General features: G+C 47.2%; 61 protein-coding genes and 4 non-coding genes across 65 annotated transcripts; 29 read left to right on the forward strand and 36 right to left on the reverse strand.

Moving 5' to 3' along the window:
* Nucleotides 1-2,080: 2,080 nt before the first annotated feature.
* On the reverse strand, nucleotides 2,081-8,993 carry RhiXN_11886 (HEAT repeat protein; the record flags this gene model as incomplete). Its single annotated transcript, XM_043331701.1, has 18 exons — nucleotides 2,081-2,352; nucleotides 2,408-2,627; nucleotides 2,677-2,833; nucleotides 2,888-3,053; nucleotides 3,100-3,231; nucleotides 3,284-3,393; nucleotides 3,447-3,886; nucleotides 3,934-4,230; nucleotides 4,372-4,506; nucleotides 4,567-5,841; nucleotides 5,892-6,260; nucleotides 6,312-8,069; nucleotides 8,121-8,276; nucleotides 8,327-8,389; nucleotides 8,450-8,498; nucleotides 8,549-8,769; nucleotides 8,821-8,904; nucleotides 8,964-8,993. The coding sequence occupies 18 exons, from the start codon at nucleotides 8,991-8,993 to the stop codon at nucleotides 2,081-2,083; spliced, it is 5,934 nt and encodes a 1,977-aa protein (XP_043186462.1).
* A 395-nt stretch (nucleotides 8,994-9,388) lies between these two features.
* RhiXN_11887 (L-lysine 6-monooxygenase (NADPH-requiring) protein) lies at nucleotides 9,389-11,457 on the forward strand (the record flags this gene model as incomplete). Its single annotated transcript, XM_043331702.1, has 3 exons — nucleotides 9,389-9,851; nucleotides 9,913-10,716; nucleotides 10,769-11,457. The coding sequence occupies 3 exons, from the start codon at nucleotides 9,389-9,391 to the stop codon at nucleotides 11,455-11,457; spliced, it is 1,956 nt and encodes a 651-aa protein (XP_043186463.1).
* Nucleotides 11,458-11,887: 430 nt separating this feature from the next.
* On the reverse strand, nucleotides 11,888-14,328 carry RhiXN_11888 (RNA pseudouridylate synthase domain-containing protein; the record flags this gene model as incomplete). The annotated part of the gene is made up of 13 exons (XM_043331703.1): nucleotides 11,888-12,078; nucleotides 12,128-12,282; nucleotides 12,338-12,819; nucleotides 12,871-12,957; nucleotides 13,010-13,048; nucleotides 13,104-13,118; nucleotides 13,174-13,238; nucleotides 13,290-13,369; nucleotides 13,418-13,455; nucleotides 13,507-13,767; nucleotides 13,816-13,954; nucleotides 14,009-14,130; nucleotides 14,182-14,328. The coding sequence occupies 13 exons, from the start codon at nucleotides 14,326-14,328 to the stop codon at nucleotides 11,888-11,890; spliced, it is 1,821 nt and encodes a 606-aa protein (XP_043186464.1).
* A 257-nt stretch (nucleotides 14,329-14,585) lies between these two features.
* RhiXN_11889 (RNA pseudouridine synthase) lies at nucleotides 14,586-16,668 on the reverse strand (the record flags this gene model as incomplete). Its single annotated transcript, XM_043331704.1, has 8 exons — nucleotides 14,586-14,819; nucleotides 14,868-14,953; nucleotides 15,005-15,346; nucleotides 16,105-16,243; nucleotides 16,299-16,360; nucleotides 16,423-16,443; nucleotides 16,501-16,522; nucleotides 16,651-16,668. 8 exons carry the CDS (start codon nucleotides 16,666-16,668, stop codon nucleotides 14,586-14,588), a joined length of 924 nt encoding a protein of 307 aa, XP_043186465.1.
* A 1,173-nt stretch (nucleotides 16,669-17,841) lies between these two features.
* RhiXN_11890 (glycoside hydrolase family 45 protein) lies at nucleotides 17,842-18,902 on the forward strand (the record flags this gene model as incomplete). The annotated part of the gene is made up of 8 exons (XM_043331705.1): nucleotides 17,842-17,933; nucleotides 17,989-18,136; nucleotides 18,192-18,292; nucleotides 18,350-18,422; nucleotides 18,473-18,510; nucleotides 18,561-18,638; nucleotides 18,694-18,781; nucleotides 18,837-18,902. 8 exons carry the CDS (start codon nucleotides 17,842-17,844, stop codon nucleotides 18,900-18,902), a joined length of 684 nt encoding a protein of 227 aa, XP_043186466.1.
* A 614-nt stretch (nucleotides 18,903-19,516) lies between these two features.
* Nucleotides 19,517-20,508, forward strand: RhiXN_11891 (glycoside hydrolase family 45 protein; the record flags this gene model as incomplete). The annotated part of the gene is made up of 7 exons (XM_043331706.1): nucleotides 19,517-19,602; nucleotides 19,662-19,809; nucleotides 19,864-19,964; nucleotides 20,020-20,092; nucleotides 20,150-20,187; nucleotides 20,249-20,326; nucleotides 20,388-20,508. 7 exons carry the CDS (start codon nucleotides 19,517-19,519, stop codon nucleotides 20,506-20,508), a joined length of 645 nt encoding a protein of 214 aa, XP_043186467.1.
* A 3,456-nt stretch (nucleotides 20,509-23,964) lies between these two features.
* Nucleotides 23,965-27,002, reverse strand: RhiXN_11892 (Retrotransposable element Tf2 protein; the record flags this gene model as incomplete). The annotated part of the gene is made up of 2 exons (XM_043331707.1): nucleotides 23,965-26,565; nucleotides 26,634-27,002. The coding sequence occupies 2 exons, from the start codon at nucleotides 27,000-27,002 to the stop codon at nucleotides 23,965-23,967; spliced, it is 2,970 nt and encodes a 989-aa protein (XP_043186468.1).
* A 404-nt stretch (nucleotides 27,003-27,406) lies between these two features.
* RhiXN_11893 (Retrotransposon gag protein) lies at nucleotides 27,407-28,996 on the reverse strand (the record flags this gene model as incomplete). The annotated part of the gene is made up of 1 exon (XM_043331708.1): nucleotides 27,407-28,996. One exon carries the CDS (start codon nucleotides 28,994-28,996, stop codon nucleotides 27,407-27,409), a length of 1,590 nt encoding a protein of 529 aa, XP_043186469.1.
* A 2,801-nt stretch (nucleotides 28,997-31,797) lies between these two features.
* RhiXN_11894 (Transposon Ty3-G Gag-Pol polyprotein) lies at nucleotides 31,798-32,853 on the forward strand (the record flags this gene model as incomplete). Its single annotated transcript, XM_043331709.1, has 2 exons — nucleotides 31,798-32,002; nucleotides 32,129-32,853. The coding sequence occupies 2 exons, from the start codon at nucleotides 31,798-31,800 to the stop codon at nucleotides 32,851-32,853; spliced, it is 930 nt and encodes a 309-aa protein (XP_043186470.1).
* A 4,490-nt stretch (nucleotides 32,854-37,343) lies between these two features.
* RhiXN_11895 (Retrotransposable element Tf2 protein) lies at nucleotides 37,344-40,604 on the reverse strand (the record flags this gene model as incomplete). The annotated part of the gene is made up of 1 exon (XM_043331710.1): nucleotides 37,344-40,604. The coding sequence occupies one exon, from the start codon at nucleotides 40,602-40,604 to the stop codon at nucleotides 37,344-37,346; it is 3,261 nt and encodes a 1,086-aa protein (XP_043186471.1).
* A 708-nt stretch (nucleotides 40,605-41,312) lies between these two features.
* On the reverse strand, nucleotides 41,313-42,648 carry RhiXN_11896 (Retrotransposon-derived protein PEG10; the record flags this gene model as incomplete). The annotated part of the gene is made up of 2 exons (XM_043331711.1): nucleotides 41,313-42,085; nucleotides 42,120-42,648. The coding sequence occupies 2 exons, from the start codon at nucleotides 42,646-42,648 to the stop codon at nucleotides 41,313-41,315; spliced, it is 1,302 nt and encodes a 433-aa protein (XP_043186472.1).
* Nucleotides 42,649-48,308: 5,660 nt separating this feature from the next.
* Nucleotides 48,309-48,389, forward strand: RhiXN_12456. The gene has a single exon. It is a non-coding gene; the product is annotated as a tRNA-Ile (tRNA).
* Nucleotides 48,390-50,200: 1,811 nt separating this feature from the next.
* Nucleotides 50,201-51,654, forward strand: RhiXN_11897 (cytochrome P450 family protein; the record flags this gene model as incomplete). Its single annotated transcript, XM_043331712.1, has 9 exons — nucleotides 50,201-50,217; nucleotides 50,268-50,416; nucleotides 50,477-50,565; nucleotides 50,630-50,710; nucleotides 50,768-50,806; nucleotides 50,864-51,098; nucleotides 51,162-51,321; nucleotides 51,380-51,523; nucleotides 51,576-51,654. 9 exons carry the CDS (start codon nucleotides 50,201-50,203, stop codon nucleotides 51,652-51,654), a joined length of 993 nt encoding a protein of 330 aa, XP_043186473.1.
* A 353-nt stretch (nucleotides 51,655-52,007) lies between these two features.
* On the reverse strand, nucleotides 52,008-58,839 carry RhiXN_11898 (Tuberous sclerosis 2 protein; the record flags this gene model as incomplete). The annotated part of the gene is made up of 7 exons (XM_043331713.1): nucleotides 52,008-52,994; nucleotides 53,054-55,724; nucleotides 55,779-56,070; nucleotides 56,153-56,305; nucleotides 56,360-57,982; nucleotides 58,031-58,624; nucleotides 58,692-58,839. The coding sequence occupies 7 exons, from the start codon at nucleotides 58,837-58,839 to the stop codon at nucleotides 52,008-52,010; spliced, it is 6,468 nt and encodes a 2,155-aa protein (XP_043186474.1).
* Nucleotides 58,840-62,834: 3,995 nt separating this feature from the next.
* RhiXN_11899 (WD-40 repeat-containing protein) lies at nucleotides 62,835-65,857 on the reverse strand (the record flags this gene model as incomplete). Its single annotated transcript, XM_043331714.1, has 5 exons — nucleotides 62,835-63,091; nucleotides 63,147-63,808; nucleotides 63,868-64,729; nucleotides 64,789-65,284; nucleotides 65,336-65,857. The coding sequence occupies 5 exons, from the start codon at nucleotides 65,855-65,857 to the stop codon at nucleotides 62,835-62,837; spliced, it is 2,799 nt and encodes a 932-aa protein (XP_043186475.1).
* A 57-nt stretch (nucleotides 65,858-65,914) lies between these two features.
* Nucleotides 65,915-67,815, reverse strand: RhiXN_11900 (WD-40 repeat-containing protein; the record flags this gene model as incomplete). The annotated part of the gene is made up of 7 exons (XM_043331715.1): nucleotides 65,915-66,874; nucleotides 66,923-66,943; nucleotides 66,995-67,042; nucleotides 67,093-67,231; nucleotides 67,282-67,412; nucleotides 67,472-67,655; nucleotides 67,739-67,815. The coding sequence occupies 7 exons, from the start codon at nucleotides 67,813-67,815 to the stop codon at nucleotides 65,915-65,917; spliced, it is 1,560 nt and encodes a 519-aa protein (XP_043186476.1).
* A 1,433-nt stretch (nucleotides 67,816-69,248) lies between these two features.
* On the reverse strand, nucleotides 69,249-70,873 carry RhiXN_11901 (F-box-like protein; the record flags this gene model as incomplete). Its single annotated transcript, XM_043331716.1, has 5 exons — nucleotides 69,249-69,476; nucleotides 69,542-70,182; nucleotides 70,249-70,301; nucleotides 70,352-70,364; nucleotides 70,414-70,873. The coding sequence occupies 5 exons, from the start codon at nucleotides 70,871-70,873 to the stop codon at nucleotides 69,249-69,251; spliced, it is 1,395 nt and encodes a 464-aa protein (XP_043186477.1).
* A 422-nt stretch (nucleotides 70,874-71,295) lies between these two features.
* Nucleotides 71,296-79,897, forward strand: RhiXN_11902 (chitinase; the record flags this gene model as incomplete). Its single annotated transcript, XM_043331717.1, has 52 exons — nucleotides 71,296-71,410; nucleotides 71,472-71,525; nucleotides 71,578-71,784; nucleotides 71,842-71,987; nucleotides 72,047-72,129; nucleotides 72,215-72,366; nucleotides 72,425-72,483; nucleotides 72,549-72,612; nucleotides 72,671-72,691; nucleotides 72,747-72,801; nucleotides 72,863-72,866; nucleotides 72,928-73,110; nucleotides 73,161-73,206; nucleotides 73,266-73,381; nucleotides 73,439-73,450; nucleotides 73,513-73,552; nucleotides 73,610-73,623; nucleotides 73,687-73,693; nucleotides 73,749-73,844; nucleotides 73,904-73,937; nucleotides 74,055-74,169; nucleotides 74,439-74,471; nucleotides 74,521-74,626; nucleotides 74,682-74,775; nucleotides 74,832-74,951; nucleotides 75,011-75,080; nucleotides 75,136-75,256; nucleotides 75,315-75,420; nucleotides 75,475-75,532; nucleotides 75,603-75,755; nucleotides 75,813-75,922; nucleotides 75,970-76,274; nucleotides 76,326-76,474; nucleotides 76,527-76,694; nucleotides 76,752-76,767; nucleotides 76,822-76,879; nucleotides 76,938-77,122; nucleotides 77,175-77,675; nucleotides 77,732-77,785; nucleotides 77,835-78,382; nucleotides 78,434-78,665; nucleotides 78,730-78,753; nucleotides 78,803-78,810; nucleotides 78,864-78,917; nucleotides 78,974-79,043; nucleotides 79,096-79,122; nucleotides 79,171-79,302; nucleotides 79,355-79,468; nucleotides 79,520-79,534; nucleotides 79,588-79,634; nucleotides 79,689-79,788; nucleotides 79,839-79,897. The coding sequence occupies 52 exons, from the start codon at nucleotides 71,296-71,298 to the stop codon at nucleotides 79,895-79,897; spliced, it is 5,460 nt and encodes a 1,819-aa protein (XP_043186478.1).
* An 806-nt stretch (nucleotides 79,898-80,703) lies between these two features.
* Nucleotides 80,704-86,300, reverse strand: RhiXN_11903 (type-III integral membrane protein of unknown function; the record flags this gene model as incomplete). The annotated part of the gene is made up of 14 exons (XM_043331718.1): nucleotides 80,704-80,976; nucleotides 81,033-81,375; nucleotides 81,448-81,772; nucleotides 81,841-82,120; nucleotides 82,180-82,657; nucleotides 84,070-84,151; nucleotides 84,207-84,229; nucleotides 84,289-84,426; nucleotides 84,487-84,664; nucleotides 84,719-84,839; nucleotides 84,897-85,034; nucleotides 85,168-85,456; nucleotides 85,512-86,088; nucleotides 86,165-86,300. 14 exons carry the CDS (start codon nucleotides 86,298-86,300, stop codon nucleotides 80,704-80,706), a joined length of 3,381 nt encoding a protein of 1,126 aa, XP_043186479.1.
* Nucleotides 86,301-87,013: 713 nt separating this feature from the next.
* On the reverse strand, nucleotides 87,014-91,506 carry RhiXN_11904 (uncharacterized protein; the record flags this gene model as incomplete). The annotated part of the gene is made up of 17 exons (XM_043331719.1): nucleotides 87,014-87,079; nucleotides 87,140-87,190; nucleotides 87,242-87,279; nucleotides 87,365-87,514; nucleotides 87,576-87,638; nucleotides 87,692-87,780; nucleotides 87,840-88,294; nucleotides 88,366-88,470; nucleotides 88,528-88,597; nucleotides 88,648-88,801; nucleotides 89,048-89,250; nucleotides 89,310-89,364; nucleotides 89,454-90,243; nucleotides 90,299-90,743; nucleotides 90,793-90,936; nucleotides 90,979-91,102; nucleotides 91,155-91,506. The coding sequence occupies 17 exons, from the start codon at nucleotides 91,504-91,506 to the stop codon at nucleotides 87,014-87,016; spliced, it is 3,354 nt and encodes a 1,117-aa protein (XP_043186480.1).
* A 122-nt stretch (nucleotides 91,507-91,628) lies between these two features.
* RhiXN_11905 (uncharacterized protein) lies at nucleotides 91,629-92,003 on the reverse strand (the record flags this gene model as incomplete). Its single annotated transcript, XM_043331720.1, has 1 exon — nucleotides 91,629-92,003. One exon carries the CDS (start codon nucleotides 92,001-92,003, stop codon nucleotides 91,629-91,631), a length of 375 nt encoding a protein of 124 aa, XP_043186481.1.
* A 1,684-nt stretch (nucleotides 92,004-93,687) lies between these two features.
* RhiXN_11906 (uncharacterized protein) lies at nucleotides 93,688-99,084 on the reverse strand (the record flags this gene model as incomplete). Its single annotated transcript, XM_043331721.1, has 18 exons — nucleotides 93,688-93,774; nucleotides 93,823-93,873; nucleotides 93,925-93,942; nucleotides 93,996-94,152; nucleotides 94,223-94,647; nucleotides 94,728-94,917; nucleotides 94,959-95,116; nucleotides 95,181-95,253; nucleotides 95,305-95,488; nucleotides 95,785-96,009; nucleotides 96,060-96,176; nucleotides 96,523-96,817; nucleotides 96,867-97,398; nucleotides 97,442-97,838; nucleotides 97,966-98,339; nucleotides 98,388-98,531; nucleotides 98,584-98,698; nucleotides 98,751-99,084. The coding sequence occupies 18 exons, from the start codon at nucleotides 99,082-99,084 to the stop codon at nucleotides 93,688-93,690; spliced, it is 3,876 nt and encodes a 1,291-aa protein (XP_043186482.1).
* Nucleotides 99,085-99,186: 102 nt separating this feature from the next.
* Nucleotides 99,187-103,738, reverse strand: RhiXN_11907 (glycoside hydrolase family 31 protein; the record flags this gene model as incomplete). Its single annotated transcript, XM_043331722.1, has 17 exons — nucleotides 99,187-99,326; nucleotides 99,390-99,575; nucleotides 99,676-99,961; nucleotides 100,016-100,228; nucleotides 100,292-100,398; nucleotides 100,452-100,725; nucleotides 100,779-100,817; nucleotides 100,876-101,052; nucleotides 101,102-101,141; nucleotides 101,205-101,630; nucleotides 101,683-101,828; nucleotides 101,884-101,956; nucleotides 102,011-102,166; nucleotides 102,221-102,818; nucleotides 102,872-102,931; nucleotides 102,982-103,391; nucleotides 103,446-103,738. The coding sequence occupies 17 exons, from the start codon at nucleotides 103,736-103,738 to the stop codon at nucleotides 99,187-99,189; spliced, it is 3,624 nt and encodes a 1,207-aa protein (XP_043186483.1).
* Nucleotides 103,739-105,796: 2,058 nt separating this feature from the next.
* RhiXN_11908 (WD40 repeat-like protein) lies at nucleotides 105,797-110,498 on the forward strand (the record flags this gene model as incomplete). The annotated part of the gene is made up of 8 exons (XM_043331723.1): nucleotides 105,797-105,873; nucleotides 105,957-106,140; nucleotides 106,201-106,331; nucleotides 106,382-106,520; nucleotides 106,571-106,618; nucleotides 106,670-106,690; nucleotides 106,739-108,277; nucleotides 108,330-110,498. The coding sequence occupies 8 exons, from the start codon at nucleotides 105,797-105,799 to the stop codon at nucleotides 110,496-110,498; spliced, it is 4,308 nt and encodes a 1,435-aa protein (XP_043186484.1).
* Nucleotides 110,499-111,791: 1,293 nt separating this feature from the next.
* RhiXN_11909 (Transposase family tnp2) lies at nucleotides 111,792-114,115 on the reverse strand (the record flags this gene model as incomplete). Its single annotated transcript, XM_043331724.1, has 4 exons — nucleotides 111,792-112,166; nucleotides 112,219-112,466; nucleotides 112,534-112,862; nucleotides 112,938-114,115. The coding sequence occupies 4 exons, from the start codon at nucleotides 114,113-114,115 to the stop codon at nucleotides 111,792-111,794; spliced, it is 2,130 nt and encodes a 709-aa protein (XP_043186485.1).
* A 1,377-nt stretch (nucleotides 114,116-115,492) lies between these two features.
* RhiXN_11910 (Retrotransposon gag protein) lies at nucleotides 115,493-116,903 on the forward strand (the record flags this gene model as incomplete). The annotated part of the gene is made up of 3 exons (XM_043331725.1): nucleotides 115,493-115,812; nucleotides 115,885-115,917; nucleotides 115,979-116,903. 3 exons carry the CDS (start codon nucleotides 115,493-115,495, stop codon nucleotides 116,901-116,903), a joined length of 1,278 nt encoding a protein of 425 aa, XP_043186486.1.
* A 113-nt stretch (nucleotides 116,904-117,016) lies between these two features.
* RhiXN_11911 (Retrotransposable element Tf2 protein) lies at nucleotides 117,017-119,493 on the forward strand (the record flags this gene model as incomplete). Its single annotated transcript, XM_043331726.1, has 3 exons — nucleotides 117,017-117,148; nucleotides 117,200-117,421; nucleotides 118,030-119,493. The coding sequence occupies 3 exons, from the start codon at nucleotides 117,017-117,019 to the stop codon at nucleotides 119,491-119,493; spliced, it is 1,818 nt and encodes a 605-aa protein (XP_043186487.1).
* A 135-nt stretch (nucleotides 119,494-119,628) lies between these two features.
* Nucleotides 119,629-120,801, forward strand: RhiXN_11912 (Retrotransposable element Tf2 protein; the record flags this gene model as incomplete). The annotated part of the gene is made up of 2 exons (XM_043331727.1): nucleotides 119,629-119,898; nucleotides 119,965-120,801. 2 exons carry the CDS (start codon nucleotides 119,629-119,631, stop codon nucleotides 120,799-120,801), a joined length of 1,107 nt encoding a protein of 368 aa, XP_043186488.1.
* A 681-nt stretch (nucleotides 120,802-121,482) lies between these two features.
* On the reverse strand, nucleotides 121,483-122,040 carry RhiXN_11913 (uncharacterized protein; the record flags this gene model as incomplete). Its single annotated transcript, XM_043331728.1, has 2 exons — nucleotides 121,483-121,949; nucleotides 122,004-122,040. 2 exons carry the CDS (start codon nucleotides 122,038-122,040, stop codon nucleotides 121,483-121,485), a joined length of 504 nt encoding a protein of 167 aa, XP_043186489.1.
* Nucleotides 122,041-122,367: 327 nt separating this feature from the next.
* RhiXN_11914 (uncharacterized protein) lies at nucleotides 122,368-123,966 on the forward strand (the record flags this gene model as incomplete). The annotated part of the gene is made up of 11 exons (XM_043331729.1): nucleotides 122,368-122,523; nucleotides 122,593-122,596; nucleotides 122,675-122,811; nucleotides 122,879-122,968; nucleotides 123,020-123,146; nucleotides 123,206-123,399; nucleotides 123,459-123,476; nucleotides 123,528-123,677; nucleotides 123,740-123,772; nucleotides 123,829-123,901; nucleotides 123,959-123,966. 11 exons carry the CDS (start codon nucleotides 122,368-122,370, stop codon nucleotides 123,964-123,966), a joined length of 990 nt encoding a protein of 329 aa, XP_043186490.1.
* Nucleotides 123,967-128,564: 4,598 nt separating this feature from the next.
* RhiXN_11915 (uncharacterized protein) lies at nucleotides 128,565-130,305 on the forward strand (the record flags this gene model as incomplete). Its single annotated transcript, XM_043331730.1, has 3 exons — nucleotides 128,565-128,656; nucleotides 128,716-128,997; nucleotides 129,273-130,305. 3 exons carry the CDS (start codon nucleotides 128,565-128,567, stop codon nucleotides 130,303-130,305), a joined length of 1,407 nt encoding a protein of 468 aa, XP_043186491.1.
* Nucleotides 130,306-131,429: 1,124 nt separating this feature from the next.
* Nucleotides 131,430-134,070, reverse strand: RhiXN_11916 (uncharacterized protein; the record flags this gene model as incomplete). Its single annotated transcript, XM_043331731.1, has 8 exons — nucleotides 131,430-131,444; nucleotides 131,502-131,807; nucleotides 132,008-133,077; nucleotides 133,126-133,424; nucleotides 133,478-133,564; nucleotides 133,634-133,743; nucleotides 133,824-133,957; nucleotides 134,007-134,070. 8 exons carry the CDS (start codon nucleotides 134,068-134,070, stop codon nucleotides 131,430-131,432), a joined length of 2,085 nt encoding a protein of 694 aa, XP_043186492.1.
* Nucleotides 134,071-139,676: 5,606 nt separating this feature from the next.
* Nucleotides 139,677-140,651, forward strand: RhiXN_11917 (carbonic anhydrase; the record flags this gene model as incomplete). Its single annotated transcript, XM_043331732.1, has 9 exons — nucleotides 139,677-139,805; nucleotides 139,861-139,870; nucleotides 139,939-139,952; nucleotides 140,009-140,019; nucleotides 140,073-140,147; nucleotides 140,205-140,293; nucleotides 140,345-140,448; nucleotides 140,506-140,577; nucleotides 140,631-140,651. 9 exons carry the CDS (start codon nucleotides 139,677-139,679, stop codon nucleotides 140,649-140,651), a joined length of 525 nt encoding a protein of 174 aa, XP_043186493.1.
* A 1,242-nt stretch (nucleotides 140,652-141,893) lies between these two features.
* Nucleotides 141,894-143,015, forward strand: RhiXN_11918 (uncharacterized protein; the record flags this gene model as incomplete). The annotated part of the gene is made up of 3 exons (XM_043331733.1): nucleotides 141,894-142,147; nucleotides 142,222-142,285; nucleotides 142,341-143,015. 3 exons carry the CDS (start codon nucleotides 141,894-141,896, stop codon nucleotides 143,013-143,015), a joined length of 993 nt encoding a protein of 330 aa, XP_043186494.1.
* A 711-nt stretch (nucleotides 143,016-143,726) lies between these two features.
* On the reverse strand, nucleotides 143,727-145,259 carry RhiXN_11919 (cuticle-degrading protease; the record flags this gene model as incomplete). The annotated part of the gene is made up of 7 exons (XM_043331734.1): nucleotides 143,727-143,856; nucleotides 143,913-144,447; nucleotides 144,495-144,528; nucleotides 144,586-144,648; nucleotides 144,703-144,794; nucleotides 144,876-145,128; nucleotides 145,197-145,259. The coding sequence occupies 7 exons, from the start codon at nucleotides 145,257-145,259 to the stop codon at nucleotides 143,727-143,729; spliced, it is 1,170 nt and encodes a 389-aa protein (XP_043186495.1).
* A 1,756-nt stretch (nucleotides 145,260-147,015) lies between these two features.
* RhiXN_11920 (tyrosyl-DNA phosphodiesterase 1) lies at nucleotides 147,016-149,705 on the forward strand (the record flags this gene model as incomplete). Its single annotated transcript, XM_043331735.1, has 14 exons — nucleotides 147,016-147,043; nucleotides 147,097-147,108; nucleotides 147,162-147,657; nucleotides 147,712-148,129; nucleotides 148,189-148,197; nucleotides 148,261-148,341; nucleotides 148,388-148,589; nucleotides 148,645-148,814; nucleotides 148,871-149,056; nucleotides 149,106-149,216; nucleotides 149,267-149,334; nucleotides 149,384-149,450; nucleotides 149,509-149,625; nucleotides 149,679-149,705. The coding sequence occupies 14 exons, from the start codon at nucleotides 147,016-147,018 to the stop codon at nucleotides 149,703-149,705; spliced, it is 1,992 nt and encodes a 663-aa protein (XP_043186496.1).
* Nucleotides 149,706-150,057: 352 nt separating this feature from the next.
* On the reverse strand, nucleotides 150,058-151,836 carry RhiXN_11921 (oligosaccharide translocation protein RFT1; the record flags this gene model as incomplete). The annotated part of the gene is made up of 4 exons (XM_043331736.1): nucleotides 150,058-150,127; nucleotides 150,179-150,890; nucleotides 150,940-151,094; nucleotides 151,148-151,836. 4 exons carry the CDS (start codon nucleotides 151,834-151,836, stop codon nucleotides 150,058-150,060), a joined length of 1,626 nt encoding a protein of 541 aa, XP_043186497.1.
* A 1,636-nt stretch (nucleotides 151,837-153,472) lies between these two features.
* Nucleotides 153,473-153,572, reverse strand: RhiXN_12460. Its single transcript has one exon. It is a non-coding gene; the product is annotated as a tRNA-Phe (tRNA).
* A 1,264-nt stretch (nucleotides 153,573-154,836) lies between these two features.
* Nucleotides 154,837-155,629, reverse strand: RhiXN_11922 (peptide methionine sulfoxide reductase; the record flags this gene model as incomplete). The annotated part of the gene is made up of 4 exons (XM_043331737.1): nucleotides 154,837-155,057; nucleotides 155,114-155,201; nucleotides 155,246-155,460; nucleotides 155,518-155,629. The coding sequence occupies 4 exons, from the start codon at nucleotides 155,627-155,629 to the stop codon at nucleotides 154,837-154,839; spliced, it is 636 nt and encodes a 211-aa protein (XP_043186498.1).
* Nucleotides 155,630-157,539: 1,910 nt separating this feature from the next.
* RhiXN_11923 (FtsJ-like methyltransferase) lies at nucleotides 157,540-158,765 on the reverse strand (the record flags this gene model as incomplete). The annotated part of the gene is made up of 3 exons (XM_043331738.1): nucleotides 157,540-158,353; nucleotides 158,410-158,582; nucleotides 158,631-158,765. The coding sequence occupies 3 exons, from the start codon at nucleotides 158,763-158,765 to the stop codon at nucleotides 157,540-157,542; spliced, it is 1,122 nt and encodes a 373-aa protein (XP_043186499.1).
* A 1,336-nt stretch (nucleotides 158,766-160,101) lies between these two features.
* Nucleotides 160,102-160,201, forward strand: RhiXN_12457. Its single transcript has one exon. It is a non-coding gene; the product is annotated as a tRNA-Phe (tRNA).
* A 1,694-nt stretch (nucleotides 160,202-161,895) lies between these two features.
* On the forward strand, nucleotides 161,896-164,098 carry RhiXN_11924 (heat shock protein HSP70 family protein; the record flags this gene model as incomplete). The annotated part of the gene is made up of 5 exons (XM_043331739.1): nucleotides 161,896-162,149; nucleotides 162,202-162,394; nucleotides 162,450-163,103; nucleotides 163,161-163,636; nucleotides 163,693-164,098. The coding sequence occupies 5 exons, from the start codon at nucleotides 161,896-161,898 to the stop codon at nucleotides 164,096-164,098; spliced, it is 1,983 nt and encodes a 660-aa protein (XP_043186500.1).
* A 264-nt stretch (nucleotides 164,099-164,362) lies between these two features.
* RhiXN_11925 (peptidyl-prolyl cis-trans isomerase, cyclophilin-type protein) lies at nucleotides 164,363-167,949 on the forward strand (the record flags this gene model as incomplete). Its single annotated transcript, XM_043331740.1, has 12 exons — nucleotides 164,363-164,712; nucleotides 164,763-164,794; nucleotides 164,850-164,987; nucleotides 165,357-165,502; nucleotides 165,638-165,826; nucleotides 165,894-165,963; nucleotides 166,013-166,154; nucleotides 167,200-167,212; nucleotides 167,266-167,457; nucleotides 167,522-167,597; nucleotides 167,653-167,787; nucleotides 167,843-167,949. The coding sequence occupies 12 exons, from the start codon at nucleotides 164,363-164,365 to the stop codon at nucleotides 167,947-167,949; spliced, it is 1,590 nt and encodes a 529-aa protein (XP_043186501.1).
* Nucleotides 167,950-168,750: 801 nt separating this feature from the next.
* RhiXN_11926 (TKL/LISK/LISK-DD1 protein kinase) lies at nucleotides 168,751-170,495 on the forward strand (the record flags this gene model as incomplete). The annotated part of the gene is made up of 6 exons (XM_043331741.1): nucleotides 168,751-168,777; nucleotides 168,829-168,886; nucleotides 168,935-169,031; nucleotides 169,085-169,553; nucleotides 169,602-170,127; nucleotides 170,182-170,495. 6 exons carry the CDS (start codon nucleotides 168,751-168,753, stop codon nucleotides 170,493-170,495), a joined length of 1,491 nt encoding a protein of 496 aa, XP_043186502.1.
* Nucleotides 170,496-170,551: 56 nt separating this feature from the next.
* On the forward strand, nucleotides 170,552-171,151 carry RhiXN_11927 (TKL/LISK/LISK-DD1 protein kinase; the record flags this gene model as incomplete). The annotated part of the gene is made up of 2 exons (XM_043331742.1): nucleotides 170,552-170,925; nucleotides 170,986-171,151. The coding sequence occupies 2 exons, from the start codon at nucleotides 170,552-170,554 to the stop codon at nucleotides 171,149-171,151; spliced, it is 540 nt and encodes a 179-aa protein (XP_043186503.1).
* Nucleotides 171,152-173,909: 2,758 nt separating this feature from the next.
* Nucleotides 173,910-174,560, reverse strand: RhiXN_11928 (peptidyl-prolyl cis-trans isomerase, cyclophilin-type protein; the record flags this gene model as incomplete). The annotated part of the gene is made up of 5 exons (XM_043331743.1): nucleotides 173,910-174,037; nucleotides 174,095-174,170; nucleotides 174,235-174,390; nucleotides 174,450-174,462; nucleotides 174,514-174,560. The coding sequence occupies 5 exons, from the start codon at nucleotides 174,558-174,560 to the stop codon at nucleotides 173,910-173,912; spliced, it is 420 nt and encodes a 139-aa protein (XP_043186504.1).
* Nucleotides 174,561-175,902: 1,342 nt separating this feature from the next.
* On the forward strand, nucleotides 175,903-176,585 carry RhiXN_11929 (Respiratory supercomplex factor 2; the record flags this gene model as incomplete). The annotated part of the gene is made up of 3 exons (XM_043331744.1): nucleotides 175,903-175,990; nucleotides 176,045-176,199; nucleotides 176,238-176,585. The coding sequence occupies 3 exons, from the start codon at nucleotides 175,903-175,905 to the stop codon at nucleotides 176,583-176,585; spliced, it is 591 nt and encodes a 196-aa protein (XP_043186505.1).
* Nucleotides 176,586-176,801: 216 nt separating this feature from the next.
* RhiXN_11930 (uncharacterized protein) lies at nucleotides 176,802-178,551 on the forward strand (the record flags this gene model as incomplete). Its single annotated transcript, XM_043331745.1, has 11 exons — nucleotides 176,802-176,863; nucleotides 176,924-176,929; nucleotides 176,994-177,167; nucleotides 177,222-177,332; nucleotides 177,439-177,530; nucleotides 177,569-177,720; nucleotides 177,770-177,816; nucleotides 177,881-178,053; nucleotides 178,110-178,120; nucleotides 178,172-178,236; nucleotides 178,293-178,551. 11 exons carry the CDS (start codon nucleotides 176,802-176,804, stop codon nucleotides 178,549-178,551), a joined length of 1,152 nt encoding a protein of 383 aa, XP_043186506.1.
* A 702-nt stretch (nucleotides 178,552-179,253) lies between these two features.
* RhiXN_11931 (exosome complex exonuclease DIS3/RRP44) lies at nucleotides 179,254-186,239 on the reverse strand (the record flags this gene model as incomplete). Its single annotated transcript, XM_043331746.1, has 27 exons — nucleotides 179,254-179,464; nucleotides 179,514-179,781; nucleotides 179,838-180,006; nucleotides 180,058-180,181; nucleotides 180,236-180,505; nucleotides 180,554-180,639; nucleotides 180,711-180,889; nucleotides 180,942-181,010; nucleotides 181,061-181,163; nucleotides 181,232-181,478; nucleotides 181,532-181,706; nucleotides 181,758-181,778; nucleotides 181,832-181,907; nucleotides 181,957-182,046; nucleotides 182,097-182,221; nucleotides 182,286-182,429; nucleotides 182,486-182,541; nucleotides 182,618-182,778; nucleotides 182,830-183,002; nucleotides 183,149-183,268; nucleotides 184,236-184,246; nucleotides 184,288-184,617; nucleotides 184,680-184,746; nucleotides 185,181-185,395; nucleotides 185,455-185,733; nucleotides 185,867-186,052; nucleotides 186,106-186,239. The coding sequence occupies 27 exons, from the start codon at nucleotides 186,237-186,239 to the stop codon at nucleotides 179,254-179,256; spliced, it is 4,089 nt and encodes a 1,362-aa protein (XP_043186507.1).
* A 220-nt stretch (nucleotides 186,240-186,459) lies between these two features.
* On the forward strand, nucleotides 186,460-187,055 carry RhiXN_11932 (ubiquinol-cytochrome C reductase hinge protein; the record flags this gene model as incomplete). The annotated part of the gene is made up of 3 exons (XM_043331747.1): nucleotides 186,460-186,570; nucleotides 186,622-186,752; nucleotides 186,938-187,055. 3 exons carry the CDS (start codon nucleotides 186,460-186,462, stop codon nucleotides 187,053-187,055), a joined length of 360 nt encoding a protein of 119 aa, XP_043186508.1.
* A 185-nt stretch (nucleotides 187,056-187,240) lies between these two features.
* RhiXN_11933 (uncharacterized protein) lies at nucleotides 187,241-187,683 on the reverse strand (the record flags this gene model as incomplete). The annotated part of the gene is made up of 2 exons (XM_043331748.1): nucleotides 187,241-187,592; nucleotides 187,655-187,683. 2 exons carry the CDS (start codon nucleotides 187,681-187,683, stop codon nucleotides 187,241-187,243), a joined length of 381 nt encoding a protein of 126 aa, XP_043186509.1.
* A 1,293-nt stretch (nucleotides 187,684-188,976) lies between these two features.
* Nucleotides 188,977-189,880, reverse strand: RhiXN_11934 (transcription initiation factor TFIID subunit 5; the record flags this gene model as incomplete). Its single annotated transcript, XM_043331749.1, has 2 exons — nucleotides 188,977-189,493; nucleotides 189,591-189,880. 2 exons carry the CDS (start codon nucleotides 189,878-189,880, stop codon nucleotides 188,977-188,979), a joined length of 807 nt encoding a protein of 268 aa, XP_043186510.1.
* Nucleotides 189,881-190,100: 220 nt separating this feature from the next.
* On the reverse strand, nucleotides 190,101-191,529 carry RhiXN_11935 (Vegetative incompatibility protein HET-E-1; the record flags this gene model as incomplete). Its single annotated transcript, XM_043331750.1, has 5 exons — nucleotides 190,101-190,318; nucleotides 190,380-190,527; nucleotides 190,624-190,859; nucleotides 191,066-191,227; nucleotides 191,283-191,529. 5 exons carry the CDS (start codon nucleotides 191,527-191,529, stop codon nucleotides 190,101-190,103), a joined length of 1,011 nt encoding a protein of 336 aa, XP_043186511.1.
* Nucleotides 191,530-193,154: 1,625 nt separating this feature from the next.
* Nucleotides 193,155-193,254, reverse strand: RhiXN_12459. The gene has a single exon. It is a non-coding gene; the product is annotated as a tRNA-Phe (tRNA).
* Nucleotides 193,255-196,960: 3,706 nt separating this feature from the next.
* On the forward strand, nucleotides 196,961-197,554 carry RhiXN_11936 (bestrophin protein; the record flags this gene model as incomplete). Its single annotated transcript, XM_043331751.1, has 5 exons — nucleotides 196,961-196,996; nucleotides 197,056-197,101; nucleotides 197,173-197,181; nucleotides 197,241-197,251; nucleotides 197,303-197,554. The coding sequence occupies 5 exons, from the start codon at nucleotides 196,961-196,963 to the stop codon at nucleotides 197,552-197,554; spliced, it is 354 nt and encodes a 117-aa protein (XP_043186512.1).
* Nucleotides 197,555-198,267: 713 nt separating this feature from the next.
* On the forward strand, nucleotides 198,268-200,121 carry RhiXN_11937 (bestrophin protein; the record flags this gene model as incomplete). The annotated part of the gene is made up of 11 exons (XM_043331752.1): nucleotides 198,268-198,419; nucleotides 198,480-198,510; nucleotides 198,560-198,650; nucleotides 198,712-198,863; nucleotides 198,917-199,168; nucleotides 199,478-199,526; nucleotides 199,587-199,643; nucleotides 199,696-199,740; nucleotides 199,804-199,830; nucleotides 199,893-199,903; nucleotides 199,960-200,121. The coding sequence occupies 11 exons, from the start codon at nucleotides 198,268-198,270 to the stop codon at nucleotides 200,119-200,121; spliced, it is 1,029 nt and encodes a 342-aa protein (XP_043186513.1).
* A 738-nt stretch (nucleotides 200,122-200,859) lies between these two features.
* On the forward strand, nucleotides 200,860-204,192 carry RhiXN_11938 (structural constituent of nuclear pore protein; the record flags this gene model as incomplete). Its single annotated transcript, XM_043331753.1, has 2 exons — nucleotides 200,860-201,034; nucleotides 201,080-204,192. 2 exons carry the CDS (start codon nucleotides 200,860-200,862, stop codon nucleotides 204,190-204,192), a joined length of 3,288 nt encoding a protein of 1,095 aa, XP_043186514.1.
* Nucleotides 204,193-204,257: 65 nt separating this feature from the next.
* Nucleotides 204,258-207,339, forward strand: RhiXN_11939 (structural constituent of nuclear pore protein; the record flags this gene model as incomplete). Its single annotated transcript, XM_043331754.1, has 12 exons — nucleotides 204,258-204,516; nucleotides 204,603-205,520; nucleotides 205,586-205,750; nucleotides 205,799-205,832; nucleotides 205,879-205,919; nucleotides 205,950-206,122; nucleotides 206,173-206,311; nucleotides 206,363-206,473; nucleotides 206,525-206,727; nucleotides 206,781-206,904; nucleotides 206,958-207,160; nucleotides 207,214-207,339. The coding sequence occupies 12 exons, from the start codon at nucleotides 204,258-204,260 to the stop codon at nucleotides 207,337-207,339; spliced, it is 2,496 nt and encodes an 831-aa protein (XP_043186515.1).
* Nucleotides 207,340-208,881: 1,542 nt separating this feature from the next.
* On the reverse strand, nucleotides 208,882-211,918 carry RhiXN_11940 (uncharacterized protein; the record flags this gene model as incomplete). Its single annotated transcript, XM_043331755.1, has 6 exons — nucleotides 208,882-210,831; nucleotides 210,902-211,233; nucleotides 211,282-211,373; nucleotides 211,425-211,517; nucleotides 211,572-211,754; nucleotides 211,815-211,918. The coding sequence occupies 6 exons, from the start codon at nucleotides 211,916-211,918 to the stop codon at nucleotides 208,882-208,884; spliced, it is 2,754 nt and encodes a 917-aa protein (XP_043186516.1).
* Nucleotides 211,919-212,725: 807 nt separating this feature from the next.
* RhiXN_11941 (uncharacterized protein) lies at nucleotides 212,726-214,831 on the reverse strand (the record flags this gene model as incomplete). Its single annotated transcript, XM_043331756.1, has 10 exons — nucleotides 212,726-213,178; nucleotides 213,237-213,367; nucleotides 213,423-213,451; nucleotides 213,504-213,652; nucleotides 213,720-213,812; nucleotides 213,868-214,019; nucleotides 214,072-214,165; nucleotides 214,229-214,457; nucleotides 214,507-214,634; nucleotides 214,694-214,831. 10 exons carry the CDS (start codon nucleotides 214,829-214,831, stop codon nucleotides 212,726-212,728), a joined length of 1,596 nt encoding a protein of 531 aa, XP_043186517.1.
* A 1,328-nt stretch (nucleotides 214,832-216,159) lies between these two features.
* Nucleotides 216,160-218,421, reverse strand: RhiXN_11942 (uncharacterized protein; the record flags this gene model as incomplete). Its single annotated transcript, XM_043331757.1, has 10 exons — nucleotides 216,160-216,774; nucleotides 216,834-216,964; nucleotides 217,018-217,046; nucleotides 217,099-217,247; nucleotides 217,313-217,405; nucleotides 217,461-217,609; nucleotides 217,662-217,755; nucleotides 217,813-218,041; nucleotides 218,091-218,227; nucleotides 218,284-218,421. 10 exons carry the CDS (start codon nucleotides 218,419-218,421, stop codon nucleotides 216,160-216,162), a joined length of 1,764 nt encoding a protein of 587 aa, XP_043186518.1.
* Nucleotides 218,422-218,945: 524 nt separating this feature from the next.
* Nucleotides 218,946-219,560, reverse strand: RhiXN_11943 (Zf-rbx1 domain-containing protein; the record flags this gene model as incomplete). Its single annotated transcript, XM_043331758.1, has 1 exon — nucleotides 218,946-219,560. One exon carries the CDS (start codon nucleotides 219,558-219,560, stop codon nucleotides 218,946-218,948), a length of 615 nt encoding a protein of 204 aa, XP_043186519.1.
* Nucleotides 219,561-219,812: 252 nt separating this feature from the next.
* On the reverse strand, nucleotides 219,813-220,989 carry RhiXN_11944 (Enoyl-(Acyl carrier protein) reductase; the record flags this gene model as incomplete). Its single annotated transcript, XM_043331759.1, has 8 exons — nucleotides 219,813-219,869; nucleotides 219,925-220,072; nucleotides 220,124-220,135; nucleotides 220,205-220,370; nucleotides 220,432-220,472; nucleotides 220,518-220,600; nucleotides 220,698-220,867; nucleotides 220,929-220,989. The coding sequence occupies 8 exons, from the start codon at nucleotides 220,987-220,989 to the stop codon at nucleotides 219,813-219,815; spliced, it is 738 nt and encodes a 245-aa protein (XP_043186520.1).
* Nucleotides 220,990-223,313: 2,324 nt separating this feature from the next.
* RhiXN_11945 (uncharacterized protein) lies at nucleotides 223,314-225,797 on the reverse strand (the record flags this gene model as incomplete). Its single annotated transcript, XM_043331760.1, has 7 exons — nucleotides 223,314-224,629; nucleotides 224,742-224,876; nucleotides 225,004-225,108; nucleotides 225,172-225,263; nucleotides 225,318-225,410; nucleotides 225,466-225,648; nucleotides 225,697-225,797. The coding sequence occupies 7 exons, from the start codon at nucleotides 225,795-225,797 to the stop codon at nucleotides 223,314-223,316; spliced, it is 2,025 nt and encodes a 674-aa protein (XP_043186521.1).
* Nucleotides 225,798-230,236: 4,439 nt separating this feature from the next.
* Nucleotides 230,237-233,262, forward strand: RhiXN_11946 (XPG i-region domain-containing protein; the record flags this gene model as incomplete). Its single annotated transcript, XM_043331761.1, has 8 exons — nucleotides 230,237-230,299; nucleotides 230,347-230,462; nucleotides 230,522-230,698; nucleotides 230,780-231,077; nucleotides 231,298-232,014; nucleotides 232,165-232,311; nucleotides 232,386-232,525; nucleotides 232,575-233,262. The coding sequence occupies 8 exons, from the start codon at nucleotides 230,237-230,239 to the stop codon at nucleotides 233,260-233,262; spliced, it is 2,346 nt and encodes a 781-aa protein (XP_043186522.1).
* Nucleotides 233,263-233,963: the final 701 nt, after the last annotated feature.

Consider the following 233,963-nt stretch of genomic DNA (forward strand, 5'->3'; position numbering starts at 1 on the left):
CTTGAATACCTGCCAAAAGTGCGCAAATGGCTCAATACACTAGTCCCAAGACTAAGGCTCAGATAATTGCGCTGAAAAAGCTTGAATACTCAGATTGGGCAATTGTTCAGCTTTTGCAACCTCAGACCAAGGTCTCTCACGCAACTGTTGGTTGTATCTGGGCCAAGTATGGACTTACTGACTGCCCACTTGATTGACACAATCCCATTCCTGGGCACCCACAAAAACTAACCCCCAGCAACATCAGATTTGCCGCTTTGGCCCTAGCTTGGAGTAGAGTACCAACAGCAGCAAATATTAGACAGCAGTACTTCCCTGCTGTTGGGTCCTCTACCCTCCGCTGCTACCTCCAAGAGCTGGGTTTACGGCCATACAAACGCTGCCAAGTACCCCTGCTCACTTATTGGCATAGAAAAGCCTGTTGTGCGTGGGTCCACAGTCAATTATTCTGGCCACAATCATGCTGGGACAACATGGTCTTCTTGGACAAAGTCCAAATCAAGTTATTTGGGGCCAACAGTGGCCAATATTACTGGAGGCAACCTAGTGAGTCCCTGTATAATCCCCAATACACCAAAAAGACAATATCTCATGGTGGTGGGGGTATCTTCATTTGGGGGTGCATTACCCAAGAGGGAGTTGGGCAATTGTACCTTATACAATGCAAGCTGAATGCCCTGGGATACATTGAAATCCTTGGGGACGCCTTCTTTGGAACCCTTGCCAACTATAAAATCACCCTGTTTGACATTACATTCCAGCACAACCAAGATCCAAAGCATACAGCCAGGCTGACACAATGTTGGCTTGCCAGTTGGGGCGTAAGTGTCCTCCCATGGCCGTCAAAAAGCCTGGATTTGAATATAATTGAGAACGTCTGGTGGCATCTGAAGGAGCACGTGCGTACTCACCAACCTCCTGCTTTGAATAAGGAAGAATTATGGAAAATAGTGAGGGACAAATGGAAACAAATTTCCCCAAAATATATTGGCAATTTGTATGATTCATTACCGCGTCAAGTACAAGCTGTGTATTTAGCTAAAGGTGGAAACACCAAATACTAAAATTTGTATCCAAATTATTCAGTTTTGCATGTCATTTTGGGTGCATGCATGCAGTTGCAGGTGCAATTTGAAAATGCTCAAAAAGAATGAGCCAGCCCAAAAATTTTGCTCATGCATATCTCCACAAGGAGACTTAATTTTGATCTGAAACTTTGTACATATGTTCTATACTACTGTATCTACATAATTTACTATTACATTGTAAACAAATTCTCAATTGTGCGGGTGACGCGTGAGCGTCATTGATTTGAGCTCACATGGCTCAATCTTTTTGGGCGCAAGTGTACATTTCAGTAAGGATCAGCTGTAGAACTTGGGGCAAACATACCAAATTTAAACTCCACATCACAAATTGCGCCATATAGTCAAGCTATTCCAGGAGTAAAGGTGTAATTAAAGCCCATTATATACAACAAACACACAGGTTTGGTTCAGGATGAGTTTAAGCTTAGATTGGAGCACATGCGTAAGGGAAGTTTAGGTTATTGCATGTGAGTTTTGACCTCATAGTTGATAGCTTTGGACAATTTATTCTATATATATAGACGCATGGGCAGACAAATTAATCATCCCAGAAAATTAAAGATTTTGCATCGTGTGTGTATGCCCGGCACTCGGAATTATCCAGAATTCTCGTGTAAGGTGTAATTTCATACACAGTTCTTCCTTTTAACACAAGGCTAGATTTTACTTTCTTGTTTAAGAGAACCAGCGTTCTCAAGCATTAGGGCTCTACACTATTCAGTCACCATAATCTTATGCCTCCAGAGCGAGGATGACGATTCTGACTAACCTACCCGTTCACACAGACCTCCGATAAGACATTACATGAAAAATTAGTTATCAGTCGATCGTTTTCAATACATTGCTATCCTACTGAGCTTCGGGTGAGCAATCCTTATGTTAAATGTTTCTTGGTTAAACAAAGTCATTTAGGTTATTTCATGCATGCATAAAGCAGGGGATAGGAATGGGGAATCACATTATACATATTTCTTTTTCATTAAACGGAATGTCTAGAAGGATCGTAGCGCAATCGAAGGCTTGCTAGTCGCAGCCTGCACGTTTCCTTTACTCTGTTCCACTACTGCCTGCCGAATGGACGCCTCCATTGTTTCCCGCTGCTCTTGCTTCATTAGACCAGCGGCTTCTTTGAAAGCTGTAGGTGCAGTTGACGCAAACGTGAGAAGCTGTGAAACCGCGGCCCTATGCAGGTTTCCATCTTTATCCTCGCCAGCCTGTAACAGGCAAGTAATTGGTGGCATAAGCGCTCCTAAAACGCGGGGCCCTGAGATCATGATTAATATTTGGTCACACAAGTCTAAAAACGGGCTCAAGCTTACGATTATCTTCCGAAACATGGGAGAAAAACGAAGTAAAAGCACGGAATATCTCCTCTAGAGTAGGTAGGCAATCTACTTGGCCGGTTTCGTCTTCTCCAGTACAATTTACGACAAAAGATATTGCTCCAGGGAATAGCATAGACGCCACGTACTGAAGCAAGGGATTACTTTGAGAGACGGTGACAAGGGTTTTGAGACATTGAGCCGCGGCTAGTGATATCTATGAAGGGCTCAGTACAATGGGGAGCTCGCGCTGAGCTTGTGCATACCTCAACAGGTTCGTTAAGCTTCTGTGAAATTAGGAAGCAACAGTGTTCGACCGCGGCTCGACTCAACTTGACCTCAGCCGGCGTCACGGTCAAAATCAACACCGCGGCCAGCAAGTTATTTTTCGTTTTGAGGACCGAGGCTTTGCCCATGCGTCCGCTGGAGTATACATGTATCAGAGTTACGCTGACAATAAATCAGCTTTAAGCTTACCTCATATCATCCACATTTTGAAGGCATGCCGAAAGTAAACCGTGGACAACCTTTGAGTACGCAGGCTCCTTTTGCACGTCTTTAGAATCCGAAAGCAACATTCCTCTCAATGACTGGAGGGTTGGCCCAACTAAATCAATCTCCGAGTATTCGTCTTTCAATAAATCTAGAAGAAATTTAGTTATGAAAGTAGACGTAGTTGCCTCAAGTACCTGAATAAATGGAAATCGCTAGAGCCCGAACGCTGGGAAGGGTCGCAGGGCCTGCCACTTCCCCAATGGCCATCAAAGCTTGGAAAGCACTAATCAAAAGAAGAATTCGATCCGCTGGATTTTGTGGTATATCTGGAAGAAAAATATAATTAATTGATAAGTAGGGCGACGATAAAGGCCTCACTGTTTGATTGTGCTTGAGGTGAAGGGATAGCGTTCTTGATGATCATGACACAAGCTTTCAAACATTGAGCAATCGGCGTCTCGGAACCCATCAACTCAATTCCATTTGCACTGATCGAACCCCTGGTAAATCCTGATTATTCTACGAAGATATCACTACATACCTTCCTTGCCTAACGGTAGCATGTTGACTCTTAGCGAGCGATGCAATCATGCCAACTAAATACGTCTGAATCGACCAAGGTTCCGTCATCGTCATGCGGTACCATAGTGCAACAAGTTCATCGAAAATTGGCTGATCCAGTATTGCTTGGCCAGCATATTCTGGGCGTACTAGATAAGCTAACACTTGTATCGCAGTTAGGGCAGTAGCCTTCGTTTCCGAAGTAGCGGTACTATCAGAGGACGCGTTTGAAAGGGCTTCATAGACCAAACCCAAAATCACAAAGAAACACCCAGTAGGATCCTTGCGTGTTACTTTGCTGGTATTGATTGTAGTTGTCGCCGGATCAATCCCATCCATGGCTTGCAGTATATGGGGGTCTCCGGCCTTCATTTCGCAACCAACCGCGGCTAGTATCTTGGACCATGACTCGGAATAGTACTGAAAAGACGTCAGTATATGAGAGTATAGTAATTATTGGCGCATACAGGAAGCAATGTTTCACGACCCAGTCCAGTATAAGCTGAATCCATTCCAGCCACGCCATCCTGTTGGACTTCGGAGTCGGCTCGAATGCTAGCATAATCGCGTAAGGCTGAGACCCAAAGCAAGGCCAATGTTCCTCGGTACGGCTTCAACACTGCCTGAAGATATTCTTCTCTTGCACTGGCGATTTCAAGCTCGGCCCAAGCAGTCAGTGTTGATACGCGTAGCATTACTGAGGCATTAGGTCCAAGTTGCTGAACATCCCCTATCGACAGCAAGCCTGGCTCTAAATTGATGCACTTCAATTAGCATATATCAGCCAATTTCAAATTGTCCGACCAGCCTTTGCTCTGTTCCAATGCAGAAGTCAACAATTTGAGAATCCGCCCCATTCGGCTAATATCCTTAACAAGGCCACTCCCTACAAACACCGCACAGACCTGAATAGCTGAAGCGAGGACGTCTGGCGTTGAATCGCTAGAAAATGCTGGTGTCAATGCGGCAGTGATGGGTGCCTGATGTTGTTCGAGTAACAGCGATTCTTCGTAGTCGGGGTCGGGTGACTTAGAAAACATCTAATCCCCAAATAACAATTTGCCTCGGGCGATAAAATAAATTAAAATAAATTCACGAACCTGTATGACATCTTTCAATACAACTAAACCTTCCATACGGATTTCGGTCACATAGGCCGCTGACGCGGTAAAGGCCATTTTTATCAGATCTGGTACTCGAGTGATCAGCAAATGGTTGGTCGGAATTCCATGTAGCTTGGCAAACGGAATATCGACATGTTCTCGTCGCCCTGATCTCGCAATCAAGTTACATATATCATGGAGGCATTGCAGTGCGAATAGTTGTGTGCGCCAGCGTGAGGTTAAAATGCTTGATTCGGATGCGGCTTCTCCTTCCAGCCCCATCGCCGCCCCTAGACCTTCGCTCTCCTCGTCACGTAACCCAACAGTCGTTCTCGTCGCCACTTGTTGAGACGCAGTCGTTCGGGCCATGATCCTCTGGCAGAGGTCTATCCACGCGGAAGGGTTCAAAGTAACAGTTTGGTGAAGCCAACTGAGGATCACATCTCTAACTCCATCGATAGTCGGGTCATCGTCAAGCATACCGAACAAGTCTTCAACAAGTTTGTCTCCGCCAACCTTTGACATAAGCAAGGCATCTTTTTGTACCAGTTGATAGAGTCCATTGATGGCGGCAAGCTTCAAAGGTCGTCGAGTGCTCACCAGATTTGCGCGCAGTCGGTCAACTAAAGCAGGCGTGTCCACAAAGCCTGAGGCAAACATCAAGACATGCTGGCTACATTTTATGGCTTCCACGGCAATTCCTTCATCACGTTCTTCTGAAAATTCGTGTACTAGATCGAGAACAAGTGACTGGGTTCGAGAAGGCTCTTGTAGTTCTGGACCCAGTACGCCAATCAATGCGTCGATTATTTGACATATCACCTCGTATGCAGGCAGATCCCCGGCAAGATTCGATGTGTGAGCACTACCACCAGCAGGGTCGTGGGTGTCGCGCAGGTAGATAGTACAAAGAGAGCCCAGCGTGCTGGCTATATGCGGCGAATATGACAGACTCGCCGCATCAATAACCTGGGCGAGTCCTTTGAGGGAATAATAGTGAACTACAGGGTGGGGGTCATTTCCAAGAGACATCAAGACGTTCACTGTAGTCTTCAGTAAAGGGCCTGCAGCAAGCCCTCCGACGTGGCTGTAAATGGCGCCAAATGCTAGTGCACATCCAGCTCGCCCATCTGGATCTCTGTTAATGACTACTTGGTCCACTAAATATTTGACTTGAGAAGTGAGAAAATTCGTGCTTCCAAGTGCGGCCAATCGACCGAGTGCCTCGCTCGCTGCAATTCGTAGGACATGATCTGAGCTTAGTATAGCACCCTAACAATTAATCAGTGCGAGAACACAAGGGTAATTATGTATAAATTGACCTGCAGAAGCTCACTGAGTGGGGCAACTACTGTTGGATTTCCAATATTATCTCGGGCTTTTCTCCCCCCTGTTTCTGTTGCAATACGAAGAGTTCGAGTGAGCGCTACAGCGGTGTTGACAAGGACAGCCGCTTTGCGCCCTGCATTTCGGTCCAACTTGGGAGAGCGACATGATTCGATAAGAAACTGCACGTTGCTGTATACACTGGAATGTTCTTGTGTAGGCAAAAGCGATGCGAATAAGATAATTGCTGCGTCGACAATGGCTGTAGCTGGAGGAGGAGGCTGAGGCCAGGTCGCTCCTCGAGCCATAGCAGAAGAAAGCATGAGAGGATTGTGTTCTAAAGATCCCACAATCGGTTGTGTGAGCTATGGAAGTATTATTGGTTCAGTGCATGCATACGATGTTTATTTTCTTACCAGTCTATTAAGCTCTTCTTCAACACTATCCCGATCTATATTTTTTTCTTCCGTTTCTGCGGCTAGGCTTGATAGGCCCCATGTATAGCCATCGGCACTTTCGCTGAGCGACAACCCAGCAGCGGTTGCAATCGCGGCTTGCATACTGTTTCCTACGCCTGGACCTGCGAATATGCTTATGGTACTTTTGATGAGATCCGCCTGGGCCGAGTCCGATAAAGCGGCAAATCCAAGAAGAGAGAAGCATATAAGGGCCCGGGTGCGAAGGTTACTCTCCAAATCACGTAGACTAAGGCCGATTCCACCGATGGCAGCAGTTCCCTGGTTCTCCATTTCTAAAGATGCAAAATACGTGGTCGCCGCACTAGCAAAAGCCAGAGCATTACTCAAGAGGGTAGTCAATCGCCTTCCTACATCAAGTGTTACCAGCCCACCGGCGGTAGCAACGTGCGGACCGCATGATTCCAAGAACGCGGCGAGTGCGCCGACGGCAGAGCCTCTGACATGAAGTAAGAACCCCCATTCTTCCACACTACGGCCACTGTTTGCAGAGTCGCGTGCGCTGACTTTGGGTATCGCATTACGCCAGAGCGCCAATAAACTAGCTAGATGTCCACGGACAAATACTCCACCAAGTGACGTGAGAGCGCTGATGAGTCCCCAAGCACATTCCACTTCGACGCTCGCAATATGCACGGCATGTTCCCCGGATTTTTTCAGCATGGACACAGCGCAATCCAGTACCTTGGCTGCAAGTTCGCCTGATACATAAAGTGGTCGGGTCGGGGCCAAGGCCAAAAGGGCGGCAAGTGCTTTGGCCTTCCCTACAGCTCGTCGTCCGAGGTCAGCTGGAGCAGCAGGATTGCCGAGGCCGGATACGTCTTTCTGCAATTGCTCCAAAACGTTAGTCACGGTCGGGGCAAGACGGTTTGGTGCAGCATTGCAAAAAGCACGAAGGGTCCAGGCAGCAGCGACTTGTACAGAGTGGCGCGGGTGAGCGGATAATGCAACCAACGGGTCTGCTAGAGCTTCTTGAACAGGTGGAGGCGCGTTCCCTAGCTGATCCAGCAAGGCAGCGATTTCCCTGAGGCAGGCTACTAATACGTCTGGGGTGGGTGCAATACTTCCGGGCATTACAGCCGGCCATTTGGTGAGGTAGTCGGCTGATAGTATTCTGACAGCTGCAATTTGTCCACGTTCGGATAGAGTACGCTGTCGTAATAGTGCGCCGACGATCTGACGGGCCAAGAGTCGTTCGTATCGCACATGATTAGCGGGCATGATCGCGCCCGCCGTTCTCAGGCGCGGGTGATCCAATAATTTAAGGAGATGAGAAGCGATCAAAGAATAATGACTTTCTACCCAGGTACGACCAAGTGTGACGAATAGTGCAGAATAGCATTCGGCAATCCCTACACGCGCCCTTCGATGAGTAGAAGGTTTATGGAACTGCGTCGCAAGAAGACCGAGCATAGTATCGGCTGAGAGTACTTCTACCTGGTTTGTTGTAGTAGCGTGAGATGGTGTATCGTCATCGCTCCCAGATTGATCCTTCTTTTGGCCACTTTTCTTCGTAGGCTCGGGTGGCCGGGCGATCGGATTTTGGGTAGACGAAAGGAGGGATCCAATCAACCGAGAAAGAGCTCTTCTGGTGGGCTTATCTGAAGTATCGAATGATTTGACGCATAGACCGAGGATCTGCTCGATCTCTGGAGGGGAGCGGAGTTGATTGAGATGCGCGTGCAGTGCGAGCAGAACCTTACTTCAAGTTGAGATTCAATTGAGTGCAGGGGATAAATTTCACGCTACCTCGGCGGCCTCTCTCTGCAGGACCATAGATTTATCCGTTAGACAAGACTTGAGTTGCTTCATGAGGTCTTTGGTAGCGGCATCCGTGAGGGCTTTACCCGCAGTTGGTATAACTCTTGCCACGGCACGAAGACCGTGTGTTCTAAGTAGTAGACTCTTGAAGGATCTTTCAGTTACAAGCATAATGCCTAATTAATGCAACTCACATTGCTGGATGATTTAAGTGCGCGCGTTGTAATCAAGGCGACTTCCATAGCGAATGACATTAACTGCGTGTATTCCAGTAAGCAAATATGATTAGCGTCAGCCTCGATATTAAAGTATCTGACCTGAGATCCATGGGCGGCCATAATCTCTCCGAGGACGTAAAGGGCTGCCCTGGACCATTTGGTCAGAATTAAGGCAAAACCGGCCGAATTATTACTTACAGTCGTCCATCTTTCTCAGATAACTTCGAGTCTCCGGCCACTTTTAAGCATGCCTGTACGGTATCATACATCGTCAGTGTTTCTCCTCGGGAGTATATGATGAGAAAGCATCGTGCGACCAAAGACCGTATCGGTCGGCCAGGGGCGGGAAAGGGCGATGTCACATTGATGCACTTGAGGAGGGTTGCTTCTGTGGTGGACTGGGCCGCTTTAAGCTCTTCCTAGAAAATCTATCAAACAGACAGCCCATCCAAAATACTACAATTACGCACCACCGACATATTATTGAGTGTTTTCTCTGTTGCACATAGCCATTGGAATAGATATATATCTCCATTCTCGGCGGAGAGTTTTGTCTAATTTATTCGCGTTCGAGTCTTTGAGACGGTTTGGGATATTTTATGCTTATTCTTACCTCGTCTAATACAAGGTCACTTTCTGACATCGTTGCAGAGTGTCATATATCAGGGGTGGTAATGTAGCGTCTAGCCACGTAAGCGCCGCTTTATTTCACATGGCTAACCGTGTATGTGTACATGCATCATCGGCCCCGTCCAACATCATGTATTAGCGGTATTCACTGAATACAAAACCCATAGTACTTGACAAGATATAAGTGCTAACCTTATGTTCCTCCGGCCGCTAACCTTGCCATGTCACCGGCGATCTATAGTCAACCCAAGTGATACATCGCACTCCAAACGACCGACCGGGTGATTTAATAACACACCTCCCCAGTCACTACCCGTCCGGTACCGCACCGGCTATACGTCGGCTCTTCTACTCTCATATACAACCCTCTATCTCGTCTCACCCACCCTCAGACCTCTGCTAAACAATATGACTCGTTCTCTTGCTCCCCATCGAATTACCCCCGCATCGTTATCCTTGCCCTCTGACAAAGTTTCAGAGAGCGCGTCTAATTTAGCATCCATAGCACCAAAAGTTAATCCCATCTCGAAGACTTGCGCAATCTCAGCCTCTTCATTCTTCGATCTCGTAGTGATGGGAGCTGGGCCTGCTGGACTGGCTCTTGTCTCTCGCATCCTAGAGTCCAGACCTGCGGCACTTTACACCGATCAAGAGCATGTATACCTTCACTGGCTACAGCGTAGTCGCAACCCCTCTCTCCTCAAAACCCGTAAGCGGGGAGCTGGAAGCGACTGGGTGGTAGTAGATGGTGCCTCTTCCGAAAAGAGCGGCTGCTATTGTGGTGGTCGCATGAGAATACTTGTACTCGATAAACTAGGTGAAGGCTGGATGACAAACTGGAACCGGCATTTTGAAGCGTTCAATATCACCCGTATGCAATCTCCTATTCAAAATGAATTAATCGTAATGGCTGACACGCATACACCGCGTAGACCTCCGTTCTCCCCTCTTCTGGCATCCCGGCCCGGCAGACCTCGATGCTCTCATTACCTTTGCCGAGAGGAAAGGTCGATCCAAATCCGGTCCTCCGACAGTTCTTTACTCGCAAACCCGATCTACATCCCCTCGCCCTGAACTCATCGAAATCCCAGGCTGCGTCGGCGCCGAGATATCTAAGCATAAACGAACCTCGCGTCGGTCAAGGCAGGAGACCAACTACGCCCGATTGGTTCAGAACAGCGGGCCAACTATTAACGAACGCGACAGAAGAGACTACTTTACACCTGGGACGGCGCTGTTTCATGACTTTGTCCAAGAGGACGTCGTGCAACGCTATGGCCTCGCCTCTTCAGCACCTTGGCCAGAGGCCAAATCAGGACTGAACAATCCTCATACAGGCGCGATAACCATGCTCAAAGGCGAGGTTGCTTCTTTAGATTGGGTACCTCTTCACGTCGAAGGATCCGGTCACACTGCCGGCTTCTGCGTTCAGACAAATGACGGGGCGTGTGTAGGTGCCAAGGCTGTAGTTTGCGCTGTGGGAATGGGGGGATGCCCATCCATTCCACCAGTGCTATCTTCTTCTACCTGCGGCTCCACAAAATTAGAAATGCACGGCCCCGGTTGGGCTCATTCGTCTTTTCTCACCAATCCTAGTTATACGTTTCCTCCTGAATACTGCAATCGTGGTACTGCGGTTGTCATTGGCGGTGGACTTACCTCGGCTCAAATCTGTCACTTGGCCCTGCAAAAAGGAATCTTCAAGGTTGTCTTGGTTCTTCGTGGCTTCATGAAAGGTCAGTATATCGCTCTGGAAACGTGTAGAGGTTACTAACCCCCCGCATATAGTCAAGCCATTTGATGTTTCACTCGACTGGATTGGTCGCTACTCCAACTTGAAAAAGATGGAGTTTTGGCAGGAAGAGGATTCGCTCCAACGATTGAATATGTTACGCTCGGCAAGAAACGGGGGTAGTATTACCCCGACGTATGCCAAGATCCTAAAGATGCATCAAGATCGCGGAGCACTTGAGATACTCACCAACACCTCTTTGGAGGGAGCCCAGTGGGATGACGAGACCAAGACATGGTCACTAGATATCCGCACCAGCGACCCCCCTTCATCCCCGGCCGAGAAATCTCAGGTCTCTAATATCACCTGCGATTTCATTGTCTCGGCAACTGGTACCACACCCTCGTTTTCGTCTCTCCCATTCATAAAATCTTTGTCCAGAAATTCAAGCTTACCCGTATGTCCTATGGTAGGTGGGCTGCCGGTGCTAACCTCGCATCTCCAATGGCCTGGTCTTCCACTGTTCTGCGTTGGGGGGTACAGTGCACTCCAAGTCGGTCCAGCAGCCTTTAATTTAGGAGGCATGAGAGAAGCGGCTGATCGAGTAGTGGAACGTCTCGAAGAGCTCGCTATAGGTAGAGACCTGGATGATGAGGATGTAGGCATAGACATGAAGGCTACCGAGGAAGAGGTCAAAAACGACTATACCTATTTCGATTTCAACTTGTTGTCGGTTGAAGGTTGAGTGATCTAAGCCGTGAAGCCAATGTAGTAGAATATCTCATGCTCCCCAATTTGCAATCCTATATACTTGTTTTATTCGCAAGAACTAATATCCAGAAAGCATCTGCCCGACAAAATGTATCGTGGTTCGCCCGAGTTATCTCAATTGGCACGTGAGTTCGTTTGGATATGGACGCTGAGCTATGCAAGACCGATTTATTCATTTCGACATTATATCCCTGGCGCATTGATTCCCAAAATAAAATAAAACAATGAAAGTTCAACGCATACACTAGCTTTACCAAGCGTGGAAGCTGCCTGGTGTTCTTGAAACAATGCTCTCAAAACACTGTTCAGCCCGAAATGCCCACGTATCATTGGCCCGTAGTGTATTAATTTCACTAGAATATTTAAATTTGGGTTTGATTGAATGGTTACTCTTTTGGAGAAACTCACACTGAGTATTCAACTTGAACGTCCCGCACAAGTCTACATGGGGGTACATCCGGATCTGGGCTATCGCTGAGGAACCCCCAGTAGTGCTCGACATTGAACAGAGACGATGGACGCCGGTGGAAATATAGTGGTAGGAGACCACGCTTTTTAGGGAACTTGCAGCGTATGTTGACGCTTATGTGACGAACTATAATAACTCATAAACCAAGCACTCTGATAGGAATGGTTACGCTTACCGGCTTGAATTGATTGTTCGTCTTCGGCCATGTGCATGATATTCGATATTTTAGTGGCGCTATATCGCTTCCATGATTCTTCAAATAACATAGGATCGGACACAGCCAGTTCGTAAGATATTCCGAATGAATCTGAAGATTCAAAGCACCCGTAACTGCCATTGGGCCGGTCAGCTACGATATCGATTCGAAAGAGGATTTTTCACGAACCTTAACCACCCATCGGGGGAACCTAGCGGTTCCAAGGTCGCACCGCACGAGAAATCTTCATGATCCTCGTTGGCGTGTGGTGGTCCATTTCCAACCGACCAGTATTCTAAAGTACAAGTTTGAAGTACTTCCCAACCCGTACAACTCCAAAGGCTTGAAATTCCAACCCAATCCGTCATTGATCCGGAGAAGCAATCGCTCGACTGACCGGTAATAATCCACTCTGGTACCCCAATACTACCGACGGAGACAAGAAAGTCGGGCAGTGGTCCACAATAAATAAGAAGAAAAGGAGGGACTGGGAGCTCGAGTTCGTCTGCAATTTGCATCAGGTGATAGTCTCGAAGTCCGTATCCGTGAGTGGTAACGGTTAGCTGAAAGTCAGACCATCGGGATCCAGTCATGTTGAGTATTTCGGTAAGCGTGGTCAAGGGAAAATCAGGTGAATGAGTCGTTCCTGTTAAGCTCGTGAATACATCGTGCTAAAGGAACCAATAAGTATGAGCGAAAAGAATGCATGTCAATCTACGTACGTTGGATTTCGACCAGGTGTCAGGGTCGTCCCAATATGGAGGGCATACGACTGCACGCCCATCATGCGAAATGTGAATATCGTCCCACTGAAAAAAGACAATGATCAAAGTGTCTTGAACAGTTGAGCAAACGTCTTACTGTTTGTACACCATAATCCAATAAAAACTTCATCCCTGCCTAAATATTCACTAAAATGAGTCGACCTTTCGCACAAGTGCCAAGCATGGCCTACTTTGACTCCTTCCAACTATCGCATCCAATTCTCAGGACCGGCAGAAAATCAGTACGTTTGAAATACTCACGAAACTAAACGCTTTTTGTGCTGAGCGCAGCGACTGTACGAATGCCTCTCTGGAGATTACAGTTCCTATTTTGGTGTCTTATTCTGAGCCTTTACGAGAAAGTTAAGACCACTCACCAACATCGAACACCATGTAATGATTTTCATAGGAACCCGAATCTTCAGATCCTCCCATGAAGTGAAGCACGTTGGGATGTCTAGGTATAAGTTACGAAAAATTGCAATTTATCCGTATACCAACTTACTGCTCTTGTATGATAGTCTTGACTGAGGCTAAGAACATCTATGTTTGTCCTGAGCCCAAGTCGAAGATATTAGGTCAAAGGTTCCTTACCTCTGCAGCTTTCTGCGGTTCCTCCTTACTGGAGTACTGAACAAGTAAAATATTTCGATTGCGATACGTTCCTCTTGTAACGGATTTTACCACACTATCAATCCGACGACGCCTGATCATGGTCCCGACGCTAATTTGACATCGTTTTATTTTCGGATAGTGATGCGTTTGATAGGAAAACTGGTTTTTGGAAGTCGTTTCGTCTGGTTCAATCGTCAAGTTCTGCCTCGGTGCCGAAAGTCGCCGGAGCATGATAGAGAACTACCCCAACTCAGTCACAAAAAATTGAAATTAAAATATGATGCATACCAGAAAGTCCTGCAGCCCTGTTCCTATTTCTTTCTCAACCCTCTCAATCACCTCTATCTGCCTGGTTGCGCGAAGAGCACCCGAAAGACCTCGCCTCGAATCTATTCGCGATAGTTGTCTTTGGCATATCTGCAGTTTACTATCATTCAAGTCAGTTCAGGTGAGTGAATATAGTGTAAGAAAAGAACGCAACGTGTAAAGATATGATAACTCCGTGACATCCTCTCCCTCTTGAAAATGATTTTCCAGCATGCTTGATATTGAGGCAATTCTGGATGTTAATGTTTTGCATTTGGCCGCATGGTCGTCGATAGTCTAAGCGAGGGTCAATCCAATTGCCGGGCAGCACTCTTTTCAAAAGAATACCAACCTCAAGTCCATCGACCAGCTTTTTTGCAGCGCCTTTACCTCCGAAAGGCCAGGAAGTGGGATTGAACGTGTTATAGCAGACCCAGTCGAGCGAGTAGCTGATAGGATACGAGAGGATAATGATTTTGCTTCAAAGTCCTTCATGACTTGCCAAGGCGTTGGAAAGTGTAAACTGTGCGAACCAGGCTCCAGCTGTTCTTGATAGTTGACTCAAACCCCAAGTAGAGAGAGTGCCCCAAGTCGTCACCCTGGAAATCCCGTATCAGAACGAGTGGAGAGAACTCGAAGTTGAGGCTGTGCGAGTTAGGTTAGCGCTATGGCGGTGTTGCCTCGGGCTATCATCAGAAATGGTAATATGACTCGGTCAAACTCAAGCAGACTCGCAGGATGTACGATTCTCGCTAATCTCTATCAGATTTACGGAGTGCTTCTGTGACAATTTCTTCGTCTAAAGTGTAACTGGGGTCGTAGGGTATCTCAGACCCGTCAACCGTCACACGAACAGGAGAGGGAGCCCACGGGTGGTCGATAGAAAACCCCAAAGACTGACAAATTGATAAAAACCCTGATGGGGGCGGGACGACAATGCCAAGTTTATATGTGCGTCTGCCAAGAACAGGTTTCCGAAGGTATCGCTTGTATCCAAGTCAGCAGTGTCTCAACGAGAGTATGAATGTACGCACAAGAATCTCGACGCGTGTCGAGTGAAGCATCAGCTGCTCATTTCTCGAGTTTGGGGAACCGTAGACTTGATCGCCTATGATAGGAGCTAAGGTCCAATAAATACTCGCGTCGATGAGCTCGGGTCAGCAATTCATACCATTCAATATTTGAGCCATGGTGACACGAAGTTGGTGCTTGACTCCTGTTTTTAACCCCAACTCCATCAATGAAACGCCTTTCTTGGAGAATAAACACCTCCAGGTCGTGTGTGTCGGCACCTCTTTGGAAATAGCTCCTACCGAGCTCGGTTGGACAGATACTCTCCCGTCAGAGATGAACAAGCTCTTCCGAATTTCTCCATTAGATTCAGGTTCGAAAGAGCCATGTACGAGAGCAAGGTAGGTCTTAATTATGGCGTTAGAGGATGGGCGGCGAAGTTGACTACTAAGCGTCTGCGCTACTTGACTATTACGAGCGAGAATGAGGCGCCTGTAGTTGCCTGATATAATTAGTAGCTAAGTATATGTGTGATTCGAGCGATCGAATTTACTTTGTCAAGTCGATGGACAGGAAGTGGCTTTATTTTTAACGACAGCGAGGTCGTCAAGTCTGTAGCTCCAGTTATAAATAAGTGTAAGGTATACGGTAGGTAATAAAGTCTACCGTCCAAAACGTAGTCCAATGTTTCTGTCTGAGAAATCTTTTTGGATTACTTCTGGACCTGGATTACAGGCTGTTTCTGGCGCACCATAGGTCTATGCACGAGCGTGTGTTTCCCGCCCTGCGAAACAAGGCCAGCTGGTTTATTCAACACAATCAATCCCCGATCCATAAAAGCGACCAGATTGCGTGCCATTCTGTCAGATATCCGTTATCAGAACATAAGCAAATAGCAAGTAGCAACTCTGAGATCATTGAAGATCATTTGCAAAGTCAAGACGATCCTGGACGCTTGTCACGTGAACCGTTTTTTCATCTCGCAGCCCATCTCATGAAAGCGCTTATCAAAAAAAGTCTGGCGCGGAGCACGAAGAAGAGGCAAGAACAAGATGTATTCGTCGCTAAATATGATAGATGTTTCTAACTAAGAGGTTCGGGACTCTGGAGGACAATAGCCCCAGTTTCACGTGACATCCATTTTCGTCCAGTACTCTCCAATCAGATAATGGTGATCTCTCCACCACCACATATTTCGCCATGCCTATCTCTGCCGCCTCCCTAGAGACATCTCTTCGCAACACATTCGAACCCACTCACCTGGTAAAGCTCCCTTTTCGTTGTTTCTATCTCGGGTTTCTGACCCTGGTCGCAGGAGATTCAAGATACTTCCAATGGCTGTGGTGAAAATTATGCGGTCGTGATAGTTAGCAAGGTATTCGAGGGAAGATGACGCTTGCTAGGCACCGACTCGGTAAGTGCATGCTTTTAGCTCCATACCGGTCAATGCTGACCCCAATAAAGTAAATGAATTGCTCAAGGATGAGATCAGCCAAATGCATGCATTCTCGCAGGTCTGTATAGAAACGTCAGCCTGAGCGATTATCATCCTAATTAAATTCGTTGCAGAAAACATACACTCCTCAACAGTGGGAAACACTGAAAGCGAAAGAAGTAGCACAGTGAGATGCTCTGTTATGTATCGACTAGACTTACCCCGTGGCTCAGCTGGGTTGTACTTGTATGGTGTCAATGTCAATACTTGTGAACCTCCGTTATATTTTCCATATGGCTCGTCATCGGATCATGCAAAAACATTCGATTCACGTAATCGAGGCGACTAGATCCCCGAGCCCAAGGAATTACTCCGAGCCCGGCGTACATCTACTCAAAATCTATTCGATCAATACTTGATTAACGACGACTTGTCCGACCCTATCATCCCTGCACTCGTGATCAATATCGTAGCGAGGGAGGATATCACTGTCGCTAGTACATCCCAGGTTGATAAACCAAAGTAACACCCGGGGCACCTAAACAATTTTATTGGGCATCCGACAATTCTACACGATAGACAAGTTCTTCCGTGTCGAGGAGCGGTTCAAGTACCCGTGACAATAGATCGCATTTCAAGGGTTTGTTCCCAAGGTGGAACGAGAATATCCAACATGCATACACTCGATCATAAAGGATGCCGAGAGGGTGAAATCGGTAATTCATATTATCTAGATTATATTAAACTGATACACAACTCCAGTCGATCACCAAGGGAAAAGGTAATCGAGTTGCAGACCCAGCCGCGATAACCTTCGTATTCATGCCTAAACGTCATCAGCTGATGGAGGAAGCCTTCCTTGACATTATGTAATCGTGATACCTCCGCTATTTGTCCACGACGATCGCGCGAAGGACCGACAATCCTCACCCCAGATGGTTCCAGTGCTTGCTATTCGAAAGGTTTTTCTCGAATTCAAACAACCTCATGCCCGTGAACGTTTCCAGGGAGAGCTCGGGAACTGATATACACATCATCGGCCAGCAAACTGCCAACGAGCAGAGGTGAGGACGCGGAAACCTGTATCCTGCTGTACCAATTTCAGATTCCCCACTGAATCAATCTTCGAAAAAAGGTGTTGGTCTCTACTCGAGATCTCTCCCTTTACGTTTGGCTATTCTTCAGGAACAAACTTGAATCTTTCACCCGAGGGAACTTCTCAGATGTGTCAAGCGAGGTTAACCCGACCGTGGAGGGAAGCACCTTCTCAGCCCCGACCTGTATTGAACATGGAGTACCATTCGTGTGCTGGTTTCATACGTGGCACGTAGAAGTGCTTCACTTGGGATCAATTTCACCGGCAATCTCGCTTGTGATGATCTTCAGAGTCAGGTGAATCATGTGGTGGCTTGGTGACCCGTAATCTCAGGTGTGTCAGATACCAATTATCCTTTCCTAATACATACTCGAAATTGATTTGGCGCCATCAGGTTCTGGCGCCAGAGGTATAAATACCGAGTGAGCCATATCGTTTAACGATCCAACAACAAGCCTTAATCACAATGAAGCTCGTCATTTCTCTCGCTACCACCGTCTTTGGTGCTTTGACCATTGTGAATGCTCAGTCCGGTACAGGCGCTACGACGCGCTACTGGTGAGTTCAAACCTAAATGCCAATTTCCTTCTCCCTCATATCTTGCCTTTAATAGGGACTGCTGCAAAGAAAGCTGCGGTTGGTCTGGCAAAGCAAATGTGAACGCCCCAGTGCGCAGCTGCGACAAGAACAACAACCCGCTCTCGGACTACAATGCCCAGTCAGGGTGCGGTAGTGGTGGAGCATATGCATGTGCTAACCATGTTCGTACGCATGTTCGCTGTGCCCTGTCTCTTACTAATACCAAGGGTATTATAGTCACCGTGGGCTGTTAACGATAATCTTTCCTACGGCTTTGCAGCTGTAAAACTTCAGGGTGGCACCGAGTCTACATGGTGCTGCCAATGCTACGAGCTGACGTAAGTTTTCCCACCTTTGAACGCATATGTTCGCTACAGATAACACGTGCTATATAGATTCACGAGTGGCCCTGTTTCTGGAAAGAAGATGATTGTCCAGACCACCAATACAGGTGGGGATCTCGGAAACGTAGGTATTCTCACTTTGTAATCGAAGCACCACTCTAACCCACCCTTTAGAACCACTTTGACCTTATGATCCCGGGCGGTGGAGTAGGGTGCGTATTGAGTAGATTGAGATCATGATTAGTACTTATACTCGAAAAAGTATTTTCGGGCAAGGGTGCGCATCTCAGTATGGGGCACCTTCTACAGGGTGGGGTGCACAGTATGGAGGCGTTTCGAGGTACGCAAACGGACCAGGCTCGATTCAATAACATTTTCTGACATCATATCTCAAGCCGATCGCAGTGCTCTCAACTTCCTTCGGCACTCCAAGCCGGCTGTAACTGGCGCTTTGACTGGTTCCAGAACGCGGACAACCCATCGGTAGGCCCGAGTTTACTCGGAGATTTGATCTCGTGCATTGACCAAAACTTCTTAGGTCTCGTTCAAGCAAGTTACCTGCCCGAGCCAGCTCACTAGCATCACCGGATGCTCTCGCAAGTAAAAGTATCACTACACGTGTATTACATTTCGTTTATATATAACGGATCTTCTGCGAAATTAATTTGTATATCTGTCTCTTTTTTGTGTGTTCCTTTTATCTTCGGGATAAATGGTGGTCTCAGCCGTACTTTTTTCTTTCTGGTAACCATTCAGGCGAACGTGCGATTGTGATGAGTGGACTTGCCTGCGGAGTCCCGTTCTCGTGATCAAGTAGCTGTGGCCTAGTAACGTACCATTGGACTCGGTGATACGGAATTAACAGGGTTTTCCGAATTTACCAGAGCCCCTGCTTGACATACCAGGCTGTATCAGCTATGACCTAAGCATAGTATTGGGTGGCTTATTATACATATCGAGGACAAACGTCGGTAGGAAAACTGTATCAACTGATCAAATAGGCTTTGAAAGAAGCGCATACCCCGGGTTCTATCATCAGTGTATTACATGCCTATTTCTCCGAGAGTTAAGCAACGTGACGTACCCCGACAACCAGCTGATGCGCTGCGCTGCCGTTGTATTTTGATACCAAGAGGTAGGAAACTATGCTTGCCGGGTATTTAATCACATCGATAGGCAAGGCTGAATTCCAAAGACACCAAGACGTTTTTACCCACTATGATATTCTCGACCGTACTCGTCACCTTGACTGCTCTTGGAGCCGTAAGTGCTCAATCCGGATCTGGACAAACTACGCGTTATTGGTATGATTCATATATGATACGGTATATTGAGTCGTTTTTTTCATGCGTGTATCTTTTAGGGATTGCTGCAAAGAGAGTTGTGGATGGTCGGGTAAAGCGAGTGTATCGGCCCCTGTTCAAAGCTGCGGCATCAATAACAACCCTTTGTCTGACAACAATGTTCAGTCGGGGTGCAATGGAGGTGGTGCATATGCATGCGCCAACCATGTGAGTTCTGAGTATATATATAAAGATCTTGGTATATTAATCACATTCACCTAGTCACCATTTGCTGTCAACGATAGTTTGGCGTACGGATTTGCTGCAGTGAACATCCAAGGTGGCACCGAGTCATCTTGGTGTTGCCAGTGTTACGAATTGACGTGAGATCACACGTTACAAACAAACCATAACGTGACTAATTTTAATGATTAATAGGTTTACGAGTGGGCCAGTCTCTGGCCAGAAAATGATAGTGCAAACTACCAACACAGGAGGAGACCTTGGAAATGTAAGGAGTATCCGCCCTGGCTTGACTCAGGTAATGACATCCGAGTTCCGAATATAGAATCATTTTGATTTGATGATCCCGGGAGGAGGGGTTGGGTAAGTGATTCCCCGATCGGCCAATTATGTTCTTATAGCTAATTAAAGACAACTATATCAGAATCTTCGGACAGGGATGTGCTGCCCAGTACGGGGCTCCGTCTACCGGGTGGGGGGCTCAGTACGGCGGAGTATCTAGGTGTGTTCTTTTGCACATAGGTAGCCTATCAGGTTGCAACTAACTGAAATTCTTCTACTAGCATTGCGGAATGCTCTCAACTTCCTTCTGCGCTACAAGCTGGGTGCCAATGGCGTTTCAATTGGTTTAAGGGAGCCGACAACCCATCGGTTAGTGCCTTCGTTCACAACAACTGTCTATAGATACGAGTTTTGCTTACGTCTCAAATAGGTCACATTCCAGCAGGTCACATGCCCGGCTGCATTGACAAATATCAGTAAATGTATTAGGCAGTAGGCTGGCGGGCTCTCGTGTCTTCCATTTCAATTTGAATAATTTATGCCATATACACCTTACTTTCATTGCGGCCATGAACGTAGATCAGAAGATACATAAGATGATTCGATTGAATAAGAGTGACTAAACTATAAGTAGCATTATCCACCCGGACTTCCATCGTTCAATGGAAAAGGATAATCGTAGCACAGAACTGCAGCAGACGTAAGATCGATTACATCCAATCATCGAGGTGTGCAGTCATTGATTCTGAGCTCAACGCATGCAGTATTTCTTTCCCGACCGCTTGGAGTATATTTGTACCAGTTGCGCTGCAGATGCTAACAATGATTTAGAACCAATCCGTTAGTGATATGCTGTTTTATGAAGAACCGTTCCAAGTAAGCATGCATCTGGATCTCCCCCTGACGATATCGTAGATCATTAAATCCTGCTGGAAGGTCGACCAATTCTGTAGGGTCAATCGGGCTTTCCCGAAAGGCTATTCACGGAAAGTGTGCTCAAAGGGGCCATTCACTTGGATGCGGTATAGTAGAGATCTATTATATGATGGGGCGATGCCCAAACGAAAGCCCAGTACCAAAAGCCCAGTCCTTTTCCGTCTGGTCTTTATGGGCGCTCTTCATTGTCCGCCAATTCCAGAATTTCCCAATTGAGGATCGGTGCCGAACCTTGTAACTATCTAATCTTATCGGGATAGTCGACCCCAAGAGTGCGCGGATATATATTTTTCGGGGGCTTTCAGTTTTTTCTCTCTCTCTCATTCCTTCGATTGATAGCGCCGCCTCAGACCGACTATCCAAGCCTGGTATCTCTTTTTTAGTCTTCTGTTATGCGAGCAGAAAAGCGCCTCTCTTACAGTGGCTGGTTGGAACAATCTAAGGTCCGAGGCAGTCTTATTAACACATTTGTTTCATCTTCCACAGCCGCAATAGATCGGTTCTAATGGTGGCCCAAGGGGTCGAGCTCAAGATGCATTCCGTGTAATATGAAATTTTACTCCTGCTGGAGAGATCCCGGGTGTCCGGTAATGGAATGGTACGCTATACAAAGGCAACATGTCACCCGGTTTAAAGTGGTCAAACATTGGAGAAGCCTCAACTCACCATTTTTTTATGAGTTTCTGACCATCCCCATATTTGATGGCTCTCTTTATTGGATCGAGGGAGTGGGGGACGGAGCACGAGTTGACGCGATTCGATGGGCTGGTAGTACTACGCATGACATTATCCAGTGGTTCTTGGAAGAAGAGTATATCAGCTCTGGCTTAGCAAACAAGCCCCGGGAGTTGATATTAGAACTCCAATTTCCTCATGATTTCGACATACTAGACATTCTTGCTATCTGTTATGCAATCCAGAGGTGTCGTAGGACGTCTGTTTACACTCTACAACGCTCACTGTGGTGTGATAAGATCCTGAAAATCAGTACATCAGTAAAAGATTCCTTTTTTCAGTAGGATATGGCCTGAAAATTACAATGTTAGTATGCCTCCCTCAGCATTAATCAGACTATGGAAGAATTGATACCTAAAATCAGTATGTATTGATCTTGATTTCAGCTCAATTCTCACTTAAACACACGCACTGATTTTCAGTATTATAACCTTGTACAGTGGCTATAATTGTTACTTCATGTGTGTAACAAATAGGTAACTGTTCTCATTATTGTTATCTTACTTCTGTTTGTTACTTGTTACATGCATAAGCCACTTGATTGTTGGTTATATTATTGGTCATGTATAGTACTTGTTTCTTCTTAAGAGGCTTGTACCCAAAAGATTTTGTATCTACTTTTGCTTCAACTACAAATACAAGTGACTTACAGATTGTCATTCAGCTTGATTAAGTTGTCTGATTAATCTCTATATTACATCATATTTGTCAGAGCCAACAGCTACCAAGAGGTAAAACCTAACAAGCTATTGCCTAATATAGGACTTATCAGCAAGTAGGGCCTAACAATGCTCAAGGCAAAGCCAGGAAAGGGTAGGACAAGACCTATATAAAGTAAAGTGCACTAAAGCTGTTAAGACAGCAGGGCAAGGAACCTTTGACAGGGACTGGTATGCTCTCAGGCAATACTCTTAAGTGTATGTCTTAGGGTAGGTAGGTGTGGAAGGGGATAAGAGGTCAAGTTCTGAGGCTTAAGGCTCTCAGAACCCTCCTTATATATTCACAGAGAAGGGGAAGAGTAATTACATGTACAAACATCATAACAAAGATAAGGTCACATGACCAGAGATAAGAAAACAAGATCACATGACCTTTAGTCATGTGATGAGATTACATAATAAGCGCTCAGCGCCTAAATAAAGATGCATATATCCATAAATCTTCATGAAAATAGCGCATATATTCACTATTTCTTTGACTTAGTGGATTCTAAGGTGGTCACGCCTCTAGGGCATGACAATATTCACAAAGCTAACATTTTTGACATACCAAAAAGCACTTACACTCTAGTAAGTAACTGCAAAAAATTTCTACACTAGTCTATAACTGTACATTGGGTTGGCTGCCAGTTGTACCAGTATTAGACTAACTGATAACTTGTTTAAATCACCCTACAGCAACATGTCTTGCGTCATGCGCAGCGCATGGACGTACAACCCTGGGCAGGCGCTGGCAGCCCCCAAACGTTGCAGACCTGTTATGGATATGACATTTCTTCTTTAATCTGTACTTATTTTATTAATTTCACTAGTAATCCTACAGTAAACAAATGAGATAAAGATGCAAACTAAGGTTTTCAAGGTCCCTCTATCCAATAGTGACCTCTACAAAACCTACAAACCTCTGGAATACCCTTAATATGCGATGCCTTTTGCATATATGCTGTTTTCTCACCCATTTAAATATATATAAATTCAGCTGAGTAGATAAACAGTAACAAGTAATATTTCTTGTCACAACTAAGCTTGGACCTATGATACAAGTGGGCTTAAAGTCCGTGGCCCTATCACCAATGGACTATGAGACAAAGAGGGGCGACAAAGGCCCAAGGGGTATGGTATAGGTAGAGGGCAACGAGGCCTGGGTTAGGGGTTTGTAGTAAAGTGCACTTATGGCCAACTAGGGGCCTGGGCAATGGGTAAGGGTAAGCTTAGGATGAATTGACAAAGAGGTCAAGTCTTGCTGTTCTAGCGGCAACTTGACCTAGTTTATATACACGAGAGGAGCCACATCAAAAACAACATTACAAAACAGTGAGTCATTTACAATTTCACATCATATATCCAATATGTCACGTGATCTTGATGAGTCATAATATATACCAAAAAAGGAAACTATCTCAGAAAAAAGGTAGAAAATAGTAGAAAATTATGTCATGCCAATTAAGGTCATGACATTACCCCCTCTTCAAGCTCCAACTGCCTCAGGATGTTCCTTATAAAATTCCTCTAAGGCTTCTTGAGCATTCCCCACATTGTCTGTTGGTTCCCATGAGTTACTTCCTTTGTCATAACCTTTCCACTTGACTAGGTACCAGAGTTTTCTTGATTTCCCCCGTCCTTTCCATTTGCTGTCTATGATTCTTTCTACTTTGTATTCCTCTTCACCTTCTTCTGTGATAATGGGTGCAGGTTGAGGAGGATTGCGGCCATGGGGATCGGGGTGAAATTTGGTTAGGAGATTGATATGGAAAACTGGGTGTATGCGCATTGTGTGAGGTAGTTGTAGCTTGTATGCGTGCGATCCAATTTTCTCAATCACTAGGTAGGGGCCTAACTTTTTATGGCTAAGTTTGATGGACGGCCTATCAGTAGATATGTTCTGATGGCTTAACCAAACTTTATCCCCTACTTGGATTTCTTCTTCTTCCCTGTGCCGTTGGTCGTAGAAATATTTCATTTTTTCTTGTGCTAAAGATAATGCTGCTTTGACTTTGTCGTAGCCTTTTTCCAGAAATTCTGCATGCTCATCTGCATTGGGAACTGTTTCATCTAATTTTTGTCCAATAGTAAATCGTGGGTTCATCCCATAGCATATTTGAAAAGGTGATTTGCCTGTTGATGTTTGTTTCAGATTGTTGAGGGCAAATTCTGCTATGGGTAATAGTGAGACCCAATTGGATTGGCGATGATTTCCAAACATGCGAATAAAAACTTTGACTTCCCGTTGGATCCGCTCCGTTTGACCATCAGTTTGGGGATGATAAGCTGTGGAAAAAGTAGGTTTGATATCCAATCTTTTATACAAGTGTCTGATAAACTTGGCATTGAAGTTGGGGCCCCTATCAGATACTGTACTCCTGGGTAGTCCGTGCAATTTCCAGATGTACAACATAAAGAGGTTGGCTATATCAATAGCAGATGCTGTGGAATGGGTAGGAATAAAATGAACCATTTTAGAGAATCTGTTGATGACTGTGAATATCGCATCAAATCCTTCCGACGTTGGTAGTCCCACAATCATATCATAAGCTATATCTTCCCAAGGACGTTCCGGAATTTGTAATGGTTTTAACAAGCCTACAGGTACTTGATTTGTGGGTTTGGATCGAATGCAGGTTTCACAATGGCTGACGTAAGAGTTGACAAATTTTTTTAGGGATGGCCAATAGTAATTTTGTGAGACAAGTTCTAATGTCCTGGCTTGTCCTGGATGTCCTGCAGCCAATGCGTCATGCCTAGATTCCACAATGAGGTTCCTGATGGTGTCATCCTTTGGCACAAAGATTTTCCTTTGATGCCATAGTAACCCCTCCTTTAGTTCCCAATCTGTGACTTTTTCCTTGTTCTGAAGCTTGAGCAAGATCTCTTTAAGACGTTTGTCCTCATAAATTGCTTTGCCAATTAGATCATTAATTTCCTGATCCGGAGTGATGGATGAAATAAAAAGTTCCGGCTTCAGGAGAACCTGGTTCTCTACCCCCCCTTCAAGGGGTACTAAATCATAGCGTCGTGAGAGGATGTCCGCCTTTTTATTCTGTGCCCCAGGTCTGTAGATGATTTGGAAATTATAGTTGACTAAGAAGTTGGCCCATCTGATTTGCTGTTTATTCAGGGATTGAGACGTGGAAAAGTATTCCAAGTTCTTGTGATCCGTTAGAACTTGAACTGGTAATTCTGATCCTTCCAACAAATGGCGCCATTCTTTAAATGCCCTAATGACTGCTAGCAATTCTTTGTTGAAAATATCGTAGTTCTTTTTGGCGGGTGACAGGGATTTTGATAGATATGCTACAGGGGCCAGTTTCCCTTCAGGGTTGCGCTGAGATAATATGGCTCCTGTTGCGTAATCAGATGCATTGCATTCCACATAGAATTGTTTTGTAGTGTTGGGCTGTAAAAGCAACGGTGCTGAAGTAAGACATTTTTTTAGGCCATCAAAGGATTGTTGTTCCGCCTGTTCCCATTTCCAAGTACTGTCTTTTTTGAGCAGGTTGTACAGAGGTCGTGCCATATTACCAAAGTTGGGAATAAATTGTCTGTAAAAATTTACAAATCCTAAGAATTCTTGAATATTCTTGACATTCTTAGGTGTTGACCAATTCATAGCGTCTGTAACTTTAGACTGATCCACTTCTATGCCAAATTCGGATATAATAAACCCTAAGTAATCGATTTTCTTGACGTGGAAATGGCATTTCTCAATATTACAGAAGAGGTCATTGTCTTGTAGTCTTTTGAGCACTTCTCGTACATGGGCTTCATGATCTTTTTCATTTAGAGAGAAAACTAGAATGTCGTCTAAGTAAATGATGACATAAACATCTAAAAGATCCCGGAATATTTTGTTCATCATGTCCTGAAAAGCCGCCGGCGCATTTGTCAATCCAAAAGGCATAACCAAGTATTCAAATAGTCCGTATTTTGTCTTGAAGGCTGTTTTCCATTCATTGCCTTCCTTGATCCGGACTAAATTATATCCTGCCTTGAGATCAAATTTGCTAAAGATTTTAGCACCTTGTAATTTCTCAATGAGGTTCTGTGGCAAGGGCAGGGGATAGACGTTTTTCTTGGTCATACTGTTCAGACGCCAATAGTCCACACACATGCGTAACTTCCCATTTTTTTTTTTTTGACAAATAATATGGGAGAGGCCATGGGGGATTTAGACGGGCGGATTAAACCTGCTTTGAGTTGTTTCTCAATGGTTTCTTTAAGTTCCGCATCCTCCCTTGGACCTAAACTGTATATGGGACCATGTTGTGGTCGCGCATCCGGGAGTAACTCAATGGCAATATTGTAAGGACGGTGGGGTGGTAATTTGGATGATTCTTCTTCAGAGAAGACCTTGGAAAATTCCTGATAAGGTAGTGGTATTTCTTCTACTGCCTTGAGTTCTAAGACAGCGGGTACAGACAGACAATTATTGGAACAATATAACAAGTTGAAAACGAGTGTATGTTTTTCCCATGATATTTGGGGATTGTGCTTTTTTAACCACGACATCCCTAAAACTAATTGATGGTTTCCAATATTGGAAATATGACACTCTAATTCTTTGGTGTGGTTGCCAATGGTACATTTAAACCAAGTAAAATGAGTGATTTGGCCAGAATCAATTTTGCGGCCATCAATAATGCGTAGTTTCTTGGGAATTGGATGTATATAAGTTGGAAGCCAATAGGTTTCTACTAAAAGAGGGTGGATGAAGCAAGAAGTTGCCCCAGAGTTGATCATGGCTTTTCCTTGAAAAGGTTTAGCCAAAAAACTTGATTTTTGAGTTTTAGGAGTCTCACACGGATTTGCAGAGAACGATGCATATATTTGAGATGTATTACATAAAGAGAGTATTTTGAAATCATCGTTTTCATAATGCAAATCCGCAAGCATACAGCCAAGTGCCTTACTCCTTAGTCGGCCTTGGCTTTTCCTTTTCCCGATTCTTCCTCATCAGAGACAACTTCAATTCTATTTTCTTCTTTAGGCCTTTCCCAAGACCATTCAACATTAGCCACATGTCCAGACATGGGCTTAGAGGGACAGTTGCGTGCAAAATGGCCCTTTCCGCCGCACACATGGCAGGTTAGATTTGCAAAACCCCTTCCATCAAGATCCATGGGACCTGGACCCTTGCTTGTGGCTAACACCGGGACAGGGGCAACAATTGATTTAACTGGGGCGGCCGCTGCAGGGCGCTCATCTTTTTTTAGGGAGGGGAATGGGATCATGGTGTCCTTGGATTCTCCATTCCAACAAACATTTGGCATATTGCCCGAGGTTGTGCGTACAATTGAGGTAATGGCACCTTTCTTGGCGCGGCGAGTAGTGGGATCAATCATATATACATTGTCCCCTACATTTAGACGTGTACGAGTGGGAGTGGAGTTGGAAGTGGAAGTGGGGGTTGCAGAGGAAGGGGCGCAAGCAGTAGGAATAGACGGATTGGACAGGCGAGTGGATTCAATATGATTGGCAATTTCTTCCGCCTTGTCATAGACTTGTTGGGCAGTAGCACGACGCCACTGGAACATTGTTGAAAGCATGATGTCCTTGATTTCATTTTTGAGTCCATCATAGTACTTGTCACGCAGTGTCTCATTGCTATAACCAAGAGAGACTGAGTACTGTTGGAATTCACGAGTATATTCCTGGACCAAAGCCTTCTGCCGCAAGTTGTTCCATTTTTGCCAATATTTTTCATCGCAATTAGTGTCCACATAGTGCTTAGTAAACTCGGCCCAAAAAGTGTCAATGTCTTCCAAAAGAGGAACTGCTTCTCCCCTGAACACCTTCCTTTCTTTATATGGGCAAACCCAGTCTTCGGCAGCTCCCTCAAAATATGATGTAACCCACAAGATTTTTTCCTTGTGGGATTGGTTGGCCCCTTTTGCCCTTATATAAGCTTGGCAGGCAATAATGAAATTGAGGGCGTCTTCTTTCTTGCCGCTAAACTTGTTTGGCTTGGCAAATTTCAAATCAGAGTTAGAAGACGTAGGGGCAGGTGGGGGATTGATAGTGGTGGCAGTGCCAGAAGGTGGGGGTGGAATTGTGGAGCAAGAGGAGGATTGATGAAGAAGCTGATCTTGCACAGCCTGAATGGATGTTGCCGCCCCTTGGATTTGATTGGAATAAAAGATATGTTGGTTACGTGATTGTTCTCGATGTTCCTCTAACTCTGCCCTTAACAACGCAATTTGATCATGTTGCGCGTCATAAGATCCTTGTAGTTGAGAGAATTCTTTTTTTAAAATGATCATGTTTTGGGCAACCATGTTCAACAATTCACAATCAGACATATGGTCAAAGGACATGGGAGAATATACATGGGGCGGCACAGCCGCAGGAGCAGGAGTGTGAGTTTGAGAAGATGGTTCAGACCATCCTGATTGTACTTGGGGGTTGATTAAGCTAGTCCCTTCCATCACGCCCAAGCCAGGCGTTGTCGTGCAATACGGCAAAGAACTCATAGTCCCAATAGTAGTGAATTTGCCCCCTTCCATCTTGGGTAGCGTCCTGGATAGATGTGTGTAGATTGTCAAGCTCAATTTCCTTTTCTACTAATAGCCTGTCTTTTTCCTCAATAAGCCTTTCTTGCTCTTCAATGGTTAGAGCAAGGTTGCAATTATGTGCTTCAAGGTTTGCAATTAAATTCCTATGTTCTTGTGCCTCTGTTTCGTATATGGTGTTGAGGCGTTCTGCAAAGGATCGATGGCTTTTTAGAATTGCAATATTTTGAACAAGGCCGGGTTCCTCGATTTGGGCTATGTGTTCTTCGAGGTTTTCAATTCAACCCGAAAGGATATGGTTGATGTCAAGGAGAGTTTTTTTGAGGTAGAGATATCAAGTGACAATGGAGTATGGCCAAAAAATGGCAAAAAGAACAAGATCTAAAAAATCGAACACTAGAGTGCGTTCCCGATATAAATTGGTACTCAATCAGATAGATAGAAACGGATTTATAGCGCTAAATACTAACTGTTTGCTTCCTCACTAGCGTTAGACTATCCCTATACTAATATCAACAGCTGTGTACAAGCGTGATTATTAATTGGGTTTTTAGTAAGCGGAGATTTAGCTGACTAACAGCGTATGGCTAAAGGTGCGGACACCCTGATATGCGGACAATTGCTAGCAAGGGGCTATCCCGCGGTCTTACTGCTACTCGTATTCCTGTCTTTGATTATTACACAGGGGCTACAATGTGATAGCTATTCAGACGTTGGTGCTTATCCAAGCGTAGGTCTCGTTTGTTGACAAGAGTACAAGTGAAAAAGACTTGACCTAGTGTCACGACTAAGCTCGGACCTATGATACAAGTGGGCTTAAAGTCCGTGGCCCTATCACCAATGGACTATGAGACAAAGAGGGGCGACAAAGGCCCAAGGGGTATGGTATAGGTAGAGGGCAACGAGGCCTGGGTTAGGGGTTTGTAGTAAAGTGCACTTATGGCCAACTAGGGGCCTGGGCAATGGGTAAGGGTAAGCTTAGGATGAATTGACAAAGAGGTCAAGTCTTGCTGTTCTAGCGGCGACTTGACCTAGTTTATATACACGAGAGGAGCCACATCAAAAACAACATTACAAAACAGTGAGTCATTTACAATTTCACATCATATATCCAATATGTCACGTGATCTTGATGAGTCATAAATATATACCAAAAAAGGAAACTATCTCAGAAAAAAGGTAGAAAATAGTAGAAAATTATGTCATGCCAATTAAGGTCATGACATTTCTCTTGTTTGTAGCATTTATTATTCAAGATTCTATCTTGTGGCTACACACAGAAATATTCAGGGTCCCCCCTGTTGCATAGGCAAGTGCTCCGGCGCTTAATCAGCCCTTAAGCGCCAATGCACTAAATGCGCCTTTTCTCCATCACCCGGGCATCCCACACTGCCAAATTGCTTGCGCTTAGGTGCGCATGTTTGTGCGCTCCAGAACGCTGGGTCAAACTCCCAAAACGGACAACATTTGGCAGAGTTATGCCCCATTTACTGTATGTACCCAATGTAGAGGTATCCTACCTTTGGGACTGTTTACTCCAAGGATGAAACACTTAACCTTGGGACATCTAAGGACCCACACAGGTAAATACTGCTTTGGGGCAAACATTGCCTTGGGGCAAATATTAGGATTTGTTGTTTGTTTACTATGTACCAAAGTATTGGCTCCCTCAAGTGTTTCAGTTGCCACATGTACCTCCTGTACCCCCTCTTGGTATCAATCATGTATATACTTGTTTGTGCGCCTTCTCAGGGTATAAAAGGACCCTGTGAAGACGCTTCTAATGCATCCTACTTTTACTCTTATATATTGACATATACACACAAGCCTTTAACAGCTTATCTGCGCATTTACTTTAGTGATTGACTCACTGTAAATAGCATAGGAGGTTATTTGGCGCACTAAGACCATAGGCCAGTCCCAACAGACACAGGGTAACCTATTAGTGTACTTACTGCAACCCTGTGCCCCTTGACTGTCACAGTTGTTGAGTTCAACATTGAGTATAGTGCAATGGTACTGTAAGGATTGTTGTGATTGAGTGATAGTGTTTCAATCCACCATACCCCCTATATTGTAGATAGCTTTATCTACAATATCTCATAAATCCTAGATATATTTTAGGTAAACCCCATAAGTCTTAAGTCTTACTTAAGCATATATAAGTCCTATACTCATTAGGCAAATCCTATAAATCCTGTACATTAGTCAGGTAACCCTCTTACTTAAGGTACTATCCCAGAGACCTTAAGTATACATACCCTTAGTCACTTAGGCTTAAGTAACATTAGTCTAAGGTACTATACATAACCAACCACCTGCACTTCATAGTTGCTAGACTATTTGTTAGGAGTTGTTATTCCTGATAACCTAGCCTATATTGTGCATATATTCTGTGCATATATTCTGATTCTTAATACTAGTTCTCAGTTACTCCCATATACATCTTGTATATAGTAATTCTTTCTTACTCCTGTACTTACACAACTCTTAACACCTTATATATTCAACAGAGAAGGGAAGGGTAATTACATGTACAAACATAATAACAAAGATAAGGTCACATGACCAGAGATAAGAAAACATGATCACATGACTAAAGGTCATGTGATGGGATTGTGTAATAAGCGCCCAGCGCCTAAAATAGCATAATGGTGCATATATCCATAAATCTTCATGAAAATAGCGCATATATTCACTATTTCTTCGACTTAGTGGATTCTAAGGTGGTCACGCCTCTAGGGCATGACAGTGTTAGCGTAAATGCATTGATATACAAAGTAAGCAAGAACAATATGCTCACAGATGAAGAATACAAAAGGCTATTAGAGATGCTACGCAACCAGGAGAGGTTGAGGACTGCTAGAGAATACAAACCTAGCCAGACCTCCGGAGCTGGACCATCAGGAGCCTGTTGTACCCTGCCAGTAACACTGGAAGAGGTTGAGGACAAGGGCAAGCGCGTCCATATAGTTGTATCCTCAGATGAAGAGTGTGAAAGTGAGTACAAACTAGCACCAAAAGGAAAGGGAAAAAGGAAAGGTAGAATCAAGAAAAATAGACCATGTACTAGCTTAGGCATAATAATTGACAAAGTACAATGTGACCCTGATATCAGCTATACAGAACGTGTCAAGTCCCAATCACTGCAGGAGAGTCAACTGGCAGACTGTATACCTGAGGGATTCAGTAGCAGTGGATACGCGCAAGCCATGTACAGGACAGGGGCCTGGGATCAATTGTTGGCGGAAGTTTGTTGCTTGAGAAGGGTTGAACACATAGCGGCCATAGATAAACCCCAAAGTGACCTGTATAGACCAACCTATGGTTTGGAATTGCGCTCAGAGCAAAGTGAACCAAGGATTGCCAGTCAGAGAGATGGAGATAGCTGTAATAGTCAAAACTATGACCCTAGCAAAAGCGGAAGTCACAGCTGTAGGGATGAAAGACCCAACCCGGCAGGAACACCCAGTGACCCTGATGATGACCAAAGTGAATCCAGCTCAAGTAGTAGTTTGGACAGCAAGAGCAGCAATGATGAAGACAAACCTTGGGGAAACCCAAACCGTCAAATAATGAAATTGCTAGCCAACCTGAAGAAGGAGAACAAAAAGCTCAAGCAAAAGATGAAAGACCAAGCCAGGTCAGGATACAAGGCCCAGACACCAAAGACCTACAAGGGTGAAGAACCCAACATCAAAGCCTATGAGCAACTCCTATTCAAATACAACACCTGGATTTGCAAGGCCAGACTATCAAGGGATGAATCCGTAAAAGGAATATGCCAATTCCTAGACAGAAAGTGTCATAAACAGAGGAAAATAGAACTAGCTGGAATTGAACCAGCTTGACCACTAAGCCATAGAGCCCTATTATTCCTCTGCTGACAACCCATGATTACACCTGCTACCCCCCAAATTTGGGCTTGGGCCAGCATGCAACCACTTGTACTGGTCATGTGACTGTGTCCAGGACAGAAAGGCCTCTAAATGGTATATGTCCAAAATTGCCCCAAACCTGAACAGAGTGAGATATGAGATAAGGGATATATACTCACAACTTTACCAATACTGCTTCCCACCCAACTTCAAGGAGAAATTACAAAAAAAGTATGAATCACTTACGCAAGGAGAACGCATTGTGCAAGACTTCTTTGCCAATCTTGAGTTATACAGAACACAACTGAGCAATGTGACAGACTTGCAGCACGTTTGTAGAGCCTGGAATGGAGCAGCTAGGTATATAAGAGTGGAATGGGCCATCAGAGGAATACGCCCAGAAAGTACTACCATAGAAGAATTGAAAAGAGTAGCCAAAGATATTGAGAGGGCATACAAAGAAAAACAATTGATAGAGCATGATTCTGGGAAAAGAGAGAACCACAAATGCAAGCAATCTTGTAGTCCAAACCAAAAGAGAGATCACAAAGGTAACCACTCACAACAAAACAGCTCATTCAGAGACCAAAGACCAAAATTGTACCAAGGTAGTAGCCAGAAGAGTCACAGCCAGGATCAAGCAGAAAACTGGAAAAAGCACAAACAAGTCAGTAGTGATCATAGACAAGATCAGCTGCTTGCCAAGGAAGAAAAAGAAAAGCTCAAGGCTGAAGGGAAGTGCTTCCTGTGCAAACAGACGGGACACTTCACTTGCAATTGTCCAAAGTCCAGCAAAGCCACCCCATTGGGACTGAAGGTCAACTCTACTACAGTTAGAAAAGCTGAGACAAGGGTAATGGCATTGTCTGTGCTACTGCGCAAACTAGACAAACTATCAAAAGTCAGAAACAAACTTGAATTAAGATCAGTCAAAGTGGAAGTATGTGCCGCACAACCAAGTGGAAGAGAATGGGCACAAAAGGTGAACAAACAAGGATATATTGAACAGAACGCCATGCAAGTAAGGGATAATACAAGGAAGGTCCCCCAGACCATAACTGTCCAAGCAAGACTGAATGGGCAAATGGTCCAAGTACTTTTGGACTTGGGAAGTCAAGCGGATATCATATCCACAACTATAGTAGATCAGCTGAACTTACCCAAAACTGCCCTCACCAAACCACTGCAGCTTGTACTTGCTATCTCTGGGTCAAAAGGGGTAGTTAACTACACCACAAAGGGAAGGCTTCAGTACCAAGATGTTGACAAGGACAGGGAATTTGATGTTGGGAACCTAGGGAGCTACAATATTATATTGGGTACACCATGGTTATACCAACATAGCGTGTCTCTGAGTTTCAACCCAATGGGCATGTCAATAGGGTCAGCTAGACCACTCCCACTGGAAGGAGACTATGTACTTGAGGTAAATAGCCTAGCCACCAATGTTGTTGTACACCACTGTAAGGTGGGTACTTGCTAATGGGAGCGGGTGCTTACAGCTGTACTACTACAGATAAGGCTTATGTAATCTACTATCTAGGCTATACTATTGCTGCATAAGGCAACCTACTACTAACTACTAACAATGGGGACCTTAGGCCTGGGAGGTGTGGTAGGTAATGTGAAGGGGTGAGTGTCAGAGCCAACAACTACCAAGAGGTAAAGCCCAACAAGCTATTGCCTAATATAGGACTTATCAGCAAGTGGGATCTAACAATGCTCTAAGGCAATTGCCAGATGAGGGGTTGGACAAGACCAATTGAGTAAGAGTGCACTGTGCTATTAAGATAGCAGGGCTAAAACCAAGGCAGGGACTATTACACTCAAGGTGCACCTGATTGTATGCCAAGGGTAGGTAGTGTTGGAAGGGATAAGAGGTTGAGTTCTGAGGCTTAAGGCTCTCAGAACCCTCCTTATATATTCAACAAGCAAGGGGAATAGTATATACAGTGACAAACACAATAACAAAGATAAGGTCACATGACCAGAGATAAGAAAACAAGATCACATGACTAAAGGTCATGTGATGAGATTACATAATAAGCGCTCAGCGCCTAAATAGCATAAAGATGCATATATCCATAAATCTTCATGAAAATAGCGCATATATTCACTATTTCTTCGACTTAGTGGATTCTAAGGTGGTCACGCCTCTAGGGCATGACAGTGAGTGGCTTCTGTGGACTTCTAGGGGCCGGCTACTTAGCTGGCTGGATACCTGCTCTAGTGAATAAGAGACAAGGTAAAATTGACCTGGGGTCTCCAAGCAATTTTCCTGCTGTTTATATAGACAAGTGAAAGGTATATACATGGTCAATGCACATGAGAAAGGAAGAGTCTATATGAAAAAGAAGTGTGCTGCAGGCTGCGCAGAAGCGTGGATTTCTCCTAAGCGCCCTTGGCACAACATCTTGGCGCAGCATCTCTGCATAATAAGCGCCAAGATCATGTGATTGAAAAGCAATAGATATCAAGTTCGGAAAAAATACTAAAAATATCAGAAAGATTAGGCAAATCCAGTGGTATAGGTAAGGAGGTTATAACAAATGTGTTTGAGTCCCAACTTGAGGAACTTTGTGTAATTCTGAGGAAGGAGGCCAAAATACTATGCCTGGAGTCAGTTGCAAGCACACTGCTCCCACTGTTCCAAGCTATCAACCATACCATACCTTTGAAGGATGAGACAAGGGTCTACAAGTTCAGACCATTGAGATGTCCCAAGAAACTGAAACCCCTGTTTGAACAAAAAGCTTGTGAATACCTAGACTCAGGCAGGTGGCAATTGGCCACTGGCAGTAATGCCATACCAATGCTATTCCTACCAAAAAAGAAGCTAGATGGCAAAATAGCACTGAGGATGGTATTAGACAAGAGAGAACAGAATGATAACACGGTGAAATTAGCATTGCCATTACTGCTGCAAGACAAAATCTTGCTGACAGTAAGGACATGTACAAGCAGATCTGCATGGAAGAGAAAGATGTACATAAAATGTTGTTCCACACACCGTTAGGTACTATGATCAGTAAGGTGATGCAACAAGGCAATTGCAATGCTGGCACCATGTACCAGCAATTGATGAACCATTTGTTCTCAGCACACATAGGTGTATTCATGTATGTCTACCTTGACAATATAATAATATTCTCCAATACTATCAAAGAACATGTTGAACATATACAAGTGATACTAAAAATACTAGGTAAAGAAAAGTTTTACCTTAGCCCAAAGAAAATGCAGTTCTTCACTAAGGAAATTAACCTACTCAGACATGTCATTGATAGCAAGGGGATCAAAATGGACCCCCACAAGGTAGATAGTATAGAGAAATGGAAGACACTGGTGACAAAAGAACAAGTAGCAAGTTACATAGGAGCACTCAGATATCTTGCACCAAACTGCAAAGGGATCCAAAAGCCAATGGCAATATTGTCTAAGTGCACCAGTGGTACTAGCCAATTCATTTGGGAAGGGACACAAGAAAGAGCGTTCAAAGAAACAAAGCAGATGGTTGCAAAGCATAGGAATACACACCAAAAAGCCTTAGATTACAGCAAAGGGGCACCAATGGTATTCCTAATAACTGATGCAAGCCTTACCAGTGCAAGCAGAGTATTAAGCCAAGGCGTTGACTGGAAACAAGTGGGAGTAATCACCTTTTGGTCCAGAAAGTTTGACCCAGCACAACAAAACTACCCAGTACACAACCATGAAGCGTTGGCTATGATGCTGTCACTCAAGAAATTCAAACCAATGTTACAAGGCATCCATTTCTGTATACTAACTGACCATTGGGCACTGGAACACCTGACAAGCCAAAAGAACCTGAATCAGCAGCAAATGAGATGGATCAACCTCATGAGCCAATTTGTTACAAACTCCCAACTGTTCTAGATGTCTGTAAGGGGCGTCAAGGCAGCGGGCGCTTGTGGCCGTATGTGACAAAGTAAGACCGCGTAAGGCGGTGGGACTGCTACCTACAACAACTAACTATCTAAGCGCAACAACCAAGGCCTTAAGGGCAATGGCAAGCTATGTAGCTACAATGAGAAGGTCACTTAAGGCAACAAGTACAGGTGGTAGTATCTGAGTAGTTACTGGCCTAAGGCCTTGTACAGTAGGGGGATGCAACAAGAGGTAATTGACCTGGGTGTTACCATGGTTGGTTGGCCTCTTTATATATTACAAGGATGAACTAATTACAAATACATGATATGCAATACTGTATCAAATAAGAACCCTGCTCTGCAGTTGGTCTTACTCATGTGTACGTGTCACTGACGTGTCATGATGACATCATAGGTGGAGGTGGCTACATGTGCTGAATAAGTGCGGATGGGGATGTGGCTTGGCGCTTAGTGTATGATGTAAGTGCCAAGGTCACATGATTGAAAATGTTGTCCATTCAACTTTGTTTAAATTCAAGAAAATTGGAATAAATTCCGTGGTATCAATTGTGTCTACAACACTGCCCCCCCTCTAAGGGCCTTGGCAGCGTCAAGGGCCTTCTTTCTCATTTCTTCTTTGTACCTCCTCAAAATTTTTCCTGCATTTTTGAGGTTTTCTTGAGGCTCCCATGTATTTTCCTCTGGTCTGTAGCCCTTCCATTTGACTCTGAAGAACCATTTCCCATCTCTTTCCTCCATGTCTGTTATTCCTTCTACCTCATATTCCTCTTCCCTGTCCACGGTGATTGGTGGAGGGCAGTTTTCAAAGGCGCATTTGTCATCCCTTTTGACTTTTGACAGGAGCCCTACATAGAAGACATTGTGGATACGCATGGTTGGGGGAAGTTCAAGCCGGTACGTGTGGTTGGAGATTCTTTTGATAACCTTGAACAGTCCTAAGCATTGTTCTGTTAACTTGGGACTTAGGGTTTTGAGGTTAACGTTCTTGGCGTCAAGCCATACTTCTTCTCCTATCTCAAATACTGTTGGGCTTCCCTCTTCCCCGGCTATCATCTTTGCCTTTGATTGCCAAAGTGCTGCCTCCACTTCCCTCCACTGAGCTTCCATAGCTTGGGCTAGTTTGTTGGCTTCAGGGATGTCTGTTGGTACATTTGATGGGGTTAAGGAAGGTTCCCATCCATATAGGGCTTTGAACAGAGTTTTCCCAGTGCTGCTATGTACGGCGTTGTTGTAGGCAAATTCTGCCATGGGGAGCCATTTGGTCCAGTCCTGTTGGTTGATGCTAGAGTAAGCCCTGAGAAAATGTTCAATGGAGGGGTTTACTTGTTCTGTTTGCTCATTGCTTTGTGGGTGGTATGCTGAGGAGAAGTGAGGGTCTATTCCCAGCCGTTTGTACAGGGCCCTTAGGAATTTGTTGTTGAATACCCTGCCTCTATCCAATACAGTTTTTTCCGGCATACCATGGCGTTTCCAGACATTTTCCAGGAATAGCTCAGCCAGTTCAGGAGCTTTTAGCTTTTTTGAACACTTGATGAAAATACTGTACTTAGTGAAGCTGTTGACAACAACCAGAATGGAATCATGGCTCCCATCCTTTGGTAGGTCTACTATCATATGATAGGAGACATGTTGCCAGGGTCTGGATGGTAACTCCAAGGGTTGCAGAGGGATGGAGACGTATTTTGGCTTTTGGATACGTTGGCACGTTTTGCAGGAGTCAACGTGCCAATATGTGTCAGCACAGATTCTGGGCCAGTAGTAATTCCTCAACACTAGTTCTAATGTTTGTTGTCTTCCCGGGTGGCCAGCCAAGGGGCTATTGTGGAAGATTCTTAGTAGCTCCGTCTGTAAGTTTCCAACATCAGGGACTACAATCCGGCCTTGGTAGAAGAGTAGACCCGCTTCCATTTGGTAATCCTTGAATGCTCTTTTGATAGAGGGTGGTGCCTTTGACTTGTTTTGGAGAAATTGTAGGATTTCTTCCAGCAATTTGTCTTGATCCAGGGATACCTCAATTTGGCATTGGAGTTCTCTTTCAGGGGTGACAAGAGCTACGTTGGCAAACACCAGATCTGGGAGCATTGTTTGGTTGGCAGGGGGAATATCAGCGTGGTCCAAACGGCATGAGAGAGCATCTGGCTTCCCTGATTGCTTTCCAGGGTGGTAAACAATTTGGAAGTTGTACCTGGCTAGTAGGAGATGCCATTGTGCGTGGCAACAGTTGAAGGTTCTAGACTCTTTCCAGTACTCCAAATTCCAATGATCTGTGAAGACTGTGATTGGGTGGGCTGTTCCTTCTAGAAAGATGCGCCAGTATTCAAAGGAGCAGATGATTGCAAGTAGTTCCTTATCATGCATATCATAATTTTGCTCTGCTCCCTTGAACAATTCTGATAGGAACCCTAGTGGGTGTAACCAGCCATCTTCCTGACGTTGGCTGAGTATGGACCCTAATGCGGCACCGGATGCATTGGTCTCCAGGAAGTAAGGTTTGGAGGGATTGGCATGACATAGCACAGGTGCATTGGTAATGGCTTTTTTTAGCCCTTGGAAAGCTTCCTGCTCCTTAGTGCCCCAGGTCCATGGTGTATCCTTCTTGACCAGGTTATGTAGTGGCCTGGCCATGTGACTGAAGTTGGCAACAAACCGGCAAAGGAAATTGGCAAATCCCAAGAAGGATTGGACTTCTTTGACCTTAGTGGGTGTAGGCCATTCCTGGACAGCTTGGATCTTGAGCTTATCCAGGCTAAAACCCTTATCTGATACAATGATCCCCAAGTATTCCACGGATGTGATGTGGAATGTACATTTGGATGCTTTACAAAACAATTGATTTTCCATTAGCTGTTGCAGGACTTCATGAACATGTTGGGTGTGCGTTGCGTCATCCTTAGAGTAAATTAGGATGTCATCCAGATAGATGATGACGCATACATCCAATAGATCCTTGAATAGCTTGTTCATGAAGTGTTGGAAAGCAGCAGGGGCGTTTGTTAGGCCAAAGGTCATAACCAGGGATTCATAGAGACCATACTTGGTGCAAAAAGCAGTCTGCCATTTGTCACCTTCCTTAACTTGGACATTGTTGTAACCCCATCTTAGGTCTAGTTTAGAGAAGATTTTGGCGCCACAGAGTTGGGCCATTAAATCATCTGGATGGGGTAGTGGGTAAACATTCTTCTTGGTCCGGTTGTTAAGGCAACAGTAATCAACAACCAATTGATGGGAGCCATCCTTTTTTGGTACAAACATCACAGGGGAGCTAATGGAGGACTTGCTGGGGCGTATCTTTCCAGCCTTCAATTCTTCCCTGAGCCAATCCTTTAGTGTAGCAGATTCAGCGTTGGTCATGCTATACAGGGGGGAATTGAGTGGTCCTTCCTCCATGAGTTCAATTCCAATGTTGTAATGCCGGTGTGGGGGAAGCTTGCTGAATTCTTCCTCCCCAAATACCTTAGCATACTGATGGTATTTTGGGGGTACTCCTTCAAGGGGGTTTTTGTTGGCTTCCTCCTCTTTGGCAATAGCCACGTGTTCCAGGGGTGCATGGGGAAAGGAGAGGGTGCGTAGGTTCCAGTTGATCTCCAGATTGTGGGCATCTAACCATTTCAATCCTAAGATGGCAGCGTGAGACCCTGTATTGCAGATTAGAAAGGTCTTGGTCATTTGTTTGCCATCAAAGGAGAAGGTAAGATTAGCCTTCTTCCAGATTTTGCCAGCCTGGGGGCTCAACCCATTGAGCATAGTGACAGTTTGGGGAGTGGGAAGATCTATGAGTGGGAGGCAGAGTGATTCCGCGGTGCAAGGGTGCATGAAGGATGAGGTAGCGCCTGAATCAGTCAGGACTTCTAGGTGTTCCGCTTGTTTCTCTGGTGTGATTGAAATTGTGAAAAGTGGTGAGATTCTATTCTGTCATGACCCAAGAGGCATGAACACAGATACCCTAATATTCTATTATCTTTTTATCTAAATTTTACGAATTATATGGACCAGGGGATGTTCCCAACATGACCACAGGCCATGAAGGACTCCCCTGGCAGAGCAATCAACATGGAATGTGAATGGTCCCTTTGTTTAGCCTGTTAGCTTTGTCCTCTGGTTACTTAGTTACCATATGTCCTTAGTTGCATTGTTCTATTGTTCTCTTAGTTACCCATACCTTTGTAGTATGTCTTCCATTGTTCTCCTTTGTACTTTACAGTTCCCTTGTTCTGTATGATGTATATAATGAAGGGAGAGTTCTGGCATTCAGACCAGAACTTGACCTCCTGTCAATCTACTGACTACCCTCCCCACTCTCCTGCTCTACTCTAAGGGGTCTTGTGCCATATTTGGCAAGTAATCTCTCTATCTAAAGTGTTGGTTGCAGTCTTCTGCTTATCCCCAAAGCCAGCACTGCCTCTTTAGGCATTTATCCCATTCTTCATTAGTCAGACTCTGACATATTCAAGCTACAAGATATATTACAGATTTCTACACAACCAGAGTCCTTGGGGTCCTTGCGCACGGCAGCAGGTACCCTTAGTCTTTTCCCAATTTGGGTCCAGACTCTTTGCCAATCTTGGCGGTTTCCTTGGCTTTCCCCTTTTCCTCAACAGGGGTAGCCTTCCAGCCCGTGCAGCATTCTGCAAACTTGTGGCCCATCTTGCTGCACTTGATGCAGGCGCCTGCGGCGTGGCGGCGGTTCCTCTCTTCTTCCAACACAAAGTTGGGGTTGTTGGAGAGTTTTTTTGATCTGGTAGTTGGCTGACTGGTACTTGTCCCCCTTGCAGGGTTGGATCCTTTGCTAGGCTTATTATCCCTTGGCAGGTGGCTAGCACGCTCTTTGCAAAGAGCATTGTTGATGACAAGTGCTGCGTTTTGCAGCTCAAGGAGGGTACAAGGGCAGTGCTTGCAGGTTGCAATTTGTTGACTGACCTCCCAATGGAGGCCCCAGGCAAACTGGCCCCTAAGGGCTGCATTGTTCCAGTCCAGTTCCATAGCCAGGGTCCTGAACTTTGTAATATAATCTGCGCATGTGCCGGATTGGGTGAGAGTAGTGATCTTCCGTTCAGCAGCCCTAGTAGCATCAGGGTTGCCAAATGCTGCCAAAAACTCCAATTTAAAACCCTCAACTGTTTGTATGATGGCTTGGTGTGAGCCTAGTTGATCTAGGTGAGGGTGGGCCCAGGCTCCAGCAGAATCCTTCATATTCATCAGGAGGAAGGATAGAACCTCCTGATTGGTTGGGAACATCCGCAAGTTGAGACAAGTCCAGGCCAGCATACAAGTTAGCCACTGTTTGGCCTTGCTCCCTATTTTGCTGGTATAGGCATCAGGGTGGTCTACTTTTACGGGAGCAGGGGTAGTGGGCTGCTGGAGCCAGTGGAGGAGGGGCTTGGGTCTCAATGGGGGATTGGAGACGCAGAGATGGAGGGGGAGATGGGACTTGCAGGGGTGCGGCTCTTCTTGGGGTTGGCTGGGCAAAGGCAGGGAGACCTTGGGGCTGTCCTGTCCAGAAGGGGACCCCACTAGCCAATCCAATAGGCTTGGCTTTTGGTAAGGGGCATGGCGTTTCCTCCACAGCTTTGGGTTGGGGGCCCTCAGGTGTGCAGGGTCCTTGGAGCTGGAGGCTTCTAAGCCCATCCTTGACAACATTGACAGTTTGGGAAATATTCTCAATGTTGGTCCTTGTTTCAACCCCTGCTTCCTTGATTTTGGTAATATCCTGTTCAAGTTGTTTGATGTGGCCAAGGAGGCCAAGGAGGAGGTGCGTGACACGCTTGAGGGATACTTTGCCAAGCTCAAGGGAGGTGGCTGACAGAAGTTGGGGTTCCATGTATCCCTGATCAAAGGGGGATTGGGCTTGAGAGGACATCCTGGAGCGGGTTGCCATGGAGTGTGGGGGGTAGGAGCGGCCAGCGTGGGTAGAGGCCCGTGAAGAAGAGCGCATGGGAGTTTGGGAAAGAATGGTGGAAGATGGGGGGGAAGAACTAGTAGTGCCTTTGTCAGGACTTATGAGCGCTTTATTGCATTATACGCTAAGAACCTGCGTCAAACAACCTAGCGTTGAACAGTAAGTGTATCTAATCACTGCCATGGTTGGGCGTGATTTAGTACCTAGTCTCTGCAAGCAGGTGTATCTGCTGTCTGGTTCCGCTAGCAAAAGGTGCAGCAACCGTATGGTATGCGGACAATAGGAGTAGTCTGCCTTATAGCAATTTGCTACTACGTGGGGGTGGGGGACTTTTGATTATTCTGTCCCACAAGGTAGCCCCAATCATGTGATTTTGCTTGTGCTAGTACAGGTACTCTTCTTGTTTGTTGGTTCTTAGTGGTGGATACAAAACAGTTTGCAACCAACGTAAGGTTGATTACCTAGTGTTCTAGATGTCCATAAGGGGTGTTGAGGCAGCAGGCGCTTGTGGCCGTATGTGACAAAGTAAGACTGTGTAAGGCAGTGGGACTGCTACCTACAACAACTAACTATCTAAGCGCAACAACCAAGGCCTTAAGGGCAATGGCAAGCTATGTAGCTACAATGAGAAGGTCACTTAAGGCAACAAGTACAGGTGGTAGTATCTGAGTAGTTACTGGCCTAAGGCCTTGTACAGTAGGGGGATGCAACAAGAGGTAATTGACCTGGGTGTTACCATGGTTGGTTGGCCTCTTTATATATTACAAGGATGAACTAATTACAAATACATGATATGCAATACTGTATCAAATAAGAACCCTGCTCTGCAGTTGGTCTTACTCATGTGTACGTGTCACTGACGTGTCATGATGACATCATAGGTGGAGGTGGCTACATGTGCTGAATAAGTGCGGATGGGGACGTGGCTTGGCGCTTAGTGTATGATGTAAGCGCCAAGGTCACATGATTGAAAATGTTGTCCATTCAACTTTGTTTAAATTCAAGAAAATTGGAATAAATTCTGTGGTATCAATTGTGTCTACAACACCAACATATACCATTGGAATTGCCTCTTTTTTCTATTTTTTTACTATTTTTTGTGGACCTGATATCTGTTGTTTTTTTATCACATGATCTTGGCACTTATCATGCCAAGATGTCATGCCAAGATGCTGTGCCAAGGGCGCTTAGGAGAAATCCATGCTTCTGCGCAGCCTGCAGCATGCTTCCTTTTCTCACATGTAGTCTTCTATTCACACACACACAGACCACATGTCATGTATTTAGCCACTTTGTCTATATACACAGCAGGGAAATTGCTTGGAGACACCAAGTTGATTTTACCTTGTCTCATATTCATTGAGGAGGCATCCAGCCAGCTAAGTAGCAGGCCCCCCAGTTGCATCACTGACACAAACCCCCTTACCTAACTCACCACACCTCCAGGCCTAAGGCCCCCTTGTCAACAGTAGATAGTAGTAGAGCGCCTTAAGTGTCACAACCCACTCCATTCTTTCCATGAGTCCTGACCTTGTCAAGCCTCCAACACACTCATGTTGCACACCAACATGACCGCAAGCACGCATATACTCGCACATATGCACTCAGAACCTCCGAGTTCCCACATGTAAGAGACCTATGGTTGGCATGGCTGGACTTAGTGATATTCTCTAAGTCCAGGTCACATGACCTCCCCCCCTCCAGTCCTTTATCAAATACTATACTAAACTACTACAGATTTGAGGTGGGGGGGGGATGACATAATCTCTTCTATAATAATATATTATTCAGACCTTGCCTGCGGGCATTAACATTGGCCCGCGGCTAGGGGGGCAGGGGGAGTGCAACGTCCCCCAGCAACTTATATTATTAATATATCACTGTGCATCATATATACTATATATATCTTTGACAGTGGATATATATGGTAATAACCCCTCCAGATATGGGTTATGACATTAAGCGCTAGTAGATAGATTAGTATAGCCTTAGCTAGTAGTTTGCAGTGTTTAGTACAGCCTTAAGCGCCCATCCCACTGGCAAGTACCCACCTTACAGTGGTGTACAACACAATTTGACTTCAGAATAGTGTATATAGAAGGTACAGAAAATGTATTGGCAGATGCACTATCAAGAATGTACAGTGCAGAAAAGCCAGGGGTTGAACAAGCAAGGAGTGAATACGCAGTAGAGGAATGGAGTGAAAGTGAAGCAGGACTGAAGGGTGGGAGCCCAACAAATGAGGGACTCACCCAACCACTACTAGTTGGGGTGGCAGCTGCAGTGGCAGCAACAAGCAGAACCAACTTGGCTATGGTCTGCCAAAACCCAACGCATGCTAGGAACACACCAAAACTCTACAACCCAGTAATACCAGGCCATGAGGGAGACAAGTCAACTAGAAAGAAAGGCATTAGTACAACAAGGAGGGTAGACAAAACACAAAGAAACAAAAGTAATGACACAGCAGCAAATGCTGCACCAGAGGGCAAGTCAGGCCCCAAAAGCAATTTTGAGACCCAAATACCAGAAATTGTGAAATCAGTCAACAAAATCAACATACTAACAGCCATTTGCAAGGGCTATGCAAAAGACAAACAGTTTGGACCCATTACAGAAAACATAGAATTGCAGCATAACTACCAAGTACAAAACAGACTACTGTACATGAAAGATAACAACAAAATGATACTATGCATACCTGAATGTGTAATGGGCAAATATGATGTTAGGCCACTGCTAATTGCACAAGCTCACTCAGTACTAGCACACCAAGGGTATCAAAAGACGTATGCATATATGTAAGAGTCAGTATGGTGGAAAAATATGGCAAAGGAAGTGGAACAATTCTGATGGGTGTCATGGGTAGCTCATAGATGAGGGAGAAACTCACCAGACACTTAAGTCTTAGTGTATAGTGCTGACTCTTGGGATCAGAATTCCTTGCCATCAATTGTATAACTAAATACCAGCTGTGGGTAAGATGTAAACCAAATCAAGCCCACTAGATGCACTAGATTGTTTGACTTTGGTTAGAGTGACTCTTTGTAGCTTCCTTCTATCCTTCACTTGTTTTACAAGAAGTATCAGATTAAAGGTATATGAATGGTGTCAATCTCCCAAACCCACTCAATTTTTGACTGCTCATGATGTTTTTGTGTGCTACTGTCCTAGACGTCTATAAGGATGTCAAGGAGGGGGGGGCGCTTGCGGCCGGGTGTATCTAAGTGGGAAACCGCATAAGGCGGCGGCAAGCTATCCTACAACGACAACCAGCTATACTACGGTGGCCAAGGCCGTAAGGGCAATGTCCAGCTATGTAACTACAACAAGGAGGCCGCTTAAGGCGGTGTGTACTGAGTGACTAAGTAGGTTACTGGGCTTAAGGCCCTTGTACAGTGGTGGGATGCAACAAGAGGTAATCAACCTGGGTGTTACCATGGTTGGTTGGCCTCCTTATATATTCTACAGTGAGACTAATTACAAATACATAATAACCAATATCTAATCCAATAAGAATCCCGCTCCGCAGTTGGCCTTACTCATGCATACGTGTCACTGACGTGTCATAATGACATCATCTGGTGGAGGTGGCTACGTGTGCCAAGGTAAGCGCGGATGGGGACGTGGCTTGGCGCTTAGCGTATGATATAAGCGCCGAAGTCACGTGATCGAAAATGTTGTCCATTAGGCTTCGTTTAAATTCGAGAAAATGGGAATAAATTCCCTGGTATTGATTGTGTTTACGACAGCTACTTCTTCTTTCAAACACACTTGCTTATTTTGGAAGTCAATCCAAGTTGGTGGTAAGATTTGTGAGCTGAAGCACTGGAGGCAAGCAGGTGGGCAGGTAATTGGGGGTTACATCAAGTGACACTTTGAGGTGCAGTGGCACAAATCCATGGTCATGTGTAGCTTATGTTTTGGGAACTCAAAACAACCAATGAATGCAGTGTATGCAGGGATCAGGACAAAAACAGGCATGCACAGGTTGTGTGAGTTCAGTAGCACCTTGCATTTTAAGCTCTAACTAACAAGAATACACTCTAAATTCACTGTTGGATTCACCTAAGCTGTGCTGATCTATAGTTCAACTCTCCAGCCCACACTGATGATGATGGGAGAGCATGTACCCACAAGTACAATTTCCATCCCTATGCAGAAATTAATTTGGAAGTTTTGACAGGTATTAGTGGCAAGATAAGCTATATATTGAAATGGGTATGTACTGCAACAATGCAATTCTTCTAAATGTTGGGTCTGTGGTTGCTCCAGAAGTATGAAGTGAGCTTATTCAAGTTCTCTATCCTGCTTTGACGTGGTCACACTTGGAGCACAACTAGGGAAGAGATGATTTAATTGACTAAGTTTTGTGCATCTTTATAGATAGGGAACTTGAGGCTTCCTTACATTACCAACTGGGCCAAGTTCTCCATGACATGGACTTAGCTTCAGAGAGCTTGGGGGATTTCTGTAGAAGTCCCGGAAACTCTTTCCCAAGTTATCTGGGCTGGTCCAGCCCCGCTAGCACTATTGGACGTTTTTGCGTCTCCGCAGGCTTCGTCGCAAAATAGCGATTTAGCCGGAGCATATAGCGAGTCACGTGACTACTGCTTCTTGCCGTGTCAACCTGTGTCCAACCCCCTCCACCGTCTGGCGTCGTACACACCAAGTACCGCGACACGCCTTTGCGTGTTATTCTTATCCAACCCACCATACAGTAAGATCACGATAGCTGGCTTGGGCCTGTTGAACCGGATAAGAATCAAACGGTTTATTTGTAAATCAATGCAGTCAATGAAGCAAAACTGAGCTCGAGATAAAGACCCCCCGACAGACAAAGAGAGGGATGATGAAAACTGCTTGATTGACTGCGGTCAATGTTCTATTCTTTTATACTAAGTACAAGAGATATCTTCAAGGACTTTTGCTCCTCGTAGTACATGTGAGAAAAGGAGATACGGAAGATACGGAAGAACAAGCGTATGAATATGTATGGGGATGTTCCGACTTAGGTGCATGTGAGGTAATGTATGCGGGGTATGTCCGCATGATCGTAATTATGGCGCGACTATGCGTCACGTTCAACAGGGCCGCCCACTAAGCCGTGGTCGGGCGCCTCCGGTGCACCCTTGCTGCTTCGCAACAGCGCAGGTTCCCCAAGCTTTACCGGTCTGGGTCTTGTGGCCGACGCGGACGAGCTAGCAGAAGATAACTACAGATAATTACTCTAATTTGATCACTGCAAGGAGCCGAGAAGCAAAATCTGATTTGGTTGAGTATGAAACATAAATATCATCTCCTACGATCAACTTGAGAGAACTACTAATTTAGCTTTGACCTTGGAGATGATAGGCGGCTATGATTGGCTATGAACCACTTCGTACCAATTGACATGTGCTTTCAACAAGCTGCTAGTAGCAATGATCAGTTCTAGGGGTTTGACATGCAACAGTTAACGTTGTTATCACCACCCATAGTTTCAAGTATGTGTCTGCAGAACTATCTACCCTCGCATCAAATAATCCAACATATTTTGGAAGAGTATGAATTTCTCGAGAGTAAGCCTTATAATTAATCTTCATAGCTTTGAGATGAGGCATTAAAATGTGCGATTTCATGGTTGGCTAGCTCAGTTGGTTAGAGCGTCGAGCTAATATTGTGTCACTCGAAGGTCGTGGGTTCGACCCCCCCGCTGACCATATGTTTTATTCGGCATGGGTCATATAACCCTGAAGAATATCGTATAGTTGAAACATTATCTTGCTTGTTGACGCTCATCGACGCTATCCTATAACTCAGTCATCCGGAAGTACGCATACTTCGTACCAGTGACGCACGTACCAGGTGCTAACATTACTGGGGCCTCGCAATGCAGCCGCATATACTTATAGCCGTCTTTTTTGGTCAATCCGTCTGGCGGTTTAAACTTTAACCCCCCCCGCCTTCTAATCATCAAGTTTATATGAAGTAGTACGGCGGTGATGCCGTTACTCACAGGCAGTTGACCTACCGTTTCCTTCGAATTTCTTATCACCACTCTGCATTGACTTGTTTATTGACTTTGGCACTTGGATTACTTCCCCAGCTCCTGGAAGTGGGTGTACCTAATCGTAGACGCTGGATCTTGAGCCATATATACATATATAGTCACGCTCCTGGGCTGCGAGTAATGAGAAAGGGGGAAGGTTGTCCCTATCATTCCGTACATGCCCAAAATTTGATTCTAGCCTGAAGGACCACCTTCGACTTCTGCTCTACACAGTATAATGTCATTCTGCGTATCGATCTCTTCGCGTGTCCAGAAAGAGTTTGCCGAGATAAATGTTGCCATGTGATTGATGATGCAGATCTAGACCACACGGTTCCTCTACATATTTCAGCGTCCGAGTTAGCTGCCTACGTATACGAAAGAGTGCTATTTGCTTCTAGGTTTGCTTTCTCTTAAAAATCCAAACATCGAATGATGTTATTGCAATATATTAATAGAACTCGACTGAACATCGTTTTATAATTACCCGATGCTATGTCAAAACCGCGCTTGCAGTTTCGTGCCATCAGCCGGTGGCAAAGGCTTAAATTTATCTCCGATCAGCCCTTCGCGAGGCAAGGCATATTTAGTCCCGAAGTAACAAATGCGGATTCGGGTAAATATCAGAGTCTAGAACCCTACGTCGGATTTTGGAGGTCATCGTGTCATCTCTTCCATACCTGTTGCTACAATGTACTTCGTTGAGCGGATCCATGGAGTAAAATGGAATTGCCTTGCGCTATCCATTGCATCTCTCGTTCCCCCACGTGAGCTGGAGAGAACAGCCAACTTATGAAGCGTCAGGTCACCTAGCTGCATCTTCTCTCCACCAGTAGCTATGTTGCTCATAACTCAAGACTATATCATCGCGGGTGCCACTAGCTTGGCACTGGTGATACTCTACTTCAGGCACTCAAAGACTCGACATTCTAATTCTAGTCTCCCATTGCCACCCGGCCCACCGCGTTGGCCACTTATTGGTAGCCTCCTATCTCTGCCACCCAGCTCGGAGCCAAATTGGGTGTGGTTCTCTCGATGGGGCAAAAATATGGCTAGCGATGTCATTTATTTTCAGGTACTGGGTGCTAATACGGTGGTTTTGAACTCGAGGGAAGCAGCTTCAGCGCTGCTCGATCACAGGTCCAATATTTACAGCGATAGGCCACATATGGTAATGGCAAATGAGCTGTAAGTCTTCTGGAGTGCCATGCCCAAGCTCACTCATAGCTTATAATTCGAACAAACCCAGGGTAGGCTGGGATAGAATGCTTGGAATGGCCAACTACTCCGGAGGTGCAAAAGTGATGCGGAGATACCTGCAGGGCAGTGTAAATAACAGAACCATGTCGGTACGTTAAACAGTCAATACTCAACGAATCGGCTGCCTCATCCGAATACATCGGTCGTCAGGATTGGCATCCACAACAAGAACAAGAAGCGCTTAGATTCCTACAAAAACTATTACACTCCCCCGAAAAACTCATGTCTCACATCAGACAGTAAGGACTAGCCAAGCTATCTTTGTGTTGATCACTGATCATCGAAATAGTGCTGCAGGTGCGACAGTTGCTCGTCTGACTTATGGTTATACCCCCAAAGAAGAGGGGGACGAATATATTAGTATTGCCGAGAGAGCCATGGACAATTTTGCCCTGGCAACAACTCCTGGGTTATTTATTGTGGATATTTTTCCACTACGTATGCATTATTTCCTCATTTCTTCGTTGCGAGTTATTGATGTATCAGTTTGATTGCTAGTGAAATACATCCCATGGGCTCCTTTCAAACGAACCGCCTCTGAATGGCGTAGTGAGCTTTCGGAGCTCATCGATACCCCGATGACGTTTGTACGCGATCAAATGGTATCATCTGTTCTAAGTATGATCCATCAGTCACTGAATGCTGTTAAAGAGCCGGGGCCTTGCCGAGCCGTCGTTTGCTTCCAAGTGGCTAGGAGAACTTCGTTATGAAAGTCAAAAAGCGCACATCCCAGTCAGTAACTCGTGATATTTCTTCCTCGTCGTGCTCAATTTTCGAATCCCGATACAGGTGGCTGCAGCATCGTTGTATGCAGGGGGTGCTGACACAGTAAGATTATTTGTCACTTCAAAAGCGCAAATTTCATCGTGATAATCGATGATGCAGACTGTATCGGCTATTTCAACTTTTTTTGTAGCCATGCTTCATTATTCTGAAGTACAAAAGCTTGCCCAGAAGGAGATCGACGCTGTCATCGGCAGGGACCGACTACCTACGTTGGCTGATCGGGACCTCTTGCCTTACGTAGAAGCATTATATAAAGAAGTCTTACGATGGCAGCCGCTTGGACCAATAGGTATACCTCATAGACTCGGGTCAGACATTGATGATGAATATAAAGGTAAGATATATATATGGGGGCAAAACTGTTGAGCCTAATTTTGGCGTTTGCGGCGCCGACCAGGTATGCGTATTCCGGCTAACGCAATGGTTATTGCAAATATTTGGAACATGGTCCGAGATCCGGCAGTCTATCACGACCCAGAGACTTTTAACCCCTCTCGCTATTTGGGGCCGGAGTCGGAATCTAACCCAGAGGACGTCGTATTTGGATTCGGTAGGCGGTAAGTAAAACCACTGTATCCCAAGCTGGAAAGTCGGCACAAATGCATTTCTTTACAGTCGCTGTCCTGGGATCAATGTGGCCAGGTCATCGGTTTGGTTTTCCATTGCACTCACATTGGCCGCCTATGATGTGACGCCATCGATTGGAGACGATGGGAACCCGATTTTACCTGCACTGGAATACTCGAATGCGACTATCAGGTATGCAAAGGCTAATCTAGTAGCGAATATATAATCGAATTGAATATAACAGGCATCCGAAGCCGTTCCAGTGCACCATCACTCCGCGATCGGAGACGTTGAAGACAATAATTGAGACTATGTCACTATGATGGATTTAATATATAGCATGGGTCATACACGTTTAAACGTTATTCTGGAAGTTGTATTTTGAATTAAACGCAACAATACACAAGTCCATCATTGTCTTCAGGGAGTAATTCTGTGGTGCAGCGAAAATTCACTCTAAGGCGGTTTTGTGGGTGAAACGCTGTGTTAATGACTGGAGCTGGAACGGTTGGCTGCAGTAGTCCATGTCAATCGGGATTTGTAGTGTTATAAGTAATACCGATGGTCCTGCGTTAGCGTTAAGATTTCCATGCACAGTTGTAATAGGTAATACAGGCAACGAGTGAATAGCACGTAAGTCATATTTGAGAAATGTAATGTAGTTTAGAACGTATCCTCAATACGACCTCGAAAAATCTCGTGCCACCTCCTGGCCCAGAATGCCTTCCACTTGTTCTTCAGGGGCAATCGGTGGAAGTTTTGACTTGAACATCCGAATCTGCCTTAATCGCGCCCTCCATGGTGTGATATACTCTTCGCGAATAGTGTCGTGCTGAGTATGAACATAGATCTGGGCAAAAAAGTCCGCAAGCATGCTAGTTTGTCGAACGACATCAGGTAAACATTTCGCAGAAACAATTTTGAATTCTCCTATCATCCCGAATTCAGGCATCCCAGGTGCGCGCTGAAGGACGACTTTGTAGAACTCTTCACGATGGGCGTCGGAAGTAAATGCCGCAACAGTCCCAACCGAGTGAGGTTCGATAACAATATTGACGTACTGGAACTGGGTCGCAAGGGTATCGAAGCGATAGGGCTTGCCGGAGTCATTCCAGATGATTCGAACGTAGTCGTTACCGATGTGGAGCTTCTTGAAGGCAAATTGATCGTCTCCATCACGATTGGGCATCAATGTAGCAGTATGATATAACATTTGAATGATTACGTCCCACCACGCGTAAGCGTACTGGCCATCGCTATCGTAATGTTGGTCAAGCCCGCCAGTGTACAGGTCTCTCTGGTCTTTCAATCGGATAAGTCTGCCAATATTATCGAGAAAGTGGGTGTATGCGGGCGAGCCGGCGCGATTACCGAGTATTTCACGTTCGTCTGTCTGGCCTGGGCCCACGTATATGATTCCGACCTTATGGAAGTCCATCACCGGTACGCGATCAAGACTACGCAAGGTTCTTCCAAGGAGATCGTCGTTGGGCACGAGCCGCCCTCGAAGAGATGCACGGCGGATGTCGGGATAAGGAGAGAGTTGAAGCGCAAGATAACTGGGGTCGAGTTCCATTTCTTTGAGGGGCGCGACGCTCGCTGGGTTGAGCAAACCACTGGGTATGTTAGATGCCTCGCCGGTATGTCCTTCTTTTGATGCAACCTAAAAAATCCATCATGGCTTCAAGGACATCGTCGCACGTATATATTCAATCTACTCACCTGGCCGTCGCTCGTTTCGTCTTGAACCTGGCCAATAGCTTCTGTGGCAGCCTCGACAATCTCACCAGTCACTTGTTCGCCTAACCCTAAGGCAGCTACATTCTCTAGCTTGCACAAGAAAGTGGTCAATCCAGAAGGCCGTCTGCACTCAATTTCCAGCCACCCGGAATGGCGTAACGTTTTGATAGTGACGATCGAGTTTCCGAATACCCAGGACTTGCTGGCCACGATCCCTTCGCCAGAACTCCCCGGTGGATTGAGTACGCTTTCGCGCAGGGATGACATCCTAGGTTTAGACTCTGCATTGGCAAAGGCGAATCGGGCCAGCCAGTCAAAGCAGACTTCGGTAGGTTCGTCCACTTGGGTGTAATGCTCATTGGCAAGTAAGAGGTGGCGAGTAATATAAGGTATATGTTTTGGCCTGTCTTGGAGTTTGAGTGCAAGGAACCAGATATATATCTGATAATAAGCGAGGATAAGAACGTGCTGAGTAAGGGCGTATGATTCTTTTCCAGCAGGACCTGCATGGGAGTCTGGTCGATTGTGAAGAGTAATATACTGCAAAGGAACATGGAAAACCCGGCGATAGTTATCATCTGTAAAATTGGCATATAATGTGGGGATCGATCCAATAATGCACAGAAGTTCCAAGATGTACCCAGCAATTGTCGGGTTGGACATGATTTGGGAAAGCTTGTCTACTATCTCGCCCAAGAATTTTGTCGTCGAAGGCTGAAGTTCGAATGCAGCAATGGCCAGAGCTTGCAAACACGGTTTAACGGTAGTAGTATTTTTGTTGAGACCGCGCAGGAAGGTTCGCAACAGGTCATCCTGGAGTTGCTTATTGAACGTCCGGTGATAGCTCATCAGTGTTGTCAAAGTATGATACGCCAAACCGGCAACGTCGGTAGCCTTGAGATTGACCGGAAGTGCCCCGATATTTGAGGTCAGTTTATCCTCGTAAACCGCTGTGCAAAGCTCGGATAATAATCGAATAATCGCACTCCTGGTCCTTGGCCCGCAAAACAAATGTTTGTTTGACATCTGAACTGGCAAATGGCACAGGACATAGGATAAAATCTCCCAATCTGTTTCGGTAGTGATCAGGTCGATCATTACGCACACATAAGCTGACACGGGTAGCCAAAGTTGAGGTAAAAGGCCATCGTCGCTGGGCTTGATGCGTTGCTCATAGGTTGTCATCCCTTCACTTGGCCGAGTTCCGAACGCAACGTCGAACGGGAGCATGTCCGGGATAGACCATATATGATATTTGACCGGGGGTACAGTAGGAGGTGGGGCAGGTGGCTGCCGAGAGCGACTGCGACTATCGCTTTCTCGCCCACGCGATGGGTTTCGACCAATACGCGCGCCCTCAGGATTATTGGGGGTGGTAGTTGTCATCCCCCGGTTTCTGCGTTCGCGGTCTCGTTCGCGGTCTCGATCTCGGATTCGCGGTTCTGGGGCAGCAGGAGCATCGTTTACTCGAGGGCGAAGCGGCGTTCGGTTGATTAAGTGCGCAAATGGCTCGATTTCGCCATCAAGACCTTTGACCATGTACAATCGATGATCTCGGTCCGCGCGTAGCCGTACCAACCATTGGAGAATGGCCAAACGAGCATAAGAACAACACGATTTGCCGTCGATAATGCGGGATCGCTCTTCGGAGGCTTCTGATTCGGGGTCGAGCATATCTCGACCAACGGGTGAAAGCAAAGCAAGAAGATCGCGCATAACCAAAATACACTGGAACGAAGCTGGTGCCCGAGCAGTGCGCTCAGCTGATGATAGAGAATGGGGAGGGGAAAACGCAAGAGCCGAGAAGGCTTGAATGAGGGTGACCACAGCCGCCATCGCTTTACACTCAGACACGTGGTCGACGCAGGAACCAGGAAGAGCAGACGCATGGGGAACACTCGGGCGAATAGGCTGTGGTGAAGAAATCGAAGGTTCAGAAGGCAATTCGCGAGGAGTCAGAACACTGGGTGTCAGAGCATTTAATAACGACATCATTGGAGTAGGAGATGAGTCGCGCGTTCGAGAGTGGCTATCCGGGGGTGAAGGTTCAGGGGGCGGCTCTCGTTTGCGTGGTGAAATTGTACAGTCTCCATCTCGGCCGATGAGGGCTACCAGGAGTCGCAGTCGCTCTTCAATTGATCCCCTTCCATCGGATTCGACAGATCCAGCAACAATTGCATCGCCAAGTATCTTGAGTGCACTTAAGACGACTTGGAGTTCTTGCTCCCGTACCAAGTTAAGATTGTTGGCCTCCCAAACTTCCAGGCACAAATCAACAACTCCGCGGCGGTGGTCGACCAAATCGCGGACTCCAAAATATAGCTTCGTGATCACTTGAGCAAGTTCGATTCGAGCCAGGGGTCGATCCGGTTTATAAAAATGGAGGAACAGCTGTCGGAGATTGTTCAGATAGTCCGGTGTAGAGGGTGTGACGAGAGACATTGAGACGTAATGCCGAATTATTGATACTGCCGACTGATCTGTTAAAAACGTTGATTTTCCAAGTAGAGTGCTAGTGATCGGAGGGCTGATTGGCGTCGATAATCCAACCTTGCGAATGACTCCCACGAGAGCTTGAAGCACTGGGTTCAGAAGCGGAGTACTTGCATCGGGAGTGGTGGCAATATCCAATACGCGTAGGTCTTGTCCCCGACTTGGGCCACATCAGTTCCCGATATCACTATCAGGTCAATAAACCAACACCCACCTGTACAAGGTAAACAGTTGCATCGCAGCCACAGTCACTTCGCCAATAACTCTGCCTTCCTCGATGCCAAACGCTTTTTCGTTTTCCTTGGCTTCTTGCAACAAGTCATCCACGACTCCGAGCATTTCGACTAGTATGGCTTCAACGGGACCTCCAATAGATATGATAAAGGGTTCCCAGCTCGAGAATGCGGGTCCTAGTACACCAGCAATCCGGTCTGTTTCCCAGGCTCCACTTGCGCTATCGGGTTCCTTGCTGAACATCAATTCCATCAGCTCCATCTCGGCTTCGTCTATCATAGGAGAAAGTCAGTGCTAAGAATCGATAGACGTGCGAAACAAAGACCCAACCCCCAGCGAAAAGGTCGTGCTCACCCATGCTAGGTACTCCAGCCATGGTCCATGTTCCAGCAACATCTTTTTGGAATCGAGTACGAGCCATACGGGGGATTGCAGCTTCACGAACCGAGAGTCGAATTGCCCTGGCCGCACCAAGGGAGATCAATGCACTTTGAACCAGGATATCATCTAGAGAATCCGACAATCAATGCAAATAATACACAGATTTATAAATCCACTCACCGGATGTATTCGGAACAGGGACCAGTAATCCCAGTAAAATCCGGCCCACAGCAACCGCATACGGCCCAGATAAAAGTACCCTAAACGCCCCGCTGACTTCGCCTTCCAACTCAGCCCTTGAATAGGCATCAACCCAATCGACCTCTCCTCGAGCAGTGGGATCACCCCTAGTAGTGGGATCCGTTGGCCCGCCAGGCACAATACTGCCTCTCCTACCTCCCTCACTTCCTCTCCTCGCACTCGTTGGGGCGCTCAGGCCTTCGCTTCCCCTCCGTGTACCCACACTCTTCCGCCTGCCACCAAGTCGAAGTATATCCATTGGAGTCTTGACATACGCGAGTAATAAAGCTAAATGTTCCAACATACTCTTCAAAACGTCCGGTGGAATATGGGTTTGCTTTTGTAGTGATCGGGCGAGGGAGACGAAACGCGAGGCAGCCACGGCATATGGCGTAAGCGGGGACGTGTCCACACCTGCAATATTTGGCGAGATGGGACTGGCAAGAGGCGACGCAAACGCTGATGATGGGTATCTTCGATGAGTGCCGATTCCTTCCGAGTTTTGGGTCGGGCCGTCAACTGGCATTGTCACAGCTTCCACGCTACCATCTCCTTCCCACCCTCCAATCGTCCCGTTTACAGCTCCACAGAATATTGATACTACATCTCCAACTTGCGTTTCGTCGAACCTCGGAGCATTTAATCTTACTATGTCTTCCAGCAACCGGAGCGTCGCGTCGATGCATTTTTGAGCTTCGACATAGGTTCGGGAATAACCATGAAGCCGAGCTGCTTGGCCATTTGGACTTCCGAATCGTTCGACCGAGCTCCTGAGTCTAGGATCGCCCAGTTTATATTCGTCTTGAACAACTCGAACGGCAAATTCTATCCACGAGCCAAGAGTCGGAACAAATCGCCTTAATCCCAACACGTCTTTTCCTCCATCTGTTAAGATCCGTACAGTCCGATCCCGCTCCGCCCACTCGTCCAACAGATCTTCATCTGGCATCTCGTCGATTGGGTCGGTGAGGGTGGACCAAAGCAACGCTCGTTCAATCGCTGATACTCCACACGAACCCGATTTGGCGCTTTCAAGACTGGACATTGATTCCACCCACGCGCCGACGACTTCCCAAGATCCTTTGGCGTGCTTTTTTCGTAGGTTACGGACGATGTTGGCAAGCACGGTGGCCCCGATTTGTGCAGCTGAGCTGATTCCCGCTGGGCCAGCTCCGACAACTGCACGAGGGTGCGAGGTGAAGGAGTTAGGGTGACGGAAATGTTGAGCTAACTGTGCGGCTAGAATAGTTGGATTGATTGAGGGATTCGGAGGTGTTATGTCATCGGGGGGCGCGGTGAGTGCCATTAATAGAACGTCCAATGGTTGGAGCTGAAGCGGAAGCGCGGCTTCTGGCGGGTGCTGATCAGGGCCTGGTATAAGACGTGTAGGGAGGGTCGTTGAGCCATGAACATGTGCAGTGGTAAGCGCAGTGTTTGAGAAGCTTCCAACCGTAGAAAACGGGATTAAGGGACCCGTTACAGAATTTATTGAGGCAGGTGTGGTAGATAAACCTCCAGGGGTTGGGGAGCGAGGGTGATGAGTATGTTCCGCGTCGGGTGATGCTATAGACCGTTAAGATACGCGATACGAGCGATAATTGAATTACCCACCACCCGTAAACATCTCGCTTACCCGTCGGCCGACGTTTTCGGATCTCCCAGACCTCGCACGACTCGCCAGTTTACTCAAAAAAGAAAAGGACGGTCGCGTTACCCGTTGCGGTGTATGGGATCCTCCACCTGCTTGAATTGGTTCGGATGTACCTCTAGCCTCGTCGTCATCTCTGTCTTTGTCCCTATCCTTTACTCTGCCTCTCCATGATAGATTTCCTGTTCGCTCTTCTTCTCGCTCGGTGCTGGCCATAATTAGATCGGCCTTGGAAGGTACACGTCGTGGTAAATGAATATCAGAATTCGTGTCTCGCTTGTCCTCGTATCGTCCAACGCTCTCGCTCGTGACTGCAATATCGTAATGTCCCACACTCGAGGCTCGTATGGCTAATGTAGTCGGCCGACGCCGACGCGGAGATCTGACTGGCGATGGCGGCGATGGGAAAAGCGGCGGCTGTGGCGGCGAGTTTGTATTTTGGTCAGAAGGTCCTTGACCGTGGTCGTTGCTTGTAGTCGCCGGATTAGATGTAACGGCAACACCCGACGAATGACGCCGCTCCGTTACAAGACGATCTGATACAGGTTCTTGTGGTTCTGTGAAACGTTCCGGCAAATAAAATGGTAATGAGGACATAAATATTCATTATTCCAAAATGCGTACCTGTTGGTATTTCGGTGCTGGTCTGCAACGGGGAGTGTACATGTGGTTGCAAAGATGGGGCTGGGGAAGAAGGTCGCGAAGTTTCTGAAGCTGATGAATTTCGACGCGAAAGTCGCCCGAACAGCGATTTGAGCCGTGTATAGGACATTTGCTCGTCGCCGCCCGCTGCTAGAGCAGATCAGACATGCGGTTGAAATCACCTCCGCGCCTTGGGGATTTCTCGCGGATTTTGGAGACTTCCGTTGGCCTCGTGGTCGTCGTGATTATGTCCCACCTCAACAAGCCAGGATAGTGTATTACGTCATAAATATGATCGGCAGTCCCCGGAACGCCCTCTTGAAAAGTATGCTTTTCAACCTCCTTGGGTCGTCTGCTCAAAGAGAATACGTCTCGTGATGAACAATGCCGCACTTATACCAACCTATTGTCTTACATGCAAATCATGACAACTCTATTCATCTTGCATTTTCTCGTGAATTTCATTCTCAGCTCAGCGTCCTTTGGGGATTACCGCAAGAGCAAAGTGGATGAGAGCCATCGGTCCATGGATGTATATAAGTAGCGTTAATCGCGTTTGCCTGCTTGATGTTTAACTAACTTATGGGACTCTCACACACGTGTTTGCTATACGTGTGTAAAGCTTGAATTCGTATGGCGAACTCTGTAGCACGACAAAATTTACAACTCTGTAATCTCTCCTAAGTGTAACCATTGTCAATGCGTAATGAATAACCTGACGAATATTAATAGGCTTGCTGTTAAGTAGTGTAAACCATGTTCACAATGGCGACGTTTAGATCCCATATTAGAATTAATTGAGGGTCTTGGGATAACAGAGAGGAAATGACCGGTATTATATTAGCTCTTTCAATCTCAAAATCTTCTGCCCCTATAGCCCACAAATGATAATACGGAGTTCTTTGGGCCAGAAGGGACCAAACCAACATCGCACCTTACTGGCACATACCAGGGCTTAGCCTATGCAAGCCCTGTTTCTCACGTTTAATCTACCAAGGCTTCTGTCCCTGGAGGCTATCAGAGGCACCCAGCTGTGATCACTCCAACACTGAGGTCGCACAGTTTCTCAGCCGTTGAACGTTCCTTCTCTAATCAGAAGTTATCGATATGCATACGACTACACCTATGATAAAGCATTGGACATCTAATCCTCCCTTTTGTGGACAAACAGAATGGGAGTGCAATGATGTTACGCCGGCTATGTTGTACTAGGACATTACGCTACGTATATGCGCTTCTTCCGTGAACTACTTTCGTAAAGCTACCACTGGTTTGGAACCCATTGGAGTTTGAAACTCAAGCGTTGATAGAAGTCTAAAATAACTGGTAGCCATCAGCAGCCTTTGAGGTGAGCTAAAGCAAAGATAGAAGAATCTCAAGATATTGTGGTCTTCAAGTTCGGTCCCATGAAGAAGGTCCTAAAATAGCCAAATATTACAACAATGCTCGAATCGTAATCTTTGGATGACTGAGGGATTCGGTGCATGTGCTTGATCCATCATTTCGAGGTCGCCACGATGTTGGTATAAATGTACATCCACCACACCTAGCAGAAACGGAATCAGCTTTCCATAATGAAGTATGTAATCCTCTTAAACGAGTCAATCATTTTGTCTCACGTTTTCGATCAGCTATGAATCGTACTGTGGTGTGATAAGGTCCTGAAAATCAGTACATCAGTAAAAGATTCCTTTTTTCAGTAGGATATGGCCTGAAAATTACAATGTTAGTATGCCTCCCTCAGCATGAATCAGACTATGGAAGAATTGATACCTAAAATCAGTATGTATTGATCTTGATTTCAGCTCAATTCTCACTTAAACACACGCACTGATTTTCAGTATTATGACCTTGTACAGTGTCGAGTATAGGCGCAGACCTGGTTGTGTTGGAAAACACATGCAAACTAGCCCATGGGAACCGCATCCCGGCAATTCCCCTCGCCATCGCGAACAAGCATTCAGACCCTACCTTTATTCGCGCAGGCTTTCGAGATGCTCCAACTGACGGCACCGCTTCACAATTTGGGCTGTGGCATCTTTCCATTCGCCATGCTTCGGAGTATACCAATGTCCTTTATCAAACGCACTGGCAACCCATGATTCGCCATCTACTATCAGCTTGCTTAGCCAATGAATATAGGACAAGGTGATTACCGCAGTCTATATCTTGGTTCTAAGTAAAGAGTACGAAGAATGAGACAAGCTTGACTGGCCGTACAAAGTTGTGCACTTTTAATCTACAATCAAGTATTTCCACCTCTGGGGCCACAGGTAAGATATCGGCCAACCCAACCGGATCAATACTTTCATGATTATCTGGATCGTAGGCGTGAATCCCCAGCGATCAAAATTTTGGCATTCTTCGTAGACCGTCTGTCATCGCTGCAAGCCAGTCAGGTTCGCTGACAAAAGTCGCGTCAGCCACAGCCAGAGCTTCCATGTTTTATGCAAGATCGGACTTAACGATGGCGTTGCAAAGGGATCGAGGGCCTTCAAAGCACTTCAGACTAGGGAAAAGCTGAACAATTTTGTCCGGTTCCATGGTTCCTTTGTACGAACTTTCTATAATCCATGCAAAGGCTAAATTCTCTATTCCTTGATGGCGCGAAAAAAAAGAACAAAGTGGCTGAGAATCACAACCGGGCAGGATGGAAAAGCCGTTCTAATTTGCGCTGTCGGCCCAGGTGTCATGGTATAAGCTAGTCCCGTGAGTACGAAAGACCTGCAAGCGAGGAAATACACGGGCGGCTCCCAAATAAGAGACTATCGCTACGGCCAACATAGAATATAGGTACTCATTCTTCAATTTAAAGAGACGGAGTTTGGGCTTGTGGTCAAGAGTCGCGTTAATGAGAGGAGGCGTTCTTTTTCTTGCATTGGACGGAATGCTAAAAGAATATTGTAGCCAAGAGTCCATAGCTCATAGACTCAGTTCGCAACCTACTATGGCTATGAGCTATGTACTACAAGATGTACTCTGAGCAATGCATATGCGATCTTCGAAGTTTGATCGCATAGGTGTACCTGGTTCATCTCAATAGCTCACGCTGGGTAATTCATATCATTTCAAGCAAGATACCGGATATGAGTTGCTAGGACTGAGCGGTCAACTTGCCAGCTACAAAACGAGTTTGGAGATTATTGACATAGTAAATTACGTGTCATGCTTGATTGAATGCTTTGTTGCAGTGACACGGTTCGACGTGAGCTATTTCCTGATGATTACGACTGATGGTATAATTGCTATGGGCTTGTTGTGTACGTAAGAGATTGGAAGTTAAGAAAAATCTGTTGAAGCGCAGGTGTGTCGACGCCATATGTAATACATACTACAGGTACTTGTGAGACAACATGAAAAGATGAAAAATGAATCGTACTATACCTCAGCTTCGACTATAATATAGCGAACTGAGGTTTACATGGAAAATTCCGTCAGCATATATGCGAAGAGTACGAACAGATATAAACGCGTCACGTGGACACGTATGCAGGATGTCTAGTTATGATACTAATATTACAACAAAATCATGTTAACGTACGAATGTACGTGTATTGCTACTGCTATTGAGTTAGATCGATAATATAAAAAAGTAAGTTTAGCATATATGCGCTTTTACGAAGTAATTGATTGAGCGCTGGAGTCTACGAGTACGTGTGACACGGTGTACGGGTGACTTCTTAGTTAAGACGACACGGGTGGTGTGGCCGATCAATATTTGCATGACGGAAAATCAACGTGTGTTGCTTTGTGCCGAAGATGCTACGGTAAGATAAAGCAGGATAACATAGCTGTAGCTGATCAATTCTGACAATCTCAATCAGTTAGCATTTCATATCACTGTCTATCCCCACCTGCACATTGTCTACCTGATGATGCAGCGGCTTGCGGAGCACTTCGTCTTTCTGGGCTATCCGGTTTTCTAAATCTCGGTATCGCGCAAAAGCAGGCAAGGCTGGATCGGCTTAGAGCGAACGGTCATCCGGCCTTCAGGTGTGACCTTAATTTTTCGGGCGCGCTTTCGCCGCTCACCTATTATACTATAATGGTTCAAAGCGTTCTATCTCACACGACACTGGTGAATCGTATAAAGAGAGCATGCTATATTGACTATAGTACTATGGACTAGGTAAATGCGTCGTGTGAAGGTCGATAGCAGTCTTGCCATTTGTCACCCACATCCAGTCCATCGAGATTGAGAATCAAGCATCCTCGATCAGCAATCATAAATTCTTCTGGAGGATGTGTAAGGCGGGGACGGAGGTCGGATGGGACCCAGACCACTCGATGACCGTGTAGCACCACCCATCCTACCCCGCCAAGTGACCAAGAGCCGGACCCAGTCTGGCGCTCAAGGTTCGGAGCGAGCTGTTGACCGCCGTCTAGTAGATTGCGTTAGCCAGAGGCGGGTGAAGTAGCAATGAAAAGCAGACACACCTGATGCCGTTAACATGCTATCCTGCACACTGGCCTCACAGCTCGCCAAACTCCAAAACCGAATAGTCCCATCTTCTGAGCACGATGCGACGTGTGAGCTGTCGGGTGAGAACTTGACACAGTATACCGGACTCGTGTGTGCCTTGAGGGGACCGAACATGAGGTTGCCGTTCTCCGCATCCCAGATACACATGGTTTCGTCAAAAGAGCCAGATGCAACGTAACGACCGTTCGGTGAGAATGCCACAGAAAAGACATAGTTACCATGGGCGCGGTCATCGTTACTATCGCTATCATCACCATGTGTGCCGCCATCATCCTCGCCACAAGCAACAAGCTGCTTCCCTGTCTGCACATCCCATATTCGCACTGGTTTGTCATATGACCCTGAGACGAGGCGCATGCCATCTGAGGAGAACTCAATCGAGGAGATAAAGCCATGTGCATCGATCGGACCAACCACCGTGTCTCCTGTGAATCGATCAACCACTCGTATAGCTCCGTCCACTGGGCCCTCTGAGTTTCCTAGATCTGAGTCATGACCATAGCTAAAGGCGAGTTGCTGCTCGTTCGGAGAGAAGTCCACCGACGTGATCACATGAATTCTTGTGCTCTGAAGAGCTCGACGATCTGTTGACCGCTGGTGACATCCCATATTCGCACTGTGCCGTCAGAGGACCCCGAAGCAATGCATGAGTTGTCAGGCGAAAGTCGCACACACGGCACCGCAGCGCTATGTCCCTTGATTGGTCCATGTATATCTTCACCGGACAATGCATCCCATATTCTCAGTGTCCCATCCAGTGAACTAGAGGCAATATACGCATTGCTATGTGAGTAGTCAACAGACAATACAGTTTCTTGATGACCTCGCAGTGGTTCCATGACCAACTCGCCCGTCTTCACATTCCACACATGCAGCGTTCCATCTTCCGAGCCAGAGACGAGTCGCTGCCCGGTGTGCGAATATCGGATGCAGTAGACAGCCGAGGAAAGAGCTGGTACTATTGGTAGAGTATGGGCCGCGCCGAGATCTTGGACGTCCCATATGCGCACAGTCCCATCCCGTGAGCATGAGTAGAGTCGAGCACTGTCTGGCGAGAAGATGACCGAGTTGGCCTTGTCGGTGTGACCCTCCAGCGGACCTAGCACGATCTGACCGGTGCGTGCATCGTATACTCGGATGGCCTTGTCGCCTGATCCAGACGCGATGAAAGCGCCGCTGGGTGAGAAGGCAATCGATGCTGGATCGGGAGTGTGGATTGTGAGTGGTTTCGGTGCCTTGGCTCCTGAGATTACATCCCGCACTTGAATGGAGTGATCCAAAGAAGCCGAGGCAAGGCGTGAGCCATCAGGCGAATAGCGCACACTGAAGACGTAGCTAGTATGCTCCTTAAATGGCTCACCCACCGTTTGCCCGGTTTGTACATCCCACACTCGCACAGTTTTGTCCCATGATGCAGATGCAAGATGCAAGCCGCCTGGAGAGAATGCAATCGACGTGACCTCTTTGGTATGCCCTTTGAGTGGACTAACGCTGGTAGCATCGGCATGCAAAGCGTGGATATGTACATCGCCATCATCTGTGCCACAGGCAACACGAGACCCGTCCGGAGAGAATGCAATGTAATTAATGGATAACGTAAGATTGGGAAACGGGTCGGCAGTCGTGTCTTGATTACCACATTCCATATGTAGGCAGTACGATATTTGGCAAAAGCGACTTGAGTGCCATCGGGAGATGTGGCAACTGAGTGGACACCCGTTGCACGTTCGATCGTGAGGCTGGATATACTCTCGCCAGTGGATGTATCATATACCTCGATACTGTTCTCGGTGGGTGCCACCAGGCGCCTTCCGTCGGCTGAAAGACAGATCGACTTGATCAACCAAGTTGAGACCTTCCATGTGGCAATAAGCGCCAGTCGTCTTCGTGCTATCGCTGTCCCTTTCGGTTCGATTACACCAATTGTCCTGGGCATGTACGCCGCAGAAACGGGTCTGCAGGGAGGCCAGAAGGGGAGCATAGAGACGTAGATGTGGGGGGTACTTAGAGATACGGGATGGTTCGCATATACTGTCACGAACTGTGACGCGTCGTGCACTAGTTTTATCAATCCTTCAGGAGCCTTTTGTTCCTGGATATTATGTATATCAGCATGGAGAATGCAATATGCACATAGACCTACGCTGCACCACTTCTTTACGCTCTGAATCATTGCCGTCCCATAGTGTATCTGTTTCGTTAGATTCATGATCTCCATCCAGAGCAGTAATCTCGACGAAAAGAAGTCGTGAACCAATCCAACAAACTTGTCCTGGTGCCCCGCAAACCCGAGGTGGGTGGGCCAGTGTTGACAGGCGTATGGCAGACCTTTAGCGATCGAATTGCTGATTCTAACATCTAGGTCTTCTACCTCGCTATCTAGAAGGTGCGACGATGGTAAGCCACAGATGTTGAACTGCGGCTTGGCCTTGCTGATCAGCTCAAGGCAGACCTTTGCCATTTCCGCATGTCGCCTCCCGCGTTCGCAGCACAGATCTTTTGACCGATCCTCGGACAGCATGAAGTCCGGAAATGACGCATGAAGGGGTGTGACCAGCTTGTTTTCTTTTCCGACGTTCAGCACCGATCGCAAGGGCTTAAGCAACCCATCGACCTGTTCTGGACTCTTCAATCCCACTACGTGGCTGATTGTATCGAGATTCATGGGTTCTATGGCGCATACCACTGTTTCGAGTATGTTTCGCAATTTTTCTTTGTTTTTCTAGATCATTTCCGACTTGCGGAAGGCTGTAGCTAGTATGGTCGTATACAAGTGGTCGATCACGTTCTTGTCATCTTGCTCCATCGGGATCACAGTCGAGTCCATGAGTACGCCCAAGGCATCGTTCACTTCGTCGATCTCGTATGCTTGTTTGATGTATCGGCAGGCAGTAGACGCATAGATAAAGAACGACCCGCAGCGTTCGACTATTTCTGAAATTTGATCGTTGGTGAGCGGAACGCCTTGCAGTTCATACCGCATATATAAGTCAATATCTGAGCCCGCGGAGCTCACATCTAGCTCGTACAGCACCAGCCGTGGGTCGTCGTTTGCATCGCCGCGTTTTTCCATGCGTCGAGTAATCTCTTTCTCCGGTCGGCTTGAGACAATATACCTCACAGGTAGGGTATATTCGGTGGACAGGAGCAAGTCAAGGACATGGCCGACGCTCTCCTCGTTCTCACATTCGTCCAAAGCATCTATCACAACGATGAAGCTTGTGGGAAACGTGTTTTGAGACTTCAACAAAGGTTCGACGATCAATTTCTCGTATTGCGTCTTCAGTGTTAGCGTATGCGTATCCGGATCTGCCACAAGTGTTTTATCCAGTTCTTCGTGGAAAGGGAGGGAAAACCGAGCCAGCTGGTAGGCGATGGATGGTATGATGTACTTGACCTGCCGGCACTCTGGGATCGTTCGTGAGCAGAAGAAGCTGCCTGCGAGCTGGTAGTCGTTCTTGAGCATTTCGCAGACGCTGTATGCGATTGTTGTCTTGCCGGTACCTGCCATGCCGTTCATCCAGCATGTCCTTCCGACTTCCGGGTCATGAGCCCAATCGAGCAGTAGCTTTATTTGTGCGGTCCGGGTGCCTGGTGCACACGATCTTCGTCTGAGGTTGTGAGACTCTGCAGAGTCGAAGACTGCGGCCATCGCGGGTGACATGTTCCTCAATCGTGACTCCTGATGTATGCGTGAGTCAGAGAGCTAAAGCTGATCCCTGACACCTACCATACTTTGTTTTTTGACGTACTTGGGATAGGGTGGTGAGTATATATGATAGCATGAAGCTGCGACACCTACCACTGTTTGTTCGTTGGCCGCTTTGAGGACGCTGAAGTTTGCGTTCAGCTACCGAGAGTTTGTTAGGGTATGGCGGTGTCTATGTGATGTATACCTACTGTCAAGCGCTGCATATAGCCATCGATTCGGCGGTAGCAATCAACTATCTGATTCGCCTCTTCCATTGCACTGATCAGTCGTCTTCCCATCGCTATCTCTTGACGCTCAGTGACTTTCTTGATCTCATCTTCAATGTCTCTGTAGAATCAATCAGCTACACCCTTGCAAGAAGAGCTGGATCAACACACGCGTGGATCCGCTTGACGCTACCTGTCATTTCAGTGCCTATCGGTTGATCCATGTGATTGGCTAGCTCATCCAATATTGTATTTAGTTGCGCCGCTAACTCCGCATACTCCTTACGCTCTTCGCAAGCACTCTGTATGAGATTGTGGTTCGCATTCAACGAATATACGCGCGGGTCGAGATGCTAATCACCTCGAGTCTATCCACGAAGGCTTTCAGTCCGCTGATTGGTAAGCCAATTGCGTTGGCGCCCGATTCAATAACGGTTATCAGTGATCTGATGGTATTCCAGGCGGTTGGCCTTTTGTCACATGTATCAGTACCGGTAGTCCCTAATGGATTGCAGCTTTCGGTGTGTCTCGATAGGGCAGATTCACTGTAAGTAAATTATGGAAGGTCAGCTGGAGACGGCGAACTCTGTATGGGCCTAGCGCGGAAGCGGGGAAGCTTTCAACTCACGATCCGGCATTACGATGCTCTTTCCATTTCTTTTTAGGGTACGAGAATATGTCACGAAGCTTGACTATGAACGGCATCGTCGTGTGGTAGATTGGCGTTAGCTGAAAACACAGATGCTGGACACGAAATGCATCCGATCTTGCCCAAGCCCTTGGTGGGTGTCACGTGTTAGGGAATTTGTCTGATGATAGCGACAGGAGTCGTCGCATACACATACCAGATTGTCTCAAAGCGACCAGGCGATGTCGGTCTGTGATGTGAAGCCCCAAGCGCTACAAAAATGCACTCGATCATCTGAGACTTCAGCTGTCGCTCTCTGGTACGTGTTACCTCTAGCAGCTTATCAATCTGAAGTCTTTAAGAACTACTTGCGTACGTCAGTCTGACCACGACTGGTTGCTCCCGACTCAAGATCTAGATTTTCGAAGCACTTTATAAATGACCCAACTTGTTTGCTGCTGCATCGATTTAAACTTGATTGCTCTCAATGACAAGCTTGAAGCAGCAACGGGTAATGTAACAGTTCAAAAAGAAATGTGACTATGGTTGATTCGTTTTATATTCATGTTCAACGCAAGCAGATTCTCACTGATTATTACATAAAATCAAGCTTTTACGGTACCAGGCATAAAACAACTGTATAGATACAAATAAATACACCAGTTGGTTGAGGTGGTAAACCGAGTTTCACGCATACTACCTGAAGCCACTGTACAAGGTTAAAATACTGAAAATAAGAATGTGTATTTAAGCAGGAATTGAACTGAAATCAAGGCCAATGTATGCTAACTTTAAATATTAATTCTCCCTTAGTCTGATTCGTACTGAGGAAGCATACTGACATTGTAGTTTTCAGGCCAAATTATACTGAAAAAAGATGTCTTTTACTGATATACTGATTTTCAAGATCTTATCACGCCATGGTGTACGCAAGTACTTGTTCTTACGCTCCAGTGCTCTGGCAGTTGTGAGACCGCGCAAGATATATTCTATCACCAGGTGCCAGATTGGTCTGGGCGATCCGGCGCACATATGCACCGGGTGGGGGGTCTGGGGCACCCGGACGCGAGCCAGCACTCGCAGGCGGGCGGGCCATCTCTAGCGACAGCTGTATAAATGCCGGTACAGGAAATAATATACTATGCAATGATGAACCGACACTTACAACATGCACCAATGCATGCTCACATATGCGTGGACGCGGGGATGGTGGGTGGGACTTAAAAAGAGAAAGAGCGCATCGGTAGACCGATGTGGATGTGGTCGGCAACGACAGACATCCAACGATCACGTGGCCGCGCACTCGGCCATCGCATCCTTCGCGCAAGACTAGGCTCGTGGGTCTCTGCAGGCTCCGATCCACAGCCTCCATGTTTTGGCACGCACCTCACAAGACAAGAGGTCACAGTCGAGTAACATCACACATTGAAGAGTTAAAAAATCTTGCAAAACAATACCGTTGTTTTTCAGGGTCAACCAAGACACCCAAACCTATGAAACGATACATCCATCATGCATACGACGACTCCCAGACTTTTTCGCGATCTTCCCCGCCAAACTTGACGATCGCTTTGTAGATAGTCTGTAGCTTTGGGCAGGTATGTCTAAGCTTTGAAGCCAGTCCATCCCAGTCCGATTCTTCTTCGTCGTCGTTTTCGGCAAAGACTGGGAGAATCGATTCACTGAACGTGACACTGCGCAGGTTTGATAACTTTGCCAGCAAGTCCATCACTTCTCCCTATCGAAAATGTGGTAAATTAGAATGAGAGGTGGAATGGAAGTATATATGCGTGTTGGACTTACATAGTCACTTTCTATATCCGCGTGAATTTCTACTTCTTCCAGTTGGTTTGCGGCGTCGACGATCGTACGTAAAACATTAACCAAAATATCCTCGTCAATCTCGCTCGACCAAATTCCAAACTTCCTAAGTTTCGGCAACGCAGATACCTTGTCGTATATATTACTCAGCGGAATATCCCCTTCCTGTAATCGCGCGTCAAGTATCACTAGCGTCTCGATCTGTTCAGCCAACGTCGACTGAACAAGGGGCTGAAATAGAAACGCAGGTCCTTCAAAGTGTTTCAAAGAAGGGAAAAGGCGCGCGACCTGCGCTGGGTCAATCACATCTCCATATTCAGTTTCTTCGAAAAGGCCGAATCCTATATCCTCGATTCCTGGATGCCGAATCAAGAATTGGCGCAACGGGTGCGAATCGGGTTTCTCGAAAAATGTAGTCCAGTTGGGGTCTTGGTGTCCGTGTACGTGGAAACGTCGTAGACGGGGCAAGACCCGATTTTCACCGAGTGCGGAGACGAGTGCTGTTGGAGAGTAGTAGCTTTCACCGTCTGTGCTCACGAGGTCAAGTACGAGGGAAGAGATGTCGGGGGAGCGAGTGAGCAGTGAGGTTAATGGTTCGAGTTGTTCGGTATCGAATCCGGATGCTTTAGAATTGTATGCGCCAAGTCATCACGTTAATGCTATTGAAATGCAAGTGATATGAAGCTTACGTAAATATCGCACTGATAGGGAAAAGTGGGATAGATCCTTGAATCCGAACAGGCTGGACAAGGCATCAATTGAGATAGAGGGGGATAACGGGATCATGCACACCTAGTATACTGATCTGTTGGGGAACGTTAGCCGATGTCCGTATCGAGAACAATAGTACCGACCGCCGTAGAAATCAATATCATCTTGAATCCAAATATGAACCGAAGTGAGCTTCGGGCACCGAGTTTGGAATAGCTGGAATGTGCCTGGATCTTGTGGCACGAACATCAGATTCCAAGACAAAGATTGGAGGTGGGCTAGATGGGGAATTATCGCGTTGATGTGGGCGATATCGGCCTCGGATATCATTTCCTCTTCGCGCTCGTCCATGTATTTGATGTCGAACGCAAGTCCTTTCAGGTGGGCTGAGACTGAGGTTGGACTGGCTGCATCCTCGGTAAGGATCCGCTGGGCAAGCTGCTCGAGATGGACGGCGAGACAGAGGTAAACGGTATGGTAGAGAGGCTGGAAGGCGACTTTTTTCCATTCGCGACAGACGCGTGAGGCCAAGGCAAGATTCGACGGCGGAAGTAGGCCGAACACACTAGCCAGAATCTCGGTAGGAAGGGCTGAGCTGACCATACTGGGAAACCAGAGGGAACACTCAAACCAGGGCGGAAGAGGTTTTGCCTTTTACCTTTAAATTTTGGCAAACGGTGCCCAAGTATACCACACGGCGGTCGGGAGAAGAAGAGAGCGAGGTCCCTGTACAAACAAATACACCTTTGCCATAAGAAGCACAGCCGCACGTGCGATTGTTCAAAGCGACTCGTGACCGATTTGCCACCTGCTCTTTTGGTATACTCCCGCATTGCTCCCGCCTTGACTCGTATTCCCCCCATGATGCGCGCTGTCTTGGCATTAGTATTGTTTGATTGTACCTATCTCCCCGGTTCTTCTCTTCCGTCTTCCGTAAGCCATGCCTCGGGATCCCTGACCGGGCTCGGATAATGTAACACTATAAATAATTTACAAGTGAGTGTATAGCAAGTCAGCCTACTGCTATGCGGATATTCAGGTCTTGTACTACGCCAGTTATCATCTCGGCAACGCTGGCCAGAGCAGCCTTGGTCGACTTGACCAAGGCAAATCGTCGCGAGCCGCTTCCTGATCTCCCAGGTGAACGGATCCTATCTTTATTTGCAAATATGTAGATCAGTCGAGCTGACATTGACCGCAGACTGGTCCCGCGCAGGATTCGAGGGTGGTAATCCACTCCCAGACAATTCAAAGGGTAACCAGTTCAACCTGTTCGACGGTGCGACTCGGCTGATTATCGTTTGTAGTTGCGTTCACCCTCTCTGCTGCGGCTCTTGCATCCAGTATAATGTTATCCCCAACGACGGGTAAGATTGATACCTGGATCATTGACCTTATGGGCTCTGACCATCCATACAGGCAAGATGACACTGCTGGACTGCAGCAGGCAATCACAGCAATGAGCTCCCAGTCCGTACCCGATGGTACATACCGGCTGATACAGCTGCCTGCTGGTATGTATACATTCATGCATAGATAACACCTGCGCTAATCTTGTTGTTTTTGAAAAGGAACCATTAATTTGTCCTACATGATCTACGTCGACACTAGCTACTTGATCATTCGTGGTGCAGGCCCAGATCCTAACGCAGGCGGTACCAAGATCGTATTCCGCCCAGACTCTGATACAAAATACGATAAAATTATAAACGATAGGGTCAGTACGAGGAATTCAAGTTTCTATAACTCATCGTTTATCTCATCCACCACATATAGTGGGACCTCGATTCAATGGAATATAAATGGGACTTTCAGGACGAAGCTGGCAAGCGCGTCTTTGGGACTGCGAGCGGAGGATGGTAAGCAAGTATTTACGATTCCCTCCCATTACCCATTTCAGCCAACTCGGTACTCACATGTACATTTTTTTGTCTGATTTACTAGGCTCTGGCCCGGGAGATCTATTTTTCGGATCGGTAGCAGTCAGGTCGCGGCCAAGTATACCCGTCAACATGCTGAAGCTCCCAAGAACCGCAAGGACCTGTTTAAAGGATCTGTAAACTACCATTGGCGCTCGGATGAAGGAAAAGTTAAAGGTAGGTTATGCTGGAGATTTATAATTGATTATATTCTCATCACTAACGACTTGATTAGGCTGGATGGTGTCGCAGGAAAAGGATAAAGCCGGAGTTATGGGTACTAGTACGATAAGAGTGTGTCAATTGCTTTGATCGCCTTATCCTACGTCTGCTCATATTTTTCTCTTGATTTCTCTCAGCTCAATGTGACGAACACAACCTGGGTTACTACTGCTGATGTAACCGCAACTGACTGGTGGATAGGTGAGTGTCTATTCCATAAACGGAAGGATATTTAATTCAGAGTGCTCGCCTTCGGTAGCTTCTCCCGCGAAACGAAATGGTAGGTACTAGTCATCGTAGACGTACCAAAGATTCTTCCTCACATTGGCCTCTAGATTTCCTCAGTTGGGGAGTAGAGACCCAAAACTGGTTCGTCAATAGCTATATATTGTAAGTCAACTTCTTGTCACCGATGTCAGCTTGCGTACTGATCACCAACAATACCATCCAGCCAAGTACGTATTCACACATTTCGCCTCACGATAAATGCGCCTCATCCATCCCCGACCATAACAGGACTGGTTCACCGTCACCAAGCGCGGAGCGGACGAAACCGGAAGGTACATCGAGCTTGACCGACCGCTCAGATTCGACGTGTACCGCTCGTCGACGGGAGACGGAAGCAGTCCCATGGAAGATAGTGAGATATTTGCGAAAGCGATGCCTATTGCGCATGTTGTCCACCACGTTGGTATCGAGGTGAGCGCATATACATAGCCAATGACCGTATTTAACAACGTTTTCGATAGAATTTGTATATGACTCAGGAGATCGCTGGCCTGACTCCCGAATCTGGTGATATATGCTACGATTATACTGAAAGGTTATTGAGCTCACCGCGTTTACCCTTGTAGCAACGAGGAACTATGGGAACTTGGCCCCGGAACAAGCTATGCATGGAATCGTATTCCGATACGCCCGCGACAGCTGGGTTCGAAACATTCAGACTTTCATGACGGGGTCTCATCCGGTAAGTGGTCCAGGCTGGGCGCGTATTGAGTTCACGTAGCTGAAACGTGTGGACTAGATTGCAACAGAAGTAATTCCATTTTTCTCCCAGGTTTGAAAAATCTGGTGAATTTCTAACAACTTTTTGGTTAGGCGGCACGTAACATCCAGATCCAAGATAATTATTTCGATGGTGAGCGTGTTATTTTGTCCAATCAGGGTGTAACGCCAATCCGTTCTCAATCGTTAGGTGCATGGAATAAGGTGCGATGAGCCACTCACTTCTCAAATAATCATGATCTGTATCTGAACTATTTTTGCTATAAGGGAAAAGGTATGTAAGACAGATCTATCCTCTACTACCATGTACTTATTCGATATGTTGTCAGGCGGCAACGGGTATCTTCGTGGATCTCGTGTCTGGGATAGCCTGTACTACAACAATACTCTCAGAAATCTACGACACATCACAATGCAATGGTGTGGTGAGTACTCGAATTGGATTTGGACACTGCAATAAATTGGTCTGATTGTGCATTCATAGCCATGGGGAATGTGGTCATTCTCAACAACATGACGTGAGTACTAGCATCCATTCTTTTAACAAAGGGTGTACTAATGAACCTCTATTAGTAACGATATGAATGTAAATCTGCTTCCGTTTAGCCCGTTTCTATATTAAAATATTCTACTAGCTTCATGGAGGTTGGGAAGGTTTTAATCTATTCGAGCTTAACTACGTATCCGTCCCGTATTCGCATCGTTCGGGGTCTTGCTCGAGCTGTGGCGGCGAGGGCGGAGACCAAGAGGGTAAGTGATTATATGGTCAAGCCTATTACAATCGCTCATTCGGATTAATGAAGCGGGAACGTGGTATCCAATTTGGTGGTAAGCTGATTCAGATACAGAAGAAAGCACTTCCACTAAGTAACTTTGCAGGGGTGCTGGAGAGAAAGCAAGTAAATGGAGCGGTGCTTCGGGGCCAAGGTATTAAATTGACATTGAGACTGATTATATAACGAAGACTTAAGAGTTGAAACAGAAACATTTTCTATCGCAACTATATGATCAAGCAACAGGTAGATGGCGGCGAATACGTTGAATATCGTCCGGTAAGTGCGCATATATGTATGTAGTACATCTACTTAAACCGCTCTCTAGTACTTTGCTCGCGATGGTAGCCTGTCTTCCAAAATCTGGCAGTTGGGATGGGATAGTCAGTCGCCTGCTGGGATTCGTTACTCCCATTTATCAGTGGAAAACCGAGGTACTTCAGATTTAAAGTCGCCCTGGATTCTGTAACCTAACGTCTATCATTATAGCGCCCATAAAAGACTGGCAAAGTCACGAGCTTGTTGATTATTCCAAGGGTCCAGCGTACGGTGCAAACTCGCTTATGGAAGATCCCCACACTTCGTGAGTAGTCAGTTATTTCGTTGGAATGACTTTAGATTCTGACAAGGCGAGCACAGGTTGTTCTTGAAAGACGTTAGTGCCGCGACTGGAACCGTAGCCACATATTCAGGAATTGCTGGAAATAACTACTGTCGAGGCGACGTTGAGACACGAGCAATCGGCTATTACTCAGCTTCGTAAGTCTTGAACGCCAGAGATTGTTCAATAGCGTGCAAATTCTAAGTCATTGTTGCAGGGCATCGCGCCGGGTTTGTAACCCCTTTTACCCGGATGCTATTGACACTAGTGCATTTACTCACATTTTAGTAAGTTTGGGACTTTGTTAGTGAGCTGATTTAAAATTCGACGAATGATATAAAGTTCGCATACGGAGCTCTTGCCAGAGATGGGACGATCACTGTCGCAAGTGAAGATCAACAGTTACTCCGAGACGTGGCGGCGCTCAAGTCTAACGACACCTCTCTCAAAGTATTTTTGGCGGGTAAATGCTCTTTAAATCAAATCCCATATCTTCATGATATTAACCTGGGTATTGATAGTCGGCGGTTGGGGCCTTGGTGCTGATCCCGCGAACATGGTCGCTATTGCAACCAGTGCATCGGCCAGAACCAAGCTGGGGACATCAGGCGCTGCGATTTGCCAAAGGTAAACTTCCTCTAACACTAGGGCCTATCTTATAACAAGTTAATTGGTATCTAGCTATGGTCTTGACGGAATTGATGTAGAGTGGGCTCCGGGAATTTCTGCGACGCAATGGGTATGTAGTGCTCTTCAGTGATCATATTGGTGCAAGGAATTCAGTCATTATTTCCAGGAATATTATTCAGGGTGCAGCACCTGGACTCAAAGCCGCCAACTTCAATCTATCTATGTCGACCCCCCATTCATTTTGGTCCAGCTCAGGTGTCAACACAGTCGCCGCAGATTTATCGAAAGCGGTCGACTTCACGAGTTTAATCAGTCATGATTTATCCGGAGCGGTAAGCGGCTCTTGACTATAGGGGAGTATAAACTATGACAGTATTGCATGACACCAGACTTTAGAATACCCAAACAGCCTGCCCAAGATGAGTGCGGCCGTAATGAACATACATAAATTGGGATTTCCTCGTGGTCAGATCATGATGGGCGTGCCATTTTATGGAAGGTAATGGCTCGATCTGGCTCAGAGAGGCTAAAGCTAATGCCCATTAGGTCTCGAAAACTCGTCGATTCAACCTGCACTGCTGATGGATGTGGGATTGTATCTGGCCTTGGATCGACTTCAGAGTGCCTATCAACAACGAGCATTGGCCGAGGAACGTTCCCATATTTTGCTATCAGCGACCGACTAAATGGGGGAACCCTAGACGAAGACTCGAATGGGGAATCGACCGAGATAGACGGCTCTGCAGCTCGATACGTAACAGGTACTGGCTATGTGTTCGACTATGAAACTCCAGCTTCTGTTGTCGAAAAGGCACGAGCGGCTACTATGCTATGCTTAGGTGGACTTTCAAGTAGGTTAGTTTCATATCTATTGACTATCTGATACTCACGGATTCGCTCAGTCTCCGCGCTGGACCAAGACAACCGGAAGTTCGAACTGACAACAGCCATTTGGGGTGCAGGCGCACTTGTACCTACTGCTGCAGAGATTGCTAGTACCATCTCCGGAGAGCCGCTTACTGAGAATGGGCTAGTTAGCGTTGAATTTTGGGTATGTGGATGCTTGATACTAGCCAACCTTCGCTAATTCTCCCTACTTGTAGGATAAGGCAGCTGACCAGATCTTGGCCAAATATCCGAGTCTCTCCATGCAACTGAACTACCAAGTGATGTTATTGTTGGGGATCAGAGCTCTGGATGCAGTGGCCAGTAGCTTGTATGAGTATTTGAAGTTTAGTGCCCTGAGTGAAGACTCGTTCGCACTATATAAGGTAAATGCTTGTGCTGAAGACCTATCTCGTCTTCACTGACTCTTTCCCCCTTGTCAGAAATGGGAGACCAAAGGTGAAGTTTACCAGTAACAAAAATCGGAGGCACGCTAAATGCATAACATTGTAGCACTCAATTGGGCTCTTGCAAACGAAACAGGAAAAGGAAACGACTTTTGGCAATGCTCGTAAGTCTTTTACCCCTCTGTCTCATATTTACTAGCTTATAGACTCATCGCAAATTAGGAGACACGCAGACTCCGATTTCTCTCATGATACATGTCCAGGGGGACATAACACTCGTGGCGCCGATGTGAATGATGTATACTGGAGACTAACAGATCCTGGCGGTTTCTCCAACTACCTAGTCGAATCTCTTGGGATGGACACGTCTAACCTTATTATCGGAGACATTTATGTTGGAAGAAACCGTAAGATGAAGTTATGACTTAAACCACCGTTACTCATATTCCCATTATATAGCATCAACATGTATCAGTTTCCCGCTTCGCCGAGAGCTTTCTTCGAACGCCACCAATGTAACTTTGACACTCAAGTATGACGATGCAGTCCCGGAAACCAATGCGACCATCATCGCCAATTCGGAAATTTTTGAGGATGATGGCACTGGACGTGTTCGCCGTGTTCAAGTTGGTAACTCCTCGATCGAAGCTAGACATCATGTCAGCAGCATGCCGCCATATGACCCCGCCGACAACTCAGAAGGTTTTTCCCCATACGATCCAGATAAGGACTGCCGCACACTCTGGCACGACGTTTTGCTGATCGACGCCGACAAGTTTTTCCCGAACATCAAGGATGGAATCCAAGCGTACTTAGATCAATACGAAGAGTTCAAGCTTTCGGCGATCAACTTGGCTTCCTCACCTTTTGAAACTGTCGAATCCTTGGCACCTTCCCTATACTTAACTCTCACAACGTTGACATCCGGCAATGACACATTATATTCGACCATGCAATATAGTAAGCATTCTGTCCCAAAGTCACAAAGATCCGAGGTAATTGATTGACATCCATAGTTGAACAAGTGAAGTACGACAAGGCACTTCAGGAGCAGTATGATGCACTTGAAGGTAAATTGTTTCTTTCTCGGGAACGACATGTTTTTAATCAAAAGTCCAGAGCAAGCTCGGCAAGCGGGAATCCAGCTCATTATCGACATAGTCTTGACTTTATTGAGTTTCGTACCATTTGGAGGACTCGTAAGTGGAGCCGCACGTGCTGCTCGAGCTCTTGTTCCTGTCTTTAGGTCGGCTCGAGCGACGCGTTCCCTTGCTCGTGGCCTGGAAAAGGCTTTGGATGGCGCAATGGATGCTCGAAGTCTTCGGTCTGTCGACGAGCTTTTGAGCCCCATTGCTCTGGAGGGCCGGGGCCGGATCGGCAAGGCCTTGGATCGAATTCAAGAGTTCGGATTTTCTTGCGATAACTCAGATTACACTGGACTGGCGTTAGACATGTTCAGCTTAGCGGAGCCGGCTTTACCCTCCCTACCTCTGCCCCGACGCAGTTTCTTGTACAACGATACTTTCACAGAGCCATCAGGTCAAGACCTCTCCACGATTGACTCCACTTCCCCCATAATTAATCCCAATGAAAGCAAGCGGTCGGAATGGAGCCATCTTCACTCACGAGCGCCGGCTCAGGTCGAGACTTGTATCTGGCGCCCAAAAGTAAGTCAAGCTCCGAACTTCGCTATGATCTGTTAACTAATCCACCCAAAGTTTAACGCTGCCGAATTTAAGTCGAAAAACTATAGGTCTTTTTGCCACGATACTTCGGCGCTATATCCCATGGAATGGGTGGATGTAGACAACAACAATGAAGTCAAGAAGGTCACATACGCTGATTGCCGACCACCTAATGGTAACGACCGCACCACCGTTGCGGCAGGGATGAGGTTTGCCGACAAGGATAAGCGGAAAGCAAAGAACCTACCTCCTGATCCCAAGTATTGTGAGTATTTGGCGCTTATAATTAGTTATGCGCGTTTGACAATTCGGTTGCTTTGATAGGCCAGGTATGTTGCTATCTTCTGCTCCAAGTATTATAGAGTAATTTAATGCCATGGCAGTGTGACCACATGTTTGAAGGAATCGAGGTGAGTGATGTGCAATATTCAAATAGCATAGCTACCTAATAATTCTACCTTAGCTTTTGCGCGCTCTCAAATTGGATCAGCCAAAGTTCACAAAGGCGGATGCTGACGTATGTTGCTGCTGATGTTACAATGTGGGACTTGCTAATCAATAGCTTAAACATAGATCATGTGCAATCAACCGGAGTACAAGGCTTTCTTCCAGAAAGTAATTGATAGGATGAATTCGCCTGAAAGTGAGTGTTGGTCCAATTATATCATTCCTAAATGTCCAACTCAAAATCACAGACATGCGTCCGTTATACCGGGGGCCAAGTGAGTGACTGGTCTGTCCTTGAGAGTTCGTACTAATTTTTCTTCTAGATACCTTGAAGAATCGGTTCATAGACTCAGGAACACTGCCCGCAGATAGCACCCCTGATTCAACCTGGGAAAGCTACCAGAGAGCGGCAGCTGCGACTCAATCTGAAGATGGAAAAGAGATGCAGATAATGAGTGTGTTCATCCTTCCTACCTATAGAATAACACATACTGATTCTCATAAAAGATCGATACATGAACTCTGCGGCCGACGCTCGCCTGAAGACCGCAAAGGATTTAGATGTGCTTGTCAAGGGGCTTAGTTTCCAGGATCCAGAAGCAGCCAGGCTCTTTGCAACACGTACGTGATTTGGTGACATATTTTGATATAGCCATATTGAGCGCACTGTAGTCAAATTAGATGATCGTAGGACTACACACCTATGTTTGATGATTTGTTCATTAATTGACCATAAACAGGTTACATCACAGTCGGCGGCCAGACTAATAAAGTGGGAATACTAGAGGTAAGTTGATTAAGTATATTATAGTACAGCACAATGGATAAATGCTTCTTTTAGGCAACAAACCATGCGAATACCGAGCGTTACGCTCAGAAGCTTGAACGCGTGAAGTTCAGGGCTGAACCCGCTATTGACAATACCAAGGTTTCGGCAGATGGTCAGAAGGTGTTACCCAGACGGTCCGAAAGGCTGAAAAATAAGCGACAGTGCCCGGACGCGAAAACGTCCAACAAGAGGCCACGCAAAAGTTGAAATGGATGGCTTGAAAGTAGTAGTTCGGCAAAATGTAGCTTCTTGAATGCACCAGTTTGTGTACCGTACTGACTTTAAACACACTTTTATCATCAATCTTAAGGCAATTAGTTGAGGACTTGTTTCTTGAGATATTTAGTTTGAAACTTCTTATCGGGTAATGACACTACTGTATTGCTAGGGGCCATATCTCAAGCACCATGAGTTTGGATTTTACCTCTCTATGGGTCTACTCAGATACAATGGTGGCAAGATTGCGCATATAGTTGGCTGGATAAATCAAGTGGTTGAGGATGGGTATACGGGAACTAGTATGACACAAAATTCGATATCAATCTCTTTCAATTCATCCCATTTTGCCTCATACGAAAATGGCTCAACCTATGATAAACACTTGGTGTCTCTGGTGTGCATATATAGAGCCGATCCTCCTTTCTCCTGCAATCCACCGGAGCCAAACATAAAGAGACGACGGCTGTATGAACGACACGCCTACCACGCTATGGGTAAACTGGCACAAAGCCTTTACGGATGATGCCTGGGGTATCTGAGATGCAGCCTTGAAGAGAGACCGCGGATGCGGGGGGCAGATACCCTTTAGTCGGACTTGTATTTAAATTCTCTGCATTGGTTGATCATTATAAGCCCTGTTTATATTCTAAAAGGTAAATAGCTCTATCGCCCAATGAAAAGAAATTCAATAAACAAAGTTCCTCGCATAATGCCATTCAAGGTAGATCCATTACCACCACTCCCATCCAGTATTGATAAAATCACTAAGCCCACAAGGCTACAATAAAAACAAGATAAAACTCTGTACCTATACGGTAATTTCCCGTCCAGAAATCGGTTCATACGGAGGAGCTTCGGTATCAGGAATGCTCAGATCCTCGATCGGCTCATATCCATACTCGTTAGGCAAGAACCTCCATATCTCGGACATTGTCTCTTCAATATCATTCTGAATGAGAGTAGCCGTCGCGAGCCCAAGAGCCTCAATTTCTGTCGCATGAGCTTGGATCTGGCGCAGAATATCCTTGATGAACTCCAAGACCGGAGTCAGCCGTTGCACTTCGGCTTGACCCTGCTGTGCCTACCATCGATCGCATCAAGAGAGGGAGAGAAAATCAAGTGCGAAACGACACTTACAGTCTCAATCGTGTTCAATCGTGCCCGCATGAAAATCATGTTTAAACCTTCCTCCACTTTTCCGGACACGCAGACCGAGAGACAACGGGTCCAGATCTTCTTGTTGAGCCAGCCATTGGCTACAATGAGAACTCTATGAGCATAGTCATCTGCGGCTACGTGCTGCTGGATCAGAGTGTAGGTATTGGTTATCACCGAGTCCGTAATATCATTATGAATAGCATCGTCGAGGTAAGTCACCTCGTTTTGTTGAGGAATTCCCTTCATAGAGCTTTTAATATTGTGAATATGGGATAGTTTTATAACGTGGGGGAAAGTGCGCCATGTAGTTTTTCCCTTGGCACTATAGGAACAACAAAGACATGGCCATTATTGCCTGAGTAGGAATCTCACAAGCTGGTTAAAAAAAACCTACATTAGACTGCATCCAGGTATTAGATCCCTCCGAAATTCTCCAAAATGACGGAGAGATGTGAAAAAGAAACTGGATGTGTGGAGAGATGAGCGTATATGAACAATCCAAGGGACCGGATTTTCATTCGTATCCATGGTATAGGAGGCTGTTACCGAGGCCGTGCTAGTTTGTAGAGAGTCGAGCAGTGTATCAGATTGTTTGGTGACTATTGAACGCCGAAACTCGGATAGTTTGAGGTCTTCTGGTGAATCATGGTATACTTCTGTCTGCAGGGTCTCTTTAAACCTGATTGCGCATGGATCCGAGCTATTCAGCGCACGAACAACTGCGGCATCCATACAAAGGGATAGACCAGAATGAATAGCATTCTTAAGGTCCTTGTGAATAGCGTACTCGTAACCTCGATGTTCAAGCTTCGATGGCCGCTACCTTCGAGTTCGCTCCTGATGGAGTCCAGTATAAACTTTCTAGGCGTGGGCTGGTCAGAGTTGATCATGGCGGAAATGGTGAGGCCAAAGAACTCGTGAGCGTCGGCTGTTGTACTTTGTAGCCTGTTAATCGTATTGTCAACGATCGAGAGCCATTCGTCTTCCGTGACCCTTGATTCCCACTTGGCCACGCGACGAGCCAAGATGATTAGAACCGTTGCACACAAGAAATTGGAGTTGAAGCGCTGCACGGTGTAACAGACGAGCGCTTGCATTGCTGTACACCATAGCAAATAGCAAGCACATCAAGTAGGTCGAAGCTTCTGGCATCCAGCTCAACGACAAGCTCCGAGGGATCTGTGGCCAACAGCGTATTTCGGTAGGCGTGAGGTGGAAATCGCTGAATGATGTCGTGGGCAGCACATCCCTTGCGGCTAATTGCGGCAGCACGTGATCCTTGACCCAGTCGTTCAAGTCGATATATTGAACCGTCCGCAAGCCGAATTAACAAATACTCGTGGCGATACGGCGTCTTTCTGTTGCGCCAATGTTGGATGGAAAGGGTCTGGGTGGAAGAGGAGGTCTGCTGGATGTACCATTGGTTGACTGGACAGTCCGGATGTCGCCATTCGTTGTGGAATTTCATGTCCAACGGGCGAGACAAGTCGCTTGACGAAGCTGTACGAAGGCGATTCTCCAGCTCGAGCGAGGACACAAGAGAGCGGGTGATGTAATCTTTGCATTGCTCGGACAATTGGCGAAGGTGTAGCATATTGGATGCGCTATGAATCATATATATTAGCGGAAACACGCATCCAGCAGCAAGGAGAGACATGCCTAAATCCCCAATATTCCAACCAGGACACGGGTGCAAGGATTATATTAAAGTAGACAATGAGAATCCAACGTTATAGCTCGCCTACTCCTAGTAGTCGTGGGTGGTTCAAAGTCGTGCTAGACACGCTGACGTCTCTGTACTGATCCTTTGCCAATTTATAAACCTCAAGGCCTGATCCAGGGTACAACGTCGTAGCGTATACAGAGACATCATATACACCTGAGCCAAGATCAGCGTAGCGCCCTGGGCGTTTGTTTGGATGGGCCTGTCACTTGGACTGAATTGACCCCTGCGTGTTATAAATGAATAGTCTACGTTTTCTATCGATAATCTCCGCTGTGAAATGCACCGTCCCTTGAATGCAGCTCTACTTAGCGGTAGTCCAGCCCTATCAGCTTGCCAGACAAAAGAAACAAGCGGCTCTTTTTCTGTAATTTCGACATTAGCGTGCCAACGCTTCGGCCAATGCCCATCAGACATATCACCAGTACTCGCAAGCCAACATACACGGTTCCTCGAATAAAAAATCAGTCACCCATGATTTCAAGTGAATTTATCACATTGAGTCATAAATGCAAATACATTAAAGCGTTCAACTTTTTTCTACGAAATATCATACATTTATATACTCGGATGGCTTTGTCATATGATCCAGACGCAATGAAAGCGCCGCTGGGTGAGAGCACAATCGATTGTGGATGAGGAGTGTGGATTGTGAGTAGTTTCAGGCACCTTGGCCCCTGAGCTTATATCCCGCACTTGAATGGAGTCATCCAAGGAAGCCGAGGCAAGACGTGAACCATCAGGCGAACAGCACACGAAGTAGACGTAGCTAGTATGCTCCCCGAATGGCTCGCCCACCGCTTGAACGGTGTTCATACATCCCACACTCGCACAATTTCGTCCTATGATGCAGATGCAAAGTGCAAGCCCCGGAATCTCGGTCGAAAGACTGACACAGATCTATTCCATCTTAATTAATTAATGCATGTGCATGTTCTCGATTATGATAAGCTACGGTTAAGCAATAGCCGTGTGACTTGGATAGCCTTTACTGGTACCGCGGGGTATCCTGACCCACTCCCAATGTAATATCAGTGCAGCGTCTTCGAGGCTTTACCCAACACATTGTCCCTTCAACCATAATAAGTCCATATTAAATGAATATCCTACATCGTGTATATGTCTATCACCCTCTGTCTATGATTTCACTTTGAAAGGCACCGGCCCTGGTACGCATCGCTACCACTGGCCGTCAAACCCGATAAACCCGCTCAACAAAAACAGCGGAAAGTAACTCTTTTTCTCCAGCAAGCTGCACCAATTCCACGCTACAACAACAAATGTTCAACACACTAACCATTCAATAAATGCCAAGCAAACATACCGCTCGTGAGGCGACCATCTATGCAGCTCCCCGCATCGAAATACGAGTCGGCTACCATCCCAAAATCAATAAACCACATCCGACAAACGCAAGTGAAGAAACGCACCCCCGGACCCATCAAACGCGCTCCTGAAGAAATCAACAAGAACGACCCTGATGGCCTCCTCGACACCGCCAAACTCGCGCACCGCATAATCCCGAACTCGCGCATCATTGGCGATATGCGATAGCACGTTTGTGATCGGCAAGAGGATGCGGTAGACTTGGAGTACTTGTCGATAAAGAGCAGTGCGTTGGGGACGTTGTGGTCGCCCATGTGAATCACGCTGTTGTCCATTGTCATTTTTTAAGGGTAAGAACTGGAATTGGGATTTTTTTGTACGAACCTGCTGCCGACCCAGCTACCCAAGTCTCTTTGCGCCCGACCTAATATCGCGTGCATTTCTCGGCTCGTTTTGGGTGCATGTTGAACCCTATTCAGACCTTGCCCGGTATCTCTCAGTCTGTACATGGACGTAGTAGACAAAAGATCGGTTTCGGCCAGAGTCCATAGGTGGAACATGTCTATGATCGGGAATGAGCAAGCAGAACTTGGGGCGCGAGAGGTGAATTGCATACCACCAAGAATTTCTCTCCAGAGTGTCAGACTTTGTAATACATAGGTGTACTGTTTGGAATGGTCATGGCTTAGGCGGGCACCGTTGCGCCCGTTCTTGATAGCCAAGCTAGGTTGCTCGACCTGCGTTCCCACACATACATTAATGAGAAAAATAACCAATAAATGTCTAGAACGCACCTTGGCAGCATCCTCGAGAGTCTTTGTAGGCGTGCACTTGGTCGGATGGAAATACTTCTTCAAATACCCGATCATAATTTCGCACGGATCGCGATTGACACGAAGGAACGCCGAGTTATCAGAGATGGAGTAAATGCACTGTCGTAGTAGTTCAGCGCTAATCGGCCGATTCTCCTTTTCGCTCTCTTTCTCTTCGAGGGAGCCTTTTCCAATTCATCTTCATCATCTCTGTAGGCCGCTCGCTGGCCGAGCGCAGGGCACGACCGCTTACCTCGCCCGCTGCATATTCGTTGACGAGTGCCTCGACCGCTCGTTCCTTTTCCTTGATGTTCCTCTGGACCTCGGCCCGCACTCGACCACTGGCTCCGGGAGGACTGATAATTTCTCGCGTCGCAATTTCCAGTCTTGGGTCTTCAAGTACTGCCAGCGCGTCGTGGGCCTCCAAGGTCGAGTAGACAGTGACGAGGGGAGAGATGGGAGAGAACCCTAGTAGATCGGAGACGTCGGGCGATCGGGCATCCATAAGAAGGTAAATTAGTTTTCCGTACGTTTCGCGCATCCTATTTGTCATCAGTGAGCATCAAATAAACGCGTCAGAATGCTAAGAGAACGTACTTGTCCGGATTCATAATTTTATGCCTCCGCCCAATCTCGAAAACGCGTGCGAACCAAGCTTCGTTGGCTGCAAAATCCCGACCCTCGAACAGTTCTTGACCGGCTTTGTAGTCTGCGGCTAGACATAAGCCTGAGAGGATGGAGCATAGTTCTCTGATCTGGGCGGCTGCTCGTTTGGTCCGCGACGAGTTGTAGGACAGGATATCGACGCGGTCTGTGTATTCCGATACGTGGAGGGCAGACTCTAGTAGCCGGAGGAGTTTTCGTTCTTGTAGGGTAAGACGCAATGGAATGGACTTGGCGCGTTTGGCAAGTGATGATATGGTTCGGGTGTTGCTTGATTCCGCAACAGGTTCGTCAGCGCCGTCATCCTCAACGGATTCATCGGCATCAGCGTCCTTGGGTTCTCCATCGGTATCGGGCTGTGCGGGAATGCCATCATTAGCCGCGGAAAGGCTGGGCAACTCCAATGGTCTGGATTTATGTAATTTCCTGGTTCCCTTGCGATGCTGTGCCTCGTAGCAAACGTCGCAAAAGTCGTCTGCACACGTTTCACAATACACGCTCGCCGGTTGGTCTATCCAGAGCCGAATGCATGGCCTCCTGTTAACGAAAATGGTCCGGAAATGGAGCCAGGAAACACTCGAACTGACCTTCACATTCAACACAGTAACCCTCCTCGGCTCCCTTGTCCTCCCCGACGGCCTCTTCTTCTTCTACTTTTCCGTCCCCGTTTGTCATCTCCGCTTCGAACGCGTCGGGGTTATCAAGTATCCCGACAGAGTCCATTGAGCACCTCCGTTTATTTTACTTTGTCCGGTCCCTGCAACCATGAATTTTAACAAAATGGCAAGTCGCGAGTAATTAGCTGTGGGTTCGCTGGGCTTGTGATCCAAGAAATTACAAACCGAAGAAGGGGCGCTTGTGGTTTGATGACATGCAGAAATTTGGTCAGTTTATCCATTTCCAATATCAGCAGGTGGCTAGCGTTTGCTGTGGCTATGTCGTCCTGGGTGCTCAATGGTAGAATGTTCTCTTGCTTCACATAAGTTATATGAGTCCAAGTATATAGGCTAATGGTAGATTGCGCTCATGGCTTGATAGGACTGTGAAAGTGAGCGTCCGAACTGCATTGCCCAGACCAATGCTTGGCTATTTTTATTTTCTCTCCAATTTTCACTAACCCTCATAGTCGCCGGGGTGAGTCGCTATTCCCTCGACTCAAATAAAACCTTGATGCCAACTATAAAATTTCAGACGACTTTAAATGAAGAAATCAGTCTACCTCAAACGGCTCGCTTCACCTAATGTTTTCACAATAGCAGTTGATCAAAAGTATCATCATGGTATTATTTCTATACGATCTCACAACACCGTATCATTACATGCCGATATACATCGAACAGAGAATTAGGTACAAAACAAGCCGGGGAGATCAACACCGCCACAAACTCAACGACTTTCTACACGGACCAACCAAGTCAAGAGCTCTGGTTATGAATCTAATACTCCACCTTCTCAAGCGCCCTTCCACTGACTTGAACTTTGCCTATCATCGCTCCAATACTCTATAATCACAATCGATAATTAGCAACATTCAGTATTTATGCCAAACTTGCAGGGCTCACAGATTCTACTAGCTGCGAGTTATATTCGACACTCAAATCGGGTGGCGTCAACTGTCAAAAAAGGTGAGCAATTGCAACGGGCCAAAACATCTAATAACGAACCTGCATCATATATCCGAGCTTATACAGATCACGTAAGCCTGTGTATACAGTCACAGACATCAAGTAGCCCAACTCACAATTTGGGCTTCGGGGAGCCTAAACACAATACCATCCGATGCTCACTGATATGCATCGCAGCTGGGTTCCCATGCGCTGATGCTTGGGGTGCAAATCCAAAGCCGAGAATACCGTGGGCCGTGGCCGCCTGCTTGATCAATGTCTCCTTGGTCGCGCCGCTAGCTTGTTCTGGAGTATGAATCTTGATGAGGATATCTTTGAATCAAGCTGTCGAGGCGATTAGAAAATCACCGACACGATAGTTCGTAGGACTTACTATCCAGCAGGCAGAGCGGCCAAAGAGCCTTGGGGACGAAATCTCCTTGGAGTATGCGTTCGACTACTTCTTCGGGGTCTGAGCATCACAAGGCCACTCGGACCAGCGTTTATTACCAGGCAGTCTCATAAACTGGTCCGAATGCTTCATCAAGTCCGATTTGAACCATGCTCCACGATCGATATTGACGAGCGAAACCCGGAAGCTAATGTCGAGTTTGACACTTTCTGCCGAGAGACTGGATTCGCTTCGTAGCCAGCCCACAGTCCAACGCCGACCGCAGCATCGTCCCATGTCGTATTAGGAACCTCGGTCGAAATGTTGACGATGGACCAGCGCGGGTCGTTGGAGTACGGGAGGTGCACTTGTGAAATCGATGTCTGAAGGTTGAGTGCGTACCGCTCGGACGACGCCCGAATGAGCTTTATGTAAGCTTCGATAAATGCCTGATGCTCGAGAATCTTGGATTCCAGTGAAGATCGCAGTTGCATATTGGTGCCGTCTGGTTTCGTCATTGTTTCCTGTGCTCGTTTAAGAGTGAGAGAACGTGTAGCGTGCATCAGTTTACGATCGATGGCCTTGATAGCTCCCAGGCGGTTGGATACAGTAGCGAGGTCGAAGTCCCGATCATTAGGCTCGTCGGACAGAGGGGTATCGTGAATGCATCGAAGCAAGCTAGCAACTGAGCTGTTGGAATCAGATTGCTTGAGAACTTGTTTCTGGGCAAGATTGATGGCAGAGATCGGGTATTCAGACTCGAGTTCGCGTTGAAGATCGTCGCGTTCTTTACCAATGATTGGACTTCGAGCTCTAGATCTTGATAATCCTCAACACTCGACCGAATGAAAGGAATCAGTTGAGCGGTAAGAGAATCCATATCAGATAACTTCCGGTCCTGTCAAACGTGATTTAATGATCCGTAAAATAAGGAGGTAATTTCTGAGCAGCTTACTAGTTGAGATTGAGCACCGCGAATCATGATTAAGCTCCTCAGGATCCAAGAAGTCTGACTTGCTTCATACCTGTTCTGGTGGTCAGATTATTTATAATTGGTCGAAGAAATCACACTCACCAATCAAACGGCGTCATCGTAATGGGGAGTGTCGGCTTAGACGTATCTATGTAGCTTCGGCCCGACTTGCGGAACAAGGACCTCGCATCATGTAGCGATTCGCAACCCGTCTTGACATCCAAATATCCCATCAGCTCTGTTTCCGTAGTGTGCGCTGGTTATTTGTGGTATTGACTTGAGTAGTTGCAAGAGATTCTCCACTCAATATAGCACGAGTAGGTGACTGATATCTTGAGCGTATAAGGTATTTGGTTGAGATAAGGATTTAAGCTGCGTCGCACCAAGAGCCACAGCTCCAGTATTGATATTCAGTTGTGTGGGGCTCGTAGCCGTCGACTGGTTCATTTCGTTCGCAAAGTTAATCCGAGCAGTGATATCCCAAGGCTGGGGTGTAACAGACTCCAAATAATTCGCATTGCCTTGTCTGATGTAGCAACTTGATTTGCCTCTGGTCGAAGAGGATCGACGACTTCGTTTGAGGTGATAGAATTATTCAAGCTCGTTGAAGTGGCGCTTTGCTCAAGTTGAGACAAGTGCTGAAGGATTATCGCCCGTTGAATGTTCAAACTTCTGCTGATTTCGGTATCCGGATTGGGGATCAAGCTGTAGAGCAAGCTTTCGTATTCCTGAATAATGATCTGCCATTAGGACCAGAGACAAACTTGGCAACATCGAAGAGCTCGTCCGAGAGTTTGGCATTTAATTCAGGCACAATATCTAACAGACGCGTTAAAGCGAGTAAAATGGAGGGTAAAAAACACTCACTCGAGGTGAAGCCGTTGTAGGAAGATGATACTCCCACATACATCGAGGAAATTTGATCCACGCGCCTGGCGGGAAGTTGAAGCGATATGTACCGGCCTCCAGAAGGTTTGAATATGAATCGAAGGCGTTCATAAAGTATGTCAACGAAAGGCGTATTTGAGTCCACAATTGGCGCTTCCTGTACCGGCTCCGGCAAGCAAGGACTACTTGAACGGGGAGGGCTGGGAGGAATAGATGTAAGTGGCACGTCCTCGATATGAGAGCGGGCTCTTCTGGTAGAGGAATGGCAACTGGGAAAGTCGGTGTGGTCGATTCTTCCGATAAGACGGGATCTTCGAAAGGCGCATCACCCATTTCTTCGACTGGTAGGTACGGTTCAGGAAGTTCGCATATATCCTGTTCGACCTCGACCACGATATCAGCATCTCCGTTAAAAGGAGGTTCCGAACACACATCCTCGTCTTCGTTCCCATCACAGGTCGAACAAACTCCGTAGCTGGACCCTCTATCGGCTTCCTCCAACACGCCTTCGTCAGTATCGACGGGGGTTTCGGCTCCACAAATAATAGGCTCGTCTCCGCAGCACCCATCTGCTGGCTTGTATTCTATGCTCGCGTCGTTGTGTTCTTCGTTGACTTCGTCGCGTTCGGCCTCGTCACTGCATGGATTGGGGCAAGGATCGGGGCAAGGACTGGGGCAGGGTTGCGCATCCGCACACTCGTGAGCTACCTCTGTTGATTCCGTCTCCTTGATTTGGACAACTTCGCAAGGCGCTGGACATTCTTCTGCTTCCTCAAGCACATCGCGAGCACCCAAATCGGGACTTGGCGCCTTTGTAATCGGCGAGACATCGAGTCCAAGGCAGAGTTGGTGCCCTTGGATAGACCCAGGAAAATGCATTCCGCATCGAGCCTAGTGGGATGGGGAAGCATTCAGGTTGTTTGGTTCCATCGACAGATCCAGATCCTAGTCGACCTATATTGACTGCACCAGTGATATCGACGAACAAAACATTTAGACTCGACCACGCGAGGGAGTAGCCTGAGAGCGCAATAGGAGTGCCTGGCATTCCACGAACCTCAAAGCGATAGGATCGACGAGCCCGGTTAGAGGACCAAACGATGCTTTTAAAAGTGCTAGAGACCATGGAGTAGAAAATCGGTTGGTCGGCTTGGTAGGAAGCCATCTGTACGCAAAAAGGTGTGGGTGGGGTTTCCAATATCACACGCTGAGCGGCAGATACATAGGATTCATCGTCCTCGAGCTCGCGCCAAGGACCTGTGGTGAGAGTACCGTTACATTCCCAGATTTCCTGTGTATTGAGGGTGATACTAGTACATATTGAGTTAGTTGTATGGCAAAAGAGCAACAGAGACTTACTATGAGATCGTGAAATTATTACCGGACATGAGAGCTGTGAAGGGGGTACAACGCGGAATGCTTAGCCGCCCTCGAAAGAGGGTTCCTTGGAGCTCGCCCAACTCATTCATTCTTTGTATTCCAATATGGCCGGAAGATGTTTGGCTGAGTACCAATTGTTAGCGATAATAGGTTGATTTTATTAACTCTAGCTTACTAGAAGAAGTCAAACTGTTACCATCGCCGGCACGTAAGACGCTAGGCTGAACGACAATACTAGTTCCAAGATCAGGAGGGTATTCGCTCTCGCTCGAAAGAATAGAAGTATATCCTACACATAGACTGATAAGCGGACGACATCGAATGGCTTTGGTCGTACTCACCAGTTTCCCATTTCCAGTCAGACTCCATACTGCAGCGTCGCATGACAATACTCCCATCTGGAAGCTGATAGAAGAAGTTTGCTACGTTAAGTCGCTCGATAGTGCATGCCGCAAGTTTTGAGTCAGGGTGAGCAGTGTCAAGCACTCCTCCGTCGGTCCAGAGAGATCCTTGAGTTCGCCGCCCATCAGGGAGCGGCAGATAATTCGGCAGGCTGGCGTTCTTTGCTCTATCGTGGCCAAACCGACAGTTGACATCGAGGATATTGCCTCCCTCGCCTACAACGACGACCTTGAGACGTTTCCCGTTAAAAGCGCTGACAGAAGCGATAGCACCAATAGGAGTTTGTGCCATGAGTGATATTGTGTATAAGAGGTGCAGTTACTTCGAATATTTTAAATCTATGTGAGAATGTGTGTGTCTACTTTGAGGAACCGAGAGCTGTTTATATGGGACGATGCGATATAGTTCCATATTCAGGCGGAGGCGCCATTGCCGGGCTCGGGAAGAGCCTTCGATACAGCCTCTCCGACATCGGCTTCGGACACCAAGATACCGGCGTAGACCACCATATCCTTCACGGCATCAAATGTGGCGGGAGCAGAGGTGGAGGGTACCATCAAGCGTTCCTGATGGCCGTGGAGTGCACACGGATGACCGATTCCCGAACGGCAAATTGTTCCGTTGACGTTACCGTTACCACTAAATGGACCCGTTTCAATACCCATCGTAGAGATTTTGGAAGCAGCAAGGGCTCTGAATACTGTAAATAGCAGGTTGTTTAGTTTGAGCACCTTGGACCAATATGCGTAAGCCGTAGTACAACAAGCTGATTCTATCAGTACCACCATTGATGAGCATATTTCAGTATACAACCCTTCATATCCTTACTTTCATCAAAATAACGCTGAGAAGTCGGAATTGTTGAAAAGGTTTCCGGCTCGGCATTCGGGAACACTTATCACACTTTGGGTCCGGGAAATCAGTACGCGCACCGGCCTACCAATCAATTTTGGGTCGAAACGCTCATGATCATGCTTAGGAATAGCCCTACGCTGAGTTGAATGTGGATTGATTTTCTGTCGGCGCGAGTAATTGCGTTCCACTCTTTACACAGCGACATGGATATAATAAATTATTCCCTCAAGAAGCGGGAATACCCCTGTTATTTAGGTTAGGCCTCCTGACTTTTCCGTACGTGCCTTCGGCGTGATTATCCCTAAATATATTGGGGGAAGTCCCCTTATAATCATCCTTCGTTTGCATTTTCTGTACCTTGCCGATCGATACCCGTTGTTATATCCCTGAGTATCACCTCAGATCTGACTTACCGAGGCGGGGGCATACATCGCGTGATGGTAGCCATACCTTCATTTTCTTGCCGATGAAAGGACGCCGACAAAGATCGGGGATTTTTCCGAACGGGTTCTATTACCTTTGGATACTAGGGGATACGAGGGACCGTCCCCTCCTGATCACAACCATACTTGATTAATACGGGAAGGCAAAACTGGGTCCATGAGTCGTGCGGCCATGCTCTAAGCGCCCGGCTATTATGCGACAGCTTTAATGGGCCAAAGATGAGCAATGTGCATGTGTATGCATAGCCCTATGCCGAATTTATCACAGCCAACAACATGGGCGGCCACCAATGACCGTATATGCACCTTTATCTCAACGTATCAGAAGCAGAGAGATATTCATGCTACGGATGCTCATTGGTAGAATGAAAAAATGAATCCAACTCATGAGCCCCATGAGGAGCCGGGGGAACGGAGGAAACTGATGCAATCAAAAGTCTTGATTGTAAGATTCCTCAGTCTAATCCCAGTGGATAATGAGCTGAAACGCGCCCTAGATTCGAATGAAATTGCTAACAATCAGGTAGCAATCGTTAACTAGGCGACTGTCAGACAGCATTCAGCGGCCTTGCATGATTTTATTCCTCGACTGATAACGCTCTTCAGTTCTTCAGCAAGCGAGTCGTATTCTTATTATGCATGTATACGAGTTAGATTAAAATCAATACACTAGTAAATGGTCGGGTTCCACTCGAGTACTCTGGCTAAAGAGAATTCTAATTGGAGCAACCAGGTCCCCGGCTATATGGATTGTAAAAAACGTGAGCTGTTCAGATAATAGGATAGTAAATCTGATGCAAGGTCTGTCTTTACGCTAGTGGCATATCATCTTCATTTGTTCCAATCTTCAGATAGAAATGATTATATAGGAGCTAATTATGAAAGACGAAAACGCTTCCTATGGGATTGGCCCGAAAAGTCATGAAGGTCCTAAACAAAGGCGTATGCGCCCTCAGGAATCTGTTCGACCGTAAGGTATATAGATTAAGGACGAGCACTAAAAACAATCACTGGAACTTATAAGAGAATGCCTGGAATGGCGATAAAAAATTAAGATCCGATATGGTAAAATATGGCAAAAGTATTTCCGGGAGACATTAATTGGTATCCAACGCATGATTAGATATCACTATTGTTGCACAACCGTGCTAGTGTTCTGTGCCAAGCAGCCTGGTCAAATTCCTTGATTGTACATGCAATCTTCGGTTCTTTCGAGTGCCCATTGACCATATTGAACATGATCCATGATGGTTTCGATGCTCTGTTACGCTGGTTAAAACTCGTATTTATGTCAATGCCAAATTCTTACCGATTCCACTATTCCACTGTTGTACTCGATGCTCACATCGGGAGGAGTCAACTATGAAAAGGTTAAGCTATTGCCAAGTCCAAGCTACCAAGTAACACGAACCTGCATCACGTAGCCAAGCTAATCGAATGAATGAGCCTTTGCTTTTTAATAGGAAAACGAGGTTCACTCACAATCTGCGCCTCGGGAAGTCTAAAGACGATACCATCAAAATACTCGTTGATATGCATTGCCCCAGCGTTCCCATGTGCCGACGCCTGGGACGCAAACTCGAAGCAAAGAACGCCATGTGCCCCTGCAGCCTGGTCCATCAAATCTTTTTGGTTATGGCTCAGGACCGAATCAGAATGGCAAGCAGGCTATTGAGGATATTAGCTGCGAACAGCGCCACACGACTTACAATCCAGCAGGAACAGCAGGCAGGGAGCCCCTTGGTTCAAAAGATCCGTGGAGTATGCGATCTACGATCTCATCCGAGGTCTGAGCGTCACGAGGCCACTCTGACCAACGTTCGCTATCTGGAAGTCTCATCAATTGACCAGAATGATTCATAAACTCCGATTTGAACCAGGCTCTGCGATCAAAGTTGACAAGAGAAACCCGGAGGCTGATGTCGAGTTTCACAGTTTCGACCCCCGGGGTTGTGCTAGTTTCGTAGCCGGCCCAAAGCCCAAAGCCGACCGCGGAATCCCTCCATGTCGTATTCGGAATCTCGGTCGAAATGTTGACAATAGTCCAGCGTGGGTCATTAGAATAAGGGAGATGCACTTGCGCAATCGAGGTCCGAAGATTGAGCGCGTATCGCTCAGAGCACAGTTGCATAGACTTCATATGAGCTTCAATCACACTTGATGTTCCAGAATCTTGGACTCGAGCATGGACCGTAGTTGCAGATTAGGGCCAACCGATGTTGATATTGTCTTCCGAGCGCGTTTGATGGTAAGCGAGCGTGTCTGGCTCAAAACCTTGCGATCGATGACCCTAATAGCATTTAAACGATCTGTGACCGATTTGAGATTGAAATCTGAGCCATTAAGTTGGTTGAGAGGACTAGAATGAACGCATCCAAGCAAGCTGGTACCAGAACTATCGGAGCTGAATTGTTTCAGGAGTTGCTCCTGGGCGGTAGCGATAACAGAAATAGATGTTCGGCCTCAAGGTCGCGCCGAAGTTCATCGCGCTCCTTGATTGAAGATTGGACTTCCAGTTCTAGTTCTTGATGATTACCGGAATCAGATTGGATAAACGGAACTAATTGGGCGGTAAGAGAGTCCATATCGGAGAGTTTCTGGTTCTATAAGAGATGTGCCACAGGCGTTAACAAGACTATACGAGAGAATTCTAGATAGGCGGCTTACCAATTCGGATTGGAGCATTACAATATCTTGGCTAAACTCGCCTACGCTCCAAGAGGTTTGGCTCGCCTCATACCTACCCAGGTATCCAGCTCCATTCTGTTTAGTAAAAATAAACAACTCTCACCAGTCTGATGGTTTCATTGCAACCGGAAGGGAGAGCTCAGACGCATCGACGCTACTTCGATCTAAATGACGGAATACAACCTTTGCATCATACAGCAACTCAGAGCTCGCCTTGACATCCAGGTACGCCATCAGCTCCTTTTCAGCACGCGTGCGCTGATAATCAAAGGTGCTTGAATGAATCACTGAAGGAAGTTCGCTCCAAATGCAGTATGAGCAGGCGAGCTAATATCCTGAGTGTATGCGTTGCTTGACAGGATAAAGGCTTGAATCGGGTCCCACCAGAAATCATGTACTTGGCCTGTACTTGCTTGCGCGAGGCTAGTGATTTTTCCCTGACTCATTCCATTCCTAAAGCTGGGCCGCCCGGTTACATCACCAAGTGATAGTGTGGTAGACTCCGAGATATTGCGCCTGTGACTTCCGGGGCCGTCGACTGGCCGGGTGACGTCGGCAATTGGACTTGAAATAGTAGACCCACTAGAGATCGCTGAAGTGAGGCTGTGATTGCGGGTTCTCGCCAGACGGTCACGAATACCGTCCTTTGAGTCCCTAGGCATTTGTTGACCTCGGTGCCCGGATTGGGAATCAAGTTGTAGAGAAGTGTTTGGTATTCCCGGATAAAGATTTGCCGTTTGGCCTGATACAACCTTGGCGACGTCAAAGAGTTCGTTGGAGAGCTTGAAGTTAATTTCGGACATCATAGCTGGCAGGACATCAATTAAAATTCTCAAGCGGTAATACAGATATACTCACTCGAATTGAAGCCATTGTCGGTCGATGGCGCTCCCACGTGCATGGAAGAAACTTGGTCCAAGCGCCTAGCAGGGACTTGAAGTGAAACATACCGACCACTAGATGGTTTGGATATAACTGAAGACGATCGTAAAGTACGTCAAGAAAGACATGTTTGTATCCCCCAGTGGCGCTTTCCGTAGTGGTCCCGGTAATTGTGGCAAGCAAGGGGGTTTGGGATGGGAGGTTGGGAGTGGATGGTTCATCATCCAATGGGAGGATGTCTCGGATAGAGGAGCAACAACTAGCTGATCAGAATTCTTGGTCATTGTACATCACGGCCCCAGGCGCGCTACCAGCCCCACACACATCGGCTCGAATTCAGTGATCCCCAGGGTAAATGAGGGTCCTTCCGGACAGACAAGCCCGCCCTCCGGGTCGCGCGGAGAAACATCTGGGTCGCCACACAACGAACCGTGCTCACGGTCTATTTCCTGGTCTTCCCTCAACAATCCATCGTCTTCAGGACACCCTTCATCGCCTCTGGGGGAACAAGTGGTTCTTTCGACTTGAGAGGGATCTTGAGTTTTGCAAATGCCAGTCTTGTCCCCAACACACTCTCGTTCCGAGTCACAGTCCTTATTTTCGTCGTCGCATTGACTGTTTATCCCATCGTTATCAGCATCGCCATTACAAGGACCATTGTAGGTCAGGGAAAGATCCGTGCATATTTCAGTAGATGGATCATCGCTGGGATTGATACACTCTTCGGGTGAGGGCTCAGAGGAGGAATTGATAGGAGGTTCGGAGTCTGCTCGGGGTAAGCACTGGGACATGGATCGGGAGAAGGTTTGGAGTTAGAGTCGGGAGTGGGATCGGAGGGTGAATCGACGCGGGGCTCGGGGCAAGGTCCAGAACATGGTTCGGAGGGAGGCTTGGTTTGGGGATCGAGACATGGTCGGGAATAAGTCTCAGAGCAGTTGGAGCAATCAGAGCAATCAGAACAATCAAAGGAGGATTCAGAGGGAAACTCGACACATGGATCAACACGGGGTTCAGGACAAGGACCTTCACATGAGTCAGAACGAGGACCAGAACAGGGATCGGGACACGGGTCGGGACACGGGTTGACACATGGTTCTGCACAAGGACCAGGGCACTGTTCAGGGGCAGATTCAGGGTTAGGACACGGTTGAGAACAAGTCTCGGAAGAACCGGAACATTCAGTGGAGGAGTCCGGGAAAGATCCATCACACGGATCGGCGCAAGGGCTGGCGTTAGTATTAGTGCAAGGATTGGGGGGAGTGGTCGCGCAGGGATCAGGACATGGGTTTTCACATGGTTGGAGAGGATCGAAGGACTCGGAGAAGGCCGAACAAGAATCAGAACAAGAATCGGCATACGGGTCGGCACATGGTAGAGTACAATCTTCAGATGGTTTGGCAGGTGATTCGGGGTAAGTTTCAGACAAGTCCACGGGACAAGGACCGGGACAAGGACCCGAAGGCTCGGCGGATGGATCGGTGCGTTGCAAGTCATCCTCAGAGACATCGGAGGAGGAATCAGAGATCGAGTCAAAGGAGGGTTCGGCACACAGATCGGGACACGGTTTGGCGTCAATACCACCGCACGGGCCGGAATCGGGATTGGCATCTGGTTCAGCAGAAGTCTCGGGACAAGGATCAGCGAGAAGCTCCAGGTCGGGTTCGGCGGAAGGCTGGGGCCTGGGGGAATGGTATGGATCGGGATGTGCTATGGCTATCCCTGTCTCTGGAACATCGACACCACCATTCGGCACCTCTTGATCGCGAGAGACATCGAGTCAAGCGGATAGTCAGGACTTTTGGGTAAACCCCAGGAAAACACATTCCGCATTGAATCGACCGGAATGGGAAAGCACCCCGACACCCCGATTTTGCCGGCAGACCCAGCGGCTCGAGTTGACCAATGTTGACTGCTCCGTTGACGTCCACATATAGGATACTCTGGCTCGACCAGGTTGATAAATGTCCACAGAGGGCAATAGGGGTGTCCGCTACTCCGCAGCGCACAAACCGATAGGACCTGCGGGCGCGGGATGACGACCAGACTATGCTTTTGAGCTCGTTGGGAAGTATGCAGTAGAAAATCGCTTGCTCGGTTTGGTGTGAAGCCATTTGTAAGAAATTGGATGTTGGCGGTGTTTCTAGTGTCATACGCTGGGCGGCTGATATATAACATTCATTTTCTTCGAGCTCGCACCCAGGATCATCGGTAAGGGTGCCAGTGCATTCCCATATTTCTTGCGTTTCGAGAGTGATGCTATCGTATATTCAGTCGCTAGTATAGTACAAGCCTGGGTCAACTTACTAAGAGATCGTAAAATGACTGCCCGAGGTGAGTGCTGTGAAGGGGGTACAACTAGGAAAACTAAGTTGTCCTCTAAACACGGGCCCTTTTACTTCGCCCCGTACAGTCATCTTCAGTATCGCAAAGTGACCGGAGGAAGTTTGGCTAAGTATAGACGATGAGTGACATGAGACTAATTATGTTGTATTCGACCTACTAGAACAGCGTCAGGTTGATATCATCCCCGGCGCGCAGTATGCTTGGCTGAACGACAATGTTGGTCCCGATTTGGGGAGGGTATTCACTCTTTCCCGATAGGACAGAAATAAATCCTGCGCGTGGAGTTATTGGAGAAGGACGACGTAATGCTCTGATCCAACTCACCTCTTTCCCACTCCCACTCGGATTTCACTCTGCAGCGCCTCATGACAATGCTACCATCGGGGATTTGATAGAAGAAACAAGCCAAGTTATGACGCTCGATGGTACAGGCAGCAAGCTTCGAGTAGGGATGAACGGTATCGACTACGCCTTTATCTTTCCAAACCCATTCTTGTGGTCGACCCGGACCAGTCGTGCATAGGCTGTTTGGCCTTTGATCTCCAATCCGACAATTGACGTCCAGCATGCGACCTCTCTCGCCGACAACGACGATTTTGAGGTGTTTTCCATCGATACTGGTGACCGAAGCAATGGCGCCAATAGGAGGTTGATCCATCTGCGAAATATCACGGAATAGTTAATAGTCGACTGTAGTGATGCGGAGTATCTTGGGGATGGGAGTGTCGCGTTTTGGAGGATAATACGCCATATATGAACGTCAGCACATAGTTCCATGGTCAGAGGTCGCAGAGTTGCCGAGCTTCAACTGGATAGCCAGACACTGATATTCTTCGGCAACGAGCCCTCCGTCGTCTGTTCCGTCTTCCACACACGGGCCCACATTTCCCGCGACTTCGGCTATACCAGAAACAGAATGACCATGATATGGCGAACATTGCCGTACAGCCAACAGCTGTCAACCACAAAAGGCCGACTCGTTATTTTGGGCAAGAGTGTCGATCGAGTGTGCTATAAAGTGTTCCTGGTTGTCGAGAAGAGTGCTGCACATCCAATTCCCGAGCCGCCAATCATTGGTTTCCATTACCGTTACCGCTACGGAGTCTCCCGACCACAATCCCTTTTTGGGGTCCAGCGTGGGTCCAGCCGCTGGATATAAGAATCCCGGCTACCTGCACCGAATAAACATTTACGCGCATCAACGTGAAAAAAACACCAATTCTGTATTAAAATTAACCTAAATATGTACATTTGAGTATATAGTCCTTCTCGGCAACCTCCCGAATCGGTAGCTCTATAATCCAAGCATTCTTGATCTTGTCGTAATAACGTTGAGAAATGGGAGTGTCCACGGAATCTTCCCACTGCGCACTCTCAAATGCTTCTCCGCACTTGGACTCTCCCCAGATGAAAAGTCGATAGACCGGACCGTTGATCAGTGTCGGGTCGAAACGCTCGTGCTTGTGGATCGTCCATAGCTCGATGGTACGCGTGATAGTCTTTGGCTGACCAGGAGGATGATTGTGCGTCGTTTCCTGTTTATAGGTATACGGGTATGATTAACAACTCTGTGGTAAACTATCGAATACCCTCCGTGGGGGACTTGCCTGGAATATCCGGACTTTCCAGTACACGTCTTCGGCTTGCTTGTCCCCAAACGCATCAGTCGAGAACTTCCGATCGTCGTCCGTCGTTTGCCTTTCCCGTAGCTTGTTGATCGATAGCCGCTGCTGAATTCGCAAACCCTTGGCCGTTGGCGCGCTCTCTCGCGATACCCCATCATCGAGATACAAATCATACGACTACGCATAAATGTATCAGCCAATATGACCAGGCTGGTTATCAGGAACTGTGTTTCCACTTACCCGGTTCGGTCCAGTATGTCCGGGGTAAATATGAATGGTGATAGGATTCGGCTTGGACTGATAATCCTCCGCATACATCCTTGGCTCTATTTGCGGGAGAATAGCACCTAAACACCGGGTGAGGAACCCCTGGAGCTAAAATGACTAGAAATTCACTCACCGAACTTGATAAACATCGGAGTCACGTAGGGATCCTGCACTCTTCCAGCCCAGCGAGCATCATAGGGTATCAATGATCCGCCCTTGAACTCGTTCCCTAGAGCAACTGCGCTATCAGGCCCTTCAGCGCGCAGGTTGCACTGCCACCATGAGTTGGGCCGAGGCAGGTACACTACGCGGGTGACCGGATCCCATTCTGAGCCCTGGGGATGGAGAATTGGGGCAACCAAGAGATCATCTCCAACCATGTACTCGTCATCGAGGAAATCCGAGTTCTACCAAATAAGGGCCTATTCAGACGGATGAACAGATATGACCAAAGACTTACCTCTCCGACCAAGGACGAATCTTGCTCATTCGTTATAATCTTCAGATACGATATATCGTTTCAGAAATACTGAATAATGAAGAGCTTTTCCACTTACAAGGGATCGAGCAATTGGTAACCCAGTCAAAAGATTGTCGAACATCTGATCGTATAAAAGCTGCAATAGCGTATACCTCAGCATGACATAGTACCGGCAGATCGGCAAGGTAGCAAGATACATCCATCTCTCATCTTCCGGAGCTTCGTGTGACTTTTCGGCGTAGCGGAAAGGTTCCTGAACCGACGTTGAGAAGTGGGCTTGTTCCAAGTCGATGCATACTTACCTGAAATAGCTTTTTCCCAGATTTTCCATTGTAATGGTTACTTCAACACGCGGGAATGACATGTGAGCATATACCTTACTGCTCTCTGAACAGTTGGACATACCGGAACCAGGGCAACAGCGAATATGCGCAGTACCAGCGCATCAAAAGCTCAGGGTTAGCCCACTGCTCACCCTCTGATCCCGGTTCGAACCCGCCAACGTCGGCACCAGATATGCTGATTCCAGAAAGCCCAAGCGAAAGCACCTGCGCAACGGATACCCGAAGGAAGTCCCAGCGCGAAGCATTGTCCCCAGTCCAAAGGCCGGCATAACGGTGCAAGCCTATAAAGCCGCCGCGCCCAATGATAAAGTTACGTTTCCCTTTTCGACGAGGGTTGTAATTCCATCCGTTGTAGGTGGCCTTGTGCAGATTGAACGCATACAAGGACCATATTCGTATAGCCGGAAGTCGAGGCTGTTGATCGGACGGACCTTTTTCCTTGATCGACTTGATCGAGTCCGAGGACAGCCACAACCGAAACGGGAAACTATGATGCGTTAGCTTACAATATTCAGCGACTTGTTTGCACCCGGATTTACCTCCTCATATCGCCATAACTGGCGCCCATGCAAGGCGAAGTCATATCCTGCCACACGAACTCGAGCCCAAGCGAAATGAGATAGTCGTACTGCTTGCCCCACCAGATCCGAACTTCTTTCCGGTTCAGGTCGGGATAGTACCCTGGCTATTGAAAAAAATAAGCAATGGGGGCCGTGAAATCTCTAGTGAGAATACCCTACCCTGCCCAAGCTTCCGCCGTACCAAACTCCTCCTCGAAACGGCTTCCCTGTGTTCCATGTGTCGGAAAGCTCACTACCCAGTCATCAATGTCGTATCGCGTACGAGAATTAAAATGAATGGACCCACACTCTATCTTCGGGATCATAATGATTTCGGGGCTCCTGGTTCGAGTCTGAAGCTTGGAACTCGTCCTTGTGTCCACAGCGATACAGCATATACTGATCCTCGTTGGCGTTTTGTGGACCATTGTCTTGAACGAATCGCCTGTCCTCTACCAGGTACCTACCAATAAAGATCTGAGTTGACTAGAAGAACACCGCCCAATAAACAACGTACCGGTATTTCAGTGCCTCTTGAAGCGTTGAATACTCGTGGTCATCATCTCCATTGATAAACGGTGTGATGTTGGTACTGCATTTCACTCCTTGGTTCCGAAGATCTTCAAATAGTTTGGCCGGTGCGGGAAACACATGAGGATCGACTGTAAACGTCTTATAGTTTCTCTGTATGTCCACATCCAAATGCAATCCGTCCAAAGGAAACCCCGAATCACGATAGGCTTTAACTACTTCGAGTATCTTTTGCGGGGTGTCGTAGCCGTAGCACCCCTGATGATAGCCAAGTACGTAACGAGGTTTGAGCAAAGGCCGACCAACTATAGAGGTGTAGGAAGTGATGACATCGCTGATGGAAGTTCCAGCGACGACGAACAACTGCATGCAGTTGAAACGCGTAGCGACACGAAACACACTGTTATCCTTGGACCCGATGTCCAAGCATACTTGGGAGAAATTATCCACAAAACTGGCAATCTTTAGCTTGTATCCCGGATGCTGGCTGACTTCCATCCAGAAAGGCTCCGAATGGTATAGCGGTTCGCGAGAGTCTAAAGGTCCGTGATTATAGACCTGAGAGTAGGTCATATTATCGTAATCTTCATTATTCAACCGTTAGTATCGTATAGTAGAGGGTAACTCCCAGGCTTACTAAAGTAGTCTATTATAACTTTTGTTTTTAGCAACTGTCTTCCACCCTGTTCTCCAAAACCTGGGGGCGCGTTAAACATATCGTGCCATAGTCAAGGGAGCAGAACAAACCCAGATATCTAGCCCTTCCAGGCTTTTCGACCTCTATCACTGTTGCTTTGTCCGAGTACGATATGCCGCTAGGTTTGGTCTGCCAAACTACCTTGATGTCATACTTCGTTTCATCGGGCCCACAAACCCCAAAACTCCTGAGATCATCGTCTTCCCAGGATCGGCTCCGGCCAACAGGCTGAAGAGCAATGATTTTAAAATTCCTTTTGCGGATTCGGAGTTGCATGTAATATCCGTCAGGGTCAGCAGTAGCCGGTGCCCGCCCTGACTGGTTGTTGGCTCCGAGCGTGGGTCGAGACTCGATCACAACCAAGTCACCTTCGTCCCGAGCAAAGACCTCCCAGCTGACGCGTTCAAAACGGTCCAGGGTAGATATCAGATCCGTAAGGGTATCCTGCACAAGGTTACGACTGAACATGGCTATCAGCTAACCAATTCACACAATACCTGCGAATTCCACTTACGAGTTCCAGGTAGAGTACTGTTCGACTGAAGTGTATCTAGGGTTGAAACGGACGCGAAAAACAGTAGGTCTAATGAACTGAACCAGGAGGATCTTGTTATTGTCGTCCCGAAAAGCAAGCCCATGGTCACAAGCCCGATTCGTTATAGCGCTTTTCGAGTCAAACGAGGTGGTCACCAGCTTCACGTTTTCCACTCGAGCCCATTGTGGCTTCCCGCCCTTAGAGTCCAAGTCGGAAAAAAAGTCCTCGGCCTTGATATAGCGATATGGGTCTGATTGTTTATTGTAAGGCATAGGGAAGTAAATAGTGAATAATGTACTGGAATAGAGAGTGTACGCGTGTTTGACGCAAGCAGAGGAAATAGCAAGACTGGCTGAGAAAGAAGGTGGTTGTCGTGAGCTAGCGAAAACTGAATTACTACCGCGTCAATCCGCGTGTCCGGCGTGGGGACCAGTCGTTACTATTTGAGAGTTGCTGTTTGGCATATGTCATCTTAATTGTTTTTCTGTAAGCCGGAACAGGCACAGAAAGCCGCATTTGGTTTCAGAAAGTTGCAGGTTGCAACACTGCCACATATCACGTGTCGGCTCTGGTCCCTGTCTGGTCATAAGCGTAGCATCAGAATGAACTTGAAAGATGAGACCGTAGCCTGTGTTCTTTTAATATGAAGATGAGCTTTGCGACCCGTCGTACCTCTGGGTGCGGGTGATCGGCGGTGTGTTTTCCTGGTTTGCGGACGGGGTAGTGTGCCTGACTGGGCCAATAAATGTAATATATGTAAAATAATAATAATGATGCTTCGGGAGCATCCCCATATAGTACAAGCCCAAGCGTGCTCTGTTCTCGTTTCAGTACCTGTGAAAAGGAATTAATGGACGCACTCATCAAATTTGCATTTGCGCGGAATCGCTACTTGATAACAAGTCACGGGTGCGCAAATTCCAGAATTTAGTGCCCTAAGAAGATTCAAGAACACAACTCGTTATTGTCGATAACTTGGACTTTCCCACTCTGAGTCTTCGGTAGATATAGCTAGCCGAATATAACAACATATAGAAAAAAATCTAGTGGACTGAGGGAGGGTTAATGACGAAAGCTTTTCCTGGATCCGGTACATTTAATACATGTAATCTAGAATCTCCTTCATATCAGGATCGGAATATAAGGTGTCGTGAGCTACGCACTGTATATACGTATACGGATAGGCACCATGACACCAATAAGTGAGTTCGATACTTCACGTTCAAGAGTGGCAGCGCCGCCAACAAACAACGGCAGCTGACCCGTATTTCCTGATCTCCATGGTTGGATGAAGTATGAGAGTCCCAAAATATACCGACTGCCCTCTTGTACATCAGGCCCATACAAGATTCCTGGCAGTACGAGCCTCCCTGCATGTTTCAACCCACGGAGTGTGGCTATCTAACTGCGTGTTATGAGGTACTAGTAGCCCATCCCTATTGATTACAACCCTCATACAGATCTATGTTATGTATAAAAGATACCTCCAATGGACTAGATGTGTAGCAGAGCGGATACAAAGCGTTGACCAGAAATGACACAGACAGTTGGTGACAAGAGAATTATAAAGGAGCTCAAGGTAGATTCATAGGGGCTTCGCCATGATAAGGCTATTCTTTGTATTAGGGTTCTGATGTTGCACCAGTAGCCACTGTATAAGGTTAAAATAGTGAAAATAAAAATGTGTGTCTAAGTAGAAATTGAGCTGAAATCAAGGTCAATATATGCTAATTTTAAATTTCAATTCTCCCTTAGTCTGATTCATACTGAGGAAGGCATACTGACATTGTAGTTTTCCGATCGAATTATACTGAGAAAAAATATCTTTTACTTACATACTGATTTTCAAGATCTTATCACGCCACAGTGGCAAGCGAGTCAAGGCTCTTCGAAGGTTTCAAGAAATCTGTATCACAGATTAGGAGTAAACAGCAGTTGAGCATTTGATATACGTGAGTGGCACTGAAAGCCTTCAGTGCGACGAACTGTTGGGTTTGGGAGCGGCATGTGCAAGAGGCGGACGTTAAAGTTCAGATCATCGAATACTTTTTCGTAACACTTGGCGCTCTATATCGTAGACTAGCATTTGCGTATATGCTTATCACTAGCTCTCGTATATTGCTTGGATAGCAGCAGCATTGTGACATCAAAAATATCAGCAAATTCAATAGTTCCGTTCAATTAGGGACTATTCTGTGAGTGTATGCGACTCCTGTCGGCTATCAGACAAATTCCCTAACACGTTGCACCCACCGAGGGCCTGGGTGAGATCGGATGTATTTCACGCTCAGCGTTTGTCTCTTCAGCTGCCACTTCGCGACCACACAACGATGCCATTCATAATCAAGATTCGTAAGATATTCTCGTACACTAAAAAGAAATGGAAAGAATACCGCAACACCGGATCGTGAGTTGAAAGCTTCCACGCTTCCACGCTAGGCCCATGCTAAATTCGCCGTCTCCGGCTGGCTTTCCATGATTTACTTGCAGTGCATCTGCTCCATCGAGACCCACCGAAAGCTGCAACACATTAGGGGTCACCAGTACCAATACACGTGACAAAAGGCCGGCCGGCTGGAATACCATCAGATCGCTGATAACAGTTATTGAGCCGGGTGCTAAGGCGATCGGCTTGCCAATTCACGGACTGAGAGCCTTCGTAGACAGACTCGAGGTAATTAGCATATCGGTTCGGCATACACCGGCTGAAAACAAATCATAATATCTCATATAGAGTGCATTCGAAGAACGTGAGGAGTATGCCGAGTTAGCGGCGCAACTAAATGCAATATTGGATGATCTGGCCAAGCACGTGAATCAACCGATAGGCACTGAAATGACTGCTAGCGTTAAGCGAATCTACGCGTGTGTTGATCCAGCTCTTGTTGCAAGGATGCAGCTGATTGATTCTACAGAGACCTGGAAGATGAGATCAAAAAGGTCACTGAGCGTCAAGCGATGGCGATGAGAAGACGACTGATCGGTGCAATGGAAGAGGCAAATGAGATAATGGAGTGCTACCGCCGAATCGATGGCTATCTGCAACGCTTGACAGTAGGTATACATGATATAGACACCCCCCATACCTAATAAACTCTCGGCAGCTGAACGCAAACATCAGCATCCTCAAAGCGGTTAACGAACAAACAGCAGTAAGTGTCGCAGCTTCATGCTATCGTATGTACTGACCAATCTATCCTAAGTACGTCCAAAAACAAGCCATGGTAGGTGTCAGGGCTTAGGTTCAGCTCTTGGGCTCACCCGTACATCAGGAAGCACGATTGAAGAACATGTCGCCCGCCACGGCCGCAGTCTTCGACTCTGCAGAGTCTCACAACGTCAGACGAAGATCGTGTGCACCAGGTACCCGGACCGCACAAATAAAGCTACTGCTCGATTGGGCCCATGATCCCGAAGTCGGAAGGACATGCTGGCTAAACGGCATGGCAGGTACCGGCAAAACGACCATCGCATACAGCGTCTGCGAAGCACTCAAGGAAGAATATCAGCTTGCAGCCAGCTTCTTCTGCTCACGAACAATCCCACAGTGCCGACAGGTCAAACACATTATACCATCCATCGCCTATCAGCTGGCTCGGTTTTCCCTTCCGTTTTGGCTGGCACTGGATAAGGCCCTCGAGGCGGACCCTGATACACATACGCTAGCACTTGAGACCCAGTACAAGAAGCTGATTGTGGAACCATTATTGGCATCACAAGATAGCCTGCCTAGAAGCTTTATTGTTGTGATCGACGCTTTGGACGAGTGTGAGAACGAGGGTATCGTAGGCCAGATCCTAGACTTGCTGCTATCAACCAAATACACCCTGCCTGTGAGGTATCTTATGTCCAGCCGGCCGGAAAAAGAGATCACGCGACGCACGGGGAATTGCGGCAATACAAGTGATAACCCACGTCTGGTGCTACACGAACTAGACGACGACTCGGTAAAGACCGATATTCAAGCATATATACACCACGAGCTACGCGATGTTCCCCTGACAGATGACCAAATGCAAACTATAGCCCGACGCTGCGGAGCACTGTTCATCTATGCTTCTACCATCTGCCGCTACATCAGACAGGCACACGAAGTGGACGCCTTGGGGGAAGCCTTGAACCTGATTACGAACTCGACTGCAATCCCAATGAAACAAGATAATAAGAATGTGATCGATGACCTCTATACCACCATACTGCTTACTGCCTTTCACAGATCCGAGATCGACGAGATGCGCGAAACCAAAATGCGAGATATACTCGAAACAGTGATATGCGCCATGGAACCCATGACGCTCCATACGATTGGCCAGGTCGTAGGTCTGAAGAACGCAGAGCAAGTGGATCGGCTGCTCAAGCCCTTGCGATCGGTGCTGAATGTCGGAAAAGAGAACAAGCTGGTCACACCCCTTCATGCATCATTTCCGGACTTCATGCTGTCCAAGGACCGGTCAAAGGATCTGTGCTGCGAACGCGGGAAGCGACATGCCCAAATGGCAAAGGTCTGCCTTGAGCTGATCAGCAAGGCCGAGCCGCAGTTCAACATATGTCGCTTGCCATCTTCGCACCTTCTAGATAGCGAGGTAGATGACCTGGATACTCGAATTACCAACTCGATCTCGCAAGGTCTGTCATACGCTTGTCGACACTGGCCCACCCACCTTGGGTTTGCGGAGCACCAAGACGAGTTCGTTGGATCGGTGCGCCACTTCTTCTCATCAAGACTACTGCTCTGGATGGAGATCATAAACCTGACGAAACACATACGCTATGGGACGACAATGATTCAAAACGTGGAGAAGTGGTGCAGCGTGAGTCTGTATGCACCTTTGCATTCTTCGTGCTGATACACATACAATCCAGGAACACAAAGTCCCTGAGGATATGACGAAACTAGTACACGACGCATCACAGTTCGTATCGGTGTATGCGAACCATCCTGTATCTCGGAGTACCCCCCACATCTACGTATCTATGCTTCCCTTCTGGCCGCCCTCTAGGCCCGTTTCTGTGGCGTACATGCCAAGAACAACCGGTATAATCGAACCGGAAGGGACAGCGATGGCACGAAGGCGACTGGCACTTATTGCCACATGGAAGGTCTCGTCCCGGCGGATCAGGTCCATCGGTCTTTCAGGCGATGGAACACGGCTAGCGGTACATAACGAGGGTAGCATCGAGGTGTATGATACGTCCACTGGCGAGACCATATCCAGCCTCACGAACGAATGCACAAGGGGTGTCCACTCAGTTGCCATATCTCCTGATGGCACCCAAGTCGCTTTTGCCAAATATCGTGCTGCCTATATATGGAATGTTGGTAATCGAGGCACGACTGCCAACCTGTTCCCCAACCTTACGCCATCCATCAAGTGCATTGCATTCTCCTCGGACGGATGTCGTGTTGCCTGTGGCACACGTAATGGCGAAGTACACATCCACGCCTTGCATGACGATACTACCAGTCGTGGTCCACTCAAAGGGCATACTGAAGAGGTCACGTCGATTGCATTCTCTCGAGACAGCTTGCGCCTTGCATCTGCATCAGGAGACGGTACTGTGCGAGTGCGAGAGGTACGAACCGGCCAAACGGTGGGCGAACCATTCAAGGAGCATACTAGATCCGTCTACTCGGTGTGCTATTCACCCGATGGCTCACGCCTTGCCTCGGCTTCTTGGGATCACTCCATTCAAGTGCGGGGTGTAAGCTCAGGAACTATGGCTCCGAAACTACTCACAATCCACACCCCTCATCCACGATCGATTGCCTTCTCACCCAGCGGCGCTTTCATTGCGTCTGGATCAGCCGACAAAGCCATCCGAGTATACGATGCGCGCACCGGTCAGATCGTGCTTGGTCCGCTAGATGGTCACACTGAACGGGTTACCTCGCTCATATTTTCGCCAGACAGCGCTCGACTTTATTCATGCTCAAGGGATGGGACTGTGCGCATATGGAACGTCCAGGATCTTGGCACACATCATACTTTATCAAAGGCACCAGCGCTTTCTTCGGGTGTCTACCGCATCCGATACTCGAACAGCGGGAAGCAACTTGTCTCTGATTCGTCAGATGGGACGCTGCATGTGTGGGATGTGAAGACAGGCGAGCTGGTCATGGAACCACTGCGTGGTCATCAAAAGGCCGTATTGTCTGTCGACTACTCACATAGCGATACGTATATTGCCTCTGCTTCGTCGGATGGGACATTAAGAATATGGGATGCCTTGTCTGGTAGCGATATACATGGACCAATCGAGCATAGTAATAGGGTGAACTGTGTGCGGTTTTCGCCTGATGACTCGTGCATTGCTTCGGGGTCCCTTGACGGCACAGTGAAAATATGGGATGTCACCAGCGGTCAACAGATCGTCGAGCTGTTCAGAGCACACGAATTCCATGTGGCCACCTCGGTGGAGTTATCCCCGGACGGGCAGCAAGTCGCTTTTGGATACGGCTCTATCTCAGATCTGGGAGACTCAGAGGACCCATTGTACGGAGCTATACGAGTGGTGGATCGATCCACAGGGGACACAGTGGCTGGTCCGATCAATGTGCAGGACTTTATCACCTCGATTGAGTTCTCCCCGAATGGTATGCGCCTCGTCTCAGGATCATATGACAAATCAGTGCGAATATGGGATGTGCAGACAGGAGAGCAACTTGTTGCTTGTGGCGAGGTCGAGGATGACACACGTCGCGATGACAAAGATAGTAACAATGACCGCGGCCATAGGAAAGAAGTCAACTCTGTGGCATTCTCACCTAACGGTCGTTATGTCGCATCTGGCTCAGATGACATGACCGTTTGTATCTGGGATGCGGAGAACGGTAACCTCGTACTCGGTCCTCTCAAGGCACACACGAGTCGTGTATACTTTGTCCAGTTCTCACCCGACAGCTCACACATTGCATCATGCTCGGATGATCGGACTGTCCGTTTCTGGAGCTTGGCCAGCTGTGCGACTAGTGTGCAGAATGGAGTGTTGACGGCATCAGGCGCGTCTGATTTTCATTCCTACTTCACCTGACTTTGGCTAAATCACCATGTCTAGTTAATGATCAACACCTCTCTTCGAACCTCGATCGCCAGATTGGGACCGACTCATGGTCAGTTGACGAAGAAGGATGGGTGATGCTACGTGGTCATCGAGTGGTCTGGGTCCCATCTGACCTGCGTCCCTGCCTCATGTGTCCTCCCGAAGACTTTATGATTGCTGATCGGGGATGCTTGATTCTGAACCTAGATGGACTGAACGTGGGTGACAAGTGGCAAGACTGCTATCAACCATGACACAATGCATTTATCTAGTCCACAGCACCATAGTCAATATATACATTTTTCTTCTCCATTGCCATGATAACTGGCAAGGTAGAGCGCTATGAGCTTTTGTATTGGCATACAAGGTAAGCAACTAAAGAATACAGGCTGAACCACCAATAGACATGGATAGGAATGGTCCTGCAGGAAGCATGCACAAATTATTTTATAGTTCGATCTATTAAAGTCGATGGAGGACAAATGCTCCGGCATCGGCGATCAGGAAATGATGAGGCCTATATGAAATGCCAACTGATGGAGATGATTATAAACTGATTGTCGATGGCCATGTCACCCTGTCTCGTCCTACCACAACAGTCCCGGTCCAAATCATCTACTATTGTTCTGTCTGCGACGCCCCCAAACCTATTCCCTGGATATGATCAACTCGCTCATAGCACTCAACCATACCCTTGTAGATTCCTGTAACGAACGCATCACGACATGCAGCTCGCATATATTGATTAATATACGAAGGAGGGCGTGATGGTAGAACTGTGAGGCAGTCCTGGTGATAGTGTTCCCTGAAAAGTGCGATGCAAGGTGGGAGTCCGCAAACTTGCAATACAGCATTAAGGTGCCTTTGTATTTGGATGAAAGACACCATGAAAATAGATCCGCGCCCAGTACGTGAGTAAGCCGCTTTCCAGTGGGAAACCCGGAGTTTAAAGCGGCTCAGCCACTTTCAGAAGCGGGTAATCTGGAGAGCGACACGGGTTCCCCACTTTGCTTGATACCCAAGTTTTGAGTGAACCGGCGCTTAGCCCAAATGTGCTGGGCACAAGAAGGATTGGTTATCTCAACGTGTGACTTTCTCAAACACTCGCCCTCACATCGGATTTCTTATGTATACCCTATGTGTAAGAAACTTGTTGCTAGCTCTGCTTTTTTATTAGAACGTGTTATACATAAATTATGATAAATCAAGTTTACACTACCAAAATATTAGCGATAGATTATTGGACTAACCAAGACGACGCCATGATTTGACTTACCAGATTCTTCAAAGCTCTTCACCCGGTTGATTGTTATCATTCGTGAAGAGAGTTCTTACCGCTCCATTGCTTCGGTCAATAATTCCCCAAGTGTCGTCTCGTTTTGCTCGCCCGACGACAGCCTCAACCGAGTTTAAGTGAACGACTATTGAATGCCCGGCCATCTTTTGATATTCAACCAGTGTACTGGTTGCATCGTCGTGCGTGAACGTTTCACAGGGAAGAATGTGGGCTAGGAGGTATTCGAGGTCGACATTTGGATAGTGCTCATTGGGCTTAAGCTTTAGATAAATGATGTCAAGAAGCTGCCCATAATTTACTTGGCGAACTGGTCGGTCTGCCCGATTTCTAAAGCTAGCGTTGGCATCTGGATACATAATAAACTCATTTAAAGAATTCAATGGTTTTGCATTTAAAAAACCGAGAATTACTCACTCGAACAAACGTGTTGTCTCGATCCCATGGATTGGAGTCACTCTTTGCAACTCGAAAACGGTCGCCTCCGCCGGCAATCCTTACTCGGCCGTATTGTGTGACAGATTCAATGTCTATCATTGCTTGAAATGTGGATCGAGTTGGTGTAGGAGTCAGATACAAACAAAAGTATTGAAGAAGTTGGTTGAAAAGTTGGTTATTGAGCGGATACTTGCGATGTATTGGTGTACCTAAAATAGAGGCTGGGACTGGAAAGATTGCATTGTTATGAGTCACTTGGAATGCGTGGCTTGTTAGCTCAAAATTGGAACTTACATTTAGGGTATACCTCTTCCCACTTGGACATTTCTTCTTGATCTCCATACGTTGATCCCCTGGAGTCATGCGGTTGAATAGTCCTAACATTGTACATAGCAGATATATTCTGTAATTGAGCTCGCCTTTGGACATAGTTGTTGATACAAGGATATGGGTTGAGCCGATTCTTGATAGCAGGAAGTAGGCTGCCACAAAAGCGTTCCATTACAAAAGCCCACGATGTCCAGACAGGCCCAGTTTGGCGAATATAATACGGAACATGCAGAAGTGCATGAATGGTAAGCGGGCAAGCGCTGAGGCGAGTCTCCTTGTACTGATAATAATACCTAACAAATTGGATGCGTGGAACAATGAAATTGGTAGGTCAATCGCCGCCTCTCGTAGAACTACAAACTACTCACGCCTCGTAATCTGCAACCCAGTTCTGAATCTTCTCCTCTAGGTAGTCAATCTGAGCTTGTTTGATTGAGTATCTTAGGCAAAGTTCAATGATTTCGCATAAATCTAAGACATGTTGATAATACTTGGAAGGGAGTCGGCCTTTGAGAAGGATTGGAGCTAAGTAGAGCATCCAGAAGCTGTATCCCTTGGCCTTGTAGAGTGAAATATCTTGATCTATATTGTGAATTGTTCCAACAAACTGAGCTGGAATAAACTTAAGAGCGGCGGCAGTCTCAGCACCAATAGTACCCCATATATGGGTGAGCGAATAGTTGCCGCTGCCTTCATCAAGATCTTTAAAGGTTCCCGTCCAATGTCGAATTAAATTTGGGACAATGTTTTTGAACATCAAGTGCATAAAGTCATAGGGGAATGAAGCCGCCACATTGATTGTCTGTAGGGTGGAGAAAACACACCGAGAGTTTACGCCGTAGACTCGAGCTAGTTTTTCGCGGGCAGTCTTTGTAGAGCTGGCTTCTATCTCTGCTAAATGACTTTCGAATAGCTCAGGCGTTTGCATAGGGAGGTCCTCTATGTCCCAATAGTCCTCTCCGCCTGGCTGAGTAATTGGGACATAATAAACATGTGAATTTGGGCCTTGAACTCCATGGATTTGACAAGTACGGCAGGGGACAAATGCATTATGGCCTTTGACACCAAGTAGTTTAGACAGTGCTGGGATGTCACCAAATGCAAGAACCAGAAAGGCACGGAGCTTAAACCATTGTTGCAAAGGCACGGCAGAGCAATCCTTAGTTGGTACTCCAATCTTGAGCTCCAAAAGTTCCTCAAGTAAAGGTATTAAGAATGAGTTGAGATCCTTGAATTGCTTTGGTCCAGGGATAACTCCAACGCAAATCACATTCTCAAGATGAGTGCGGATAGACGGAGCAAGATTATAATTTACCAGTATCAATGGCCATGCAGTAGAGTTCCCCTTGCGGCAACGTTTGAACAGAGAAAACCCATCTAGTGCAAATCCAAGTGCAAGATCCTGAAAGTTGTCAAAAAGACGGTAAGGACTGTCTGGACTAGGCTGGATGTTCCAAAGTGATTGGTAATGTGCGCCGCCAAAAAAGTTGCCAAGTTTCTGAGTATATGCATGACACAGTGAGCAATAACAAAGCTTTTCAATCATACTGAGGTTCTGAAAAAGAGCCTGGAGCTGCAGGATGAGCGGGATGTACCAAAATACCTTCCAGGGCCTGGCCCGGTGGTTGAAATGCTTCTCCTTGCAGAATGGGCAAGAGTCAAGGTGCTGAAATTTCCCTAGGAATGCACAACAAGAGTTAATGCAACAATCATAGAGACAAGCTGAAATTCCAGATAGTTTCTTGGCATGGCGCCAGGCTAGATATTTGCTAGGTAGATTTAGCTCCTCTGAAAATTCATGCCAAAACTTGCAGTAGGTTTGCTGAGAAAAATGAGACCAAAGCTGTCATAACCTCCTTACTTATACCATTGGAATCGCACGATTTTTCTATTATTTTTAGTATTTTTTACGGACTCAATATCTTTTGTTTTTCGATCACGTGATCTCGGCGCTTATTATGCCGAGATGCCGCGCCGAGATGCCGTGCCAAGGGCGCTTAGGAGAAATCCACGCTTCTGCGTAGCCCGCAGCAGGCTTCTCATTTGTCTTCTATACTTCTTTCTCTCACACGCACAGACCATGTAAATAGTGTGCCTTGTCTATATAAACAGCAGGAAAATTGCTTGGAGACACCAAGTCAATTTTACCTTGTCTCTTACTCATTAGAGAAGGTAGCCAGCCAGCTAAGTAGCCGGCCCTAAGTAGTTCTCAGACGCTCACCACCCCCCTTACCTATCACACCTCCCAGGCCTCAGGCCCTATTGCCGTCAGTAGTTAGAAGTAGCACACCCTACGCGTTGGTAGTATAGCCTTAGATAGTAGACTTACATAAGCCAGTGTAGTAGTATGGCCCTAAGCGCCCGCCTTCATTAGTGTGTACCCACCTTACAGTGGTGTACAACATTGTAAAATTGACTTCTTGTAGGCTTGTTTGACAAGGAGAGGATCCCCTGTACTAGCACAAGGGAAATCACGTGATCAGGGCCACTTTGCAGGGTAGAATAATCAAAAACCCCCCACCCTCACGTAGTACCAAATTGCTATAAGGCAGAAGGACTCTAATCCCCCGCATACCACGTGTTTTGCTGGAACACAGTAGTTAGCAACCTTAGTCAGCTGAAACACCCGCTTGTAGAAAACCCGCTCATATCACGATTGCCAGATCTGTTGATTTGTTGTAGGGACTATCCAACGCTAGGTGCTTGACGCAAAGGTTTAGCGCCCACACACTACACAAAAACCGCCCATAAGTCCTGATATAGGCACCACTTCCCCCGCGCCGTCTCCAATATTCCCTCCACACGCTCTGGCGCCCCACACCCTTACTCCCGTCCCTCTAGTTGCTCCTCTAGACGCTCCATTCCAACCCACTCCCTACCGCCCTCTTGCAGCGCATCTCCCCCTTTGCAAGACTTGCCAAGGATGGAACCGGAGCCGTCCCTTGCCGCTCTTCTCAAGGCTATCACAGCCCTCACAGCCACAGTTGGGTCCTTGCAGGACCAAATCAAATCCCAAGGAGAGCAAATCACACAGCTCACCGCCATATGCAAGGAAACCAACAACCTTGTTGGTGACAAGGACCAGGGTGGAGCCCAAACCAAGCCTGGCCCATTGACTGGGCCTGTCACCCCTCCTACCCACTCAGGAGGGGAAACCCACACTCCAGGCATGGTTAGGCCTGGGCTCAAAGCCCCCTTCCGCCCCTCAACACTGTACAAGGTTATAATGCTGAAAATCAGTGCGTGTGTTTAAGTGAGAATTGAGCTGAAATCAAGATCAATACATACTGATTTTAGGTATCAATTCTTTCATAGTCTGATTCATGCTGAGGGAGGCATACGAACATTGTAATTTTCAGACCATATCCTACTGAAAAAAGGAATCTTTTACTGATGTACTGATTTTCAGGATCTTATCACACCACAGTGCAAGAGGAACAGGGTTTGACTCTGAGGAAGAAGAAGAGCCAAGGCAACCCAAAAAAGAGCCTCAGGGAATGCCTAGGCGGTCACTCAGCTCCCTTACCCCCTTTGACGCAGGAAGCGGCGTGAAAAGGCCCAAAATGGATCTCCCTGACCCTTATAAAGGAGACACCAGGGGACGCAAGGCCACACAATGGCTGGACCACATGCTGCTTTGGGTAGCCCTACACAGGGATCAATTTGACAAAGAGGAGCAGATGGTTGTGTGGATACTTTACCACATGACAGACAAAGCAGCCAATTGGGCGCTCCCCCTCATAGGGGCCATTATCAAGGGCAAGGGGAACCCTCCCACTACTATCCCGGCCTTAACGGCCAAATTCAAAGAGGCGTTTGCCGACCCCAATGCTAAACGGGCAGCCGCCAGAAAGATTGCTGCGCTGACTCAGACAACCACCACGTCTGAGTACGTTACCAAATTCCGCAACCTCATGGCGGAACTTGACTGGAACACTGAGGCGTACATTGCCCAGTTTACGCGTGGCCTTCACTGGAAGGTAAAGGAACTCTTGTCCACTAAAGACAATATTCCCAACAATGACCTTGAGGCCATATTTGCCGCCTTGGTCAAAATTGACAACACTCGTTGGGAAAATGAGGAGAACCGCCCAAAGAAGGCACCCGCCAAGTCCCTGGCCACCGTGGCCACTTCCACTACCACCACTAGGGTCCGCCTATCCAAGGACCCCAACTACGTCACCCCAGAAGAAAGGGACCGCTGCCGTGCATTGGGGCTATGTGTCAAGTGCGGACAGAAGGGACACGGGATCAAGCAGTGCCCCAATGGCTGGAAAGCCACAATCAAGGAGGCCGCCAAGATAGGAGAAGTTGTGGAATCAGAAAAAGAGTAAGGCCAAGAGCTGCCGTCAAGCCCTTGGTCTCAAAAAAAGAAATGCATGTATCTATCTCAGAGTTTGTAAATATTGCAATGGATTCAAACAAAAAACCGTTACTCTTCCTAGAGATGACACTGCGTGACTATCCAACAGACCCTATCAAAACCCTTATTGACTCTGGCGCCACCTCCAATTTTATTTCCCCCTCCTTAGTAGAACAACTCAAAATCCCAAAAACCCTACTTGAAAATCCACGAGTAGTGAGAATGTTAGATGGTACCATATCTCAGACTGGTTGCATTTGGCACCAGGTTCAACTTGCGGTCTCGGCCAATGGCCATTCCCACATTATCCCTTTCCTTGTTTGCCCCATAGGCAACACACCTGCAATTCTAGGCATGACATGGCTGACTACAGAATCTCCTCTAATTGATTGGCAACAGGGACTGGTCACCTTTCCCAAACAGGTGCAAATTGCCTCCAAAGAGGAAGCAGACCCGGACCCCTTAGTAGACCTACCCCCTGTCCTAGACGTCCGTTAGGGCGTTGAGGGGGATGGCGCTTGTGGCCGCGGTGTACAATGAGAAAGTCGCAGTAAGGCAACGACAAACCTATCTACGGCAACAAGCAGCTATCCTACGACAACAAGACCGCTTAAGGCGGTGACGAGCTATCTAAGTACAACAACAAAGCCGCTTAAGGCAATGTAAAATATCTGAGTGGCTAACTAAGTAATTGCTGGGCTGTAAGGCCCTCGTACACTGAGTGGATGCAACAAGAGGTAATCGACCTGGGTGTTACCATGGTTGGTTGGCCTCCTTATATATTCTATAGTAGTGCTAATTACAAATACATTATAACCAATACCATAACCAATAAGAACCCCGCTCCGCAGCCGGCCTTACTCATGCATACGTGTCACTGATGTGTCATAATGATGTCATCAGGTGGAGGTGGCTATGTAGGCTGAGGTAAGCGCGGATGGGGACATGGCTCGGCGCTTAGCGTATGATATAAGCGCCGAAGTCACGTGATCGAAAATGTTGTCCGTTTGCCTTCGTTTAAAATTGAGAAAATAGGAATAAATTCCCTGGTATCAAGTGTGTCTACAACACCCCCTCAATATCATGAATTTGCCAAGGTATTTGGAGAAGAGGAGTTCAAAGTCCTACCTCCACACAGGGAATACGACATCTCCATAGATCTTGTCCCGGACGCCAAACTTTCCCCTGGCCCCATCTACAGTATGACGGATGCGGAATCTAAGGCGCTGAAGCAGCACATTGATGAGGAATTGGCAACGGGCAAGATTTGCCCCAGCACCTCATCCGCCGGCGCCCCAGTCATGTTTGTAAAAAAGGCAGATGGCTTGCTAAGACTGGTAGTTGACTACAGGAAGCTAAATGACGTCACGCACAAGAACGTTTACCTGCTTCCTAGGCAGGATGACCTCATGGCCAAACTCAGGCATGCCAAAATCTTCACCAAATTGGACTTGCGCTGGGGATACAATAATGTTTGGATCAAGGAAGGCGATGAATGGAAAACGGCCTTCAGAACCAAATATGGCTTATTCAAATACTTAGTCATGCCATTTGGTCTCACAAACGCCCCTGCCGCTTTCCAACACTTCATGAACAATTTGTTCAGGGACCTGATAGACGTGAATGTAGTGATCTACCTAGACAACATCCTGATCTTCTCAGACAAACCGGAAGAACATCCAAACCACGTGAAAGAAGTCCTGTCCCGCCTAATGAGGAACCAACTGTTCTGCAAGTTGTCTAAATGCCACTTCCATGTTACCACGGTCGACTATCTAGGCATTGTGATCTCCCCTGCCGGATTTTCCATGGATTGGAAGAAGGTCAAGGCCGTCATGTCATGGCCCACCCCCAGAACAGTCAAACAAGTCCAGGCCTTCTTAGGATTTGTGAACTATCTCTGTTGCTTCATCCCCAATTTCAGTTCTGTAGCGCGCCCCTTACACCATCTTACAAAGAAGGAAACCCCTTGGTCATGGGGTAAACCAGAGGAGGATGCATTCCAGGAACTGAAAACCCTTGTCACCCAGTCACCGGTCTTGGTCCACTCCAACCCTGAACTCCCTTACTATCTGGAAACAGATGCATCCGGCGTAGCCATGGGAGCAATCCTTAGCCAAAGAGGGGAAGACAATTGCTTACACCCGGTGGCTTACATGTCTAAATCTTTCTCCGGCGCCAAGGCTAATTATGACACCCACAATAAGGAGCTCCTGGCCATAATAAAAGCATTAGAAGAGTGGCGGATTTTCCTGAGCAACTTCAACTTTGAGATACACTATTGCCCAGGAAAGCAGTCAGGAAAACCAGACGCCCTGTCCAGAAGGTTGGACTACACAGACAGCCCTCAGGAACCAGAAATCATGCTCCCAGCAGAGGTCTTTGCCAACACGTCAGAAGCGGAACTTGAAATTGTCACAGAAATCCAAGGAAAACTGAAGGAGGACCCCTCCCTGGAACCCATCATCCAGTTCCTGTCAGAAGACGCAGATAACGCACCCCCGTCCATCCGCAAGGCGTATAGGGAATATGATTGGGAGGAAGACCTACTCTGGTACTGAGGGAAGCTAGTGGTCCCAGACTTGGAAATCCTGAAAGAACGCTTGCTCAGAGAATTCCATGATTCACCCCTAGCAGGGCATCCTGGACAACAAAGAACCCTGGAGCTCCTGAGTCGCAACTACTGGTGGCCAGGGATGAAGTCATCCGCCAAAGAATGGGTGGAATGTTGTCCTACCTGCCAAGCCAATTGTCGCGCCCATGCCCCTGTTATTGCCCTGAAGCCCTTAGAAGTTCCCCCCTTCCCATTCCACACAATATCCTATGACTTCATTACAGGATTTCCCAAATCTAGCGGGCACAACGCAATCCTGGTGGTAATTGATTCCTTTTCCAAATTTGGCCATTTCATCCCGACCACAAAGAAGATCACAGCCAAGGGCCTAGCAGACCTGTTCACTACCCACGTGTGGAAACTTCATGGATTACCAGTCAAAACCATATTGGATTGAGGAACCACATTCACAGGAAAGTTCCTCAAAGCCCTTTACCAACAATTGGGAATCAAACCTTCCTTCTCATCGGCTTATCACCTGGAATCAGATGGCCAAACAGAACGAGTTAACCAATTCATTGAGTTTTACCTCAGGTCATACGTAGCAGCCAATCACTCAGACTGGGCTACTTGGCTCCCCTTGGCAGAATATGCGTACAATAATGCCAAACATGCCGCCACCAGGAAAACCCCCTTTGAACTGGTTTATGGAAGAAACCCAGTAATGAACCCGTCAAACATCCCAGCCAATGTACCAGAAGCAGACGCTGTAGCAGATACCCTAGCCCGGGAATGGAAGGAGGCGGAAGCAGCCCTGAGGATGAGCAAAGAACGGATGAGCAGGAATCAAGGAATTGTGCCGGAATACTCAATAGGCAAAAGGGTTTGGCTAGATGGGAGGAATGTTGAACTTAGGACCAATTCAAACAAGCTAGACCCCAAGCAACTTGGCCCCTTCAAAGTCATTGAGAAAATCTCTAGCCACGCCTACCGCCTAGAGTTACCGGAATCTCTGAAGATCCATAACGTGTTCTATGTGGGATTATTATCTAGGAGCCACAAATCCCCAAGTCAGCCTTTTCCAGAAAGACCCCCTCCTGAAACAATAGAAGGGGAAGAAGAATATGAGGTTGAACAAATCATTGACTCTAAGCGACAAAAGGGAAAATGGTTTTACTTGATTAAATGGAAAGGGTATGGACCAGAGGACAATTCATGGGAACCTGAAGAACTGCTGGATCACAGCCAGGAAGAGATCAAGCGCTTCAACCAAGCTAGACTCAGAAAGGCTTGTGACGCCGCCAAGAGCCTTTAAGGGGGGGGCAATGTCATAACCTCCTTACTTATACCATTGGAATCGCACGATTTTTCTATTATTTTTAGTATTTTTTACGGACTCAATATCTTTTGTTTTTCGATCACGTGATCTCGGCGCTTATTATGCCGAGATGCCGCGCCGAGATGCCGTGCCAAGGGCGCTTAGGAGAAATCCACGCTTCTGCGTAGCCTGCAGCAGGCTTCTCATTTGTCTTCTATACTTCTTTCTCTCATGCACACAGACCATGTAAATAGTGTGCCTTGTCTATATAAACAGCAGGAAAATTGCTTGGAGACACCAAGTCAATTTTACCTTGTCTCTTACTCATTAGAGAAGGTAGCCAGCCAGCTAAGTAGCCGGCCCTAAGTAGTTCTCAGACGCTCACCACCCCCTTACCTATCACACCTCCCAGGCCTCAGGCCCTATTGCCGTCAGTAGTTAGAAGTAGCACGCCCTACGCGTTGGTAGTATAGCCTTAGATAGTAGACTTACATAAGCCAGTGTAGTAGTACGGCCCTAAGCGCCCGCCTTCATTAGTGTGTACCCACCTTACAGTGGTGTACAACAAAAGCTGAGCAGAGAGCATTTTAAGCATACAGGTATCTTCAGTTGTTAGGCTTTCTTTATCTATTAAGGCACATATCAGCTACTGTACTAATATGAATAAAAATCTGTATTTTACTCACGAATATTCTCCCATTCTTTCACAAATTTGCTTCCAAGCTCCTCCTGAAGAAATTCAAGAAGCCGTTGATCTGACCATTTGGAAAATTGTTGTGCAGCCTCACTCCGATCATTTACATCATGTCCGCATGCATAGATATCATCCGGAGCTCTGTGCGAGTCCTCGGGAGGTATTTGTAGCCTGTCATACATGAGCTCATTGCTGAGCCCCCAATTGGCATTGGGGTTGGGCCATTCCTCAATGGTAACACGCGGATTATGTTGGATTGTCTCTGGCGGCAGGCTAATATTGGCACCATTGGGAGTTGAATTGGTAAGGGTAGCCAAATGCTCCGATTCAGGCAGGTTGTTTTGGGGAGGAGACTCTGGGCATGGTGTATTTGTTGACACTGTAGGAATTGGTGCTTGTGTCTGAGTATCTTGTGTAACTGTTGTATTTTGTGTAAGGTTATCTTTGAGTTCTGAGTAGGAAAAGTGAGCCAGCAATCACAGAGTATGGTACTGACAGGCCAAACCTATCTCAAAATTGTACAACAGTCCTTCCTCTGCCATTGTCCTCCAATATTTTTTCATGTGATTGCAAACAGTACGGATTGAAAGCTCTTCATTACAGTGATTGCATTTTCGCTTTTGGGAGCTCATTTTGATTTTAGACAAAATTAATTATATTATCAAGGTGTGGGTTAGGAACAAGCATGTATTGATTTTGTATATTATGCTAGAACTGGTCAACCAATCACCAACCGTGTTTTAAGAAGTATATTGAGCTTGGACCACGGCTTGCCCAGCCCAACAAGTGCACAGACCATCCTCAATGAACAGGTGACTGGCTTCACTCCCACAATTTCAATTCTGCCCCCCCTCCCCTTTGCCCCTACTATGCCCAAGCGCAAAGGAGAACTTAGTGCTAACAAAGTTGCCACTCTAAGCAAGGCACTGCGTGTTCAAGCTGCCCAAATTAAGAAGACAACAGGAAACAACCCCAATCAGTACAAGGGTGAGTCTTCCATCAACGCCACTTCTGAAGATCACTCAGTGAGTCACTGACGCCACTTTGGGTCCCAAATAACATTTGGCCGCATAGCTCTCTTAATTGCTGGCCAGGACAGTGAGTAATTGCTTGTTTTTTTATTCAATAATTAATCCAAGTGCGTCCATGCCTATCTTTATTGCATCAAAATTTCAGAATTGATTCCAGAGCCTGCTGGCAAGCCAGGAAGGGACCCCGCCACAATCTCCAAGAAAACCAGGAAGCCCCAAGGCTATCATTTGTGGGCAGCTCTGGGCCTCAAGAAGGGCTTGCCAACTCACGGCCTATATTGGGTGAGCTTAGGCTTGGTAAAATCATGTAGCGTAACACTAAATCCACTACTCCTTGCCTTGATGTTAGGATATTGTCAAAGATAGCGCTGTTGGTATCAATTGGAAACTACCATACCAGAGCCAACGGCAAGCCAATTGCGTAGCTACAGTTGCAGAGGTATGCTATAATCTCCATTCCTATACATTGTGTTTACTCAACGGCTTTCAGGTTCTTCAGAAGGAGCCCATCTTTCATTGTTACAAGGACAACTGGCCTGTTCACGCTTACATGAAGGGTTTGCTAAGTAGCAGAGCAGACTTGCAGCAAAAATTGAGAAAGAGGGCGGCACAGGAAGGTAAGCCCCTTAGTTTACTGAGCTCTGGGCTCATTTATATACTTGCGTACGCACACAAGAAGAGGAGATGGACATTGATACAAACAGCAATATGGGCAATAATGGCCCAGAGAACAGAGATCACCCTGGTCAAGGAGCAGGTATTGCCGCTACCCTAGATAGTAAGCCAGCAATTGACCTTACAGCTTCTGCTATGCCAACAGCGCCTTCAGCAGCTGCGCCCGTCTCTGCCTCTGCCGGGAATACAAACTCAGTGCATATCCAATTTGACTAGAACTCCTCCCTCTCTCACATAAACGCTGTCATGAATAGCCTGTCCCTTCCATTACAGTAAGCTTGTTATACTCACAATTAGAATTAAGCAACTTACCAAATCAATAGAACAACGTCCAGTTTGCTGCAACAGCAGTTCATGTAGCCTCCAAACAGTTTGACAAGGATCAATCCTTGAGCAGCTCCAATGAGGATACCAACACCCCACCAACAAAACAACAGAGACAGAATTGCAAAAGTAACATGCCAAGGGCTTGTGTGAGTGGTAGACCTCTGAGTTCCAAAGTTGCAAGTACTCACAGGTAATGTTCCATGTATAGAATCCCAATGGGAACGCTCTCAAGCCTGCAGTGGTAAGCGTTAGTAACTGGTCTGTTCAGCTTTGCTAACCCCGCCTTAAGCCTTCCAGTGCTACAACTTCAAAGGGTCAGAACACCAAGTTGCGTCCAGCAGAACCAGGTCTTTTGGGGTCAACTACAAAGGTTTGTGTTTGATCTAACCCTCTATATACAAGTATACTGGGATTAATTTCTATTTAGGCACGTAAGACTCAGGCAGCGCCAACAAGAAGAGCGCCAAAGAGTTCAAAGTCAAACAGGAAGTAGTTTCCAGTATCCTTACACCTTTCATGATTTGCAAACTCCACTTTAGTTGTATTTCAGATTTATGTTGGATTGAACAGTAATATACAACTAAGTACCCAGCCAAGGAATGTGTGCAAACAAAATGAGACACCTGCGCTATGAGTGCATTTTTCCCGCTTCTCAGAAGTGGAATAACCATAACATGTTGTTGTACGCCAACTGTAAGGTTGGGTACACGCTAGTGGGCGGGCGCTTGAGGCCGTACTACTACACTTGCTTATGTAAACTGACTATCTAAGGCTATACTAATACTGCTTAGGGCGGTCTACTGCTTCTATACTACTGCAAGGGGGCCTTAGGCCTGGGAGGTGTGGTAGGTGTATAAAGGGGTAAGCAACTTAATACTACTGGGGCCAGCTACTTAGCTGGCTGACTACCTTCTCTAATGAGTAAGAGACAAGGTAAAATTGACTTGGTGTCTCCAAGCAATTTTCCTGCTGTTTATATAGACAAGGCACACTATTTACATGGTCTGTGTGCGTGAGAGAAAGAAGTATAGAAGACAAATGAGAAGCCTGCTGCAGGCTACGCAGAAGCGTGGATTTCTCCTAAGCGCCCTTGGCACGGCATCTTGATGCGGCATCTTGGCATGGTAAGCGCCGAGATCACGTGACCAAAAAACATAAGATAATCAGTTCGGAAAAAATAGTAGAAATATCAGAAAATTTGTGCAATTCTAATGGTATATGTTAAGGGAGTGTAACACATGTGCACAGCACTTAAGATCCAACCCTCACAGAAGCGGCAGAAAGTGGAATAACCAAGCCTATTACTTGGAATCTTTGCCAATTACGTGGTAAATCCACATATAGTCCTGGATAAAACCACTATTACGCCCACTTCCTGCAAGCAGGTTCATGTGGCACAACGGCTTCCAGACTGCAAGTTACCCACTGTACACTCCTGGAAGAATCCAGTACATAGACTGGGGACTATTCTCTCAGTGAAGAGTAGAATACTGTAATATGTGCGCGGGTACATATCTTATATATCACAGCTTGGCTAACGGTTGCAGTTGTGCCTTAGGCAATGATTCAAGGATAACAGACCTCCAGATCTCCATTGAGTCTTGCCCATATTGAGGTGATGTGATTTTTGTCACTTGTGTTGCATCTCCCCCTTGCATATCTCATGTTTGCCGTAGTCTGTTTTTACATTTTACCACAGTTTTGTCCTACGTATTCATGCTCTTGCTAATCATATATTTCCAGGTCATAGCTTGCAACCCTTAAACTTGCTTGTCCATGGTGTCCTTTCTCAGCTCATTACCCCCTCCACTGCACTAGCACAATTGCGCGTTCTAAATGTCTGACACCTTTTTGTTTCCCAAATGCTTTTTGGAGGTGTGTTTCTCCTGATGGTGGAACAAGTTCCAATGTGCCTGCAGCAACAATGATTGACCAAATGCTACTGTAATGCTATTGGCACACAGTAGTCAAATTGCGCACACTGTGGGGCAATAAGATCCTGAAAATCAGTACATCAGTAAAATATTCCTTTTTTCAGTAGGATATGGTCTGAAAATTACAATGTTAGTATGCCTCCCTCAGCATGAATCAGACTAAAGAAGAATTGATACCTAAAATCAGTATGTATTGACCTTGATTTCAACTCAATTCTCACTTAAACACACGCACTGATTTTCAGCATTATAATGTTGTACAGTGGCATCAGGTCATACTTTATAAGGTGTGCTTAGGATGGCAAGATTGCCAATTGTGTCATAAGCAAGGCTCACCCAATGCCATTTGAATAGGATTTGCTTTCCACTTTGCAATCAATGGGGTCATGTTGTCCCATAAGCCCTGTGTTTGATTCCAAAAAGAAGTTGATCACTATGAACTTGCTTGAGGATGTGTGGAGCTCATGACAGAGTACAAATGAATATATTTAATTGGCACTCACAGAATTGCTAAAGTCAATTTCCTTATCTACCTCAAATATATGATAACCTCAGCTAGGCTGTGCCACTGCTGCCTTCAAGCCTTTGATTGTCTCAATGACTTATGGTCTTTTTGATCACTGTATACCCCAAAGGTATGGACAATCCAACCTCAGCAATCCAACCCCCAGGGGTGCAAGCTCCCTATAAGGTGAATCCAAGCCCCCAGGTCTGGATTACTGGCAAAATCCAACCCTTGTACTAATCTGGACCCTGCTCTCAGTGTTTTTGTAGGTGCAAAATCCAACACCTTACATCTGACCCCCTCCATCCAACCCCTGCAAGATCTGGTGCCTGGGTGCAGACATCTTGCACCAAGGTGCAGTTTCTTGTAAAATAGTGACAACAAATCAATTTAATCCATAAATATTGTAATTACACTCTCTAATGGATTGATGTATAAATGTGACCCCTAGGTGCGGAAAATCCGCCACCATAGTTGACCTGGGGTGTGGGCTACCTGGCTCAAGGTTGCAAATATAAAGAAATTGGGGAAATTTTATAAATACAGTAAAAGCCCATGATATAGGTGTAGCAATAGTCCTGTATGCAGTCAAGACTGCCATAGTTGCTGTTGTGGTCAATTGAGTAGCATAAATAAAAATGTAGATAGTGCAAAAGTGAAGTGACTTGCAAAGAATAAATATATTGAGAAAACAATTTGAGTATCTAACAGAGTTGCAGTCAAACCTATGAGGTGTTAGCCAACTACTTACTTTGGAGCAAATGTATGCTATTTTGGATAAGATATAATATACCCATAGCCAAAAATAAATGTGTTGTGAAGTCATTGAAACATTTGTGGCATACAATTCATCAGCTCAATCCCAGGTTTATAGTGTCAGAATTACTTGCCAAACTTTAGCCAATTTCTTAGCCAAAATACAATAGCTAAGCAGGGAAGGTCAGAGGCGGGGGGATAGACAGGAGGAAATTCACGCATGTCTGATGGCAGAGGTTTATATACCTTGGCGGAGTGGGAGCAGGGATGGTTGCACAAAGGGGGCTGTGCAGATGGTTGCATGGATATGCAGGCAGATTGCACAAAAATGCACTGGATGCAAAAAAGCGCAACCAGAGCAACCAAATTGGTGGCTATTATAGAACATTCAAGAGACAGATGATATATGCGGGCTGAGTGCTTCCTTATATAGAGATTAATACAAAAGTGATTCTCAGTCACATGACTTGTTCATCTAACTAATGCGTAGCAAGTAATCAAGAAGTTTATTAGAAATCCAACCACTGGCAAGAGTCTGACCCCCAGCAAGAGTCCAACCCCAGAAGACAACAAGGATCCAAACCCCACCAGGGGTTGGATTTTCATATCCGCACCCCCAGCCAAGCATATCTAGCTCTGGTAGGGTACAGATTCCTGGGCATCCAACCCCCAAGGTTGGATCATCTGTAGCTTTTGGGTACATGGTGGATTGCAAGCCATCAGTGGAGCAGGGCCCTGTTGTTATCTTGAGTGCTCATCCAATCAACTTTATAACTTGCAGAATAGCACTGACATATAGTATGCCACTACAAACGTGTTTCAAGTGGTACTTCAACAAATGCGCTGAGAGTTTAATTCATTGGCAGTGTCATTGTGCATTGCGCCAGGAGTCTGATGCTTGCAGCTAGTAATGGAGTATATTGCGTCAATCTTAATATTTGAAAATACTCTCCATTATGGGCATATATAGTATCAAGCTCCACTCCACCACAACAAAACAATGACAGAGGGTTTGATTTACAGGGCACAAGTCAATTGTGGTGGATCTAAATGAAGGTAGCAATTTGCCCACCAAAGTTCTTATGGGAATCTATCTAGATCAATCTCAAGCCTGTGAAAGAGCACTGTACATGTCTGTGGTTTGTGGCTAGCGTTTTGGCCTACTGTTGGACTATATGGGGAAAATGGGTTGGCACATTGCACTTAAATGACTTCCAAGGGACGGGGAGCACGGAAAGCAAATCCCCCCTACGTCACCTTGTGAGTTGGTGTGTTAAATGTATATAATAGTGTGGGCCCCCACACATTGCTACAACCTAGTCTTCTCATTGGGCGTATAATTTGTCATGTCCGGATACTCAGAGGTCTCCTCAGATACATCTTCCACCCTAAACAACTCGCTGCACCCACCCAAGTCTTGTTGTAGCTTGTCTGCTTGCTTTTACCAGTATCAGAAAGACATAGATCACCACCCACACCACCCACATGTTGCTCTCAGCTTGGGTACCAAATATGAGCGGCCCCGGCTAGGCCTATGGCTCAGGCTTTTTGTGCCAGCTCTGTTGATATTTGATTTGACATCTGGAGCGGGCATCGCCATGGTTCTCTGGCTAGTCTGCAAGACAAAAGATATGGATTGGTTGGCCTCCATAGGCATAATTGTTAACGAGGGCGGAAAAAAATCAGACGGTCAACGGCGTTATAACTCAAAGTGCTAACTTGCAAATACTGACTTGGGAATCCCTTACTGTGAGCTTTGCTAAGTTTAAAGCCTCCAAATTATGACTTACTTATGTTCAAAGAGCGCTTTCATACACACCACATCTCCAATCCTTATAATGCTCATTTCTTACCGCATTGCATATCTATGGATGGAGAGTCAGGTATACCCAGACGCAGCGTCCACAGATATTGGTCCAACGCCACTCCAGTGAGATGGCTTTCTTTGTTGTATTCACGCAGATATGTATCTGACAGCAAACATATCAGGTACGGAATGTTGATTCAACTACTTGGCTCCCCGAGTGTACTATCGCTGGGTACCACGGTGCGTTACTTCTTTTGTGGCTCAAGAGCTCCTGCACCGGCATACTTCTGGAAGGCTGTCGTTCTTGGAAGCGTGGTATACTTGGTCGGCCACCTTGTGGGGATGGCTGACTTATGGTTACATGAGACCACGATCGCCACAAAATATCTCAACCCATCCAATCCGGTGCTCAATACGTCTTTTATCTTCAATTCGATTGCATGTAACAGCAACCCAAACGAAACGTGCGCGTCCAGTGCCTGAGCGTGGGCCTCAGAAAATCCAGACTTGCTTCTACTTGGGCTCAAGGTGATTTCGAACTTTACCCAGCTAAACCAAACTGTTATCACCTTACAAGCCGACCACGGTAAACATATGTCTATTCTTATCCCGACAGAAGAGCACCCCGACACTGAATTCACTGCGGATACCTTTGGTGTAAAGGCAAACTGTTTGGTGCCACCTGTGATCAACGGAACTCAGTGTGAACTTGGCGAATCCGGGCTCGACTGTTCCGCAGCCCAACCGCCGGAGACACCATAGCACTAGAGAATGCGATATTCACAGACTATTACTTTGACTGGATCGAACAGGCTTATCGCGGGAATCAAACCTCAGTACAGACTCTTCAGCCTCGCAATCATCGAAAGCCTGCGACCAATTCAACCGCATCGTTGATCCAACTCAGCTGTGACATGCCACCGGCATTCGTGCCTAAGGAAACCTTGGCCCCATCCATATTGCGCGTGAAGGACCACTACCGCAAGTATAGGCTGTATGCGTCGTGCAGCATCATAGTATTTAACGTGACTGCTAAATACAACGGGAGTGCCGAAGAAAGTCAGTACTGGAGCCTCGAGGGTGCTATTCCATCTAGCCCCGAGTTCACCGATATTGTCCTTGATGCACATAACCATAACGCAGCCAGCGATCACATAGCCATGAACATCAAGAGCCGTGCAATGAAGAGTCAAACTGATCATGAGATCGCTACTTTCCTTGGGCAAGAGGTGTCTCGCTTGGCTCTGGGCATGAGCGCTGGAATATTTGAGTCTTCCAAAGCGAAGAACGTTGTTAAGCGTAATCCTATACTTGTTGGACGTTACAAACTGGCCCCGTTCCTTGCACTCGTACTACTTTTATTCATCTACGGTGTTATAGCATTCATCGTGTTTCTTATGTCATTCAACATGCGTTCAGGCACCATTGCTATTCCTCATGACCTCCGAGTACCTGAATCGGCGGAGCGAGAAAAGTGCAAAAGCGTGTCGATACTAGAGTTGGTGCAGTTCCGGCTTAGCAGCCCTATACCGACGGTGATGCAACTTTTATCTCCACCGATCAAGTCACTGCATAATCCTATTCCGAGCGACCCAGATGCTCAGTCCGTGTCTCGAAGTGTTGGAAGACTCATTAGTACAGAGACTGACCCTTCGGAGTGCACCGAACGTCGAGTGAGGCTGGAGATTGAAGAGACAACAGTTAGGCCCCGATTTGGGGCATGGGGAGACGAGGTAATTATCGTGAAATCCAATTCCACCAACCCTCTGTGAGCTGAGCAATACTATGTATATATGTATGAATATGTAAACTAGCCGTGTTGAAGTGTATGCATCATAAGATCTGTGGAGAAGGTATGACGAGATGTTGATAACTATATGCATGCGAGTATAGGAATTTAGTCATCGGTAAGATTAATGTGACCTGTATTACTATTGATCGCTTGTCACCTCTCTGACTCCAAAATCAATACTTAGGCTCCGGGGCTCTGACTTTCTAAGACCCGTGCATATGATGTTGCTAGGCTCCAGATGGTCCGAGGAATCCGGCACGGAGCGCGTACCGGATGATTACGGAGCACCCAGACGCGAGTTTACCTCGCGTTGGGGTAGCCATCTTGGCTAACAGTCATAGCAGAGCGAGAGGTGGGAGAAAATGTTGATAACTTAAGCTTATACAAGCCGACTTAAGCCGACCCAGGTTGTTGAGGAGTTGGTAATTAGTATACAAGCACCGAGTAGTGCATCGGGATGATGGGCGGGACTTAAGAAAATAGGGGTGCCTCGGAAGGCCGAGCGCGGCGTACGAGTGTGCTCAACCACGAACACCAAGTAGTCACGTGGTTGCGCCACTCCAGCCTCGGCTCGCGCATCTCCGTCAGCTCCGAGTCACAACCCCACTCACAGAGGTCGCCGGTCGAAAGGTTAAATGATGTTATTTTGCTTATGCTGACATAAAAATTTATAGAGATCATCGCATGAGCAGCCAGCCTTCGTCTTCCCTTCACACCGCTCTCTAATCATCTAAGGTAGCCTTCAGAATAGCTACCCTGGACGATTAGGGAGTGGCGTCAAGGGAAGACCAAGGTTGGCCACCCACATGGTAATTTCCATGTATTTTATGCCAGTGTGAGTACTCGTAGAAACACAGGGTTCCGGGAGCTTAATACAACACTGCTAATAATGTTAACTATAAACCTGTGTCAATGCTTGTATTTCATGTGCCTGACCTGAATAATTATGGGGTCTTTGCTATCCGATACTATTAACGGTATAAACTTGAAACATTCACTGAACTCTGATACACCTATTGTCCGAATTTTCCAAGCAACCACCATAAGCACTCGAACCTAGCCTCGCATCTTTGCGTATTGAATCTCCACCTGAAACTCTGAGTTTCAAACCAAATTTGACTATATGCGGTAGTCCATCAACCAATCAGACTAAGACTTGGAACTGTAGGCACATACGATATCGGTATTCGCCCGATGCCCCGAGAAATCAACCATCCAGCGTTCCATATTCGGGTGCTCCAGCTCAAATCGGTCCCCACAATACAGTCCTTCCCTTGAGCAAAACAAGCCTCCTACGGGCAGCTCGACAGTTTGGCTTTCCAACGCAAACTCTAATTGCTTGCAGTTATAAGGGGTGAGGAGACTGGATAGTTGCGTTGTGGCCTCTGTCTCACCTGATGCAGTTTGCGCTTGTTCTGTCCTTGCAACACGATTCGTCTTTTTTACTTTTCCAATTACAACCAGTACAACAACCGTCCGAAACTGATATCGACGTAAAACAACCGAAGAGAAAAAAAATAAGATACGAATGAAGAGATCAATGTCCGAAACTCAGCTCATTACTACCTATTTCTCCGAATGGGCCCTCCCATTATGCTTACTCCCCCATCTACCGCGCGAGGCCGAGGCCCGCGTATCTCACTCGGCCTTCGTTCGTGTCTACCTCCACTCCCATTTCGTACCGTGGCCTGGCTCGCTCTATTGTCCACCTTGACCGCCCCGTTCGCGTTCCCGCTTCCGCTCCCCACGTCGGTAGTCATCACATCTCTCTGGGCCCTCCGCCTTGGCTCATACTTGGCCGTCAGCTCGACTATGTTCCTTGGTCCAGGCCGTTCGTCCTCCGTCTCAGCCTGTATCGGAACGCTTGTTGATCTTGGTCTCCCGCCCCCTGCTCCTACTTCATGGGCCCTAAACTGACCCGCATCTGTCCCTGCTCTCGGCCGGCCCCTGTCTTCCTGATCTGTCTGTGCGTCTTGCCCCTCCCGTCGCCGCCTTCGCTTCTTCTTTCTGACTCTAACGTCTGAGAATTGGAGACGAAGTTGTTCGATCTGGTCTGGCGTCATCTGGGACACCGGAATCATCAACATCTGGTCCGATCGTCTGGGGTGAGCCATGGGGGATTGTTGCGATTGGTGAGTGCGGTGTGTATGTGTGGGGGGCCAGACATGCTGCGGTGATCGAGGAGAGGTAGTTGTAGCTGAAGGCATCGGCTGAGGTTGTACGTATGGATAGGTGTAAGGCACTGTTTGTCCATAGGTCGGTGGTTGCGGGGAACCATAGGCAAGCGTCCTAACATGGTCTACTCCTAATCCGGGTGGAAGCACATATTCTTGTGGCGGCAAGTTCGAGTGCACATGGTTGGGTGTGCGGGTACGGTGCCCAGGAACAGGAGAGGGTGTTGCGAGCGTGCGCGTGGATGCCGAATGACCCGGTGTTGGAGTCAGGTTCCTGGAATGAGAGTGATAGTGCTGTCCCAGGTTTCCGGCAGATGGTTGGTTACGGATATTAACGGTGTCTATCGATGAACAATGAGCCAAGTGCACGTCGCTATTTCTTCGGGATCGCTGTACGTAAGGATCGTAGTATTGGCCGTATCCGCTCCCTCCAGACCCAGAACTGGGGCCTGTAGACAACGGTTCGTAGTCGAGTGGATACAGCCAAGCATCAATCTTGTCCGGGTTACTCTGGGACTTGCGAGACGAGTCTCGGCCCATTTTGCGCGACCACCATCCCCAGCGCCCAAGATGTTCCTCTACGTCGCATCAGCAAGTATCGATAGGTCGCGTGAGATGGAGCGTACCATTTTCAGTTGACATAGCACCTCCATCGATATCATAACCTGGCGGAGCACGAGAAGAAGGAGATACTTTATTACGGCGGCGGTAGAGCCATGTGGCCATACCAACCAGTAGTAGAAGGGCGAGGACTGAGCAAATGACAATTGGTACGTATGGAGGATGCTCCTTTGATCGCTCGGAATGTCCGGTGGAGGATGTCGTGGATACGGTAGAAATGTAAGCGCTCGTAGAAGTTGAAGGAAACGCCGTGGAACTCGAAGTGGGTATAGTGCCGACTGCGAGTTGTGCGGAAGATACGTTCCTGTTGTGGAGTTAGAAGCGCCATAACAAATAGAAGCAATGTAGTTCACCTACCACTTTTCATCCCCTGCGCTTGGTTGTACAAGGACCCAGTCTGGGACTGAGAGGGGGGGAGACCGCGAGGTGACGACTGCGGGCAGACTAAAAGCGGTACGGGTGATCGGCGTCAATCAGACCAATCTGTCTGTGGTAATTATCGCCTAAACTTACCTTCCATTCTGTCGTGTATCGACCGGACACCCCGACCACCACGATTGGTATGTACTCGATAACTGATTGGGTGGTTTTGTTGTTTGGCATACCCAACAAGCAGATACGAGCTATGAAAACATGAGCAATGACAAAGCAATGGAGATGCACAGCATAAGCACCATACTCATCCATATCAAAGGCTACTCACAGCGTACGTAGCAGTCGAACAGCAACATGCACTGCTCGAGTTACTCCCAAGACTATTACACGACACATCCACCGACAGATGATTTACGCTCGCATTTGCGTTGCAAACCTTCAACATATTCTCCAAAATCTGGCCTAAAAATCCTATATCCAATCAGTTTCACTCGGCTCAAGATTCAAGAACCGACTTGCATGGTGATTCCCCTTGTTTGTTGAACATCCAACCGTTCGCCAACGAGTTCGTACATCCCGGGTCGAGCGTAGACATGGACGAGACAAACTCATGGGCCAGGGCTGTGTTCTAGCCGTCGTTGCACGCAGCATCTAGAGTCAAGAATGAGTAAGCACCACGTGATTGCTTCGCTGCCACCGTAGCCGCCGCGATGACGCCCCTGTCAATCGAAATTTGATCCCGCGATTAGACTTGCTCAAATGAACATACGTTGACTACTATGGCCGATCGACCCGGCGGATTATGTGTAGGCACCGATGTATACGGACCAACAACAGCAGACTCTCGCGAGTAGTTGTGCACTGGAATCTAGACAGAACCTGCCAAATGCGTGTGTATCTCAGTTCTTAGCGAAATGGATCTCATTGTAAATACCTTTATCACATGGACAATGCATCAGAATCGACAGAAAATCTCCACATTTGGAATACATCCCGCTGCATCTGTCTCTGTTTCTCTTCGCCTAGTTTAATTTGTGTCCAGTGCATCGCTTCGCCGTAGTGTGCACAGCATGCCTCACCACTGCTTCACTCGTCCTCCCAAATCACTTATGAAACACTGCATTCCGCTTGCGCCACGTTTTATACAGTAGATCTTTGGTTAAGTTTATGAATTCGAAGCAACCCCACTATATTGGATCTGGACACTGGTCTAGATGAGTAAGAGATCTGCCGTAAGCATTTCCGGTACACAAATCATACCCGAGTCCCGTAGTGGGCGGAGCCCGTTTATACAATATGCATCGAATCATGCTGTTGTCTCACTCGATTGGGGTCTCAGTGCATCAAGCCCCCATGGAATCGTTTTCCTATTATGCCGCCATATCTATCCGGACCTTGAATGAGCCAATTTAAAAAAGCCGAATGATATATGTATGTCAGGTACTGGATAGCGGCGTACTCGGTCTATTACCCATGTGTGGACAATTTCACCATGATATGCTCGCATGAAACTCATATTAGTTCTTTTGAGTCCAAATGGGGTCTTTTCCCCACCTCCTTCCTGTTAAACTACCGACTTGGTCGCTGTATAAAATTAGGCATATCAATACGGGCTAGATACCTATATCGATAATTGACCCATATCTCTGCGGCCGAGGCTCGAATGATACCCATAGTTTAAATAAACATCAGGACACCAAGTTCGACTTCGATCACATATTCCGTACTTAGGAGTATTCGATACATCAACTACGTGCATGAACAATGGTTTGGTGCTTAAGTTTGAATTTGAATTTGTGACTAGGGTACTCTGTGCGCAAGTGATTGACTGTTGAATACAACGTCGATTCCACGGCGTCGTGATAAGAGCTCAACTGAACATGTTCAAATGTGCCCCTTTACTTTCCAGTCCCCTACACGCTCTCTCCTCACCACCCCGTTTCCCGCCTATGTCATCTCACGCTCGTGAACCGCATGTATCCCCAGTGTTCTACGCTCGGGACCTAGATAAGAAATGAATGCATATACAAATCAGACTGTACCTTATAACCTGCATCTCATTCTTAAGTTTAAATCCATCCAATTCGTTCAAAGTTTCGGTCATTCGCTTCTTAAAGCGCTGTTTATATTTTAGTTATTTCTTTTATTGTTTGATCTTACTCATGATCAATATTGACACATGAATTTATTGTTCTCCGCTTTGCTCTATTATTCTGGGCTGTTTCTGAGACGTTGGGTTCACCTGCTCACTGTGGTGTGATAAGATCCTGAAAATCAGTACATCAGTAAAAGATCCCTTTTTTCAGTAGGATATGGCCTGAAACTTACAATGTTAGTATGCCTCCCTCAGCATGAATCAGACTATAGAAGAATTGATACCTAAAATCAGTATGTATTGACCTTGATTTCAGCTCAATTCTCACTTAAACACACGCACTAATTTTCAGCATTATAACCTTGTACAGTGGCTCAAGTGCAATATGAATGATAGAGTCAAATTTTATGAGTATAGATGTGACTAAATAATGGCATGGCTTTTGATTCTCTATTATGCCAACCTCTATAGCTATATAGGCCGCCCCGGTTTGAAACTTACAATATTTGATCACAATCTCACCAGATGTTTATGTGCTGTAGTACGCGAAGGGCTATTTTTGATTAGACGTTGGGTATATATGCCCGGCTTGTACTCATGCTGACATAAAGTATGTGAACACGATAGATTGATTTCTATATCAATGACAAAGAGACTAATCACTCATCACATACGATTGGATTTATATCAAAGAGTGTTGCTATACATGAAGATGTATGCGTTTATTTAGTTGTTGAATAATTGCCATGACTTATCTTTTATCGCCTCGTCATCCTGAATACCAAACCAAGGCCAAGTGGCTATCCTCAGTTTCAATTATCAGCCTAAAATTGCCATAGCCAGAGAAGGCTCCTTCAGAGAATAGTTTGCGGATGCTATGAGAAATAGATTGTACATTGGAGTCACTTGGACCAAGGGGTTGACATGAAGGTATTGGTGGCGCAAAGAACTGTAAAGTCAATGGTATTGGACTGCTAAGTCGAAGGCGGACAAGCTCAAGAACAGGAACGCGTCTTTCTATATCCTGGCTTGGTACCTAAGAATATTCCCGTTACGATGGGATACTGTAAAATCCCCCAAGCATATATGTGACAGGTGAGCCGCAGCGTGCGGAGGGCTTACATGTGATACTTGATCAAAGAGCAAAGGTCCCTAGTCATGTGATCCGCCTCGCACGACTTTGTCCCTACCCCTTAGAGTAATGAACCAAGCACGACACTCGTCCATGTTGTTGCCTTCAAAATCCCACCAACCGTCTCCTTTTTGACAGCACGGGTGGCCATTCATGGCTCTCTGCCACCCCAAGCCTTCGATCTGGACGGTCGCAGTCTTGGGTGGTCTGACACCCCCAGGCCGCCAAAAGGCGGCCCCGGACTCCCTCGCCTGTACCGAGTCGAGAACCATGACATATATGCATTCAAGATTGCTCAGTTGTAGATATCCATACTTAGCTATATATACACATACATCAATGTCCGCCAAGACTGGGCCGGAAGCTAGGTTAAGTATATTGAAGGAAGCAAAAAACATGGCCGATGTGATGAGTCCGTAGGGCAAGAGGAGCAAAGCAGGTGTAAGAATGGGGCGGGTTAGTATCGGCCGAGGAGTATGGTGCTTCAAGTCTGAGCATCCCTTGCATGAACAAAACGAACATTACCAAGACTATACGCAGTGTCAAAAGAGATACCTCTTGGTTGAGTCCGGCCATAACCTCTTCGACCGACTCTGCAATCATTGAAAGAGATTTTATATTCATTGCCGCATACTCAGAGGTTAGACTCTATGCGTGTGCCACTAAAATGGTCTTGCTACTTGGGACCAGGTTCCATTGTGTTAACTTTGCGAGTACAACGTAATACAAAAATTAGTCAGATGGCTTAACCAAGTTGAATGACAATCCTTAAGTCACTTGTACTCCTAGTTGAGACTAAGTATATACAGGATTCTTTTGGATGAAAGCCCCTTAAAAAGGGAATAAGTACTATACATGACCAATACAATAGACAAGACTTGAGTGGCTGATAAATGTAACAAGTAACCAATTAAAACATCTGGCAAAAACAATAAAACTTGTTACCCATTCCTTACCCATTTCTTTTATTCTTCATCACTGCCGCTTTCCTCAAATACGGTGAGACAAGGGCCCCAACCCTACGACGCGTGAAATAGAAAATAACTGTACCAATGTATATTTCACTGAGTGAACTCAAAAGCTCAATGATCATTCCGTACCTCTGGAACTTTATTATAGATGTTGGTGCGAGATTTAGCAATATTGGCTTACTATAACGGAATGAGTCGATGGGGGTGTTTTCTCTTATGAATCTCACAAACATCATACATTTAATCCTTAAGCACGTACTAATTAAGTTTCAAATTATGCATTTTATTAGAGCTCGACATTAACTCTCCTGTATCCAACTGATTGCGCATTGGAAGCCCCTATGAATTATACCGATACGTATTAGAAAGCAAGACCCCTACACCCGTTCTATTAAACCATTTAGTAGAACTGAAGTATGTCTCTAATTCGATATGTACCATGATATACATGCAAACTATCCCTGTAGGTTACTGTACATTCTTGCAAAATCATCTACTATGTTATGAAGTCTATCAGGGTGTATAGCGCCAGACTGACAAGGTAGCAACATTGAGAGCTCTTACACACAACAAGAACACCCAAGAGGATAAATTCGTATTAGATATTGCTGGTCCGCAGCTCGTAGTAGCTTAAGGTTACTTCAACTTAGCTGACGTTACGCGGTGCACTTGGCCCTCGGTATTCCCACTTACTCTATTTGTCCCTACACTAGTAGTCAGGCGTTTCATAGAACATTTGCGTCGAAGAACCCTAGAACCTGACCGCTATCAAACAAGTTTCTGAAGATTACACCCCTGATGTAACAACTGTGACTAATATCATCCCAATACTCCCAATTTATTTAGGCTTTGGCCACCTTGACGCGCTATTGTGATCCCGGCATTTCTCCAAAATATGCAGCAAGTGGAATTTGGGTGAGAAACTAGATAACTAACTTTGCTCTTGATGAATCTCGAGTGAAAATAAGGGTAGCACCGAATTAACACAGACAAGCACCTAGCTCATGATCCTGCTATAAACCTTGAGTATATAGAGACATTGATCAGCTGCAAGGGCGGTTGAAATGCCTCAGTTCGCGTTGAGCAACCAGGAGTCAACTTAGGTCATTATGAGAAGCGCAAGAACGAGAGGAAAGGACAAGAGAGAAAGAGATAATGTATAGATAATGATTTAATGAAACAAAAGAAAGAAGGAGTCAATACTTGGGTGGAAAGCCTGGTGTATCACTCCCACCACTGTGACAGGGAAATAAGTTGTAGAAGTCCTTGTTCACACAAAACTTCATGGAGTCATTGACGTGTAATATCTATTACAGTATCATCTCCCCTGGTAGCAGCCAAGAACGGTTGCGAGTGATGAGGTGGCTGTACATTGACGCCCAAAGGAACCGAATTGTAACCGAGTTCAGTCTCCGACTCCTATTAGGCGGTCTACACAGACCACTGCGACCCAAGCTGACTTGTCATATAACAGATACTTTGTAATAACAGATTATCGTCATGACATCGAGATAGCACAGGAGCGCATTCAGCCAGAAGATCGAATAATTTAAAAATACAAGCTGATTTGTTCCTATGCGTCAAATTAGACTCTACAGCCAAGAACCAATTATAGTTGCAACTGAGTTACTCGCGTTTGCTCAAGGTCTGATGACTTTGTCATGGTGCTTACTTCCCACCTTAATTTATCCCTTGGCGTCACCAAAAGCACTGCTCGAAAATTCCGCCAAGCTACTTGCCCTCTGTACAGCTGGAGATTATTTGACTAAGATTTAATATTCAATATTGAAACTCCTGTATCACTGATTTAGCCATGTACCCCATCGCGAGGGTATAAGAGCGAGCTGACTGGAGTACACCGATTCAGCATCATCTACCTTTCTACTCTCAACTGTCCTTCGTTTAACTCACACTCTCTATCTGTTTTCCCTACTATCTATCAGTACAACCCAACCACTTGTTATATTCAAAATGATCTTCAGCATGCGCCTTCTTGCTTCGGCCATCGTCGGGGCTCTCTTCGTCTCTGCGGCTCCTGCCAACCTCGCTGGAGGGCACGAGCACGAGCACGAACACGAACACTCTCTCGTAACTCGTGCGGACGGAACTAAAGTGAGTGTCGTGCTATATACCGTGCATACAAATGAAGCTAATCCGTCTTGCTCAGGTTGCTGTTGGTTAGTACACGAGCATTTGGCTTTGTTTCGAACAAACTTATTGACGATGACTTGAACTCGTTATCCAGTTGCCTGCATGGACGTGAGTACAATACGTTGATACTAGCCGTTTCGAAACTAACCACTCCGGACCCACAGCCTCGTATCAAGTATGCAATGACCCTCCAATCATGCGAAATACATTCTGACAGAATCTCCATAGCATGGACTTCCTTCTCAAGCAACTCAGCCTTACGTCTGCCAATTCATACATCGTCCGCAACGCTGGCGGTAGGGCGTAAGTGCAAACCAAGCTATATCTTTTTTCACCTTTTGAAATCTCCTCTGGCTTCAGAAAGGAAGCGCTTCGATCGGTTATAGTCAGCCAGGAGTTCCTCGGCACAAGCGAAGTACACGTCGTCCACCATACTGATTGCGGAATGGGTACGTCTCTTATTATATGCATACGAACTTGTGTGCTCATAACCTCTTTAGCCAACCAATCCGAGGGAAGTATGCGCAAGAGGTTCTACAAATCCGACGACAAATCCCGCACAGTCATGGTCAACGATATGGAATTTTTGCCAATTCGTACCACGGTAAGGTTTCAAACGGAGGACGTCCAAAAGACAAACTGAAAAAACGCAACAATTCAGAACTATACCGAATCGGTCCTTGACGACACTGCGCTCATCGAGTCTCACCCTCTGGTCAAGGCCGGCAGCAAGGTCACTGGCTGGATTACAATATCGGGGGCTCTGGAAACGACACTCTTACTCAGGTGTACCCCACGGCTGCCTAAACCACGAGATCTTGAGCTTGCGCGACGTACACCTTATTACCTTATTCAGTCAAACTCTTTGGTATTGCCTGTATTTATTTCAAACGTATTGCTATATGGCATATTTATTGTTTCTCGCGGAAGTCATCGCCGACATTGCACATAAGAGCGGAATATGAGAAGTCTAGAACCCGCCACCAATCAAATATACCGCCGGCAACGGTGTGACCACTGCTTCTCTTGGTGCTCGGCTACATGTCCATAATTTCATTACGCCCACTCGTTTCTACATGCGCATTTGCCAAGTGCTTGGCGCCGGAAGCTCGAGCGCAGAGCTGGTCTAGACTACCGATCGGTCAAAATATTAGAAATTTTGTTCGTCCGTGGATCAAAAGCCCGAACGTTCGTTTCCCCTCTGTCTGATACATACCTAAAATGTAGGTCTTCAAAGCACTGTCGGGAAATAAATAGCCGTAGTAGCACTTTTATGATTAAATAAATATATACATATTAGGGTAAGTCATAAGTTTTGTCGTACTGGGAAGCTGGCGATCTCTAATGGTGGTACCTTTGATATCTATCCAGAGCATTCTTTGAATGAATTGTTCGCAGAGTGGGGTCAGGTGCGATACCATTGGCGAATGAAAACATACGAGTACCTGACGCAAAAAGGATACCAACGTACCTAGTCAGTGAGTAAAGAATAAGGCGACACAGGCGGAGGTTAGTAAGAGCGAGAACGTCGGAGTTTGTTTGGAGAGTAGCCAAAGATGCCTGATCCAGCGCAATCACGTAGTTATGGAGGTAAAATCAAGTCTTGGGCCTTGTCTCCCCAACAAGTTGAGGTCTGCATTTACCTGGTAAGTCATTAACACCATCTGTGACTCTTGACGTGAGCTATCATATTACTTTGACTCCAGGAGGGGCGCTATTAAAGCAAATATTATCCTAAAGATGGCAAGCCTAGCGTTGATTCGAAGATGTTATTGCATGACAAGCGAAACAATCGAGCAGTAAGTATCAATACTTATGAACAATCTCCGTACATGCACACATCCACCGTGCCTGGAATCCATTTAAACCCACACGAATGGACGATGAGTTTATTCAAATCAGGCAAAGCCACGTGAGCTGTCATAAGCACGTGACTACGGGCGCGTCCCCGATCTCCTGAACTTCTCCATTTCTCCCCCTGGAGTACTTTAGTCTACAGCCACCTGTTATCCTCTACGACACGACAATATAACGACGCATCACGATAGCATGGCTGGTGCAGTAGAAGGACCATTTGTTCCGACCAACTCGCTACTTGCCCCTACTCCCACGTCTGGTGTGGCTTCCTCTTCTCGAACCGGTCGATCGCCTCTTTCCGCAAAACCTGCGCCTCCAGCCACGTCTAATGCGGTTGCGGATTTAAGGCTTGAGCTCGGTGTATCTCGAATAACGTGTGAAATGGGGTCGAGGTTGCTCGTGTCGTATGTTGAGCTGTTGTTGTACCTCAAGGGCCAAGTTCCTTTGTGAGTTTCCATCGATGCTTTTTTCTTTCCATATTTAGGTAGCGGATGTTGACTGGTTTTGGTGACTTTTGTAGTCCTCCGTCTCAGCTCCGTAGGATGGTGGCTGGTGGACGAAAAGGAAGCCCACACCAAAACAAGGTGGGTGGCGGTTACCTATCTGCGAAACCATTTCTGATATAGCCCTGATTCTTAGCTCCTCAAGTCCTTGAGCGCACTATCAGAAGATCTTCCTTCGACGCTGTCCGCTTGTGGTTCTTCAAGGACTGTAACCTTTGCGATCGTATTCGGACTAGGTCGAGAAAAGTGTCTTATACAGTTATCGGGAGCCGAATTTGGGCAAGTAAAAGCCGACGAGGATGACACGGAGCTCGCAAAGGAACCACTCGAGCAAGAGAACCAAAACGACACAACGGCCCCATCAAATGAAAATCTCAAATTCAATACTGTACCCGCCAAACGACGAGTTCCTGGCCGCCCTCCGCTGCAAGAACTCACATCCACCGACTCGCTCTCCTCCCAGCTGTCCTCCATCTCGCTCCGACCCAGCGTGGACGAAACGATGATCCGACAGGCTGAGCGTGCGCTTTCCCAGGTTATGGCGTGCTCAGAGGTCGAGTTCAAGAGCGACTTGCATCCCGTGGGTGCACAGATTTTCGTTCGAGCACCCAGGTCGTTCAAGCATCCGTCGTGGGCGGTTCGTCCCGAGGCGGCGAGGATGTTGGACGCTCCATTAAAGGCGCTGAACGAGTCGGATACGCCCCTTGTCGAGACGGTTCGTGTGCTTGCAAAGGATGCATCTGTTGTGGTTGACGAGGCGGAAGAGATGATTTGGTGGGGTTGGGACGGGAGGTTAGCGGGGTACGCATAATGGACTGACTCTATATATTGGGGATAGGATGAACATTTGATCTTGTGGTGTACATGGAACAATATGTATTGTATCATTAACTACAGTATCGTGACACGATTCAGTTTTCTTGGTGGTGCTTTTTGGTCGTTAATTGGGTGTGTAACATGTTATGGGTGATGTAACGATGGGCGCCAAGTGGGCCCCTGGATGGCTCCAGTGCTGTCGATCTTTTCATTTCGCTCTCGTGTTCATGGTTCTATCCTCGGACCACATGCAAGGTTCGGTTTTCTGGATTGGATCGCTTGTCCGCCCTAGTTGTTGGGTGTTGTTTGATTCGAAGCGTTTGCTCAATTTTACTTTGCATTCTCGGTGGGAGCAAGTTCCATCAATTATCTTCTTGCTGATGGAAATTTCCCGTAGCGTTGTCGCCTGTGAGTACTATGGATAGTAGTACCCCCACGCTGACTTCCTGGCATCGGTTCACAACAAGTCACCTGGCCTTGAGATTCCTGGTTTCTCGGGCGTCGACCCGACATGAGGTTCCCAGCATTCTCTATATGATGTTCGGGAAGCTCAACCTATTCTTCCTTTTTCCAGATCATCCCAAGGATCACGCCATTCATTTCATTCGAGCGATACATCTACAATGCTAGACCCCACCGCATCAACGATGCCTCAAGGACCGCCGGCTATTTTACTTGTCCAAAACCCAAGAACAGGCTGTCTGTATTACCAAACCTTGGGAATCAAGAACCCATTCACGGTCTGTGCATTGCTCTTCAAGTCGGCTTGGAGTGCCGCGGGACTCTTGTTTCCGTGGTTATCGATCGCAACAGCGAGGATCCCGGCGACATTAGAGCTAATAAATTAAACTCGTTGATGATCCGTGCTTCTCTCCAGAGTAGACCCACTCACGCAGCTGATGCGGTTGTCCCCACCAGGGTCAGCGCTGCACTAGGCGACGAAATCCACGCGACGGGGACATTCCTTCCGGGACCCCAGACGTCGACGACAGAGCCAAAGTTCGAAGTTGCAAGCTTGCTTCCGTTTGCGGCCACAGCTCCGACTGTCACAGCAGCCGCCACCCGGGCCGGGCTGATCGTCGATGCATCCACGTTTTGGTCTCCGGCAGGGACGACCACGTGGATCCCGGCGTTGAGGGCGTTGGTAACTGCATTGTCAAAGGGCTGGTACCCGGAAATCGTCACAGTAATACTGATGATTGCCTTTCTGGTAGCCGCGGGTCCAGAGTTGGTGATCACCCAGTTGATACCTGAGATGATGTCCGACAGATTCGCAGAGCCGTCGTCGCCAAAGGCTTGTGGAGCGAGGTCGATCATGTGAGTAATGGATGCTCCGTGATTGATCTTGATCGACTCACCTTTGATAGCCGTGATGTTGGCCCGGGTAGCGACTCCATATGTGGAGCCTACGATGATGCTCGCCAGGGCTGGATAGTGGTCAACTACTGTATGGGTTCAAATGGGAAATTCTTACCTGTACCGTGTCCATTTCCGTCCGCGTTCGGGTACTAACGTTTCATCGCTGGTCAGACCGTGTGGGTGTATTGAAAGAGGTACAAACTCACTCCACCAAAAGTAGCTCCCCACTTGGCACGACCGCCGAATTGCGTGTGGGCAGTGTATATGCCCTTACGATCTGTGAGCATCAACCCTTTTTGCCAATGCTTAATTCCGCAACTTACAGTATCAATTTGGTAAATATCCACGCCCGTGCCATTCACTCTTTTGACAAGAGGTGAACTCTCATAGCCCATACCACGCGCGGCAACTTGACCTTCCAAAGTGGATCTTGACGAAAAAGGTTCAGCCCCACACCTCACTTGGTACTACTCAGGCACGCCCCCAAGGCACTCACATTTCCTCAAGCTGGACTTGGACGTCTTGGAAAATCGATTCCACGTCCTTGGATTTCCGAACATAGTCCAAGGCTTGGTCGTCGAGTTGCGCGGCGTAGCCTTGGAAGGCTGGCCGTAGTGTATGCGACTTTGGATCCGGACAGGAGCGTTTTCAAGTGTGCGGACTTGGACACTCCGTCTTTGAGTTTTCTGTTTGGGGGAGGGGAGGGGGAGGGGGTCAATAACAGGCGAGTCTGGGGATGGGAGGAGACACTTTACACGATGTAAGAGTTGGGATTGACGGGTCCGGCGCGTTTGGTGATGGGAACTCGACCACCGACCGGTCCTGCGAACACGGTGCAGACTGACGAGGCCAAGCATGCGAGGATGAATGTGGAGCGCATCGAGGTGGGATAGGTGAGTAGCAAGGAGAGGAGGTGAGGGGGATGCTTTATCCAACTCGTAAGTTTACAACTTTATATATCCGTCTCGAGAGCTCCTCTAAGACAATGGCGCAATAAACCTTTCAGAGCCTACACAAAAAATCCAAAATCAGGGCCGAGAATGTGTGGTATTCAAACGTTCCGGCAACAGGAAGTCATATGCCGGCTATGTATATTTGACATTGACCCAAGCCCCATCAAACTTCTTCGAACCCAAGACTCAAGAATCGCAACCTCGAGTCGAGGCAAGGAAGCGTTAATTTTCCCTACCACCCCCCGTGATCTAGCGGGGGATTTGAAAGACTTTATGGTTTCATTTTGGGTAGTCCATGGGTTTTTTACTTCGGTCTTCTGATATTCATGGATGATCAAGTCGGCCCTGGGCATCCTTACTCAAACCGACCCGGTTCTCGGTGGGTCGTTCCTTGGGATAACGTTGCAAGAACTTTTGTATGTGTGGCTAGACTCTGGGCACCTGGGTCTGGATGTGTTGGTTTATTTTGGGTGAGTGGGAATTTTGGCTTGGTTATTTGGGGCTTGGGTTCCCCCCAGTTTTGATTATCCGACATGTAGCCATGTCGAAGTAGATGACTCTTTAGTGGATTATAAATGCACGCATATAGTGAAGATTTTATCCAGTTTATTTTAGTTCTTGGCAAGGCATGCAATCACCGCCCAGTCGTAATGTTGCGTTCGAGTTTGTGTTCAGACTGCGTACGATGAGCTGCCTATCCCATGAGACACCGCATTACGACAAAATTAAGAAAACTAGAGTAAAAAAAGTCTCCTAGTTGGAGGAGGCCAAGCGACACACTCTGAGAAAGATCCCATGCTCTAATTTCTAATTCAAGCATAAAGCTGAAGGATAACAATCATCAAGTGTCCTACACGTCAGGCCTAGAATTAGGTTAAATGGATAACGTTTTTCTCATTGCCACCAGCACTGACGTCGCACTTGTCAGTATTTCTGTGTTAATCTATCAGCACCAAGAGAAAGCATCGCTACACTCCCCTAAAGCACTGTTCCTGCTACTTCATTTAACAGCACGCTCAGGTCTCAATACTCATAAATGTCGCTCGATGGGTGATACAAAGGTTGGTTGAACCGTCTTGGTTGTAGCAGTTCTATGCGATCCATTTCGAAGCCACAGCGTAAAACTCATGATAACCGCGTGGTTACAGACATGGTATTTGGAGAATAAGCACTGCTAACAGTTGTAAAGTAGTCGATTTTAATAAAACTTTCAGTTTAAAGTAAGCAAATATGTCGAGTTATACACGAGTAACACGACTTCTCGAACGAGCGGGTGAACGGAGTTTCATGCACGTCACTCCGACGGCGAGAAGTTGCCACTTATTAATAGTTTTTGAGTGCATATTCGGGAGCAAGGGAGGTAGCTGGCAGATTTCCCGGGGTGAAGTTGGAAACTATCGGGGCATAGTTAATATAGGCTAGTTTTGGTATGGCATCTCACAGCTGTTGGGTTTGTTTTTGTCAGAAATTTTGCTTTCTATATATAGAACATCAAGTCATAGTATGTTTATAAGATTTTTTCAGAGAGAACCAGGTATGACCATGGGCGAGATACACTTAGCCAGCCACACACAGGAATATGAAGATGGCAAGCGTCACGTGGCCAATCGCGCTGATGTCACGATCATGTGACTTGATCCATCGTTTGCGGTCTTCGACGATCTCGCTATTCGCATCTCGGCAATGTCTGATCTCGACGAGGATATTGCATGTGAGCTCCGCCAGGCAATGAAATGATTGAAGTAGGCTGACGAATCATTATAGTGCCATTCAATTGTCTCTCCTGGACAAGCAACCACGCGCCACCAGTTCGAGGAATGAAACTATAGTAATCGATTCAAGCGACGATGACGATGTAGTTGAAATTGTTAAACCATCTAATAATCGCGCATCCTCTTCCGCCACTCACAAGAAAACCCCTGCACTCCCCAAATTGACGACTACCAAAAGGCCTCAACGCAACGATGAGGTCCTTGTGCTGGATACGACAATAGATGTAGAAGATACCGACACTACCACCGAATCCGAGTCCGAAAATGAGACTCTGGGGCTCAAGGTGGTTGTAAACTCTCCAGAGAAGGGAAAGTCATCGGGGTTATCTTCCATGAATACCAACAACGGAAATTCTGGAGCTGAGTTGGGGTCGACCCTTGATCCCCCTACTATGGCAGTTTTGTCCCCTATGGCTGCATTCCGAGCGGAGCGAATAAAAATGGAGCAAGAACGACTTGCTCGGTTGAAAAGGACTCGCCCGGCGTCACCCCCCGCAGGTAATGACACCAATGAAGACGATGGTGAAGACGATGAAAGACCTTCCAAAAGACCGTAAGTCCCGACTCAGGCGACGACGGTGAGTATGCGATTAAATGTGAAAACTAGATCTCCTGTTCATACTCCCGACTCTTCGGCTGGATCCTCGAGTTCTTATGGTGGTTCATTTAATGTACCTGATAGATCAGGCTTATTCTGGCATGGTGCCCTTCGGCAAACTGCTAACAAGCATATCACCCCAGCACAGGACAAGCAACCAATATTTCGACTTACGACAGACATTATACCTCCCCCACCTGCTCCTTCATCTACCTCTTCCGAGTCCCGAAATGCGCTTTCCTTCGTTATTGTCTCTAGTTATGCTCTCGAACTTCCTTGGCTATATCAGCTATTTCCCCCGGATGTTCCCGTGATCGTTATTGCTCAGCCTGGTCAAGATGGCCGCGCAGAGGTTCACCATGCACTACCCGGCTGGGTTCGCGCTTCCCCAAAACTCGAAGGTGGGAGAGGATGTATGCATGTCAAGGTATGCATAGGGAACGTAACCTGTGGATAAGGTTTTTAATGACCATCTTCTCCTTATAGTTATTATTGGTAAAGATAATCTAATTCTCTTGGTTCGAAATAACAAAACTAATATTTTATTTGCATGTGTAGTTATTTTACAAGACTGGGCGTCTTCGGGTCGTTATACCTACCGCCAACTTCGTACCCCATGACTGGCGGGACATTGAGAACGTGAGAATTCTCCGGCTATAAATCAATGCACTAACTCTTGGCATAGAGCGTTTGGTTACAGGACATACCACTTCGAAATGGCCCAGCACCTGCCATGGACCAAACTGCCAAAGGGGGTTCCGCGACCGAGGGGTTTGCCAAGCGATTGGAACGTGTGCTCAAGGCACTAAACGTTGCACCAGCACTTGAAGCGCACTTGATAGACCAACAGGCTAGTGGAGACGTCCGATTGCCCCTTAGAGCGATTGGTAGGCAATGTAGTATCAAATGTACTCACTAAAATCTACTCACCACCTTGGATAGATGAATTACATTCCAGGTGGGACTGGTCACGCGTGACAGCACATCTAGTTCCTAGTGTTGCAGGAAAGCATGCGGGTTGGCCTTCTGTTCTTAACGTGGGGCACGTTGCGCTTATGAAGGCCGTACGGGACATGGGAGCTGCGAGTGATAGTGTTTCCATCGAGTGCCAGGTTTGTCTCTGGTTTAGCGCCCATCTCATTTAGCTTATTTGAGCATAATATGCCAGGGATCGTCTATTGGAACTTATTCAACGTCATGGACCAATGAATTTATGTCTTCAGCAAAGGGTGTCTCGCCGGACACCTACCTTGACACTCCTAAATCCAGACGTTCCAAGGCTCCCCACCCACCCGGTCTCAAGATAATTTTCCCGAGTTTACGAACTGTGGACGAGAGTATCTTGGGAAGATCTGTGGGCGAATTCTTTGATAGCGTAGTCGTCATTGTTAACATGTTTTTAGGGCGGGGGTACAATGTTTTGCCAGCGTAAACAGTGGGATGCCTCTACGTTCCCCAAGAAGCACTTTTATGATAGCAACTCGAAGAGGGGGAAAGTACTGATGCATTCTAAGGTATGCAGTTCCCCCAGAAAGATGGAGTGAAGCTAATGACGCATTTAAAGATGATATTGGGCATCCCGGCTGACAAAGAGACTGGGTCTGATAAACCTAAAGCGTGGTTATATGTCGGGTCAGTGATGAGACAAATCTTTGAAATTCCACAGCTCATCATTCTCCAGGAGTCACAACTTTACTCCATCTGCGTGGGGCACTCTCTCTGGAAGTGGATTTAACCCATCCATCCATGTGGGTGTCTCTTGTACTATTCTTCGGCTTTGTAATAATCGCAATCCATTGTGGATAGATGACTAATTACGAGCTCGGCGTTGTGTTACCTCTCGAAAGCGTCACACAAGGAGATAAATTGGCGTGCTGGAAAAGACCTCCTCGACAATATGTCGAAGGTGTAGATGTTCCTTGGGTGAGTATTATGATTTTACCTACACTTGACTCTTATTCTTCCCTAATTTCCAGATGCAAAACGAGTATTTGCGTGGATGATGGTTCGCTGTAAACCTTTTAACATCTTATTCGGGTCCTCTTTTGTCGTACATGCTATCGGTCCTCTATGTAGCTATTCAATTTGGAGCGAGGAATATTTATTACGCGAATACAACTGTGATAAGTATGATCAAACGTGAGCCGTTTGGCCTGGCAGGAAATAGGCAGGCATCACCTTTGAATAAATCAGCCCGTGAGACGCAATCTTATACATTTGCTCGTATCAAATATCGTCGTACACCTAGATTCATCAAAGATCGTTTGCTGCAATTACTCGAGTTACGGAGACAGTTATGATTCAAAATTCGACCCAGCATGTTTTAATTTCAGAGAGTTTATGATATCGATGTATCTATTCTACCTTCTTCCGCCCTTGAACAGCCTTGAAGATGCTAATAAAACGTGCTCTATCGGACCATAAACTGGGTTGCAGTGAGCATCACAGCGATTCGAGAAGAAATAATATAACCTACCAAATTGCCAAACTAATCACTCCACATCCGATACAGATGCCTACGTGCTTGAATCGTTGTCCTCGCTGGTCAAAATTGGCTTCGCTCCACCTCGCCAGAAAACCACTCAAAGTGAATGCAATGATCCCAGGAATGCAAGGCCGCACACTCCGCAGCCATACTAAATCTCCCCCAAAGTACCTACGCGCAAATACCCATCCGTATAGCGCTCTCGCACCCAAGTTGGCTACATTGGCCCAAACCAACATAGTGTCATCCCACTTGACTCCCAGAGCACCCGACGCCCCCAAAGAAACGCCCGCAGCAAAAGCGATTGAGAAAGCCACCATCCATCGGGCCTGGGACTGGAGTTGAGCTGGCGATGCGGTAGCGTGCACGAATGCTTCTAGGATACCGTTCAGCCCCATTGCGGGAATATAAGCACAGTAAGCTCGAAGAATGCGCGGTGCAGCCGTCGAACGGTATCGGGGAGGAAGCAGAATATCAGAGAGGAACGGAACGAGGGGACCCAGAAGTGTCGTTAATGCAATTGCCAAGTGAAAATGGAGGAATACAATGGATTGTAGTGTAGTCGAAGCTTGGAATTGAGCTTCCTTAGAGGGTTTAATTGTTTTGGATCCCTTCTCATGCAGTGGTGGGGACAGTGTTTTGGAAAAATAAAGTCGACTGGACTCTTCGATTGGCTGGAATAGGATACGCGCCACAAGCGAGCCTATGAAATGGTCGGTCCAGTGCTAAAGTTTCAAGATGCAGACACGGACCGTAGTTTGAGGCAACTGCATATCCTCCTTGATCTTCTAGCGGAGACACACGAGATATAACAATCCGGTCGCCTTCGGTAAGAAAGTGCTTGAATACTGATTGACCAGTCATTGTCAACGCTAACTTCGATGATGTAGGGTCAAATGCAACTGCACTAAAAACGACGTCTTTGAATTCAGAGGTCTGGGTGAAAGATGTTGATCTCACCTGACTCCATTTTCATGTACTCGGCGAGGAAATATCTGGAACCCCCCCTCCTTCCAAAATGCTATGGTATATACCAATAATACGGTAACTGCGTAAGCCAGCTGGCCAGTCGCAAAAGCAACAAGGCTCCAATGCTCTCCGGCAGCCATCAATGCAACTACCGTACAAACACTCCGACTGACAATTGCGGTTCCTTCGGCCTTTACCCGAAGATTAAATCTCATGAGGCTCTGGGCACGGTTATGTAAAGGCTCAGAGACAAGATCTATCAACGCGGCAAGAGCGTATATGGATACCGCTTGATCGAAGTAAGGCTGCGCCCGAGTAGAGGGAGAAGCAATTGTGCGGTAGCCGAGAGCTAGACCAAATGCCAGCGGAGCGCCTATGAGGATTGGGATTGTAGAAACATTTTTAACTTTCGGCGAGATTGATTGTTCTCGGGGTATTCTAAGAATCGCATTTCGAACACCTTCACGGGAAAGAAAAAGAACAGTAGATAGCAAAAGGTCGAGCTGGATCGCGGCTGTGCCGAAGACTTTGGGAGAGGCAAGTCGGAGTAGTAGCTGATTAAGAGTAAAAGTGGCGAGGCGAGAAAGAACTTGGAGCCCAATGAGGGAGTAGGCCGATTTTACGGAGCCTTTAGCTGGATCATCATCCGGACGTGTCTTGGGTTTCGTGGTTGTCATCATCGAACACTAGCGAGAAGGTTTGACGCCAGGCGCTTGCCGAATTTTGTGCTGCCTTGTCAGTACTGTAATTTACGAAGTTCGAGCATATTAGGCATACCATCGCACTGATAAAAGAGTCGAAGGTACTCATTAAAATGGGAGTAACAGCTTATAGCATATAAAGAGGTGGGAACGCACAATGATGTCGGCCGCATCAGCTAGGTCTGATGTTACCTTAAGTTTATTTGCAAAGTCTCTTGAACCCCATAAGGAGCTTCGCAGAGGCGCGGTAACTTTATACTCCTTGAACTCTGCTTGGGTCGATCGGGAGTAGCTCCATAAATTTGGACTACCTTGTTTACAAATGCCGATCCTATGACTGCACAGTTATCGCTTGGACTCTATAATCTAATCACAACAATATACACAACTCATGTGGCAGATTCAGATCGACATCCATTCACTAGTGCGAGAGCTGAATGATACTCCAATATGTAACTTATCCTCTGCCCGCTCATCCGCGTCGGTCATGGGACCCAGACCGGTCAAGGTTGGGGAACCCCCACGGCTGCGAAGCAGCGAGGGTAGACCGGGGACGCTTGGCCGCGGGTCTGGCTTGCGGGTGGGCGGCCCAAACCAGCTCTCATCACCTTGAGGGATGGTGTGCATAAGAAAGACATGCAAAGGCATGCCGCGGCACTCGGTGTGCATCAGGCCGGACGGTGGAGGTCGGACGCAAGTCAACACCAAGCGTTAGTCACGTGTCTTGCCACATGCTTTGGCTCAGTCGTAAAACGTCCATTTATTGTGCATGGGCTATAAGAGCCAGGTATGACGTTGATACTTGAGTCACTGTTCACTGTATACTCGGCACCAAGACGCATATACTCATATATATACTGTCCATTTATTTGTCATGTAATACTGGTCAACTTGAGCTGTAAGATAACGACCCTACTAAATCTTTCCCGTCCCAAATGCTATATATGATTTTCTGGAAATTTTTTCCCCACCCCGTGTCTTTAATTGTACGCGAGCCAGTAGGAGCGGCAATATGAGAAGTCAAACTTTGAAGCGGGTGCGTTCCTTATCGGTATGAGCTTTTGATATATCGGAAAGCTATTTGAGTGACTTTTGCATTGATTAAGGCTTCGAGCCTATATACCTGAAATGGGCTCTTTTCTACCAGAAGCTGTGATGCGGAGCTCGCGGATGCTCACGAGCGTGGAGTTGTGCGCTACAGACTTAGGAGCACGTGCTTAGGTGCTAGTTATCTTCAATATACCGCGTGTGGTGCACTTGTTGAAAGACACGTAGAGCTAGACGATTTTGTATCTCAGCTCTACTATATGGTAGTGAACTTGTATATATACTGTACCTAGACGATTTTGTATCTACAGGATTATAAGCATACATGAACAGAATAGAGAGATATGATACGTACCTCAGCTCTACTATATGGTAGTGAACTGAGGTGCACGAGAATCGATAAATAACACATTTATACTCGTACATCCAAACGTAAGTAAATATATGCGTAAGGATTACATGTACGGTTCCGTGAGACTGATATTTCAACAGCACTGACCAAGACCAAAATATTGGCGCTTGAAACGACGCAGGCTCATTATTAGCTCCCACATGGAGTAAAAAAATCTGCCACGAACCTGGATTGAACAGGTGACCTGTAGATTGCTACCAACCAAGTCTCCTTGCTTAGCTTCAGTCTAACGCTCTCCCAGCTGAGCTACCGCGGCTGGTTTTTATGACTTTTTGGCATATAAGTCCTGCTGATTGAGGTGTACCAGCGCGGACTTATTCATCTGAGGAGTCGTTATCTCTTACCCGCCCACCCGTCCGCACCTGACCCTGAACATTCCAGTCGCCGCCCACCTCTCCAGAGGCTCACGCGGTTCTTTCTTTTTTCACCCACCAGCCCATTCTATAGCTAGGAAGGATGGCCACCTGACCCGCCAGCCTCCCTCGCGTCTCGGTGTCCCGGTCTCTCCTACTCTTCTCTTCCTAGCTCACAGCATATTTCACTGCTCTTACGCCATGCGAATGCATGTATATACTTCGACTCCTTATCGATCTACCTCACCTCCTCCACAACCACGATCCGACAACATGGATTAGAAAAGGTGGGCATTTTTTTCAATAAATTATTGCATACATGCATGCAAACCAATAGCTCATAAAGCAAACTACTCAACAATCCACTTATATTGGATTTAGTATCCCTGATCCACTAGCGGCTAGTACATGTGCACAGATACCTTTTGTTCCGAACCTGTACTCGCTACCGAGGAAACTTGTACTATCCAATGTACAAATTTGGTGGTATGGCGTCAGATAGTACTTCAAGTGTGGGACCAAAGCAGTGATCATTCTATATCGACGAGTTAGTCGCGTACAGCAGCTCTATCTCCCAGAAGAGTGAGGATGTCAAAATTCTTTTGTATAGGAACATGAGGTAACTTATATAATTGACAGAGAGACTCCAGAATGGAGGTCATTGAATAAATGCGGCATGATCTCGAGAGGTTATTGATGCTCAAAACAAACGGTGCCAAAATCAGAGAGCAACTCAACAATTAATTGGTTGTCTGAATGCATGCGTCAAACTCGCTCAAGAAGGATCAGTACAGTACGGCTCATTTTCGGATTCATACCGAAGGTGTGTGAGAGTTGAGAAAGCGGGAATTCTGGAGGAAGATAGATTAGTTGAATAAAATGGTACCATTAGGTCCCAGGCACTCTAACCCGGTTGTTGATCTGGAATCAATAGTCATCCGAGGTGCTGAGAAACCCGACGTAATATTAAACCCTTAGTCTTTTGGGTTCACGAAAATTGAATTAAATAAGAGTCGAACCTTGGGCACAGCAGTCCTTACAGACACGCGTCACGGCATGTAAGAAACGAACCATTTGGTTGCGGATGAGTGCGACGAACTGTTTATTGTGTTATGGGTACGCATGTTTCATTTCGTTACAGATCAGTCCTGCGTAGAATCCTATATCTTACCAATGCAAGCGATGTGTCTCGCACTGGTATCCGCTTGGATTCTTGAATAAATACATCTGGTGGCTCTCCTCCGCGGGCCACCATTCGCCAGCTGGAAGAATGGCAGTGACGATCTTCAAGCCTTCGGGGTCAAAGTGTTTTGCCTGGACATTTGCGGTTACCTCTTTTGCGATGCGCTCTTGTTCCGGAGAATGGGTGAAAATAGCTGAGCGGTACTCTAGATGAGCACGGATAAATAAGTTGAAGAGTCAAAATAGTGTTCAGATAACTCACGAGGCCCTATATCGTTACCCTGCCTGTTCAAAGTTGTAGGGTTGTGCGTGCGATAGAAAAACTCTGGACCGTTATGGGTCCTCAGCAGCTATTCGATTCATGAGCAAATATAGAAAACAGTGACTCACCTACAAGCTCGGCATATCCTACTTGGGTCGGATCGAATTCTATTCTCGCCGCTTCGGCATGTCCGGTATCTTTGTTGCATACTTGGCGGTACGTGGGGTTCTCGACATCTCCTCCGGTAAAACCGACTTGCGACTTCAAAAGTCCTTTATCTTTGTAATGCTTGACAAAAATATGTTCGGTACCCCAGAAGCAGCCCGAAGCAAAAGTGGCTACTTCAACTATTCACAAATCGATTGCCCGTTAGATCGAGATTTCTCATGTAATAAGTGGCGCACCTTTATCAGACGATGCCATTGAAAATTGAGGAGGAGCAAAGTTCGAGTTTCTACTGAAAAGACCTGCGAGCGGAATGGCAGAGGCTATGGTACGGTGTAAACGACCAAGCATCCGGTGGTGGAAGATAGCCGATCCTCTCCATTGTAATTTATGACATTTTGGCGTGATCGAGAAGATCGCGTCATTGGGGCTGATCCATCGGGGGCTGTGCCTCATCGCCACAATCACGTGGAGCTTGGTGTTTGTCCATGTCGTTTAATTGCAACGGATCAGGCTTAAGAGAACTGGATATCACTTCAACTTTTTGTTTGACGCGTTTTTAGCGGCACGTTGCATATTGATAGTCACTTGCATAAAGAAAGACAGAGGTCGATTACAGGAAAATACCTTGATTCATGTAAGCATAACTAAGTGTCACAGACACTCAGCTCAGACCAATGCAAGTGGCGGGGCCGCACATTTGCATGAGAATACATGTAACTATGAGTACCATATTTATCCTTCTGACAATAGTTTCTGCTTCAACAGGTTAAAATGCATGAGCGATCAACTCCGAAATAAACGGCTTGTATACTCACCGACGCTTCCAAACTGGTTAAATGCCATGAATCATGGGCAACGACCTTTTGCGGGTATCCGTGTGACATTGCCAATAGCAGCAAATAGCTGAGTCACGAGTTGAGCGATCTGATCATAAGCTCCTAAGTAATACTATAGTTCAACATTACATATCTCGTACTACAGGTGCATATGGTGCTATTTCATGTTTTTATCGATATATCCTTGATCGTTCGCCCCAAAGAGTCGATATTATGACATAAGTATACCCGGAATCTCTGTACTACATGGCTACATGACCCGTTCATCAATATATGCAACACGCTGCAAATTGTGATCTCAGGCAACATTAATCTGGCTTACGGATGATTTTGTAGGGGATACAATCCATTTCGAGATACACGTCTATAGGCTCACTGTGTCGGCGTCTGGCATTTAGCAAACGAGGAATACTCGAGTTTAATAACGGGCCATGGCCATTATGGCTACACATCTCAATCAATGAGTATCAAAACTTATCGGTATTATACCACTCATTTGTCAGGCTGTGAGATGAGAGAGGTCGAGCTGAGTGGGAGAAGGTGAGCAGTGGTGTTGAAGCTTTGGAGTTCGCGTAGACTGGCTGATGTTCTCGTATTCGACGGAGGTTCTAAGGACTAAGTACATGAGAGATGAGTATATATAGAGTAATGAGTGTTGTTTGACCGTGCGGTAGTAATAACGAAATAACGAACGACAGTGAGTTATGAAATGAAATGGTAATGGGTCGCTTGCGCGACCCTCACACAGGCGTCGCATTACGAAGTGTGTGGCATAATTGCTGGAAGAACGAGTTGCCGATTCCCCATAATCTACATGGTCTGCTTGTTTGTCCTATGACATAGCAATGCCACTCTCGAAACACGCCCGTGGGGAACGGCAGCGACTGCCTAAATGATTCCTTGTCTGGTTGGCCCTAAGAGGCGACCCCCCTTTCTCCAGTCGAAGATCGCAAGCATATCAGACGAAAGGTTACTAACCGGCCCGAAAATTTTCTTTGGATCGGACCAATCAGGTGAATTTGTAGAGCAATGAACCAATCAGATTCGTTAGCTCCGTTATCGGGTGGCACAAGCCGCATCTTCACACGCTCTTCTGTATCTATTACCTCATGCTACACCGCCGTCCTTGGAGCGTTAGGCGATGGACGTTTCTGTCAGGAAGAAAAATAAACCTACTATTGCTTCCGCTTTGATTTAATTCGCATTTGATGCCACAGCTATATCCAAGCAGTATTTACATTCTGTGCTTTGTTACATTTTATCTATTACACATTTATCCTTACACCCCTCCCGTTCGACCCAACCCCCAGAAAATTATCTTGGGCCAGACCAAAAAGGAAAGCATACGTAGAGATGAAAACGTAGGCATACATATAACAGCAACAAGTAGACAGGCGCGGAAAGGAGACAAGTATGCGTGGATCACGCCGAGTCATCACAGTCTGAGTCATCATAAATAACCCCTTGTTCTTTTAAGAACTTTAACAATGCATAATACTGAATATTCCACATGGGCTTGCCAAGACGAGCAATGTGATTAACTCCGGCAGGTTTCATCACTTCGTCCCAGGGGGTAATCAAATCCTGTTCATCCCAGGTCATGTCGCGACCAAACCCTTGAGGACCTCCAAATGTCATAATGTACCAAAGATTTTGGAGGCCGTCTACAAGGAGGCGATAGGCAGAAGTGTGAGTTTTTATCCCCTTGGATAGAAGATAGAATGAGCCCCGCTTGCGGTGTAGAAGCTTGGACTTGACGGTGTGGGTATAACCAGCAATGCGAGTAAAGGCGATCAGGATGCGGGCGGTTAAAGCTCGCTCAACACACGAAAGCTTGAGGAAGATGGTCCCTCCTGGCTGAACAGCGCGCAGAGCGAGCAGGATTTGGGAAATTAAGATACGGTTCCAGTTCCATGCGCGGATTGCATTGTCGGGGTGCAAGCGCAGGTGATGAGCGTCGCAAACAATAAAATCGAACTCATGTGGACGAAAGGGGAAAGGTGATAGGTGAAGAGCGAGTGCTCGAGAGCCGGAAATATGCGATGTACCGGGCTTGGGTTTGGTAGGAGCAAGATCAATTAAAGTGAGGTCCAGTTCGTGGATGTTGATCCGCGAACGGAGCGGACCGGGGATAGCACACCCATGACCAGCGTCTTCGATAGGTAGGGATATACCCACTCCGGTAGCATATGGGCATGTGCGTAGAATATACGAGGCGTAACCGCCAGGATTGGATCTACATCGACCTGTTGGTGAGTACAATGGATTCAGTAAGCCCAATGGCACACTAACCCAAGGTCCAGAAACCTCTCGGTGCGTACAAAACGGCCGTTTGCGAGGTCCATATACTGGAGGCTATCGTACATAATCTTGCACCAGTTCAGGTCCGTATTCTCGTGTTTGACGTGGTCAGAATTGAACCTCTGTTCACGAAAGTGGCGGTCGACCGTATTCGAGCTCCATCCCTGCAGAACTGGTTAGTAAAATAAACCGTCTACGGATAGGTGAAATACCATAGAGCGGATCTCATTCAAGAGGCAAAGAATCCTACAGTCTTCACGCTGCATCAATGCGTCGCCGAGCCATTTGGACTTGGGCTCGACCTCTGCCGACTCCCAGGTGGGAGAATCCAGTAAGGATTGCGACATGACGACTGATAGTATGGAAGAGTTATGGCTTGTAAAATGAGGTAAATGGGAGGGCAGGCTCGAGAGCGGAGAGGATGAGGATGAACCACCTCGCAAGGGGGTTCAAATACCCTAGCCACATACTTTCGTGCCACGGTATAATTACATAATCATATTACAAACATGCACAGACCCAGCAAGCTGATTCGCTGTATTAAATATCCATACACGTGTCTCAGATTCTATCTGCATATCGATGTTCCAGATTAAGGACCGAACTTTGCGCTCTGCCCTCATCATCCACTAGATGTCTTGGATGCATCCGGCTTATGCTAAAAGCGCACATAAAGTGAATTCTTGAAATATCGCCAGTGACCTGGCAGAACATTCGAGAACGTGCATACATGTACACGGTACGATCTATATAACTAATGATTCAGGTTTGATTCCGTGGCCTCGACGTCTGAGACTGTGGGAATAACTTGTAATACGGGTCTACTAACATGAGTCACCTTTTGGTAATAGATAAGAGTTTAATATAATCTGCCTGAAGGACATGACTCGGCCCTTCTCGACCCAGGAATGTGATAAGGAATTTTGGCCCCCGAGGCACACTCGTGGGTGAACCAGTCTTATAATACAGTAAAAGGGTTGCGGTAGCAATTACTTGAGTTGGAGCGCGTTGCTCCGAGTTCGGTCATTGGAATGTCTGTAAGTAGGCAGTTCCGCCATATTATCGACATTCAAATCAGAATGGATTAAGAACGTCTTCGTTCAACGGCGGTATATCTTTGTCTCACACTTAAACACAATGTATACGTAAGCAATCTTGAAGCCAGAAACGCACTGTGAAATATGCCCGAATATTCCTACTTTATTGTACGTACGTAATGGCAGTACTGAGAGTTAAAGCGGCCGTTCTCCAACAAATAATCATGTAGCTCCTTATACACGTATCAGCTTTTTCTGAAAGCTCCAGAGAATAACTACTAGTTAGGTGTGAATACGCCGGTCCTCACCCGTATATTGCTAGGTAGTGCTTTACATTGGCCTCCGTCTTATAGCTCGAGAGTTGGTATTCATTAAGCTATCATATAGAGCTTCTGGATATTGACACCTAGATCAATAAGCCATTGCTTTTCCTGTTCTATTGGGGTTTATGCATGGTGGTTACTCAAAGAGTATGACTTACCGTTTACCAATGTCTATGCTGATTATTGCAGACTTCTCAAAATGGTCAATGCTATGCTCCGCTCCCGAATCTCTCGGCATTTAGCCACAGCACTTACCTGTGCCATGTTTGTCACTAAAATGATAGGTTAACAATAATAAAGCTACAGGGCCGCTCGAATATACAGCCGCGGTAGCTCAGCTGGGAGAGCGTTAGACTGAAGCTAAGCAAGGAGACTTGGTTGGTAGCAATCTACAGGTCACCTGTTCAATCCAGGTTCGTGGCATTTTTTTCAGCTGGTGTATAAAGCAAAGAATTACAAAATTCCTTTTGTCATTTAAATGGCCGAGTTTATGACTGTATATCGCCGATTTTAGCTTGGGGGTGTTGCCAATTAAACACCTGTTGGAGGATTAAACTTTACAATTCTTAGACGTACGCTGTAAAACCTTCATATCCATCCTGCGCCCAGTAAGCGTTGTCTCTAAACCTATCCAGCAATACCCAGCGTGTGAATCTTTCCTACTTATAGACAATCGTTATGTGCTTTACTGTCGACGCGTCACTAGGACCCGGCCAAGGGTAAGAGAAATCATGATGGCGAGCATTGTCTTGCGAAGCCAAATAAAGGATAACAACAATCAGAGCCTTCAGTAAAGTAACTCGAGCTCGTTGTCCCATTATTGTACTTCCTTTTTTTCCGATCAATTTTTCTTAGATGTTCTCGAAAAATCCTCGGTCGGTTTTTTTGGTGTGGCCTGGCTCATAAAATGCGTTGCTTGTACAGTACTTGTGCATTTATCAAGAACATCTTACGCTAATTGGGAAATAAAGTCACTGCAATCGATACCTGCATGAGGCCCCCTAACTGTTTTGGTCACAAAGAACGAAAATGGATGGAGGGTCATATCACTCGCAAAGACTGATAAGCCTTTTTTATGGCATTGCCGAGGCCCACTTAAGTGAGTAACGCTATATGTTAACGGACACGTAGACCCTATTCAGGAAACCTACCGGTGAAGAATGAAACAAGGGAATTGAGTAGGGGAGTAACCTAACGCACCCGAATAGTTTGCAAACCACTTTCAATCACCCCTGTAACTTAGACTTTGGAGAAGATGCTTTTTGCCAACAGAGACCAGCCGGTGGCCGAACGCGGTGGGTCCAGACAAGCATTGCCGAACAAAATGATCGGGTACAAGTATAAGTTGTCAAAGAGAAGGCGCCAGGTTTGGGATAACATACCCGAACTCCCCGGGAGTGGCAAATTGGGCCATAAAAATATCACTTCTTAAGCTCCGGGTTAAGGCATTCTTACTTTTTAGCATTGATTTTACGCATATTTTGGTTCGAATTTTATCCAAGAATCTATATGCCGTAACTTGTATACATGCTGGGCGATAGCATTGTACACCAAATACGCAAGGCCCTAAACAAAAACGCGGATCATCATATCAATTGCCCAAGGTCTCAACGACCAGTGGCGCTCGAGTATCGAATGATATGGAAAAACGTCGAATAATAAACCCAGCCAGCGCTCAACGATTGGCAAAAGAACGCTGAAAGATTTCGTCTGAATGAAATTATTTGATCTGTGCTGGCCAGGTGCTTGCCTCACGAGAACCTCATGGGCATACACCTGCCCGGTAATCAAACGCGAGTTGGAACCAAGCATGGCCAAACTAATAAAGGCCAAAAAATCGAATTTTCTGGCTAAATAAGAACGCCTTACAAAAGCTGAAATCGATGTCGAGATGTGGAGCAAGGTTGTCAGAGACGTGTCATTCATGGAGAGCGACACATATAGCTAACGTGGATGCCAGCTCAGATGTAATTAGTCAAGCGAGGCGGGGGCGGGATACGGTGCCACGTCGCGCTACGTGGCCGTGCGAAGGAGTCACGTGCTGACACGTAGCATGTGGACGCATATAAACGACGGATGGCGCAGCTCTTTCTCCCCAAACTTGACCGCCGCCAGCCATGGCTGCTCGTCCCTCTCGCTCCTACGCCGCATCTGTGGCATTTATCTTATTCGCTGTTATCGCTGCGATATGCCTTGTCCCTGTTGCTCGTGCAAACGACGACAAAAATTACGGAACTGTCATCGGTATTGATTTGGGAACTACTTACTCTTGCGTTGGTGTACACCGTGGTGGACGCGTCGAAATCATTGCCAATGACCAGGGCAACCGTATTACTCCTTCTTGGGTCCAATTTGGTGACGATGAGCGACTGTAAGAAGATTAATTTGAGTTTATTCGGACTATAGTTGACTATTCATTTTAGTATCGGAGACGCCGCCAAGGCCGCATTCCACACTTCTCCTTCTCAAACTGTCTTTGACGCCAAACGTCTCATTGGTCGCAAGTACGACGATCCCGAGCTCAAGCGCGATATGAAGCACTGGCCTTTCAAAATCGTCAACAAGGGTGGAAAGCCAATGATCCAGGTCAAGAACAAGTCTGAGCTCAAGGATTTCGTGAGTTGTTTTGTTTTGTTTTACTTTCCATTCTGATTGCTTAACTCCGTCTTAGACCCCTGAAGAAATCTCTGCCATGGTCTTGACAAAGATGAAGGAGACCGCTGAGGCTTACCTCGGCAAGAAGGTCACCCATGCTGTTGTCACTGTTCCCGCCTACTTCAACGACGCCCAGCGCCAGGCTACCAAGGATGCCGGTACTATCGCCGGACTTACTGTCCTCCGTATCGTCAACGAGCCTACCGCTGCCGCCATCGCCTACGGTCTTGACAAGAAGGGGGGTGAAACTCAAATCATCGTCTATGATCTTGGAGGCGGAACTTTCGATGTTTCCCTTCTTTCTATCGACGACGGTGTCTTTGAGGTCTTGGCTACTGCTGGTGACACCCACCTTGGTGGCGAAGATTTTGATAACCGTGTCATTGAACACTTCATCCGCGAGTACAAGAAGAAGACTGGTACCGACGTCACCAAGAACCAGCGCGCTGTTTCCAAACTCAAGAAGGAAGTCGAAAAGGCCAAGCGTACTCTCTCTAGCCAAATGTCTACCAAGCTCGAGATCGAATCCTTCGAGAACGGCAACGATTTCTCTGAGACTTTGACTCGCTCCAAGTTCGAAGAGCTCAACATCGACCTCTTCCGCAAGACTATGAAGCCCGTTGAACAAGTTCTCAAGGATGCTGGCGTCAAGAAGGAGGACGTTTCTGATGTAAGCTTGTGTTCCGCCAACCATTATTGGTGTTGTATCTAATCTTCTCCCACTCAGATTGTCCTCGTTGGTGGTTCGACTCGTATCCCTAAGGTCCAACAGCTCATCAAGGAGTACTTCGGAAAGGAGCCATCCAAGGGTATCAACCCTGATGAGGCCGTCGCCTACGGTGCTGCCATCCAAGGTGGTATCTTGTCCGGTGAGGAAGGCGTTGAAGACGTCGTCCTCATCGATGTCTGCCCCTTGACCCTCGGTATCGAGACCACTGGTGGTGTCTTCACCAAGCTCATCCCCCGTAATACTGTCGTCCCCACCAAGAAGTCTCAGATCTTCTCTACCGCCGCCGACAACCAGCCCACTGTCTTGATTCAGGTCTTTGAGGGTGAACGTTCGTTGACCAAGGACAACAACCTGCTCGGCAAGTTCGAGCTCTCTGGTATTCCTCCCGCCCAACGCGGTGTTCCTCAGATCGAGGTCACCTTCGAGATCGATGCCAACGGTATCCTCAAGGTCGGCGCCGCTGACAAGGGAACGTAAGTTATCCTTAGCTTTCTGTTCGCATACAGTCATTGATTCTATTTGATTACAGTGGCAAGTCCGAATCTATCACCATTACCAATGAGAAGGGTCGCCTCTCTCAAGAGGAAATTGACCGCATGGTCCGTGAAGCCGAGGAGTTCGCGTCTGAGGACGAGGCCCAACGCAAGCGTATCGAAGCTCTCAACGGCCTCCAGAACTTTGTCTGGGGTCTCAAGTCTCAGCTCGGTGACCAGGAAGGTCTCGGTGGCAAGATCTCTGACGAGGACAAGAAGACCATTCTTGCCACCGTCAAGGAGACCACCGACTGGATTGAGGAGAATGGCCAGACTGCCACTTCTGAGGACCTCGAGGAGAAACTCCAGGAAGTCCAGGCCGTTGTCAACCCCATCACCGGTAAACTCTATGGCTCCGGTTCTGGGTCGAGCGAAGGATCGAGCTCGCATGATGAGCTCTAGACGGGAGGAGGTTAGATGGGGGGAGATACATGTATTAATTATTGGATTGTTACGCTGTTTTCTAGAGTACGCTAGCGTAGTTGTGCTCGACTAAAAATCAATAGTTCTGTTATTGACATTAACTTTACTCGCCCGAACCTTGATTACGCTATTTTAAGCGCCGATAAGCCTTGTATCTTCCCCTTGATTTGGACGGCGACGTCACAATTGACTCTCGTCCAAGTTAAATTTAACTTTCGACCGTTGGTATTAGGGAGATACAGAATGGCCTTGAGTTCACCGCTAAATGTTTCAACCAAAGACGACCAGACTATTCGACCAGACCAAGTACCCAGCCCCCAGCGGTCAATAGCTCACCCTCCCGAAGACGCACCCACTGCAGCCAAAAAATTCGATGAATCAGCATCAGCTACTGAACCTAACAATGCCGAACCGGTAACCCCGAGACCCACCTCGATCGACAGCTCCAACCCACCGAGCCTTCAACCTTACTCGACCTTTATTCTCCAGTCGTTTTCCACAAGTAATAATTTCTTCCGAAATGTCCAGTGGTGTATGGATGGGTCCAGTCTACTAGGCGTAACAGAGCATGCTTCACTCGAGATTCTTGATTTGTGAGTTCATTTCGGCTACCGCTGGTTTTGATATTGACCGAGCAACCTAGAACCGACCAAGACGACCGTATTGAACTCAAGCGTAAGCCTTAACTATTTGATTGAAGAGAAGGGGACTAATGATCCTAATTATGTAGACCGTCTCTCACTTCCCCAGCCTGCACCAATCTTGAGTACCGCATGGTTCCCTGCGGCCTCGTCCTCGGACCCAGCATCATTCTGTCTCGTTGCAGCTGTACGGGACACCCCAATAAAACTTTTCGACGCATCGGATGGTAGAGTATTATCTATACTATCCTACTAGAACGGAACATGGCACTGATTCAGCTATAGGTGAGGGCATCTTATAGAATCGTGGACCATCGAGAACGATTCATTGCGCCACATTGTATGGCATTTAACATGTATATGAATCGGTATGGTAATCGAGGAGATATAGGAATATATATTGCTGACTAGTTATCCAGATTATACTGTGGTTTCGAAGACGCAATCGAAGTTTTTGATGTGCATTGCCCGGGAGAGGGCACCAGACTGCACACTATACCCACAAAAAAGAGTCGGGATGGAATGAGAGGCGAGTGTTTGTCCCTATTCCACTTTTGGCCCCAACCTTCTTACTAATGTTTGTGACATCCTTTCAGGAATAATATCGAGTCTTGCATTTGCTCCTGATTGGTCCGGGACGTATGCGGCAGGCTCCTTTGGGGGTGTAATAGGTTTATTCACGGAAGACACGGGCGGCCAAGTACAGAACTGGCTAGAGGGGACCGAAGGTGGCGTTACACAGGTATGATTATTATCACTTCTGTATGCACCTGCTATTTCTGGCCTCTCGCCTCTGCCTTTTGGTTCGGCTTGCTCCATATTTTTCTCTGACTTGATCTTGACCAATGGATCCAACTTGAACTTCTTCTCGCACTAGATCCGATTTAATCCCATCCAACCACATATCCTGTATGCCGCATTCCGTCGTACGCCGATGATAGCTCGGTGGGACCTCAGGAACCCTTCCGAACCTGACCTCTTATACGACCGAGGCCTGGCGTCCACGAATCAAAGGCTGGGCTTTGACTTGAGTCTGAATGGGCGCTGGCTCACTGCAGGAGATGAGGTGAGGACTCTCAAGAAGTGCTTGTTCCTAGCACACCAGGTTGATTTGGATACATGATTATTCACAGGGAGGGCAGATTTCAACTTTTGATGCACTTGGAGAGAGGGGCCAAGTAAGCACTATAAGCGCCCACAATGGTACGATCTCCACAATAACCAGATTCCTTGGCTAAATATGATGCAATAGATTCAATCGGAGCTATCAATTTCCATCCTACGAAACCCTACCTTGTATCCACATCTGGATCTCGTCACTTTCGGGATACCGATTGGGTTACATCGGATTCGGATGACTCTGGAGAGCCAGAAAATCCTGGGACAACCGTCATGTGCGGTCAAACCGTTTCACAGAGAGCAACAGCGCCAATGGTGATGGATAATTCCCTGAAACTTTGGAGCGTGTAGTATGCCCATATAGAAGTAAGATTAACGACCATGAGACCATCTTCTGCTCAATATGTTCGTAAACATGGAGTTAAGTGGAGCGTTCCACTTACACTAAGTCAGTTCTTATTTAAAACAAGGAATAGATGCAGGTGCATTTCAAATGGTAGCGTCATCCAATCACTCCCGCATCCCTTTTTGCTCCCAGTGTTTAAATTTAAGAGTTGAATACATTTTGATCTTTACATTATGTTGTCCAAAAGCTCAGCATTACCACCGTAAAAACTATGAGGAGGATGCACCTGAAGCCAGGTTAATCCGGGGCCGTATCTCAAACCCGGTTCGCACATTGCAACCTGATTCGCCAGATGGGCACCCAGATCGTGAAGATGATTGCTGCGACAGCTATAACCAATCACTTCTCAGCGCGGAACATAGCAGTTACTGAATGATACCGAAACATATTGTTATATTACTTGTCTAGTAAGATTCTAGCATCTTGTATCACTCAATTCAGCCCGACCCCAATGACTATGCCTATGAGCTTTGAAATGCGGTAAATTATTCTATTATCGCAAACTGTGTGGGTACCAGTAGTGAAGCTGGTCATTTCTTCTTAGGCGATACATAAAAACATTGTTTACGCCACACACAGTGGCGATTGCCCATTACAATTGGTATGTAGAAATCCATTATACGATACCTAATTTACTAGGGAAGCCAACCCTATCAGATTGACACGATAGATTTTCCATGCTACTTTTGGGGGCAGGTATCATATCATCTGATCATTAAGGGGTCGATCTCTATCAGTACGAGTGGCGGTTGCGGTTGTTTGCTCATGTAGGATCTCGGTAAACAGATTGGATCCGAGCTGCAGAGATATAAAGCGCCTCTAGGCATAGTGTCTACTTGCTCCAACTCGTATCAACATGTAAGGGCTTCTATAGATGTTTGACCACACACACTCATACTATTCGAACGTCGTAGGGTGCAGACATTCGTGAGTAACCATTTTGTAAACGATGAGCTACCAACTAGATGATCGATCTGTAGTTTGATATCACAATCGGAGGTCAACCACCTCAGCGAGTTATCTTCGAACTCTACGACGGTGTCGTCCCAAAAACCGCAGAAAATTTCCGTGCTTTGTGTACTGGCACGAAACAGAATGGTGATCCTCTTGACGGCTTTGCTCCAGGTGTAAAGCCGTATGCCGGCAGCACCTTCCATCGTATCATTCCAGGGGTCCGTCAATAACAACCGATTCGTATTAGTTACGTGCTGACATGGAATTAATATCTCTTATTAGTTTATGTGCCAAGGCGGCGACTTCACCAACCACAACGGCACCGGGGGCAAGTCGATCTATGGAAATAAATTTGCTGGTCAGCGCCCAGCTTTATCATTAGATATGATAACATTGACTAACTCTTATTATAGACGAGAACTTCCAAATAAAGCACACAAAGCCTGGTCTTTTGTCGATGGCTAATGCGGGCCCCAACACCAACGGATCTCAATTCTTCATCACCACCGCAGCCACTTCATGGCTGGACGGGAAGCATGTTGTTTTCGGTAATACTCATATAAATCTATAACTAAAATAGAGTCTAACTATAACTTTCTCCAGGTGAGGTTGTGAAAGGGTTAGAAGTGGTTAAAGCAATGGAGGCGGTCGGCAGCGCTGATGGAAAAACTCGTCAGCCAGTGAAGATCGCTGACTGCGGTGTCCTCTAATCATACAATTCTCCGCCATAAACGAGGGCTTGGTTCTGAATTAAAGTACCAGCTTGAATCTCAATGAAATGGATAATAGCTCTTCGTACATAATATTGTGTTAGACTCGCGTTGGCTAAGTGTATGGTTGAGTGGACATCGATCCTCCATAGATGTGAATATGCTATGATATCACTATGGCTTTATCCACAATCAAAATATAATACTCGATCCGTAACCGGGGTTCCTTCCGAGGGTCAAACTCTGGGAACAAGAACTTTGGACATATGCGTGCGCTACTATCGTATCTCCAAACTTTCTCCCTCAAACTCTGGTGAGTAATTCGCAGGATCCCGCAGCGTTCTCAGCCCAACTCGTTTACAGCCCTTCGCGATGAGTTCCACCGCAAGTCCAAACTTCAATATAATCGTTTACTGGTTATTCGTTGAGACACAATTTCAGTAAGTCATTTTCTTAACATCTTCGCAAGCTTGGTCGTGCTGGTCGGTAGTACGACTATGATAGCCCGATCGGGTAGCTTCGGTGACACATCCCGGCGCTCGGGATTAGCAAGAGTCCCAGAATGTCAGACAGGGGCTTGTCGCACACAATTTCTGCGCAGAACGACCACCAGCACTGCCCATACGGTCGTTGTTCCGCTAGCTTCTGGATTTAACCGTACGTATCTCTCGGATCGTGCGCCTTTGGCGACTGGTCTGATCCATAAGCAATGACGACAGTGCTAGCGCAGGATATAAGAGGACAACGGACTCTCTGAGGATCTGCCTTTTCCACTATCATACCTTTCGCTTTCTTGATCGTATGGATTTTGACATTATCCCGTTTGAAGTACGAGCCTACGAGGTTGGATGACTTTATACTGGCTAAATGATTTCATAGGATATCCAAGGGGACTGGAGAAGATTAGGGTCCGGGTCTTTTGGAAATGTATACAAAGGTCAGTCTTTTGTGTGGGAATTAATCAAGGCTCATATCGACTGTGCAGGAGTCTATTTGGGCATCGATGTAGCAATTAAGGAGGTCTTACCCTCAAAGGACTATGATGTCGCAAAGTACTTTGAGCGAGAATGGCGCTTGATGAAGTACGCCCCATGATCTATTTATGCTTGGTCTCGACTCATCATACCACCTCTAGGGAAGCCCGCCATCCCAATGTCGTTCTGTTTCTTGGATTGTCCCGTGCACCACCCCCCGACAACCGAATCTTTATTGTTTCCGAATTTATCGACAACGGGAATCTTCGTCAGTTGATTCACGATACGCGACAACCCCTTGAGTGGCCACTTCGTTTATCTGTCCTTACGGATATTGCGAGAGCGATGGCCTACCTACATGCGCGTCGCTGTATCCACCGGGACCTCAAAGGCGAGAACTTGTTGATGACGGCGAACGGTCGCGTCAAGGTCACCGATTTTGGTTTTGCAAGAATTGCTGCTAGGAACGATGATGAAATGAGGCGCCTGACATTCTGCGGCACGGACAGCTATATGAGCCCAGAGATCCTTAAAGGGGATGAATTTGATCTCCCGACTGATGTGTTCTCGATGGGTGTAATATTTTGCGAAGTCATCGCTCGTAAACTCGCGGATGACTATGTGTTCAAGGTAAGTAATTCAACGTGCAGTATGATCCTGCTTTGACGTATTTTCTAGCGCTCAGCTCCGGATTGGGGAATGGACCCTGATGAACTCAAGACTCGTGCTTCACCAGGATGTCCTCCTGAGCTTGTTGCTCTGGCTCTAGATATGTGTGCGGTCGATCCTCATGCCCGACCCTCTATGCGCGAAGTACTAGCTCGTCTTCGAACGATCGAACTTGGTGTGCTTGAGAAAGCTGGTGACGCGCATGTAGGAAGTGTCAAATTCTTCACAGCTGGACGCAAGCGACCAGGGCCAGCCCTCCGCATACCCAGTTTTGGTATGGGGGTTGGGAGTGAAATACGCAACAAGGATGGTGATGCCGAGTTAGACACCAAGCATGAAGCAGACGCGGGCATAGGATCAGACAAGGAGCTCGATGACGCGGTCCGCAGCCTCGAGAATATTCGCATCAGCAAGGGTCCAGCCAATATTTTACCTCCTGAACACGGTTATACGCCTGCGTCTGAGAAAAGTCGATGGGAATCGCCGAGATGGGATGGGAATTCGATGTATTATACCCAACGCTCGGGTGACTTTGGTAAGATTGAGTCCATGTCGAAGGTAGTATATACACCTTACGGCCATGACATAGGTTACATTCCCAGCGAGCCAGGGTCCGACTCGACGTCACCTCTGTTGCACGAGACCCCGAATCCGGAAATAGACAATACTCACTCTCAATTATCGAGTTACAGTGAGACGGTGGTACAAATGCATAGGGGAGATCTGGGAACTTCAACTCCTTCGGTCAATACTGCTGTTCCTTCCGAGCTTCCTGCCACTGCTGCTTCTCATTCATCTCCTCAAAATTCAGTATCTGTTTTAACCGTTCGGGCTTCACCTGTGATCACTACCAATGCGCTGCACGGACCAGCTATCCAATCCGAATCTTCATCCGTACACTAAATGACGCTGCCGCGGCTTCGAGGATTTTACAGGTCGATCCCAATCAGGTATCCAAGATGTCGATGGATAGCTATCACACCGCATCATCTGCAATTACCTTACCAGCGCCTACCACCGACTCGGTTGCTCTGGGATCTATAGCCGCAGCAACAGAGGGCTCGACCGTCACGACCCGCCAAGTGGAAACGGAACCTTCGCTCATTCATCGATTCACGCTTATCAAGCCTGGTTCCACGCGCAGAGGATCCGTCACCTTTACTCCTGCCTCAAACGGCCGTGGGGCTAGCCCTCCTCCACCTGATAGCGCTCCAGGGTGGAGTCCGTTCGAATTCTTTTTCGGAAGTGGATATAGCGCCAAGTGTGACTTGTGCACGAAGCGTCTCGGTTGGGGTTGGAAACCCGTCTTGGAATGTGATGATTGTGGAATGAGGTACGTAATTTGCCTGTCAAAATAAGAAAGTAGGGTATTAATTTATGTCACGTCGATCAGGGCTCATATCAAGTGTGGAGAATTCGCACCAAGGGATTGTGGACTCCGAGGACCAAGGCACGCTAGCCCTCCACCTTTCCCTGCATCGCCCACTTCGCCCACGTCGCCCAAATTCAAGCCGAACGTCAGGCGTAGGTCTGGAGAGGGTGCTACAGCCTCGGCATGAGAGGCCTCTGATAGTCGATTGTATCACGCGATGGATGGTGTATGCTCCAACATTCAACTTCTAGGATTTCCTTTCCCTCTTTCATTGATACATGCCATTTCATTTTCTCTATGCACCTTTTTTTTATATCGTTCACTTCGTTACACGTAACTTGGACTTTCCATCACTAATTCATTCATATTTGCGATTGTACAAATAGTTGGTTTCCGGATATTTACGGCTTCTTTAATTTTTGAACTCGGGAACCACATATTCATGGGTTTATGTGTCGGTTGCCGTCCTTGGGTGTATTTGGCTCATACGGAAGACGTGTAATTTGCTTGTCGGTTAATTTGGAGCTCCGCAAGTTTAGGGCTTCCACTGCGAAAATGGTTTTTTATCGAGAACTCGAAGAACGCTATCCTGAGTGGATGACGAGTATCTCAGGACGGAGATTGTGTATCCACCGATGGCACTTATGACTCGGCACCCAATTCAAACTCTCGCACGGGCAATGAATGCCTATGGCCAATCGCGATCGTCCTTTCGGACACGGTTGAATTGATATTGTTCGCTATTGGCCGTGCAATGTATATGCAGCCATCATGATTAAAAAAATGTAATATCATAGACATATTCAACACTGATCATCGTGTACAACTTGAAACCCTAAATTACACTGCAAACAATCCCACGAAAGGATAAAAATACGAAAAATTGTGCAAGGCCACATCAAAACGCGACCTACTCTTCAAAAGAATATTTCGACAACAGACTCTCAGAAACGCTCGTATCTACCTCACCGATCACCTCAACGCTCCGGAAAACAGACACAAGGAGTACACCTGACCAAACTCGGCTGATCCATTGACCCAGACCACTCGTCCAAACGCCACCACACCGAGGGAGACACGGGCTTCCATGGCAAGTCGACATGGTGCGCACAGCCCTTCGGTCATGCGACTTACCAGGGAAACCCTATGTGGCCCTGGACGCGGTAGTGTCTGGCCCTGGAGGAGCCAATAGTCCGGCCCAATAGGGACAACCATACCCCAAGGGCGCTCTCCAGCTAGCGAGGGAGCAACGTTCGCATATCGACACCTAAATTCGACCTAAAGTCCCCCGGTAGCATACCAACTCTTTCCCGAACGAGTGATCCGGGAAGTGCGCATCTCTGAGAGCATGCACGGCGAGCGCGAGAGTGATGGATTCGATGGGTGATAGAACGCCATAGTTCCAAGGAGGTCATATTGCCATGTCCCTAAGCAAGGGTTTCCTAGCGCACATCCCTCGCCTACTGGGGTCTCTGGGAGATCAAAGCGCCGGTTGTCATTGCTCGAGCAGCTGCTCGGCCTGTCAAGGCAGTCTTCTCCGCGGAAGAAGATAGGGACATTCAGCTGGTAACCTGGGAAGGGAAGATGCTTTTCGCATCCTGTGCGTACTCAGATTGCTGTCTAGGCATGTTCAGTTGCTAGTTCGTTGGTTGAGTCATTCTCGCCACTTACCTGTGTGGCCGTTTGTCTCACGGATTTGATCGGCGCAAATTGATTTACGTATTGACCCACGTGACACTCGAAATATGTTCATCCAAGCTTTATATGCGCATGCAGAGTTAAGCTGGACAAATGATTGCATTCTCAACAGCCCAATCTTCTATACTTTCTACCTTGAGCGCTTACGATCCGCTCCCTTGGACCGCTTTGGAAGATCCGACTCTCTCAGTCTCCTAAACCTTGTCTGCGTTAAGTACCCCCACTACCTCGCGAAATACAATACGCCGACTATCCAATCAAAAAATCAAAGTTTTGTAACGAAAACATATGAAATTGGCGCTAGATGAGCTCCGTGAACTAGAACTATGACATAACAGGGTATCGTGCTCAGTAAAATAATTTACTTCCAAGGTCGTTCGGAGCAAGACTTCTCTTTTGGGACATAAGGCGCACGAACAAGAGTTCGCATGTATGAGATGTAGATAATTTGCTTAATTACATGCGAATCTTTGATTCCCTCTATTTCTGGCCAGTTGCAAACTTGAGCTCACGAAAACAATCGTAAAGACTATGATCAGTATCATGAATTCCAGTTACAATTTTGATACCGAGCTATAACTACACATATAGCCTGTTACTCCCTTAATGATAGTCTACCAGTACTTCAAGCCAATGGATATGTGCGGGGACGATTTCCTGTGTGAAGACTCCATTCTATTAGCTTTTATCATGGCAGACAGTATTCAAAAATATATTAATATCACTCTAGATCCGCCATAACACCTATTTTTATGAATGTTGAGGTGATGGAGTTACAAGAGGTCACAAACTGCTATGAGATGGGGCGGGTGCCGCGGTAACTCTAAATCTGGCGGACATAGACCCGCAGATCGCTGAGGCACGTGGCGAAATTGTAAATATGTATAGCTTCAAAAAGTAGCAAAGTAGGGATTCATTTAGTAGGGCGGGTACTCGCTCGAATGAGTTGTCATGAATCACTTGGCAGCCAAAAATGTTCGAGTGACGGCGAAATAGAAATCGACGGCGAGCGTTGTTATTAGGAAAGAGCTTCATTAATTGGTGGAAAGTGCTAGCAAGAAGCTTGCAATCATCAAGATCATTGCACCGTCCCACTTTCAACAATTTTAAGCTCCGCCTTTGGGCGCCCACTTTCAGACCCCTGTGACTCGATAGCCTTTACTATATCAAGACCCTCTACCACCTCGCCAAAGACCACATGCTTTCCGTCTAGCCATGAGGTTGGAACTGTTGTAATAAAGAACTAATCAAAGATATGTTAAATCAAAGGAATGGCAGATGATGGAAGAGCTTGCCTGAGAGCCATTGGTATTCGGTCCAGCATTCGCCATGGACAAAAGACCCGGCTTGGTATGCCTGAGCAGGAAGTTCTCGTCTTTAAAGAAGCCAGAATATAACTATTTGCTTTGGTACGTGAGAGATAGATACATACCTGCAAATCGTGGGCCATAGATCGATTTCCCCCCAGTACCGTTGTGTGCGGTGAAATCACCGCCTTGGATCATAAACTATGGCATATCAAAGAACGCAAGCTTAGAACCAGACAACTACATAGATGATATCAATACTCACACCGGGAATCACGCGGTGAAACGTCGATCCTTGATAACCATATCCATGTTGACCGGTTGCGAGTTCACGGAAGTTGCGAGCAGTTTTCGGAGTAGTCTCGTCATAGAGCTTCATAACAATCCGGCCAGCATCTTTGGATCCAACACTGACTGTGAACTGAATCAAAAACCTTAGTTCAGGGGACAATTGGTCTGCATGGATTAGTGAGCACATACAAAAACATTTTTGCTGTAAAGAAGCGTCAGATCGTGTCATAGTGAACCACTTTAAATTGCTCACTTGGCCGAGGCAGTCGTACTGCTAAACCGCCGGAATATCATAGACATGGTTGGAGTAGTGAGAGGTTGATTGTGCGTTTGGTCAGGTGGTGGGATAGGAGTTAGAAAGACGATTGGAAATTTAGCGCCATGGATCTATAAGCAAGCTATACAGGACCAACCTTTCAGGTGCCATCGACGATTGGTTTTCGTAGAAAAGAGGCTGCATACTGCTGGTCTCTTCTTCCTGGGCCATGAGTTTATAATACTGCAGGCTCTATTCCGAAGAATGGATTTATCCTCAAAGCTCCGCCCTTGCATTCGATCACCCTGTCTTTATTTTTTTGATGCGATCTACTTCCTTGTCCACTATAGGAATTAAAAAATCGGTGAGACATGGTACTCGGACACGTGTACATCCAATACGCATGAAATCAAGGAGGTTTACCTATTGGTGGCATGATGGAACTGAGTGCAGATCTGGCTTGGTACGCCCAATGTAAAGGATTATGGGGAAGCCCGTTGCACCGACATTGAGGGCAGACTAGCAAATGCACGACTAAACATGCATTCGGATTCGTAATGGCACCTATTATGTTAAACATGTTGCGACTTGTGGTGATTCTCTTAGCATATAGTCAAGTCTCGCGCAGAAAACAAGCCCATCGAACAAAGATGCCCAACTCCACGAAACGTTAGGGGTACCACGGGACATTGAACGCTGCCCACCATAGTAGGGCCGGATCGAAGAAAGAGCGGGGAAATAACATTGCCCACTTTTTTCAGGCATCCTTACCATGGCCTGAAGATAGCCTGGATGCACCATGTTTATAATTTCATATTCTGAAAAGGGTTAGCTGCCGCGGCAATATACCTCTGATGCACATCTAGTGCAAATTCAAGCCGAGGCCACGTTCAAAATGAATCGTGGCTGGACGTTTGAGTTCAGAGTGCGATATAATTCGGTTCGAGTGTCGCCCACCCCCGGCTCATGGCAAAGTGGTCCTTCAGGTGCCAAAAACCCACATCAACAAAGGATGCATTCATGGCAACATTGAATTTGTTGAGTTGGTCAAATCGAGAATTTAATGGGTACGTTCAATTATTCACGTTGAATGCTTAGCAGCGGACCTATTGCAGCTTCGCATATCGTCTGAATCATGTTACTGTAGGAGTGGGTTCATCGCAAGTACCTATCGAGCTCCGAGAATCACGTGCCATGATCGGCAAGCTGACGATCATCGCAATTATGACCGCCTTGCATAAGCATAAGTGCCCGCAACTTACTAGGTTCAAGCCATCACTGGCCTCTCTTACCACGACTCACAAAAGTTAAATTCTGTAAGCTCTTACGCACTTGTGTTCGTTGCGACAATTGAATTGAGTTCTGTCCAAATCAAAACTATCCGCAATGGCCAATAGCTATTACTTTCCGTCTGAAGAAACTTATGCACAGAAAGGGTGGAGGAAATGTAAGGAACAGCCGCTGGTACCGATTGGTGGGTAATATTGCGTTCGGACCGCTGTCAATCAAAGCCACAATCAATGAACAGGTATCTTCGCAACTTGCGTTGCGCTGATCGGGGCTACGAAGCATTTACGTTCAGGGGACCGGACCAACTTTAATAGGTTTTTGAGGTTCCGTGTGGTGGCACAAGGAATCACCGTTGCTGCATGTGTGGGTGGAACCCTAGTATATGGGCGTTATGTGAGTTCCAGAAATTTGTGCACCGAATTAAACTCAAGTACGATTATATCTTTTTACTATGCATCCGTTGTGTCAAATTGGACTCTACATCGCAGAACAAGCAGGAGAAGGATGCGGAGCGATTGCGAGATGAAGCGGAGTTTGCAGCGTACCAAGTTGCCAAGGCTACTGCAACAGAACCCCTCGGTCCACCTCCAACTACAGCAGCTCAACGAAGAGCGGAGGAAAGCATCGAAGATCTTGTCGCCCGCGCCGAGGCTCTTGAAAGAGCGCAGTCACGGAAAGGGAGTGCTCGGGATACATTGATGGCCGCACTAGCGAAACAAAAGGCTGAGAAAGCCGAGTGGGCGAAGCAGAAGGAGCAAGCAGCGACAACAGACAAATAGCTCAGTGAGGGCGGGAGTAATACGAATGGGCAATATACAACCAACCTATTCGAGAAAACCCGGGGGAAAATCCTCGTATGTCTCGTTAGACTTTCATTTTTATGATTTGTTCCGTACTCGATCGCATTTTGATGATCATTCTGTCTGTAAATGAATCCTATTTTACTTGGTCGCTGAAGGTCACGTGTGAGCCCGTGTAATTATCACCACGCCCTCATGTCCCTCAACCTCGCACCCAGCTATCCGCATCCCCCTTGGGATTTCAAGGATAAGGACAGGTGACTATTAAAAAAAATCGAAGCCTTAACCATCGTGACTCAAAATTCATGTCTTTCTAGTTTCGCGTGAGTAGCACTCCAGAGATCGCACACTATACTGGAAGCAACTATACTGTGTCATTTTGTATAGTTACGCAACGGTCGTCAAAAGATGGCCAGTTATAATTACTAATATTATTGATACGGTCTACCGCGCGGTGGATGCCGAGGGTAACTCGAGTCCGGAGAAGGTTGCAGAGGGCAAGGCATTAATCTCACAGCTTTCCAAGCTGAAGTATGATATGAGCCATGATCGACCTCTAGCGTAAGCGTATCATAATCAGTAAATATGGCATTCATATCACCTGATCGCGACTAGGGAGATACCCGAAGACGGAGGCCTCAATTCAAAAGTATATAATGACCGATTGCAAGATCTTGAAAAGTCGGGCAATAACACCTGGATGAAAATACCATGGTTATTTGGAGAGTACGTAGTACTTTTGAAACCAATTCTGTTCGCTATTAGATATATAAAAGTGACCGTTCAACTTGCTTGTAATACACAGGTGCTACCTTTATCGACTTTTCGATAGTATCTTTCGAGCAACGAAGCACTGGTCAAAATTCGACCCATTTTTTCAACAAAAGGAGGATACCTTTCGGGAGAGTGGGGCCGCAGTGCATCGTGAGTGATATTAATTTAGAAATACGGGGCACTTGTAGGTGGTATTAACGGATTATGGCCGCTTTTTCATGTATTCAATCGTCTTGAAGAGCTTGCGCAAGTGATGGTTGATATTGAAGGCCGCCGCAAGGAGTTCGAACAGGGTGGGGATGGATGGGAAGATAAGCTTGCCATCGTATTTGCAGAAATGGTACAGATGTGTCTCTGGTGGGTCCAAGTTTTACATAGATGTGTGCAAGCTCCCGGACGAGCTTCAGTCTTTTGCAAATGCCTTCGCATCACTTGGGTCTTTCTACTCTGTCTCTTGAAGTTTCGTTAGGAACAAATTACTGATCTTTTGCCATGGATAGGGGAAACGCAACGGATTTATCGATGTTGCCATCCATGGATCCGGCAGATGTTGCACTTCTCCAGGCTGTTGGTGAGGACAAGGCCCATTTGATCCTACGCAACGACGCAGGCGCATTATGGAACCACGTTCGGAGTTTAAGAGATGCAAGGTTGGACTTCGTTTTGGATAATGGTGTGTCTAAATATCACCAGTTTGGTGTACATGCTTGGCTGACTATTGGCTGTAAGCTGGATTTGAGGTAAGACATACGATGACGTCGAATTTTATTAACTTAAAACCGCACCTCTAGCTGTTCACCGATTTAGTATTCGCAGATTTTCTCATCACATTTACTCCATACGCTAGCAAAGCAGTGTTCAGTGAGAAGTATCTTCCATGCGAGCAATCATCCGTATTAATATTCTTTCAAGTCCCAAGCCAATCCCCTGGTTTGTTTCTGACGTCACACCAAGGGATTGGGATGCGATCTTTCGTGCGCTCAAGGATCCCGATTTTTTCACAATGCTCGATCCGTCTATGGCTCATCCCAATGCTCTAAAAAAGATGGTAGAACGATGGGAGGCGTATACCCAAACTGGCCTTTTTGCTCTCGCGCCTGAAGAGACATACGCGTTCTGGGCTGCCCCTGGCGGATACTGGGAGTCGCTCCCGGAATGGATGGAGAAGTAGTGGGTAAGATATTGGACGGAAGTGGGCTAGTCATCTTCAAGGTAACTATAATCGAAATCGGCTTGAAATTCAACTAGCTGATACTAGCTAATACTTTTAACTAGGGCGACCTGAAGTAAGCTTTGTGTTCTGTTAAAGGAAATGCCATAACTAAAGCGGTGGCATTTTAGCTATAGGAAACTTACTGGGGACATAAAATGGCCAAATACGACGCCATGGGAGGAAGCTATCGGTACGGTGAACCTAATTTCACTTATAGTTGATCCAATGCAGTGTTATCACACAGGGCCTTTGGCTGGACGATTTCCTTTGCTCTCGCTACGTACTTGCAAGGCTGACGTGGTGGTTGGGCTCGATAAAGACTTAGTGGAAAGACTTGATGGTGACCCAAAGGAGAAGGGTTGGAGAGCAGGCGGAAAGTAAGTGACCTTATGCTATTGCAGAGCACTGTTAGACGTATTTTTAGATACGGTTTGATCAGCTTCTCGAAGTGAGAAATAGACAAACCTCAGATGGTGATCAAGAATAGAATACTATGAGCTACTAAACATCTGGTTTAAACGGTAGAGCTTGGTTACACCAATCAATGTAGAGCTTATTGAAGAGTATTGATATATTCATGCTTTGTAAGAGAATGAATCTTATGTATGCTTCAGTTGTAGTATATGGAACGATTCGACGACAGGGGACACCGGTGCTGTACTAAAGCCCAACACTGCTAACAGGAGAGACCAAGGCCATTTTGACTTTGCCCCGCAGCGTGTTTTTGTCTTGCTCTACGCGAATTTTGACCCGGACTCGGTCAAATACAGCAACTTTGGCAGTGCCAGATGGACCAGGGAGAGTGACCGAATAAGACTCAGAATCGAATTCTTGCTCGTTCTTGAATGTGACAAGTCCTTCGATCCCCAACCTGTCACCCCCATGAGTATATAGGCTGGAGAGATGCCTTTTGAACTTACTTGGAAACAAATACCGCGAGACCATTCCTGAATGCTCGGATCACAAAAGCTTCTTCCACTACTCCTTCATTATCTTGCTGGGCAAGGTTCCTCGCTTTGAGCGCAAGTCCCACATAGAACTCCACACTGGCCCGCCCTGCCATTTGTGCCATACGATGACGACGATTAATTACAGACATAACTTGTTCTACGTGGGATTTGGTATGTAGCGTCGCGTGCAAAGGTGTGTATCCAATCGATGCTGCAAGTTGTCTATGGGCAAGTACGTCTGAGTGTGACAATCGTTTCATTATTTCAAGTACAAATTGTTTGTTAGGGACTCACCGGCATATCGCCTGATAGGGCTGGTGAAATGAGTATAAATCGGACTCGCCAACCCGTAATGACCAAAGGTTTCCCTAGATACGCTCCCAGCACAGAAGTACTCTGCTGACAACATGCAGCGGGTGGCCATGATACGAACAAGTGTATTAAATGCTGGTTCGTTCGGATCCTACGAAATCATTAGATGGTCCTTGGGATATCGTAGACAGTCATCACGTACCACACATTTATCCAAGGACGCGGCTAAAGCCCCTGAACTAGAGACATCCAAGGTCATCCCCTTCAACTTCATGAGTAAGTCTTGCAATTTCTCAAAGTTGCTGTGTGGTGGTGGCAAATGCCGCCTGAATGCGCATATATGAGTATATGCGACTGGACCAAGAAATGAGTATCCTTACCTCAGTACGGCGGTCCCGGGGAACGATTCCTGAATCTGTCGAGCAACGCTCACGTTGGCGAGAAGCATAAACTCTTCGACCAACGAATTTGTCTCTCGAAGCTCCTTTTGTTCTACATCGATGGGATCCGAAGATTCAGCACTGTCGAGGTGAATCTTGACCTCAGGAGAAGCAAGGTTCAGCGCACCAGCCGCCATTCGTTTAGCTTTGAGCTTGAGTGCCAGGGAGTTGAGCAGGCGGATGGATTGGGTCAATTCGTCGCTCATGGTACTAAATTTTTGTTATTCACGAATGGTCCGGGACTAGAGACACACTCACGGGTCGTCCTTTCGGATCTGAGCTTCCTCATATGTGAACGCTGCCTTGGAAGCATGACGATTTTGTGAATCGGACCTTGACAATGTCTGCATCGGGAGTTAATTCCTAGCGGCGTCAAATCAATTAAAGTCCAGGCTGTAAATTCATCACTGCTCACCCAGATAGCGGAGAAGGCCAATCTCTCTACATATGGACGCAGTGAACAGAGGTTAGTGCCCAAAAGACTGGGCAACATGTCAATTCGTTTATCGACCAAATAGACGGTCGTTCCTCTAGATGCTGCTTCGTTGTCCATCGGAGTATCAGGGTGTACAAAGTGCGAAACGTCGGCAATGTCTGTAGCCATAGGAATCAGCGAAGTTGAAAAAGAGTCATCTTCAGCACTCACGAACACCCGCCTCAATGTTTCCATTCGGAAGCTGCCTGGCATGAAGGGCATCATCGATATCCTGGCAGTCTACCAGAGTTCATTAATTTCGTCAAGATAAGAACCGTATTCTGACTCACTAGGTGGGTCAATACTACAAACAATCAAATCCCGCAGATCTTCCCTATCCCTCCACTCAGGTCGACCGCTTTCCTTGGGAGGTACGACCCACTGGTCTCCCTCCTTGGGCAAACAATCCAAGATCGCTCTCCCAAAAGGACGATAGGGAACATCAAACTCGAGTAACAAACTCTCTCGTTCGGCCTCTTTACTTTCTGCTTTGCCCAATGCGCGAACAAAGTGTCCGTCCGGGTATCGGGAGTGAGGGTCCCATCTGTCAAGGACACTAGGATTTTTTGGCCAAGAAGCTCAGGGGCTTGTCGAGTCCGTAGGCGAATTCGCGGAAGGGCTCGATCGACGGGTGTTGCAAAGACGGTTTGGACAGAGAGGATTGAGGAAGTAGTGGAGAGTGATGATCGGTCTATGTGGCATACGTACCTAGAAATCATATGAGTTCAAGAAAAAACCAAGTAGAAATATGAATATCTTACGCTCTCCAGTTTCTCTTCATTACACCTACCACTCTGCCCGTTGGCTGCTTCTCCTTGGGGTTTCGAGCCGCGGCGTCCCGGGCCGCTTGGCGTTCCTTGGCCTGGATAGCATCTTCATCGTCTGAATGCTCGCCTTCACTCGCCGAATCGTCAGGATTATCATTCCGCTGAGCAGCTATTCGACAAAATTAGAAACACCACAATGTGCAAGAAGAAAGGCTCTCACAATCAGCATCAATGACTGCATCTGCAGGGGCTTTCCATTCGATTCAGGTAAAAGCTCCACGACTACCAAATCACCCTGGACAGATCGATTCATTGCTTCCCGCCCCAAGAGTAAAACTGGTTTCGGGAACCCTGGGACATTGACCGAACCCTAATAAAGGTGTGAGTACGCGCTTATAGGCAACAAATTTTGAACACACTTCGAGGTAATTGTACGAGTTTGCATTAAAATAGCCTTGGTGTAAATCACCGCTCTTGACACCCGCAACGAGAGTTGCTTGCGGAAGATACTAAACTCGTTATCAGTACCCCAAGTCCTTGCTCCAGCAATGATTCGTACCTCTTCATAAAGTACCTTTCTTCGCCCTTGTTTCATCTCTACGTCTCCTTCGCCCCCCACACTCTCCGCGGCCAACAAATCCAACAACGCAGCGGAATTTTTCGTCCCGGTTACATATTCCCGAACTACCTCAAGCCTACATCAGACAAAAGCATACCAGAGGTCCAAAGGAACAAGAACCAAGCGCACCTGACAAAGTCCTAGTACCCTCTTTCGAAGCTCTCCGCCTGTTCTCAGCGTCGTCCGTCAAGAGAACGATCTCGGGCGATGAAGCCTGTTGACCCCACGCAGCAGCATAATGTTTCGCATACCAAGAAGCAGACACCCGGATCCCTAGCGTCCGGTTTAAACCTCATCATCGTTTCCCCCAAACCAAAATACGAACCCACCTCGGTCGTTCCGATCGTTCGGAGTCTCGTCGCGCTGCCTCACCACGGCCGTCTGCCTAGCTCTCTCTGTGTCTCAATAACCCGCCGCACAATAGAGAATAGGAAAATCAAAGTGTGAAAAAAGGTACTCACACATGAAACTCGTTGTAAAACACGTAAATCTGTTTATCTTCGCTCGCGATCAAACCCTTGAGTCTTGAATGCAGAGGCAACGATCGGTGTCGGACTTCGTCAATGACCGTTTGGAGGAGTATGATCGGGGGGTTAAATAATGGAGATTCGACCAGGTCCATCTGCGTTGTATCAATATCGCGCACAAGGCACAAAAGGAGAAACGGGCGCACCTGGTGTAGAATTACATTCGTATCGGGAATGATAAAATGCCCATTCGGAAACTGGGTATGCGTCAAGTCTCCGGCAGGAGCCAAGGGCGACTTGTGAGCCTCGGTAAAATTATAATAATTGACACTTTCAATTCCGCATTGGATATCATCCCGAACGTATCGTTCTCTCAAGACTGGGGTGCGGAAATTAAATGAGTAAATTTGACACTTTCGTGGACAAGTCGGAAAGTGGTACTGACCTTTCTCTCAAGACTGGGGTGGGAAATTAAATGAGTAAATTTGACACTTTAACGTGGACAAGCCGGAAAGTGGTACTGACCTTTGAGGACTTTTCCCTCGCTGTCTTTTTGTAAAACTTTCTCTGGGAAGACTGGCCATCCGCCAACGGTCTCTTCCGAATCACAATTTCGGCCATACGGGTCCAAGTGGCGGTGGTCAGCTGGAAAGAAACAGAGATAATCCTCAAATCACGTGGTACTTTCGCAGACAATCAGTGGCGGCAATCCTCCAGTTCGTGGCTACATACATACTCTCATCCAAAAAATCAAATCAAATCAAAAGAAATCACTATAATACAGTCAATAATCAAGCGAGAAGAGCGGGTAATATTATCTATCAGACAAAGGTATCCACTATTCCAGTTCAATGGGGTGGGGTGGGGGGGGGGCGTGCAAAAACTACGAAAGATCCTTCATATCTTCCGACCCAAGCACCACGGTCGGCCCAACGTCCTCCACGCCCCGTCGCCGCCATCATCTTCATAGGAGGAACGTAGCAGCTCCCGCACTCGTCTTGTAATCCAAAGTACATAACTCTCTTCACTGCGCCTGGAGACCCGAAATATACTGTCCCTCGTAGTCGGATCCGACTGGGAGTCTTCCCAGAGGAAATGGATTGAGTGGTGGACTATAGGCGGGAGCGGCGCAGTTCGAATTGTTGGAGAGAGCGGACGGCCCAACGTCCTTCCACGCCCCGTCGCCGCCATCATTCAGTAGGAGGAATAGCAGCCCGCACTCGTCTTGTAATCCAAAGTACTCTCTTCACTGCGCCTGGAAGACCCGAAATATACTGTCCCTCGTAGTCAGGATCCGACTGGGAGTCTTCCCAGAGGAAATGGATTGAGTGGTGGACTATAGGCGGGAGCGGCGCAGTTCGAATTGTTGGAGAGAGCGGAACGACCGGATGGGCGTGTGGAAAGTGAGACGAAGGAATCGGAATGGATCCATAGGGTTCGCTACGATGTAAAATCCTCAACACTTGGATGTTCCCCAATAAATTCGCAAGCGACTAGACCCGTCAGACTCCCAACTCAAATACAAACAGATCAAAAAAAAAAATCTCACAGGAAGCATCTCGTTACATCCCATATCAGCCACTCGAGGAGCCTGAGCACCTAAACCTAATACCCACACATTCTCTATGAGTTCAAGGGTCAGGGTTTAAATAACAAAGACATACTCCCAAAAAACCATCTTCCACCCGTCCGTACGCTCCTCATCCTCACACGTCCCCGGTTTCGGCCAACACCACACGACCAACTCGGTCGCGCCCGGAAACAGAGGGACCATCCACGCCGAATGCGCATCGACACACAACGTCTTGATACCCCGCATCGGCAAACAACTCGAAAACGCAGATCGCAAGTCGGACGTGAGTGCGTCTCGGAAAACGCGAAATGTGGGGAGTCGGAGGGCGAACGAGTCGAGGTGGGCAAGGGAAGAGATGAATGTCGCGAGTTTGGTGCCCAATGAACTGGATCCGCGGGCGAACATCTCAATGTCGATCATTCTGTTGTTCTACTCGTTAATGACCAGTTTATGGGGTAATAAGAGAGAGAGAAGGGGACGCACCGAATATACGGCCATAAATCATCCCTCGTCAAACCCACTCGATCCTCCTCTCCAACTCCCGCGCGCTCTCGCCAAGATCAGCCTATTCAGAGGCCTAGGCTCGTGGTTCCGGAATATCCGAATCGCAAGCGGGAAACACGCCGACGGAGGGCGTGGCACGTCAAAGACGCGGCGAGCAGCGAACGGTGGGATTCTCGATACCCTGGGGGACGAAAGGTATTTTCAAGAGAGGCGGGGCCAGTAGTTCTGCGATGAGCAAGAGGACGAGGCGGGGAGGACTTGTAATGTCGTGGCAGGGAGAACCGGCAGCGTCGTGGCGGGAAGAGTGTGCAACGTTGTACCACAGGACATCACACCAAAACAGCGCAGAAACCCTCGGATAACCAAACCTACAGACACACACACACACTTTCTTATATCTCTCTATCTATTCAAATACCGAGCACAAGGTCAGAACTCCCAAAAAGGACATATAGCAGACCCAAACCGGAACGGACTTACGACGGGGATTGGGAAATGGCAAGGAGTCTAAAAGAGGTGTGTGTGCGGGGGTGTTTATAGGTTGTGATTGAGAGAGGAGGAAGGGGGGAGAGTCCGAGTCCGGTAGAATCGGAGTATCCCGCTCGAGACCGACCGAACGCGGCAGGTGGAGGAGATGATAAAATGCAGGATGAGTAACCGAAAAGTAAATAAGCAGGATGCGATCGACGAGTGTACTAATTGGACCGAGGGGGGCAAGACAACTGATAATATAGATACACGAGGTTGGACAAACGTTGATGGGGTGCGTATGTTATCAACGGATCCAAGACCCAACTGGACGGATTTAATTCGGCTGACTGGTGAATGAACAAATTCAAGTGGCAGATTCGACCAGGGAACGAATAAATGCATGCTGTAAAGGAATGAATGGAAGGTCTGGCCTTGAAATTTATGAATTGCATAGGATATGTCGATCATAACGTAGGGAGACGTCACATCTAGTGCTTGGACATCGGATCCGTCGAGTTTGGTCGCGACCGAGATCGCGGCCACACGCGCATCCTGATTGGGTCTAAAACACGCCTAGAGAATCCTGGGCAAGCCATAAAGAGAGACCTATCCTAAGTGGCAAAATGGCCTACGAGTCGATATGAGTTTGTGTCTTGATAAAGAAACAAGAGTGACTCGCCTTGACTACTACATACGCCAAAACAGCGTTTGCCACATCTCCTACAATAGCCACCTCGGCTGGGGGATCGTCTTTACCCTTGTCCGTCTTTTCGAACCCGAACAAGCCATAGCGCCTGCCCACTCTTCCTGCCCACTGTTCTCCCTCTTGGATCCACTCGGCCGGAACGAGCTCAGCAACCTTGTCGCCCGCGCCCACAGCCCTCGCCCCAAAGAACACAGCCGCAAGGGGGATAATCGACGTGAGCTCATGTACCCCAAAGGAGAGAATAAGCGAGGGGAGCGGTGTCCCCGTTCGAGCCGATAGTCTCTGCAAAGCTGAACATACGGCCTGTTTCTCTCGGATACAGGAGGCCGATCCGTCGAATAGTATCTTCGCGTGAAACTCATGTACAGTAGATCAAAGTTTAAACAGAAATCGGTCGACTCTTTATTGTTTATATTTATATTTCTTGGACAAGGGGCCGATTCGAAACGGACAAAATCCGACCAACCCGATTTGCTGTGGGATGAACCCGGCTTCTCCCGGAGCACACATGTGCAAATTGCCACCTTGACATCTTCCCACTGTTCCGTACACACAACACTAAACTCTCCTTCGTCTATAGAAATGACGTTCTGGTCGAGCCTGTTCCCTACGCTCCACGCAGACGAGGAGCCCCCCAAGGAAGAGGAAGCTCAGGCTGAGGAGGAGGAAGAGGAAGAGGAGCCCGAGGATGATGTGCATTTATCCCCTACAATCTCTCCCCATCGAGTTAAATGTCATTTGCAGCCTCTTCCCGAGTTGCGTGAGGAGTGCAAGCAGACTGCCGCGTGCTCTGGGCTAGATAAGCACTTTGCGCATTGCACCGAAAAGGTCACGTCCGGTCAGGGGTTCAAGGGTGAAGATTGCGTCGAGGAATTGTGAGTGCCCTTTTCTTTTCCATTTCATTTTAATTCACCTGTTGATCAATTGGATTGGCAGCTGTAAGTGACAGGTTTTAGATGAAGAGAATATGTCTAACAAGAACTGTTTGACGCGTTGGTTGGTTAGTCCAGTGAGTATTTTGTATCTTTATGCAATGATCTACACACTGATCCGCATCTAGCCTCATGCACTGCGTAGACGTACGTCCATCCACACCACTGACAACGCTCATCTCACCCACACCTCACACAGAACTGCGTCGCCCCAAAACTATTCAGCAAACTCCGCTAGACCCCTAGACTTGTCATACTTTAAACGAATTGATCACATGCCGGGGTTTTGAACCAAGAAGACGTAGGGGGAAAAAGAGTGAAAAAATAAGATTTCGAAAACTAGAGTGCATTACATCGCGAGATAAAATGGATAGTCCGTTACACAAGCAAAATACCACCATTCCCCCACTTCCTCTCTTCTAAGATCAAGCCTACCAAACGGTCAAGACACAACCGAGAACCACGCCGACAGCACCCATGCCAATACCGACGCCCCTCGACACCCACTCGTTCCTCCACCCACCGAGCGCAGCATTCTCGCTCACAAACGTATACGCAAACTGCGCAGTCGGATTCGGTCCTCCCTTGAGCGTCACTTCGTTGGCGCCCGCATTGGCAGCTGCAACCGTTCCGGATGTGGGCGTCGAACCCGCGGCGAGGATGGAAAAGCGCTCGGACATCGAGTAGACGTTGCCGTGCGTAGAGTCGAGGAAGAGTACATAGTAGTCGTCGCCCGTGGGTACACTATCCAAGTGGATATTCAGATGTTCCATGATGTCGAGACTAGAATAAACCAGAGTCAGTGGCCATGCCGAATTGAAAAAAAGGGCCGAGTAAAAATAGACGTGGATTCGGTAATCCAATTGGGAGACATGGTTGCAGTCACCGGTGCGGCATCTCCCCTTGAACAAGCAACGCAAATCACTCACCGTTCCGCGCAACAAACAGCAGTCCATCCGTCTTTAGTCTCGCAAGCTCAATGTCGAACTGCGTCACGCCCTCAAAGGCAGATACCCAGCTCAGACCGTTTGATTGCCCGATTTGCCAGGGATGTTGTGGAGACGGCGTTTTAATTTTGAGATAGGCTGTCCAGGATACGTTTTTTTATAGCACAGAGAGACGAGCGAGCGAGCGCGTAACCAGGTCGTGACCAAGTGTCAAAACGAGAGAGAAAAACCACAAGCGATATATAGTCAGCTCTAGAACACACATGCACACTCGAGATAAAACTTTAAAACGCACTCGGACTTCCTCCCAACACACATGGCACAACGGCCATAACTACGGCCAGCGCCCAAGTCAAGCAACGCATCTTTTTCGGTGTGTGGTAAAATGAACAGCTGAACGGTGGTATTGCTGTGGTTCAAAACTGGCCGTCCTCTTTTTTTTTTTTTTTTTTCCTTCTGTTTCTCCCGTCGAGACGTGAAAGTTTGACCTAGACCGATTAAGATAGAGCGAATGACAAGGTTGTGATAGATGGCTGAAAGACCTAATTCAAAAAAGGGGTCTGTTCTCTTGCGTCGGGTAAAGTGGGGTGTCACGTGCAAAATGGGGAATTTCAGCGCGTGGAAGAGCAAAGATGTCACCAACGAACCGCTCCGTAGTTGCACTCGGAGTCGCGATGGAGATATGGGGTTGATACGACTCTAGAATAGCGACGGAGAGAGTAGGAGGTTAATGCTGTAGGCATTCTGGCTGTCAGATCCTAGGTAAATTCATTGTGGTGGGTCCCATACATATATCAATCTGGGCAGGCACGAGGGACCAGTCAAGCTCGCACCCAATAGTACCGCTGCATATTGGACGCAACCACCTGAAAGCATACTACCAGGGCATATGTAGAACAAAATCCAATCATTTGCCAGGAAGTCCCTTAACTGGATAAAAGTAACCTCTTGCATCTGGTGCTTAGTTTCTGAAGGCATCGCAAACGCATAACCCTATGATTTGTAGAAGAAAATAGTCTTTTCAAGACACCTGAAGTTTCATAAATACATTCGACACTCCTTCAGACTAGAAATACATCACTCAAAGCTCATTCAGTCGCATATAGCACTTTGTCCACTCTTTTCCCAGGAGGAGTTTCTGTTTGGGAATAATAAGAGAGCCACTGCCGGTGATAGACGGAATGATTGAGTAGTAGTGTTGATTTCGAGTATGATGTCATCTAGGTTCCACACTCGAATACATAACTCGGGCTCTCATCAAGTGAGAATGTCACTGAATTAATCTTGTCGGTACAGCCTGTAAACGGGCCCGAGGCGAGCTCGCCGGATTCGATACTGCAGACCCGGACGGTACGATCCTTGGAGGCCGTTGCGAGGCGTGTATCATCATGAGAGAAGCTCGCGGTAGTGACCATGTCTGGATGCCCTTGAACGGCCCGACAACGGCGCTGGCATCCTCGGTACTCAGCACAGCCGTGTTCAATGATGGGATAACGTTGATTGACATTTTGAGTGGGGTCTGCACTCGCATTATCTTGGAAGTAAGCGATCCTTGCTGGGATTCCCATATCCAAATGCTTTGGTCCCGCTGAGAATATAGCCGTCTGCATGTCCGACATCTGATCTTCAAACCAGCGAGGAAGTATCAGACCTTTGCTGAAGTTCCAGACACGAACAGTGTGATAGAGGATCCAGAGATGACGCGAGTTCCATCGTTCGAGTAGGTCACCGAGTGTACTTTATTGGTGTGGCCAGAAAATGGGCCTGCAAAGGGTGTGCCGTCGTCAATGTCCAATATCTAATGGTTGCGTCGTCCGATCCCGAGGTAGCATACGCGCCATCGGGCGAGATTGCCACCGAGTTCACGGGGCAGTGTGGGCCTTCCAATGGTTTCGTCGCCGGTGTTCCGTCAGATACGTTCCGGGTCCGGGTGGCGCCATCACTTGAGCCTAAAAAAAGGTGTTTGCTGCTGCGGGTGAAGACCAGCGATGTAACATAGGCAGTATGGTCCTTCAATGGGGTGAGAACGGGAGCACCGTTAGACCCATTGACGAATCGGATGGTGCTGTCTTCTTGGCCAAAAATGGAATGTATTTGCCGTCTGGAGAGTAAGTCGCGCAGCATGCAAGTTTGATATCTTAGACCGGGTGCTGCGTGGAACGTATACCGCCGGTAGCGTTCCAGAAACGGGTCGAGTCCTGGCGTGAGGCTGAGACAGCATAGCTACCATCCGACGAGAACGCAGTCGAACAAGCATAAGGTTTGTCTCCACAAAATGGGTCTGCCAGGATCTTCCCATTACGAGTGCTGCATATCCGCAGCCTTCCACCTCTTGATGCGGTGGCTATGCGTGTGCCGTCGCAGAAATAGGAGGTGGGACAACGCAGCCGGTGATCGTCAAAGGCCCCATTAAGAAACCAGTGTCGTCTCCCAAATCGCGCCCATTGATCTCGAAGGGTCCTAGTACCAGGTCGCCACCGTGAGCGTTGCGGGTGCTGAGATTGTCACCATAGCATCCAACAGGGGCATGTGCACCTTGAGGGTCGTATGCGACCGAACATACTAGCGATAGAGTGCTCCAGGTCGCTAACATAGCACATTCTCTGCTATCCATAAGGCTAACCTACACTTGCAGCAGCCCACGCGTGCACTTCCAGTAGTGCTGATACACCAGACTGGACCTCGGACAAGACGGAAGCGATGAGACGTAAATGTGGGGCGTCAAGCGCGAGACTGAGTTCGCAGTAAGGCCTGTGAAAAGTTGAGACAGTCTTCGACCAGAGTCATGAATTCTCGGCCTAGTCCGACATCCTATGTTCTGCGCTCGGTCAGGCTAAATAACAACTGAGCCGAAGCTATAATCTCACCACCAGCCAGTCCTTTGCCTTTATAAGCGTCCCGATCTCCATGGTCGTCTCTTGCCTGATATCTATCACGTCCATCCAGAACAGGAACTGGTTCGACAGGAAATCTCCCAGGATCTCCAGTAGATAGTCCGTTCTCAGAGCCAGCTCAAGACGGTTGCCCCCGTAGCGGCACGTGCGCATCAAAGTTGACGGTATATGCGTTCTGATTCGGTCTTCGATATCGACCGCATCCTTGTCTACCACAAGCGAGGACTGGAGGTTACATATATTGAACCGCAGCTGCTCCTGCATTGCCGAGAAGCATCGGCGAGCGAGTCACTGGCTGTACTCGATTTGATCAAAAAAGTCCGAGCCGGCACGCTCGTTACTGAACACGAAGTCAGGGAACGAGGCGTGGAGTATGGAAACGAGCTTGGTTTGGTTTGACTGATGGACGACAGACCGTAGAGACCGAAGCGCATATACTCTCGCTCCAGGCCATTGATCTCGGCAAGAATGACGATTATCTCGATGCCATTCGGCTCCTGTGCGACCAAGACGGTCTGAAGCACGAATCGTATATCCTCTTTCTCGCCATCCTCCGGGGCATACTCTTCGCCCGAGGCTGATTGAATATCTGTTTATACAGTGTATCAAGGTGTGCGTGCTTTTCGAGGCACTGGGTGTCAACACTGGGACAGTCTCCAGTCGTTTCTGGGGCTCTCCCGATGTTACAAAGCGTACTAGCATGGATGCATAGGTGAATAGCGCCCCCGATCGTTCGACAAGCTGATCAATTTCCAAGGGAGTGGCTGACGTAGACGATAGTTCTCCTTTCAGGAATAGCTCGATGTCTGTTCGTACCAGTGACCTCTCGATCTTGTGAAGGTGTATAACCACGCGAGACTGGCTGTTGTGCTGCATCATACTGGGATATATCGGGCTCTGGTCGACTGGTCACTAGTAATTCAGCGGCACGCCTGTTGTGCATCGGAATATCAGGTCCGCCACCCGCTCCACTTCCATCTGGGTTTCATACTCATTGAGCGCATCGATCACCAAAAGGGTGTTTTCTGGTAGTGCGTCCTTCACTTTGCTAGTGAATTTGAGCAAGATTGCGCACGGAGGGTTTCTGACCGCAGCTTGCGCAGTCTTCTCTTCTTTGTCCACCAGGCGAGGACATTGCCGGATAGATGGGTGCAAATAGTCGTCAAGTTGCTCTTCCTGTTACCTCCGCGGACCAACCCATAACGTATTGGTGTTTGACAGTAAGAGGGAGCCCAAGTCTATATATGTTCAGCTTGTCCATGAGATCCAATGAAAATGTATGAGCCAAGCAGTATGTGTACTGTGAGTAGCTAGCTAAAATTGGAGATGAAGCTTGTTGTGGTTAGAATCCAACAAACCAAACGTTGGCACAACCATTGGGTGCCGGGTGGCGCCCATCTTCGGCAATAAGTTCTGGGACAGCACACCGGAAAATCCAGGTAAACTATAGATTAGATATGATTCCTTTTTCACATCAAGTCCCTTGATTCTTAATCCCGGTACTTCACCACCATAGTAATTGCCAACCATAGTTATACTGTATCTTCAGTTGAATACTGGATCCATGGAATGGCGCCAACTCCTTGTGCTGACTGCTAAAAGATATGACCCAACAAAGGGTAGATATGACTGTTCCAGTTATTGTGGGTCTCTTGCTATCTTGACACTGGACCAGGGATTTAATTTCCGGACGGAAGTGAATTAAGTGTCATTATGCCATGTATCGGTGTCTCAAAAAAGGACTACACTAGAGCAATCACAAGAAAAAATCAAAGTCTAATCCCACGGAGATTGATATGATATCATCCGTGTCTATCAGGTCAAAGCCAAAATAGGGATTACGAGGCTTATTGAAGGTGCTATCATCTCATTCTCGCTTCAAATCACCTTTCAAGTCACCTGTTGAAGACCGTTCAGTCCAGTCGTCTACAAGTGCCGAGCCCACTTCTCCTAATATAAATTATGTATAATTTCACGTCCAGGGAGGATGCGCGGAATGTACCTCAGGCAATCTTATCACCCAACCTTGCTTGGTCCAGACTTCGACACCCGTCATGATACCTTAAAGGCACTTTGAGTTTCGGCTCTCTAAGGTGCTGTAAAATATATGCGTTCTGTTTGATTTTATGTATCTGCATTTTTGTGTCAGATAGTCCTGATTTTGGGCCCAAGGTATTCGTTGGCTTGGTATAAAAATCAGCACGTTTTATCTTTATTTATAGCCAATGTATGTTGAAGCAGTCAACTGGTGATTCCATATGCGTTTTCTTGCAAATTTCTTCCTAATAATATGGATACTCAGATTGGATCATAGCAAGTTATACATGCATATATGAGGACTTTACAAAGCCTGTGCATTTTGACATCACATATATCGCAGTGCAATACAAGCACCAAACTTACATAGGCCCAAGGTAAACTAAGATTGTTAAGCTATACCCATAAAATTCCCTTTTTGAAGAATCAACACATGTCTTTAGCTCAGAAATTGAGTGAAAAAAGAATGCCACGAACCTGGATTGAACAGGTGACCTGTAGATTGCTACCCAGCAAGTCTCCTTGCTTAGCTTCAGTCTAACGCTCTCCCAGCTGAGCTACCGCGGCTTGTCGTCTACCTGCTATCAAAATACTATATCACGTGCAAATTGACTGAGCTGATTGATAGCTGCGGGTAGTAATCCTTCTTATGACACGCGCTGGAAGGTTTCCCTATGAACGATCACCAAATATTGACGATCGACTCTCCCCAGAGATGCTGCATATCCCATATTCGTTCCGTGGAAACTGGACTTCGATAGCGCCGAAGACCGAACAGTACAATTTGGCTGAGCTTCAGTATTCACAGAAAACCTCGATCGTTGGCGCTTGCATGTACTCTCGCAGGACAAAACGCTGCGAGAAACTAGTTGAATTTATGAGTATATTTATGCTTACAATGGAATACTAGATGTTTTGGGATGAAGATTGTTGGATTATGGGAAAGTAGCAGCCTCGCAATGCAAGTACAGAACTTCACTGAACAGAATAACCTGTGGTAAACATGATAAACGCCAAAAAGACATAAAATCCGCATGACGTCTAGATCTTTACAGACACATCCGCTCAAAAACGCAGAATCAGCAACTCGATGGCGCGCAGGGATGAGCCCGTCATGAGGATTCGTGGGACCACTGATCGGATTTTACCGGCACTCCGCATACAACGCCCGATTTTTATATCCAAAAAATCCGTGCTTTTGGGGCTCGCCGCGAAGCAAGAGGCAGGTCTTAAGCTCTTCTTCTTCTTGAACCTTTTTTCTGTAGACTAAAATTATTGGCTGGTATATACGTGTGCAGACGGTCACGGAAAGAGTGCGCAGCACAGTTAGCTTCAGTGGTCAATGTGGGTTCCACGTGCAAACAAAGTTTACCATAAGCAATATTATGAGCGCTATCAATCGAATCCTTCAATTAGACGCCACTTCAGACAACGAGGGTTTGGCACAGAGGTCTGCTGTGACTTTTCACGGTTACATTTGTAGTGTGTGAGCCACAAACTTGGTATGCCATGCATTCGGAGTTTCGGGGATACACTTGGATCTCAATCGCTCTCGCGTGAAATCTGTTCTTTGTATTCCAATGGATGGGTTATTCTCCTTTCGTGGCCTTCATCAAACCGTCCTGAATCTAAGTACCCCAGACAATCTTCTCGCGTGAAATCTGTTCTTTGTATTCCAATGGATGGGTTATTCTCCTTTCGTGGCCTTCATCAAACCGTCCTGAATCTAAGTACCCCAGACAATGGCTAGTATACTAGGGTAATTGAAGGTCCGTTGGGCCGTCGCCTTGTTCAGGGGGCTGGTAAGGACCAAGTGGTATGGGGCTCGCCGATCGGCGTGACTTGGTGCATCTGTTACCTCGTTGTCCCACCCCACAGATTTACCCGATCGTTCTTGTCACGCACTTCCAACGGTCAATCAAACACTATAGACTTGAGGGGTGTGGTAATCCAGCCTTTTTCGCTAAATTGGCGAAGAGCCCACGTGAAATCACGACTTTCTATCTTTAGATGTCCGTCAGGTAGGTTCATATCTTGAAAATATACAATTAAAATCGGATTTTGACAGACGTTGGAGTGCAACAGTTTTCGCCATGGATGAAACCCAGACCAACGTATCTCTCGGATGGAATCGAGGCCCCACTTGGTGCACACGTTCCAATATCACGATACCGATAGGCGCTGTGCACATTTGACAAGACTCCACATATATAATCAGCACGACCAGCCTCGTGTTTTACTCGTGTTGCTTCCTGGTAATCACGGAGCATGCCCAAATATGAAGCACGTATGAGCTTAAATCTTTGTGTTCTGTAATACTTATTGCCAGGCAAATAGCTTACACGAATACATATATATTCGCATTTTGCTATCGCCTGTGTCACTAAAACACAGACTCCAATCCTCGGTAGCTCGGTATTGCAGTAATGTCTAATCATGTAAGTTGGCCAGGCGGTGTGATAGTAGTTATCTAGCTGAGATATTTCTTCTAGTTGAACCACGCTCCATATCCTCGAATGTCTACGAGGACGGACTTGATTCACGATGTAAGCTATGCCGCGGCCTGAAGCTTTAAGTTAACAGCCTTTCTAGCTCTCTCAGTCCAAGAAGCTCATACCATGGATGTGTCGCTCTATTCTCGCTACGGCCCTGTTTCGCTGCTGGTATCTGATTGTATTGATCACCGCATGGGCTGCATGTGTCAGTATCATCAACGACAAAATTCGTAATCTGAGTACAGCCCACTCTCCTCACCGCGTGAGTCCCTTAATAGCTCTTGATATCTTGGTTTTGTGTCAATGGTGGTATTAGGTTCGGTACCATCCTTGGCTTTGTCATCTCGGTATGTGAGCTATGCCGTGCTCAATATTTTTATGACCCATTTATTCTTCCTTAGTACCGCACGTCATCAGCCTTCGAGAGATATAATGAAGGTAGAAGGTTATGGTCAACTATCATTCTGGCAAGTAGAACCTTTTCTAGAACAGGTTAGTCCAGTTAAATAGTTCTCTCGCAACCTAAACCTAACGTACAATAAACGACAGTCTGGTTTCATATTCCGGATGAGCCTAAAATACCAACTGCTGCGTCTAGGCCTCCGAGTGCAGCTGCAGACGCAACGCTGGCATCGCATGAAGGCCAACCGACAGGTTTGAGATTGGCTCGCGCCCGAGTGCTGATTGAAAAACGTACAACAATCATCTGATTGAAGCATTCAGCATCGCAGTAAAACACTACCTCCGAGGCGAGGATGGGATTTATTATGAAGATTATATAAGCTTGTTAAATTCTTGCCTGCATACGCACTTCCTAACAGCACCAAGATGCAAGACGATTGTGAGTGCTCCGGCGGGGGCGATGGAGCAGTTAGCGAAAGCCCTGTAAGGGGGACAAGACACTTGCCTGCATACGCACTTCCTAACAGCACCAAGATGCAAGACGATTGTGAGTGCTCCGGCGGGGGCGATGGAGCAGTTAGCGAAAGCCCTGTAAGGGGGACAAGACAGCAGAGTTGGACATCAGGATCCACCGCCCTTCCTGAACTACCTGATGAAGTTCGGATTACGATACCTGATGTCCAAGAGAAATTCGTTTCCCCCGGCGAGGAGCCACGCTGCGAAACCATACCCAACCAAACGCCAAGCAGGCCGACGGACAGGATAAAGAACCTGTTTATCTCTACCCGTCAAAAAATCCCCCAAATGGGCCATTCATGATATTTGGCCCTTGAGTCTGTTGATACAAGCGTTTCCACATAGATTTGTCTCCGGTAAGACGGCAGCAAGGTTGCGGAGGACAAATTGTCCGATTACCTTGAATGTTCCTTTGGAGATTACATTCTACCTAGTAGGTCAAACAAACAAAGCCAGAAAGGTTAATTTCAATTTGGCCGTTTAGAGCTCGTATATTGCTGCGCTGCAGCATAGACAGGCAATTGATGTACCTACCACAAGTAAGTTGTCAATCAAATAAGTTGGTGAACTCTATAGATCTACTTATTCATTACCCGCAGATACTCTACTTCTAGGGCTTAACCAGCTGGTTGATTCGCTATCGGGCCTAGAAAGGATATTGACAACACCTATACCTTTTTCGTGAGTATCCCATCGCCTTGTTGTCTTATGGTAAGAAACCAATATGAATAGCTATGGAACCCAACTGTGGATATCGTGTTTCCTTTACCTAGGCGTCCTAGTAAGCACTCAAATACCTATAGTGATACTCGAACCTAACTCATTCTTGCGCATATAGCCGTTTCAAACTGTGGCAATCAATGGGGTATATTACGATCCCGGCAACGGCTATAGCGGTACGTTAAATGTGTATTTATGCCTTAGAACTGACCCCAATTGTCGAGTTATTTGCTAGTCGTTCATATTCTTTGGGTTCCTGGCTGCAGGGGAGGAAATTGAAAGTGAGTGATTGATATGATCCAGCTCAGTTGATCAAGTTTCTTGATGCTGATGCGGTTGGTGATATTGCTAGATCCCTTTGGTAAGACTTAGTCATTCAATCATGTATTACTATCAGCCAACGATTCCGCACAATGGCAGGATACGACAAGGTGATCATCACTGTTGTGGATAATAGTTTATCAGGCTAACCATGCACATAGAACGATCTTGACATGGATTACTTTTGTAAAATCCTGATCCGGGCTGAACTTGATGCATTAATGAGCGTGCCAGTTCCAAAACCAGAAGAATGGGCGTTTTCAGAAGATAACAACTATCTTTTCGAGAGCGATGACGCTGAAATCCCTGGGAGGTCCCCCGAAGAATGGTTAGAGGAAACAAATCCAGAAGAGGCGATGAGAAACGCGTTAATGGATTATGAGCTTGGCTTGTACACAGATTCAAGAAGCTAGGCCTCCTCTCTGAAATTTCGGAGGTCTATGTGCATATAGGCAAATGATGTGTCACGGTCTTTTACCACGTCCAAAGGCTTTATCCTACTACTTCCATCAATCTCTGGTCCAGATATACCCGGAAAGGATGATCGTGTATGCGGGGTAGGTTATCCACTAAGCGCTTGTTTGGTGGATCCACGGTGAGTTCTTTGCTCTTGTTATATGTATTCGACACTCGAGAGACGCCGGGCTCTGTAGTGTGATTTAGAGGTTGCATCGTGGTTGTATTCCGCCTCGTGTCTTACTCGTACCCGCTTATAGGCTATACCAGACTTATCGGTGTTTGTGATAGTACTCGCCCCTGGCTACTGCGGTCGGTACCGAAACTGGGGGACCAAAGGTATCCGTATTTAAGAGCTGGGTTGAGTGGGAAGGGTGTATACAGAGATACCTCTGATAGACAACCCACCCCCCTCCTAAGGCATGTTCCTAGTATTCTGGTTTTACATTTTATCTCATCGTATCGTTTGCAGGGTTTTAACCGGCCACAGATATTGGCTATTAAATTCCGGCCTAACGAAACTCAAATCGCTCACGTGCATACAATACATTTAGCAAGTAACGGCTCGTGTAAGGATAGGCCAGAATAGTAATGTGAGCCTTTCCAGAATCATAGGGGTATACGCAATATAGCGACGGATTCTAATGGCTGAAAATGTCTGCAGCGCAAAATGCCTTGGCCATTTAAAATTTCGGTGCTCTCTCCTTACAACATCACTGTTGCAATCTTGGGCCTACATTCTCTTATTCACTGGGCTGCATGTGTCTCTATCATTTCAGACAAGGTTTATGACTTGAGTATCGAGACCACTCTTCTTACTGTGTAAGCTTCGAATAAAACTCAATCTGATCTAATCCCATCCTCACACTTGCGCGTTTGCAGATTCGGAACTATTCTCGGCTTTGTAATTTCAGTAAGTTTATTGATTACCAGTGATCTTTGGCCTACTAATCATGTATTAGTTTCGCACTTCGTCTGCGTTTGAGAGGTACAATGAAGGCAAGAAGCTGCTGTCGAGTATAGCCTATTCAAGTAGAATATTTGCTCGGATAGGTCAGTCGTGTGTCGAACATCAGCTCCCTCCCATGATTGATTGTTGGCTCCCACATGTCAGTTTGGTTCCATACTCCCTCCGCTGAAAGTTCTGGAGTGAATGGACTTGAAGAAAAACATAACGCGATTAGCTTGATCCAAAAATTCAGCGTCGCAATCAAGCAACATCTCCGTGAACCCCCGCGCAAGCAAGACAAAGTAGTAGAGCAACTTGTTGAGTCTTTGCTCCTTCATAGTATTGTAAACTGTATCCTCAATGGTAGCAGATTTCCTACCAGGACAGGAGTACTGGCGAAAGGAAACACGCAGATAAGAGTGGCGAGCCTACTGCGGGGAGTACTACACCTTCAATCGGTGACGCCGTGATCGCATTTGAGTTGCCCAAATCTCAAGGCGCGAATGATTTGCACGATGAAGAAAAGCCGGTCGATCGTGGCTCACAAGGTCAAATGTCCGGGTTAAGAGATGGGTCCGGTGTACCAAGACTCAGCGTTCCTCTTGAAATTACTTTTCATTTGGTGGGCATTTATATAAAGGTGGACTTGAATAAACTTGAAGACTCCAATTATTAGAGCTCTTACATTTCGATGCTTCAAAAGCAAGAAAATAATGCACAAAACACAAGTAACTTAGTATTTTCTCTCTTGTATCTAAATCCAATCGCTGACATACTTGAAGACATTCTACTTAACACATTAAACGAACTTGTCAAGTCATTCACGGACCTTGAAAAAGTATCGGCTGATCAGATTCCGTTCTCGTGAGTACATACACTGTGACTTGTCGAGCTTTGTAACTGACGGACGCTCTCTATCTCGCTTGATCAGATATCGATCTCAACTTTGGGGCTGTACTTTCCTCTATATATTTTTCCTGGTGCGCTGAGCCTGTGTCAGAGTGAGAGTTATGGGGATACTTAGCTTGTGCTTTATATAGCCTTTCCAGCTATGGAGATCGCTGCGGTACATCACTATCCCGGGAACTTTCCTTGCCGTACGTGTTGGTGCGCTACCTCCCAGAATCTATTACTGAGCATTTCCACTAGGCAATAATATTCTGGGACTTCTTTCCGCAGGAGAGGAAATCGAAAGTAAGTGGTTGAAGCTAGCTTGCCAGTGAATATGTCACTAATGAATACATTCGTGCCGAGTAGACCCTTTTGGTGAGGCCCAGCAACTGGGTATATTCTAGGTGTATGCGATTGCTAATATTTCGCACGTACTTACCCGCCACCCTCAATAGATGATGATCGGGTGAGTTAAAGCTTCCAATCAGCTATTTGACCCTACTCACGTTTCATATTAAATAGAACGACTTGGACATGAAAACGTTTTGCGACGATCTCAAGGGAGAACTTGACCTATTCTTGAACGGTCAGATACCGGCCCCTGATCCGGAAGAGTGGAAAGTTCCGATCGACGGGATCTCTCAGCGTCTGAAAGACAAGGAACAGGAGCATTCGAATTCCTAGTTGAATGGGTGTTGGATGAACATTTGAGTACCGAGGGGTTAGTGAAAAGGGCTCGAGTGACACGGCAATGATTGGGAAAAAATGCACAAGTAGCGATGGGGCTATGTTTTCAAGTCGGAATTATAAGATCATGATTAGGCATATGTATATTTGCATCACTCTGAGCGCGCGGTCCCAAGTCGAGTATACAAAACGATAGATGTAGTTGACTCTGAAAGGATATGAGATGATAGGGCTCAAGCGGTGCATATCGTCTCATCAGCGATTAAAACCAAAGATAGATACTGTGCAACTTTGGGTCCCTAGATGCAAGCCCGCTTGGCAGGTTTGAGTTTCAAAGTACAAAAGTGACAAAAGGCTCGGTGACTGGTAATAGTCTCGTGGCTAATTATATTTAACAATACCATTCAGCAGAGAGCCACCGTCAAATGCTTACGAATGTTTGCAGTGGTCCTGCGCTTATAGAAGCATAGCCACCTGATCGTGAGCCACGAGAAAAGTTACCGAGTCGAGCGTGACAACTTGTAAGCGCCCAAGTTGTTTTCATCACGTGGGACCAAACGTTACGCGCTCTCTCTTGTCTCCTTTGCCTCGCCTCTCACAAACATAAGCGTCACAGGGCCAGGAGTGGGTGGCCGTGTCGCTGGAAGATATCCGAATCTCGCTTGCTGGGATCACTAATGTGAGTTGAATGAAATAGGCAGTAGTAGAGTATGAGCTAATGAGGAAAGTAGTAAAATGGAGGTGTCATACTGGGATAACCTGAATGCATTCCTTGCCAAGGCTCTGCGTGAACCGACAAGGCAACTGGAACAAGAACTATACTACAAGCTTGAAGATGCAAAACCCCGCTTCCTGGCGCTATTGGATGTGCCACCACGGAACTCGGGGGAAGAGGCAGAACTCAAGAGTGGTATGTCCTATTTATTTCTGCTTGTATCTCCTCATTGTTCCCTAGGCAAAGCAACGATCAGCGGTGTACAAAAAACATACAATAATGACTTTGTTCAAGTCGCTCTCTTTCTCGCTCAGCAACTCGACTGCTCCGAGCGCCATGTCGCTGGCATACTAGACCATGTCTTATCTGATGATCCCGTGGAGAGTGCGTTACGAGCTGTCCAGCAGTTCTACGAGAGCAGACAGAATGTTCTCTCTACTCTTCAGCTCATACTCGACAGCGCCATGGGCATGAACATGGTTGAGCCCACTATACGCACGAGACTCGTCGACTATGTCATTGGCCTAGCCTCGACTGGAACATTGGCCGAGAAGATTCTCAAGCAGATCGACACGAGTGGTGCTCTCATGCAGCGCCAGATGGCCAACCAGCGGAATGCGGGATCTACAACTGCCATTGGTATGTTGGCTATTGTCATTTCGACCCGTGCTAATGTGTTTGCAGGAACCGGCTTTTCGGCTGATCTCTATGCCCAAGTCGTCTCGGCTCTCCAATCCGAACGGCAGCAACTGGGTAATTTGCTGTTTGTGCTTGCAGGCTCGGGCGAACTGCGAGGCTCAGAAGTCGCCAAGATGGTTTCGTGGATATCCACTGTCTCACCAGATGAACCTATCATGGTCTATGTTCTCGCCGCGTGCCTCGCCGCTTTCGATGCTTCCTCACAGGTCGCTTCGGAAACTTCGTTCGTCAATCTCATCAAAACCGAACTCGCCAAACCCACATGGAAGATCCCCGAAACAAAAGCAGTCCTGACTATCAAGTGGTGTCTCTTTCTCATCGAAGCCTCCAATGGCGACGGACGCACTACCGACGCATACTCGGAATCCGATATCGAAAAACTTGTTACCGACTCGGTCCGTGCCGACGCCTTCCGCTACTTATCTGTGCTCCTCCACTCCTCGAGACCCCTGGACGCTGTGTCTCAAGATACGCTCGAGCTTGAATACGACCCTCTCCCTACTCCTACACCCGTCGATGGCCTTTTCTACAAATACTTGTTGAAGCAGGTCGAAATATTTTTGATCGCATTTGTCACCAGTCTCTCTCCAGTCCTCCGAAGAATGCGCCACGCAGATGAAGATACCAGCTCTCTCGCCGCATCTCGCTCCCAAGCCCCCCAAGCCAGCCCACATCCGTCACGCCTGGCCGACTTTTTCGTTCTCATAGCTCTTGTTTATTCTGATCAATCTCCGGACGAGGGTCTCAAGTGGTGGGATGACCGGCTGTACTCTTTCCTTCGATGGAGTGCCGAAGCCCGTGTCCCCTCATTGCTTAAACCACTATACAACATGTTTGGCTCTCTGGCACGCGGACAGAGCTGCGCAACCTATGCCTACAACTTTTTGTCTACCAACGGCGGACAGCGGGCTGGAACTACGGGCTGGTGCTCCTGGGCTGGTCTGTTTGGATCTCTCGACTGGTTGCTCACGTCTGTTCCAGACCAACGAACTGTGGACTCGGCGCTCGGAGGACGAGAACGCCAACCTCTGCCCGTTGATCCTGAGGAAATTCGCTCGATCATGGCCTTTCTCAGGGTACTCAGAGTCGTAGCTCGATATTCGACAGCAGCTCGAGCGGCCCTTCTCGAAAACACACAATACAGGGCCGTGGCGGTCATGCTCGACCTCGTCCGTTCTCCCGTCGCCTTGGAACTCAAGGGCAAACTGTTCGACACTTTGGCAGCCTTTTGCGATGGGCCAGAACTGGGAGGTGAAGTCGCCCGATTGATGTGGGTCAGCCTGGAGCGATACGAAGTGTTGCCTGTGCGGTCCACAACCACGATGACGACCGGCGGGTGGAAGAAGAGTCGAGGTGTCCCTGCTGAACTGGAAGAAATCGAGGCCCCCGCGCGGACATACCCCGCCACACTATCCTTCCTCCATCTCCTCAATGCGCTAGTCCCCTTCCCACCCGACAACCTCGGCTCGGGCCACCGTGTGGTCGGAACTGGCCCGTACGTCAAGTTTGTGGTCGAGGACGTGCTGCTCAAGATCGACGCTCGTGAATACGCAGATCCGAGCGAGCGATGGAAGGTCACCGATGCCGCCCTCGAGTTTGTTCAACGCAGCTTGGACGGGTTTGATTTGGCTACGTTGGCCATTGGGGGTCAGGACGCTGTTCAAAAATTAGTGCAACACCCTGGGTTTGGCGTCTTGCTCCGTGTACTTGTCGACTCCGCAACCCGAGACGTCTTGTTTGGTATACTCGCTCTATCCGAATCGAACCAGGACCCGTACTTCGTTTCGTCCCTCGTGAGGACGTTGAGGATCATCTCTCGCACGCTGGAGATTCAAGACTTGTTTATTGATTTGCTCATACCCTCTGCTCGTGCACTTTCGCTGGATGTGGATATCCCCGCGGTCGTCTCGACTGCCGACCAAATACTCCTGTGGCGCCCCGAAAGCGTCGTTCATATTGCCGGACTGGTCAACTACCGCCTATCACGCGAGGTCGTCCTTCTCTCTGTCAAACTCACGACCAAGCTCTCCCAGTCAACCTACTTCAACTCGATGGAAACCAGTGCGCTGTTCCCGCACCGCGTGAGCCGGTTGTTGGGTATCCTCGGAGACGCGCCCACCGACGGATACGTGCGCGGGCTCAGGCTCGAGCCGGGCGAAGAGCAGCAGTCGGTGGAGGACCAAGTGCGGGATGCGATAATCGATTTCTTGCTGGTGAATACGCTCCCCACGTCCCCCTCACCCAACTTTGCGCATCTCCTGCTTGGCTTCGACGTCAGTCACTCAACTACGGGCGGTGCGATGCCGATTCATGATTCACGTGCGATCGGAGCAAGGGAGACTTGTCTCGGTGTAGTGCTCGATATGGTCGGCGAAGGGATTCCACGACTCGATCGAAAAAAGACCAGAGCGGGGAAAACGGTGCAAGACCCGCTATTCGAGCGGCACCCCGTGTTTGCTGAAAAGTGCTACCGGCTCATCCACCAACTGTGCACCCACTCGCTCACGTTCGGGACCACGATCCGCTACCTCCGGACCCACGAAGACTTTTTCGCGCGTCAGCTGAGCGTCGTCTCGATGCGCCCACCGAGCGGGGACGAACCCGACGGCACGATCCGACTAGTCGACAACTCGTCGTCGCGACGAGCTGCTTAGCCCTGGCTGCGTTTTTGAGGCTCCGAAGTTGGGTCCTCGACTTGGTCTCGCTCGAGTTGCATATCATGTCCGGCGTTGAACAGGACCCGCGCGCCTCGCGAATCTTGTCCATCTTGTTCCAAAAGCCGTCGGCTGGCTCAGGGCCGGGGACTGAAAACGCGCTGACTATTTTCGAAGAAGCGATGAATGTGCCTGCGCCCGGACAGGGCCTCATGCGTGTGCTCGAGCTCTTGGAGTCGCTCGCGTTCCATTGGACAGACGCCAAGGCGATCGAGCCCGTTCAGCTTTCATTATTTGCCGACCTCAATTTCGACTCGTGTTTGCGTCCGGACCCGACGGGATGCTATGTCGTGGACGCCACTGCGCTCTTGAATCTCCTCACCCAACATAAACGAAATCTTCAAAACAAGGGTACTTGCCCACGCCCGAACACCACGCGCAGCTCAAGGCCGAGATGCGGTACTTGCTCGAGTGTTGTGCGCTGGAGAACAATCGACGGTTGATCGCCCATGCACGCGCGGCGGGGTACGAATCGTGGACCCGGTTGTGCAATGTGGCCTTGACGAGGTGTTTCGATTCCCTCCCGGACGAACATAGAGAGATGATCCTATTCGACGTTGTCCAAGCTTTACCGCCCGTCATCCTCTCAGCCGCCGAACCCGAAACGGCCATTTACTTATGCGAAACGCTGCTTTCCCTAGTTGCTAAACTCCGAGACGACCGGCACCACCAAGTTGTTCTTCAGTCGATTGTGGATGACCCAGTCGCTGCTACGTTACCCCCCGAGCGATTGAACGCGCTGTTGGGTGCGATTATGGACTGTGTTCTCCAGCCTGGGACGACGGAGCGTCAGAGAGGAAACTTGTACAGCGCGATGGTGCATTACGTCCAACTTGCGTTCTCGGCTGAAGAGAGAAGTTCACGAGAACACTCCAAGCTCGGTCAATCGCAATCAAAACTCGCCCAATCCCAGTCTAAACTCGCCCAATCCCGACTGGACACATCAGCCGCCAACGCCGTCGTCCTCTTTGGCTCGTCTCCGAACCCGACGACGGGCCGACGCTCGGGGCTCGAATCCAGCACGCTTCTGGTGCTCAACAAGTTTGTCGACCGACTCGTCCCGCTTGTCTGCCGAGACGCCATCGACGGGTCCGACGTTTGGAAAACGATCGCGTTTACGTTTTTGGAGTCGCTGGTCAGGGTGTCGAGGATGGAAAAGGCGCATCGGGTGTTGGGGATCATGTCCCGTCAAGGATTCTTGGCTCATTTCGTGCAGAGCGTGGCGGAGAGCGAGGACCAGATTTTGGCTGTTCTAAAGCCTGATCCAGGTGCGATTTCCTCTTTCCCTTTAATGAAAATGTGCTAACTTTTGGTTTATTGTCGGTGGTATTAGAGAGTTTGAATGCGTTGTATGTGTACGAGGCCAAGATGTCCTTGCTTATCAAGATTGCGCAAACGAGACAGGGGGCGGACCGGTTACAGGACGCAAGGGTGCTTAGCGTCTTGTCCCAGTGCGACTTTTTGGATGCCAGGCCCGAAAAGGATGTTGATTTCCGAAGTGAGTGCGAGTTGGAGAACGGCGAATGGGTACTAACTGTGGCAATAGATCTAGAATCATTCCTCCCCTCTGCACTTGAAAGGTACCACCAATTCTTGTACCGGCTCTCGAAATCGCAACGAGCGTAGTATCCACGATTGGCTCCGACTCGCCGAATGTGGCCAAGCAGGTGGGCCATTATTGATTAATCCTTTTTCAGGTTTGGTTGCTGACGACAAGCAGGCACTTAATTTCATTCTTGCGCACCGAGAAACGTGCTTGATGTTGTTCACGACCGAGGAGACTTATCTCCCTCTAGCAAGTGTTCGAGAGTTGCATTTGTTCGTGGCATTGTGCGCTTTGGTAGCACCTCATGTGGATTCTAAAGATTTGGTGGGTTTCCTAATTGTTTCTCAGAGTGTCATTGTCTAATTATGGACCAGAATGATGCTCGTTCGTTCGGCCAAGTTCATGCTGCTGTGCTCGAGCTCGCTTCTCGTATTTTGAGCCAAGGAGGCTGGAGAATGAATGTTGTGCCCGTGACAGAGTCGGAGATGATCGATGCGAACCGAAAAGCCAAGGGTAAGTCGATAAATTTAAGACACTTGAAGCATCGACTGATCGATTTGGCAGGCATTGCGCACAGTAAAATGTCTGTGTTTGATCGACGAGCTCGAGAAGCGACGGATTACCTTCACAAGTGGATCTTGGTCTATTTATCTGCTATTAGCGAGAGGTCTATTGGTACGTGTTTTTGCATACTCTTTCAGAACTTGGCTTATGGAGATGTTTTAGGCACCACCGAATCGTTCCACCCTGTGCTGACTGCTGTTGCATCGACCGCACGTGAACCAGCCGCCATTGCCACCGGCAAACCATACCTTGCCGACGCGATCGCTGCTCTAAAAGCCAGTGTAGCCCGTTTATCATCGTTATTGGCCGAGCTCAAAGAGATACCAACCCAAACTGGGAGACTGAGCTTGGATGAGGTTGATGAGGTAAGCTTTTGGACTTTCTAAATTGGGTTCGGTATTAATCTCGGCACGAGTAGATTGTCCAAGCTGCCCAAGTCTCATTCTTCGACGATCTTGACATTCCACAACGGCGTGCATTTGCTGCACGCGAATTGGCCCTTGCGGCGGATGGATATCAGAGTGAAGTGAGGTCCATCTTGCGTATGTTCCCAATCTCTTATTTGTTGGAGTGACTACTAAACAATTTTTTACAGATACCATCGAAATACTGCTACTTCTTTTGTGGCGGCACCTCAAACATTTCCTTTCCCCCAATAACCCAAGTGCAGAAGACGCCGGCTCGTTTATGCGCAGTGTGAGCGCACCTATGCGCAGACCGGCCGTGATAGAACATCTACGCGCCGATGCAGAAGTCGCAATTCGGGAGATCACACTCGAATTGGATGAGATTCAAGTGGTACGTTTTACACTCAAGGCCCCACTATGTGCAACTAACTCAATATCATTTAGCCCAAGGATGTCCTCGGAGCTACTGCTGATGCCGGCGCACGAGAATCCTACGTACACGTCTTGACACGGATGTTACGGACCGTGACTACGTTGGGTGGGCAGGACATGGATGAGGAGGATGACTAGATAGGAAGCATTTATTTCTGAGGCTTACCAAAATAGTTTTGTAATGTTTATTGCTTGTTGTGTTAACGATTTTATCGGCAATATGAGACATAATTTCGGGGTCTCCGTTTTCTCAAGGCGTGGACTACTATGTGATGCAAGTGTACTTCAAATGGATAAAAATAATTGCAAGAGGAAACATTGACTGGCTTGGATCATCCAAGGCCCTTCAGTAGTTTAACGACCATTTCCATTGTTTCACAGTGGGTGGTCTTTCGTGCTCCACTACTTCGATTACTTAGCATCGTAATCCAGTGACGGCTGGCTACTTCGTTCAATCATACGCAGTAAATGTATGATATCCTCTTGGGGCACCCCCTACCACTCTAAATGTCGTGATGTGGCTGAAGACCCTACCTGTTCTAATTATCGATGGTTATCACTCAAAAAGCCTTTGGCTCCGCACAATGCCTTGCGATCTCATGCCAAAAAGGTATGCCTTCGTGTCTAAAAATCGAATCCGATTCACAAACTCATACTCACGGCAGTGCTTAAAGAGATCAGAGTCATCGAATTCACCATGCATAGGGGGATGGTATCTCACAGGGAGAAGTATAAGTGGAAATCTTGTCCTTCCAGTGTGATTCAGTCGCGAGTTGGATTGAGGTTTTGAGATCACCCGTTCGGCATACATCCGAGTGCAGAAAAATGGCCCGCGATTATTCAGTCGACTGCAGAAATTCCGTGAAATCGTCATCTTTTCCGTGCCCACGGGCCAGTTAACCAGCATAGCGAACTGCCTTACGAGTCGTAGACCCATTTGTCGGAGCTTGGTAACACCTCGGTACGCGTCCCTACCACACATGCGCGTCGGGCATTGGTTGGCAACCCCCACTGTGGTGTGATAAGATCCTGAAAATCAGTACATCAGTAAAAGTTTCCTTTTTTCAGTAGGATATGGCCTGAAAATTACAATGTTAGTATGCCTCCCTCAGCATGAATCAGACTATGGAAGAATTGATACCTAAAATCAGTATGTGTTGATCTTGATTTCAGCTCAATTCTCACTTAAACACACGCACTGATTTTCAGTATTATAACCTTGTACAGTGTCAGCGTGGCCTTACGCTCTTCACAACTGGGAAATCATGACTCGTTCAATCTACAGTTCTCGATGGTCGGATCATGGTGAACACACTATCTCACTAGTATAATATAATTTTGCTGTGCGCATATACAAGGGGATGTGGGTGGGTATGCAATCTAATTGGTACTAATGATAGCGAACGACAAAACCGGAAAACGAACGACAAAAAGAAACAAAACAAGACGAAACACCAACACTAACACATCCCACTCGTCTATCACGCATGTCTAGGTAGCGAATCAGGGAGCAGCCTGGCCCCATCATCGTTGTCCGAAAAGGTTGACATGGCTGTAGACAAGCTGATCTGACTCCGTTGCGTATTTTGGTCACTCGCGGACAGCACTCGACCCAAGCCCACGAATCCAGTTGGACGTCTGGCTGCTTCCCAAGTTTGAATTACACCACTGCTCATCGTGCTATCCCATCCCCGGAAGTGGACGTATCTTGAGTAAGTGTGCTGAGACGGTTTGGGTTGGGCGCCACACGTAGGTGAGTGTCGGGAGGAGGAAGGGGGAGAGTTTCGGAAATGTGAGCTTCAGTATGAAGAGGGTGCACCCAGTGTACACTTCTGGTGCGTTCGCAGGATACGCAGGAGGACTGGGTCCATCCTCTTCGGATGAAGTGGGGGTGGGCGAAGTCTCGACTATGAGCTGAACGCCCGCGTCTACTTCTTGCTGATAGCTCCCTGAATCTGTCCGAGGTTCACGCCTTTCCCCGCTGGCTCCTGCATCGTTGGCCCCGGGTGTCTGAACAGGCGTAGGAGCTGAATGTCCATGCGCAGAGAAATAAACAGAAGTGACGTCCGATCCTTGAGCTGAATCCTCTGACCTTCCTCGCGTCATGACTGTGGACCCCGACCGGTTGCGCGAAAGCAGATTGGGGAGACGTTGTTGCCATGCAGAAGGTGGGACGGGTGCAACATCGACGCTACTAGATCGAGCACTGGAGCGATTCCCCGATATGTTAGATCGACTCGAGCGAGCGCTAAGTAGACCGCGTGCACGAGCGAGCAAACTCGTCTGGGGGCGGAGTGTAGAATTGGGACGGTTATCCCTGTCCGAATCCGATTGCGCTGGATTCGCTACTCGAAGTGGAGAACGAGGAGGCTTGCTTGGCATGCCGCTCGGGACAGATGTGGGTGGCCCCGAGCTGGTTGTCGTCGTCAGAGGCATGGGAGACGAGTCGGCATCATCATAGTCCTGGATAACCATATCAATATCGCAAGACAGGCGAGCCGACTGAGATCGCTGTCGGAGATGCTGTTGGTGAGGGCCTCGACTGACGCCAGAGGCAGTGGCCTCAGAATGATGTGGGGGTTCTCCAGCACTCGAGGTGGTAACCCCTGAAGGTCGAGGAGGCACATCGACACTTTCTTCTTCGTCCCCTTCGTTCCCCTGCTGCTGCTCCCGGTCCTCGTCACCTTCACTGAGGCTCGCTTTTCGGTACAAGTCCCGGCTACGATGACCTGGATCACCACTACGACGACCCCATCCATCGGCCTTGCTGAATCTCGGCTCCTCTCGACTACGCCTATCTCCCTCCCCCCTATCCAAGCTAAACCGGCCACCGTCCATACTACCCCTTCCACCCTCTGCAATTTTTACAAACCTCCGTCCATCTCCACTCCTTCTTGTTGAATCCATCGAAGCATGGCGAGGTCCGGAACGAACGCTCATCCGCTTGCGCTCAGTAGAGGGGCGAGGACGTATTGAGAATTGACCAGATACAGGACGAGAGCCAGACTGAACGGGAGGCGCATCAAAGTCAACAGGTACCTGGTAAAAGTCGAACTGGCCAGAACGAGGGCGGGCTGCAAACTGTCCAGATGCAGGGCGAGAACCGGGACGAGAGCCAGGACGGGGGCGAGGTGGGGTGTCGAAATCTACGGGCACCTGGTAAAAGTCGAACTGACCAGACGCAGGACGAGAGCCAAACTGGCCGGATCGAGGACGGGCGTTGAATTGACCGGATAAGGGCCGTGAAACAAAGTGTCCGCTCTGAGGTCGTTCCCTACTCTGTCGACGGTCCACACTTGGTCTATGCTGGCTATAGTTTCCTGAAACTGGCCGTCGTGATCGTTCCTCGAATCCGTATCCATCTCGACTGGATCTATACCTCGGGTCATCGCGGACCAAGGGGCTTTCACCAGGGTGGAACCCGGTGTACCGACCGTCTTGGCTTGCATGGCGACCGGGGGAGTATATGTCGGGTGATTCGATGTACGACGGAGTCCGAGGTGCACTATAAGACAAGGTCCGTGAGTCGGTGCGGGACTGGGAGCGCAAAGGACGCAGAGCGCCAAACGTATCGTCCTCGTATTCGGATTGACCGCGACCGGAATAATCAGATACACCGCCGAGTTCGGGCTGTTGAACGTGTTGCGATTCTATTGACCATTGAGTGGTATGAACTCTAATTTAAATATTGAATTCATACCTCGTCGTAACGTGTACCGACGGCCGCCATGGGTCCAACACTGTCCTGAAGGGCTTCCGGCCGAACATAGATGTACTCTCCGTCAAGGTAACCCATTTGCTCTCCAACGCGAATATCATCGTTCTGTCTACGGTTCCGGCGACAACCTGGCCCAATTGTTCCCCATAAAACTAGCGCTGCGAGGATAAACATAAGGGAAGTTCCGAAGACCGAACCAACAATAATGCCGATGATGGCTGCAGAGGATAAGGTGTTGGCATTTGGTATTGGATAGTTTGTCGGAACCGGGGGAGCAGCTGTGGGGATATCAGGCGTTGCATTCCTGAAGGCAGCTGCAGGAGTATGAGTCTGGGTTTGTGGATCGAATCATGGCTACACACCCGTGAGATCCCACCTTCCGGCAGATGGGACCATATGAGCCCACAGTGGGATGTTTACTTGGTCGGTGCGGGATCGAATGATTGGGTCGTAGCTAGGGCCAGAATTATTAAGTATCATTTGGCTCTTCTCGCAAGGGACCTACTCAGTCAAGGGTGTCGGTAGGGATGAACAGTCTTTCTCAAATGAGGTAAAGGTTGTAGATACAACATCCATTGTATAGTTATACTGGCATGACCTAAATAAGCCAAATTAACATAATTAACGCGTATTCAGGTCAGGTATTACGCACCAGCACGCACTAAACAGCGCAAACGTAGGGCTTCCGCAACAACATGCAGCGGTCATTGCAGTGGGCGAATTGTCGCACGAATAGGAAGGTGTGAGCCAGTCGACAGCATACGAAGGGTTGCATATCTGCATTACATCCTGCAATACCTGACACGGAGTCTCTCCAGCCGAGTTGAGCATCCATCTACGTTCGGCACCTTAGTGAACCGAAATGGGATACACACGTTCGAAATAAATTATTCACCTCGTCATTACTGGATCATGGCACTGCAATGACGTCTGTTGAGCGAGTGTGGTTCGGGCCGCCGTAAAGAGTGAGGCGAGCGCCAGTATTACTGTCTGATACATTGTAGTAGGGGATATGAGTGCATATCAAACAGTAAGGCCAAGTTTACTCGTGTCGTTTTTCTTCATTTTTTGCCTCCGGCGACGAGTTGACAGCTGTCAAAACGTTCGAGTACAGGCTAAACTATAATGATCGTCGTCGATTGGTCAAGTCTTGATATATACAACCTCCAACAACGACAATGTAAGGGTTCAACACACATAATAGGAACATAATCTATCACGGATGATCCTGACTCTCTACCCCATTCAGCGCGCCCCTGTCTAAATGACCAATTTCTTGGCGTAATAGATGTGCCGTTCGTATATAAATCCGCTTCATTTGACTCTTCCTGGACGTTCTTCAACCAGATTCCGTGGCACGTTTCCTGAGTCCAACCAATCTAACCAGTCCAAATTCCGAGCAAAACGCGCATTTGACACGGTTCCTCGTAACCACAAATGAGTTGTGGTTCCAATAACGGTTCTCCAGGTTCGACTTGGTGGTTAACAGCTCTCACGCCCAAACCTCTGGCGTCTGACCAGAAACAAATCGATGTTGGGATTGTAAGGGTTGTGGCGCTCTCGGAACTGTGTGGCGGCAGAGCTAGCACCCCCTATTCAGCTACCCCAATCCATCAAAATTCTATCACACAAAGCAATCAATAAACATAGCCATAAGATGCCCATAAATGAACACCAATTAAATAGTTCCAAACTAAGATTACAAAAAGCACATAATTCGGGCAGGCGTGGGTCTACCCCCCAACCTCCAGCATACTCACCAACCACATTACTGCAGATTGAATTTCATCCACTGGTGGACCGAGCTCAAGCCCGAGTTCTTCGCAGACGAGTGTGGTCAGTCCAGTCACATCCGTCCGAATCTTCCCCGATTAGTCCAAGTTCTCGGGACATGCTGGGCCTCTCAGGTAATTCAGGAAACGACCCAATCCTATCATGTAGACCAACGTCCCTGCGATAAAAGGGTTCGCCATAGATGCAGAACTGTGGTCGCCTGCTGAAATCGAAAGGATCATCCCATTCCGAGAACACAACGTCCGAGAGGAGATGAGTTATCGAATTCATCCCTCGCCGTTCTTCAAAAGTATAGTCCGGATGGCGGAACCAGGATGAGTCGTGTATCGAGAGTTCCTCTCGGCATTCCGGAAGGCTCTCGGCCTGTGGTTCGATGGGGTTCCTCTTGGGATCTAGTACATGTTTCAAGATCTGGGTTCGTGCGGCGCCGAGTTGGCGACGTCGAATTTCGAGCGTTTTCTCGGCCTGAGCAGAAGGGTAAAGTCAAAAAAGGGGGGGGGGGAAATCCACAGCTTTAACATACTAATTTAATCGATGAGTCAGCCCGCGACTTTAAATACCTAACCTCACTTGCTAAGGTCTGGATCTGGGTGTTTGATATGCAAGCATTGTCAAAAAGCTTGTATCCTAGACCCCTTGCATCTTGGACCACAACTATATAACGGACTCAATTTAGCGGGAAAGCAGAACACCCAACAGCTAAGCTTACATTCTTTGGACGACGCCCGGGAGAACAATCTATACCAATGATGTTAGACTAGCCTTTCTTCCGAATCTCTAATATACTAACCCAACCAGTTCTATAGCTTCAAACTGAGGAATTGTGTCTATAACATCTGGCGAGAGGGTTGTAGTAGAGTGTTCGTCTAAGTATTGAACGGCTGATGCTTTCCACGCCCGGCACCGGTTTGCGACCACCGGAAGTCGGTACTTCATATGCTAAAAGGTGGGGGAAAGAGGTAAATTTCACGATATATGAGAGATTTAGACCCAAAAATTAACATACAGTCTCCCAATACTCCTTCAGGCGGGAGATGCTAGGCAGCGACTGGGATTTGTCCTCAATTTTTGCGCACATATAGACGATATCTTGGTAGATCTAGCCAGGTGATGATTATAAGCATACTGTAAGGACCAAGTTGATTTCAACTCACGTTCCATAAGTCGATCTTTACTTCGTTTGCGGTGTATGCTAACATGAGCAATGCATCGTGTTGGCCTAGTGCATCAAAAGTAGCTTGTTCTCCTTTAAGCGCGTTTTCCGCTGCTTTGACAAGCCCTTCAAGGTGATCTTCGTGAGGAAATTCTGGCTCAGAATTGAGTATGCAGATAGTAGATCAAGCTAAGGAGGGACAAACCAGGAGTATCTCCATCAAATGCAGCCGCATGCAATTCTTCAATGGACTTCAAAATCTCTCCCTTCCGAGCAACCTGCTTGTTGTATTCGCTCCCCTGCTCCCGAATATTCGTCAACCATCACACACCAGCAACGTTAACGTGTGCTGAAATACATACCGGATTTTCGAGCTCTTTGATGCGCTTCACAACGGCCCGTAAAGCATCCGAGTCTGCATTCTTCTTCCCCACAAGGCACTTCGTTGCTTGATCACCCTCTTCCGTTGACTCTTCTGGGTATTGCATTTGGGTCTCTGGCCTCCCTTGACTGAGAGGGACTCCCTGCTTGGTCGAACCTCCGTACTTGGTGGGGTGAAATTTATTGGTGCAATCGTTTATCCCGGTTATTCTAGCATATTAATCAGTAGTGCGCCGCACAAATTGATGTACACACAAACCTAAGGAGGCCGTATGATTCAATTCTCTTCCGTAAATTATGTTCTTTCGATTTGAGTTCCTTAAGCTCGGTCTCGTAAGGGGAAATATCGTCTTCGACAGAGACGAGTGCAAGTCGTAAACGGTCATGCTGACAAGAAATTAGGCCATTAATTAGGTGGTACCTCAATATACCAGAGCGGAACATACGTCTTTAGCATATGGCATCAGTCGAGATGAGCTATGTATCGTATCCATGATGGTAAATGTTGACAAATATATGTTGTTGGTTGCTGAGGAAGGATCCAAGGTAAAGTGATTGAAGGTTGCTCGAGCCTCGGGGTTCATTTATGTACTGTTTGCGCATTGACCATATGCCATCTTCCTTTATGGGTAACATGGCCACAGTACGAGGAAGTGGGTCAATGCGCTCTGAATATTCAAACCCCGACTCCTATATTTGATGAGTGAACAATAAAGATCCCTTAAGCTTCATGAACGCTATTAAAACACAGGTGGCAATCCAACAAATGATGTTGCAAGGAGTGGGCTTACGGTCTCAGTTTTCGGTTTTCAATCAGTACTACTTTTTGTTCCTTCATTCAACAACTGTAGGGCCCCTTTCCAGTCCATTCAATACCTTTTATTGATTTATTTCAAAAACCTCCTGCAGTATATTAGCATAGGGCTAACTACGGGACTTCTGTGATCGTAGAAGTTACCTATTGTTATCCACAAACAATCACATGCATGCTGATAGATTCACATACCATCAAAATAGACCCAAACACATCCCGAGCTTCCGATGTTGCAACCCATGAGTCCCTCTGTCTTTGCGTCTCAGCAGATTAATGTTCTTGCAGTGTCCTGATCACCTCTTCCTCAATACAAGGCCTGTGATGGCAACTCTACTGTGATGTAATTAATAAGATCCTGAAGTTCGGTATGTTGGTGAATAATGTCTTTTTTCAGTATCATATCGCCTGAAAACTCTGAACTCAGTATGTCTTCCTCGGCATGAGTCAGACTGAGAGATGTTTGATGCCCAAAATCAGTGTACAATGAACTTCATTTCCTTCCGAGACCATACTCCTGAACGCACCTGCGAGTTTGGCACCAGGATGGGAGTCATATCATCATTCGTTGTCGAAAGCTTGACCAATATCAAAGCCATGAGACACGCCACCCTCGTTAAATATAGCCACAAGAAGCTAGATTCTTCGAACTTTAAAATTTGTATGATGCCCAGCGTATCCAGTGAAATGCGTGGCTGCAGGTAGGCATCATAACGCTATCGATTTCCTCAATATCTGACAAAATTGACTGAGAGTCACATTCCACACCACACCCAGCCGATCCTAGACCGATCGTGGAACCATGAATAGTACTAGATTTAGTATATCGAGAACGGGCTACAGTAAATTGTGCGAACTTGGCACTACTATAGTTATTTTCGTCTCTACGGGGTCCCGCAAAGTCCGCGAGCCTACCGCAACCAATCCCCCAACGTTATGCGACCTAACTGGGACATGTACTATATATTCGAATTATGATTCCTGGAGAATTTTCTCTACCATTTCACCCACTCCATCAAAATTCTATCACACAAAGCAATAGATAAATATGGCTATAAGGCGGTCGTAAATAAACACGAATTAAATAGTTCCAAACCAAGATTACAAAAAGCGCATAATTCGGACAGGTGCGGGTCTATCCCCGACCCCTAGCATATCCACCAACGACATTATTAAAGTTTGAACTTCATCCGCTGGCGGCGGACTGTTCCCGAGCCCAAGTTGCGCCCGTGCTTCGGAGAGAGTTTCCTGCAGCTCTCGTTGGACGATTGGCGTCAGTTCATTCGCATCCACCTGAATCCTCCCTCCATAGTTCGGCTCCTCAGAGTATGTTGGAGCCTCCCCATCTATAGGAGGAACCTCAATCTGATTGCGTCGATTAAAGACATCGGGATCATCGAGTTCGTCATACGTGGGGGGCTGGTATCGTGTGGGGAGAAGAGCAGTAGGACACGTTGTCCTTCGAATCCGACTCAATCGCGACTGGACGATCTCCCTAACGTAGGCATTTATCGAGTATGTCTCGGCTTTTGATAATAAACGAGAGACCATAGGGTGGAACTGGGATAAGCCGTGTATCGTGACCAGCTCTGGGTATCCGGGAAGGCGCTCAGACAATTGTTCAACGGGACACCTATTTGGGTCAATTACATGATCCAAGATCTGGCTTCGTGCAGCATTAAGTTGGCGACGTCGGAGTTCGAGCACTTTCTCGGCCTAGATAGAAGGGGAGGTCAATAAGAGTGCAGCACGTATATATATGAGATTTAACGTACTACTGTAACTGATTTCTCAGCCCGTAACCTTAATCCCTCGATCCGCTTCACTGCATCCTCAATCTCGGCCCTTGCATAGTAAGCGTCGCTGGAAAGCTTGAATCCTATATCTTTTGCTTTCTCAATCACATCTGTGTCACATGTTCAAATTAGCTGAAAAGGACGGTAGAATAGGTACGCTTACGTTCTTTGGGTGTCACCCGAGAGAATAATCTATATCAATCTTGTTAGGCTAACATTTCATCCAAAGCTGTAAAGTACTGACCCAGCCAATTCCATAGCTTCGAATTGAGGAATCTTGTCTAGAACATGCTCTGAGAACAATGGATCAGAATGCTCATCAAAGTACTGCTGGGTCAGCCTTTTCCACGTCTGGCACTGCTGTGCAGCCAATCGACATTGGTCGATCATATTCTAAAGAAGAAAAAAAAGTTAAAATTAGTGATATATTGGAGCTTTAGACTCAGAAATCGACGTACGATCTTCCAGAACTCTTTTATTATGTAGACCCTAGGTAATGACCAAGACTGGGTCTCGAGATCTTCGCACATATCAATAATCTTTTCAAAAATCTAGCCGGTAGATGAGTATAAGTGTACTGTGAGCACCAAGTTTGTTCGAACTCACATCACTCAAATGAATATTTGCTTCCCTTGCGACATGCTCTAATTTAAGGAGCCCATCTTGGTCCAGTTTCTCAAGAGCGGCTTGTTCTCCCTTTACCGCAATTTTAGCTACTTCGACAAGTAATTCAAGCTGGTCTTCATGAGGAAATTCTGCCTCATACATGAGCGTACGGACGAGAGAAAAAAATAAGGAGGGACAAACCAGGAGTATTTCCATCGAACGCGGTTGCATACAATTCTTCAATTGACTTTATAAGTTCTTCTCTCTGAGCAACACGTTCGTTATATTTGATTTTCTATTCCCAGACACTTATCAGCCATGTGATACCATCAAAGCGCGCTGAGATACTTACTGCATCCTCAGCTTTTTTTATGCGTTCCAAAACGGCGGCCAAAACGTCCGCGCCAATCCCCTCCATGGTAAAAGGAAACTCCTGCGTCTGCTCGTCTCTTCCTGTCGATTCCTTCGGGCCTTTGTTTTGGATCCACGGTGTCCTGGGACTAAAAACGACTACCTTTCCAGTCGAATCTACGTACTCGGCGGGATGAAATTCGTCCATGTATTCCTTTATCTTGGCTTGCCTAAGATATTAATGAGTAGTGTGTTGCCTAATTCACTATACATACAAACCGAATATCGGAGAAACTTTTGAGGCTTTTTCGTATAACTTCTTCTTCCTCTCGGAGCGCCTTAAGACTAGCTATATCGGCTTCATAACGGTGGATCTCGCTTTCAACGCAGAGGAGTGCAAGTTGTAGACGGTCGTGCTGGCGAGGTATCGGAATATTAGCTAGGTAACACCTTAATATAGGATAGAGTATACATCTTTGGCATATGGTATCAGTCGAGATGAATCATGCATCGTATTTTCGATGTTAAATGTCGACGGGGATATGTTGTCGGTTATCGAGAAAGAAATCCGGGTAAAGTGAGCAAAGAGCTTTTCGAGCCTGGGATCCATTTATATGCTACTTGTGCATTGGCCATGTACCAACTTCCTTTATGCGTAACGCGGGTCATAGCACAAGGAAGTGAGGTCAATGTGCACTGGATGTTTGAACTCCGAAAATCACTACTAATGTTCGTTACCACAAGAACCTATATTGCAAACTCCACATCCGACGGAGCAATTAATGTGTCCTGTGTTTCATGGGTACAGCCAAAATCCAAGTGGCAAGTCAACAACTGCTGGCGCAAGAAACGATCTTAAGCTTACGGTCCCGGATGTTTGGTTTTTGGTCAACGCAGCTTTTTGTTCCTTGATTCCATGACTGTAGAGGCCCTTTTCAAAATATCCAATCTTTTTTTAAGTACGTAGTGAAAGCCTTCTTGAGTATATTGCGGTGTGGCTAACTATGATACATGATTTCTGTGATTGTTGAAAGTACTTATTGTTATCCGGAAACAATGACATAGGTGAGGACGTGCATACCATCAAAATAGACCTAAACACATCTCGAGCTTCCAGAAAATCTTCGTGTTGCTTCAACCCATAAGTCCTTCTGTCTTTGCGCCCCAGGATATTAGTGTTCTTGCAGTCTCCTCATCGCCCCTTCCCAAAGCTAAGACCAATGATGTCAGCCCGCCCGTTGCACCTTCTTCTCGTTCGTCCAAGCAATCGACACTCAGCCCCATTTCTTTCCACTCCTCAGATATCATAATCTCCTGAGCCGCATCTAGATCTCCTTCCGAGACCATACTCCTAAATGCACGTGCGAGTTTGGCATCGGGATGGGAGTCATAGTAGCGTTCGTCGTCAAGAGCTTGGCCAAGATCAAAGCCCTCAGAGATGCCACCCTCATTATATAGAGTCACAAGAAGCTTGCCGGCATTTGATGAGGATCCGGACTGGAGCGGATAAGTAAGAGTAGCCGCGCCACAATTAGGGCTTGGACAAAGTGGCCGATTGGTCGGGCTTTGAATTTCGTACGATGCCCAGCACGTCCAGTGAAATGTGTGGCCACAGCTGGGCAGCCTAATACTGTCGATTTCCTCAATATCTGACGAAATTGACTGTGAGTCGAATTCGACATCAGGCGTGGGTATATAAATTGGATGTGAACAGAGGGAGCAGGCAGCGGCAGATGTAGTGGACTGCATCCTGCCTTGGTATCTCTTCGAGTATTTATGAGTTCTTCGAATTGGATTCACGAGACTGAGGGGGCAAGCTGCTTGTCTTGTTGAATACCCACTGGAGTCCAGTGGGAGATCGTCAACGTACGGGGAATTAAAATTAAAGAGTCCTTTGGCGCTTGGCGCTTATCTCGGTCAAGAGCAACACCCCATAACCCCAGCGCTGGCGGGTTACATTATCCAGTACCAACTCTTCTGTAGTTACAACAATCTTGTTCTCTAAGCAATACTTGCTCCACCATCAACGACAAGGACCTGTCCTGTGAGATATGTACACTGGACCAATATAAGTTAGTATTTAGAATAGTAACGAGAAACCACGACCATCTACCTTCATTGCGAAAAGATACGCCTCCGCAAGCTCTTCCGGCTTTCCAATGTGTCCAACGGGGGTGGTCTTCTCTTGTCTACCAAACATGTCTTTCCTAATATCTTCAGGCATAGACGCAAAAAGTTCAGTATCAACCAGTCCTGGGCAACTATTTAACACGTTAGCTGTCAAATAAGCGCTTTAGCCATCGAGAACAAACATGGTGTTAATGCTATAAATCGCAAAAGATAGAATTTATTCAGAGACCGAGTGCCCATATGCTCTGCAGGCCTGTACATACCGGATAGGTTTGAGATCGATAGCGAGACCTCGGGTAGAGCTTTCTACGGCACCAGCTAGTCCAGATACGAGCCCCCAGCCGGGAATTGGCCTGTAAACCGAAGTCCCGATGGTTAATGTAATTGAACCCCCAGGATTGATCAATTTGTTCTTATGGATGTGTTGAGCTTAAATTTACACCAGTGAGCATTTTCATTATTGATGGACTCCTATGGATTGTGGTATCACCTGCAATTATAGTGGACCAGTACCGAGTACTATTTAGATAACTAGGATTGAAAAAATATATCAAAAATCTGGACAAAATCACTCACTCGAAGAAACTCTGCGAACTCGCGAGGTCAATGTCTTGCTCAGGAAAGTTCACGTTTGCGGGTCTATCTCCGCCAGTAATAACCTAGGATGGGGTTAGGTGAGAGCATGCTATACCCAGAAGCAAAAGGGCATGCCAAATGATCGAATGGTCCCTCTTTAGTCAGAAAGGCCTTGAGCACGTCGAAATCTTTAAGATTGATTACTTGGCCAGTGACAGTAACATTCGATTGGGGCGGGACACCTTGCTTCAGTCTGCCCAGAGCGATATTGACCTTGTCTTGGGACGAGGAAGCTATTACTACCGAGGCACCGTGGCTGAGTGTAGCAGCAGCTACCGAGCGCCCAATGCCTAGGAGTAGTAATCACAAGTAAGTTATTTGTGAAATCCGAGAAACAAGGCATATATATACCGGAGGATCCCCCGATGACAATAACTTTCTTTCCTGACAGTATAGTTGTGTTGCTGGACATGGTGAAGATAGAATACGATTTGCTTTGATCCATTACCTCAATGATCCTCTGTTTTTATATTGCTAGGGGATCCATGCCCACCTTGTGTGCGTCGTAAGTTTAGAGTATGCTCGGAAGCCGAGATCTAGATAGACACATAGGCCACAAGTAATGCGCAATGGGGATTTGTAACTTGCTATTACTAGATTCTGATAGAGAAAGAAGGGAAAGACAATCTGGGCTACCGCAGTCACGAACTTGCCCTAATCAGCGCCCTTGAAGTGGCATAATATGGTCCATTTACGACATCATCGCGCATGTAGATATGTAATTTCCTGAATGCGCGCGCTGGTTTGCCATATGCTTATTCAAACTTCCGCGACCAAGACAGCCCACACCTGTATGCTGAGTAACGGATCACCAACCGAGTCGAGCGTTACGCAGGAGGCGATGTTACCTCGAGATCAAGGGTCTTAATCTGAACTTGAGCCCTACGATGGTGACGAAAAATCAGCCAGTTGATTTACCTGTATTTGAAAATCGTCTTGGATAGTAGTGGATTTGTTCGTTTTCGACCGTCAGCTATCCAATGGATAATTGTGCTCACGCTCTGGAATTATTTTGCCAAAGTATACTATCGTAGTGCATGTCCTGTATGCGCAAATGAGCTTAAATAGTTGTTATAATCCATCGTTTAGCATTGCCTCAATTAACCAGGTGCCCAATTTCTCATAATCTCCGCAAATCCATTACTACGTTTACACTCAAAGTCTGGCCTTCAAGCCAAAGGGTTTGCGACTATAGTATCCTTTCCGACATATACACTACCGTCGGCTTTAAGTATACGCTTGACCGGTGCCAACAGGCCTTTGCGTATGATACGTGTAGTCTCGCTGTTTGACGGAACGCGCGAGTCTAACATACTACTTACTTAGCCTATCGACTCATAGAACTACGTTTGAATGAGACACAGCGAGCTTTACGATGGAAGAATCGACCAAGACTCAAAACACCAAAAATAGTCATGCCTTTGATTCAAAACCATCCGTGCTTGATCGTGCAGGTCACCCAAGTAGTTATTGGATAAAAAACTGAGTATGGACTCTCTGCAGGGTACCGACGGTGCTGAAATCTGACGTCAGTGACTCGTGGTCATGTTTCCTTGATAAATTTATTTTCGCCCAGACCAAAGCCGATGCCAGCCATAGGAGTGTATGTGCAGACATTTTCCCAGCAGACCGGTATTCTACTGTGACGCCTGCGGTCCTACGTCAACCATGTATGTATGCTCTGGTTTTTTGGGACTACCGCGTTGCGTGAGACTAGAAGCTGGAACCACAACGCGGATGCTACGCCCTTGCTTCAGTCAAGAATAGCAAGCGGTTCTCCTACTATTCCTGTAGATATCTTCAGGCCCCAGGCACTCGGAGCGTAAAGACATGCTCAATCATACAAATCCGTGATTGATCTCATCGTCCTATCATACGGCTGAAATCTAATGCGCATCATGAACAGCTACCAACACCTAAACGTTAACGCAATAGACGTTCACCACGATGAATTTCAAATGTTTGTATCAGCAAGATGAGTGGAATACGCCCTTGCGGCTACAGAGCACCGCCGGCGTAGGCACCCGAGGTATTCTGACGGTGGGCATGACCCACATGTTTCACTGACATCACTTATCTCCAGTGTGAATTGACATGGTGGGGCCGTGAGCGCGTATGTAACCACGGAACAACCCAATGCTTGTGTGCATCTGGGAAAATAGGAGCCCACGGTATGGTTAGATTCGGGGGTAGGCTCGTGGTATCAAACACACAAAGGGTACAGGCTCCCATTCAGTAAAGTCTAGAAAGTCTGATTGACGCTTGTCAACCTAAATGAATCGTTGAGTCGCTGAATTGCATACATAGAGCCAGTAGATCGGTTGCATATATCGCGTTCCAGAGGAATCCCGTAATGAACATGAGGCACGGTAAGTGTGTATGAGCCTATTTGGGAAGTACACGTAACTTTGTTTTCTTTTTATTGTAGTGTGTTACAACAAACCCGTACATGTAAATCAATATAAAACAGCAAGTGTATAACATAAATCAATGAAAATCCGGCCTACAGAGCATGAGTCTCATCCGACACAAAGTCAAAAAATTGTCATACGCGCCTTATCCGAACAAAAATGTTCTATAGCACCTACGAGAAACAACCGGAAAACAAAGGTGTTTAGCGGAATAAAAAGAAAAAAACAGGAACAGTATGGAAACAGCAAACCATCAAATACATGAGGCGAAGAGAACTAATGAATAAGGGTATTTTGATGCGTATCGCTGGTAGATAGGCATGCGTTATGAGCCAGAAGGACTCGCTCCTCCTAGCCCAAAGGCGCCTAGTGCGCGGCCCCAGCTCCAAGGGGCTGGGCTTGCAGCGGCCTGCGGGGGATCGTTCTTGGGAGGGGAGATATCACCCGAGGTCTTAGGATCGTCTTGTTCTGAACTATCATGGCCTTGAGGCATGGGGTCTGCGAAAGTAACTCCGGCGGGGGCCGAAGTGTGAGTAGCATGCGATGGGCGAGCCGTATGATAAGAAGCGTTCGAGCCCGATGTAGTCGGACGATTGGCTGCAGTATTGGCAGCGGTGAGAGCTGCAAGATCCGAGGTGCTTGAACGTTCAATTGGCCCGGGGTTTCCAAGTTCCGCGGGGGGCTTTATTGTCGCGGCTCCTTCAGAATCACCAGATTCAGTCCTGTCTCGATGGTCAGGTTCCGTTAGAGGTTCTCGGACCGTGTTGGTTTCGGTCATTGTCTTAGCATCAATCGTGTCCGTATCGTGAGCCTCGGCATCTTGCTTCTTTGGACTCGAGGGGCCAGAATGGTTCGAGGATGAGTTTATACATGTTGTGCTAGTGTTGTCGCTAGTCCCGCCAGGTCTTCCCGTTTCGCTCACAGCAGATCCACTGCTTCCTTCGTGAGTATTATTACTTCCATCTGCTTGCGCACTATCTTGACGAGTGAGACTTCTCTTGTCCAGACGTGCATTTGAATATCCTTTCCGATAGTCTACGTATGCAGGCGGTACGCTTCGAACAACTTCTTGCCCCCCGCTCCCATCTTCGATCACAATGCGGTAACCGGCATCGTCTTCTTGATACCTTGTCCCTGAACCGGAGCCCGTCGAAGCAGAGTGGCCATGTAAATCAGAGGTCGAGGTTGAATCTGCGTGTGAAGTGGATCGTGAAGCCATCGCTAGCATTGGAGGGGAATTTAATACGGCGGCTGGCGAACCAGGGCCGGAAGAAGTGGAGGGAGGGCGAGGAAGAAGCGCGGGTTGAGGTGCCGGAGCACGATTCTCTTCGTCACTAGTTGTGCCCCCGTTATTGGCAACGTGAAGTGTCATAGAGTGCGATCGCCTCCGTTCACGCGCCTTTTCACTCTCAACTCGCCCTTGGCTAGGAAAATAGGGAGTTACCTGAGCTTCTCTAGGCATGTTTTGTCCAGAAGGTGTGTTATGCGGGCTAAGTTCTTGCTGGCCAGGAATTGGAGAGCCGCTATCTGCCGAGGAAGGAGAATGAAACGATGTTGGCTGGAGGTAAGAAGGTACGCCAAGCCAGCGAGAAGAGCGTGGAGAAGCGGTGTCTTCATCGAGGTCGACATGCGCACGGGAGCCTAACGGAACAGTAAGTAATGATAGTCACGCTGGCATTATGAGAACGATTGAAATTCAACTCGCCCTTTCTGGAACGTCTGGTCACGGCCCTCCTTGGATATTTTGGCTCACCAAACACATGATGAACGTATCCTCTCTCATTATCTTCGCCATTATGGCCGGGTTGCTTCTTCCACCAGCGATAGAAAAGATAGCCCGCCAGCATAAATAGGAGCTTTGAGCCGAGAATTGCACCCACGATCGCGCCTATAGTCAGGGCGAGGTACCGACGGAGATCGAAGCATAATAGAGATCGAAGTTTGTTTGAAATGAGATAAGATGGAAGAGGCCGAATCGTGAGACAAGGTATGACTAATACATCGTTAGGGCTTACCGGCCAAAGCGCCCTTGGAGATACCAGTGGAGTTGAACTGAATGGGGTATCCCGTAGGCACAGGGGGCGCCACGGTCGGAGAGGGCGTTGAATTGCGCCACGCGCCTAAGTTCGTAACGGCGCCGGTAAGTATACTTGCTTTGACCACCCACGAACACAAACACCTACCTGTGAAATCCCATTTTCCTGCCAAAGGCTCAACTTGAGACCAGAGAGGCAAGCCAAGAGCTGTGATGTTACTTCGCACTCTCGTATCATACCTGGTTCTGAGTCAGTAATTGCTCTTGCGCACGCGAGCGATGAGCCAAACTCACGATGTGATAGGGTTTGGCAGAGTTTGGCAGTCCTTCACAAAGCCAGTAAACGTTGTGGATACCAGTTCGAACGTGATGTTATACTGGCAAGACCTGGAAACTTCGAGTTGGTGTCGTAATAACCAATACATGATGATGTGAACCTTACCAGCACGCGCTCATAAGTGCAAATGTTGGACTACCGCAACAACACGGCGCGAGCGTAGACCCATACGAATTATCGCAGGTGTAACCCCGTGGAAGAAACTCAAGGCTAAACGAGGGGTCACATACACGCAGAACGTCCTGGACAAGTTCACATGGATTTTTGCCGTCACTATTTTGCATCCATCTACAACAATCTCAGTCAACTAATAGATCAAAGTATTAATCCACATACAAAGTCATAGATCCATCAGCACATTCCGTCGGAGACTGTCGGGAAGTAGCGCACCGAGCGCTACCCACCGCTATTGCGAGCACCAAGAGCGTGAATCCCATGGTCGATGCGAGCCCGGTAGCAGACAGAGATAAACGGGGTGGTCCCGGAGTGGCTTGTATCGTCCCATGTAGAGGTTTTGTAGCTTGGCAGATGGCCAAGGTGTGGGATTACGCCATGATCGACCCACTCTGACAGCGAGGTCGCTGGAGCTGACACCACGTGGCTAATTGGATAGTAAGATTATTGCAACCTCCCAAACAGGGACACAAACCCGAAGGCGCATAGACTCGTTCATCGAAGCGCGCGCGGTCGTTTGTCAAAGGGACCAGGAAATTATTGTGAGAAGGTTCGATGGGAACTGACCAGATAGTTGCGTATACAAATCGACCTTGAAGCACAGGGCCCCATCAACTCATGCACAGTGCGTAAACCGAGTAGCCTTTTAAGGAAGTATTACTATGCGGAGACTGTATTGCCGGCGTCGGCTCCGCGCGTATAGGTTTATGAAACATGAGGCACCGAAGTCGGGGGTGTATTATCTGTTGAAAATATGCCGTCTACATCCACTAAGTACGAACAAGTAATAGGAACAACTAAGCGGTGGTCAGTTACGGTCAGGAGTGAAGCGAGTACCCTATCAAAGCTTTTTGACAAGCTGTGATGATATAATTATTTGACAAGGAGCTGTGGTGGCGCTTTCCGGACCGTCCTCCCACTACACCACCACCTTGCTTCCATATTTCAACGTTCCAAAAGACGATACCACTGAAAGTGGAGCGTGCTCCACAATGCTATCATATTTTGCTGGTTGCAACGGGCACTCTATAGCTTGTAGTTATCGTCTGGTACGATCTTGGGTGCAGTTTAAGTATGTTATTCCTGGCGGGTCCAGAATCACAGTGCTATATTAGGACTTGGAACATTCCCGGGACCGAACTCTAAGTTTATCAACAGGCAAGCTTTGATCTTTGAGTCAAGCAATCCTGAAGCACCCTAAAGCTTTTATCCTGACTTCTGTGACTCCTAGATCGTCTACCGATAAATCGCATCACGTCTTTTCGTTGCCGATGCCGTACTGAGATTTGCGTCGCAATCGGTAAACACCCACCTTCGCCAGTTGTCTATTTGGAACTTTCACATGCCCTGATGCTAACGCTATCTACTTCAACAAACATTCTCTATCTTGTTCGGAAGCGCAGTCTGAGCTCGAAATTTTTGCTGATATGTTCAACGCCGTTAAATGCCATATAAATGCATCATGTCACCCCATAAGCCAAGCCTGCGCGCTGTATCGATAGACGCTGCGAACGAGGCTATGGGATGTGGCACTGAATGTTTTCACACAGCGCGTGGACGCAACAAGGTGCCAGAGCATATTTGTGACCAATGCATGTTTGTAAGTGCCATTTCACTAACCCTAGATTAAAGTAACTGTATAAACGCAGGTCCATGAATCGAGACTCGATAATCGTATACATTTATGCTGCTCTTTCGAAGCTGAACCATGCAGTGCATACAGTCTAGAACCAAGGCCTGAATTGGCCCTAATCTAATTGAGAGCCATCACACTGTGGGGGTGAATCGCCGATGAACATGTAGAAATGCTATAATACATTAGGCTACACTAATTTCACTAATTTCAACAAACTATCTTTTCAGGCCAATCCCGCTACCGTACAGAAGTTACGCCCCATCCCTCGGAAACAGCTAGGAGCATGTGAGTTTGCAGGGATGTGCACTTGAATTAATATTGTAGGTACGCCTTGCGGGGAAATTTGTTCGCTAGCCGTCGCATTCAGTGCGCTGTACACTCTGTCTAAGCTGAACCCGCATTGCCGACCCGAACAGCTACTTTAATCAATCATTCAAGGAACTTGATGCCTAAGTAACAAGAGAACCAGGTTGGTCGCGATAACGCGCTAATTATGCCTGCTGGATAGAAATTAGATCAGAATTAGCCTTAAAATTACACACTTCCCTCAGAATTACGTTTATAGCCCTGGTACTTACCCCAACCGATGTCTTACTAGCTATTTTTATGATTTTGGAAGACGGCCATTTGAATACTGTACAGACGGCCACTACTGCGAAATCATGTTTCAATGAGGGGCTATGTCATGATGAGGTCCAGAGAATTCTATGCTGTTGGCCCCGGCCTTGCCTCCTTTTAGGAAGGCTGCAGTAGAACTTGTTCTGAGGTACATTCATAGGTTAGACAGGCAATCTTTTCAAGCTTGTGAGATTCGTACATAAGCGAAGAGCTTCTGGAAAGCCTTGGTGCCCCCAAAAGTAACGCAACTTGTCCTCTGTAGATCATATGGGCGCTCTGTCCTACAGTTTGAACATTTCTTGATGATCCACGCAACAATGATTTATCTAGGTAGATACTTCAAATAATCCAGCTACATACTCTACGCTGTGTGAATAGATAGTGGTAAGACTCATTTTACGTATCAAGACCCGTGACAGTGGGATGCTTTGGCGCTGATTTGACATATAAGGCTAACGATCCAACCACTTAGAGTCGCTCTTGCTCCCGAGCTCTATTTCCGCACCATTTTCACAAGCAAGCAAATGTATCGGTGAACGATTTATAATTCGTTAGTCAGAACGCGAGCGGAAACGACTTGTATATTACAGTAGTGGTGAGGAGTTTAACATACCAAGGAGCCGCCCATCTGCGATACATTCGATAGCTACAGTATGGAGCCAGGGCGGCCTTTGGACTTTCAACCGACCATCCCGAGACTGATATTTAGCATACCAATGCTGCAAAAGTTTGACGCTTAGTACAGAAGGTGAAAGGCGTTTCTTCGTCCCTGTTAAGACCCGGTACGACACTACATGCGTATTATCCGCCCCATTCCTCGCCCTGCGAGCAGTTCCATGAGAGTCATAGCGCCAGAAGTTGATATGCAATAGATAGTTTGGCATCTCAATTTGGATCGATTATTCAAGCTGAACTTGAGCAAAATTTATTTGAAGGGCTAAGTCTTCGAGGCTTCCTGGCGATATTACACGGTTGCACACATGTTGCTGGTATGAGACTTGCGTTTTATCCAGTGGCACTGTCATTTCATCTGGCCCCTGAAATCGACAACTGGACCAAGTCAGGCCTAAAAGCCATTTCTTGGCCGCTTCTGAGGATTAATAGTAAGTGAACATACACGCACCGGATCCTACCTCAAGATAGATGGAGCGTTGGTTTCTGACTCCACAGTGTGAAATGACATCATCGATATCGGTTTCCGGTATGAGTGTAGTCGGAACAGCCCATTACCACCCAATACCATTTCGTCAAGCATATCCATGCCTTTCTTGAAGTGTATAAAGAAGGTTGCGAAGGAATGCCTCGAAATTGACCTGAACTTGCCGAAGAGGTATCCCGAGCGTTTATCTCTATCGCCTGTATGGTTTGATATATCGTGTTTGATTTGAAGGAATTTGTTTGGATACGGCGCTCAGGTTCTGCCAGCAAGAAGAACGTTACGGGTGGTGCCAAGCTCAAGATGCTCCAACTTCCGACGCATTACTCTACCTCCTAGCTCTAGCGCCCATGGGATAAGGTGAGATGTGCTCTGCGATTTGCATCGCATTCAGGCACATATTTTGAGGTCCCACCCGTGTAGAAAGCTCTAGCCAAACTGACGGTTGTCAAATCGTTTTATAAAAATATAATTTTCAATTCAAGTGTCCAGGTCGATGTATCTGATAACCGAGTTTATTCTCTGACTCTGTTTACGGTCACGGGATCGCGCCTCGCTATTCTCGATTTTCTACGCGTCGTTGGATCACAGTCACGTGACGTCTATTTGGATCATCATCGACTCTGGCATTCTTGGGATTGTGTTATTCAATCTTATGACAGCGCCATAGCAATATCCACTTAACTGTGCTTGGATATCGTATTTGACTATTTTGGGTCCATATTTATCTGCTTTTTTGGGTTATCAAGATGGGCGTTCCTGGTCTGTGGGATGTATGTCCACGTTCATAATATGTACCGACCTGTGGCTTATTTTGAACCAGATTATTAGGCATACGGGGAAATCCGAAGCTTTAGCCCAAATTGCGCTTGAAGGGTTTCGGCGAGACCAAGTTCTTAGCCCAATCGAAGGTAGTTTCGCTTCCTATGGGTAAGCTATAAACCTGGCTGACGATTAGACCACCAGGACTTCCCCCAAACACGTCGCACCCTCGGGCACTCAGGATAGGCATTGATGCATCCATATGGTTCTTTCATGCTGCATACGGCCGGGAGGGGGAAAATCCTGAACTTCGCACTTTGTTTTTTCGGTTTGTCCTTCGTTTTCTGCCCTCGAGACATATTCTGAAGGCATCGTCTATAGGCTTGCCAGGCTTGCCAGCTATACTTTCTGCCCATTATTTGTGTTCGACGGGCCTCAACGTCCAAGGAACAAGCGGCAAGTACCTCTAAGCGGAAGCCTAACTTGCCGCCAACATTTATTTGTACAGAGGCAAGACGATTAACACGAGGATGAACTCGCTCGCGCCAGGCATGAAGAATATGATATCTGCTTTTGGGTTTGAATGGAGAACAGTAGGTGGATTTATTGTTATTTAAGCTGTATCTTGAATATGCTCTAGGCTCCAGGTGAAGCAGAAGCAGAGCTGGCTTTCCTCAACAGTACCGGGGTGATCGATGCGATTCTTTCTGATGACGTGGATAATTTCTTATTCGGAGCTCGCGTTGTCATTCGCAAGTAGGCTTTGAAGATTTGTTCTACGATATTTACTACTTATGTGAGCACACGCTACCCAGTCCATCTGGTAGTTTGACAGGAAATCGTGGCTATCCCGCTTTAAACCGTGAGGGCAAGGATGATGGAGTGCATGTCATGGTTTATCGGATGAACGACATCGAGAAGGATCCTGCGTGTAAACTTACTCGGGGCGGAATGATTCTTATTGCATTACTTAGCGGGGAGATTATGACCAAGTAAGCATAGTAGCTTTAGATAATACCCGGGCTCCTGGCTACTCATTTAACTAACATAAGTGGCCAATAGGGTGCCAAGAGATGCGGTCCAAAGACTGCGTTAGCGCTGGCTCAATGTGGGTTGGGTGACGAACTTCTAGATGCTTTTGAGACGCTCTCTCGTGAGCAATTCATCGACTATATTCCGAGTTGGAAAGCTGCGGTTGTTGAAGCTCTCCGTTCCGGTTGTGCTAATTTAGAAGGTGGCGAAGGAGACGCGGAAGATTCAGAAGAAGAAAGCCAAGAGGCTGCGATGACGCAAGTCAAGCTTCAAACATACCGGGAAGCCAGAACGGCAGGAAAGGCGGAAACAAAGGCAAAGGCAAGGTTACCAGCAAGGGTAACAAGAAAAAACCTCCAGCGAAGAGACAGCCCGCGCTTGCTGCTGCGCTTGCTGCTAGTGACTTTCCCGATATCGCAATTCTAGAAGATTATTATGCCCCATGGACTTCTGAGCGAGCCTTTCAGCTGGTGCCGTACCTCCTTGTCCCGTCTCGGGGGACCTGGACGAAAACGATACCCCGCCAGCAAGCCAGGGCTCAGCTATCACGTCTTCTCAGACTTCCACTAAATCTACTTCGAGATCGAAGAAAAAGCGGTCGGCACTGACTACCAATTCTGTCGGTACAGGTGGACTGACCTCAGATGTTCGTATCGGCTGGACTGGTGAACTTGCATTGGGTGCTCTAGGGAGAATTTGCGAACAGTATTTCGAGTGGGGGGTTCGTGAAATCATTCAGCAGCGGTTCCGTACTGTGCTTTGGCCTGCTGTTGTCTTGCGGGTACTTCGACGATCTATCATGGAACAAGAGTGTACTCATACAACCGCTCGATCGCACGATAGCACTCTGAGGCCTAGCACTCCGACTCGAGGCCACTCGAAACGTATAGTCCCTGGAACGCCGCAGAAACTCGTCAATCGTTATTTTGGAGGTGATTCAGACTCTGAGTCTGATCATGGATTACCTCCCGCCCTGGTGAAGAATAAAGGTGGTGATACAACTCCAAGAGCTAAACGCCGGATATCGGTCGAAGGGGAGGAACTGGATACTCATCAACTCTTGCAAGCTGTGCGCGGGGAGAGGCACCATGTATCAACAGATGGACTACACGAATTGCGGGTGGAGATCGCGCCTGGTCACTTGGCCCATCTAGCTGTGCGTCAACTCTTAGGTACGCGTAACCCGGCCCTGTTGGCCGGAACGCTTTTCGATCTGGAAGAAACCCCTACGAAGGAGGTTGACGATGAGGAAGAAGTGGATGATGAAGAAGGAGGTGTAAGAAGGCTAAAATGGTCGATCCATCACCTCTTCGTGTTTGGGTGCCCGCCGAGCTTGTACGGATGGTCCACCCAGAACTAGTACGGCTTGGGAAACACGAGGGACAAAGACCAAGTCTCGAACGAAGCCCGCTGGCTCAACATCTAGAAAGAAAGCAAAGACGATGGAAGTACCACGAAGAAAAAGTTATCATCCACCAAGCCTCATTCCAAAGGGAAGGCAGTCTTGAAGGAGAAACCGAGTAATATGCTGACTACCCTGAGTGGAGACGAGCTGGAAGAGACTACTGCATTAGTAACTGCATCTTATCATCCGCCAGTGTCGTCATCTAAACAACGTTCCGAGACTATTCGTATGCGAAATACTAGCCCTGGGATATCAGGAACTCATACCGTCAAATCACGGCTCCTTCCAGTAAATCTTCACGTTCCGTTTCTACATTGAATACTATCCTGGAACGTTCGTCCTCACCGACTATACTTCTGGAACTCATCGCCCGTGGTCGTCCGTCAGCCAACCCCCCCGCGAGCAACCAAAACCAAACTCATCTCTGCCAGTGTGGGTGCCGTGGTCTCAAAGAAATCAAGCTCGGGGATACCAGGGGTTGAATATGTGCCATCACCCCAGCGCGGCAAATCCGGTCTTGCCTGTACAAGCGATTCCTCAGAGCTGGAGGATATCAATTTCAGAGAACTCCTCAAACGGCCCAAGAAGCATAGCACACCTGAGCTTGACTCGGGATCAGGAGAGGGCCGGTTCGGGTCAAGCAAATTCCATCGGCACAATCGCGCTCACAAGTCCCCCCATAGTTCATCCGGTTCTGAAATCGAGATCGTGAAGCTAAATCCAAAGCAGGCAAATACTAGGAAATCTGCCGCAGCTAGTTCGACGCGTCGGCCAATTACGCGCTCTCAGTCCAGCAGTGGGGGGTCCGAAGTTGAGATTCTCGACCGCTCTATTACACCTGTGCGCGCTAGAAAGCAAAAATCGCCTCCAAATGATGATACTGCAGAGCGCTTGGTAGCTGCGCCGCGTCAAGTACGTAGGACTAGCTTTGAGCATACATCACCCCGTGCATCATCAGCATCTGAAGGCGAGAGTCCTAAACTCCGTGCGCACTCGCAAAAATCTACAGCCAGACAGCACGGTCGACAGGCTCTTGTGCCATCTCATCCCAGGAGCTTGGCCGGATCGAACGTAGGACTAGCTTTGAGCATACATCACCCCGTGCATCATCACATCTGAAGGCGAGAGTCCTAAACTCCGTGCGCACTCGCAAAAATCTACAGCCAGACAGCACGGTCGACAGCTCTTGTGCCATCTCATCCCAGGAGCTTGGCCGGATCGAAGACCGGTCGCAAGTCTATGTTGACCGGAACCTCGGAAGGCATCATTGAAATAAGCTCGGATGACAGCGCTATATTTCTACCCAAGATTGTCGCTGATATCGAAGCTATAGCCCATCCGAGTACTTCTACTGAACGAATTGACTCTTCTGCTGGGACGGGACGATTGGTCAGGTCGGTCTTGGACATAATCAAGCCTCACTGTCCAGTCCTCCGGTTAATCCGGACACCAGCGTCATTGACTTGATTTCAGACTGAGCGTATTGCGAATTTGATGAGTTTCCCAATCGCGCTTGTTATGTCTTATTTCCAGATTCTTATATGTGTTTTTGGAAGCTATTAATCTGTTGGTTTATTGCAACTTACAAGCAAAAGTGATAATCATTCACACTTGATGGTCAATTATGGTGCATCTGGCTAGTACCAGTGTTGGTTAGGCGTAATATGCGTATATGCGATCAAGCCATGGTCCTCGATAAACAAACATGTGAACAACAATACTGGAGGAGAAGCATTCGCCTATGCGTTGCTTTTAGGCACTGCCGGATCTGTATCATTAGATAGAGTTCTGCATAGAGGAACGACCATCGGGATATTCGG

Source organism: Rhizoctonia solani, chromosome 15 (assembly GCF_016906535.1).
Source record: "Rhizoctonia solani chromosome 15, complete sequence".
Taxonomy (NCBI): Eukaryota; Fungi; Basidiomycota; class Agaricomycetes; order Cantharellales; family Ceratobasidiaceae; genus Rhizoctonia; species Rhizoctonia solani.